The 288,358-nt window shown below is 29.5% G+C and overlaps 4 protein-coding genes across 6 annotated transcripts; 3 read left to right on the top strand and 1 right to left on the bottom strand.

Annotated features, from left to right (window-relative positions):
• The first annotated feature begins 100,640 nt into the window (after positions 1-100,640).
• Positions 100,641-125,518, top strand: LOC142331415 (uncharacterized). The gene is made up of 7 exons (XM_075377301.1): positions 100,641-100,778; positions 107,021-107,123; positions 113,787-113,854; positions 115,505-115,540; positions 116,310-116,439; positions 121,487-121,551; positions 125,218-125,518. The coding sequence occupies exons 1-7, from the start codon at positions 100,707-100,709 to the stop codon at positions 125,260-125,262; spliced, it is 519 nt and encodes a 172-aa protein (XP_075233416.1). The 5' UTR covers positions 100,641-100,706; the 3' UTR covers positions 125,263-125,518.
• Positions 125,519-140,447: 14,929 nt separating this feature from the next.
• Positions 140,448-185,518, top strand: LOC142331348 (odorant receptor 2a-like). Of its 3 annotated transcripts, XM_075377183.1 has the most exons (8): positions 142,298-142,441; positions 148,814-148,864; positions 150,880-151,007; positions 169,044-169,113; positions 174,022-174,121; positions 178,363-178,464; positions 181,317-181,472; positions 185,430-185,518. In XM_075377183.1, the coding sequence occupies exons 5-8, from the start codon at positions 174,092-174,094 to the stop codon at positions 185,484-185,486; spliced, it is 345 nt and encodes a 114-aa protein (XP_075233298.1). In that variant the 5' UTR covers positions 142,298-142,441; positions 148,814-148,864; positions 150,880-151,007; positions 169,044-169,113; positions 174,022-174,091; the 3' UTR covers positions 185,487-185,518. The 3 variants fall into 3 exon arrangements, with proteins under 3 accessions (XP_075233300.1, XP_075233299.1, XP_075233298.1); XM_075377185.1 differs by lacking the exons at positions 142,298-142,441; positions 148,814-148,864; positions 185,430-185,518 and adding exons at positions 140,448-140,579; positions 181,668-181,996; XM_075377184.1 differs by lacking the exons at positions 142,298-142,441; positions 148,814-148,864; positions 185,430-185,518 and adding exons at positions 140,448-140,579; positions 181,644-181,996.
• Positions 185,519-193,333: 7,815 nt separating this feature from the next.
• On the top strand, positions 193,334-255,492 carry LOC142331798 (SH3 domain-binding glutamic acid-rich protein-like). Its single transcript, XM_075377916.1, has 6 exons — positions 193,334-193,516; positions 213,158-213,340; positions 217,229-217,366; positions 220,448-220,500; positions 239,785-239,884; positions 247,748-255,492. The coding sequence occupies exons 1-6, from the start codon at positions 193,472-193,474 to the stop codon at positions 247,832-247,834; spliced, it is 606 nt and encodes a 201-aa protein (XP_075234031.1). The 5' UTR covers positions 193,334-193,471; the 3' UTR covers positions 247,835-255,492.
• Positions 255,493-259,765: 4,273 nt separating this feature from the next.
• On the bottom strand, positions 259,766-282,997 carry LOC142331364 (uncharacterized). The gene is made up of 7 exons (XM_075377213.1): positions 282,867-282,997; positions 280,796-280,934; positions 277,545-277,630; positions 272,854-272,889; positions 267,652-267,766; positions 264,215-264,282; positions 259,766-259,986 (listed from the first exon to the last, which is right to left on the bottom strand). The coding sequence occupies exons 1-7, from the start codon at positions 282,951-282,953 to the stop codon at positions 259,897-259,899; spliced, it is 621 nt and encodes a 206-aa protein (XP_075233328.1). The 5' UTR covers positions 282,954-282,997; the 3' UTR covers positions 259,766-259,896.
• Between the last annotated feature and the right edge of the window lie 5,361 nt (positions 282,998-288,358).

Below are 288,358 nucleotides of genomic sequence, written 5' to 3'. Positions count from 1 at the left end.
AGAGGGTTGTAAGCCTCGGAAAGGGTTAGGCTTTTAGAAAGATTTACTGTTAGCTCTTTATAAGATATAGAACTAATTAATATTAAATAATGACACTGATTTGCTTTCAGTGGTGGCCTGGCTAAATTGTCTGTAGCAAGGTTTGATACTTACACAAATGGTTTTCACTTCTATTATTTTGGATTAATATAAAATATACTAAACTTATAAATAAAAAAATAAAATAAATTAAATAATTTAAAAAACAAAACAGTTTATTTGATAAATCATGAAATGTTTCTTGAATAGAAGGAGGAATATCATTAATACTATTATTATTACTATTGTTATTATTATTATTATTGTTGTTGTTATTGTTATTACTGTTATTATTGTTATTACTGTTATTATTGTTATCATCGTTAATAGTGACGTTGCTGTAATTACTAGAAGTTGACGCGTGATCATCATTCGTTAATGAATTAAGATTGCTATTTGTAAATTGATTTCCTTTGATGTTCTTGGTTTCATTCATTTTGGTTAATACCACATCTTCAAAGTTTAGTCGTGGCTCCTGTATGAAAATATAAAAATTTATCAAATAAATTCTACTATTATTATTCTAAACGATATATCAAAAACTTAATATGTGTACAAATAAATTACTCTACTCAACTGACGTGTCATATCTCTGATACCTGTTTACTTTTAATGTTTGATATTTTTTTGATAATTCTTCATAAAAAAATCTCCTTAGCTGATATGAAAGTACTAATACATAAGAGTTTATTTTCAGGGGACAGCACACTTTCAACGACATGAAAAAAATTTATTTCGAATCGGAGTAAGTTATGTAAATGTATGTATAATTATTTAAATATATATAGTAATGTATATTTGCCGGTCGAAGCATAAACTTTAATGAATCTAATTAATGAACTGTGAACTGTGAGCTTCTATTACAGTGTTACCTGGGTTTGAATTGAATGATTCAAATAAATAGAATGAATCAAATTACAAAAATAATTGAATTATATTTACGTTAAATAAAATAAAATAATATTAAATAAATTTAAAAAATGTCTGTTTTAAAAATAAAATGGGCTTTCCGTGGGGACTGCCTGTGAGGCTAGAATGCTAGAATGCTGTGAGGCTAGAATGTGAGGTGAATGCAAGCACCTCGTGCGAAGCTATACCAATCATCACCATCAACTGGTAACAAACGGAATACCCTTGGGCGCTGTTTTGAGAGGTGCAATGGGGTGCTCTTACAATATCTCTGTAAACAATCGTCCGTTATTCAAAATTCAAACGGGGCATTTGTTAGTAGGTTAAAGACTAATTTTTGCATGCATCTGGTACGGTCTTGATCTAACAGGTCACGGTTATTCAGAAATGCTGTTATATCTTCCCAACTTTAAAATTCAAACGTATTATTTGCTAGTTAGTACAAAATCACGATGGTACCAAACCAGAACAAATGAGCAATATTTGTCAGCAAATGTCTTTTTTGGCAATCGTGTTTTTTAATTTTTATTTTTTGTCTGTTGTTTAATATTTTACCTAAATATTTCCGTATTTAAGTGATAAACTAGTTAGTAAACAAAAAAGAATTATACATTTTTAAATTTGTTCAAAAAATCATACAAATTTTCAAAAAGAAAATCATCTATGAAGCTCGAGAAGAAATATTTTAAGATAAGTTTAAAAAAAGAAGTGTTTCCTATGCATCATGTCATCCATAATATTCATTTTCTTCCAATACTTTTTATGTCTTTCATTGGCTCTATTCCTGAATTCTTCTGCTATTATTCTTTTTCGTTTTAGAATTTTTTTCGTAGAAAACCCTCTTTTCCAAAATTATAATTTTTTTTTTATTAATTCCTGACTTTTTAAAGTCAGGAACATTTTTATTCCCGCTTTTCTCAAGTCTTTTTTAACTTTATCACGATATAAGTTCTTAGTTTTTGTTTCTAAATAAAAGAGAAGGATTTTCTTAACGATTCCATTTTCATTTTCTTAAAATATGGTCTAAAAAAACCATTTTATTCTCGTGCATTATTTCTTTAAATTTACGGTATAGCTGTTTCTAGGAGCGGAGTTTATATATATTAAATGTATCCATTATAAAGTCAAATGTCTTAAGAATGGATTGAGGTATCTTAAAGATAAAATTTTTAAACTTATTCATTTTTTAGAAAATGTTAATGGGTACACAAAATTTTATTAAAATATCTCAATCTATTGGTAAAATATAAATTTTTATTTTAAAAAATTCAAAATGGCAGAGAAATAAAAAATGAAATAAACCAGGGCGTTTTTCCACATGAAATAATTTTTGTTTATATTGATGTTCAGAATCAGTCCCTTATGTTTGGCCAACATTTTTTGGGGAAATCTGTATAACATTCACATTATCCAGTCAGAATCTACGTTGTCATGTATCCAACATTTTTTTTAGCATTAATGATTTAAATGGATGTACTAGACGTAGTGACAAATAAATGGATTTAAAAGTATACGAAAGTTGAAAATGTCTACTTGAGTAAACGGACCTACACGGCTGAAATATTGAAGACTATTTTTTTCAATTACTTTAATGATAACCATACGAACATTGTTCATTTGAATACTTCCCACGTGCCACACAATCCCAAGGAGAGGCTCCTTAATTTCTGGAAGAATGACAACTAACACTAAGATCATTGTTATGTGGTACTCTCGGTTTGTGAAATATACTATACATTTCACTAGGAATTACAGGAAGATGGCCGCTCGCTACCTAAAACCTTGTTTCAAAACTTTTCAATGATATTCCTTCAAAACGAAGTTGTTAATTTTTGAGGACACATTATAATTTCTGTTTAGTTTATTCATTAGCCCATTTTTGTCGTTTCGGGTTAGAATACACTAACCCTTTGTCTTTGTCTGTCTTAGAATACTCTTTTACTTGTTACTTTTACAATGGATATAAAACTAAAGGAATCTGTCATTTCAATTTTTGTTAATTTATCTACTTGATTAAAAAACCCAACAAGAATTTTGAATTTTAATAATACTTCCCTACTTTTCAAATACATATAATTAAATATACATATATATTATTAAAAAAAAATGTAACTTTATATATATATAGTTACATTTTTTTTTTTTTTTTAATTTAATACGACTATTAAATTCTTAGAATAATATTTTAAGTTTCCAGATATTAAAAATATCTAGCAGCCACTTCTTCCTCACAATTAATCTTCTAAAGTTGATCTTGCCGTTTAACAGAAAAATTAACAGAAAACATTTTTTCTAAATTTTAGCCAAAGATTTTTACCCAGGTTTTGAACTGTGGCACGGATTTTCCTTTTTACACGACTTCCCAAAAAGGAGTTTAATTTATTCAGGATGAATAAATGTATATATGTATGTATGTTTGTTCCACCGTAGCAGCTCAACGGCTGAACCGATTCAAATGTATATCACCCCACGTTGAAATCCTTACGTTACCGAGAGTTTCAAAGACTATATATACATAAATTTTTAAAAAATGAGAATTTAAAAACTTTATCAAGCGAATGAGTATTTTTATAACTTGTATCTCACGTGATATACGAGGTTTCCGAATCGTTAAGAATGAAGCGTTGAGGTGTGAATTATTCAATAACGTCTCATTCATATCACAGATTTTTTTTCAACTGTCCTTTGACAAATTAAATTATAACTTTATTCATATAACTAGTTTTTTATGATTGCCCAAAAAGGAGTGCAATTGTTATTGTTTACATATGTATGTATGTTTGTTTCACCGTAGCAGCTCAAAAGCTGAACCGATTTTCCACTCGTTGGAACTCTTACGTTACCGGGAATGTCATAGGCTATATATATATATATATGTTTAAATAGATTTAAAAAGTTTTTTTTCAAAAAAGATATATACAAAACTGCCACCCGAACCCTCATCAATTATCCTACATTAAAGAGCAATATTTGTCAGAAATATTTTATTTGGTTTTTGTGTTTTTAATTTTTAATAATTAGCTCTTGCTGTAAGGTAGTTTAGGATGATTTGGATGATATGTCGAGCATTAGCAATTAATGGAAAATTTTTTAAATATTGATAAACTTTTTTAGGGGGATGTTTGGCCGTTGGTTCTTCTCCCAATAATAGATATTTAAGACAAATAAATAAAATCTAAAATTAATACACGTTAAAATAATCTAATGAAATAGTTATAAAAAAAAAATTATCTTTATAATTTTTTAATTATAAGCTATTAAAATTTTAATTACTTACGGTAGTAGTGGATGTTATTTGCCCTTCTGGTAACTCATTTTCTGAACTATTTGAAAGTCTTCTGGAAAAATATCTTTTTTTAACAAAATCGCTTATTCTTCGTGTAAAACCAATCTGTAAAAATAAAAAAATAATTGTTGTAAAAATAACATATTTATACCTAAATAAATAAAAAATCTGATAGTTTGAAGTAATAAAATGAATTAAGGGATTTAAGATCCCTACCCGTGAAAGGCACTGCAGAGAAGTGCCTTTCATGGGTGCCTTTTAATTATTTTTTTAAATTAAAAAGAAATTATATGTATCATTTTTTATTATAAGCTATTAAAAGTGTAATCGGTTACGGCAGTAGTGGATGTTTCTTGTCCTTCTGATAAGTCCTTTTCTGTTGTATTTGGATCACTATCGGAAAAATGTATTTTTTTAACGCTTAATCTTCGTGTACTACCAGTCTGTAAAAACAAAAAAAAAAATAATGTTCATTTGTATTTATGCTAAATATATAAAATATTTCTCATACTTTAAGGGAGAGTACTAAAATGAGTTAAGGGATTCGGAGACCCCAACCCGTGAAAAGCACTGTAGATGCAATACAGTAGTTCCATTACTTTAAATTGTAATGGAAAATTTACGGTAGTAAGAAAATACAGTGTATATTCACTCGGTCGCTTAAAACAACAAAGTGGTTGAAGAATTTCTTTATAAAACAATTGTCTTTTTTTGCTTTTAAATGTAAATTTATTTAATTATTTAACATTCTTCAAAAAACTGTACCATACGTTAAACATTGATAACATTGAATGAAAAATATCAATAAAATTATATATTTAAAAAAATAATCATCGATATGTCGATAATTATAACAATTCATTTATTTTATCTTTTTATTTTTTTTAACCTCCGGGTCCACCGTTACGTATTACTTCAGAGGATTAGATGAATGTCAATTTTTTTAACGTGTGAAAATGCCATGCCTGACCGGGATTCGAATCCGGGATCTCCGGATGAAAGGCCGAGACGCTACCACTCGCGCCACGGCGGCCGGCAAGAATTCATTTATTGTTGTTCCTTTCCCGCCTAGCATTATAGGAGAGCTTTAGCTGTACAAGGAAAAGTATAAGTAAGTCTAAACTTTAAATCGTAGTAAAGGCAGTTACTTTTATACGGATTTAAATACAAGATTGTGGATACCGGTGTTCTTTGGTGAATGGGTTTCAGTTAACCACATATCTCGGGAATGTTCGACCCGAGAGACTGTAGAAGACTACATTTCACTTACATTCATACATATCATACTCATTCATCCTCTGAAGTGATACTTTACGGTGGTTCTAGAGACTAAACAGAAAAATAAAGAAGGTAAAGTATGGTAATCGGTCCAGTTTGGGTATGTGCGGTTGTAACTGGATCTTAACGTTTTGACATCTAAGGAAATTAAAAAGCCGGATGGAAATTTTCCGTATATTCATATGTTCTTGTGTGTTTGGTGTCGCACCCGGAATCACTTTATATCTCCAGAACTACTAGACCGATTTTGACCAATCTTGGTCAGATTACTTCTATATACGGGGCATTGATGCCATTAATTTTCAACTTAAAAGATCAAGGAGGCAAGTATGTAGCGCAGGGTCACCCTCATACACATTTGTTAATTAAAAAATAATATTTTTAAAAATCTTTTGCAAAATCACACCTCCACCTCAAAAAATGTTGTAAATAAACTAATGGTTAAGTGGATAGTGTCTCATTAGTACCCCGTCACCACACAAGGAGCGCTAGTGTAGCACTGTCGTACAGCTGCTGTAGTATTCTGCTGTTGTAACGTCGGTAATGAGTGGTAGAATTAAATAAACGAATATTATTTAAAGTATAAAAAATATTTAAAATGGCCGCTAGTACCGCCACACCCGCGCGAATGAAATTCGGTATGAGCGCGCAATTTAGTTAATCGTTGAATTATGCGAAGGCCTTACGCTTTATTTATTAAATAATGAATAATATTTAAAGTGTAAAAAAGTAACTCATCTCGCTAGATATTGAACTCGATCGCCCATTTAATTTGGTAACTGTTGCATTATACCTTGCGGTAGCACCATTCAACTGATGATTGTTGTAAATTTACAAATTTATAAATTTAAAAGTTTAAAATTAACGAATTTACTGTACGGGTTAATATGGAACAAACAATACAATCAATAAAGTCAGTTCACTACCGTTTTAAATCTATTTTTGTTTTTTTATGAAAAATGGTTTTTCAGTTTGTCAATATTAAAATTCATTGAATTAGATAAACGAAAAAAATATTATATTAAAATAAAATGATAAATATTTTGAATTAAGATCTGTGTGTAAACCGTGCATCAGAAAAATACCGCCTGGCCGAGAAGTCCTGCAACTGTGTAATCAGCTTTTTTTTTACTAAGTTTTACAATTGTTTTAATAAAAAAATATCCAAATAATTTAACTATTGATTAAGCAGCTAAAACATGAATAAAAATATTTTGTAATTTTTTTTAAACATAATTTGTGGTGTATCAGTCGCTGAATAAATCATATTTTGTAAGAGAGAGCCATAAAATTTTAAAATTACACTGTTTTATTTTGTTCGTTTATTTATTAACCATAAGAAGGATTAATTTTCTTGAGACATCAGCCGTATAATTGAAAAATTTCATATTAGTATTTCAAGTTTTAGTAAGTAAACGTTATTTATACATCTTAAGTGAATACTATTTGTGTACAATTAATGCACCTAAGGCTTTACTTGTAAGTTTGGTTAAAATTGCTATATATCTGTGTTATCTTTGTGTTTCAAACAAAATTTAAGAAAAAGGGCTTTTACTCCAAATTACTTCTTGTCTTATTACTAATTTTTCTCATTTTCTCAGTTTTTCTGTTTAATAATTTATAAATTTGTTCCACCTCGGAGCCTTGGGGGCTTTATACGCGTAGAGAGCTTCAAAAATTGGTAATAGGTTTTTTAGAAATAATTTGTGGGCTGTTGCTCTCAGAGTTATCAGATTAACGAATAAATTAAAATGTTTAGATTAACGATGTGTTCTCAAAATTAAATTTTTAATCAAAGCATATTGAAGTGTTCAACAACTATTTTTCCTACAGCATAGCACGATCCAGGAGTTTTATCATTCAATTTTTTGAAGTTACAAAACCAAACATCTTTTTTTTAATATCTTTCAAATTTACATATTCAATTTCAGGGTGATAATCAAAAAAGTGTCAGCTAACAAATTTCTCAACGGTTGAACTATTTTCTGCAAAGCGTATTTGTTGTTCTTTAACTCTTTGGAATGCTCTGATATAAAATGACGTCGACTATCATAAATTTTATTAGCCCTAGAATCTCTTCCTATAGGCATTATGAAAATATTAATACCAAACTGGAAGTCGAAACTATGCCGATTATGTGTGTTGGTTACTCTTATGGAATTTAGTTCAGGATACAAAAATTTACTTTGCACATGTGAGGATAATTCCGCACAGGTCGCCGCCAGATTAGACAATGATATTAATAATTGCCGGCCTCAGTGGCGCGAGTGGTAGCGTCTCGGCCTTTCACCCGGAGGTCCCGGGTTCGAATCCCGGTCAGGCATGGCATTTTTCACACACGCTACAAATCATTCATCTCATCCTCTGTACAGTAATTCTTAACTGCGGCCCCGGAGGTTAAACAAAACAAAACAAAAAAAAAAAAAGGTCGCGCCGCCAGATTAGACAATGGTATTAAATTTAGTAAACTACATAGCCTTCCGAAGAATTCGATATCGATATCAAAATTCAGCATTCCTCAAACCATCTAAACGTTTCTAGTTCTAAATATTCGTCATTTTCTTTAATTTTGTTATCGAATTAATTTGTTTTTACGTGTATTACAATAGCAATATGAATTAATTTTTTTATACACAATGATACTAAATTTAGTAAATCGCATAGTAATACTCTGAAGAAGTCGATAATGACATAGGCAATGGTCGATATAGACAACGACATTAAATTTAGTACAAGATATCACTAATTTAGTGATAGGTCTAATTTAGATTATTAAGTGTCCAAAATTGATTACTTATTGATAAAAATTGATGAAATTGATATAACAAAAGCTATATCAATTTTCATCATTCAAAAAATGGATCGCTTCTCGGCCTCTGGTCCCGTACTGCAAATTTGCATTGCATTACCGGTTGCTTTTTCAGCAAGAGCAGTGTTCTACGTTCTCGTTGTCGGGATTGAACAACTATCAGTGGCGGTTAGTCAACTTATGTTGTTGCAGAGTGTTACACAAAACAGCGGCGTAGTGTAGCAGTAATGCCTTTGTGTGTGTCGGTATCCCTATTTCGTAGTTCGTTTGGTCAAGGAAATTTCAGGTCCTCTGGCAGGTTCGGAAAGCGATTTCGCTCCGACCTCGCCGGTAATCATATATTAAGAGCATTTTAGCTTTTGATTGCTCGAATGGGGTTGTGTAAGAACAGACAGCCTTGCTCGACGCACCGGGTTGGTCTAGTGGTTAACGCGTCTTCCCAAATCAGCTGATTTGAAAGACGAGAGTTATAGCGTTCAAGTCCTAGTAAAGCCGGTTATTTTTACACGGATTTGAATACTAGATCGTGGATACCGGTGTTCTTTGGTGGTCGGGTTTCAATTAACCACACATCTCAGGAACGGTCGAACTGAGAATGTACAAAGACTACACTTCATTTCAACTCATACATATCATCCTCATTCATCCTCTGAAGAATTATCTAAATGGTAATTACCAGAGGCTAAACAGGAAAAGAAAGAAGACAGCCTTGCTCGGATTACATTTGCGGATGCTCACCTGGTCTTGTGTCAGGGGGTATGTACTTACAAGCTGTAAACGTAGTGCCTGGCGTTACCCGTGAGACGCTTCTCCACGTGACGCAGTTGCCCATCTCCCGCCTGAGGAGAAGGCACTACAACCTCGCAATGGACGCATGGCAGTAAGAATGGCACACCACGATTAAGGTAAGGTCCTTGTATAAATTTATACAGGATTTTGTGGGATGGTATGCCTCTCCTTCGTTTTTAAGGGCAACGCGTGCCCAGGCGCTCTCCAACCACGCGAACTTGAACAATATTTTTTTCGTTTCCGCCTGGCAGCTGATGAGCTGTGCGTCTGCGGGGAGGTCCAGTCGATCGAACATATGATGTTCGACTGCCCAGCGCTTGGGAGGGGTGGCCAGAACTAAGGGCACCCTGGAATTTAGAGATCAAGGGGAAAATTGTCCACTCATAAGCGGCGAGTCAATGTGGCGTGAGCCGCATTGTTGGACCTTGGGGGTGTTCCTTGATGCCGTTCCTTTGTTCAACCGGCATACGTAGTTCATTTAAGGGAAAGACTCCTATCTCACTGCTGTGGGAAGCTACCCGAGAGTTACGGATGGCCATCAGCCAATTAAAGCTCCAAGCGCTTTAATATTGGTGGACAGGTACTTGCTGGCATTCAGCGACCTGGGCCTGGCAGTGAATTGCTGTCTTGACGTGAAAAATTTAATTTTTTGAATATCATATATATTTTAGTAGTTGACGGGGTGCGCCTACCCATTTTAGGATATATGTCAAGTGAGCGATGGGACACGAAGCAAGTGGTGTGTGGCACCACGCTTAGTTCGCTCGCTCAATTACGTTAGCTCTATGAGCTAGTTAGGACACTGGTCGCTAAACTGATTCGAGGCTTAGCAGCCGTTTGTGGCACAGACATTCAGTCTTATGCTTTAGGGTGACCGAATGGGGTGGTGGCGGGAGAAATGCCATGCAAATCAATAACGAAAGTTACATTAGAAATTTTACTCTAAAAGTTGATAGTAACGAATCGGGATTTTCCGCTAGTGATCGGTAAATTCTGATGCCTACTTTTTGGTTATTGTTCATTATTTTACGAAGAAAAACAATCACATAAAAAAAATACTATGAATATTTATTTCGCACATTTATATATCGATATACAGTATTATACCAAATATACACCTGACCACCACGAGACATTTATCGGTTTTCTTATTTCATATTTATATTTTTGTGTTGCTGCCAAAATATCTTCTAGAATTTTTAAATATATTTATTTAGTTCTTTTTAATTTTTATTCCTTCATACTGTTAAACGACATTACTTTGTAAATTATATTCATTTTGCAATATCATTATAAATATGTTTTATAAGTTTACTAAATTGTTTTCCGTTAAAAATAAGTTATAATAAATAAATATGACCTCCAAATACACTAGTGCAACTTAATTTTAAAATAAAATAGTAGTTTTTATAAGGAAGAAAGATTCATTAATATTCTGATATCTTGTTACAGTGTGACAAAAGAAAATTTTTTTTTTTATAAAATAATTGGGTTTATAGGGATTGTTGAGGAGGTATTTTTGTATTTCTGTATAATATTCTATTTCATATTGTCGTAAAAGTTTTTCATATCACTCGACCAGTCCGAATTAGCAGTAAGGCCAGACTATTGAATTATCCGGGTTAACGGGTTTGTACGATGAATATTCAATAATAAATAAAATTATTATATTAAAAAAATATATATTTTTAACAGTGTCAATTACCGCTTCCAAATTGTTTGCAGTTTGGTTTAATGTAGAATTTGTTTCTTGATTGTTATAATTATTAGGTTGATTTAATGTGCTGTTCATTTCTTGATTGTTATTGGAGTTAATACTAACCATTTCTTTACTGAACGTGATAGTTCTTAATACTATTAATCCAATATCACTAAAAGGAGGCACTGAAGGCTATAACAACAGAAAATTATAATTTTTTTATTATGGTTATCATTAAAAAAATTCACGATTATAAAAAAGATCTCGTATAAAATTATTGAATAAATTGAAATTTAAAAAAATTGTTCACACTATATTTTTTTAAATTTTGTAAAAACAAAAGTTAAATAACTAAAAATCTGATTCAAATTCTTAGATACAATACGATATCTAATGATTATCTTATATATTTATTTAAAAATTTAAATTATCTTGGACATTTCGAAAATTTAATCGGTTCAATTTTGTGTAGTGACAAGATAGTATCCTCCAGTTTTCATACTTTTTCTTCAAGAAATTTGTACATTTAAATTTCACTAAACTAATGTTTTTCTGAATTTTATGCTCATTTTATGTTAAGTTTAAGAAACTGTACTGAACTAAAATAATTTAATAAGTTAAAAATAAATAGAAAATAACATTTTTTTTTACCCTTTTTGTTCAGTCAACGGGACCCATAAAATAGATTATTTGTGAAGATATATATATATATATATATATCATTTTACAATAGTAAATATTTTATTAAAATACCAAATGTATTAGTTGTAGGTTTAAACGTTGTTTAATCTTTTAATAGTGGCGCCGTTTAATAAATATTAAAATAATAATAAGAAATAATAATCATTTATTCTCCATTAATTTCATGAAAATTGACTGAAATTTGTAAAATTAATTATAACTAGTACAGAACAACCAAATCATTTTTGATATGTTATGCTTTGAAATTTTGCAAAATATCAGTTGCAGTCATCACAGACAAGTAATAATTTTTTATTTGGTCTAGACTGTTTCAAATTAGAACGTATATTTTTTGCAATTCCAGAATAAACTTAGTTTTTTTTTTTTTTTTTTGTTGATGAGAATACTAAATATTGACCGATGTTAAAATAGCATTTGGGCTTACACGGAAATCAATCTACCTAACGGTAAGCGTTCAAGTTTCACTTGCCTTCTTCACTGAATTAAACACACAGCTACATATTACCACGGAAAGTTTACCAAAATGCAAGCAAAATTCAACCTTAAAAGTGAAACTTTTATACTCTTTCAACAAAGTTCCTGTGGTGTGTATAATATACATCATTAATTTCAGAAATAGAAACTTAGTGGGTTTATCTCTTGCATCTGTAGTGATTTATAAATATTATATATTATAATATATAATATATTATATTATATATATATATATATATATATATAGTTACTATACTATACCACACTACCATAATATATATATCATAACTATAATAAAGGTTGGTACACTTTTGTCGTAACACACACTTTAAATTTATCATACTGCCTTCTGCGAATGGGTGTTTAGAATTGCTACGACTGCGATCATATATGCGAAATTTGATATCGATCGCGTCATTTGCCTTCCAGCTATTTCACTGTAAACGTGTCCGTTCCGCCAGCAATTAATACCAACAAGAATTAATGATCAGCGATCCGATTTCTCAAGTCAGAGTGTGAAAGGGGCTGAAATTCATCGTAGACCTTTAACACAATACGGGACAATGCTTTTTCGTAGATCGAGATGTTTAAAAATGGCCGGATTAATGAGACGCAGGAAGAGGGAGCAGGACTTCTGTCAACCTCTATCATGGACGACAAGATTCAGCGAGCTGCGAATAACCGAGTTACCATCGATGAGGTAGCGTTTTCTTTGAACATCAGTCATAGTTCTGCTTATCAAATCATCTAAGACGAGCTCAGCTTCCTTAAAGTCTATACCCAATGGTACCAAGACAGTTTACAGCAGAAAATATGCTCAAACGTGTTGACATCTGCCAACGCTTACTCGATCGCTTCAACAATGAAGGCGACACATTTATGGCCATAATAGTCACCGGTGATAAACGGGTTCCTCACTATGAGCCAGAAACGAAACGTCACAGAATTGAATGGAAACACACGGGATCTTCGATGTAGAAAAAATTCAAGACTGAAACATCGGCGGGAAATGTTACGCTAACCATTTTATGAGACACAAGAGCCTACACTAGAAAACTTCATTAAAAAGGGAGCTACGATCAACAGTGCAAGTTACTGTGAGATGTTGGAAAAACAATAGCTAAAGCCAAAAATTCGCAACAAACGCCGAAGTCTATTGTGAAGAAAGTGTTGTTGCATGACAGCCCCTGCCCGCACACGGGTTTTCAACCGTTAAAAATATCAAGTTGAATTTTGAGGTACTCTAATATCCTCTTTACAACCAAGATGTTTTCCCTCCCACTTTCGTCTGTTTACGCAGCTCAAGGATGCTTTGCGAGGTCGTCGATTTTACACAGATTTAAGAAAATAATATTATAGTTAGAAGATATCGCTTAGACTAACTAGGACTGGTTTTTATATAATAGGTAGTCTAAAAATATTAAGCCTTTTGCGCACGAGATAGCATTAGCGTATTCTGGTAGAAGCCGAGGAATACTGGCATGTAAGAGTCAAATAATACTGGCATGTAAGATACATGCCAGTATTGGCATGTAACGACCTTAATATCAATCACCAGTGTTAAACCATTTGGAATAAAGCTGGCTACAAAAAGAAGCTCGTCGTTTGGTGCCACATGATCTGGTTCAGAAAAATTTATCCGATCGAATTTTTGTCTGCGAATCTTTACTGAAATGTAACGAAATCGAGCCATTTCTGAAACGATTGATAAAAATTAGATAACCTATGAAAACCATGTGCACAAAAGATCTGGTCGAAACGAGGAGAAACACCAGTTTGTGGCAAAACCCACACTAACGCCCAGGAAGGTTATGCTGTGCGTTTGGTGGGATTGGAAAAGCATCGTATATCACAACCTGCAACCGGGCAGAACGATGGACTCAGGCCTAAACTGTCGAAAATTAATGCGATTGTACATAACAATTTAAAAGAAGTGGACTGAACTGGTCAAAAGAAAGGGTGTCATGTATACCACATTGTCGACGCCAGACTGCAAACGTTTTTAACGACCCGTTAAAAATTGAGAGAGTGGGAGATCTGAATTTGAAATTTGAATACATCCAACGTATATTAATGAACCTGGCACCGTCAGAGTATTATTTGTTTCGGTTTCTGCAGAATTTCCTGAGTGCTGTTAAATTACTTTAAAAAGAGGCCCGTGAAAATCACGTTTGACAATTTTTTAACAAGAAACCAGAGAAGTTCTATAGCGACAGGATTATGGTGTTGCCGGAAAAATGGTACATTTATGGTCTCAATGTTATTTTCCAATAACGTATTATCAATTTTGCTCTCCAAAGACTTAGTACTTTTTAAACAACTTGATATATTAATTTTCTGCTTGAGTTTACATTATCGTGGAAAAAATAATTATATGAAAAAATGAAGATAATCGAGTTTTCCATAGATATAAAATTTTATATTGCTATAATTATTAACTTACGTGGAATAATTCACTTCTTTGATTATCAGAATCTTCTACACCTCTGTTTATGCTAAGGACACTTTCTTTAACATGTAAAGAAGTTTGTGATGAAGATGTGCTTGATTGTGGAGGTGATGAATTTAAAGCCACATTCTGGCTTTTCGTGCTTCTTGTTTCCAAAGATTCTGTATCGAAATCAATACTTTGGCTTATCGTATCAGTTGTTTCCAAAATTTCAAATTGTCTAATACTGTAGGTCCAGAATATAACGGTTATAACGACACTAATAACTGGAATTATAATAAATAAACTAAACATGTAATAAAAAATATTAAGAAAGTTTACTTAAAAGTAGATAAATATAAAAATTCAAAATGAATAGGAAATTATATTTATTTATTAGGGTTTATACCCTTAGAAACCAACACTACTTCAATATATCTCTTCTTTAAGTAATAAACCGTCTGACCTGTTGTGGATTTCATTTGATCAGTTCATCTCTACTTCGGTCATCCTACGATATATTATGGTAATATAATAAAACAGTTAGGTATCTTAATGTTCTTCATTTTCTTTTCATTAAAAATTGTCATAATTTGATATAAATAATAAAGAAATGATGATGATGATAAAAATTAAAACCAACTCCTTTAACCAACAAATTATAAAATTAACTCATTATTGTTAATATTATTTTTATTAAATAATCAATAAAAAAGTTTATGACTTCAAAACTTTTAAATAGAATGGATAGTATTTGACATATATGTATTTAAAGGTATTGAAAAAACAGTTTGACATATGATTCTTCATGCTACGAGAAAACTAATCCGAAGTATGGCGCCCATTCAATATTTTTCATTTCTTGTTTCAAAAAATTGCCTTACTTTACACCCCAAGCAGTATCTCATAAAGCTAAAAATAAATCGTTGGGAAGTAAAAGCATAAAGCATTTGCTCTTTTTTTTTAATAAATTGTTACAACCTTACTCTTTCCTTTTGAGTTGTCCATTTGAGTATGCTATTTAGCTTTTTTCTTTTTCTGTTTAGCCTCCAGAACCACAGTAAGGTATGACGTCAGAGGATGATATGAATGTAAATGAAGTGTAGTCTTGTGCAGTCTCAGGTCGACCGTTCCTAACTCACCGGGTTGATCTAGTGGTAAACTCGTCGTCGTAAATAAGCTGATTTTGAAGTCGAATTTCTCAGGTTTAAGTCGTAATAAAGGTAGTTTACTTTTATTCGGATTTTAAAAATACATCGTTGATACCGGTGTTCTTTGGTGGTTGGGTTTTAATTAACCCCACGCCTCAGGAATAGTCAACCTGAGTTTGTTCACGACTGAAAATTTACCGGTACAATTACATTACACTGATAAGACGCTAATGATTTTAATTGTTGATGCAACCATAAATAAAAGTATTAAAAAAGGTCGGTTGTCCTGAGATGTGTGGTTAACTGAAACCCAACCACCAAAGAACACCGGTATCCAATATTTTTAATCAGCTGATTTGCGAAGACGAGTTCACCATTAGACCAACCAGGTGGATCAAATATTTAGCTATTGAAAAGATATTTAAGAGTACCCATACTTTACATATATATATATATATATATATATATATATATATATATAACAGATTACGTACCTGCCCAAACGAAATAACTGATGAATGTTATACTTATTGATTGTGCGTCATCCTGAAAAAAAATACTAAAAATAATGTATTAATAGAAATAATTTAAAATTATTTTATAGTGCAATTATAAATTTAAAAAAAAAAATTGATTGTAAATTTAAATATATTTACATATATATTAAAGTATGTAATAGTACTAAGCTCATTTTTTTTAAAACGGAAGATGTTGGTAAAAAAAATTTTAAATGATAGAATAAACTGGAAAGAAAGACAAAAAATGTAAAAAGTCAAGTGCCTGACGTCAGTTTGAATTTTTTTTTCTCTTACGCTATCAAACATAAAAACATATTCCATATAAAAAATACACACGGACGTACATGCATCAAGAAATGCTAGTTTAATTATTATTTAAGATAAGAATATTATATTACTATCGGCGTTTGCTTATATATCGTTGTTAAATATTTATAATTATAATAAGGTGATAAATAGATAAACTACGAGTCTGCAAAGAGAATATGGAGATTTTAAAGCTATTTATTATCTTTTAATTTTGACTTAAAATAATTAATCAAAAATACAAAGAAAAATTACTATTACAGTTTTCCCCTACAAGTGTTCAATGTAGTGTTCAACCTTTCGTCGCACGCTACATATCCAATCAATAGGATAGTTCAATCGGTACTTTAACCAGCATATCGGGTGTAATGGAAGCAACAGCTGTTGCAATTCTGCTCTCAAATCGGGCAGATCAATAGGTAGCGGATGCAGATACATAAGATCTTTTATAACACCTTAAAGGAAAAAATCGCTAGGGGATCAGCTAGGTTGACTTTGGGGACCACCGCAAATAAGCCCTGTCATCACATACGTGCCGACCGATCCAGCGGTCAGGCAAATCGATATTCAACCGATTCCGTACGGAGTTATGCCTGTAAAGAGGCGCACAATCTTGTTCCCAAATAACCACTCTCTGGTCCATCTTGCAGCCGAGAAAAGAATAAATTTACTCCTGATTCGCTTGCTTTACTAAAAAAGAACTACAATTTTATATTTTACATTTTTTTTAAATTTCAATTTAAAAAACTATTCTTTATAAATTTCTGTTATTTACAAGTTCGAGTTTGGTGATAGAAGAAAACATCCGATGATTCGCCGTTTGTGTTTTTTACATCGACTTCAAATTCACTATCGATTTCATTCCAAGGTCGAATGATGAATTCTTTTACTACTTCATCAAGATGTGTTCATTATCTCTAAACCAACAAAAAAATTTTATAAAAAAATTGGTTGTGGCCAATAAATACTTTGCGTGGAACACGATAAAACATCTCTCAAAAACCTACCGTACATCTCAATAGCGTAACTAAATTTTTTTACTTTTCTTGAAAGAGATTACTTTTTTTTTGAAATGATGAGCATCCCAGAAATTTCATTAGGATGTCAAAAAGCACCAGGAATGTTTTTTATGTTGGAATAGATTCAAAAACACTTTCCAAAAGGTTTATTCATGTGGATAAAAAGTTTATTATAACTTTTGAAGGAAACTAATTTAAAAGGAAAATAAGGCTAAAATCTTCAATGAAAATTTTTTAATAAAATAAATACACTTTCTTCTCAGTTACTTCAAACAGGTAAACAGTTAAAATTTAAATAACATAAATATACTAAAAAATATTTTAATTGTGAAATAAACTATATATATTTTTATATTGTAAAAATATAAATGTCAAAATTTTAATAATTCAACAACCTTGTGCATAATTACCAATCATATTTTGCACAATTATCACATGAATTTTCTCCAATTTTTTTTTAGATCCGTTTTTTAAGGCTGTAGAGATTGCATGGTGGTTGGAAATCATGTAACTTCAAGAACCACCAAAGGAAAATCACTTTTCCACTCTTTTTATAGATCGAAGACATTATATCATCAATTTCTTTTGGTATTACACAAAATTTTTCTTCACTTAGTACTTTAAAATCTAAAAATTTAAAAATTAAGATTTTTTTCGATCCATTTTTTTATAGTTGCTAGTTTTTTCTTAATGGATTGAGTTTTTTTCGGTATTCAGGAAGACGTTAAACGATATATTTATGTATAAATACAATTTTATTAACTTTGAATTGTTTTTTCTTAGGTTTTTAAACCGTACTAACATAGTACAGGTCTTCTATATTTTCTATCGTTTGATAAAAAGTAAATTATTTTTTTATTGAGCCAATGAATCATTTCTAATCGGCTAATATTCGATGTTGGGTGTCAAACAGATAATGTTAAGATAACAGATGTTATTAAATATGATCATAGAATTTTCAGAGTAATGTTTCTTCAGAAACACTTGGAAAAGTTTGCGTAAACTCATATTGAAATTTTAATCTCCGAACACGATTCTAGAATGAAATATAATTGTAAGTGAAGTTTTATTGATAAATCTGGTTTCCTCACCCGTATGCACTGTACTCAGTCAACTACCTTTATATATGCACTTGGAACTTTTAAGTTTCAGGCAGTTTGATAATCCATTGAATCGACTGTAAGTAGTTGTTACAAGTAACATTTTATTTGTTAACATCCAAATAAATAATTCAACTTTTAAATAAATAATATCAACTTTCCTGCGCTTTTTAATAATAAGAATAATTTTTAATTTGAGCTTCTTGCATTTTCTCTAAAAATCTTTCTATTATTCTGTATTTTACGCCATCTAAAACCAATTTTTCGTAAAAATTCTGTTTAATTTACTTTCACTACACTTGAAACAATTCCACGATCTTTAACTTTGGCGTAATATTTCTTCGGATTAGAAATGTACATTTTTCGTTATATAAAAATAATTTACTATCCGTTTTATAAAAAATAATTTCCCTAATTTGACTGTGAAGAGTTACCAAATCAAAATTTTTTTAACCAGTTTATTATTTACTGACATATTTTCATTTAAAACAAACTAAACAAATGAATTTTTTTAAAACAAATTAACCACAGTAAAAATAAACTCAGTAAATGTTCACAGTAAAACAAAAACTTATGTATTATTTTTTAAAAAAACAACAATAAGATATGTTTATTTTTCCATAGGTGTTGAAAGATTAATTTATTCTTTATGTAGTTTCAAAATTTTTAATCTTCTAAATTAAACTGAAGACGTAAACATACCTTTTTAGGTTTGACATGTTTAATTATTATTGTAGAAAAATTTTACAAGCAGATTGTTTTGTAACTATAAACATAAAATAGTATAAAAATAAAAACTGGCTAGTGAACTAGTAAATAGATGATCTTACAGTTGTTATTTTGTAAATACATTGAAGTCACCTTGTCTTTCGAGGATTAGTGATCTAAAACCCCAAATAAAATTGTTTCTCATTGTATTCGTCACCCAACATAAAAACAAGGGTCTAAATAAGAAAATCGTATATTAAAAAGTACTTATGAATATTGTGAACCCAGGGTGGTTGTATGTAGCTGTTACATTCACCGAGAAAATTGGAAAACGTTTGTAGTTGCTTAAAAGTAAATAATATCTGCAAAGGATAAATAGTGTTGAATAATTGATTGAATTAATAAAGCATAAAGATCTCGGCTTTTATTTTTGGCATAATTCGTATGGTAAACTGTGGAAGCAAGTTTTATTTGTTTCAGAGGGAAGATAAATATTTTTTTTTTATTTAAAAGGTATTCTAATTGGAATAAATGTTAATTAATTCTTCTGTATTCTACAAGAGAATTATTAATGAATTCGAGTTATGATTTTGTATCATTCTATGCAAATAATATTAGCTAACTGAGACGTCGGATTGATTATGGTAAGCTAGAAAATTAGTACTCTGGTAGGTAAAACATGGATTAATATAATCCGAAACGTCTGTGTTGGGTTGCTTAAAGTTGAAGAAATGTATGTGAAGGCAAAAGGTATTACGATTTAAGATCCCTTTCAAGGGCCAATATATTTTTTCCTTATTTTCTACATTATATAAAAGTATATATACAATAAGCTAAATGGTAGTCTGTAAAATATTAATTATTATATACCTTTCTTTTGCACCCACTAAATACGATGCAATAGCTGTAAGAAAGTATAAAACAGAGTCCAAAACTTTTATAAATAACGCTATGAAAAAGCAGTTCGGTTGGTTCTGAAATAAGAAATAACAAGGAAAGAAATTCATGATGGAAAATTCTCTAAAATATTTCTAAATAAAGATAGCCTATAAAATTCGTAAAATAATATAACTATTAAAATTTATTTAATTATAAAACAATAATTTTTTTTATGTCGCAAATATAAAAGAAGTTTTAATTTTGTTTTTTTTTAGTATTACGAAAATTTCCTAAATGTAATTCATTGTGCGCGTGTGCGTAAATAGAGACACCGAACGACTCGCGGCAACAGGTTGTCTACGATAGCCTTAAGTGTCAAGTAACAATGTACGAGTAAGTTGTTCGAGGTGTATTAAGTGCGTAACGATGTCAATCCAGATGGTAGAAAAAACTCGGACATTATAAAATTCGATTATGCGCATACATCAAAATCGAAACTTTCAGTGGAGATACCGAGTCAGTAATTTATTATTTGTTACAGGAAAGTGTGTAGTGACGATATTGTAAGACTGTAACACCGTACGGTATCGGCATTAACTGTTTAAGGAGAGGAAAAGTACATCTCAATTTCCCCCTCGAGAGAGAAGAAAACCCGCCTCACAGCGTGTCTGGTCGCTACACCAGCCGCTCCGTTCCTAGCTGTGAGTGGCTTAATCTGAGGACATTTTCATGCCCTCAAACTGATCACATTCCACAGTCATCAGTCCGGTCTCGTGAGATGCCACCACCAATGCAGATGCCTCGAGAGACATCCACATCGGTAAATTCCGCCCTAGCCACGTTTGTCTTCAAAGAAGATATCAGACACCTAACTCTACCACGTAACCCTTAGGAACTAAGGAAAGCCCATACCCGAAAGATCAAAGACCCCACGCCAAACTCTACAAAATGGAGAGAAAGTACATCCCAACCCCGTAGGAGAAGACAACCGCCTTGTGACTTTCCGGTCGCCACACCACCCTCCCCCGTTCATAGCCCTGAGGAGCTTTAACGGGAGGAGAAGTACAGCAGATGATTCACGCTCTGGCAGACCTTCTTCTGTTATAGACAACACAAACTTCACTATTTTTCCCAAGGTAATCGACAAAGACCGCCGCTTGACAGTGAAAGAAATCGAAAATGAAACCGAAAAACCAAAATCTACAGTAGATCGCGTCTTAATGAAACACTTGCCGCAAAAAAGAACATAGCGCAATGGGCACTAAACCGACTGAATTTGCAGCAAAAAATAGTGATGCGTCTCAAACTCGCATGAGAAGCTGCTTACACGATATGAAAGGGAGGCGAGCAATTCTTGATTGAATAATTGATATTGATGAAGTATGGATAAGTGATTTTGGACCGAACTGAAGTGATAAAGGGCTTGGAAGAAAAACTGTTAAAGGTCTTGGAGAAACACCATTCCAATGCTAAAGAAATGTCGCATGCAGTCCAAAGTGAAGCTGATTTCCCTTACGATAAAGAGGGTGGTGTTATTGCTAAGGACAGAGTTCCGAATGGTGTTAATTTTATTGCTACTTATTGCAGGAGCTTTATTCGGAAGGTTTTACGAACGAAAGTACGAAAATTAAAATCAGAAAAAATTGATAGTGGCGAGTCAATTTTGCATTATAATGTGCGCTCACATATTTTGAGTTCTGTTATTGATGTCTTTGTCAATTATAGTTGGTAAACTCTTCGCCGTCTACCATATACGCCTGATTTGAGTTCGGCGGACTTCGATCTCTTTTTGGAAGCTGAAAGCTTCCAAATAGGATCGGATAAATGTTTCTTAGTTAATAGAAGAAACAATATGCTTCAATAATAGAGGCACCATTTTATAAAAAAAGAACCTTTCTGACTATCAGCGAAGAACTATCCAGTCAATGATTTAATAGCTATAAACATTCTATGTTACGACTTACCTCTGCCATTGAGACTTAAATCTAATCGAGCTTACTTCAGAAAAAATTAAAAATAATATCTGTGAACATTAAACGGAAGTTTCCTGAAAAACGGCACAGACTACCAATGGTGTGTGGAATGTTAAAAAAAAAAAAATTGGAGGAAATTATAAATTTTACAGGGTAAAAATATATTTTAATGTGGTTAAACAAATTATTAATTACCTTTTTTAACCCGATAAGATTAAATACGTAAGCGAAGGAATCAAGTATGAATATTACCACAAGGTACATGTTGCAATAAATACCTGGAAATTAAGAAAGAAAAAACATGTTATTTTTTATCCTTTATTATTTACCCAAATTAATTTATTTATTATTGAGTTTTTGTATTTTATGTTTTACATTATATTCGTGTATAATTAACGAATTTCGTATGAAATTTATTTTGTAAGTGAATCAAGTATACATTAGAAACAACAATATATAAACATTTATAAATTTCATAAATTATTAATTTAACACATGTATAAATATTTTTCAATTATTTTATAATATTTTCTGTTAACACATTTAGCTGAAAAAAGAAGCTATTAGCTATGAGAAGCTTTATTTAATCATTAATCTTAATTTTTGTGTTCTACAAAAAAATTGTCGCCGTAAATATTTCTCAACTTTCCATTACAGATTGACTCAGATAATCCTGAGCAGTTATTTGATTAACTTCAAACATTTTTCATAGTTTAATGTATGTAGATATGTTTAGTATCAGGAAAACACAATATACAAATGTCAGAAAGCAGGTTTAGATAACGGGCGACCCGTGCAAGGTCGAAGTCTGCGCCACGTTATCAGTAAGTCGTAGCGAATCATTCTTTTATAGAAGTCCTTCGTGCTATTAAATTCTATCATCAGTCAGCCAATAAGTAATCAAATGTTAAAAAACAATTCAGTTAAATATACTTGAAACTTATAGGAGGAATAAAAGAATATACTTTCAGGAAACAAGTGGCAGATTTATTAATGCAATAATATAGTATTATGTAGTGCACGAGTTAATTTTATATTAAATAAATTAATTTAAATTTTAAAATTTTATATTAATTCCATTTCGTTTCCCATGTATTATAGAATTAGAAAAGTTTACCCAGTCATCATGAATCGTAATGGGAGTTGTTAAAGAATATTTGATCCTTCGAATATTAGCTGTCTATTGCGCTAGACGATAGTTAAACATCATTTTTTTGTTCTTTCACTGTTGAGCATTTATCTGAGAGGTTTAGAATACCATTTTTGAATCTATCAGTAATATAAAAAATATTATACTAAAAGATAGATTGTTTTAAGGTAGGAGAATCTGCTAAATTTCCATTTTTTCTTTCCAATTATCGTCATTCAATATTGTATGTAGGAATCGAATATTTTATCATTTCATGATATTTGTAGTTACTAACTTTTATAAAGAAACAATGTTTTTCTCTTAAACAGTCATTGCGGGTTACAATGGTTTACAATTTTTTTGCGAATATACACCAGTTTTAACTAAAACTGGTGTAAACTAAACTTCAAATTTTTCTTTCGGTTTTAATTTTTTAATAATAGAGAAAATAATTCCTCTCTACTGAGTAATATATTATTTTATATTAATTGATCAACAAATAAACTAAAAAATATAAATAACTTACAAGTAAGATATGTAAACGATATTACTTTGTATTGAATCAAAATAAAAAACGTTATTGCCACAAAATTAATTACCTGTAATTAAAAAAAGAAAGTAATAATAATTAATTTAAACTATGAATAATGAATCTTTTATTTAAAAATAAAACGGTCACGTAATGTTTGCGTGAGTATTAACCATTAATATAAAATTAACTGATAATACAACTAATTCTTTGATGTGTAAAACCCTGAGTTATAACCACGTAACTAAAAATCGAATTAATTTTAAAAAATAACAAAAAATTTTAACTTTACCAAGGACGCAGATTTAAATATTTATTAATTGTTGGTAAAAATTTCATTATTAAATGCTTTTTGGTTTACTTTTGTTTTTAATAAAAAAAAATTGACAGGGATATAAAAATATCTTGTTGGCGAGTTATGGATAGCGAAAAATTTCGCTCTGATTCCTGGGCAAAGAGGGAATTAAACCATTCTGTAAACTTAAGTTAAGGAGTAAATTTGTTGATTTCTTATAGTTTTTGGCCACAAAAGTTGAATTAAACAGGTTCCAGATCCATATATCCAGTCGTTTTCATAATATCCGACATAAAACAAAAATATTTGTCAAAAACACGTTTTTTTTGTTTTGTTTTTAATACAAAGACTTATTTAAATGACTAATAAATGCGTAAAATTTATTATCAAAACTTGTAGAGGATTTAATTTTGAGAAAATTGATGAATGAATGCCGATTAAGTAAACAGTTAGCATGTACACGTAGCAGCTAATACAATTAGATTAAATAATACAATTTATATTAACCATACAATTAGTAAATACACTCGTTGATGAGCTACATCATGAGAATTTTGTTAACTAATTTTACCGTTATTCTACCACAATAATCATGATTATTGTGAAAATAGCTTGAAATGAAATTTTATAAATGAGGGGAAATAACAAAAAAGACATGAATTTTGCACCAAGCTTACGGTAATGTTGGGGTTTAAGATCTACTGTTTCTAATATCAATGTAACAGTTGAAGACTGATTATAAAATCACAAAATCTTTCTCATCACAATGTACTTTCCTATTTTATTTGATGTTCGCCTTCACCGTACAAAACCAGCATTCTAACGTAGTAATAGTAGTAGTAATTTCTGAGATTAGCTGAACGACTTTGATATACGACCACACAACTGCCAATATTCTTTTAGGAAACTTAAACAAATCTAATCTTTGTTTAAATTTTATTTATTTATTAGTTTTTTTTTAATTACGGTTAAAAATTTAGCTTACCAATCCAAATGAACTTATTAATTTTATTTTCCTAGAAGTAATTTCTTCACATTTCCATACATTGAATATTAAATATTTTCCACTCGACATGCTGTAAGTGTTTAAGAACCTCGCTAGACTATTCCGGTAATACCAAAATACATCATAATATCTTTATTAAAATTTTCAATAAATTTAAAATTATTAATTACAATTGATTTTTTAATAAATTGTTTTTAATCTAACCGTATCTAAAAATCATTACCTTATAAAATCTTTTCGTTACTATGGCAACAAAGATTCTATTATTAAAATTTTTTTGGAAGTATATAAAGAGTTTTTTCTTCTTAGTTAAGATCGTTTAAGTTGTGTAAGGTGGGGATAGTACAGACAATAATACAGATCTAAATATTGAACGCTCAGTGCAAAGAACATCTTAAGAGTTTCTGAACGGAAAAAAGTACATGAATTAGTAATGAATGCATATCGGCTTAAAGTTACTGAAGCAAAGAAAAGAAGTCTTTTCCTATTTGTATTTGTCTTTTTTTTTACTTATTCCTTTTCTTCTTTTTCGTTTATTTACATTAAAAGTAAAAGACAGGAGATCTATGCTAATTTTTTTCGTTTTGTTAAAAAAATATATTCGAAATTCTGCGAGGAGACAATCAACGGTGTTCTTTTAGTAGTCCGCATTTGTTTAAAAAAAGAGGTTTGAATAAATACAAAGCTTTCTTAAATATATTTTTTGTTAAACCATATCTCGTATTTCACTACGTTTTACATACTTTTGAAATGCGGGTGTAAAATTTACACGGTATAAAAAATGATTTAGTCGTGGGTTTTAATTTTTAAATATTCCTCAATTATAAATTGCATTAGAAATAGACAGTTTTATGAAAACGTTAATAATCCTTAAGAAATTATTTAAAGTTTTATTAGAATCCATTCTTGTTTTATTCACAACTTTATTAGAATAGTTTAATTTGAATAAAGTGACAAATGAAAAGGTTGCGGAAAATTTATGAAGAAAGAAGCATTTGGAAAAATATAGTTAAAAGAAGGAACAGACTTATAGGCCACATACTAAGGCATCCTGGAATAGTCGCTTTAATTTTGGAAGGACAGGTAGAAGGGAAAAATTGTGTAGGCAGGTAACGTTTGGAATATGTAAAACAAATTGTTAGGGATGTAGGATATAAAGAGTATACCGAAATTAAACGACTGGCAGGAAATCTTGGAGAGCTGCATCAAACCAGTCAAATGACTGAAGACGAAAAAATTAGAATCCTTATGAAAACAGTTGTTTATTCGTATTTAAATCTATAATCATTCTCAAAATTTAAAATTTTAGAGGTTAAACTGTACACAAAGGTATATGATGATTTCAAAATACTCCTGAATTCAGGAAATATAATAATAATAATAAAACAAAATGGTTCTCAAATAGAGAAAATAGAAGTCAAGTAATTAATATCTCAATATAAAAACCAATTAAGAATCCAAAGATTTAATTATCGGGAAATTATAACACCAAATATCTTAAAAAAAGGTGATAAAAGCTAAAGTAGAGAACAAGGAAATAGCATATCATTTAGTAAAGGATATACAGAGTGTATCACGAAGTTTTTCCGGGACTTTTATAACCTATTCTACTCGTTAAAATAACGGAAAAGGTTCAGATAAACATATGTCCTAAAATGTTACCTTTGACCGAGTTACGGTCTGCGAAAGATTTCGCACGGATTTTAGCTACTCCTATGAATTGACGTCGTACCGAAATTTTCAGGACGTTAATTAAGGAGAAAATCAGTTATTTTATATGGTTTTTTATTTGCAAAATTGAATAAAATTGATCCTAGTACCGCATCGGCAGTAATTTTTGAGAAATCTGGGGTGAAAACCAATAAACCGGGGTAGTTTTTTACGTTTAACGTACAATAACTTTGTTTAATGGATAATAAACACATAAAGCTTTTAAACAAAATTAAATTCTCTACAACTTTTGTTTTTAAGTTTTGTATGTTTATTACCCATTTAGCAAAGTTATTTCGCAAACGAAACATTTTAGAACATAAGTTTATATGAACTTTTTCCATTATTTTCACAAGTAGAATAGGTTCTGAAAGTCCCGGGTGAACTTTGCGATACACTCTGTATATAACAAGAAATCCCTTTCCAAGAATATAAAACAGAGAGCTTAAAACTTCCAAAAGTTCTGCAAGAAGCAAAGATTTTACAAAAACTTTCAAAACAAAAATAAGAAAAAAAAGAATTTAAAGAAAAATACACGGTTAAAAATATGAAAACAATATTTATAATTTATGAAAAACAGAGGAATTTTAGAAAGATTTTTAAAACCAAATCACCTTTATACAGAGTGATTCACGTTGTATTACTGGCGCTTTCTGAACTCCTATTAGCAAAAATAATTTAAAAACTTCATATAGACATGGGTCTGTAAACGCTCCGTTAGTGTGTTACGGCTAGCGAAACATTTCGCCCTGATTCCTCGGCAAAGAATGAAATAAAATCATATGAAATTCTAGAAACCCAAAGTAACGGGTAAACTTGATGGTTTCTTATCGTTTTTGACCAGAAAAATTTAATAAACAGACTTCAGAACCATATCTTCAGTAGTTTTCATAATATCCGACGAAAAACAGAAAAAATTGTTTTCTGAATACACATTTTCTTACGTTTGTTATATAAAAACTTTATTTAATGAGGCAAAACTTAATCTTGAGAAATTGATGAGTGAAAGCAGATTAATTAATCTAATTATTAATTTTTTTTGACAAAATTCAAACAAATATAAAGTATTTAGAGATGAGAAAAAGTTCTGAAAATACTTGAAAGGTTGAAAAGTTTTTGGAAAATATAGAAGTCTTAGTTCTATATAAACTTGATTTTCAGAGGTCAGATAAAAAAAAAAAAAGCTATCTTTTATTTGACTATGCCAGAAGGAGGCTAGTGAATTAGAACAGTATTACCCACCAGGTTGGTGTAGTGGTGAACTCGTCATCGCAAATCAACTGATTTCGAAGTGGATAGCTCTGAGGTTCAAATCCTAGTAAAGGCAGTTACTGTTATACGGATCTGAATAATAAACTGTTGACACCGGTGTTCTTGATGGTTGGGTTTCAATTAATCACGCATCTCAGGAATGATCGACCTCAAACTGTACAAGACTACATTTCATTTACATTCATACATATCATCTTCATTCATCCTCTGAAGTAATACCTTACGGTAGTTGAAAAGCCTAAACAGAAAAAGAAAAAAAAGAGTGTATCCTGTATCTTCAGAAACTTTACACAAATAATCGTTGTTATATATTTGTATTTCACATCTGCTTTTTTTTGCATATCAGATATGAAACGACTGATTTTATTTTCAGATTATCGAAAATAAAGTTCTAAAGACTCAAACTCCTTAAAAAATTATATTTTTTATTTATTTATCTAAAATAAAATTCAGTTAACCCTCTTAACCTGTACATAAAATTAAATTCTAGAAAAATTGATTACACTTACATATTTATAAGCTTAATTACACAGTTCTTACTGGATATTAAATAAATAAATCTTTTATTCAGATCAGTACATAATACATCATGCAGATTACGTCATTACAAAATGAATAACTATAAAACCATAAATAATAAAACAAAAAGCATATATATATATATATGCTTTTTGTTTTATTATATGTTTTAACTATATATATATATATATATATATATATATATATATATATATAGTTAATATGTTCATTTCAATTATTTAAATATAAATAAATCCCACTGGGCTGTCTACCGGTTAACCTCGAAAATCAGTTGTTTAACAGCTGATTCTTGATTCGAAGGTTCTGATGTTCAAATCTTAGTAAAAGTTAGTTTCTTTTATACGTATCCGAATACTACTAGAAAGTGGATATCGGTGTATATTCACGGATACCAGATAGTGGTGTCGGAATTTGCTTAATTTTCTTCATAGAGAAGATAGCCCATCGGGGTTGCCTAGTGGTTTACTCGTCGTCGCAAATCAGTTGTTTAAACAGTGATTTTCGAAGTCGAAGGTTTTGAAGTTCAAATCCTAGTAATGGTTAGCTGCTTTTATATGAATATGATTACTAGGCAGGGATTACCGGTGTACTTTGGTGGCTGGGGTTCAATTATATACATCTCTCAGGAATGTTCGGCCTGAGTCTGTACAAGATTATACACCATCTATATGTTATTCATATCATTATTGTCTCATTAGGCCATGAGGGGGGTTGCTTATTGTTCACTATTTGAACATATTGCAACGTACATATTAGGAGAATAAAAAAATGAAAACAATTATAAACATGTTAAATAATATTAAGTAAATGAATTAAATATAAAAATTCAGTACAAAATAATTCACATTCAGAAGGTACTATTGAAAAATTACGTACTTTGAGCATATTTATATTTTCACGTTGATGGGATGCAGAACAAAACGCAGTGAAAATCAGGGCTTTTTTTAAAATTAGTATTATTTAAAAATTTACGTATAAAGTAACGTTACTTTCGTAACAGAAGATCATTTTATATAAACTGGAAGAAGATTTTTTTCAAATATTCTAATCGGTATAATATTTTGCATATTTATCCTTTGAAAAGGATTTACTCTTTCAAAACCATTATTTCATATTTATTCTTCACTTCATACGTTGATTTTATAGTCTTTAAAATTTACCTGGGTCTCATATACTTGGACAATGTGTTTAAAGGTTGATTTTGTCTTCAGCGTACTTTTGATTTCCATAGATTTTTAGATTTCCATAGATAATTTGTAATCTCGAAAGAATTCATTTAATTATAACAACGAATATATTGCTATTTACCATTGTAGAAGTTTGCTGAAAATTATTCATTTCTGAATATTAGTGTATATGAATTAATTACTTGTAAACGTTTTGAAATGTCTTAGTATTATATAGCAAAATAAAGTTTTTTGTAATCTTTTGAAAAAAAAAAACTGTTTCATTTTTCACCCGCATTGTACTGAAATTCCGAAATTGGGAAGAGCATTTTTAAATTCATACTTTTGAGTGATTTCATTACAGAATTTTCAACTTTTATCAACAGTCTATGGTAAATGTCAATAATGACCAAAACTATTTGGTAAAAGTCCGAAATAAATGTGTTTTCAAGATTTTTTCGGACTTTTACCAAGTGACTTGGTAAATGTTAGAATTTACCGGTAAAACTTAAGATTTACCGGTATTCAGGGTTTTACCGTAACATATATATATATATTACGTCAGAAGTAGATAAATATGACACTGATAAAAAAAGAACTGCACAAGAACCTGAATACATCAAGGGAAACTGTGATAAAACCTTGATCAGAGCAGCATAATAAAATTCACAATTAATTACAAAATAGATAGTATTATAGTTTGATGAGACTGTAATTAAATTTTTAAAGTTTGTGGATAAGAAGCCTTTTTTGTTTTTTTGTTTTTTTGTGAGTTATTTTTATACTTAATGTCTTCAGATTGTATTAAACGATTTTTTATGACATCTGTTTAGTGACTTCCGAGTACAGGTTATTGATTTCATTTCATTTTGGCTATAATTGGTCACTAGAGTGAAATTATACCGTCACAATTGAACCTGTAACTCCAGTTATTAATTAAAGTATAGAATAACCTTTTTTTCGTAATTCTTTACTTGAACACTTACATACTTTAGCGTTTCACTTTATTTTTCTTCCTGTGTAGTATTTTTATATTGAAGGACGAAGCCCTCTGTTGCCAGATTTGCATAAATTTCCCTACCAAACCGGGTAGTTTTGAATCTGTTCACCGGTTTTTGTTAAATAAAAGATTTCTTACAGTCATTTTTGTCTTTTCCTTTATTAATGTTTATTGATACTGCCATTAAAACTGTCATAGATTTATAAATATTAGCATAAAACATTAAATTTTTATTTTATGACAAAAAATATTAAATCAAATAATACATAATTAAAATCAATTAAATGCTATAAAAAAGAATTAAGAGTAATAATCCATTTTTATAATAATTTATTATTTTACTTCACATATTATAAAAGTTAAAAAGTTGTTTGATCTCAGTAATATCAGACTATCCTCTACTATCCTTGAAGAAAATATTTTAACGTGTAATTTTAACCGACATCAAAAAAAAAGGTTATGTATTCGACCCGTATATATATATTTTTTTTAAGTTTGTTCGGGCATAACTTTAACCCTCCCTATTAATCGGATTGAAAGAATGTTGTTGCAATCGACGCGGCTGCTTTTCGCGGTAGTACCATGATACACAAAAAATCGGTGTAAAAACTGATAAAAAAAATTCTTTGGCGTGGGTAAGTAGGCACAGGGAGAACCTTGTTATTCTATACGTATGCGTCACGTTAGGTGATTTTATATGGTCTTCTGTAGGGCATGAGTTTCTGCACAAGATATGTAGCACCGTTAATAAAATCATCAAAAGTCGAGATATCTCGTGTTAAATTTTTTTAGATCCAATATACATTATATATAATATACAGCATGGGTAGGGAAAGTGGAAATATTATAAATTTATGTACGTGCATCACATTACATTGTCTTCATGTCGGTTCAGTTCTTTTTTTTTTTTAATAATTATTAAATAAAGGTTAAACAAGAGATTTCAGCTGAATGATGTTTCCCTCCAAAAAAAAAATTAAAATTAAAAAAAAATAGCTAAAATAGGACCTGGGTTTGAATCCCAGTTAAGTTTATTTTTTACCCACTACCAAACTCTTTCTCTTATCAGTGGCTGTATTTTAGCGGTTAGCGGCTGTATTTGCTTAAAAAATATATATAAAAATTATATCACGGAATCGTTTTTATAATTTTAATAATGTAGCTGTTTTAATTAGATTTTAAATAAGTAAATTATATTATATTAGTTTAAAAATATAATCAAATAGAACATTATAACATTTAAAAGAAATTTATGGATTTATAAATTATTACGAAGACGTAAATAAAATTTATAACCAAAATCAACTGCGGAAGTAGTTAGAACCATTAAAATAGTTTAAAGACATTTTTATCTATTGACCATGATAAACTGGAATTTTAACAAATCACACGCATTTCATCTTTTTTTCGTTCACAACAAATTTAATTTAATTTTTAGATCAATATATTGAGAATTTTGACAAAGAGTAGAATTTAATAACAATCAGCGGTAATTGTTTTTTTTTAATATCATATGTTTTAAGAACATGATTTCATTTAAAATAAAAATTTGTTTATGATATAACAAACATGACCATTATTATTAAAATAATTTTCCATTTTCAATCTTCAAGTCATAAACATAATAATACATATTGCAGTAAATCTATAATGATAACCATTAATGCACGAGTGCGAAGTAACGACTGTCGTAAACCTCGCTAGAGTATATATTTAGCCATTACTGAGAGTTCCATACCGTATTTTATCTACAGCTGAGGAAATACTGAGATTATTGTTTAAATTAAAGATATAGTACATTATTTACGGAATATTTATTTTTTTAATTTTTCAAAAAATATGCATTAAAAGTAATGCCATTTGTTTAATATCAATCGGGGTACTTTTTTGAAATCCGAGAGCCACTTTTATCAATTTATTCTTCCAAATCACTGGTATTTGAAGGTATTTGCAGAGAAATTGCAAATATAATCTAACCTATACCCTATAACATATAAGAATAATGCTTATATTGGACCTCTCTCACGTACATTTGAAAGACCCATGTTTGAATAAAATCGACGAGTAGAAAGAAAAAAAATAGGGTAGTAAGCGAAGCGAGCGTAGATTAAATTTGGTTAAATTATTTTTATAATTTCTCTGCAAATACCTCTAAATACCCACTGATTTAGAAAAAAAATTGAAAAAACTGTCTGTCCGATTTCGAAAAAACCTCTATCGGTGTTAAGACATTTCTTCCTTAGAATCGGAAGGTTTACTGTACATCATCATTAGAGAAATCGAATTATTCATATTTGAAGTTAAATAATATATACTATTTAGTGGAACCCACCAAAACCGAGTCTGAAGCACACACCAAAACAGATTGTCTTTTGCGGGATAGTACAAATGGATAAATTAAAAAAAAAATCGTTGAGTAGCGTACCATCATCTAGAATCGTACTTGATGTGGCCGCTATAATTATCAGATAGAAATACGTTTAATCACATACTGAAGACAGCACCAGTGATTGAACGTAATATAATAAGTACATCACCTTAAAGTAATAAAAAATCATTGAATAATATGGAAATGGAAAAGAGACTGACCTCTGTTTCAACTACTAAGCAATATTTCGACTTTTTGAAGTCGGTATCAAATTAATAGATAGCATAGATTTAGTGGTTGTTCATAATTTGGCCACGATTTCAAAAAAAAAATAAATCGGGCCTTTTCTTTAATTCCCCATAATTTATTAAAGTTCAGTTTTCTTAGGTTTTCAACACTATTATTGTGTTAATTTTCCATAGGATTACGGTAAAATTATTTTCAAAAGTTCTCATGTATAACATGTAACTCGTTAAACTCTCCTTTGAGTGTATCTACTAATTATACGATGTGACATCAACGTCTTTGGATAACATGGAGACGTAAATTGTTATATCTAAAATAAAATAAAATTATAACAAACGAATCATCATTCATATTTATTTCATCACGTCTGTATGGGATTTAAGGCAATGTTCAACAATAGCGTGAAAGTTAGGTGTGAAATTACAGTGCAGTTACATATAGTTATTTTAATTAGTTTGTGAAACTGGTTTTAAGGCTAAAAGATTTGAATTTCTTCAGCGAAAAGGAATTCCATATAATCCGCAATGTTGTAACAACGAACACGAAATGAACTTATACCTTTCCGATAATAGCGACAAATGGAATTGTACCTGTAGCAGTGAAATCGGTCAGAGAAACAATACTTGGCTTCAAGGTAATTAATTACCTTTCTATTCTTGGTAGAAGAAATATAAAACTACCAATTTGTGTGTCGAAGTATTAGAAATGAATTATGATATTATGACCGACTGAAAAAACCGTCTGTGGAGGGCGAGCGTGGACAGTTTATTACGAAATTCGATTTATTAGGTGAGCACCACTTTTGAAATAGATGAATCTTCTTCGCGATGCGCAAGAACAACAAGGACACCTAACTGGGTGTTCAGCGGAGTTTTCTACGAGACAAAGAAGTACTTTATGCATGCTAACCGCCGACGATTATCATATCAAATACGTGGAGTTGTTATCACGATGTACTAAACATTACTTTTTTTTTCTTGTTTAGCCTCCGAGAATCACCGTCCAGTATTACTTCAGAGGATGATATCTATGAGTGTAAGTAAAGTGCAATCTTGTTCAATCTCAGGTCGATCATTTCTGAGATGTGTGGTTAATTGAAACCCAACCTTCAAAGAACACCGGTGTCCACGATCTAGTATTCAAATCCGTGAAAAAGTAACTGGCTTTACTAGGATTTGAACGTTGGAACTCTCTACTTCGAAATTTAGCTGATGCTAAACGCGAAAACGCATTACTGAACATTCCTAACTTGAATTATCATCATATGATAGTGAATCATGATCGGAATTTTAGTTAATTCGCAGCTCAGCTTTGGGGGCTCACAGCTAGTAGTCAAATCGATGTAGGCCGCGGTGAAAAGACGAAACAAGGAGAGCGGAAGCATTTGGAATCATTTAGATTCATAATTCGCAGGTTTATATGAAGGCTGCGTAAATGTGAACGTAATTTATTTGACCAAATTTTTAGCATCTTGAGGTCTGAAATTAATTTTTGGTATTAATTTGTAATAGATATTTCAAAAAAATTAAAGTAAATTTATTCAAATAAATTAATGAAATAGCTGTATATTATATGTAAGTATATTATGTGAATTACTGTATGTATTTTTGCGTATTTGTTCAAGAAATTGATCTGAAGGGTAATTCAACTTAATAACGTTATTTCGAATGATTTTTCTTTTATTCGTATACTTTAGAGTAAGGTATAAAGGTGAAGGTTATAGTATGAGAAATGAAACAGTACTTGTAATTGAAAGGATTTTAGATGTGCTAGACTGTCTGGTTAAGCATACTTTGTTTTCATGCTAAAACCTTTAGCCTTAACGTGATAAATATTAATGGGATAATTTTCTTCATTATTTTTCCCTGATTTCCTGTACAAAATTAAATTAATACATATTTTTACTTCCTTGTACGAACTAAAGGAAATATTGTGATCGCGTAAAATTTCGGTTTTAAGATTTCAACGGAAATATCCGTTTTGACCATCCCTGAATTCATTTTGACTAGTTTCGGCGTAACTCTGTACGTACGTACGTGTGTGGTTATGTATCTCGCATAATTCAAAAACGATTAGCCGAAGGATATTGAAATTTTGGACTTAGTACTGTTGTAACGTCTAGTTGTGCACCTCCCCTTTTTATTGCAATCGACTGGAACAAAATTTCTCAAAAAAGGCCAAATTCCAAAAGATTTGTATTTTTTATTTTTTCTTAACTGCAGTAATAAGCCCTGATTGAGAGTTGTTCAACGATATATAATAAGTGGTATTTATTTTCATTGGTTCCAGAGTTATAGCCAAATACAAGTTTAAATATTGAAATAATTCGATCTACTACTAGTCGCACATAGGTTCGAATCAGACTTCATCTCGTTTTTACTAACCTTTTTTTTATATTTAAGTATATTGATTTATTAATAATAATTATTAACCTTTGATTGTAAAAAAAATTTAACAATAAATAATAATAATTCCATTGTAACATAAATTTATTTATGAAATAAGATTTTATGTGTTTTTCATTTAAAAAAAATGTGTTCATGTAATTTAATAGGCGTACAAGGAAGTCATATAGTGTTCACATCAGATTTTTTATTACAAGCATTAAAAGGTTAACGTTTGCTGGGGAATAACAGGAAAGACCCAAAATATCAAAACTTAGAGAAGAATTGAAAAATTATTTTTGTAGTTTTTTAAATCGATTAATTAATTTTTATTTTTTAATCTTATTTTATTTTTTTACTATTCTTAACTCTTCTTTGCAAGAGAATATTATTAATCCGTGTACTCGTTAAATTGTTTTTATAAAACCGTCATTAAATATTTAAATTATATAATTAGCTTTTCTTTTTTATGTAACTATCCACTTATTTTGTAAAAATTAGATTTATTGAAAAGTTTGCCTAATTAGTTAAAAAATATTCGACAAGATTGTTCACAGCATTTCTTTTTAATGAAAATTGATTACTCAGAAATAAAATTGGCTATATTTAAAATTTATTAAGATAATTACCTTTCAGTTAAATTAAATTTACTGCGTTAAAATAATTTTTAAGAAATAAAATGTACGTTACAAGTTTCATGTATCTGTCCGCTTTCCTTTTAACCGGGACAAAGCTAACTCGTTGTAGTGGGGGTGAGAAAATAAATGTGAAGGAAACGGGATGATAACTAAAGGAAGGAAAGTAGAGTATGAGAAATAAAGATGGAACGAGAAGGAAGGACGAACAAGATGATAAGTCCCGCCCACAATCGCTGTTAAGGGGGGCTGTTATCAAGGGGGGCGGAGCATGCCCCCTGCTGTTTCACTATTGGCAAATACATTTTCCTCGAACCCCTCTTTACCCGTTACCTCTATACTACTTACAGGCTTTCAGTAGAGCAGCTTATCTTGCTTTCTAGGAAATAGGGCATCCTGCTGCTTTTCCCTGGACTAGGAGTTTACCCCTACACATTTGCCCAGCCAACCACCCACTTACACATATATATATATATATGATTCAATTCTTTAGCAGTCCATTAAGATGAATAAAGTAGTTATTACAAAATAAAATAAAATATTTATTTATAATATTTATATAAAATAACTTAATGAAAAGTCCTAATAAAACAAAATTATTTCGTAATTGAGTGGCTATGTTGTTACAATGGAATGAAACAGAAAAAACCATTTAAATCTCTATTGTTTTTAAATGATTGGGAGAAATAAATATCAAGTTTATTATCTATTTCAATTTACCTTAATTAATGGAGATTTCCAATGGAAAGTATAAAAAGTATCCGTTATTTAGTTTACACAATTTGTCACATTCTTATGGCTGAGATATAATATGTATTGAATTTTAAGTGTAAGATGCTCTAGATTGATACTTGTAAGTCTGAATATCTCCTGCATTTCAGTGCGATTATATTTAACAGTATATTTTCCTCAGCAAAGTAATAAGTGGATATAAAAAATAAATAAATAGATCACTTTACCTCGCGCTTCTATTTTTTTTTCAAGTATGACCGGCACGGTTACATGCTACTTTTTGGAATGATTTTACTATTTTTCATGTAGTCAATCGTCTTTCACCACTCATTTTACTATTGCGGACTAAACTAATTCTGTAAAACACACTCTTACTGAAAAGCGGTAAGACAGCTGGACTACTAAAAGATAATAAATTCAGACATATCAGTAAACTATATTGCCATGAGACTCTTCAAGTAAAAAAATTCGCCGAAAGGAAGAGGTTCCTGCCGATTTTGGTTAGGACATAAACATATCACTTAGTATACGATATGACTTTTCTTTTCCCTGTTTAGCCTCCGGTAACTACCGTTTAGATAATTCTTCAGAGGATGAATGAGGATGATATGTATGAGTGTAAATGAAGTGTAGTCTTGTACATTCTCAGTTCGACCGTTCCTGAGATGTGTGGTTAATTGAAACCCAACCACCAAAGAACACCGGTATCCACGATCTAGTATTCAAATTCGTGTAAAAATAACTGACTTTACTAGGACTTGAACGCTCAACTTTCAAATCAGCTGATTTAGGAAAACGCGTCGTTCACCACTAGACCAAGCTGGTGGGTTATACGATATAACTGCAGCTTTACTGTACGCCACGTCCTTGTGGATGGCATATATTATGCGGTATTGCGTCATAAATCTAAGTTGCCGAGAAACAAGCGCCGTATCGTAGCCAATGATAAAAATGTTTTACACGAGATATTGTTATTTTTACGAAGTATCAATATGCTTCATAGAAATTTAATATTATTTTATCATGTGACACCAACAATCAATTTTGATTCAATATTTGTTATTCGCGTGTATATTTTATTCTAGTACTAACAAATTTTATTATTTTAGTTTTAATATTATTATTGTTTTGTTTTTATCTTAGTTCTTTTATCTTTTTGCTCTGCGAGAAGGGAGCCTTTACTCTCCTCTAGGATTTCGTTAAATTTTATTTATTGTAATTTAAATTTTATAATTTTTTCTTAAATAAAGTGTACCTTTTTTAAGAGTCCGACTGTGATATTACTTTTAAGTAACTTTTAATCTTTATGTTTACTTGATGCTAGTTCTAAGTTTTTGTTTTAATATCACGTAAGATATGGTTTGCTTGGCATTTCTCCCGCCACCACTCCATTCGGTCGCCCTAAAGCGTAAGACCGAATGTCTGTGCCACAAACGGTAACTGAACCTCGAACAGTTTAGTTATCATTTATGACCGCTAATTTTAAATAGCTTTATTTTATATAGATAGCTGAATCTTAAATATTAACATATAATTTGATATGTTTGTTCTAAACGATGATAGCGATTTTTGCCTTTTCTCATTATAGTTCACCTATATCTTGTATGATTGCAGCACCTAATTCGCATATATATCTTTATATATAAATTAAAATGACTGTGTGAATCGATGTTAATAGATTAAAATACAAGAGCCCGTCGATTATTATGGATGAGTAATTTAAATAAATTTTTACGTGGTTTTAATAATATATTTTACTCGGTTTTGAAAATTATTCAGGTATTTTTATTAATGGATTAATCAATAAACCTTAAACAGAGAGTGTACATCAGAAGAGTTTCCCCCTACATTACAGCTGTTTTAGAGAAAAGTAATATTTTAAATCGGTGATGGTAGTCTCTGAAATTGTACAATTATTTTATCTTAATCTGTTAATCATTTATCAATATCAAATAAATTATTATCGTAATATAATAGAAATACTAACCGTATAAAGATTTTTTTTTGTTGCAAAGCGGTACTTCTTTATTGTTAAAGTTATTTCTGTAAATAATTACTAAAAGATATTTTAATTTCAAGTTATGTGACGTGCTCTGTATAATAAAATAAAAGATTTATGTACATGATATAATAGCATTTCATACAAAACTGTACGGAGAGGAATTTTATTTTTTTTTTGTCTTCAGTCATTTGACTGGTTTGATGCAACTCTCCGAGATTCCCTATCTAGTGCTAGTCGTTTCATTTCAGTATAATCTCTACATCCTACATCCCTAACAATTTGTTTTACATATTCTAAACGTGGCCTGCCTACACAATTTTTTCCTTCTACCTGTCCTTCCAATATTAAAGCGACTATTCCAGGATGCCTTAGTATGTGGCCTATAAGTCTGTCTCTTCTTTTAACTATATTTTTCCAAATGCTTCTTTCTTCATCTATTTGTCGCAATACCTCTTCATTTGTCACTTTATCCACCCATCTGATTTTTAACATTCTCCTATAGCACCGCATTTCAAAAGCTCCTAATCTTTTCTTCTCAGATACCCCGATCGTCCAAGTTTCACTTCCATATAAAGCGACACTCCAAACATACACTTTCAAAAATGTTTTCCTGACATTTAAATTAATTTTTGATGTAAACAAATTATTTTTTTTACTGAAGGTTCGTTTTGCTTGTGCTATTCGGCATTTTATATCGCTCCTGCTTTGTCCATCTTTAGTAATTCTACTTCCCAAATAACAAAATTCTTCTTTACCTCCATAATTTTTTCTCCTCCTATTTTAACATTCAGTGGTCCATCTTTGTTATTTCTACTTCATTTCATTACTTTTGTTTTCTTCTTGTTTATTTTCATGCGATAGTTCTTGAGTAGGACTTCATCTGTGCCGTTCATTGTTTCTTCTAAATCCTTTTTATTCTCGGCTAGAATTACTATATCATCAGCAATCCGTAGCATCTTTATCTTTTCACCTTGTACTGTTACTCAGAATCTAAATTGTTTTTTAACATCATTAACTGCTAGATCAATTATTACTGTTGCTGTTTGGTTCCTGTACATGTTAGCAATTGTTCTTCTATCTCTGTATTTGAACCCTAACTTTTTTAAAATGCTGAACATTTTATTCCAGTCTACGTTATCGAATGCCTTTTCTAGGTCTATAAACGCCAAGTATATTGGTTTGTTTTTCTTTAATCTTCCTTCTACTATTAATCTGAGGCCTAAAATTGCTTCCCTTGTCCCTATACTTTTCCTGAAACCAAGTATAGAATTTTATTTATTTATTTTATACCCATTATTTCCACTGTCTGTCACTTTTTTTTTTGTACGGGATCACGTATTAACGGCATACAATATTTTTTTAACAAAGTTTTCATAATGAAATTGTTTTAATTATAGACAGTAATTAATATCTCGCACTTTTTTTATTGCTTTCTTTCTTATTTTGAAGAAAAGAAGGTTTTTGGTATTTATTTGTTTAAGATGAACTTTTCAGAAAAGAGAATAAAAGTTTTACCATTATTTTTTTTTAATTTGAATGCTCATGGTTTATTTTAATAAAAAATTTCGAAAGGGAAACAAGAATGTCATGATTTTCAACCCTCGTTGCAGGACAGAAGTAAATTTAAAAATTATATTTTAATCAAAGTTGTAGAAAAGATATTGTTACACTTCAGTTATACATAAATTATTACTAGTAATAAGAGTAAATTACAAGTTAATATCTTAAGATGGAGTAGGATTTTATGAATTTTAATTAATTTTTGTTAATTAAATCAATATAATCATCAATTATTTATTCCTTTTTTTGAAATAAAAAATAAGTAAAATCATGATTATTAAAACTAATTCATCTTTTTCATAGCAAGACAGGAAAGTTCATTATTATATCTTTAATAAATTTTTATTAAATTAGATGATGTACATTTCATCCATTTTACGAATATAATTCAAATTTATGCGTACAAACCAGGATAAGAAAGCATATTATACACATATTATAGCATATTATACACATATTAGCATATTATACATCCAAACACACGCACACATTCACACGCATGCACGCTTGCCCACATATACACACACATTTATTCTCTAATCTTACATTATCACATTCTCATATATTTGTAGCCATGCACACATTCACTCACTCTTCCTTTCTTTTTCCTGTTTAGCTTCCGGTAATTACCGTTCAGATAATACTTCAGAGGATGATATGTTTGAATGTAATTGAAATGTACTCTTGTACAGTCTCAGTTCGACCATTCCTGAGACGTGTGGTTGATTGGATCCCAACCACCAAAGAACACCGGTATCCACGATCTAGTATTCAAATCCGTGTAAAAATAACTGACTTTGCTAGAACTTGAAAGCTGGAACTCTCGACTTCCTAATTAGCTGATTTGGGAAGACGCGTTCACCACTAAACCAACCCGGTGAGTTCCACTCACTCTTCCTAAAAGAACAAAAAACAACCCAAAATTCGTAAGTGTACATTTAACAGTTAACATAGTTCTTTAAGATCTCCATTTACGTTTTAAATTTTTTGAACGCAAATATAAACTAGAGGTTAATAAATAGTTTTAAACTTTCCTTTATTCGTAAAACTCATGTTAGTAGTAATAATAGTGATTTTTTTAAGTTCTCTTTATTAAGTTATAATATAATGAAATGGTACCTATTGATTAATTAATTTCCGATGAAGTCTAATAATCTGATAACGTCCATTGTGAATTATGTTGGGCTGGTTGGGTACTTGACCTAATTCCGGAGACGATATCGCCTGTTTTCCATGTTTTAGAATATGCATCGTGTCGTATTCGGTGACAATATTAACATTTATTTTTTAATTAATTGTAGAGGTTTGTTATTTTTAAAACCTTTCTGTTGTTTGTGACTTGTTTTTCAAACAAATAAATTAAACTTGTTGCTGATATATTTAAGAATGTTTTGTAGACCTTTTGTTAAATGGTTTTGGTTAAACAGTTATATTTCTTTATTTAGGGTTTTTTATATTTTAAATGTATGTAATAAATTATTAAATATTTGTATATGAGTTGTAAGTATAAGTATATGGATTTGTACACATGTGAGTATATGTGTGTGAACATATATAGATATAATATGCAAGTGTTTAAGCAAGAATTTTGGGTGTGAAAATATATATTATGTCTATTTACTTACATAATTCTTTATCATTTATTTTTATAAAATACTATCAGACCCGGCAATGCTTGGCCATTGCTAGATTAGAGTATATATATGGATTAAATGAACACAACTGAAATTTTGATAAAACATTAAAAAACTAAACATTATGGAACTTCACAAAATTTAACCTTTCATGTTATAAAAATCATAATTTAAATAAATCCAATAGTCAAAACAGCAACACTTTTCGGATTTAATTTAAACTATTCACTAAAAACAGTGGTCGGTTCAAAATACCTCTAACTTTCTTTCTACTGATCAGATCGAGAATTTCAATAGCTTTAAACCTTCTCCGGGCAACGCGGACCATTTTGCAAGAACCGGCGCGTAAATCAGTCCAGAAGTTTTTTAGTCTATAGCGGACACATATACGAACATTGCTTTTATATATATAGAAGAAGAAAATCTGTTTGTATATTTGTTTGTTTGTTTCGTAAATATCTCGACACCAGCGCCACCTAATAGATCCAAGTTTTTCAAAAATATTTCTTTTCGTGTAACTAATATATATTCTGAATATGAGCCAGCCAAATTGGACCATAAATATAATCTTTCCAAATATCTGAACCCCAGCGCCATCTAACGGGTTCATTTTTTTGCAGAGGTGTTTATTTCCATGGAAGTAACATATATTCTGAATTTGAGCCAAATCGGACCATAAATACAATTTTTCGAATTATCTCGACCCCAGCGCCTTCTAGTGGATCCAAACTAATTTAGAAACCTTCGCGGGCGTGCGCAAAACAACTCACCAAAGTTTCATCGCAATCGGATGAATAGTATAGGACAAATGTATACGGGACAAACAAACTTTTATTTATATATATAGAAGACGAGTATAAAAGTTATTAAAATTGTAACTAATTTTGTTTTAATATTGAATTCGTTTGTAGATTGAATATTGTGACCAATTTAATACCAAACCACTGCAGACTAAACACAGTTTCGACTTGTAAGATTTCTGCATGAAAACCGTCGTTAAATTAGATTGTGTATTTACATAGAAAAATTTTACATTTTCTCCAAATATTTACAAAAGATGTTCTAAGTGAGTGTTCTGAGAGCGATGCATTTTTCTAATCATATTGAGGGTAACTTAATGAAAAATATTGTCAAAGACGTCAATTTCGTTTTGAATTTTTGCCTTCAGTTTATCGATAGTATGGGTATTTGATTCATAGACTTTATCCGTCAAAAATCCACAATGGAAAAAATTGCAATTAAATCAATGTGAGGGAGGTGGAGTCCATTTGCCTATCGATATACCGTTTATTTTATAAAATCCGAATGAATATTTCTTACAGAAAAGTTTCATGTGTAACAATTTGCTCCGTCTTTTTGGAAAAAGCCGTAATTTTTCACGATATGTTAACCGAGCGAAAACGTTTTTAAAATTGTACGATACACTTTTGTAATGACAGTCTGGTAAAAAAATTATTGCCTCCGCTTTATACGATTACTAGTAGCACACCACACATCGATTTTAACATCGTGAGGTGAAAACTCAAACATCCCGTGAGGAATTTCATTCATTCAATATCTGTTGTACAAATTAACATGCCCAAATGAATGAAAACTTTCCTTGCCTAACGTAAAATACAGCAACAAGTCAATCTATCCATCGACAATGCTTTTGAGTAGCCAGTAGGTAAAATTAAGACGTTTTGATTTATCTATTCTTTAAAGTTGTTAAGCGATACGGTTTCAATTTTAAATCATGAAGAGTGTAACGGAATGATATGTATTTTACACCGTTTTATTGTGATTACTTACGTGTTGATTTTTTCGGACCGGCGAAAATTTTTCTTTGAATATAGGCTGTGGTCTGTGGAGTCTTCATGAAAAGTTACCAATTTAGTTTTACGTTTGAAACAGATCCCTTGTATGCAATTTTTTAACCAGATTGTGTATCTTACCATTTGCTGGGATATTAATATTCGGAAATCTTTCCGGTATTTGACGTGTTTTTTAATAGGATCCAGGACGAACATAAGATACTACAGAAACCTGTTCCTCAATCAAATAAGGATTTTAGAAAAAACGCACACACTCATACTACTCGCATATTTATTCTCTAATCTTACATCACATCCTCATATATTACTCTAGTAGCCATGTACAAATACACTCACGCTCCCTAAAAGAAAAAAAAACACTCCACAACCTGCAAGTTTGCATTTAACATTTAACGTAGTTATTCAATGTCTCCAAAGAACAAAACTATACTCCATTGAACCATGAACAGTTTTTCAACTGACAACAATAAACGAGAGTAGTAACATGCTCACCCAATAGTGGTGCTGTTAATATATACCAACTACGGAATCTAAATATCAGAGGACAGAGAATTGATGAAGTAAAAGAAACAAAATACTTGGGGGTACTTCTGGACAAAAGTTTAAGGTTCAGCAAGCATATTGATATGATTTGTGGGAGAGTTACTCCTGCTGTAAAGGGATTAAGAGGATTATTTCAAAACCACGGCACACCTAAAATGGTTATTTGAAGATTGATAACCGCGGCTATCACTTCGGCGGTATTGTATGCGGCTCCCATATGGGGGGCGGCAATGAACATACAGCGAAATAAAAAGAAGTTGAGAAGTGTCCATAGACTGGCATTGCTGCGTGTAGCTGCTAGTTACTGTACGGTATCGTATTACGCGCTGTGCGTACTGACCGGGGTCTTACCCATAGACCATCAGATAAAAGCCAGAACCCTCAGACACAGCGGTATGTCGAAAGAAGAGATGGAAGGGATTATAGAACAAGAATGGCAAGAAGAGTGGGCAGGGTCCAGAGTGGGAGAATGGACCAGACGCCTAATCCCTAATATTAAAACCTGGAATAACAATAGACTCGGAGATGTCAATTTTTACATGACACAATTACTGACGGGGCACGGCTCTTTCGGTCAATATCTGTATAGGATCGGGAAGAGAGCCACCCCGCAGTGCATCTATTGTCCAGAGAACGACGATGCCGAACATACGTTGTTCATATGTCCAAGATGGGCCGTTAACAGAGGTCAAATAGTAATTAATGGTCTTACACCAGAAAATCTCATAAACCGGTCGGGGTACAACAATGAGAACTGGGAATGGTTCTGCAGGTTCGCCGCGGAGGTCCTGCGGGCCAAAGAGGATGAAGACAGAAGAATGGGAGTATAAACAGTAGGGTAGGGCGGACAGTCATTCCATGGAGGGCCTGTACGCCTTAGTGTGCGGGTACCTGAGAAGGGGGTGAACTCCAGGGGAGTTTGAGTTTGGGTTAAAATAAAAGACCAAGTCCCGGTCGGCGGGGTCGTCCCTGCGGGAGCCTAGGCTCTTTGTTGGGTCGGCGCTGTCGATTAGAGGCCAAAGGCGTAAAGACCGAGTCCCGGTTCCCTGCTGAGGCGCTGGGGGACGGCATAGCCGGACCTTGGCTCTAAAGCGGGGGATTAGAGGCAGGCAATGTAAAACAAAAGATCCGAGACCGGGGAGGCCAACCTGCCGGCGGGTGGGGGACGCCTCCTTTGAGAGTAAAAGGACACTCTCCCCGACTGAGTATACTTAATTGGATATCCGATCGGGGAGAGTAGGAAAAAAAAACTACGGAAGCAGCCTTAAAATTGACATTCAAATAACACCAGTTCGAGTTGCCTCGGTTCGGTTTAATGATGCTTATTCAGAAAATAAAATGACTATAAAAAGTTCAATGATTAATATTAAATGTAAATACGGTTTGTTTTTAATTGATTATTTATTATTTTTGAACATGATTACTTCAACCTGGCAGATGATCTCAGGTCATGCCAACAGTGAGTTCTTTAGTTATTTTTCATTTAGTTCATTAATGTAAAATCACTCCAAAGATATGATTTTTGCTTAAACTATTTCTTTTTCTTAATTTCCTTTTTTATATTTATTTGTAATCTACGTAAAGGTTTTTAATTCTAATAATTATTATTACTTTTCTTTTTTGAATTTACTAGTTTCCATTTAAACAGTAACTTAAATATTTAGATAAGTGATAGTTATTGTCTCATGCTCCTAAAATTCTTTGTTAAAATGACATCGTTAAAAGACCAAAAGTAACAGAATATCCCTTCTTCAGAAAAATCTGCTAAAAATTCAAATAAGGACAGTAACAGAATTTTACATTTTAATCTGAGATTCATAATTTTATTATAATTTAATTTTTTTTTTTTTTTTTTTTTTTTTTATTATTGTTTGATTTCATCGATTAAGAATCTTTATGTTAGCATTATCGCTGCAAAGTATAAATTCTTCATTAAAAACGATTGCATAAAACTAAACAAAAATAAATCAATAACTTACGGTCGACTTCACATATTGTACATCATTCTTGTTATCATTGTTGTTGTCGTTGTTATTGCTGCTGCTGTCTATGTTTGTTGTTTATTATTTACGCTAGAGGCAAAGCGCGAGTGAATGAGAACGAGGGAAGGGTTTTGAATGTAGTCGTGTTGTAATTATGTAAAGAGATGGGGAATGAAAAAATAACAACAACCGTACGTAGCCGTTCCAACTACGTACGGTTCATTCAGTTCAACTCAAATTCAACTCGACTCGCTCATTCTCATGTATAAAATCACACAGGCATATACAAACACTGGATTTTACGGTTCTACGAACAATTTGGAAATGAACGACGCTAATTTAACCGTGCGGTACTGTTAACCGAGTACAGTTTACAATTTACAGTTGATCAGAGTTTGTGAGATACTACACATTGTGCAGTAGTAGATTCAATTTAAAAAACATCAACGCTAACAATATTTTGTTATACAGAATGTCTTCTTTTTTTTTATTTGCCTATTTTTTTCGTACCATGTATAAAATAATATTTGTTAAAATAAATTAATTGATATATTCAATTATGGTTTTTTAGAATGTTTTTATAGTGATTAGAATCAATTTATATTTTAAAATATTTATTGTTGATATTTTAAAAGAGAGGAGTAGATTGTAAATTTCCGAAGAGAAATGCACTTCTTTAAAAAACTCAATGTGGTGCCATCCTCTTAGGTAAAATATTCCGGCGATAAAACAGTAGGATCTGAGAAAAGAATTTGTTTAAAAGAAGAATATTAGAAAGCATAAAAACCAAGCAGATCTTCGAATTAGAGTTTGGAATGTTATAAATTCAAATAATAATGAGGGAAAATGAGGTAATTTAAAATAATAAATTAGTAGATTAGAGTTAAATGTAGTAGTAGGAATTAGAGTGGTAACGTACAAACTAAACAAAATTCTTGACCGGAAATTGTAAACTAATTGATATAAATTAAAAACTGGAAATTCAACAGAGAAGAATAATAATGAATAAGTATATATGGCTAAGAGAATGTTATTTATTTATTTACAGTACAATATCAAGACGATCTCATTACTGCACACAATGTAGCTTCTTCACATATAAAATCTGTACTTATAAAGCAACTTGCCTGACAGACTGATTCATCAACGCACAGGAAAAACTGCTGTGATAAATTGATGAAAACTTGTATAAATATTCTTCTTACGATGCAAATACACACTAAGAATGATTTTTTTTAAATTCTGAGTTTAAAGGGAAAAATGAAGTAACAATAAAATTAGCTATTTTTTAATTTCTCGGTAACAAATGAAGAAATAAACTTGAATTTTTGTGTATGTAATCTTCATGTGAAAATTAAGAAGAAATTTCTATTTTTTTTTTTTAATTTCGAGTTTAAAGGTTTAAAATGGATTTTTGAATTTTTTTTAACCCCGGTTATTTTTTTTAATTATAAAAAAAAATTATGAAAATTATTTTTTTTTTATATCAATAAACACCATAGAACGAAATATAAAACCTTAATAGCATATTCAAGATTAGCTCAGGATAAATGATAATACAAAGTTACAATAAAATCTATAAACCACCATTTACACATTAATTAATATAAAAAATTGTTAAAAAAAAATTAATTTAATTATTACAAAAAATTAATTTTTTATTGATATAAAAAAGATTTGAAGGAGGTTTTTCGAGATATTTATATGTTAAAAGATTTCACGTATCTTCTTCCCCTGTTGATCTTTCGATATTAAAATTAAAGGCTATATTTTAGCTTAAGTTTTTGGAACGAAAGACAAAACCTATCGATTAAGCTCGGACTCAAATATTACACCCACATCAATTATCCACAAATTTAATTATATGACAAGGTATAAATTGGGGTGAACATTTCCAATAGTAACATTTACCCTTTCACCCGGAGGTCCCGGGTTCGAATGCCGGTTAGGCATGGCATTTTTCACACACGCTACACATCATTCATCTCATCCTCTGTACAGTAATGCTTAACTGCGGCTCCGGAGGTTAAACAAAAAAAAAAAAAATAAAACATTTACTCTCACAGTTTGTATTTTTAAAAATTAATCGTGAAAAATTAAGACTGGAAGTTTGAAATGGCGGTTCTATTTTATATTTTCGCCGATCTCTGTGGAGAAGTAGGAGCATCTTGGCCTTTCATGCGGAGGTCTCAGGTTCGAATCCCAGTAGACAAAGCATTTATCACATGTTCTTTCTTTTCTGTTTCAGTAATACCTTACGGTGGTAGTTCAGAGGATGATATGTATGAATGTAAATGAAGTGTAGTCTGTACAGCCTCAGGTCAACCGTTTCTGAGATGTGTGGTTAAGTGAAACCCAACCACTAAAGAACACGAGTATACACGAACTAGTATTAAAATCCGTATAACAGTAATTGCCTATACTAGGGTTTGAACCTTACAACTTTCGACTTCGAAACCAGCTGATTGCGATGACGAGTTAACCACTAGACAGCCCTTATGGGCTGCTCTTTATCAAGTGAACCTCTCCTTCACAAACTCTCCTCCCAAGGCTGGAGCCGCAAGTAAGCATTACAAAGCCCCGGAAGGTGCCTTCGAGCTCGGGGAATCCAGAATCTCCGCGCTTCATCACTGTCGTCCATCCACCCAAGCGCGGAAGAACTACGGCTCCGCAGAAATCTATCCGTCACCCCCTCGCTCTCCGGTCCTTGTGTTCACCTCAGTCCTAGAGATGTTCTCTTCTAATCTAGTACCTCGCGTCCAAGGTTCACCCTCGAGGGTCATACATACCATCCACCATGCTCGGGTAGCCTTGACATCCCCACTCTTGAATGTTGGCAAACCTTGGCGCCGTAGGCATATGAGCAGCCTTCCATTTGTACTCGATGCCACGTTTTTTTCCTTATGATTGAGCTCAATACCGCTACAGACATTCCGTCCTCTGAACCGCATACTGGATATGATCGCTAATGTTGCCCAAGGATACCTCAAGGTATTTAGCCCCAGGGCTCTGTCTGACCGGCACCCCATTCACCTGCAGCTTCCCTCAGCTATCTATCTGACCTCCCTCAGCTTCCTCGTACCTGCCATGACCGGGATGGTGGTTTTTTTCTGGAACTCAATCGGATTTACATTTTTATTATGCTAAAGACTAATTCTTTGAATGATGTTTTTCCCGATGATTCCTTGAATTGTTCTTTGAGTATTGTTCCAAATACTTTAAAAAGAAGATAAAATTACGTTGTTTGGACTGCAATTTGTTTCCGCCGTCATCTTTTTTATACCGTTCTGTTACAGTAAATAATAAGTTTTTTCGACACCAATCACTGTAGGTTCACTTGAAATAGTTAACGTGTAGCTTAGTTTTTTATCTCTCAATACTCCTTCATTCTTTCTCTGTGCCACTTTCTTCTTTCTGACGACTACTTAGGTTAGTGCATTCTTTCTTCTTCTTCTGCATCCCTTTGAATTCTAAGATTTTTTCCTAGACACCCTTTCGTTTTTTAAATCGGTCACGTTTATATTTGCTACCCTTAGATCCTCTACTCTTAGTCCTTTTATTTTATTTATAAAATAAAATTATTTTATTTCATCTATTTGTTTGTTTTATTCTGTGTAATAGAACAGCTATTTAGGCCTTGGTGCATTGCAAAATCAACACAGATAAACAAAACACGTCACAAATTTCAACAAATGCACGTAAATAATATAAATAAAGAAATGTTTAGCATTGCCTTATAAGAAATTACTTTTAAAATTTTTTTAAATAGTTATCATTAAACAATTCCGTTTAAACTGTTTTTTTTTTTTTTTAATAATTAAAAACTTATGACAAAGATTAGTTCTAATAATATAATTAACACTACCATCAAAATATTGAATTTTATGAAATATATCAAAACCAGTACTATATAATATGTACACAGGAGGTAGCAGAATATAAACGATGAAATAAATGTAATAAAAATTTTGGATAAAATAACAAATTTTTGAAAAGTATGTCATGTTGTTAAAAATAATTGAAAAGGAAAAGCGATTTATCTTTAATTTATAATATAATGAAAAATATAATATTAAAGTTTTTCATTAAGAGTGAACATAATATTTGGCAAGAAAGATGAAGATAGAAATATAAAAAGAGATAGAGAAAGGGGGTGGAACAGAAAAAAGAAGGAAGAGAAAGAGAGGCTGAATGAGTGACGTTTGCGTCGTGGCGCCATGTGGTTGTCATGTCAAATCGGATGAAACAAGACCGCAGCATCTGCTGTTGTTAGCTACATTTGGTTGGTCTACACACAACCAAACCAACCAAGTTACGAACCGTTACTATTGGAAAGTAAGTGGTTTTGGTTTCTTGTTGTTGATATATATATATATATATATATATATATATATATATATATATATATATATATATATATCAACATATTATATTAGTTTCTCATGACTTACTACTTCAACTGTCAATCACTACCCCTTGCACAGTAAGCGTACATAAATCCCAAAAAATTACATAGAGATTGAAAGCAAAGAATATTACTTACAAAACTGTCAATTCAATCCGTGCCTCTTTTCAAGTCAGTAGGTTTAAAGCGAAATGTTATATAATTGGTTTCATAAAGATTATTATTTTTATATTTCGTATATTTTATTCCTATTCTCTCGGTATTTTCCTCTTTTTGTACTTTCATTTAGTCCCATTTTTTTTTAAGCTTCACTATTTTCCAACACAGAAAGAGTGGCAGTAGTTAATAGTTGCTTTCTTTTAGTATAATGCTATTCACTTTACAGCCAGTCACTATAAAGAACAAAATGGTGTTGTCACCTTACAGAGGTGACTGTCACATGAATTTTGGTGGACTAAGATTGTTGACATCCAGTAGTAATGGTGATCATAAATTATGCAGTGCATTTTAGAAGTTAATAAAATAAGCTGACAATACAGATGTAGAACGTTCCCGTCACGGCTATTTTCTGATGCACGGCCTACACACACACATACACAAATTTAATTTATAATTTTATGTAAATATAATATTTTTTGTACAGCTGTCATTGCTACACTATCGTTCCTTGTAGTGAGTGGCAGGGGGTATTATTAACGCAGTACACCTACTTAGCAACTAGTTCAGAAAATGTTTTGCAGTGGGAGTGCAATTTCGAAAAAACGTGTTTTTTAAATAATCATTATTTTTTAATTAACAAAAGTGCCTAAGAAAATAAGACCTTAATTAGGCGAAATCTCGAGATACTAAGGGTGACATTTGCTATACAGACTCACCCCCTTGGACCTTTTAAGTTTAAAGTTTAATGGCATCAATTTCCCGTATACAGAAGTAATCTGACTATGTTTGGTCAAAATCGGTCCATTAGTTCCGAAGATGTATGGTGTGAGACACCGAACATACGTTTCTTTAGGTGTCAAAACGTCAAGATCCGGTGAAAACCGCATATGCCCAAATTGGACCGATTACAATACTTTCTCTTCTGCAGCTATAGCATTAGACGAGAAAGGAAAAATAACAAAGCAATATTATTTTAATATGAGCATCTTTTCGGACGCGTAAAATATTTAGATGATATTCAATTTCACGCCACACATTACGAAGAATATTTGTTCCGTTAATCACATCTTCGATTCTTCTTTTTAATTCCTTGATGTTGAAAAACTTCGTTGCGTACATCCTGCCTTTGACAAATCTCCAAAGAAAGAGATCGAGTGGCGTAACGCGAGGGGATTCGGTTGACAATGAAATCATCCATCATGACCAATCCAATCTTGAGGTTCATGTAGGTAGTCCCTAACATGTAAACCCGAATGTGTTGAGGTACCATCTTGTTGAAAGTAAATGTTGGGTTATTGATATTCAATTTTTGGTACTTCATACTCCTATAACACGTCTAGACGTTAGAGCTAATAACCCTTGGCTCGGCGAAGAAGAAAGGTCCGATCATTTCATAAACGGTCAACCCGCACAAAACGTTTCGGAGGTTGTGTTTATCGAACGGCACGAGGGTTCTTTCTATACCAAATCCGACAATTATTATGGCTAACGTAACCAGAAACATGAAAGGTAACTTTATCAAGGAAAATTACTGTTTTTTTTTTTTCTAAAAACGTACATATCTTCGTTCATTTTATAAAGAATGTCCACGGCAAAGTTGTAACGGCGTGGGTTATTGTAATTTTCAATCGCATGTATCAACTGAATTTTGTATTCATGAAGTTTTAGTCACCTGTAAACAACCTTCATGATTATCGATAGCAGCATTCCCAATTCTAAACCGAACGGCGAATCGATTTACTAGGGCTTCAATGAAAAGTTTCTCTTACTCGATCCAGAACCTCCTCGTAGACAGGAGGTTTGGCAGTCACCTTTTTTGTGTGGTATATTTTCTGTATCCTTAAGAGGCTAATAACAAAGTTTAAAAGTGTCTTTATTAGGAGGATCACTGCAATACTCTAAACGAAAGCGTTTATGAATAGTAATAATAGATCCGTTTTTCGTGAAATCATAGTACCACTTTGCTTTCTCCTGCACGGTAGCTATTGCTCAACGGATACCCCCTATCATTAAATCACGCGTGTTGATTATTTAAGGTCATCAATAACTCTAGTACCTACACTAATCTTAAAAAAAAAAATTCAACGAACGCTGTATTGTTTTCTTAATTTTTTATTAATTGTTAAAATGTGCTGAATTATTTATGTTCACATTGAACTTAAAGCGTCACATAGAATGAAAGTAGTTGTTTTTTAATTACCCACCGGGTTGGTCTAGTGGTAAACGCGTCTTCTCAAATCAGCTGATTAGGAAGTCGAGAGTTCAAGCTTTCAAGTTCTAGTAAAATCAGTTATTTTTACACGGATTTGAATACTAGATCGTGGATACCGGTGTTCTTTGGTGGTTGGATTTCAATTAATCACACATCTCAGGAATGGTCGAACTGAGAATGTACAAGACTACAACACTTCATTTACAATCAGACATATCATCCTCATTCATCCTCTGAAGAATTATCTAAACGGTAGTTACCGGAGGCTAAACAGGAATAAGAAAGAAAGAAAGTATTTTTAAATTGCTCTCACTTTGATCCCCTTCAACCGTAATATTATAAAAGGAAATATAAATATTTTAGCAAAAAGAAATTGAAAAATATTTTAAATTTGTTTTCAATGTCATGCATCAAAAATCTTAACTAGAATTATATACAGAAGAATTGAGAGGAGAGTGGAAGAAGTGTTAGGAGAAGACCAATTTGGTTTCAAGAAAAGTATAGGGACAAGGGAAGCAATTTTAGGCCACAGATTAATAATAGAAGGAAGATTAAAGAAAAACAAACCGACATACTTGGCGTTTATAGACCTAGAAAAGGCATTCGATAACGTAGACTAGAATAAAATGTTCTGCATTTTAAAAAAAATTCGGGTTCAAATACAGAGATAGTAGAACAATTGCTAAAATGTACAGGAACCAAACAGCAACAATAATAATTGAAGAACATAAGAAAGAAGCTGTAATAAGAAAGGGAGTCCGACAAGGATGTTCCCTGTTACTTTTTAATCTTTACATGGAACTAGCAGTTAATGCTGTTAAAGAACAATTTAGATTCGGATTAACAGTACAAGGTGAAAAGATAAAGATGCTACGATTTGCTGATGATATAGTAATTCTAGCCGAGAGTAAAAGGGATTTAGAAGAATCAATGAACGGCATAGATGAAGTCCTACGCAAGAACTATCGCATGAAAATAAACAAGAACAAAACAAAAGTAATGAAATGTAGTAGAAATAACAAAGATGGACCACTGAATGTGAAAATAGGAGGAGAAAAGATTACGGAGGTAGAAGAATTTTGTTATTTGGGAAGTAGAATTACTAAAGATGGACGAAGCAGGAGCGATATAAAATGACGAATAGCACAAGCGAAACGAGCCTTCAGTAAAAAATATAATTTGTTTACATCAAAAATTAATTTAAATGTAAGGAAAAAATTTTTGAAAGTATATGTTTGGAGTGTCGCTTTTTATATGGAAGTGAAACTTGGACAATCGGAGTATCTGAGAAGAAAAGATTAGCAGCGTTTGAAATGTGGTGCTATAGGAGAATGTTAAAAATCAGATGGGTGGATAAAGTGACAAATGAAGAGGTATTGCGGCAAATAGATGAAGAAAGAAGCATTTGGAAAAATATAGTTAAAAGAAGAGACAGACTTATAGGCCACATACTAAGGCATCCTGGAATAGTCGCTTTAATATTGGAAGGACAGGTAGAAGGGAAAAATTGTGTAGGCAGGCCACGTTTGGAGTATGTAAAACAAATTGTTGGTGATGTAGGGTGTAGAGGGTATACTGAAATGAAACGACTAGCACTAGATAGGGAATCTTGGAGAGCTGCATCAAACCAGTCAAATGACTGAAGACAAAAAAAAAATTCAATGTTTCAAGTAACCTAAACATTTACATTCACTTCTTCATTCTTAAAGTATTTGGTGTTTCCCCACAATAAAAATTTCATTACAAAAAATGTATTGCTCTGCAGATCCATGTGTAATAGCATTTTGAATATTGTATTTTATTTTTATTTTTTTATTGTTTTTTACTACTGCCTATTCTGTAGAGTAAATCTTATTGATTATTATCTGTTGCAAAATCTTCTCGTATTATGTCATATTTTAAAATAACATGCCAATAAACCATTTATAAATTCACTTGCTAAGTACTCTTTAGGTTATTATTAATAAAATTGAGATAAAATACTTATATTATTATATTGATAGTTTGTACTATAAGTTTAATACAACATTTTATCTAAAAACTTTCATTGATAACTTAGTTTCGGGAATGTTTCTTTGAAAAAAGATGCTTTCAGCAAAATCGAGGACATCATTTTTTTAAAGTGTACTTTAATCACGAAACAATCTATATTTTACTGAGTTTTTATAAATTGCAATTTACATGATCGTTCTCTCTACTTTGTGACAAATTACTGGTTACAGTTGTCCTAAGGAATATAAACACGACGAGATAAGTTTGAAAAATCTGGAAAGGATAAGTTAATTTATCCTTGACCACCATTAGCGATGAACTTTTGATTTAATTAAGTGTAACTAATTTAAAAATCTATCAGGTTCCCGAAGTTTATGACACAAAAAGTTTAATTTAATCTTTTTCGACGATAAATATGCAAGATACCTTTCCCTTCCTAAACAGAAATTTAAAGATATTCTAGTGTGCTTAGACAAAAAATCTGATGTGAACACCACATGACTTCCTTGTACGTCGATTAAATTACATATACACATTTTTTTTTTAAATGAAAAGTACACAAAATTTTATTTCATTAATAACTTCTGATACTTTTTAATTTTTTTTTTTTTTTGGTTGTAATTATTGAATTATTATTTATCATAAAACTTTTTACACTCAGAGGTTAATAATTATTAATAAATCAATATATTTAAATAAAAAGTTTAAAAAAAGAGATGAAGTCTGATTCGATCCGATGTAAGATTCCCTTGTAAGATCCAAATATTTCATTAATTAAAATTTGATGTGTTATATAACTCTGGAACCAATGAAAATAAGTACCACCACTTATGATATATCGTTGAAAAGCACTCAATGAGAGCTTATTACTGCAGTTCAGAAAAAGTCCAAAATCCAAATTTTTGGGGATTTTGGGCTTTTTTGGACACTTTTGGTTCAGTCTATCGCAATCAAAAGGAAAGGTACACAACTAGATGTTACAAAAATCCTAAATCTAATATTTAACATTCTACAGCTAATCGTTTTTGAGTTATGAGAGATACATACGTACGTACAGACGTCACGCTGAAAGTAGTCAAAATGGGTATTTCAGATGAAATCTGAAAACCGAAATTTTCTGCGATCACAATACTTTCTTTTTTTTCGTACAAGGAAGTAAAAATGGAAATGGTAATGAAAATTTCGATATTATAAAAATAAATTGTTTTTTCTTGTACAAATAGTAATTCAAAAATAGAAATTAAACGTTAAATTAGCCCTCGTTTACCGTTTCTTATAATTTATAAAAATACTACATCCTTAATGTTTTATCAGTTTCATATTTAAAATAAAAATTTTACTAGGTAGGTGAAATTGCAAAGGGATTTGCAATGTTAAATTACTAATGTATTAAAATATTGATAATAATATTTATCCTGGTTGAAAACATTTTTATTTATTAATGGCATGATAATTTCATATTGGTTGAAACTTCTTGATTTTTAAATGGATATTTGACTGGTAAAAACGTTATTTTATGACTTGTTGGGATATGGTGTTAACGCAAATCACTATCAAAATTGTACGTAGAATTTCGTTGATTTAAATATAAGGTTTACAGATTGTTCAAAAGTATCCATTGTTTTGAGTCATAAAATAAATACTTCTGATTTGTAGAAAATTGGATATCTGTGTATTACCTTTAGTTTAAAAGATTCAGCACACACACACACACACACACACACACACACACACACACACACATATATATATATATATATATATATATGGAAAAATAAGATACGAAAGCTAACCCCAGCATTAGAGATATTAAAGCCATCTGGAGTTGGTCAAGTGGTGAAGTCGTCTTCGCAAATAAGCTGATTTCGAAGTCGAGAGTTCTAAGGTTCAAATCCTAGTAAAGACAATTACTTTAATACGGATTTGAATAGTAGATCGTGGATACCGGTGTTCTTTGGTGGTTGAGTTTCAATAACCACACATCTCAGCAGTGGTCGACCTGAGACTGTACAAGACTTCATTTACATATCATCCTCACTCATCCTCTGAAGTAATACCTTACGGTGTTTCCGGAGGCTAAACAGAAAAGAAAGAAAGCATTACAGATATTAATGAAAGTCGAATTCTAAGCAATCTTTTTTTAATTTGATATTTCGTAATAAAAATTTACTACTGCCAGGTTATAAAAATTTAAAATTTGAAACTATCAGAATTACGCTTGGCGATAAAGAATTCGTTAGGGTACATCAAACCAAATAAAAAAATATTATTTTGCGTTCACATTAACGAGTTCAGCTAATCAAATGATGGTCCTGGAGGTTAAAAAACCTAATCAAATGAATAAGAAAGCGTCTTTTTTGACGTTATTTAAAAAAATGGAAGGAAAAATTATATTATAATACGTTTTAATAATTTTAATAAATTTTAATTGTAATAGCTTTTTCAATACTTTGTGACAACCTTACTTAAGTTAAATAGTTAAATCGTAAATAAGCTGATATTTCAAAGTGTTATATCTCAAAATTACAAGTTTCTTTATCTTTGACGTCCCGTATCGATAAAATTAATTTTGGGTAGTTGGTGAATACTGCATTAAAAAGTATACCAATAGTACTTTGTGACTGATAAAACAAAACAAATGCAATAAACTTGAAAAATTTACTCTGCTCTTCCTACACATTAATATATATTATAGATGTCCCAAGTGCTAAAGAGAATACGTAGATATATCAAACTAAAAATGATCTGATTAAATGAGATTACTTTTACCTTTTCAGATTGAAAATCAAAGAGCAATATGTTCACTTATCACTTATAGATTTATCTTTTAATTTCTTTTTCTCGTAATTATCAAACAGTTCTATATGTATAAAATTATATCCGTGTTAAATTTAAGTCGAACTACATGTAAGATATTATATTATGGCGCGAGTGGTAGCGTCTCGGCCTTTCACCCGGAGATACCGGGTTCGAATCCCACTCAGGCATGGCATTTTCACATACAAATTATTCATTTCATCCTCTGAAGCAATACTTAACTGCGAACCCGGTGGTTTAAAAAATAAGTTATTCGAATGAGATTTAACTGACGAATTTTGAGCGTAATTAAATTTTTATTTATTCTTTCAGAACTTTTAATGTGTTAACAGTTAAGATAATTCCTATTATGGTTAGTAGGAAGGTTTATCGAATTTTTAAAGGTATAATTCGTTAAGAAGTGAAAATTTTCCAAAATAATCTAAAAAAAAGAAAAAAAGTAATATTGATATATTATAAACATAATGTGTGTATATATAATTTTTTCCTTATGTATTTGTTGCAATCAGTTCCGCTAGTGAACTAGTGTACAGAATTAGGCCGACCATTCCTGAGACGTGCGGTTAGTTGAACCATAACTCAAAGTAAACCGGTATTCTAGTGTTCAAATCCGTATAAAAGCAACTAATCTTTACTACGACTTGAACCTCATTTTCGACTTCGGAAATCAGCTTATATACAGCTGATTTGCGACGACGAGTTAACCAGTATATCATGGTTGGCTGTATATGTAATATAAATACAGAATTTTTTATCTGAGTATAATTTACCTTTAATATAGGTCAAACTGAATGTTTATACTCGTAAAAAGGTTAGTCAAAGATACCCTTTCCTTTACATGAAATGAATTTTAACATTTTTACTTCCTTGTACAAAGTAAAGAAAGTATTGTGATCACAAAAAATTTCGGTTCTCAGATTTCCACGGAAATTTCCATTTTGATCATCCCTGAATCTATTTTGACTATTTTCGGCGTAACGTATGTATGTACGTACGTACGTATGTATCTCGCATAACTCAAAAACGATAAGCCGTAGGATGTTAAAGTTTTGGATTCTGGACATTGTATTATCTAGTTTTGCACCTTCCCTCTTGATTGCAATCGACTGGACCAAAACGTCCAAAAAAATCCATAATCCAACAAAATTTGAATTTAGGATTTTTGCTTAACTGCAGTAATAAGCTCACATCGAGAGCTTTTCAACGATATATCATAAGTAGTGGTACTTATTTTCATTGGTTCCATAGTAAAGTCAAATAAAATTTTAATTAATGAAGTATTTTAATCTTACAAGGGGAAGGCACATCGGTTCGAATCAGACTCATCTTTTTTATAACTTTTTTTTTAATTTAAGTATATTGATTTATTAATATTTATTAACCTCTGATTGTAAAAAAAATGTAAAGATAAATAATAATAACAATAAATTTAAAAAAATTGGAAAAATGTCAGAAGTTATTAAGGAAATAAAATTTTATGTACTTTTTATTTAAGAAAAAAAATGTGTAAATGTGTAGTTTAATACGCTTACAAGGAAGTCATGTGATGTTCACATCAGACTTTTGAAAGTTAATTTTTTTAACCCTTCTTAATTTATGAATTGAATTTTAAGGAATTATTTGCTTTTCATGTTCATATACATCGCTTTAAACACTGTTTGTTTCTTTTATTTTATTTCTTTTTTAGATAAAGTTGTTTTATATAATGATGAACTTAGAATTATTTCTCCCGGCTCTTCTCCTTTATCTATTCTTTTAATTTTCCTCCACTTTGTTCTTCCCCAATGAACAAATGAATATTCATGTGATGAAAATCTTTCGTCATCCCCTTTTCTTTAGACTCAAAACACTTCTATACTTTTATTTTTCACTACTTTGGTTTTATTTTGTTCTTTGCAAAAAGTTTGTTTTTAATTTTATATCATTTGATTTAATTCCAATTTATTTTAGCCGTACTTTTTTTTGCCACCTTTTTTTAATTGACTTTCATAACCTTCCTTTTTTAAATTCACTTTAAAAAAGAAATTAAGCCTCTTCATTTACCTCTATACATTCTATAAAAAGAAGGAAGTTTCAACCAGGTTTTTAAGGAAAAAATTTTGATTATCCATTAATTTTAAAAGGATATTTTTTATTTAAATATGAATTAAGATTATGTATGCCTAATCTCAAAGAGGATTTTTAATATAGTTACTAGAGTTTTAATATTCATTTTATATATATAACTTTTCTCAAAATGGCATCGATGGTATATTATATATAATATATAAATAATAAAGTTCAGCTTACCAACATGTAAAAGTTTAAATTATTCGAGCGCTTTTGGATTATTATGCATCTTCAAGAATATCAATTAATTATAATATGTATAAATATTAATTTAAAATAGTATGAATAAAATAAACTGAAAAAAAAATGGTAAATGAACTAAACTTTTATATATATATATATATATATATATATATATATATATATGTAACAATTGATCGTTATGGTACTAAAATTAAGATGTCATACGTTAAATTAAAATGCGTCTTGTCAATAAAGTAATCTGAGTTGTTATGATAATATAGAATAAAAGCAGTTTGGCCAACCCGATAATCATTCATTATTGTTAGCATTTTGTTTAAATAATATGTCATTCTTGAATTTAGTTTGTTAGTTCATCACTTTGTTATTATACGAGTCCGGTATATAAATCTGACGATTTTGTAGTAATTGTTATGTTGGCACCACAGTCAGTGAGAAGGCGGGAATGTTGTACATTGACAGGTCTATTCATGCTATTTCAGTAGCCACTATGTCGTGGTAGGGTGAACAATGAACGTTTGTGATTGAAGCCTATTTTAAAAATAATGACTCGGTTATTGTTACACAGCGTTTATTTCGCAGACATTTCAATTTAAATCGACACTCGTCTGTTCCTAGTAGGAATACGATATTGTTGTGGGTGAAGAATTTTAGGAACACACCGTCTGCTTTAAAAATGAAACCAACAGGACGAAAACGGACTGTGAGAACGCCTGAAAACATTAACGCTGTAAGGTTACCTGTTACGCGGTCTCCACGACGTTCAGCAGCGAGACATGCTGCTGCGCTAGCCATTTCTGATCGAAGTGTACGACGAATTCTTCATGCCGACCTGAAATTCCATCCGTATAAGATGATATTAGTGCGGCAACTTAATGCAAATGATGGGGCGTCTCGTAAAGCAGCTTGCGAGGTCATCCTCGAAAATGTCCACCAGGATGCCGTTATTCTTTTAAGTGACGAGGCGCATTTTCATCTGTCAGGATTTGTGAATAAAGAAAATTACCGTTATTGGGCTTCGCTTAATCCACGGCTAATTCTTGTAAAACCACTTCACAGTCAATATGTTACGGTGTGGTGTGCGGTTTCAAAGTTTGCCATAATTGCCCCGTATTTTTTTGAGGAGTTAAATCGCAGAGTAATAGTGTAACATCTCATCGATACGTAAACATGTTGAATGAATTTCTGCGACCGAAACCGAATGACTTTCAAGGATATGAAATTTGGTTTCAACAGGATGGTGCCACCGCCCGTACGGCGAGAATCGCAATGGATGTTCTGCGAGAAACCTTTCCTGGACGTCTGATTTCCCGATTTGGCGACATTCCTTGGCCAGCGCGTTCACCTGATCTGGCTGTTTGTGATTTTTTTCTGTGGGGGTATCTCAAGCATAAAGTCTTCAGTAGTCGACCACAGTCAATTGCAGAACTCAAGGAGGCCATTTAACGAGAAATTGAAGCAGTTCCACAAGCGATGATTGAACGAGCAATGTCAAATTTTAGAATGAGGTTAAGTGAGTTTGAGGAGTAATGGAAAACATTTGGACGACATAATATTCAAATAAATAAAAAATTATGTAAGTAATTCACTATAAATTGAAAAAAATTGATTTGTAATTTGATATATTAAATGTTTTAATAGTACGAAACACAGTTTAATCCCTCAAAAATCGTCAGGTTTATATGCCGGACTCTGTATAAATAAAAGTAAAATTTCTTTAAAATATTAGTTTTATAAAAATTGTTAGTATATTCTAATATATCTAAAAAATCAGTATAAAACATATAATAATAATAATATTATGATAATTATGAATATAATAATGATGTTATATAATATATAACATATTATTTAAACAAATTGTTAACAATAATTTATTATCAGGTTGGCCAAACTGATATTATTGTATATTATCAAAATAATTGATTACTTTATTGAGAAGACGAATTTTAATTTAACGAATGACTTATTTTAATTTTATTACCATGACGATAAATTCTTATATAAAATTTTACTTAATTTACCATATTTTATTTCAATTTATTCTATTTCTACTATTTTAAATGAATTTTTACACATCTTATACCTGGATATTCCTGAAGATGATTAATAGTCCGAAAGCGCTCGAATAATGTAAACTTTTTTATGTTGGCAAGCTGAACTTTATTATTTATATATATATATATATATATATGTATGTTGTTTTAAAAAAAAAAAAAATTATTTATTAAATAGTAGGGTTTACAAATCTTCTTTTCTAAAGCAGAAATAAGATAAATTCTAAACAAAACAAGAAACCAGATAGAAAAACCAGATTTGAAAAAATTAAATATACAGATAAATTGAAATATATAACCGAAATAATAACCTAAAATATTCGGATTAGAAGGCTTCGTAATATAATATTGAGAGATTGAAGTTTTTGACTAAAAATCTGTTCAACAAGAAAGATTTATCCGTAAACGGAAAGTTGAGACACTGTAATACAATATTGAATCCAGTAATCCCCTAAAAACAGAAACCTCTAATATTCTAAGAACAATCCACAGCTCAAAAAAACTAAATACGGATACAGAATGAAGTCAAATAAAGAAATTTACAAAAGTAGAGAAAAAAAATAAATAAAACTATTGAACATTAAAATTCACAATCCAAAAAAGAAATATAAATTTTGTGGGACATATGATTCGAATGGATTCAGTTAGATTGAACAAAAAACTTTATGATAAATTTTGGGAGTATAAAACTCCGCCTCCATACATAAAACAAGTAAAGGAAATCCTAAATAAAACATCAAGGTAAAAAAAAATTTAGAAAAAAGAATCTGCAGCATAGATATTCTTGTGAAAGCAAAAAAGAAAAGAGAGCGCACGTGCTGGGCAGAAAAACAAAAAACACAACATACTGAAAAAAAATGAAAGAATTCTGAAAGAGATGGAGGGGAAATCAGAACAAAAGAAATTGAAATGATATTTGCATGGCCTCTGCAAGTCTGTTAGGAAATAGAAATAGCAGGGTTTTGTGAAGTAACCTATCAAATCCAATTCTTACAGACCTAATGTCTATTACTAATGTAAACTGTTTATGTTTTTTTTTTTATTGCTTATATCTTGTTCTATAATCATATTTTTTTAGGGTAATATTCTTTTTAATATTTCCTAGCATCTGCATTCCGGATTATCTACTTTAGTATTCTAATATCTCTTTTTCACTAGGATTACTACATTGCTAAATAATTACCAATGATTTTTTTCTCAGCTTTTTTACTATGAGAGATTTTGACACAAACTTTCCTTTTCACTTACCTTTTTAAAGTTCTCTTCTTTTCTTATCTAATCGGCCAACCTAATTTTTTTTTTAATCAAAGGATATTAGATTTTTGAAAAGGTAAATTATAAAAATTAATAATTAATTTTTAAAAATTTAAGTTGGAAAGTTATTTTTCAATTATAATAAACAAATATTATTCCTTTGAGCATCGTTTCTCAACCTAGGAGTCGTGGTGATATGAAAGGTGGTCGTAAAATTAACCTACAACTTTACATGTAAATAATAATGAAATCATTTAATGAGAAAAAAGATAATTTATAATAAACATTTTACTTACATTTATAAGTACACATTTAAGTAAAATAAATTTATGAGATTTTTGCTTTTGTTTTTCATTTAAAAGTTTCTTCATACGCGAATCTGTTTAAGAAACACACAAAAGAAAATTGTTTTCAAATGATAAAAGAGATTTATATATTTAATTTCTAGCGCAACCATAGATGAAAAACCCTTTTCACATAAAGGGATAAATATTTTCAATTCTTCTCTGACTAAATTTCCATATTCACGTTGACGAGCATCCCAAATCGTATCTAAATCTTCAGATGTGAATTGTAGTAGTAAATTTTATTGGCAGACATTTCGTTGAGCTGATCGTAAATCTCGACCGGTAACTTAATCTGCAAGAAAGTTTTCACTAGATGGATTCAGTACCCATCTCTTTGAGAAATCATTTTTATCTTCCGGAAAATACTCCGCCCACTGAATTTTTAGCTCACGCAAATGCATGTTCATACTATCCAAACTGTGGTAAGTAATAGCATCTTCTTCATCCAAATCTTTCTCATTATAATCGGAAGTGGTGGAAATATATCAAAATGTTTGCTTTGAAGGTGAATAATTCAAATGTCAAACTTCTTAATGGATGCATGAACTTTGTGCGTCATTAATAAAATGTTTTTATTACTTCCTTCAATTCACATTCAAGTCGTTTAAATTATATCAGCTAAAAAAGCCAATAGCAGCATATACTCATTACTCTGTAAAACCATTGAGAATGGTGCGTTTGTTTATCCTGTAAAAATATTATTAATTCATCTCACAATTCCATTAACAGGGTTAACATTTTCCCTCGCGATAAGCATCTGACTTCTGTATGGAAGAATATTTTTTTTTTGCTATTTCATCCCATAGTTTAGCAAACAGCCTACTCTATAATTGTTGAATTTTAATAAAATTAACCATTTTTACAGCTTTACAAAGAATTTAAGATTTTTTGGCATATTTTTTGTAGCAAAAGCATGTCTGTGAAAAAAGTGCGTCCATTCCGCCTATGGACGGAACATGGACATTTTATTTTTTTCAGAAGTCCATTGCTCTTTCCTGTTACCGCCTTTGTACTATCATTACATACTGTTATAAATTTTGTCCAATTTATATTACCGTTTTTAGTAGCTTCATAAAAAAGATGATGAAGACATTTTCCTGTTGCTTGACCAGGTATTGATTTGCAAAACAACGTGTTTTCTTCGGTTGATTTGTCGCAAAATATAAGAACTGAGAAATGTTTGCCGTATCTGTTGATTCATCAAATTAAAAACCAAAAAATTCACTTGATACTATGTTGTTAGAAAGCAGAATTTTTTCAATTTTTTTTTTCTTCTTCCTATTAAAACTTATTAAAACACTGACCATATCAACTCCAGCAGACAATAAGAGGTTTTCTGCGCGATTGTAAGGAGTTTTGAGATCTTATCTACTGCTTATGCTACGAGATAAAGATGCTTCAAGCGTACTTTTATCAGTTTGGCTTGATTTACAAATAAAGCCTTGTTGATATCTCAAAGTATATAATTTTCCTTCGAAAAATTCCAAGGGTTGCTTTTTCTTAGCGGATATTTAGTTTCCAAGTTTCAAATTAATCTTGATGGCTTCAAGCTTTCATCGGAGAAAGTAAATAACGCACTGTGACTTTCCATCCAATGAGGTAAAACCATAATTTAATTAACTATCATTGTACAATCTTATCCTTTTACTAATCGAGTCACTGGATATAGATGGCTCACTTTTTTCACAAATTTATCCATTTTCTTAAGAACATAACTGAAAAAAAAAGTTACACTGTTTGACCGCACGTAAAAACACTGAAATTTCAATTATTATTATTTTCAATTATAATTATTATTATTTATTTTAATGAAATAACGCTTTTAAAAACTTAAATAATGCACGCTTCGCATTCAAAACTAAACTGACGTCCTGCAATCCTTTATGCCGCTTTTATACCGCTGAGAACACGATGTTTTCAAACCTATCATATGCAAGTTCAAAAATGATGCTTTCACAGCGAACATTATACAAGCAGACCAAATTACAAGAAGCACGTATACATTAAGTTAGAACCTTTAAATTGCTCATGGTTATACAAACATGCGTGTTCATTAAACCAATATTTGTTTCGGTTCCAACTGGCAGCTGATGAGCTGTGCGTCTGCGGGGAGGTCCTGTCAAATGAGCATATGATGTTTGACTGCCCTTCTCTTGGGAGGGGGGCAGAGACCGGACCACCCTTGAACTTAGAGGTCAAGGGGAAAATTTTTCGTCATAAACGGCGAGTCAGTCTTGCGAGAGCCGCATTGTCGGACCGTGTGGTAGTTCCTCGATGAGGTTGCGTTGTTCAACCGACATCGGTAGACTAGTTAAGGGTAAAGTATAATGATTCCTACCGTGTTGCTGTGGGAAGCTAATCCAGAGATAATGGCTGGCCACCAGCTAGATAAAGTTCTAAGTGCTTTAAATGGTGGACTAGCTGGCATTCAACGACCGAGGCGTGACAGGAAATTACTGTCTTTTTAATATAATAACAAGGGGTGCGTATCCTCGGTTTAGTTTTAGTGTACGACGAGTGAGCGGTTGGGACACGTAAGCAGGTGGTGTATGGCACTTCGCTTAGTCCGCTCACGCTGTTAGGAAGCTCATTAGGAGCTATCAGATTATTGGTCGCTAAACTGTTTTTCAGGCACAGTAGCCGTTTTTGGCACGGACATTTGGTCATATCCTCTAGGGCGACCGAATGGGGTGGTGGCGGGAGAAATGCCAGTTAACCGATCTAATATGCATGTTCATACCCGTCGCTATCAACGCAGATTTAACAAGATTTCATCGGGTTGAGTTGAGGGTTCGAAATATTAATTACATATTTTTTTAATTTTTGGGGGTTATGGAACTAAAAAGATTGACCATCACTGTTCTAAAGTAACGCTAGAAGGATAAAAATAAATTATTAAAACTACCTACCGCATATTACTTATGTAATACATAAATGAAAAACAGTACGTAGTAGTAATATAAAATAAATAAAGGTTATTTGTAAACCACAATTTCGGTTTACGGTTATTTAGTGTGAGGTAGGGGTAGATAGAATATGTTATTACGTAAGGAAATCCATTTAATATTTTAAATTTATATACGTTGTTTATGTTGGTGCTACGTTATATGGATATGGAATTTTCCTGTTACAAAATATCTTTAATAAAATTCAACCATCCAAAGGAATAACAGTTTACATAACTGTATCGTATCATTTACCTAAGGAAAAAAAGGGATGGTTGAGAAAAAAGTGGATGAAGCAAAAGGGTCTTATTGTACAGTAAGAAAGAAGAGGGGTAAAAATGGAAAAAAATAAAGAAATTCTTGTAACGTTGGAGTTTGAAGTGTTACGTCTCGGTAGGATGGCAACACTGATGAAAGAAAGGAAAAGAGTGTCGTCTTATTATGTTGTAAGGTATTATATATGGTCCAATAAGGTCTTTTATAACATTCTAATATAAGTGTAATGGGGTTTAAGGCGGGGTGGGGTAGAGAGACAGGTTTTTTATTTTCCTATGTTTAATCAAATTAAGTAAGAATATGTAAAAAAGGAAAAAAACAAGAGGGAGGTACATATTATTAGTTTTATACGAAATAAACTTTTCGTAATAAAATATTTGGAGCCATGAAGTTTATGTAGGGTGCAACTTTTAAAGACACAAGAATTTAGAAAACTTATTTACATTCGATTCTGTATTCCTTCCTACAAAGGTTTAATATATATATATATATATATATATATATATATATATATATATATATATATTAAACTGGTTACTGGTAACTTACTTACTTATTACTCTTCATAAAAAAAAGTATTTTTAAACTATTTTTTTATTTATTTATTTTATCATTCATTTAAAACCACCTCTCGAAACATTAAATATGTGACTTTTTACACTCAGTAATATTATAAATAAAATAATTTTCAATTGATATTTGAATAATCTTGAATTTTTTCTTCTAATATCCGCAGAATTTTAATTTTTTTCAAAAGTATGCTATAATAATACTAAAAATAAAACTTGAATATTATTTAAAAGAGATTCGATTTAAAATGTCACCTTAAAGAAATGACTACCTAGCCTCGGTTAGGTGATAGTGCCTAAACGAGGTTTTAACGAGTCATCCTATAATCGATCTGCTTTTACACAGTTTTGGCACTTATTTATATAAATATTTTTATATATATATAAATAAGGAAAGTAAGTGCATAGAAATGTATCGTGGACTACGTCCTCAATATACTTAACAAAGAAAATTAAATAAAACGTTAAAATATGTTAAATGTACAAATAAATACCGTAGTTCTTTGAATTTAAGACGCCTCGAATTAAAAACAACCCTAAATTTAGTAGAAAATCTCAGCAGGAAATAAAAATATCAAACAGAAAAATTAAAATATTGCATAATTTATTTATTGCAAATTATAGTAAGTCATATAAGTATTTAGTATACAACAGTATTTTTATAAAGTTGATCCTATTTTGAAAAATGAATATAGACAGTTAAATAGTAACTACTTACAACAATTTATTGAATAATTAAAATATACAGCAAAAGTAGAGTTATAGTGGCGGTTTTGGGATGATTTCAAGGTCATCCGACGTCGCTGAGTGAGGCGCGGCATTTGTAAACCCCCTGGGCGAACCCACCAGGTTGGTCTAGTTGTTAACGCGTCTTCCCAAATCAGCTGATTTGGAAATCGAGAGTTACAACGTTCAAGTCCTAGTAAAGCCAGAGTTATTTTTACAAGGATTTGAATACTAGATCGTGGATACCGGTGTTCTTTGGTGGTTGGGTTTCAATTAACCACACATCTCAGGAACGGTCGAACTGAGAATGTACAAGACTACACTTCATTTACACTCATACATATCATCCTCATTCATCCTCTGAAGAATTAGCTAAACGGTAGTTACCGGAGGTTAACAGGGAAAAGAAAAAAAACCCTTGGGCGAGGGTAGTTGAGGCAAGGCAAGCATCCAGTGCGAGACTAGACTGACAGATTACGACTTCCCGCCGGACCGATATACTGTGCTATCTGCACAGGTACCCCCCTTCGACCCACAGACCCCACTGCTCTGGTCAGATTGACTAAGAAAAAAATTTTAAATGAATATGTAGACCAATTTTAGCCGCTCCATAATCGTTTTCCTTAATATTACAAAAAAACTGTGGTCACTTGTCCTGTATGGTGTGAGTTATCCTTTATAATCAGTTTTGGGATCATTGTATTTTTATGCAAACAAAATAAAATATAAAAACCCGATTTAGCATTGGGAATATATGTATAATCTTTCATTTCTCCTTTGTTATAAAAAATACTTTATCCTGTAAATAGTGTTTTACTTCCTTCCGTTTACTATATAGGCAGTTTGTATCTCAGGAAAATAAGAAGGATTGATCACTATTACTATGCAGGTTTCTTTTTAAATGAGCTAGAAGTGAAGGTCTTACACTTATCATAGGGTACCTCTACACAAAAAATCTCAGTTTTTAGTGTGATCTCTCTTAAATCAGACCACGTTCAAAAACGCAAAAATATACTTCAAATGGAATTTTAGTAGTTAAAACTCCTTTCCTTGTAGCTAAATTATGTGGCTTTTTTAGAATACGTTATACTTAAGTGAATATTACCGTTTTATGTCCTTTACCTTTGACCCTATATTAGCTATAGGGCTAGCACTTTAAAGCTACAACTTTAAAGTGCTAAGCCCTATAGCTACAGCTTTGAAGTGATGGCACTGATTGACGACGAAGTCAAGTTGAGGCCGTGATTAAGCAGCTGCTTGTTATTTTCAAGACCATTTTCATATATCCAAAGGCGAGAGTTGAACTGGTGGGTTTTTACATAAACTTTTATGACTGAAAGTGCAGAGAACATTTGTATCTTTGAAATTGCTGATCCTATTAAAAAGGTAGCCAAAACTAATGGCTCTCACCATCATGTACAAAAAACAAGTCAATTTTCAAAATCGGACTATCCATTTTCGAAAAAACCAGGAAAGATAAAGAATGACGGATTCTTATTCAAAAAGTGCCTTTTTTTATTAGTGAATCGCTGATCCAATCGAAAAAATGATTAAACAAAAACTATTCACCTTATTCCTTGCAACACGATACCATTAAATCGTAAAAATTGATTCAACGGTTTTAGAGATATTGTAACAAGAACGGTATAGCGGGCCTGAATTACGGATTTTTACCGATTATTACAAAAACAATAGAAAATGTAGTTAATTGGAGAATCCACAAAGGAACAAAACCAACCCTTTTTGTAAAGAATAATTGTTTTACAAAGTGTTATCACGATTGTTTTACAATCGTCTTTTGTTATACTACCCCTTAAAAAACAATGAACACCTGTTGTACGATGAGAAGAGACCAAGCTTGAAATTTATGGGAACAAAGCCTCGGTCGACTCTTATCACGCTTCGACTTGGCTCCGATCCTACAGGTAGAGAGGCTAACATTATAAATAACCAGTAAGACCAGCTGATAGTTCAGTTTCGCGAACCAGTCTGCAAGGCGATACGGCGTTGGTCCTGCAAGGACAGTTAGGCGAGGAAAGGCTGCGAGTTTTGTGAGCTTGGGAGAGAGTTTTGCGAACCAGTCTAGCGAGACGTACAACGACGGTCCAGCGTGAAGAGTCACAGGCGTGAGTCTGCGAGACGTGTGTGCAAGACGTCAGTCCAGCAAGGAGAGAAGACAGTTCGATACGATTAAGCCCACGAGTAATTCCAGTAACCAAGAAAAATTATCAGTGAGTTACAGTAAAACTATAAATGTATAAGTGAAATAAATAATGCAATAGACTTCATTCATAAACTGTTAAAATAGACAACAAAAGGATTTGCAAGTGAATTTTATAAGATTGTTGGTTAATGTAAGACTAGTGGTTAAAAAGAGTTAAAACTAGCGGTTTCTTTGTTCACGGGTCTGAATACTAGTTTTCTGTTTATATATCTGGAATAAATTCCAAATGATTATTTATTTTAAACTCTCTTATGCGTAATCTGTATTTATTACTTACTATTGACACTACACATTGATATGTTGTTATTAACGTATAATAATTTTGATCGTTATCTTTGTATTTTTATCTGTTTTTATGTCATACTAACTGTTTTGATGATGTTATGTTTCACGTCATGTAATAATCGTTTATTACAATTATCGTTTATTATTATGGTTGTAATTACTATATTAATATTTATGTTTATTAACTATAAACACAATACACATACTATTAACATGGTGTTCATATTAACACCATGGTTATTATAAATTTGTCTGTTTGTAATAATGAATATTTTAAACTAATAAAGTATAATTATATAAACGTTATAAATTATCAACAACCTTTCAATATCCTGATCGAGCCGCGCGGAACCTCACCGCACCACGCGACAATAGTATAAGACGCATAAATTTATTTACCTTTTGAACTGCTGATACGCTTTTAAAATTAAAATAGTTTATGAATTTTCAATGGCTGTTTGAAATCATAGGGAGGATGTGTGAAAAATACGATCCAACGGCATGCGCTCCTTCTCAGAGTAGAACCTCACCGACCAAAAATGGTTTATTTTGTTGGTCTTAATACATTAATCACACAAGTCCTAGAGTTAAAAGTAAACTGTTGCAATCTTTTCCTTCTTGGTTTCGGAAACGAACCAAAATTTAATCGATCCATTCGTTACATGCCTGTTATACAATTCAAAGACCTGATATATCAGTTATAAAAGGAAGCATTGCGCTGTAAAGTGCTCAAGATTTCACCGAACATCATCTTAGTAAATACATTATTTTCACAGTTTAATACAAAGAATAATTAATTTTGACATTTAATAATTTTATAATAACTTTTAATACTAATTGTTTATTTAAACCGTATTCTTCCAAATTACTGTAATATAATTTAGTATATATTTTAGAAAGTTCGTCGAGGTGTAGATTAGGTAATTCACATAGATGCGGCAATGTCAGTAAAGGAGGGGGGGGGGATAGCTTATTTTTCTTTGCTAGTAATCGCAATTACCTGACTTGTAAGAATCAGTCGACGATTCCTAGTGAGAAAACGCAGTTGATTTTCAGAAATTAAAATTTATTCTGAAAGAATATTAAAATATTCAGACGTAAATTTCTTGAATTTAGACTCCGTACAGGTATATCATTGGCAATCACGATAGAAGTAATAAAACTTACATTTCGGAGATGTTAGTGACAGAAATATTCAAGTTACATGACTATTTCAACAAAAAATATTACTCTAATATACAGCTGTTTTATTATCTCATGCTTTACCTGTAACTTTTACTTTCCCGTTAAGATAGCGTTGTAGCAAAGATATAGCTTTTAGGAGGGAAAGTATTGTAATCGGTCCAATTTGGGCATATGCGGTTTTCGCCAGATCGTGACGTTTTGACACCTAAGAAATCTGACCAGAGCAAGTAGTCAGATTGACTAAGAAAAAAAATTAGCTTAGTCAGATTGACTAAGAAAAAAATTTCAAATGAATATGTAGACCAATTTTAGCCGCTCCATAATCTTTTTCCTTAATATTACAAAAAAAATGTGGCCATTTCTCCTGTATTGTGTGAGTTATCCTTTATAATCAGTTTTGGGATCATTGTATTTTTATGCAAACAAAATAAAATATACCAACCCGATTTAGCATTGGGAATATATGTATAATCTTTCATTTCTCCATTGTTATAAAAAATACTTTATCCTGTAAATAGTGTTTTACTTCCTTCCGTTTACTATATAGGCAGTTTGTATCTCAGGAAAATAAGAAGGATTGATCACTATTACTACGCAGGTTTCTTTTTAAATGAGCTAGAAATGAAGGTCTTAGACTTATCATAGGGTACATCTACACAAAAAATCTCAGATTTCAGTGTGATCTCTCTTAAATCAGGCCGTATAAAAAAGGTTTTCTTTACTGTTCTATGCACCTTTCATCATATTAGAATAGGTCATTCAGCGATCCTGGTAGTTAGGGCTTTCTTCAGCGATGTTTGGATGACTGTAAGAGAGATGGGGAAGCCATCAGAAAAAAAAGATTTATTATACGTACCGGAATGATTTACAGTATTCTTACCACTTATTAATAAATAAATTAGTTATAAAGCTGTATCAAGCATTGAGGAGAGGATCAGATTAATTAAACTTAAAATAATTACATCATAAGAATGGATTTTAGCTATAATAATATTATTATCTATTTCATGAATAATTTTAAAGTGTAAATGTCGTAAAAATCTTAAAGTAGTTTTAAGGAGAATGATAATCAGTGAATTACAATGTTGATCGGCCAATCTTGTCGTACTACAATACTACTACTATTATTTTTTTTAGTTTCTACATTTGTATATTTTATATCCATAATTTTCCCCAAAATTGCTACCATATAGGAATAGCTTAAATACAAAAAAAAACTAAATAAACAAACGGGAGAAAGAAGAACAGTTTTCTTCCTGGATAAAAGGATGAATATGTGGAGTCGAAGGGTGGAAAACTGTAGTACTGGATGGGGTTTAGCTTATGTAGCGTTGTATATAGAAAAGAGAGAGTGCGAGTAAAATAGGAAACTGTAAAAAGAGAAAGAAGACGGAACTGCTGCATAAAGTCATGAGGAGGTGGTAGTGGTGGCTACGTTTGATTGAAATCCTTTTCCTTTTTCTCATCTTTTTTTTATCTTTTTCTTTGTTTTACACTTCAGCCGACGCAAACAACAGTTGAGAAACAGCGTTTTGCCCTTGTGTAAAGAAAAGCCTTTTAAAATAAGTGCAAGCCCGGCCGGTTTGGTCGAGCCGATATGGTGGCAGAAAAAATCTATCCTCTGAATCTACCGACCACCATCCACAACGTCTTCTTTCTTCCTCCGGATGCGAATTGAAAATGCTAATTTTACAGCAGAAGGACCGACCTCTTAGTATTGCTCTACCGGCTTTCCTACTACGAGAACCAGAAAAGTATTACTTCATCGAGTGTTTGCCGTAATGCCCTAAAATTCATTTCTTTTTCTCCCTACACTTTTTAAGCGAGTTATTTTCACTTCTTTTTTTCTTTTATTTTATTTTAGTGTGTTTGCTTTATTTACTAAACAGTAAGTAACTCTAGCTATATTGTTTCACAACATAAACTCTTTCCGACCCTACTACTTTACGACTGACACACACACACCTAAACAAGTGCTTTTACCACCTTAAACAGTGACGTTATTATTCCATTATTTTAATGTAGCGTATTACTTTGACTCCGTATTATTAAATAAACTAAAATAATATTATTTTTCCTCCTCTACACACGCGCTCGCTTGGGTATAATAATAAAATAAAATTAAGGAAAAAGTCTCTCCATTTTATTTTCTATTTGATATTAAATAATATAAAAACAAACTAAAATTTATTACCTTGTATCAGCCTCATTATCACCTGAAATACGAACGTATGAATATTAAAATTACTTAGATAGCTTGGAATAGACTTATTTACCAAAACCAAAAACACATTTTCTTCACGCAATAATTGGGTCCTTCATTAATAAATATAACATTTTATAAATCAGAATTTTTCATAAATTTCTTATTTTTGTATTTCAAACAGAAATAAAATTAACAACTGTAATTACAAATAATTTAAAAGTAATAGAAAAATTTAAAACATGAACTACTCAAACAAGGCCTTTTAATTATCGTTATTTTTTAATGGTGGAAAATTCTACTGAAGTAGGTGCGGAATATTGGGTAACTCGAATGACGTTATCATCTTTGTCGGTCGTGTCGGTCTTGTCGGTTTTGTCAGTCGTGTTGGACGTGTCAGGTCGTGTCGGTCTTATCGGTCGTCTCGGTCATGTAGGATGTGTCAGTCGTCTCTGTAGGGTCGATCTTCTCGGTCGTCTCGGTCGGGTCGATCTTCTCGGTCATGTCGGTCGTGTAGGACGTGTTGGTCGTGTCAGTCTTGTCGGTCATGTTGGACGTGTCGGAAGTGTCGGTCGTCTCGGTAGTGTCGGTCACGTCGGTCGTGTCGGACTTGTCGGTCGTGTCGGTCGTCGGTCTTCGTCATCGTCGTCGTTGTAATTGTAGTTATGGTTGTGGTTACTCTTCTTATATTTTTTTATTATTGTCATTTACTTACTATTTCTATTGCCAGTATTATTGATTGTCTTGAACTGCTTATGGTTTTAAACCAATAAATTATAATTATATAAAGTTCTTCAATTGCCAATCTCTCAATGCCCTGATCGAGCCGCTAATACGTTATAGTAAAATACGAATACGATGTGCGTTTTATATAGCGTTTCTTCATAAAACAAAAAAAAATTGAGATCGGTTTGTGATCTCTTTCACAGAAAACTATTTTTTTTGAGATTTATTTTTATTTTTTTCTTGATTAATTTTTGATTTTGTTAAATTTTGACTATTCCTTCATTATTTAAATCTTTCTTAACTTTATCATAATATACTTTTTCAATTTTTCTTTCTATAAAAAAAGAGAATTTTTTGGAAATTCTACTATCACTCATCTATAAAATTTAGCCCGTGAAAACTATCTTTTTCTCGTTAATTATCTCTTTAAATTTCTGATATAACATTACTAGGAGAAAAATTTATAAATATTAAAAAAGTCCTATTTTATGAGACAAAATATTTTCCTTAAAAATTTATTTTCTTTCTTTTGGATTTTTTTTTTAAAGATAATTTCAAAAGTTATGCAGCAAACAAGGCTTCTTAACAAATTACTGTATTCAGGTGCCTTAATTTTATATTTAAATAGATAGATCTTTTGTTCTAATTGTTTTGTGTTACACGATAGGTTAATTCCATTTTTTTTCCTGATTTCTTAATATTTTTTTCTCGGTCATTCCGTTCTATTGTCTCCCCGATGAATTAAACTGTTTTATATTTTTTTATTTTTCCATAACTCGTTTTAAAAAAAAAAAATATGGGGCATTCTTGATGTTTGCCACATATTGTGTTTTTTCAAAAGATGTTTAAAGATCTGTTCTTTCTTTTTTTTTATATAATGTGTGTTTTTTCTACTTTAGAATCGTCTGATAAGATCGCCAAATAATCTGAAAAGGCGAGACAATTAATAACAATGCGGCGTCTTCCTATACCAATCTTGAAGTATTGATTTGCTCTTCACATTTATTTTTTCAAAATAAATTTTGTCTTTTTTATATTTAGAGATTACGTTTTTTTTATCAGAAAATGATGTCAAGTTCATACAAAAAATTAAGTTCCTTTTATTTAGAAAATTATTTAATATCTAATTTTCCATTATTATACGAGAATTATTAATGGTAAAATGGTGTTTTTTAACATATTTTCTAATCTTAAAACAATTTGTTTCAGCTGTATATCAATTTGTAATCTGGATTGCATTTTTTCTATTTAAAAAGAAGATCTAATTATTTTTATTTATTATTTCTTTAATTTTATTATGTATAATAATAACTATTTTATTTTATTATTTTTTAACATTTAAATTATTAATCCTGACATCGATTCAAGAAACAACAGACAATTAATCATTAATTATTCAATTAATTTAGTGTACGGATGCCATTAATAATTTTTAAGCAGAGAAAATCTATTCCATATTCTGTATGTATTTGTGTGCGTCAAGGCGCCCACGCGTGTGTTTGTGAGGAATTTCAAATGAGATCAAGTAAGAGAACTGACGTTTACCGATCCGTAAAATCAACTCCTCGCAAAACTACCACCACTTCCCCTCCGTACTACCACGCAGCGCAACAACATAACACAGAATATCTTGCTCGGTCCATATTGTTAAATTCCCACATCATTCAACCGCCTGGAAATCTCAAGACGGTCAAAGTCTTCCCTTCTACCTCCTTCACCCGCTTCGTTACATCCCCCTATAACTCCTTAACATCCCTATTCTGCGTCTACTGTTACTAGTCCTATGATATCAGTCATTACCTTAAGGCGGTGCGGATTTTCTCTCAGACCCTTTGTCTAAACTGAAACAGTTCTCTCTACACCTTAAAGCGACTTCACAATGCTACTATGTTTTGTCAAAATATCAAAACAACACCTGTTATTATAGTTATTATTATTATTCCATTAAACCCAAAGTATTATGTTTATATAATCTGTTTTTCGATCGTTAATAAACAGCTAAGCTGTATATTATGAACTTATCTACTCGTAAAATTGAAGTTTGTATTCCTTGAAGGAGAAATTATTTCTGACTATTTTTGGCGCAGATGAAGTACAGTGATATGCAAAATGTACATTACTAACACCTTCAATATTTCAAACTTATTTTGTCCATTTTATTAATATATATTTTTATAACATCATTAAACAAAAAAAAAAAAAATATGATGTAAATTAATGTTAATTCTTTTTGTTTGCAAATATAATGATATCTAAATATGGAAACAGCTTTATACTGCATATCTAAGAGGTATTTGGAGGTAGAAAGAAATGGGTTTCTAAATAGTTAAAAATATATCTTTATTATGGTGGATTTTTAATTTTTGTCTGCTATTTGAATCCGCCATATTGAATCAAACTCAATTTTTTTTTTTTAAATAGTAAGGTGGACATATGATACATGATTTCTATTTAAAATTTTACAAGAAAAGCAATGGTGAAACCTGTTTTTCTGTTAATGCCTTTCTTATCGAGGTATAAGCATTAAAATTTTAATTACGAAAAATCTTAACAATAAAATGAGGTAAAACTCGCTACATTAACAGTTTTATTGCATTTTACAATTATAATGCATACAATAACGAACTTTAAATAGGGATATAATATTGATAGTAATAAACAATAACTAACAATTAACAACACAATAACAAATTAAACAGCAATATCAACTGATATTATTTACTTTAAATATTACAATATTTATTTTAAAATTTTAAATAAATGTTTTCCTTTGTAAATTACTAATAAATAAATGTTTATTGCGTATTATTCTACAGTAAATGTTCAAAATGCTTTTCCTCTACAGCTTGGCAGTTTGCTAACCTCAAGTACTATCCGTTTATAACTTATGCATCACGTCTGGTAGTACATGAGCAGATTTGTCAGTTATTCTTCTTTTCATTTCGTCAATGTCTGCAGGTTTTGTTTTGTAAATATTATGTTTCAGGTACCCCAAAAAAAATAAAACCAGGGAAGACAGGTCTGGGGATATGGCAGGCCATTTTACGGCTCCTCTACCATCTATCCAGCGATTTTGAAATTGTTCGTTTAAAATTTTCCGTGCCTTTAGATAATAATGAGGTGATGTCCCATCACTGAAACCATATGTTATTATTTAATTTTTTCCAATATTTTCCCGGATATTTGGTAAAATCGTATCGGCCAACAAGTTGCAGTAAGCAACTCCTGTAAGATTGTCATCTAATATAAAAACCCCTACAATAAAATGACCAAATGTACGAGTGCTGTGTATGAGCTTCCAATATCCATCTGGGATTATTATCGATCTAATATCGAGAGTTTGCTTATTCAAGAGGCCATTTAACAAAAACGTCGCTTCGTCAGTAAATATTATTGAATTACAAAAATGTTCGTCTATGTCTAATTTTTCCATTATGGTATCACATCAACTCACATCAACATTATGGTATTATGGTATCACTCAACTCTGCGGTCAAAATCATCTTCCGAAAGTTGTTGCACCAGGTGCAGGTTATAAGGGTGAAATTTATTTGTTTTAAAAATTGTTTAAACTGAAAAATAACCGATGTCATGTTAAACAACATTTTGTGTTATTATAAATATTATAGCCCTGATTATTTTATGCATTATGATTGTAAAATGCAGTAAAATTGTTCATGCACGGCGTTTTATCAACTTTTATTGTTAACATGATTTTTCCGTCATTGTAGATTTGAATGTTTATAACTGGATAACGAAAGCATTAACAGAAAAACAGGTTTCACCGTTGTTTTTCTTGTAAAATTTTAAATCGAAATCATGTGTCATATGTTCATCTTTCTATTTAAAAAAAAATATGTTTGGTTCAGGTACGGCAGAAAAAAATTAAAAGCCAATCATAACGTAGATTTTTTAAACTATGAGAATCCTTATTTCTTTTGACATCCAAATAACCTCTCCGATATGCAGTATAAAGTTCTTTCCATACTTAAATATCGCCCTGTACTCTATTTATAACACTATAAATGTATTTATACTGATATAAATATATAACATACTTTCAAGCCTACTTTCATATACTATAAAACAAAGATGAATTAAAATTCTGATTGCTTTTTGCTAAAAAACGTTATTAATTTACAATATGGGTTAAGACAGCGGTTCCCAAACTTTTCTGAGTCGTGGCGCCCTTTTTCAGTTAACATTTTTCCATGGCCCCTACCCGGTGAAAGTATAACTACTCGTAAGTAAAAGATAAAAATAAATAAAACTCGTGTATCTTCATTATTTTTTTTTACTTTATTAACATTAAATTAATAATTATAAATGTCTTGGTTCAATTAATTACAATATTTCGCGGCGCCCCTGTGAGGAGGCCGCGGCTCTCTGGGGCGCCGCGGCGCACAGTTTGTGAATCACTGGGTTAAGACAATTTATAAAATTGTATTTACTTTATACACTGAACAGACGGTTTTTACAAACAGTATAACAAATACAATTAAAATTATACAAAAAAAAGATATTTATCTTGACTGTAATAAATCGTTAAAATAGGATAACCCTTCATTACAAAAATATTACTTGAAAACTCAGTTTCCATATGAACTCGTTTTATTTGTTTTTGTTTTTTATATAAAATCCTAACTAAGGAAGTTAAATTTATTATGGGTAAATTTGTAATTATAAACATTATAAATATTATTTTTATCTCTTCATATTCTTGTATCTTCTTGTTATTATTAAATCTAGAATGTTAAGTTTTAATGCATGGGCGTGAGTGTTCATTTTTTATCGTTTTCTAATAATAAGTTTTATTTTTAATTGATCTCAATCTTTAACAATTAAATTTTTGTTTGTAAGAACTTTAATTTTTAAATTCCCTTTTTAGAAATATTATATAAAGTGGCTTATGTCTGCGCACAGGTTATCCTTGGCAGGTGTTATGTTTGCTAATTATATATTGTAATCCTTTTTTTTTTGTACAAGGAGAATAAAGGATTATTCATTCATTCAAGTACCCACTGTAATAAAAAGAAAACTTTTTTAATGGTTACCAGCTTTTTTATTTTAACAATGAACTTAATATAAAAAAATTTACAAGAAAATACATGAAAAAAGAGAACAAAGTGAGTGCTATGCTAAGAAATAACCAAAATATTTACTGGATATTAATTAAAATAAAATAAAATATAAGTTAATATTATTAGTGTCTGATTACACCGAAAAGTATATAATATTTAGAAAATACTTGTTCAACATTTAGAATAGAAAATAGTAATATGTTTTTTCTTTTCTGTTTTAGACTCCGGAGCCACCGTAAGGTATTATTTCAAAAGGTGATATGTATGTGAATGAAGCGTAAATCTTGTACAGTCTGAGATCGACCATTCCTGTGATGTGTGATTAATTGAAACCCAACCTCCAGAGAACACTGTATCCACCATCTAGTATTCAAAACTGCCTTTACTAGGATTTGAACGATAGAACCTTAAAAGTAATAAGAAATTAAGCGGTTTGATTCATATATTAAATCGATTAAATCGATATATTAATTCGAGGATCGATTAAATCGATCCTCGATTAGGAATTATTTAAACTAAAGCTATTTTAAACATTATAGGCTTTAAGATACGTTAAGCCTATCTAAAAATACTATCATACTAATATAAGAAGTACATAAAAAATTTATAATATCTCTAAATACACGGTATGACGTATTCCATAGAGACGATTATATATGTAAAAAAATTACCTAATATATATTAAAAATTTTCGGTGCTATTTTATGGACAAGTGATCTCGTATAGACCTTACATCTTGGCTGGAGGGATTCTCACCGCGAAGAGGTTTACGAACACCATTACAACAGTTCTCATAATTACCACTCCTAATTTAAAAAAAAATATTCAATACTTTTAAAACATATAAGCATTTTAAAGGAAGGATCCCGTGTTCTTCAAATAAAGGAATAAGTCTCAGGAAACCTCCTTATCCTCAAAATCAACCACATTAAAATGTTTTTGTCACTTACAGCAACGATTCCAAATTACTATTATACGCACCATTCCAACTAACCAAACCGTAATCCATCCAAAATTCTACCAAGGAATTATATTAAATTTTCAACACTTTTAACAAAGAGTAAGACCTTTACAATTAAAATTGACTCATATTAACCTCAAGCTTTTTTTTTATTTTATTGACATGAACTTTCAATTAGAAATTTAAATTCAACATTAACAATACTTTTTTTATTTTTACTTAAAAATATATTAACAGTTACATTGACCATTATTTCCAGCAACTAACATGTATATATATATATATATATATATATATATATATATATATTTTAAGTTAAATGTAACCAAAATTTGGTAATTTGACTTATGTATAATTCTATAGTTATTTCTTTTTTTAATTATGTATATTTAAGCATTAATATGAACGATCATAAGTTGAATAATATAAGCAAAAATAGAGTGTAATATTTACTCCCTTGTACAAAGTAAAGGAAGTATTGTGACCGCGAAAAATTTCGGTTTTCAGATTTCAACGGAAATATCCATTTTGACTAGTTTCGACGTGATTTGTATATACGTAAGTATGTACATATGTATCTCGCATAACTCAAAAACGATTAGCCGTAGGATATTGAAATTTTGCATTTAGGACTGTTGTAACATCATGTTGTGCACCTCCCGTTTTGAATGTAATCTACTGAACCAAAAGTTTCCAAAAAACCCAAAATCCAAAAATTTGGATTTTGAATTTTTCCTTAACTGCAGTTATAAGCAGTCATTGAGAGCTTTTCAACGATATATCATAAGTGATACTTGATTTCATTGGTTCAAGATTTTTAGTCAAATAATATTTTAATTAATGAAATATCTGGATCTTAAAAGGGAAAGGCACATCGGTTAAAATCCGACTTCATCTCCTTTTTTTTAACTTTTTTTTTAATTTAAATATATTGATTTATTAATCTCTGTTTGTAAAATAATTTTTACAATAAATAATAATTCACAAATAAAATTAAAAAAAAAAATATATATATATATATATATATATATATATATATGAAAAAATATCAGAAGTTATTAAATAAAATTTCATGTACTTTTCATTTTAATTCAATTTTTTTTTTACAATCAGAGGATTATGATTATTTAATAATTATTAATAAATCAATATATTTAAATTTTTAAAAAAAGTTATATGTATATGAAGTTGGATTTCATCCGATTTGTGCATGGTCACGGAGCCAATACTTTCTTACTTTCACCACATACCTACTTGGGCGACGTGAAACAAAATTAATATATAAACTAATATAAAATGCTGATACGGACACCACGAAAAAAATGTGATGGAATGTGGTGTATCCACCACAGTGCAATTGTGTAACTGCCCACTTTATTAAAGAATTGAAGGATCGTATCTCACTTTCACATGAAATAAGTTTAAATGAAGTGCAACAAAAAATGTGTATATATAATTTAATAGGCGTACAAGAAAGTCATGTGATGTCCACATCAGATTTTTTTAAATTAATTTTACATCACTTTAAACAGATTTTATAATTTTAACAAACATTTTAATAAAAAATTTAAGTAATTTCTTAGAAAAATTATTGCGTCAAAATTATTTAGTCTCAGTAATTTATACATTTTGTTATATTTTTGTGTTATTTTGATTTTCCTTTGTATAGGTAATTTATGTAAACTTTAAATATTAATTACTTACGAATTATTTTACTTTCATCAGTAATTGTATTACACGAAGTAAAATAAATTTGATAAAGGAATATTCTGTGGTAAAAATGTCTTGCCAAATATTAAATTCGAAAATAAGTTACTGTAATTTGGCACTGTAACGTGTATATTAATCAGTTTTACAAACTGTTTAATGTTTTTTTTTACCACTCGTTCAATTTTTAAAAACAATTAATTTGTGCTTATGAAAATATAATTGCAATATTTTCATTGTCATAAATTTATGAAAAATATACATTGCATCTCATAAATAAAATGAAGATAAAATTTCATTTTTGCTAAAGAAATAAACGTAAATAATTTTTAAAAAATAGTTAAATGTAATCTGATGTGTCTAACGAAAGATCAGTGAGTAAATCGTAAAAATAAAGTCAGTATTAAAGATTCATATAAAAGTACGGATTCATAAAAAGTGCGATAGTAGTTTCGTCGCTAAAAATTGCAGACCGGAGGAACAAAAAATGTCACTCAGCTGTCAAGTTACTTAACATACGAAATTACATAACAAATTGTGAACTTTTAATATAAAGTGACATATAACGTAAACATTCGTGTGACAAATTTTATCCACTTCGCGGCAGGTCTCTGCGCATTGGTAGCTTGTGTTCTGTATACTGATAGGTTGTTAACTACACTAGTAAGAATTTTATAACAAGTCTGTTTTTTATTTATCCCTTTAAACATTAAATGAAAGCCAACAGATTGCAACGTTTTTTAATAAAGATTATATCATAAAAATTCATCGTGATCCGTATTTATTTAGTACGTGATAGCTGAATTTCCTTTTTTCGTTTTTAAACCGGTAACGCTTGATGTATATATTTGTCTATTTGTATTCGTAATAATTTAACAGTACATATATGGAGGATAGTAAAGTAATGGGTATATGCGATGAACATTAACTCATGAAGAAGTAAATATCACGTGCACATACCCGGGATGCGTACGAAGAGAAATGGAATAATTAATTAACCTAGAATGTTATGAGGGTGGTAGTAATAATTTACATGCTATAACAAGGTCCTTGTCGTCGGAGAAGCGTATAAGAGAGATCGAGTGAGAGGGGAGTGGAAATTGAGGGTCACAACAGATACCGTTGACGGTGACAACATATCAAAGCGGTAAAGGTATATAGAGTGCCAGAGCTATTGCATCTCAAAGGACTCCTCCGGCCGCATCCTAATCCTACATATATCTTCCAACCCTTCTCGTCCTTCAGTATAGCTCCTCCCTCTCTCTTTCCCTTATATCAGCCTCTCAGCGTCAAGAAGCAGGCTGTTATAGTTATATGGATATACCCAAGGAGAAGAGAAATTAATGCTAACATCTGGTGAATTCATTACTCTCAGGGTATTTGAATAGCGTATACGCTCGTGTTTGTCTGTATGTGTGTTGTATTTCAGGTTCACCGAGACGTTTTTTTTATTGCGAAATTAACAAATAAGTTTTTGTTTTGTGTCAGAAAAATAATTCATTACCAATAAATAGTTTATTATATTAGAATATATTTAATAAACATATCGGGAATAGTAGATGTATTATTTCAATGATAACTGAAACTACTGCAGCATTTTCCTAGAAGGATCGAGAAAGTGTTGATCCGAATAGTATCGGATCAACCGAATAACTTTGTATCCGAATACAAAGTAAAAAATCCATTAATTTAAAAAAAAGATTATTATCATATTAAATACATAATAATAAAGTAAATAATAACGATATAAAATATAAATTTTACAGAGTTAATTTAAGATTAAATATTTAATTACGAGTTTAAGTAGATTTTAAACTAATATCCAAAAAATTTACATCTGTCTAATTAGTCTGCTGTTTAAAATCGTATCAAAGAAAATTATATTTATTTTTTTTTTTTGCTAATAAATAAAAAAAGGAAATATTTTATTTTTATTTTAAATAAATTCATCTGAAAATCTTTTTAAATCGTTTCGTAATTAAAAAAAAAAGAGAAAAGAAAGAACAAATGAATATTTATATCCTTTCACATATCTGTGTAATATGACTTTACATAGCTATGTATATAGATGAATCATGCGAAAACAGTTATCACCCGATTTAAAACAAGTGAAACTATTTTACATTCTGACATAGTCCTTTATATCCTTTACATAGTTTGAACTTCCTTTCTCCTTTCTCAAAGAGTCTTCATTCTTTCGTGTAATTGCTGTTTTTTTTAGTTTTAAAAATAATAAAACTGATTAAAGAAAATGTAATGTGCCTACTTCTTAATTCTTTCTTCAAACCAATACTTTAATAGGACGGCACCAAATCATAAACTACTGGTAGCAACTTAATTATCATTAATTTTATCCCGATTTCAATTAAAATGACTTCAAAGGAAACATAAAAAGTATTATTTTTACCATTTAGGGTAGGTTATTTCTTAAATTGATTTTATTATATTCATTTTTATAATGTCATTTTATCTTTACTCAAAACAAGAAGTTTAAAAAGATAATAGTTTCCAAGAAAAGTAAAGATGAGAAAAATTTTGCTTATTATTAAAAATAAAAATACAGAGAAATGAATGATGTTGCACACGCTAAGTCTCTTCAGAATGAGAAAATATTTAATATATTTTATTCCAAGTTTTCTATTTTTTTCTTAATTTCATTCAAGTATGTTTTAATTATCAGTATGATCTCACACAACCTTTTTTGCATTTATCTCATCTGGGAAGATATAGAATTCGGCTTTAAAGTAACAAATAAAAATAAATGTACAAGTCGCTTCTCCATTTTTATATAATCACTTAAAAACCTCAGAAATTTTTATCAGATGGTGCTTTGGTTTTATGGCTGCAATTATTTCATCAACTGAACTTTATAAGTACGAGTATGTAGTCCAACATCTTTAAGCAAAATACAATATAGGCTTATCTTTGAGATGGTTAATTATTTTGAACATTTTTGGTATGGCAAATTTGGTTTTCAACGAAAATAATAATAGGTTTTCAATAGCAATAATGGTGATCTGGCACTACGTTAACGACTTTAAACTATTGATACGGTCAGTTTTCTCAGATTTAACGATTATTTTTACAATTGCTGTACAAGTCAGTTTCATTATTACCGAAATCACCACGAACATTCTCCGCGTAATCTATATCATATTTTTATTGAATTCTCAAAATTTGTTTGTTTTGTTCAAAAGTAAAATTTCCATTTTCACTTTTACTTAACAGCTATTAATAAGCAGCGTTAACGTTTGTTTGTGTGTGAGTTTTGAGAAATACTGAAGAAGTCAAAATGACACGCTTAATGTATAACACGTTGTAAAAAATTTCCTTTCGGCACGCCGGAAGGCGGAGATAGATTTCACCGGGGAAAAATAGGGGTACACGAACTCGGATTGTACGAGTCCGTATTAAACATTACTTTCCATATTATACGGAAACTACGTTTTCTCAGATTACTATAGAAAGTCGCTTCATCCGTAAACATAACACGTTTTAAAACTTTTTCGTCATTGTCAATGTTATTAAGCAGTTTACTTGCAAATTTAACACGTTTAGGACGATCCGTAGGTTAAAAAACGTTATGTAAAAAAAGTTTTGAGTTGGTGATTTAAAAATAAATACTCGTTTGATTATCTCTAGTAGTTTCTGAGATACGACGATTTCAAATTGCTGCAACATTTTTTCGATTAAATGTACTGTATAAAAGAAAGTGGTGAATGAATCAGAATCAACGCCCAGCAAAAACTACTGAAGGTACGAGTAAAATGATAAAAATTTGTTTATACGTTTTTCTTACGGTGTAGGTGGCCCTCTAGAAAAAAATATTTAGAAATTCCGAGTTTAAAGGGTTAAAATGGAATGGCAATGAAATTTATTATTTTTATTTTTTGTAAACAAAAGAAGATATCAACTTCATTTTTGGTTTGTATACTCTTCATGTGATTTATTTATTTTTTTAGCCTATGGCACCAAAACATAACACCAATTATAGTCAAAATTACAAACAAAGATTTAACAAACTAATACATATGCTACTGATTCTTGAGCCGCCATCAGGAAATCTTTAGGATTCCCTTCATAAGCTGTCCTAGGGCAAACTTCTGTGATGTGTCTGAAAGTTTGATTTTCACCATACTCACATAGGGGCGTCGGTGTTTTACCCCATTTATACAGGAAATAGGCGCACCTACCATGCTGAGTCCGTATTCTGTTTAGCGTTGACCATGTTTTACGTGGCAAGTCAAAACCCGGCGGCCTTTAAGTAATACATGGGATTTGATTATTCTGCTTTGTGGTCCATTCTCGACGCCAGGCGTCAGTTAGGTTAAATCCGTCCTCTGTGGCACAATTGCTGTTTTTATAGGTGGCTTTCTAGATCGAAGACGACCACAATTGGCATCTTCAATGTCCTCATGTACTGGCAGGTATCGATTGTACATAATCTTCATGTTAATATTTAAAAAAATATATTTCCAGTTTTTTTTTAATTCCACCTTGAAAGCGGGTGAAGAAATGTAAAAATATTTCGAACAATGATTACAAATTTTCCCCATTTCCTACTACACTAAACGAGATCGATATTTATTCGATTTGAGCTTGCAAATCTCTTCAGATAAATATTTAAAAACTAATTCGGGTTTTTTTTAATTTTACTATTTTAAGGGGTAAAAAACATAAAATGTTTCTTATATTTTTGCCGTTTTAATAGCTACCGCTATTGAATCAATCATTATAAGATTTGGTAACTTTATGAGATTTTGTAATTTTGATTATGTATATCACGAGCGAAGCCATGACGAGTCGCATTTAAAATTAAGTGGGTTCTTTTTTCCCCTGTTCAGCCTCCGGGAATCACCGTCAGGTATTATTTCAGAGAATGAATGAGGATGATATGTATGAGTGTAAGTGAAGTGTAGTGTACAGTCTCAGGTCGACCATTTCTGAGATGTGTAGTTAATTAAAAGCCGTGTAGTTAATTAAAAGTGTAGTTAATCAAAGAACACCGGTATCCACGATCTAATATTCAGATACGTATAAAAGTAATTACCTTTACTAGGATTTGAACTTAGGAACTCTCGACTTCAAAATCAGCTGATTTGCGAATACATGTTAACCACTAGACCAACCCGGGTATTAGTGGGTACTGCACAAAAATTACAAAATACTGTGTTTTTTGTTTTTGTTTTTTGTTTTTTGTTTTGATGATATTGTCACGTAAGCTTGAAGCTTGTAAGTGGGATATGGAAATAGAGTTTTGCAGCGTATGAAAAATGCAAATCCCATGTCTCACTGGGATTCAAACCCGGGTCCTCCGGATTAAAGGCCGAGACGCTACCACTCGCGCCACGGATGCTGGCGCGAATGGTAAGTTTTTGCATGCTGAACAGGCGTTAATTTTTATTTATCATTATTATTCTCTCAAGCATGAGTTTAATGAACACAAACGGATCCAGGAGGTAGAGCCCTGATCGGCTAAACATCCCGTGACTGCGACAAGAAACGCTAGTAACCATAGAGCGCGGACGAAACCGGGAGGGAGATGCTAGTATATATATATATATAATTTATTTTATAAATACGGCTGTTAATTTGTTTATATTAATTTTTTTATATATATATATTATTATATATTGGGTTTTATTTTATTTATTCTATTATTTATTCCTTCTTTTCTAGATTTGCATCATTAATAAATATATAGGAATAATGATGTGTTTAATTATTGAAATGCCTGTGTAGTTATCGATTTTTTTAATTTATTTTTTTAAACGATTTAGATTAATGTTAGAGACTTTATGTGATTTTAATTTGAGCTGCATCAACTGAGTGTTACCCATCAGTTTATTTCACTTCGTTCAATTTTAGTTATTATTCTTTCATTATTAATTGTAGTTTTATTTTCATTTCCTTTTCTCTTTCTCAGATAGAACAGTACCAAAATTACTATTCTCTGGCTTAACTTTATGTGTGTACTTTCATTGAATGTTCTGTTTAGGAATATTAGTATATAACTTTTGAGCTTGGATGGAAGCCTCTCTGCATGTGATCATATTTATTTATGATTTCTTTAATATTGTAAACTATTATCATATTTACAATATTAAAATATATATAAAATTAAAATATTAAGAAAATCATTAAAATATATATTTTTGAGACCAAAAATATATATTTTAATAATTTCTCTCTAATTCTAATATCTGTATCTGATATTAGCAGATTTATTTAATATATATATTTGTTTTTTATTTTTGTTTTTTTTTTTATAAAACGTTTTTGCTTCTTTTACTTTGCATATTTTGTAATTTCACCTCCATAAATACCAAAATTCTGTAATTATCATATTTAGCTATATAGATATTTAATTCGTCATTATGCAAACTTCTTTCATATTGTATTATTTTTATTTTATCTTTAACAATTAAGAGCTTATTATTGTTGTATAATTATAAAACAAAACTGCCTAAATATTACGTCAGCAATAAGTGCGTTACTAAATGCGTTGTTTCTAAAATTTAAGCAACCAACACATTAAATTGTAGTTAGCAGATAAAAGAAAAAACACAAAAATTTGGTATTACGTAATTAATATATTAATGTATTAATCATCCTGAAAGTTTGAATTTATTGAAAAATTGATTAGATTATTAGATAAAAAAATATATATTTTACGTCTTTTATATAAATTTTAAAAAGCATAAAAATTTTAGAATGACAAAAAAATAACTTTATAATAACAATAAAATAAAAACTTGTATTAAAATCTAAACAGAAATGTCCTGATCTAATAGAGAGAAAAATATGTAAACATTTACTGGCGCCCCTGATTCATTAACGTGCGTGCAGTCAGACTATGAATTTGCATAGGACATTCTTACTTGTAAAATAAGAGAAAGAGGGTAAAAAGATAAAAAAAGATAGTATACATTACAAGAGAGGTCGAACGGTAGGGAATGATGTCTTACTTAATGAACCAAGAATCAAAATACATTCTGTGCGGGCGGGTAGGCAGGCAAGCCGATCTCCACCTAGAGATGTCCTTCATTAGACGAAGAAAATAATGACATGAAAAAAAAAATAGGCATAATTTTTAGGGACTACCTACTTCTACTAGTACTACTTTTGTGTTTGTTTTGTTTAATGACCAAAAAGAGAGAGATAGAAATAATAGAGTTAGTTGTAGAGACTAACCAGATAAAAGAGAAGGGTGTACGTACAACATTGTAACCGTCCTTTATTTTATGATTTTTTTTTTTTTTTACAGAACAAGAGATTTAATTAATGTGTATTTGGTTAGCTAAAAGTTTATTACTATTTAATTTAAATAATCTGCACATTCGCTCAAATTATTTCTGTTTCTTAACTATTTGTTTATAGATTTCCACTTATTTTTATACGATTTAAATCCTTTTTAAAAAGAATAGTCGATTAGAAAATTAAAATTGTTAATTTTCTTATTTTTAGGAATTTTTTTTGTTACGACATAGATGTAATTACGTACGACTGGTTTCGAAGACAGTTCTATTCGCATATGATTCTAATTTCTTTATATACACCTCTCTCTCTCTCTCTCTCTCTCTCTCTCGCGCGCGCGCGCGTGTGTGTGTGTGAAGTTTTAGGTTTGATAGTCTCTTAATAGCCTTGTCGAACCGCGAACACGCGACACTATTATAGGTACATATTATAAGCACTTCAATGTACATTTATAAGTAAATAAGACGTAAGGAAAGGTAAAAGGTTATTACGAATTTTATTTTAAACAAAAAAAGAGAAGATAGTTAAATTAAACATTTTTGTTATTCGTATCGGGTGTTTGTACTACGGTATCGTTTTTTTCCTCTTGTTTCGAAAGAAAACAATATACAATAATAGAATAAAAAAGCAGTGATGATGAAAACAAGACGTAGGTTGGCCGAGCGCTATCGCTTCAAACTGCGACTGAAATGGTAGTTGGCTATCTCCCCATGGGCCCAATATTCTAGCCAATTTCTCGGGTCTAGACCGCCTTTTACGAGCATGTTATATTTTATTCGGACTTCCAAAACGGAACCCTCCCTTTTAACACATTTCTATTCAATTTCCTGGGATATTCCTCTTGTTTTCTTCCTTTCCCCTCCCTATACTACACTCGAATACCCTTCGAACTAAAACCCTTGGCGGTTTATTATCCTTAAACGGATCCTAGAATTCTTGTTCCAAATCTTAAGGCGGTCTCCATCCTTTACCTTCTATAGTATAACTAACTGTTACAGATAGAATCGAATACAAGACCCTAGAGATTTTAAAGCGTCTTTAGAAACCCACCCACGAGCACCCAACACTTCACATTCATTTCATGTCTCCTCCTCCTCTTGCATTTCATTTCGTCTTTCTCTTTCTATTTTTGAAGGTCATTTAAAAGTACATCTTCCCATTTTGTGTTCTACTATCTGATAACTAGTAATTACATTCGGCAATCTTACAACTACCACGTTTACAAGTACAGTATATTTCCATTAGCTACTCTTGAAAAGAAATTAAGCGTAATACATTATGAACCTAACAAAAAAATTTATTAAGAAAATTATTTTATTCTTCTTATAAATTTTATTTTTTAAACAATAATAAATGTAGCTACAATATAATCTAAACTTACTTATTCCATTATTAAAAAATACTCAATTATTTAATTTCTAAACCTTTTTTAATCTGTATTTATAATATTACGTTACTCTTTGCTTGACACTACAGCCTTTAATGAGATTTGGTATTCTCCTCAATACACTAAACCCCCCCACGCCAATCCTCTCGATTCTGTTCTCCCCAAAACAACAAAACTCTCCTATTTTAAATTAAACATTTTTGAACCCCGTAAAAAATCGTCATTGGATAAAAAAGAATTACTTAGTGCTACGAAAATAAAAAAATTGTTCATCTTCAACCTTTATAAAACATTAATTTGAAGATTATTAAAGAGACTTTTTTAAATATTTTATTTTATACGAGTATAATAAAATATTATTGTATTATTAAATTAATTTTAATGTATTTGTGAGTTTCCATTTTGGAAAGTGAGAAGTAATTAAAATTTAAACATATGATAGTATTAAATAAAATAAAATTTTAAAAATAAAATAAAAAATTTATAATTAACTTATTAATAAAATAAAATAATCAAATAAAATATTATGTTTTTCTTTTCGGCAAGAAATCGATTTTTGTTATGTTATCCATTTAGTTGAAAACATCCTAAGATGAAAGAAGATTTAGTTATTAAAAGCTTACAACATAATAACTTTTTTCTTTGATCTGGGTCCATTCAATTGAAGATGAAGGTTACTGGACGAGTATACAAAATATAAACATCAATATTTTGCGCTATATATAAAGCTATGGGATGGCTTACCGAAATTACAACTCAGTAATGCAGGCGATACAGCTTCTTAAATCTGCGACGCAGTAAATCCTGTATAATAATAGTAGATATTAATTTATTCTGTTACAAGAATAGCTGTTAAAAATAAAAGTATCAGTTACAAAATAACTTATAAAGTTACTTTATCGATTACTTTACTTAAGCGCTTACTATACCGTGATAAATAACTTTTTCATCGGATATCCAACTTTGCCGATATTTTAGGGTGTTCAAAAATGTTTAATTTAAAGACAGGAGAATTTTGTTGTATTGGAGAGAACAGGAAGGAGAGGATTGATGGGAGGAAGTCACCAAATCTCATTAAGGACTGTAGTCCCAAATAAAGAGTAATGTAATATTGTAAATAAAGATTAAAAGTAAATATTCTACTTAATTAACTGCAATTTGGCAACTAAAGCACGAAAATGACGTTTAAGCATCTTACGTTATCGGGTTTTATATCGTAATTCAAATTAACTGCTATATTTTAAAACACCCACGTTCTTATTCATTTATCTTTTTATTTATTTAAGTTCTCAATTTCAGGTTGACAGCCCAATTACAAATACAGTAACGTTTTTAGGAATAAAAGATGAACTTTGTACCACATGAAAAATGCAGAACGTATTTTTTCCGAATTCGAAAAAAAAATCTTCCGAATTATTATTATATCCCACATTTTCACAGCTTTTACTTTTGCCGTAACATTCCTTAAACTTGGAGTAATTTATACCAACGAGATTAGGCTTACTAACCCCTTGTCTCCCGCTGGTCACTATTTTATTAACCACTGGTAATCAATTTTTCAATTTCAAATTTCTCATGAACCATTTAACATAGAAAAAAGATTTTTATATAAATTTAATCACAACGCCTTGAATTATGATAAAATGCAATAACCATAACAGCGGTGTATAGTGTAGATATTTCACAAGGGATCAAACACACAGTACTTTTTTTCACTGACGTCATTGTTTAAGTCGTAGTATTTTGGTATTTTTTTTTTGTTTATTTGATTCTTATATACATTATCGGTTTGTTATCTTTTATAAAATTGGTATGCAAACGTAAATTCAACAGAATAGCGAGTGAACGTGACTTTTATGAAAGGAAGCAATAATTTTAAATTATTATTTTTTAAACCATACTTGTTCTTTACTCAAAATATGCAAATAAGAACAAGACAGAAAGTAAATCAACTGTTAAAATTTTATACATGTATCAAAAGCAAACATTTTTATATATGTATATATATATCAAAGTTATGATGATGATGATGAGGTAGAGTGTGTATACGAAGAGATTGATAAAGCAATTAAACACGTAAAAGAAGATGAAAATTTAATAATAGTTGGAGATTGGAATGCAAGCATTGGAAAAGGCAAGGAAGGAAATATAGTGGGTGAATACGGGCTGGGCAAAAGGAATGAAAGAGGGGACCGACTTATAGAGTGTTGCACGAAGTATAATTTAGTAATTGCCAACACCCAATTTAAAAATCATAATAGAAGAATATACAGTTGGAAAAAGCCAGGCGATACTGCAAGGTATCAGATAGATTATATCATGGTTAAGCAAAGATTTAGAAATCAACTCGTTGACTGTAAAACACCCTGGAGCAGACATTGATAGCGACCATAATTTGGTGATAATGAAATGTAGATTGGGGTTTAAAAACCTGAAGAAAAGGTGTCAGATGAATCGGTGGAATTTAGAGAAGCTTGAGGAAGAGGAGGTAAAGAAGATTTTTGAGGAGGACATCGCAAGAGGTCTGAGTAAAAAAGATAAGGTAGAAAATGTAGAAGAAGAATGGGAGAATGTTAAAAAGGAAATTCTTAAATCAGCAGAAGCAAACTTAGGCGGAATAGAGAGAACTGATAGAAAACCTTGGGTTTCAGATTGCAGCTGATGGATGAACGTAGAAAATATAAGAATGCTACTGATGAAGAAAGTAAAAGGAACTATCGGCAATTAAGAAATGCTATAAACAGGAAGTGCAAACTGGCGAAAGAAGAGTGGATTAAAGAAAAGTGTTCAGAAGTGGAAAGAGAAATGAACATTGGTAAAATAGACGGAGAATACAGGAAAGTTAAGGAAAATTTTGGGGTACATAAATTAAAATCTAATAATGTGTTAAACAAAGATGGTACACCAATATATAATGCGAAAGATAAACTCGATAGATGGGTGGAATATATTGAAGAGTTATACGGAGGAAATGAATTAGAAAATGGTGTTATAGAGGAAGAAGAGGAAGTTGAGGAGGATGAAATGGGAGAAACAATACTGAGATCTGAATTTAAGAGAGCATTAAAAGATTTAAATGGCAGAAAGGCTCCTGGAATAGACGGAATACCTGTAGAATTACTGCGCAGTGCAGGCGAGGAAGCGATTGATAGATTATACAAACTGGTGTGTAATATTTATGAAAAAGGAGAATTTCCGTCAGACTTCAAAAAAAATGTTATAGTAATGATACCAAAAAAAGCAGGGGCAGATAAATGTGAAGAATACAGAACAATTAGTTTAACTAGTCATGCATCAAAAATCTTAACTAGAATTATATACAGAAGAATTGAGAGGAGAGTGGAGGAAGTGTTAGGAGAAGACCAATTTGGTTTCAGGAAAAGTATAGGGACAAGGGACAATTTTAGGCCTCAGATTAATAGTAGAAGGAAGATTAAAGAAAAACAAACCAACATACTTGTCATTTATAGACCTAGAAAAGGCATTAGATAACGTAAACTGGAATAAAATGTTCAGCATTTTAAAAAAATTAGGGTTCAAATACAGACATAGAAGAACAATTGCTAGCATGTACAGGAACCAAACAGCAACAGTAACAAATGAAGAACATAAGAAAGAAGCCGTAATAAGAAAGGGAGTCAGACAAGGATGTACCCTATCTCCGTTACTTTTTAATCTTTACATGGAACTAGCAGTTAATGATGTTAAAGAACAATTTAGATTCGGAGTAACAGTACAAGGTGAAAAGATAAAGATGCTACGATTTGCTGATGATATAGTAATTCTAGCCGAGAGTAAAAAGGATTTAGAAGAAACAATGAACGGCATAGATGAAGTCCTACGCAAGAATTATTGCATGAAAATAAACAAGAACAAAACAAAAGTAATGAAATGTAGTAGAAATAACAAAGATGGACCACTGAATGTGAAAATAGGAGGAGAAAAGATTACGGAGGTAGAAGAATTTTGTTATTTGGGAAGTAGAATTACTAAAGATGGACGAAGCAGTAGCGATATAAAATGACGAATAGCACAAGCGAAATGAGCCTTCAGTAAGGAATATAATTTCTTTACATCAAAAATTAATTTAAATGTCAGGAAAAAATTTTTGAAAGTATATGTTTGGAGTGTCGCTTTATATGGAAGTGAAACTTGGACAATCGGAGTATCTGAGAAGAAAAGATTAGCAGCGTTTGAAATGTGGTGCTATAGGAGAATGTAAAAATCAGATGGGTGGATAAAGTGACAAATGAAGAGGTATTGCGGCAAATAGATGAAGAAAGAAGCATTTGGAAAAATATAGTTAAAAGAAGAGACAGACTTATAGGCCACATACTAAGGCATTCTGGAATAGTCGCTTTAATATTGTAAGGATAACTAGAAGGAAAAAATTGTGTAGGCAGGCCACGTTTGGAATATGTAAAACAAATTGTTAGGGATGTAGGATGTAGAGGGTATACTGAAATGAAACGACTAGCATAGCACTAGATAGGGAATCTTGGAGAGCTGCATCAAACCAGTCAAATGACTGAAGACATATAAAAAAATCAAAGTTAGATTTTATACTGGTTCAATGACACAAACGTACGCACCTTTATACTCCTTTACCTTTACCGAAATCTCAATTTTTTTTAGTTACAATTTTCTGAAATGTAGTGTTTTTTTTTTTATTTATGTAATCAGTTTTTATCGGACATAAATAAATTTTACGTCAAATTAACCAAAAAAGTCTATAGTTTATATAAATAAAAAAAAACAAAGGTCACTGATCATTTAAAAAAAAAAATTGTAATTTTCTTTTATACCATATTTGTGCACGCGCAACATAATCAAATATTAACAAAAATTAATTTTTGTTATACAATATAAATTAATAACGCATTGTTAACATAACCAATTTTTTTCAGATTTTTTGGATGAAAAACAATTCAGTAATAGCGAGATAAACAAACGTTTACCGAAATCTTGATTCGCGCGCGAAATAAAGCGGGAGGTTAAGGGCTAATTAGGCATATTGCCTTCCGGGCAACATGGCAGGTATCAATTATCAGGCTCCTTCGCATTAGCGCATGAGTCTTCCACTGTATCTTCAGGTTTTCAAGACTATCGTGCAAAGTAGATGGTATTTTTCCCTCCACAGATATAATTATTAGGATTACATAAACTTCTTTTTGATTCCACATTTCCTTAATTTCAATAGCAAGATCTGTATATTTTTGCAGCTTCTCATTGTTTTAGTGTTTATGTTGCTACTTGATGGGATGGCTACGTCTATTAGGTAAGTTACTTTTTCCATTTTATCAACTACTACTATATCTGGCTTATTACAGTTGATGGGTTTTGCTGTTACAGTTCCCTGGTTCCAGAAAATTTTTGCGTTGTTGTTCACCAAAAAGGAGGCTGGCTCATAAGTATAGTAGGGCCCTTTTTGAAACTCTAACTTGTATCTATTTCAGAGTTCTATGTGTACAATTTTTGTCACGTTGTTATGCCTCCTGGTGTACTCCGTCGGAGCTAGAATTGGACAGCCAGTGATTATATGGTCTGTTGTTTCACTGTGTTGCATACATAGCCTACATTTGTTGTTGATATTTTCTTTAAGAATAAATTTCTTAAAAATTTCTTGTTGCTACTGCTTGATTCTGTATGCTACATATAAACCCCTCCATCTCAGAATGTAACTTTCCTTGCACAAGCGAATTATTTGAAGCTGCTTTGTCGACTCCTTCCTGCTCTAGATGGTGCCTATATCTCCCATGCAGCTCTTTTCTTCCCCAATCTAGAATTTTATCTGCATTGCTCTCTTTTTGTGTTCTACGTTGTTAGTCCTGTTGGCTAGGTTTGATGGCATATAGTTTTGGTCTGCCACTACAATGGCTTGATAGAAGGGGTGTTGTCTTATTATTTTAATTATTATTATTATTATTATTCTTGTATGAATATCTGGAAGGTTTCAAATGTCCCATGCAACTTTCTGGATTCGGAGTCTGTAGGCAGCTGTATTCCTTTTTTTCATGGCGTATGATTGATGCTTAGTCTTGTACAGAATCAGGCCGATTTTACTTGAGATGTGTGGTTAATTGAAACCAAAATTCAGTAATAACAATAAAAAAAATATGAAAAAATAGCAGATGTTATTAATGAAAATAAAATTTTATATACTTTTCATTTTAGAAAAATGTGTAGATGAAATTTAATAGGCATACAAGGAACTCACATAGAGTCCAAATCAGATTTTTTTATTAATAAATATTTTTAATTTTATTGCAAAATATGGATAAAAACAGTGTAAGGACTTGTTTTTTGTTAGAATTATTATTTTCTTATTATTTAATTATTTAAAACTAGTTTATATAATTTTGAAAGATAAATTTATATTAGTTACATATACATATTATTTGTGGGCATTAAGTTTTATTACATCATGGTAAGGGAGAAGAAAAAGGATCTTTTTTTCTCTCCAAAATGGAAAGGCCGGTAAAATATTTAATACATATAAATGAGGAGTGAAGAGGGAGAAAAGGAAAGCTGTTACATACAGCCAGCTGGTCTGACCATGCTAAACCACAATGCAAACACCCACAAACATACACATATACGCATGCACACGTATATAAAGATAAAAGAAGAGAGAAAACATTGCACAAGTGCTCTGCTGTGGTCTACTACTCTCCTACTCCTTGTGTGTTTGCGTCAAACGACTGCTGGTCGCTTTTACTCATTCTAGTTCATCCATAAAACATTAAGTAGGAGATACAGGACGGGTCGAGTGAAGAAAACTGGAAACTAAAAGGATACCATCGTAACCAGAAGAGCGTTTTCAGATGAGATGAAAACAAACACACACATGCACACCATCATCCCATCATGTTGCATTCTATCGTGGTGAAGTACAGCACTGTCCAGTCACTTAAGTGGTCAATTTATAAAAGCAATAGATAAAGAAAGGAGAGAATACAGTTATATGGTCTAAATTACTATCAACCCAAATCACCCACCTCCCTTTAATAATACACAAGTATTTGCGAAATATATTTCCTTTCTTTTTAATCTTTTTTCTTACAGAATTTACTATATTTATTTTAATTTAAAACAAATTCAAATTTATCTTTCCACGCTAAACAGTTCATAGGAAAATCTCTCCATGATATAATACTTTTTTGAAGTGATAAAAATAGACAGTCAGAATATATTATAAACATAAAATATCTAAATATCTACATAACATAAAATATCGTAATTGATGTATATATAAATTAAATTATTTTTTCTAAGGGAGGGTAATCATTAATGAAATGATTTTTGTATCAGAGTCAGAAGTTTATTTGATATTTACATCATACTTTCTATCACACTGAAGATTTAACATTTCATAATTTTCAAACAAGTAATTTTTTTTTTCAAAGTATAAATTTTGATATGCATGCATGATCTTGTTTAATTATACATTTCTTCATAAAATTTATTTGTAATTATTAATATTATAATTATTATGGTTTTAATATACTTCTATGTTATATATTTTAATAACGAAAATGAGTTAGATGAAATGACTGGAGAAAAATGTCATACCTTTGTCATTAATTGAACATGGAAAAGTTTAAGATAAAAGTTGTTAATAAAGAAAATGAGTTAGATGAAATGATTGGAGAAAAATATCATACCCTTGTTTAATCAAATCGTGAATTGAACATGGAAAAGTTTAAGGTAAAAGTTGTAAAAGTTTACTTGAGTATGAGCTGGTTTTTGTTATAAATTGACCGTTTCCAAAGCCTACTCCTGAGAGCATTAGATTTAACATGCCACTAGATAAAGTACTGGAATTTTTATTAGGTTTAAATGATTTTTGTTATTCATGAATAAAATTTTATTTTTTTATAGAAAAAATTATGTACTTTTTCATTAATCACAGCTTGTTTTCTGACTAAAGGTATAGATTTCATTAGATAAATTGAAATAATACTTTATGAATAAAATAGTTTTATTTTATCCCAGCAGTACTTTTTAAGAGACTACAAAAAAGAAGAGGTTCTTAACAATATTTTTTTCTCATGTTTCTTCAAGCAATACTTGCTATCAAATGACCAATTATCATAACAATAATTTTTATTTTCTAAAAGAAGATTTTCCTCTTTACATTTGGTATTCCCTTTATAAGTTTTACCCAAATAACAAAAATAGAAAGGTTTTTTTTAATTAATAATTATTCAGTGTACATATAAAAACATTTTTCCTGTTATTGTCTTCATCTCTCTTACTGTTGGGTTCTAATAACATAATTATATATGGTCTGAAATTATTTCAATGGTCATAAGTATTTCCATACAGAAATCAAAAAAATTTATTGTAAAACTTTAAATTATGCTCCAAATTATTTTTAATTTGACTCAGACTTAAAAACGTTGAAATTTAAATAAGAATTGACTAAATATTTTTTAGTTCATTTTTAAAAGTTGGTTTTACATTTTATTTTCAATGTATATTATTTAGATAAAATATTTAGATTTATTACATTTCATATAATTACTTCCATAGCATATTAACCAACTATGGACATTATTCAAATAATTTATTTTCACTATCAGAAAATTATTTTATACATCTTGAAAACACTCAAGCATGCATTTGTGTATGTATGTACATCCTTATTTATTTCTAAAACGCTATTCTCATTTTTTTACCTTTAAAAAAAATCAGTTTATAATTTAGTAAATTTTCCATGCAATTATTTATTATTTTAGATGCCCTTGATGATAATTTTCTGATAAAAATAAACATTATGTATATTTTTTTTTTGTAATTTTTTTAGGAAGCTTAATTAAGACCTATTTGTAGTTATCAGATTATAATTTTGGTATATATAGATGCAGTATAAAACATAAAACTGTTATTCTACATCCAATCTGTGCCTTCACTTGTACACTTTTTTATAATTTCTTTCTTTTTATAGATAAAATTATTTATAAAAATGTATTTAAATTTTCTCTATATTTATTTTAGTGCAGCTGTGATTTCTTTTTTTTTAACTGGAATTCTTGGTGTAAGTATAATATCTTTTAGTTTTTCTGTTTATTTTTTTTTGCAGCAAAGTTAAACTAATTATAAATTTTAATGAATTGCTTTCAATTTAAAAAAATCTTTTCTCCAAAGCCCTTTTGGAAGCAATTATCAGCATCTTTTTTTAGCTATATATTGTTAATGGCACCGATTTTAAATAGCATCAAATTTTGTGATCAACAAACTTTACTGATATAACCTGTTCTAGATTGTATAACTGATCAAAATTAAATTCATCCCAATAATTTTGGTTAAAATTATTTGATCAGTTTGATACAATTTTCTTCATTGATTTCTTTCAGAATTCCCAAAGGTAATTTTTTAAATGTTTGCTTTATTTTTTATTCATGTGGTCAGTGATGGAAATTGTTAATATATAAACTTTTGAAACTATAAACTGAATCATGTTTTATAAAATGTCTTAATAAATTACTTCAAAATATTTTCAGTCTTTGCTGATGTTCACAAAAACAGTGAAAATGTTTCAAAATTAGTTGTTGAAAATATTTAAAAAAATTTTTGTTCAGTTTACTTTTGTACTATACTGCATCATCATTAATCATAATATATATCCTTTATATATTCTATTTTCAAAATGTTCATTTCAAAGTAACTAATCTTGTACTAATAAATAATTTTATTTTAAAAGATTCATTATATTCTCTGCTGATTTCTTATTTTCTAAAGAATAAGAATCTTTTTCCTAAATTTTTTATTGTAATTTTTCGGCCTGCTTGTACAAAATTATTAATACATTTTTAGCATCAGTAAAAAATAAAAAATCATAGAAAATATATCTTCTTTAACATTTCTTGATTAAGTTTTATATATTTATATTTTACATTTTCTTCTGTTCACTTTTCTTTAATGAGATCAAAGTCAAAATACTTTTTTATAAATAATCTATTATAAGAAATAAACACTAGTAAAATTGACTGTTCATTCAAGTACGCTAAATGAATGTATACAGTATACTAAAACTAATGAATGTGTACAATGTTTATTTATTTATCATTCTGCAAGCAGTTAATTTTATATACATTAATCTGTAAGAGAAGTAATGTAATTTACTACAGAAAAATAATTATTAATATTTGATATAGGGCACCACTGCCCCGTATGTTTTGACACGTGTACAATGACCCATTTTTTATTTAGAAAAATGACCCAAGTTTTTTTTATTAAAAACTTTTATTTTTTATATAAATTTTAATGTATTACTTTTATTGTTTTATTTGTAATTTTTATAATTTTTTTTAAATGTCATGGCAGCATACTATAGAATTTGAACCATTTTAATTTTTAATATTTTGGAACATGTGATGTGTAAAAGGATATATTAAAAATATTTTCTAAAAGCAAGAAACCTGTCATGAAAATTTCAAACATGTATCTCCCATAGAAGCTGAGAAAATTGGATTTAAGTAGCAAAAAACTTGATTTTAGAAAACAAGGATAAACGATTGAATCTATTATTTTACCTTGTTTTAATAATTCCCTGGTGCATATGAAGGATTTTCTGGGTCTTCTTCTTGCCCATACATATCTTCTGGCACCTTCCTAGCCAATATAAATTTTTATTTTATTTTATCATAAAGAATTTTAAAATATTTGTCGCTTTATTTTAGCCGATCAGAATCCAATCTTTCCATTGCAGTCAACATGTTTTTCCTGGGGTCTAACTTTAGCTTGCTTATCACTCCACATTTAGCTATATAACCTACATTAAAGTTATTCACAGCTTCATACACACCAATTGTAGTGTATTTATGTCTACAAATGTTCTTTTAGTTATAACAGACCACATCGAATTATTGAAAGATTCATTAGGATTTTGTGTTTTGGCCAAACTACACTTTTTTAACAAACTATTATTTGTCAAATCCTGAAGGATTGGTTTTACAGCAATCATTATGTCTGTAAACAAATGAAAAATACAAAAAAAAAATAGCCAGATTACAGAAAATACATTACAAAAATTGGGATGACAACAGTAATATTGAAAAAGTGTCAGATTGCACAGAAGGAAAATGTTCCTGTCAAGCAACTGAAAAAAATTAATAAAAATATTTCTAGTCATCTGATTAACATAAAATGACCATCACCTTAAAGAGTGCTTTTCAAACTATAAGGTAGACTAAAAACCTAAAATTTGATTTTTGGAAGATTTTACATGCAGTGGTGTCCTTAATATTTAATTTGAATAACAATATCTATATGAAAAATTTGAAGATTTTCTAATAACCTAAACCTGAATAGCAATTGTTTTTTTTTTCAAAAAACAAATAAATAAATTTTTATTTAAAAGTCAACAGCAGAAATTCAAATATGTTTTATGGCTTCTTTTATATATACTTTTTGCAGGAAATATGACTTGAATTTTAGTGATTAAGAAAAACAATTATTTCAAAATCCTCTGATGATTTAATTTTTGTTAGATTTCTATAGAGCATATATTTAGTATATAGTACATAGTGCTAGATATCATCAGTAGCTACTCATTGCCTGATTAAGGAAAAAATACTGTTCACAGTTAGCTTCAGATCTTGTTTTACACAATTTTATGAGTGAATTCCATATGCGTACACTATTATTTTCCATTACTCATGGTAATATTATGGGATATTCTGGCAAAATAAAATTCCTAATGAATCCTATAGATAATTTAACATACATTATAACTTCTTTCCACTATCTGAAAGAATATAGAATTTCAGAAAATACCAAAATATATGACACAATCCTTCATCATAAATATATACCAACTGATCATCATCAGTTATTCAACTCTCTCACTCTCTCTCTATTTTTTAACCTATTTATGAGCTTGAGGGACAGTATCCTAAAAACACCTTTAGTAAACGGAAAAAACAAATAATTGCATCAGGTCACTTTAAAATAAATCATCCCAAATAAATATATACATTCTAATAACGGTAATGAAATAGTGTTTCCACACAATATCATTTATGAATATTACCATTATTGAATTGTATTTCCTGTTTTACAGATGACGTTTTTCTTCTTTTTTTTTTTTGAAAAGCATATCTTAGAAGTTTCACAGGCAAAAAAAACGTAATTATTCAAATTAATGACTTCTCTACTATATTATTGTGGTCTCAAATTCTAAAAAAATATTATTAATTTCTACAATCAAAATTAATACAGTAGAAAGTATAATGACAGAATTTAAAAAAATTATTTCAATCTATGTGTAACTTATAAATTTTACCATAATATATAAAATTTGTGAATGAAATTCAAAGAAAAGTATATATCTAAAAATAGCATTGAATGTAATTTAAAATTATAAACATGATCATTTATTTCCACTGTATACAATTGAGACAATGTCATTTATATAAAGATCTAAATTAAAAAAACCAACTAAATTTAAACAAGATAATATTATTAATTAAAAAGCAAGACCAATTTTCCAAAAATTGATTTTATAAATATGGATAAACATAATAAATTATTAAAAAAAAGACTCAGTGACATGGAAATTTACAGTAAGGATGATGAAATTAATGAAAATGATGAAGTATATGTTTGTAATACTGTGCAGACTATATAACAAATAAAATTATATTAAGAATATATAACTGACACCTTATTGATAACTGTATAAGTAGGTTTCAAGCATATTTACATAAAATAGATATTAAAATTATCTATTGCATGTAAATTCAGAGTTATAAAAAAATGTGGAGTTTAAACTCAAATTTAAATTTTCTATCTCAAATAGCTTTGTTACATATTATCAATAAATTTCAATTTAACAAGTTCAGTCAAAAAGTACAATTTATATTCTGTAAATGATGTAACATATCTTCTATTGTGGTTGTAATCACTTTCGTAATTCTTTCCTTTAAATGAGGAAAGAATTAAAAAAGTGATTTTGAGTTTGCGAATACCATGGACTTAAAGTATTCCCAAGAAAAAATCACAAAGAATTAGATCAGGACTTGTTAAAGGCAGGGTGCAGAGCCTCTCAGCCTATCCATCTGTCTACCAATTTTTTTATTCAAAGTTGACTTAAAATGTATTTTAGTGTGGGAATGCATCATTTTGTTAAAAATAAATTTTATGTATCATCCAGTTTAGGAAAACAATTATAATTTAATACATTATGATAAAAATTTCCGTTAATACTATTTTCAGCAAAGAAAAAAGACATGATTTTTCATTAAAGCAAACCAGATATTTACTTTTAACTTTGTTATATACTTTCTCAAAAAAAAAGAAAAAAAAGAAATTTCAGTTTTCTGATCCTTATATTAGTGTATTGTAACACATCCATTAAGGTGAAAAATTAGCTTTATACATAAAAATAACATTTAAAAATGATTTGTTTAAAATTTCAACAGGATATTAGAAATGTTTTTCTATATCAAGGTCGTTTTATTTCTTCCAATAGCTGAATTTTTGTATGCATACAAGTGCAACCTTTTATGTAGAACTTTCAGTTGTTTTTGGAGTTATTCAAGGATTAGACCAGTAATAGATTTATTAAAATTTCTGATTGCAGATTGTCTAATTTGTTCAACATTTTCTTCTAGTATGAGTGGCCTTCCAAATTTTTTTTTTTTGGGAACAGATCTGGTTTTTTTTAAATTGATTGAAACAGTATCATAAATTGTTTTCATGTGGTGACTTTTTAATATTTGTATATCGAAATGCATGTTGAACTAAAATTATTGTCTCCAGTTTGACATGGCATTAAAGACACTGATTTTTTTCTTGAATAGAAAAATAAAATACAAAGAAACAATAATGTGACTGATACAGTGGTTAAAATTGCTGTTGCATAAATTTTTAGGTGGATGTTTTCAGTTTTACCAACATAGTTTCACAAAATGTTCATAATTTTTTAATCTGAGCTACTGAAATCTCACCATTCATTTATGAATAACCTGTATATATAAACATACATTTATAGATATTAAATATATATTATATATAAAATGCAGCCTAGGTGCTTAAATATAGTTTTAAACAATTGTTATAGCCCACGAATAGTAAAAAACTATTCATAACACCCCAAAAAAGAGAAACAGCTTTACTGGTTGCAGAACCCACAAATACAATAGCATTTACATTGAGTAAAATAAAAATTTGTTATCATTTTGCTGTATTCTACATCCACATAAATTTTTACATAAAACTTTTATAATTTATCATGCTATGTTTTTCTCCATGAAGACTGATCGTTTAAAAAGTCTACAGATTTAAAAATTGAATTGTAATTAGCATTATCTGTCTTATTTTTGTGGTTCTGAAATTGAAGGATTCATTCGTATTGTGTAATATTCTCTAATAAGGTTAAATCGGGTAGGGCACCTGGATATAAAAATTCTATCTGACATTTTCTGCTCAAGCTCACAAAAACTTGAGAAATAGTCATAAAGTAATGATGTATCATGAATTAAGAATTTCATTAATGATATTTTAAACAAACTGTTATTTTTGCTTTCTTCTACATTGTTGAGAAGTTTTATATTTACGAATGTGTATATTCATACACATTCATTATAATGTGGCAGATACACTGTGCTAGGTTAGATTGGGAGTTTTATCTGATAGTGATTTATTTCAGAGGCAATAGATAACTTTTCTGACAATTAGCTCTATGTTGGTGATTAATAGCTGCTAGAGATATTTATTAGAATGCATTAAAAATGACATAAAACATGAAAAGAACTTTAAACCCTTCAGTCTCATAATTTTGTTTTTAATATTATTTATTAATAATTTTTGTTTTTTAATTTGTACTTTATTTATTTACTCTTTCTTTGTTAACTAACAGGCATCTGATAGTTATCATAATTACATAATTATACTTAGATTAAGTATTTCAACAGCAGTTGTACCTTAAATGTATTATATGTGTCCTAGCCATAAGGAAAATTAGAAAAGACAAAAAAAATTAATTAAGGAATTAACCCATTTCTGCTATGAGGAAAACATCTGTTCTCAGTAGGGGATAATTCTGAAATTTTAAATATAACAATCAATAATTAAAATATTTTTTTTATTAAAAAAGTAGTATATTTCGTCAATGTATTTTTAACTTCTTAAAAATAAAAAATGTAACTTTTCTTGGCTGCATGAATAAGCCACAGATTGGATGGTTAATCAATTCCCAGATAATCAGGAGCTTACAATATAAATAAAGGAAAAAAGAATTCAAACTTGGTTTACTTTTAATTTATATTTTTTTAGGCTGAAGAAGAATCAGAGGTTCATTCCATGATTGGTGAATGGATACAGTATACATTTCAATGCAAGAAAGAATCAGATGATGCTGGAAATAAAGTTGAACTCGGTAAGCAATGAAAACAAAATAATTAATAGTGTTCTAAGCAACAGAAACACATTACATTGGATTAAATAAAATATGTTAGTTAAGTAGGGAATAAATTATTTAACATTCTCATTTTCATAGCTTCTTGATTCTCAATTGCATAATGATAAAAAAATATTCCAGAATTCCAGTATTTTAATTTTCAACCAGTCAATATTAGTTTCAATTTTACTACCAAAATTTTATATAAAAATTATATTTAGCTGAAAAACTAATGAATAAATTATTTTCAAAAGTAATAAGTTACTAAGTTGTTTAAAATTATGAAAATTTTAACGATATGGCTTTTTCTTCTGAAAATTAATTAGTCGTCATTATCAGTTAATGATCGGGCAAACAGGCAACCCAATAAAAGCTGATAAAAGGATGAAGTTGGTCCAGTATTGAGGACCAACCCAAGGCATGCTAAGAGAATTTAGCCCAGTAATTTCATGAATGGATTGGCAGATTTTCTCTGATGACTTCCTTTTACAGTTGTAGTTCCATTTAATTTTTGTTTAGTAGATTCTGCACACTAGCTAGTGGTGGTAAGCCTTTCTACCATAGTGAAATATAAAATAATTTCCTGGAGTTCAAGGAAAAATAGCTAATGTCTTATTAGCCTATTTAGTCATTATTGTCAGAATAACAAACAAACACCATCTGATAAATCAAATTAATAAGTTACCAATGTTGTTGATTGATTATTATTACAGGTGTGTGGTTCATGAAACACTAAAATGCAAGTTCAAGATAATTTTTTCATGCTTTCTCCAGTTTCTTTTTGCCATTGATCTCTGTAAACATTTCCAGTCCTTCATTTTCCTGTCTCCCTTTTCATTATTTTAATCAGTTCAACCAGTTTGTTCTGAGTCTTTCTCCAGTCCACTCAATTCTAGGTCAGGATCTCGTCATATTTATCTTTTAAAGCCTCCATTCGATTATCCTTCTTCCATACCTCTGTTGATCTTAATTTCACCAATATATAATATTATCTTTCCATCTCCTTTGCCAGCTTCTCATCTTCATTACTTAAACTTTTGATGTTCCATATTCTGAAAATCATATGGTTTTTATGATCCAGTGTTATTTTCTTTATCTATATTCTGTTTTTTGATTCTCTTTTGTTGTTTGAATCATGTTAAACTTTAGGTGAGAGATTATCCTACTGCCAGAGCCTCTTTTAGATGCCTTTACAACAAGTAGCAACCATAGTGAGTCAATTCTCTCACAGAACTTAACTCATATGGCAGCCATGAAGAGTCTCTCTTCTAATAGCCTCCAACACAAGTATATTTATCACTCCAACAGCTAATAAACTTTATGCTAGGTTGCTTAACTGAGTATGTTTTCCACTGTTACCAAGGAGTTGGAATTGTGATAGATAAGATAAGAGAAATTGTTTCTTTGGCACTTATTCATTTAAAGATATAATTACTTTATTTATATTGTATACCGATATTACGAGAATTCTTTGCCCGTTAAGTTCTATTTGAAGACCTGCCTCAGGAACAATTAAAGCAATACAGCTGGAAAACACCAACAGTTAAAATGTAAGCTTTTAGCTTACTAAAAGGCAGAATTATAAAACAAAACTAATAGTTTTTTGTTGATTTTCTGGCAATTCCAAAAAACTTAAAATTTAGCTCCTTCCCTTGTGATAAAATTAAAAATTATAATTATCCTCGTTACCTCTTTTGTATTTTCTTATTTCTAAACATAAATAATAAAAAAATGTTTAAAATTTTGTAAGATAAGTGAAATGGTATAATAATTAACTGAGTTTCAACTCTGTGCTGACTTACTACTCTGTATTAAAATATAAAATATACTTACAAACTTCTTAATAAATAAAATTTTACTTACAAACTTCTTAATGATGTTTTAGGTTTAAAATAAAAATAACATTTTAAAGCAATTACAAAAATACCCTCATTACAAGGGCTTACAATGAGGGTAGAAACTATTCCTGCCCTTTTACTGGCTCTGCCAGAAAAAAAAAATTTTTTTTTTTTTTTAATTTTCAGGGAAGAGGTGAATTTTTGGTACTGATGTGATATAAAATTTAAAAATTTGTTCTCATCCTAACATCATATCATTTGGAGAAAAAAATAATTAAATTAATTTAATTATTTGGTTGAAACCAAATTAGATTAGAATTGTGTTAGATAAATTAGGAAAACTTAGATATAAAAACTCTGATTTTTATTAAACAAATCAAAGCTGTTGCTTATTATTGCTATAAAATAACAATAATGTGTAACATAATGGATGTTTCAGAACAACCAGTGAGCTTTATTAAACCTCATTAGATTGAGAGTTACTAAGTTATGCATTTGTAAATTTTGCTTTATTCTGTTTGTCAGACCTGTACTCAAGGTCACAAGGTTACCAGGTTGAGTACTCAAGATCATAAATGTTACTTTCATGTAACAATAGATCCTTATTTAAGACTTATTTATGTTTCAAGTATCCAGATGAAACACTAGATTATATATCTGTAATCATGTATGCAACATATGATTAAGAGATTTTGAATAAAGATTTAATCAAATCTCATTTAATAGAGATAGAAATAACGGTAACACCTAGATAAAGCTAAACTTATAATTGACTTTCTTATAATTTGAATTAACTTCATTGTCATCTTTTTAGCATTCATTACATCTTTTACATTTTCATCTTCTGTATTGATTTTCAATATTTCTTCATATTTTACTCTAAATTTTTGTACATTGTCTTACCTGGTTAACTGTAAGATTCTTTTAATTTTACCTTCTAGAAGGATTAAAATTAATTTTATTGGTCTGTTGAATCACTTTTTATATTTACCCAATCTCCTTGATTCACATCTTGAAAAATTCTTAATTGAAATTATGTGCTGCAAAGTAATCAATTCCATCTCTAATGTTACCATCTGGGCTTTCCAAGTTCTATTTTCATGATATGTTTTTTCTTGAAGAAGGAATTCATTGAAAATAAGTAATTACTTTCTGCAAATTCTACTAATTTCTTTCCTCTTTTATTTCTTTCCCCAGTATCAAAACTTGCTGATACATACCACATCTTCTACCTTACACCAACCCATCTTAGCATTTAGGTCTTCCATTATTATGCTATACTTGTACATTTATATATCTTCATCTATGTCATTTTTCAGCTTCAAATAAAAATCTTCCCGTTACTTTTCAATTTTTTTTTTTTTATTTTCTTTTCAAGTGATTTTTGATACTCTTTATTGTTGCAAACCTGAAGCATATTCTATAAGATCTGAAGCACGTTTTATTTTAAATTTTATTTATTAATTACATTACTTCTAATAAAGTCATTTTATTTATTTCTTATTTACATTTTTTTCATTAAACTATACTCTTTAAGCTATACCTTTTTGATTTTTTTATCTCTTTTGATGCCTAGAAATTTTTGTTTTTTTTATTGCTTGTCCTTCACTTGGCAGTGTATTTTCTTCATTTCTTGCTCTTTTGTTCCTATTGCATTTAATGATCATATAATTTTCCATTTATTATACCATGAATAATATGTCCATTCTTACTGGAAACATTATACTTAGAAAGGGATTAGCTCTTCCTAATTTTACAATTTCAGACATCAGATCCTCCTTTATCCTTCTATGGCTAAATTTTTCTATTTTTTTTTATTTTTTCTTAGAATTTCAATTCTTACTTATTTTGATACAAACAATTCTTTTATTTATTCTACCCTTCTTTTTACCATAACTTCATTATTCCAGTTATATGACACATTCTTACATCTTCCAAAATATATTTCACTTTGATAATATTTAATTCATTAGCACTAATCAAATTAATATTTATAAATCAAAGAAAATTATATAGAATGATAAAAATGTAGCTTTTACTTAAATTGTTCTGTTAGATAATTTCCTTCTACCATCATCAGTACCTCACTTTTGTATCATCAGCTCTAATTTGAACTCTAGTTCTTTAACCTTGTCTTATAAACTATTAACTGTAAACTAGATAATTCCTATTTTTACATCAGATTCTTAATATAAAAAACATTTGCATAATAATCAGGTATTATTTTCTATACTCCTTACCATAAATTCTGATCACTTTATAAATAACTTGAAAATGTTGTAATTAGAATGTGAAGGAGATACAACCTCTCCCCACAAACTAGATTTTATGGAAAAAAAGAAAAAATCTTATAAGGTGCTTCTCCATTTAAATTGCGTCAGAAAATGTAATCATTACAATAAATATGGATAAAGGAACATGAATTATAAAATATTAAATTTAAAATTAGATGTTGATAAAAGAATCATTTAAATATTCAGTGACTGAGTAATACAGACGAGCCAAAAACCATTTAGTAAGATCAACAGTATGGATTGACTAGTACTAATTTCTCTTATTACACATCATGAAATATACTGTATGAATTAAATGTGTATTTCTTTTACTTTTAACAATGCAAATCAAATTTACAAATATTTATGATTACAAGTAGACAGAACTAACAGTCATAATTTTTGGTTTAAGAACAATCTCATAGATATCAAAGGAGAAACTCCAGTATTTATTCTGCATTAAAAAGATCGTTTGGTATTAGGTGCATTGTCCCAGAACTTAATACTGTAAATCATAAGGCAGTGGTAAAATGAAGCTATTTTTATAGCATCACACAGGGATAATTTTTTAATTCTTTTAAGAAGAAATTAGGTAGGAGGTAATTTTCTACATAAAAACTTTGATATGTAAATCATATTTCAGTAAGCCAGCAAGAGTAATTCCAGCATTTTGATATGGTTTTCTTTCAATTTGCACGATAAAGTAGGCTGAAAATAGATTAGTAACTATATACGTACAGTTTGTATAGGCACATACATATGTGCTTACAAAGGTGTTGCAAAGGCATAAAAATGGTGCTATACAAAGCTGTATTCACAGCTACATATCTGTGTTATTCCTGGGAAGAGATTGATGAAAAATGTCCACAGTTTGGAACAGGTATTTTAGTCAGCCTAAAAATAATAAACTCCATACAAGAATTCCAATAACATTCCCCAATAATCTCATCATCCTAAAAACATCTAATAAAATCTACACTATAATAAAAATAACTCTTTAAAAGACCATAAAGAAACAGAAAAGTTCTAGAATCTATGTGACCTTACTATTAATAACATCCTCAAAAATCATGTCAAACAAGTAATTGGAAACTTCAATGCTCAACTAGGCACAGGAAGATGATAACACCACATCATCAGAAAATGCCTTGCTCAAAAGAAAACAAACAAAAACGTACAGACACTCGCCGATCTCTGCAGAAACCACAACCTAATCTTGAAATCTACATATTTCAAGAGGAAACCACAAAAACTCAAAATCTGGAAACACCCCGACTACACTAAGGAGAATGGCAATTAACCGTGTCTTCATGGACAAACACCACGACTAGGAGATCTACAACGTAAAAGTTCTCTGAGGAGTAGACACAGACTCAGATCACTGTGTAATCAAAATTAAAATTAAATTCACTCCTCAAAAAAAGCAGCAAAACCAAGCCCCTAAAATTAAAAGAAAAACGGACCCTACCCAACTAATCAGAAATGAAAATTTCCAAAAAGCAACCGAAAAAAATTATGATCTTGGATAAACTTCAAGATCTAGTCAACAACCTTAAAAAGATCACAGAAGAATTATCCCTAATAAAGTCCCATAAAAACATCAATACCGGAACAGTGAATGTGACAAAACAATAGAGAAAAGACATCAAGCATGACTATTTCACCAAGCCCAAAAATCAGAAACATCCTTCCAAAATCTGGTAGTAAATCTAGGGTGACATCTAGTAATAAATCCTAATGTTTACTTGAATCCTAAGAAGAATAAAAATACAACTTCGTAAAGACACACTGAAATCAATAGAAGAAGAATTCAATAAAACCCAGTCAAGAGACAACATTAACTTATTAATTAGTTATTACATACACAGGAGAATACCAGGGAGGTTTCAGACCCTGGAGGAGCTGTCCAGAACTGATCATGAGTCTCTAGCTAATAACGGATTACAACAGGAAAAGAAAGAGACATGGTCATAACATTTCTATATTTCAAGAAAGCTTATGACTATATCCACAGAGAATCACTACTAAAAATTCTAAGACACCTCATACTACATACCAAATTAATAAACATGATAAAACTGATCCTCACAAACACTAAGTCAAAAATAAATTTCAAAGGTAAGCTCTCAGAACCATTTGAAATTAAAACAGGACTGCGCCAAGGCAATGGCTCTATGTTGTACTTGTAAAATTTTATTTGCATCCTTTTGTGTTCATTTTATTTAATGCATCTTTTTGTTTAATTATAAAAATATTGTTGTTAGTAGTACACATAATGCGATGATAAACAATAGCAATCATAGGCTTTCCTAATTCTTGTTTTTGTTATAATCCAGACTAATCAGAACAGAAAGTGTAATTACAAACATTTTCATAATAAATGTGACATTTTAAAATAATGCTTCTAGAAAAATGTCAGTTTTATGCTTTTAGTTAATATTAAGGTTTTAATAATTACCTAGGTAGTGATAAAAAAAAATTGTATTGCATTTATAACCTCTTATCTTAATCCTTTTTTTTTGTTGTTTTAGCTACTTGCATAAAACTCTACAAAGGAGAAAATTTAGATGATACTCAGCCAGAATACACTCCTTGCAAAGTGAGATACTTACTTATATTAATATTTAATACTCTTATTTCATAAAACCTAAAATAAATAACTTGTTCTTATAAAGATAATGAAATTTAGTTTCTTACAGATAATAATATTTTAACTAATAGAATCTATAATTATAAATTATTTATACATTTGAATTAAAAGAAGAGAGTCTTTGTATTACCCTAGCGGCTAGCTGGGCTTTTATTGTAAACCCAGTATGAGAAACAGAGTCCTTAGACTCTGCAGGAAAAGTTTTCACCCTGCTAAGGTTTACTAAAGAACTAATTCAGTACCTTTAGATGGTGCTAAATTCACCATCTTGAAATGAAATCATTGTACAAATTAACTCCTTTAATACCTAATAATAAAAGAAGCAAAAGATAAGAGGAGAAGAAGGAAGGTTGTAAGTATGCAACTAAATAAATATGTTAAAAAAATTTCTCTATTCTCTGAATAAAATTTGAGATACTGAATCCATTGTGAATGTATCTCCTCTTGACTGATGTAATTAAAACTAAGTTGTATGAATGATCCACATTAGAAGTCATCAAAGAAGATTTCATAAAATTCACTAATGTAGTAGAATTATCTAATTAGTTAAAAAATATGACTTTGAATCCAGAAACACAAAAAACATTTTATTTTTCCTCTCCTTTATGGAGTTTGAACAAGACCAAACACCACTAGAAAGTATCTTAGCTACATAAAGAGCATTAAATTAGGTGAAAAAATTCTTATTATTTGAATAGAATTTTCATAAAGCCCATTATTACTATCTTCTCTACCAATTGTAATCAAAATTAAATGGTATCAGTGACACAGATATCATTAAGTGATTTCTTATCTTAAATTTCAAATCTCATCCAAATTTGTTCATTGAATCTAGTAGATACCTAGCAAGAAAACAGACCAACGTACTTCTATCTGAAATTTTTGAGATTTTTGAGAACTAAAATAATGTTTTATTAGCTAAAAAGTTTCATAAAACATCAAAATTTCTAAAAATCTGCACTTGAAAATCTTGATTCAGTTAACAAACTTTCTCTTATATATGCGTAGTATATTCTATAGTCATGCAAGATAATTCTATAGCCAAAAAAAAAAATGAAAGTTCTTTTCAAGACAGTTATTAACAATATTTGGTACATTTTTTAATTAGTTAAATATAGCTGATATTGATTTTTTTTTTTTTTTTAATAATTAAAATGTGATAATGAAACTTTAACTGAAAGGGAATCTTTTTATGAAAGTTACAGAAGTATTTTTATTTTCATTTCAAAAGATGGTTTTAGTTTTTAATTCTGTGCCAAAATTTTTTCAAAGAACTAAAACATGCAAACTAAACTTGTTTTATAATAAAACATGCAAACATCTTGAATAAATATCACAATATGTTACTTAACTCTATGAGCAAGAAACTACTCAACCTAAAACTACCTTTAAAAATATAACATATGTGCTTCCAGTATTAATGTTATTAAGAAAAAATATGCTTATAATATTAGCATACAAATTTTAAGAAATATTCAGTTAACAACATTAATAAAATTACCATTTATCACAAAATTAATGATCTCCACTATTATATATGATATATTTACTGCCTTTCTTCCGAATTTTTTACATATGATATATATTTTTATGTTTCAGTGCCTTGGATCATGTATAAGTAAAAAAACTGGATCAGTAAGTACTACTTTTAGTAACAAATATTCTACTTTTTTAAATATGGTAAATTCATATATTTTTAGAATTTTGATCTCTATGAGATATGGAATATATATATATAAATGTACGTATATCCCCCTTTGAATGTCATTGTATAATTTTCTGGAAATCAATATTTGTGCATGAAGTGCCAAAATCATGTTATCAAATGTTTAATGTTTGTATATAAAGAACCAGCAACCTCTTTTATGAAGAAAAAAAGTGCTAAACACATGCATACTCTGTTTAAAATCAGCTAAAGTTAAATATAAACATTTATTCCATAAAATTATACTATGGTACATCTTGAACTTATCAAGGTCAGCACAATCAATTTGTACTCAGAATTAATAAAACTTACTTGTTATTTCCATTTTAGAAAAATGTCATAAATATAAATAAAATGTAATAATAATAATGTAATAAATATAATATAAATTTTTATTTATAGAAAGAAGTTGCGAAATTGTTTATAAATAACCAGTTTCAAGAAAATTGCATATTTGCTAACCCCACTATACCTCCTTAAACCTATAGTTATGGTATTAATATGATCATATTAAAACAATTATAAATAATTGGAATTTAACTGTATTAATATTTAAACATCTTGAAACACTAATACTGTACTTATGATATAATTTATAAAAATAACTGTTCATTCAGGTTGATAACATTAATGAATTCCAATTAGGCAGTAAAATTTAAACTACGTTATAATAATCACCATTATTTCTTTTTTTCGCAGATGTTACCCGATGGTTCAGCATGGAATGTAACAAAAATTGATGAAATTACTAAACTTTTCTCCCAAAATGAACAATATAAAAACTTTGCTGATGAATTTCAAAACAAAGTTCGACCTACATGCCGTTTAGGTAAATTCTATATTGCATATATACTATATTAAATATTTTATTATTTTAATTCATAAAACTGCAGCATAACTACTGCATAAAGGAGAAAAACCCTACTATCAATTAACCTTCCGTTTTTGGATCAGTATAAAGTTGATATTAAGTTTTAAAATTATTATTCAGTTACTTTATTGCAAATAAATTATACTTTTCAACTTCATGTTAGTCTCTTTCTTCACATCATTCATTTACATGCTAGTCCTATACCCTTTGTTAAATAACACTGGTCAACAAAATTTAATTTTTTGTTTGTTAAATAAGAGTGAAGGGCTGATTTTTATAGTATTTTTTATGTTGATGTCGAATATGTTAATAAATTTTTTCTATCGGGCTCAGTTTTTTGTAATTGAAATTTTTTTGAAACAAAAATGTATGGTGAACACAATATGACAATACATTACATACATTTTGTACTCACTTAAAATATACTTCTTTTGGATTTTCTGCGGTAATTTGCTGTAGGTAGATTCTTTCTCTTTCTTGCAGGTAGATTTACTCTTTAGATTCTATCAATAGTCAGCTAACATTTTTGGGTTCCATTTTTCCTGGCATCATGTTTCCATTGTAGATATCTCCTGGTGAAAGCGTTCTCCATGTTCATCACTGATAGCGCCGAGATTGTTAGGGAAAACATCCAAATGTGAATGTAAGAAGTGGATTTTAAGTGACATGTTACACCCAAATTCTTTATAGTTTTAAAGAAGTTCACTCACAAGTTCTCTGAAGCTACTGGCCTTACGGTTTTCAAGGAAGTTGTTTACTACATTTTGAAATGATTTCCATGTAGCTACCTCCAAGTCATTCAAACATTCTTCAAACACCATATCACTCATTACTTTTTTTATTTGTGATTCAACAAAAATACCTTCCTTTATTTTAGTATCACTTATATTAGAGAATTTTTTTTTTTTAGAAACTGAAAACCTGCACCAATACGATTCATTACTTTAACAAAATGTTTGAACAAACCAAGCTTCTTAATGTGGTGGAAGATAAATGTTTTCTTGTTTTACTAATGCTTGACTAATAACATTCTTCTCTCCTACAGTCAGTACTTCTCTCTTTGGTCACTGCTCTTTTATGTAACAGTTTTTGCTATCCTTGCTATCCCATTCGCACAAAAATCAACAGAATGTAGTGTATCCAAGTTGCAGTCTAAGTAAAAGGACTATTACTCTCAGATCTCCACAAATATGCCATACATATTTTTCATACTGAATCCTGCTCAATACAAGTTTCATATTTTCATAAGACTCCTTCATGTGAACAGCGTATGCTAATGGTATTGACAGGTATTTATTTCCAATGTGAAGTAGAACAGCTTTCAAATTAAGCTTTGAGGAGTCAATAAAAATTCGTCAGGATGATGCATATGTCCCAAAGCTTCCAGTAAAGAGTTTACATCATTACAGTATACTAAGTTTTCATTCTGAGAGAAGAAATGTTCAAATCTGACTGTCCATCACAGAAAGCACTGTGTTCTAGTGTTTAGTTGTAAAAGATGCCATCCTTTCAGTCTTGATGCCAGTATTTCTGCTTGAGCCAATCAGACAAAAATGTTACACAAGAAGCACAACAAATATCAGGAGCCCAGGATTTGTCCTGATCACCTAATGAACATCCAAAATATAGTTCATACGACTTTTTTATCAGTGGAGTTATATTTCTTTCCTGAGACTTCAACGTTATGTCACCACAGATGTAGCTGAAATTGTTTGGATGATTAATGCAACTGCAAGGCATTGTTAATACATTACAATAACTAATATTGTTTAAAAAGAAACAATTTATAAACACACTAATTTAATAAACAAACCTTTGCTTTACTGAAATACATATACACGCAATTATGAAACCACTACAAAACTGAATGTTATGCACACAACTCACACTTGAATGAGAATTAAAAATATTTCTCTAGTCTGCACAACAGTTTATAAGTAAATATAAAAACGACAGAAATAACTAATGAGTGGATGATATGTTTATAGTAAGATGAAATTAGGAAGAATGAGTCTCATTCTTGTTCATTTTAATTAGTGTGTAAATAATAAACATGATTACTAATGTTTAACAAATCAATGTGACAACAATTATGGAACTGTAATAAATAAACAGAAGCTATTTAGTTGATTAGTGAAATAATAAAATACATTCACAAAATGCTATGCTTATGGAATTCATGCATGATACTACTTGAAAATAAAAATGGTAGTTACAAAAAAACTAAGCCTAATAGAAGAATTCTGATTTCATATTTGAAATTAGCATGAAAAATACTATAAGAATGTTATTCACTCTCATTTAACAAAATCACTGTTGATCAGTGTAATCAATTACTGTCCTGTCATTACATCAAAGTGATGATTTTCGCCCAAATGAGCTACATCATTGTTTTATTTATTTATGAATGTTTGGTGAATATTTCATGTTTTAGATCTAAATAGATTTGGAATATGGTAATTTTAAAGAATATTTTTTGACAAAGAATAATTTCATAAGTATAACATTATCAGTATAATCGTACTGTTAACATGTAATATATTTTTTAAACTAAATAATAAATAACTACTTATTAAATAATGACGAGAGATTCTTTATGATCATAATGTAAATGAAGGTCAATGTAACATAAATTAAAATATTTCTATTAATAAACTTTCGTTATCTTTCTGGTACTGTACATGCCAACTGTTTAATACTAGAGTACCTTCGAAAAATCAGTAGAAATATGATTTGAAATTGTTGGTATGTTGTGAAAACATACCATTTAAAACTTCTACTAACATAAATTCATTTGATGAGTTTATAATCTAAGAATTACAAATAAACTCTAAAAGAATTACTCTGAGATCTTTTAATTATTGGAGGAAAGTGGCCGCTTTTACTTTTCTTCTAAAATTGATGTCATCTGTTTCCTGCCTTTTATGCCATCTATTTATTGTCTGTTTATAATTTATTATATTATATGATATTTTACATTTATATTTGTGTCTATTTCAGTGTACTTTCTCATTTTTATTGAGTTTGTTAGTTTAATTAAACAGAAAATATGATCTTTACAAAGATTGTACATTACATTAAGTTTAATTTTTAAATATCCTGCTTATAAAAAAGGAATTACATTCAAATAGAATGTAAAATGACAATTAAATACTGTTGATTTAATTATCAACATTTATCAACAACTAACAACATTTTATTAGAATAAAATTATAAGCATATTGAAGAAGGCAACGTGAAGAAAATTAATGTTATTATACTCTTATATAAATTAACAAAAGAACTGTTGAGATTACTTTTTGTCAATTTGAAGCTGCTAAACAAAAAACAGATACTTATAAAATAATTTTTTTTTTTTGCATAATGCAACTGATATTTCTTTTTATGTGGTGTACAAACCTCCACATAAAAATCCATGAGATTGTTCAATCAAAAAAAAAAAAAAAAAAATAGTATAGGCACGTGAAAAGAACTGTGTAAGCAGTTACACTTTGAAAACACTTAGGATGAATCCATGAATAATCAAAGTTACAAATGTTGAATAATAGAAAAATTTGTGTAAAAAAATATTTTTAATTATTATACTGTATATAATTTAAAAAAGGAATTGATATTTGAGAGAGCAGAATATAAAGTTACTAGCTTAATACACTGCAGTAGCGTGAGATGGGTAGAGGAAAATTAAATTAAAGGAAATGAGTTAAAAAGCCATGCAGATCTATCTTTTATACTGATATACATTTCTTACACAGCCTTAAATATTTGTTACAAGCTTCTTGAACCACAAAAAAGTGATATGTTTAAATGTTCCTGAACAATAACAATGTACTTCAACCTTCATATCTACAAACAGTGGTTGGCAGGTTTCCACTAATATCAATCTTCTTTTCTAGAATAGTTGGAGTATAATGCATAGAATAGTTATTTCTATGACAGAATACTTATTTCTAGAACAGTTATTTCTTATTATATTTGCTATATTAATAATAATAATAATAATAATAATAATAATAGTTATTATTGAGTCAAATTACTACTTCTGTTTAGGTTTTACTTTCCTCCCATCACAGCTCTAGAGTTAAGCTGCAAGAAGGAAAGTATTATGGTAATCATTAAAAAAATAGGGTATGGTTTTTTTTATTTCTCAGTGTTTCATGACCCAGGGAACCCAAAAAAAAAAAAAAAACATGGAAGGTAATACTTGTATGTATGTTTGTTAGCATGTCTGAATCTTAATATGTTTTGACTGGATAGACCAATTTTGATGAAATTTGACAGACGCGTTTATGGAGCAATTTGTTGATAAAACTTTGGGATCAATCTCTCAAAATTTTGCAAACACAACACCGATATTAAGCTCAGTGCATGCATACATGCTTTTTGCAAAAAGCAAAACCTTTTGGGGCAAAAAGTTTATGCCCCAAACCTTCTCTTTCCAAAAAATAAAAAAGCTATCTTTTTATTTATTTCATATATTTTATTCAATTTTTATTTTTATGTCTTCCTAAGCACAGTAGTAGGTAGTGTAAGTGATCCAAAAAAAAAACTTTGGAGGCAATATTGGGGTTGGAAGAACCAATCAAAGTTGAAAAATATCAATTTCTGAATTTAACTTTTTCCATGTATAATTTTTTCACTATATAAGAATAAATAACCAATGTTAGGAAAGTATAACAACTTAGTTCTCAGTTTTTTTTTTATATTTTTCATTGTTTTTAGATCTTTTCAGGTAGTAGTAAATTTAATTATCTTACTGTATAATTTTATCACATTTCCTTATAATAGTAATTTTGATCATGCTGCTGATTTAATAATATTACATGTACATTAAAAAATATATATATTCATTACCTGTTGTTTTTGACTAAAGGAATTTATTTTTAAATTAAAATAAAAATTCATTCATAAACTTCTAATCAATAAACATGTTTTGCTATAAATAAATTGAGTTTTAGTTAGTTATTTTTAAATTGTTTTATTGATTTTTTTTTAATTATGTTTCCAGCTACTGGACAGAATTGTGATTTAGCTTTTAATACAATTAAGTGCATTTTTGACAACTCAGAGAGTGTAAGTAAAACAACTTCATTAATTATGTCTAATTTTAAGAAAATTGATTGATTATTTTTAATAATTATACATTCACATAAACACAAAATATGTGTATGTACATATTCATTCATACATACACAAAAATAAATAAATTATTAGTTGTTCTAGTAATTAGTTGTCAAGTAGAAGAATTCCACAAAAAAAAATTGTTTACATGAAAGATTTTGAAATTGTTGTTTATTTAAATTCTTCCCTTGAAAAATTTTTTGTAAAATAAAAAATTAATATCAAATTTCAAAAAGATATTTTTACTTGTGATAGGATTTCAGCTATTATTCAAAATCATAGAATCTAAATTTTGAATGATTCCTTTTCTTTAAAATAAATAAAGCCTCCTTATGAGCATTGTAAATAATGAGAGTAAATTGAAATTAAATTTTAATCAGGGTTATCATTACCCTCATTAAAAATACTAGATTTTAAAACTTGTCATTTGAATTTATTTTTATTAATTTATCCTAAAACCATCATTAGAAATGGTTAATATCCCTTTGTAATCCATTAATAAATAATAAAAAAAAAATGGGTTAATTAGATCGAAAAACTTACTAATTTCTAGAAAAAAAATGTATTGTTAACCAGTTTACTCTAAAATAATAGAACTGTTTATAAAGTATATTTTATCCCAAAATATGTCACTTGATTTCAGATGTAGTTTTCTGGTTCAGTTATGGTTTTATTTTATATGTATATGAGAGTAAATCTCAAAACTAATGTAGTTTTATCTTCAAACTACATATTTTATATATTTTAATTCTTCTAGTGTGTTCATGTAATTTACATTTTTCTGAATTATATTCTTGGCTATTTATTCAAAAATTTATTTAATTATGATTAAAAAGTAACAAAAACTCTCTTTATATTAAACATCTATTTCTTAAAAATAGATGGAAAAAAATGAAAGGTTTCAGGCAGGTTTTGTTATAATAAGTTGGTTGTAACAATAGAATGATAACAAAAAGTGCAGGATAAGAGTAATGTGAGGCATTTCATAAAGACCCATAAAGAGACAGAGAAGAGTATTAAGTTCAGGAAGAATTAGAAGCAGAATCAAACTATAGGATTATGAACTAGGAATAAAGGTCTTAAAGTGATGAAAGTTTCAAAGAAGTTTAGGAAAAGAGGACGTATTACAAAGATGCTAAGGTACGGACTGATCAAGATGCAGGATAATTATACAAGTAAAAGATGGAGGAGAACAGATGTGATAAAACAAGAGGTAAAAGAATTGTCTAGCTGTTTGTTTAAAGAAAATTGATTGTCACCTTGCCATCTTTTAAATTCATGTTCTGTTTAGGATCACTTTACTTTTGAAAACAATCATCATAAACCAAAATCAAAGTCCCATAATTAATTGATTTTGAAATAAAATAAAATAACATTCTACCACCATGTATGTTACATATGCTTCATATATGTAGAGGAATATATTTAAAAAAACATTAACAAAATTTAAAAATCTAAAGCTACATGTTCATTTTAATGTTTCTTTTTCATTTAATGTTTTAAATAATATTAATTATTATGGGCATTAACCACTAAAAGAATTCTAGCAGTGTAATTTGCAACTAGTATTCCTAATTTTAGGAAATAAATGGGAACCGATTTTTTGAACAGCAGGATTGGAATTTTACCTTGTTTTACCAGATCTCAGTTTACAAAAAGTTATTCCCTGATATCTTCTAAGTGTTGTCAAACCATCAAGTGTTTAATTAATAGAAGATGTACAGGAATCAGTAAAATTAAACACATATATACAATTGAAATTTACAAAATTAATAGACTAGCGTAAAAGAAATATTAAAATAGTAAAACAATACTCTCAAAAAGGTATTGCTTGTTCAAATGTATGTTATATATTTATGTACAAATAATATATATATATATATATATATACTAGCATCTCCATCGCAGCTTTGCCCAAGCTATATGATTACTTGTGTTCCCATTGTGGTCAGGGGATATTTAGCAAGTCACTTCACTCACCCTTCACGTCTAGGCAGAGGGCTCTGCCCATTGGACCTCTCTGTGTTCATTTAACTCATGTTTGTGAGAATAATAATGATAAATATAAATTAAAGTCTGTTTAGTTTATAAAATATATCAGTATGTTTTAATTTCTTCAGAGCAACAGTTTGGTAAGTACAGGACCCGAAACTTTGAGTGATCTGAAGAATATGGATTTCAACATACTCAACCTCCATCTAAAAGAATTATCTGTCCTTTGTACAGATAAAAATGTATTTTGTTCTTAGTGTTATTCCACAAACAACACTAGGACGTGACCGACCATACTCTGTTTCTCATTAAAATTTTTTTTTTTTTTTAATTTATGATTTTCAACAAAGTAGTATGGTTACACCAGAGGCAGGTACAGCCATTCATGTTGCACATACAGTAACAATGGTAGTGGCTGTGTTGGTTGAGCTGCCGCGCTGTACATCGCTGACACTTACCGTATTTTTTCATATCTTACAATAGCGCTTTTGTGGCAACCCACATCTTTATTTATTTACTTGTTAAGGTTTACATCAAACTACATATTATACTCTAATGCAGTTAAAAAAAGACAGTACTATAACAGTGGCTACAAGATACTTGTAACATTTTATCCTATTTATTTTAATTTTTTATTGAATCTGACATCATATTTTTATATATGTAGTTTTTAATAATTTTTTAAATTTTAATTTCTATATTTTATTTATTTAAAAAAAAATTTAATTTATGATTTTAATTCTTGAATTTCAATTTTAATTTATAAAAAAAATTTTCATGTATTATTAAAAACTTTTTTATATATATTTATTTCAGTATAATATGTAGTTTGATATAAACCTTAAAAAGTAAATTTTAACTATAGATGTGGGTTGCCACGAAAGTGCTGTTGTAAGATATGAAAAAATAAGGTAAGTGTCATCTTATTTAATTTATAATTTCTGTACTTAGGTGGATCAAGTTGGATTATACATACAATTATATAAACATTTAGTTAGCAGCACATTTATATAATTTAAATAAACACAAATAACTTCAGTATAGTACTGTACGTATGACTAGCTACACAATAAAAAAATTTTAATTTTTTAACTTTATATTTTTAATATTTTGACTACATATTTTTATATATTATAATTTTAATGTGTGATTTGAGAAATAAAAGTTTAACTGATGATGAGGGAAACCTTTGAAAGCACTATTAAAAAATAATAAGCATAAGGTAAGAAGCATTATTAAATTCTGTACTCTTGGTGGTAAATGGTTTTTATACTTCTGTCTTTGAGATATTAGTACAGAGAGGAATATAGACAAATACAATAACAAAAGAATTGTTTTTGCTAAGTTAATTATATACACAATCAATATATATATATATATATATAACTTTTATAGCACTATGTAATTATTGTTTGATCTGTTTAATTTTTTTATTATTTCAGTTTATTAGAAATTTAAATGCCCATCTAATTTTAGATTCTTATTTTCTTTTAAATGATCCTTGAGTATTTTTCTCTTTCCATTTCTGTTTCAGCAACATTTATCCTTGCTCATACAAAGATTAATTTAACTAAGAATAAGAAATCTCTTTGTCACTATTATATCATATTAATTTTTTTTTTCTAGGCACGTAACTTACGAGATATGTTTGCTGGAATGCTTAAAGAATGATTATTTCTTAATGCAATTGTGTAAGTAAGAAATTATGTGTTTTTCACTGACGTTATTTGTAGGTATTATTGAAATCATTTAAATAAACTAAAGTATTAAATTTAAATAATTTACTAACAAGATTAATTAATAGAATTTTTGTAAAAAGTTGTAATACATGTAACATTGTTATTGTATATTGTATAATTATTGATACAATATATAACATAATTAATTTTTTATTGTATCTTAAGAAAAATAATAAAAGTTGTATGTTGATAAGGAAATGTCTCTTTTTATATTTCCTTTATAATACTGATTTTAATGTTAATAAATTTGGAACAGAAGCATACTTGAATGCAACATTATATTCAAATTTCATATCCTTTTATTAAAAAAAAAATGTGTGTGTGTATTTTTTCTCTCTTTTTTTGAAAATTCAAATAATCTATTAACGTATTGACCGCTGTGCTAAATAAATTTAATATTAAATGAAACTTAAAACACCAAAATAGATTCAGTTCTGAGCAGCAGACTTGCATGTTCATTCATAAAAAAATTCAAGGTTATAAAACTGTAAAAATTTTGGCTAATTCTACATTTTTAAAAAAACATTTGATTTTAATGTAATTGCTGAATTAAATCATCTGCTCCTGCAAAAATCAATTCATTGTATTAATTTGGTAAGTTTAACTTATCTGTTTACTGTTTTGATGATTTAAGTTTCATTTATTAAATATATTTTTACATATATATCCAACCAGTTTTTCAGTTACTGCCGAGTCTGGGTGTGTGTGTGTGTGTGTGTATATATTATAAATGCAATTACTGCACCAGCTTGCCAGGCTTGAGTAGCTGCAGATGTAGTGCAATGTAAGTGAAAATTTACCTATAAACATGTAGTCTGGAACAGAACCAGGTTGACCATTCCTGAGATGTGTGGTTAATTGAAATACAACCATCAAAGAACACTGGTATCCACAGCCTAGGATTCAAATTCATATAAACACAACTACCTTTACAAGAACTTGAACCTTAGAACGCTTAACTTTGAAAATCAGATAATTTTGCAATGAGAAGTTTAACTACTAGACTAACCAAGGTTATATATATATATATATTTTAAATTCTATAATACAAATTATTTAGTACAGAATATTGATATAAGACATGTTACCATAATTTTATCATGAAAATACTTTCACATCCTCAATCCATGACTAAAATCTAATTAAAATTAAATTTAATTAAAAATAATTGACTGACGATGCAGGATACCGCGATATTCTGTACTTGGTGGTTTATATTATAGAATTTAAAATGTAATTAACAGTACAGAGGTATAATATGAATCTTCAAAAGATTATGTTTAATGAAATAATATATATACATAAATATATGCTAGCAGGTGATTTACATTAGCACTAGATCATTCAGAAATGTAATAATAAAACATTTTTTTAAAAGAAAACCAGGTACATTTTCTTTTTTTTAATATAACAATATTTTTTTCATATTTATAAAAGTAATTACCACCAGTTAAAAAAAAATAGTATTGCAGTCTTCTGGGTGAGAGGGAAATCCCTTTACAATAGTTATGAAATTATTAGGATAGATGCAGCTTAGGGATCTAAATTCTATTGATATTCTATTGATCTAAAATGAGGGTTCCACCATGTTCAAAGCACAGCCGTATGCACCTCTATGTTTGGTTGTTCATCCACAACAGCATATCAGAGGTGATCATTTTAAATACTGACCAAACAACGTCTTGGAGCTGCTCGTCATTGATTTATCTGCATTTTTTAATTTCTTTTATGAAATACCAGTGTACATTGTATATGATTTTTATTGTCATTATATTCTTGTGGTTGATACATGTGTGATTTCCATTTAAGTGCCATTCAAAAGAGCTATTTTCATGTAAAATGATTTAATACCCAATCACAGTGACTAGAGACACCAAACAGAGTTCTCATATTCAAACATGTCTTCTCAGATATAATCCTATTTTCACATTCAACAACTACATTTTGTTATAGAGTATAGGGAACTGTAATTGAATATTTTAGTCCACTAGCCTCAACATACATTCTTGTTACACCAATCTTACATCGTTATCAAATTCTCCTCCTCCATCAGTATGTAATTCTTTTATAATTGATCCAGTTTGTGGGTTCAGTAATTAAATGAAACATCTTAATTTTTCTTTCACTTCTTTTTTACATAATAGACATGAAACTCTGAAACTGGAATAATCAACTTTAAAAATAAGAAAATAAAAATAACCATTAAAATAATTCTCCTTCATCGAGCCACATAAAACAAATTCTGCACTTGTCATTTAGTTTGATAACCAAATTCTCCAATTTTGCAGTTATCTCTGGCCTCAGAAATAGCATAAGACATTTCTTGATGAGTGACTCTCACAATTGATAAAGTTCATTATCATAATTAACATTAGCTGTAGTTATGAGTACTCCATTTCTATGGAAAGTCCATAATTTTCCATTATTCTGAAATGATTGGTCAATTCCCTTTTATACAGCCTTTTTGACAGAGAACAAACTGCAGATTCCATCTGGACAGTAACAGACATCTTCATAATATCGATCAGATCATTCTTGATCACTAAACATTTTAACATTTATACAACCAGCACCAACAGCTTCTAATTTAACTCTTTGATGAGCATTATCCATTTGTTTTGGCACTTCAAAAGGTTTAAAGTTATCATCCAGGCACAACCATTTATTACATGGTGTGAGGCACAACTATTAATGTATCACTTGTCATTAATTAAATTTTTTATTGTCAGTTGAAAAAATTAAATGAATTATAAAATCATAATCCATAAATTTGTATATACCTCTCTCAATATGTTTCTTTTTATATTTCCTTCCATTTGATTTTTATCAGATATCATGGCATAATCTTTATTTTCATCTCAATTAAGACAAAGATTTAATCAATGACGCTTTTTACATTTGATAAAAGTATAAACAATCACACTTTCTTTTACGCTTTGAAACAAAGTATCTTACAATCATATGATAAATGTCCAACTTTTCCGCATGAGAAACATCACTTTTGATCGTTTTGTTTCAAAACTTTTGATGGAAAGACTTGCTGTTGATTAATCTTCAATTTTTCTTGTTTTTTTAATCTATACACTAGATTTTAATATTATTGCTGCAACCACATCTGCTTCATTTCTATTTGTCAATCAAGGTGCATAATTCAGATATTTCTTTTGTATCTTTGCCCGTCTTTCTGCTTGAAGTAAGTCATGCCAAGTGTCATAAATATAATCAAAATCTTTTGGTAGAGTTTTCAGCAGTTGAGCACATAATCATTTTCTTCAACTGGATTACCAGATAATGACATTCTTGTCTGTTTATCATCAAATTTTGCTAAATGATTCTCCACACCACCTGCTGATTTCCATTAGATACTATGAAATTTATCAAAATTTATATTTCCAGCAGGCTGAACATTATAAAGTTGTTTTGAACAACTTAATTCAACTTATCGCAGATGTCTTTTGCAGTATCACATCCAGCTACTTGAAGTAATTGCTTCATATCGAGTAACTGCTTTTGCATTCACCTTTTTCCATGTACCAAGTTTATTTTCATTATATGATTCAGGAATTTTAAATGTAATACAAACTATATTGAAAACTACATCACATTCCAAAATAGTTTTTATAAAAATTCTCCACATTGTCCAATTTCCTTCACCAATGAGCTTTTCTATTTGTAGCGTGTCATTATTCTTTGTAATTGATGTATTGTTTAATAAACCTGTCGCTGCTACCATTTTAGTGGTCATAATTGTTATAAGCTACCATGTCATAATTAAACAACTAATTAGCTTCAGTATATTTTATAAACTGACATGACAACATGGAAAACATCTAATGATAACAACAGAGTATATACCTGAGTAAATCATACTTATATCACTGATCAATAGTCAGTAGGTTTTAATGGTATGTAATTAATTATATAAATAAGAATATTTACACATACATCTATGACAGTATTGTTAGGAATTTGTGCAAAAAGGCCTCGTAGTTATTTAAATCACCCTAACAATTTTTGCTACATGTGAGGTGAATTTACTTTTAAATCTCAAAGAAGAAATATTAATCCTGCAATTAAAAAATCATATTAACTCTATTTTGGGAGTAAAATAGGAGATCAGAACAAGTCTTGAGTCCTTCATATCTGCTGTAAATCTTGTATAACTTTACTAAGCTGATGGCTAACTGGAAAGTTACAAAGTTTGCCTTCTGCTGTTAGTATAGTGTAGAGAGAGCCTAAGGATCATTCAAGTATTATTTAGTATCACAAAAAATCACGAAAAAAAGCATCACAAATAAATTCAAGGAAATTGTTGCACATTTTTATCTTCCTTCAGCCATAAAACCTATTCCACTCGGTAAACAGTTTCCTGTTCTAGGTCCAAAAGAATTATTGAGTTTAGAAGAAAATGTTGGCATTGAAGAAGACTATGGTAATTTAGAAAGTAATCATGAGGAACCAGATTTTCAAGGTGAGCGCACTGAACTTCACAAATTGCTTAAGAAAACTTAATTGCTTAAGACCCCATTCGTTCCCCCTAAAGCATAAGACCGAATATCTGTGCCACAAGATATTAAGATCGTTTGGTTCACAATCTTAATAGGTCTAAAATGTAGTCAGAGTTACTAGCTTCAAAATTAAAAGGTTGGAATCTCCTAATGGCACTAAAAACTGTTTTTCCATATTAGGCAGCAAGCATTTCTTTCAAGATAATGTAGTGCATTGCAGTGTTGTAAATTCTTTATTGGATTTATCGGGACAGCATCAAAATCTTATGCAAAGAAGATGTTTTATAGATTTGTCTAAAATGACTTAGAAAGTTGTCCTTCTTCACAATGGAAATAAGAACCATCAATCCCTTTTGCTTATGTACTCTACAAATGAAGGACACATATGAAAATATGAAAATTTACTGAAGATGATATGTTCTAAACATTTTTGGTACATATGAAGACTTGAAGGTGATTTTTACTAGGACTGACCCCATATGGGAGGGAAGACACCCACCATGTGACAGTTGCAGTTACCATGCCACCACACCCTCTATACTTCCCCCAATGTTCTTTACTGGTGGAGGTCATCTTCAAAAGCTTGGCAAAAGACATATCTCAGCCTTCTTCTAGTCTGAATCAGGATGCCACCAATGTGAACACCACATGTGACATTACCATCAGTGTACTAATAACATTAAAAAAAAAAAAAACTAAAAACAAAACACATCTTACATTAGTCTCAAACAAGACCGAGTAAACAAAAGGAACTGAAATTCACTACCTACCCGAAGGTAAAAGAAGTGAGTTCAACATGAAATTACAATAAAAAAAGACAACAATAAAAATTTAGCAACTACAAAACAAACAAAAGAAGAACGCGGGAAAGCCCAGGCGGCATCCAAATGCCCTCGGCAATCCTTTCTTTTACCAAATAGTGTATGAAATTCTCAACTATTATCCACCGGCCTTTTTCTTTTTCCTGTCTAGCCTTCGGTAATTACCTTTAAGATAATATTTCATAGGATGAATGAGGATGATATGTATGAGTGTAAATGAAGTGTAGTCTTGTACAACCTTAGTTCAACCATTCCTGAGATGTGTGGTTAATTGATATCCATCCGGTCTGATTTCGCCAATTGATACGGAGATCCAGCGCCGACTCGATAATATCGAGCCGAAAGATAGTCTCCGACAGTATCAACTCATACTTTGAACAAACGTACAGAATATGATGTACATCATCCAATTGTCCACTTTGCGGACATGTTCCTGAGTCCACCAGGCTTATGCAACCTGTCCCGGAAAGATATTGTGTCACTTACTTATTCGGTTGTACCCAAGAGGTGTCCTGCAAAATAACAACGTCAGGAAAGAGACCATGTGTATGTCGTGCCCTCTGCCTCATCCCATTTGGCCTGCCACAATTAACATGGTAGTGCTGCTGCATTAGCATGTTATTCAATTTTCCGAACTTTGTTAGAAGTTAATTCACCTAAATTCTTGGCGACATAACACTATTGCCTTTCTGACGCAATTAAATATATTGGTTTCACGCCCGCCAAGATTACCTCCGGTGAAATCGAACGCTAACCACTCTCTACCGCTAAAAGTATAAGGTTTGGTTTGCTTGACATTTCTCCCGCCACGACCCCATTCGTTCGCCCTAAAGCATAAGACCGAATATCTGTGCCACAAATGGCTATTGAGCCTCGAACAGTTTAGTGACCAATATCCTAACATAGCTAGCTCCTAGAGCTTACCTAACAGCATGATTGTACTAAGCGTAATGCCATACACCATCGGCTTACGTGTCTTAACCGCTCACTTGTCATATATTTGCTAAAATGGGTTAGGCGCATCCCGTCAAGTACTAAAAATATATATGACATCCAAAATAAAATTTATTTCGTCTAGGCAGCAAATCGCTGCCACGCCTAGGTCGCTGAATGTCAGCAAGTACCTGTGGCTTATTAAGGCTTCAAGCGCAATAAAATAGCGCTTGAAGCCATAATAATTGGCTGGTGGTCAGCCATATTCAGGGTTAGCATCTCACGGCAATGCGGTCTTTCCCTTAAGCAAACTACGAATGCCGGTTGAACAAAGCAACCGCATCTAGAAACTCCCACACAGTCCAACAATGAGGCTCTCGCCACCACATTGGCTCACCGTTTGTGAGTGGCCAATTTTCCCCTTGACCACTAAGTTCCAAGGCGGCTCGCACCCCCCCCCCAAGAGCAGGCGGTCAAACATCAGGTGTTTATTTGACTGGACCTCCCCGCAGACGCACAGCTCATCGGCTGCCAGGCGGAACCGAAACAGATATTGGTTCAAATTAATGTAGTTGGTGAACACCCGGTCACCCGTTGCCCTTAAAAACGAGTTCGAGGCATACCATCCCCCCCAAATCCTGTATAAAGTTACACAAGGATCTTCCCTTAGTCGTGGTGTCCCATTCCAGATGCCATGCTACCATTTTGAGGCTCTGAGACTCTTCTGCAGGCGGGAGATGGGCATCTGAACGAAATTTAGATCCGGTGCATTGTGATCCCTTTTCCGCTCCGGTATTAGCCCGGCTCGAAACCGCATCGCAAATAGCTCGGCCTCCCGGCCTCTTCGCAATCTTCACATGGCTGCCCGAACTTTCACCACTATATCGATTGAGAGAGCGTTTCCCAATACGGTGGTAGCATAGCAGGAGGTTGTTTTAAAAACACCAGTGCATACAATTAAGGCTCTGCGCTGGGCTCTCCTTAAATTTTGAAGAAGTGCTATTCATATCCAACATATGCATCCAAACGGGCGCTGCGTAAGAGACTGAGACGGCATCCACCGCTACTTGCCTAATGCGGTTGCTAAACAGCAACTTTTCATCAAACAAAACACTTAGGCACTTACGAACTCTAACTCGGCTGACTACACAGTCTTTATATTTAATATGGGGATTACGACTGTACGATAATTTGTCTGCGCTCTTGAGAAGCATAAACTTCGTATAGGGCACAGAAATCTTTAAATTTTCAATGATCATCCACCTCTCTGCGGTTGACAAGACTGCCTGCGCCCGATCTTCTAGCTATGGTCGTGAATTACCATGAACTAAAAAGAGAGTCATCAAAAAGAGAGGGACATCAGAGTGGAGATAGCTTATTATGTAAAATTGGTATAAATACAACATCGACTAGAGGTCATACTAGTTCCAGCAAAGAAAAGATTAAAATAGTCAACTGATACTCCAGCTGACGTTTGTTTGGATAAATATGAACACTGGGGCCTATACGTATCAAAAATAAAAAAGTAAAATTCCAAATTGTAAAGGATTTACAAAAGTGAAGTGCACGGTGTTTACTTTATTTGTGTTTCAATAACAAAAATAATTGTTTTATGAAATGTCATAATGATGAACATAATTAGACTGTTTATTTGTCAAGATAATGTAAAAGTGATTAGAGAATAATTATTGTGTTGGCTAAAGGATAGTATTATAATGTTAAAAAGTGTCAATATAAATCATTTAAAAAGATTAGCTTGTGGCTTATCAAAAATAGAATATTAATTTTTAAAAAAGTGTTTTTTCTTAAAGTCTGATTATAGGCATCGAAAATCTATTAAAAATAAAAATAATTGCATTTATTAACCGCAATCAATTTTTTAATATTATGGAATAAAACACATTAGGGCCTGTAAAGGTTGAACTATAGGAATAGTATATGAACCTGATTTACTTACTGTATACAGTAATTATTGATAAAAGATTAGAAAATTGATAATTATCGGTAACATTTTAAGTAAACAACACAGTCATTAATGTTTCATGTGGTGCTACTGTACTATACATGCAATGGCAACGTCGAGCAAAGTTGTTTGGTGTTCTCACAACAGTGTTGAAATTATGAAAGCTCTGCCCCTCATTTACTTTTAGATGTAATAGGCAATGGGGATAAGTATAATTATTTGTGCTATATTATATTTTGAGTACCTACACAAATAGAAAAACTCTAAATAAATAAAGGTATACAAGGTGAAGTTGAATAAATAGACTTAAATAATTTACCTGTATGGTTTTATAACATGTTCATTATCATTATTAAATATTTTTGAACAAATTTCTGTTATAACAAAACAAATATTGTTTTATTATTCTGATTAAATTGTAATATGCACTTGCAAAAAAATTTAAGCCCAAACCATGGAAGCAAAATGAACTCTTCTGGCATTTGCCTTACAACCAAGGGAAACCTGGTAAAACCTTGGTCAGAACATCAAAAATATTTTAAAACATTCATTGTACAAAAAAATAAACGTTACAATCAGAAATAATTTAAGTTCTTACAATTATATTATGCTCTGAAATAAAATCAATTAAGAAAGAAAAATCTCATATTTTTTGAACATATTCTTGTCAGGAAGGAGCCCTACATTAGTGACCATCAAACATTTACAATGGTCTCTACACATTTATGATTATAAATACAAATAAGAACAACCCCTTGTTTTGATATACAAGAAATTAAGTTTTAGTACCTTAAAATATATTTGTTGGGCAACGTGAAAGTTTTTCTTCAAAATATTTGTAATTAACACTTTAAATATTTTTAGGTTTTTTTTTTTGTAGAAGAAATAACAATTAACCTATTTACATAAATAAAGAGTATAAAAGTGAATAAATGTATTTCAGTAATAAAATATTTAAAAAATATCTCTTAATATAAATTTAACATACAACAAAATCCAAAAGAAATTAATCAAATAAATATAAAAAAATATTGTACTTTCAATAATAATTAACAATGTTACTTTCAATGGCAACAGAAAAATTAATTTTACATAATATAAAACTAAGTATTATAACCTTAATGAATAATTTCTCCACAATATTTCCAAATAAGAATTTAAAACATTACAATACATCTAATAATGAAACAAAACAAGATTCAAAATCATATATTATTATGTTTTTCATTTTACTTGAAACATTGATTTTCTGTATTCACTTTATAATTTTTTACTAATAATTTTATATTTTAATAATTTCCTAATGATTTTCCATACGACTATATTAGGTCATCAAGAATGAAGCTGTATAAAAATTCAAGCAGATAGAAGAGTTAAAATAACAGAAATTCAGATGATAAGAATTATATATTAATTAGGTACTTACAATATCTAATCACTAAAACTGTTATACATCCTGATTTCTTGTACAAAGAACAAGAAACCAGGAGTTTCTTTACTTTTATATAGAAAAAAAAAACACTTTATTGAAATTCTTGATGGTACTTCACCAGACTCATATTACACAGCCAACACAGGTCTCATGTCTTTTGCATACACAACATAGTTACTGTGATTGTACATTTCAGTTCTTGTTCAAGTCTCTCTATGCTTAATCAAATTTTGATTTTTCAAAATCGGTTCATTTCCTCTACCAGCACTATAACTTTACATTCTGTACAGTCATTTGCTATGTTTCTTCCACCCTAAACGTTATCATATGCACTTTTGCTATTTCATTTCAGCTTTGTTTTCTCTAAAATTTTCCTTACTTTTGGTTACATCCGTTTTCTTTAATTATTGTCATTCCTATATCTCAGTATCTTTCAATCGATCTTCCTCAGCCGGTTTCTGTTGACTGTATTTAACTTGATACAATTCACTGCATCTTTTGTCTTCGACGTTCCTTCTAATATATTAACTCCAGTGACTTTATTATTTCTATTTTTTAAATTTATTCATTTGGCTTTCTATAGAATCTACTTTTAGACTTGTTCCTACTTAATTTTGCTTTAACTTCACATCATTCTCTTTTAGTTTGACTGTAATTCATTTACTTTTATTGTTTTATGGTACTTGACGCTTTGTACTCCCTCTTGTCTTGATGAAATCTGCAAAGATATATAAATAGTAATTCAAATACTTGCATTAAAAAAAAAGATAAAATAAATAAACCTAATGCATAATGTATCAATCATTTCACTGAAAAATGGATCAGTCATGGAGGTCCACATTTCTGCGTACCAAGAACATTTGTTATAACACCTTTAGATTTCTGCATCTAGGGACAGATGAGAAATATCATATATAAAACAAAAATACATTCTCATGAGGAATTAATTGTTTGCATTATGGATGCTGCTGAGAAACTTAAGAATAGCCCTGAAGTACTATAAACAGCTACAAAAGCAGTATAGATGGGAAGTTTTGAAACTGGTGGGCTTGGTTGTGAATATTTGTTATAAACTGGTAGGTACGACTTACTGTATTGTTTCTAAATTGAATTATAATTTTTCTAAACTTTCTTTGTTTTATTCGACTTATCTTGCACCATTCTGTTCAGAATTGCATTCTCTACAAGTTTATTTAAAGGTTTTACATGTTTATTACCCATTTAACAAAGTTATTAACGGGTTTTTACTCTAAATTATTGATTTTCATCCCAGATTTCTTAAAACCTATTGCAGATACTGTTTTGGTAGCTTTTTTTTCTGTCTTCAGTCATTTGACTGGTTTGATGCAGCTCTCCAAGATTCCCTATCTAGTGCTAGTCGTTTCATTTCAGTATACCCTCTACATCCTACATCCCTAACAATTTGTTTTACATATTCCAAACGTGGCCTGCCTACACAATTTTTCCCTTCTACCTATCCTTACAATATTAAAGCGACTATTCCAGGATGCCTTAGTATGTGGCCTATAAGTCTGTCTCTTCTTTTAACTATATTTTTCCAAATGCTTCTTTCTTCATCTATTTGCCGCAATACCTCTTCATTTGTCACTTTATCCACCCATCTGATTTTTAACATTCTCCTATTGCACCACATTTCAAAAGCTTCTAATCTTTTCTTCTCAGATACTCCGATCGTCCAAGTTTCACTTCCATATAAAGCAACACTCCAAACATACACTATCAAAAATCTTTTCCTGACATTTAAATTAATTTTTGATGTAAACAAATTACATTTCTTACTGAAGGCTCGTTCAGCATGTGCTATTCGTCATTTTATATCGCTCCTGCTTCGTCCATCTTTAGTAATTCTACTTCCCAAATAACAAAATTCTTCTACCTCCGTAATCTTTTCTCCTCCTATTTTCACATTCAGTGGTCCATCTTTGTTATTTCTACTACATTTCATTACTTTTGTTTTGTTCTTGTTTATTTTCATGCGATAGTTCTTGCGTAGGACTTCATCTATGCCGTTCATTGTTTCTTCTAAATCCTTTTTACTCTCGGCTAGAATTACTATATCATCAGCAAATCGTAGCATCTTTATCTTTTCACCTTGTACTGTTACTCCGAATCTAAATTGTTCTTTAACATCACTAACTGCTAGTTCCATGTAAAGATTAAAAAGTAACGGAGATAGGGTACATCCTTGTCGGACTCCCTTTCTTATTACGGCTTCTTTCTTATGTTCTTCAATTGTTACTGTTGCTGTTTGGTTCCTGTACATGTTAGCAATTGTTCTTCTATCTCTGTATTTGAACCCTAATTTTTTTAAAATGCTGAACATTTTATTCCAGTCTACATTATCGAATGCCTTTTCTAGGTCTATAAACGCCAAGTATGTTGGTTTGTTTTCCTTTGATCTTCCTTCTACTATTAATCTGAGGCCTACAATTGCTTCCCTTGTCCCTATACTTTTCCTGAAACCAAATTGGTCTTCTCCTAACACTTCCTCCACTCTCCTCTCAATTTTTCTGTATATAATTCTAGTTAAGATTTTTGATGCATGACTAGTTAAACTAATTGTTCTGTATTCTTCACATTTATCTGCCCCTGCTTTCTTTAGTATCATTACTATAACACTTTTTTTGAAGTCTGACGGAAATTCCCCTTTTTCAGAAATATTACACACCAGTTTGTATAAACTATCAATCGCTTCCTCACCTGCACTGCGCAGTATTTCTACAGGTATTCCGTCTATTCCAGGAGCCTTTCTGCCATTTAAATCTTTTAATGCTCTCTTAAATTCAGATCTCAGTATTGTTTCTCCCATTTCATCCTCCTCAACTTCCTCTTCTTCCTCTATAACACCATTTTCTAATTCATTTCCTCCGTATAACTCGTCAATATATTCTACCCACCTGTTGACTTTTCCTTTCATATTACAAATCTGTGTACCATCTTTTTGTTTAACACATTATTAGATTTTAATTTATGTACCCCAAAATTTTCCTTAACTTTCCTGTATGCTCCATCTGTTTTATCAATGTTCATTTCTCTTTCCACTTCTGAACACTTTTCTTTAATCCACTCTTCTTTCGCCAGTTTGCACTTCCTGTTTATAGCATTTCTTAATTGCCGATAGTTCCTTTTACTTTCTTCATCACTAGCATTCTTATATTTTCTACGTTCATCCATAAACTGCAATATATCGTCTGAAACCCAAGGTTTTCTACCAGTTCTCTTTATTCCGCCTAAGTTTGCTTCTGCTGATTTAAGAATTTCCTTTTTAACATTCTCCCATTCTTCTTCTACATTTTCTACCTTATCTTTTTTTACTCAGACCTCTTGCGATGTCCTCCTCAAAAATCTTCTTTACCTCCTCTTCCTCAAGCTTCTCTAAATTCCACCGATTCATCTGACACCTTTTATTCAGGTTTTTAAACCCCAATCTACATTTCATTATCACCAAATTATGGTCGCTATCAATGTCTGGTCCAGGGTAAGTTTTGCAGTCAACGAGTTGATTTCTAAATCTTTGCTTAACCATGATATAATCTATCTGATACCTTGCAGTATCGCTTGGCTTTTTCCAAGTGTATATTCTTCTATTATGATTTTTAAATTGGGTGTTGGCAATTACTAAATTATACTTCGTGCAAAACTTTATAAGTCGGTCCCTTCTTTCATTCCTTTTGTCCAGCCCATATTCACCCACTATATTTTCTTCCTTGCCTTTTCCAATGCTTGCATTCCAATCTCCAACTATTATTAAATTTTCATCTTCTTTTACGTGTTTAATTGCTTCATCAATCTATTCGTATACACACTCTACCTCATCATCATCATGGGCGCTTGTAGGCATATAGACGTTAACAATTATTGTTGGTTTAGGTTTTGATTTTATCCACATTACAATGATTCTATCGCTATGCATCTTGAAATACTCCACTCTCCTCCCTATCTTCTTGTTCATCACGAAACCTACTCCTGCCTGCCCATTATTTGACGCTGAGTTAATTACTCTAAAGTCACCTGAACAAAAGTCGCCTTCCTCTTCCCACCGAACCTCACTAATTCCTACTATATCCACCTTTACCCTATCCATTTCCCTTTTTAAATTTTCTACCCTACCAACCTTTTTTAAGCTTCTAACATTCCACCCTCAGACTCGTAGAATGTTATTTTTTACTTTTCTGGTGATCCCTTCCTTAGTAGTCCCCACCCGGAGATCCGGACGGGGGACTATTTTACCTCCGGAATATTTTACCAAGGAAGCGCCTCCATTATTGTTATGTGAAAATGCAGACCCACATTTTCTTGAAAAAAAAAACAGCTGTAGTTTTCCATTGCTTTCAGCTGCGCAGTACTCAGAGGACTGAGTGATGGTGATATGGCCATTTAAGTCATTGTGACTCACGCCCCTAACAACTACTGAAAGAGCTGCTGCCCTCTTTCAGGAATCATTCCTTAGTCTGGCTCGCAACAGATACCTCTCCGATATGGTTGCACCTTCGGTCCAGCTACTCTGTATCCCTGAGCACTCAAGCCACCTCACCAACGGCAAGGTCTCATGATTCATAGAGGAGGGTAGCTATTTGGTAGCTTTTTATTCTATTTTTACGGTTAAAAAACCCATAGAAATCACTAATTCTGGCCTTAATTATTTTCCTATAAATTTTCAGTACAACCTCTTTCACCGGGATTGCTGAAACCCGAGCGAAATCTTTCATTAACCGTTATTTACAAACGAAACATTTTAGCTTTATTTAATAAAATATTTTATTTTTTTTAATTTCACAAGCATAATACGGTATGAAAATCACGAAAAAACTTTGATATACACAATCTATATAACGTGATCTCAATTTCTAATTTTTTTCTGTAGTCTCCGTACTCACCCAGGGTATTACTTCTGAAATAATGAGTAATACAAGGTAATTCTATTACTAATCATATTACTAAGATTTAAAAGTTGTAACTCGCGACTACGAAATCAGCTGATTTGCAAAGACAAGTTCACCACTACCAACCCGGTTGGTATAATCTCAATTAAAAAATATATATATATATATATATATATATATAAAGATGTATTTAAAGTTCTATTACTTTTTAAGTTAACTTTTTAAAACATAAATTTTATACACAATAGCGATTCTACTAAAATAATGAAATAAATATCTTAGATTGACAAGATGGGTATAGTTTAAAACGTGAAAACTACCGTCAACAATATATTGTTATGACCAACCTTTTCTATTTAATTATTTTTTATTTAGTTACTATTGGTTATTACAATGACGAATTGTTTTGTTAATAATATTTTGTTATTTTTTGTTTACGTTTTTAATTTTAAACTTTTAATAATAAAAAACCTATCTCCTGATTATGGTCAAATGACCCAAAACGCTAGGGATATAGTATAAACAGTTGGTAAGGTTGATTTTTATAACAAATTATTTAACCTAACTTGCTACTTTATAAATAAATGCTTTTTTTCTGATATAACAAATTATAAAATTTGAAAAAACGAAATAGATGTGTTTAAAGTTCATATTAATTTTTTAATCAAATACATGAAATGACGTTAAGGTAAATAAATTAATTATAAAATATTAATAGTAAAGAAATCGCTACTGAAAATCATTTTGAGCATATACTAATATCTGTGCATGTAGAAGTGGACGCAGATAAATCATGTAATTGTCTTTTTTTAATTCATCAACAGAACAATATTGTTTCTGTAAAATTAAATCTTTTAATTGTAAAATAAGCTGATGGGTAACTGATTATACAGTTTCCTTTTTCATAAAGTATGCCTCAATAAAGCACTTTTTTTTATTCTAAAAGGTTATGTTTTTAAAAAGCCCACAAATTTGACTTGCACATTATACGAGAAAATATCTAAGCATAAAAGTAATCGATAATGAGTACAAGCTTAGTGTTTATAAAGATGCTTCAGAGTAAAACTGTTCACTCCATTTTGGTAAACAAAATCAGATTTATCATCCCACAAGAATTTATCAAATAAAAAACCCAAAGGTTTTGCTTTGTGGACAACAAAATTACTATATATATAATGGGAATTCTGGCCACACAATGTGCAATGTTATGTTTAACCAAAAAGCACAATGTGGCAGTTTTATCCATACTTTATGTTACATTGTTTCAATCCATCCAGTGAAAATTTTTTAAAGCTGCAATTGTGAAAGATTCAATCCATTTTTATTAATTATCTTTAGATATAGATACAGCTGTGTCATCTGTGAAAAGAGTTGTAATGAATGGCTCAAGAATTTGCAGCAGATCATTAATAAACAATAAAAAAAGCAAAAAATTTTCCCTGAGGCGCTCCACACTCTACATCTTGAAGCGAGGACCTAAATTTACCTGTGTATTCTTGGCAAATGATAAAATTAACACTACTTGTGTACAATTTGTGAGGTACGACTTGAAAAGCAAGTTTCTTTTCAGATTCTGATACCACAGCTACTAAGTTGTTTTATCGGTGTAAATAAATGTTTTCCAATATTTCGGAAAATTGAAAATGAAATTTTTTTGTCTTAAAGAATTTAAAATATTTTCCAAAAACCGGGAAATGGCTACTACATCTTTTAAGACATGTCTGCTAATGGAAATATAAAAATTAGATTACCTTATAAATATAATGGTGCACTTGCTGTTAAGCTGCCCCGTCAGTACACTGCGCAATAATATTTATCAAGAATAAACATAGCAATATAAGTATACACTTTCTTTTAGTTATCACGCATTTGAGTATGATATTAAGTACATAATATACACATCTTACTCTGATCAAGTAGCATTTTGATAGGTAATGCAGAACATACTTTAAGAACAGATTCAGTATATGAAAAACAGAATAAAAGTTCATCTATTACCATCAAAAGTTCTATGTATCTATCTATATTATCTGTCCCATTTTTCTTTTTCTAAAAATTATTTCTCAGTAAGTTTTGAGATATCTTGATAATATTTTATATAGTTATTACATTTTCTGATAAACTAGTATTTGTGACAAATAAAGCTTCATTTTGTAATAAATTTAACAATAAATTAAGCTCTAAAAAGAGAGAATAACTACAGTGAAGATTAAATTAAATTGTAAAATGGAATTATTGTTTGCAATAGTATTGTATTGTAATTTACATATAAATGTATGGTAACAATATTTTAAACCTTACAACCACCATATCCCCATTTTTTTTTTGTGTTTTTGTTTTCTTTTAGTTCATAAAAGTTATTTGAAGGTAAAATGAAAAATAAAATATTTGTAAAATTAAGAATGTAATATACTACTAAGAACAAAGTAATGCTACATAATAACAGAATGATCTCAGAGAAAAATGTTAGATTTGAAGGTGTAATAAATCATGAAAGTGTATTTTATATGACTGCCAAGAATAGATTGGAACTGACAGATTATGTCAATGGTAGGTTACATCAACAGCAGCTGGAAGGTTTGTTCATTTTTTTTTAGAAGTTATGGTGTGATAACAAATCTTTCCACCACTGTACCTGTCCTGAACAATATTACAAAATGCCAAAAGTTTGGTTTAAAATAAAATTTTTCTTTACTCGTTAATAAGTAAACTGTGATGATTATGTTAATTTTCAAATCATTATTATTACCTCTTCATCTCATATGTTCTATTAAAATGATATTTTTGGGCTTAACTGTTAAAAATTTTATAATTACAAAATGACATCATTTATTAAAATATAATTTTAAACGAAGTTACGGCAGATTCTACATGCAAATGCAGGTACAGAAATTTTTAGTGGATAACAAAGTAGATTATTTTCTACCATAATTTACAGGTAAGTTACAAATAAAAATCATGCCTGAAAGTGAATTAATGATTTAAAGAGCTCATTTGATGAGCTTGAGTCTCTTAACACTTCAAAAAAAGGGTTCAAAAAAAAAAGTGATTTTTATATTGTTTGAAACTTATAATATTCCAGCAAATTTTGTAAATTCCGCTAAAAAATGTCGGTGATTATAAATAAAATTTCCCAACAGTGAAAGTGTAAATGTCACTCTTATCCCAAAAAACTTAAAAAATGTTCCCTTTAAAATTAAGTAGATCGTTTCTCTCTTTGGTAGATACATTGAAACCCACCAGGATATGCTGCATTTCTTATATGAAGTAATTAATCTAAAAGACTTAAAGTTAACTTGGAACTTTCGATATTATCCAAATTAATTGCTTAATTACTAATATTGTATTGATCTTAAAGACAAATAATTTTTGATATAAGGTAATTTAATTATATTTATAAACTATGATATAGAGCTAAGCCTTCAAATATAATAAAGTAAATAAAAATTTGTAGAATCAAGGAGCGATGAGTTAATCCCAGGTTTTCGTAATCCTTTTAAATGTTTTCTTTGAACTTAAAAAACCTATGGAATTTTTTTTCTTAGAGCCCTTCTAATCTTTTGTTACAATTGTCTTCCCCTCTTTTAACAGCTGCTGGACACTTAAATGTTTGTTGATGTTACCGCTTTTCTACATTAATTTTTTAATGGTTTTTACTTATTGTGTTGCACATTATATACATTATAATAATTAAATTAAAAACTCACAGATTTACAGTTTCTTCTCCAATATAATTTAATGAAAATGAAGATTCTATTCTGATTAAATTCTGGGATAAAAGTCCTCCATATCAGTAACTCCTTCTGACATTGCTGAAAAAGAAAAAGTTACCAGAGTAGTTATTATTAAATTATTGCAAATAAATAACAAACAAGTCTACAAGTTGTATTAGTATAATTATTTGTTTAATGATAAGTTCACAGATAATTGTGAATACAGTCCATAAATAAATTATAAAATTATATTTATGCTTTATGTTATGAAGAAATTCAGTGAATTAAATTATAAGAAATGTAAATTAATTCATCAAGATATCCAAGTCTAGTATGTTGTGCTTTTAATATAATAATTTGCCTGGGAAATAAGTTTCATGAGCAGAAGATATCATTCTGTTAAGGGGACATTAAGAAAGTAGCTATTGCCTCAGTACAAGAGATAAATCCAGAATTTTATCAAAGACGAAGTTCAAAGATGTAATTGATATTCATGGAATCTATATGAGGAAAAGGGGTTCCAATCGACTCAAGAAGTCCAATTCACAATAATAATAATAATTAATATTTTTATGTCTCTGAAGGTGTCACAATTCACAGATAACCTGACATGAAACATATCTATTCCCAAAAAAAAAAAAAATGCTGAGCCAGTCTTAATAAAAACTCAACATTACAAGTTAGGCTTGCTGAGGAAAATGGATATTTTAATTGTTTTTCTGATGTCTTTGCCTCAAAATTATTGCTTATCAGCATGAAGGTAACTAAACTATAGCTGATATTCAGCCCTGAGATTTAACCAATCTCAGGGCTGAATATCAGCTATAATTTTACTCTAATTCACATTATTATATAATTTTACTCTAATTCACATTGAATGGTTATATTGTGTCATAATAAATGTAAAGAAATCAATTTTATATGGTATCACTTGTATCTTGCATGACTTGTATAACACAGAAGTCACAGATCAGGAATTTATTATGTAATCACTTGTTCAACTGCTTCTTCATTTTGTTTAGTGCTGGTAAAGGAGTAATTGATGAAAGACATGATGATATCGCTGTTTCCAACTTGTAATTCATTTTTATGAGCAAGCATACAGTGAAACTAAAATCTTCTGATGATAATCTCATGTTTATACTAATATTATGAGTGACATAGTCATGGTGCCAGAAAATCATGAAGAACAGCTGAACATGAACCGGAGCTGTTATGATAATTTTTTTTTTATTTCTAGTTATTTAGGAAGAAATTGTACTTTGAAAAAATAAATCAATAAAATAATTATAATCATTTATATATGTCATTTGCTGTAAACAAAATATTGAATGCGACAAGATACGAGATGCTTGTCCCACAAAATAGCATTGGCATTCTCATGAAAAAAGAATTTCATGCCGGGCTTAGTAAGGAAAGTGAGGACTGAAACAATTGCCCATCATCTTCTACACAGAGTAGGCCAAGCCCACTAAAACGCAGAAAATCTTTCAGCTCTACAAGCAACATCTTCACTCCGTTCACCACTGGGACTGGTCGTGTATGAAAATTATTCTCAATGAAATAGAAACCAATTGTACCTCTTACCTCTTTTGTGCTTTATATGCATCACTACATTGCGATTGTGACAGATTATGTAATTCAATAACTGAAGATAAAACTTCTGCTAGGTCAAAGAAAATTATTCGCGAAATGTACCTCACAGTTGGGAAGAGTAACATCATGTGTTTCATCGCTACTCTTTTACCAGCTTAAAATGAATGAACATGTAATTAGATTACGCATAGCTGATTGGTGTTAGCGCATTATATACTTTGCTTCTACTTACAAAAATGTAATTAATTCTTATAATCTAATATCATTGTAGATGTAAAATAGTTAATAAAAATTATTTGTTTTAAATAATTAAAACATTTCTCCTGACATTAGGTATTCGTGTGTGATCCTCGTATGTCCCAATCGTAACCGGCAGAGGACCACTTCCTCATGACGAAAGTTTCTGCAAGAGGAGCCCCATGGCATCACTGAATCCTTAATCCGTTGGAGTTTATTATCGACGGTAGCCGTCCAGTCACTTTGCCACCTCGCTCGCAGTGATTGTTTTATATGATTGATAAAATCAAAGGTATTAATTCGGGTGGTGAAAGGAGGCTAATACACGCTTCCTTGGCAGCAGAATCTGCTCTTTCATTACCTAGAATTCCAACATGGCTGGGGATCCAGCAAAAACCTACCTCCCTGTTGCGTTTATTTAACTCAGCGATTTTATCATAAATGTCAATGACAGGATGTTTGGAATAAAGGTTTTCCAATGCCTGGAGAGCACTTTACCAGTCACTGCAAATAAGAATGCTCCTATATTTAGGGCCAACGATACTTAGAGCCCTATCCACAGTGAGTAGTTCCGCGGTGAACACACTCGTAACACCGGGTAGGCCAAACATATAGGACTGTTCATCGATAACAAAAGCACAACCAACGTTACCGCCATACTTCGACCCATCAGTATATATCACCACGCCTGGGTTCAACTTGGCGAGGAGAAACTGAAACATCTGCCGGAAAACAATAGGTGGCGTGGAACGCTTATCGTATGTTGTAAGGTGAAACGTAAAATTTACATGGTTTATTCTCCACGGGGGGTTCGAGCACGGACATGATGGAAAGAACGAGTCAATGGAAATCAGCGTATGAGTCAACACTCATACGCTGCAGCAGACATCGTGTACAGACACCCACAGGCGCAGTACAATGCGAACGGTCCTCATACTCCCTCATATTAGGATTCTTAAGAACTGGGTCAAAAGCTGGGTGATTCAGCCGAATCATACAGACATCTGTTGTTGCCTACTACAGAGCTTAAAATTTTATTCAGTCTAACTTCAATTGTCTATACTGTGTGTTGTGTTCATACAGTTATTAGTGTTTTGCTATATTTTCATAAATTCTTTATAATATTGAAGAGATTTTTTTAATATTGAAGAAGTTGGTGGATGCTCAAATATCCAGACAATTATTGTTACATTAGAGGTAAATGTATGTAAAAATCTCAAAGAAAAACTTATTTCTGAATCGATAAAAACTGCCTGTTAATTTTGATTGCGCACTCAGGGATCAAGATAAAATCTGGGTGCCTCATGTTATTTTTATATCGTGCTCAGTAACTGAACGGTTCAACAGGAAACGATGAGCCCTGTTATTTATCATGCATTAGCTGCATGGAAGTCCTTCAGAGACATGGTTGGTGTTTTTTAGGCAACAGAAAAGATGAAAACTATGTTTATGGTTAAGAAGCTGTTAAAAAACTACAAATATTTAGTACTAGGATGTCATTAAAAATTCATTTCCTACAGTCTCACCTAGACTTTTTTCCTGAAAATTTGTGCTCTGTCAGTGATGAGCAGGGAGACCGTTTCCGTCAGCATCACTACCAAGGAAGATGGGACGCTAGAATGCAATTTATTACACAAAATTTTATAAGTTTTGAATTCAGCACCCAATATTTGTTAAAATCACCATGCCCAATTCTAGATGTGTTTTTTTTATATTTTGCTGCGTTTTAAAAATTCTATTAGACATTTACAGTACTTACTTTTTATTCAATCCAGATTTGAAACTACGGTTGATAGTCACTTTAACTAAAATTTCTTTTATCTTCCATAACCATTTTCCGCTTTCAATATTATATTTGAGAATCAGTAACAATTTATTCTTGTCACAGCTTCCATGAATTTAAAAGTACTCCCGGTACAGCACCTACAACTCAAAATCACTTGGCAAAAAGATTAGTAATGCACTTAATATGAACTGATAATTTTTTTTTTTTTTTTTTTTTTGTTTTGCGTAGGAGGAGGAAAAAGCTTTATCAGCCACCGTCTGCGCCCGCAACAGACGGTAGTGTCGGGCTCTCACCGACTAAAAAACCTCCCCCTTAGGGAGGAGGACCCTATTAGGGATTGGGATCGCGGACGCCACTTAACTAACTAATAATAGAATAATATCTACGTTGTACCTGAAAAAAAAAATACACAGCATATACAAAATTTACATCTATTTTTATATAACTTAATTTACACTGCTTATCTAAGTAATTTTAATGTAAAATTTATGTTGAACCTGAAATAGAAACATACACAAAAATAGACATAAAAAATTCCCTAAAGGAGATTTCCTATCAGGGGACCCTACTGGGACTAGGCATTGGGATCGCGGACGCGACTTAACTAATAATAAAATAATATCTACGTTGTACCTGAAAAAACATACACAGCATATACAAAATTTATATCTATTTTCATAAAACTTAATTTACACTGCTTATCTAAGTAATTTTAATGTAAAATTTATGTTGAACCTGAAATAGAAACATACACAAAAATAGACATAAAAAATTTCCTATCAGGGGACCCTACTGGGACTAGGCACCTACCGCGATTTTATAAGAATATTATACTATCAACTTAAAAACTACACAACTTATTTTTAACATGAAAATTTATAATATTAAACAATAACAACAAAAGTAAGTACCTTTAGTAGAAAATTATCCTATAGAAAAAGGGAGTACCACAATGTAAGGAGGGCCACTTACATGGCAGCTCTCCCTTAGAATATTAAATGAACCGTTGAGTTACCTGAAACAAAAGAAAATAAGACAAATTCAATTAGCGGTTGTGAAATTAATATAGCTTTATTTTAATTATTTAATTCATTTCATGTATGATAGCACTGAACTTTTTCTAACAAAAATATTTATTAGGAATGAATGATTAGGTGGTCCATTTTTACTCCTTAAATATTTCATCTGAGGTAGAAGTATTTATATAGACAATTTTTACAGAAATAGAATCGCTAGCTAGGTAGGTACACAAGAAAAGCTATACCTTCCTCCAGACTAGATAGATACAAAGAACACTGGATTTTTTACATCCCCCACATCGTTAGATATCCAGTGAGAAATCATTGAAAAAGACCATTTTAATAAATCAATGTGGAAGAAAATTAAGGAAAAAAGTGGAGATTAGAAAGAAATCCTGTGGAGTAATCCACAGGAGGATTGCTAAACAAGACAACTCCCTCAAAGAAATTTTAAGGCAGCTGGGATTCCTCTCGTACAAGATCAGAGCACTTTTACCAAGAATAGAAGCAAAAAAATTATTCTGAATTAACGTTCACTGATATAGATGGTAACAGATCTGTATTGTTCCAGGAATGTGTGTTATATGAACCTATTTGGCCAAGCTAAGAATAATGTTGAATGGTAACAAAAATCAATACAGGATGTCTGTTAAGTACACCACCTGATTCTTTTACTAATTTTTATTGTATTATTTTTTTTAAATCATACTTAATAATTTTATAGAATGAACTGCATAATTTATTTTATTATTTCTACAATTTTATATAGGTTTCCACTTGCTTTGATTGGTCTGGTATTTAAAATTCATGAAATATTTATGTACCATCTACTTTGTAAGTATATTTTACAACAAGTTTTGACAAAGAAGTGCGAGCATGGTTTTATTCAATTTTCAAACTGCTGTCAGGCAAAACAATAAAGGACTAAACAGAATTTCCATGTAAAAAAAAAACTTATGAAACTATTTCTAAATTTTCACACAGTATATCTTCTATTAAAATAATATGTTAAATGAAGATATCGCTTTGTTTTATCAATCAAAACCCGCTCTCTATCTGTAAATGTAGATAAAATTCATTTTCATTATAATTAAATGTTTGGTGGTATCTAAGTGAAAGTTGACTGTCACGACAATAATTTTGATTCTTATTTCTTTTATTTTACACAATGAAATGCCTCAAAATCAATTGCTTTTCATGGCTATTCTTTACATTGGCAAATAATTGTTGTCTACAAAAAGAATAATTTAGTTAAATTATATATTGCATTTCAATTTTATTAACAATGATGAAAAAATCAAGTGATGTACTGTTAACTGACAAATACTTAAAATATTATTAGAAAAGTTTAAAATATGAATAACAGTCTTCTTGAAATATAAGCCAACAAATGTACAAGATAATCTTATGAAGTTTCATTGCAGTAACTAACAAAATTTGAATATATATATATATATATATATATATATAAAATTTAACATTATATGAAATATAAACCACCTAAACATAGTAGTTAGAATAGTTATACTTACCATTTATTTCCAATAACCGGTTTGTGCAGTATCTTGCACCTTCAGTTTGTATTAAATTATAACTTGTACTTTTTAATTGATTTGTATTTTTTTTTGTTTATAAATATTTTCACAACTACATTTATGTTCATAATATCATTTAAAATTTCACAGTAGATAACATAATAATTTATGTTAAAAAAGAGAAATCATTAAAAAGAATAAGTTTTAATGTAATAAAAATAGAATTTAATGCAGATTGAAGATGCAGGGTACTGCGAAAAACAGTCAATGGAAATTAATATGGCAAGTTTAACTTATCTAATTAGTGTGTCTTTGTACTTTATATTTCAAATAAAATATATATATATATCAGAAACAAATTAGGCATTGACCAGATACTGGCATATCTTGATATGTAACACTACTAAATTTCTTTTCTTTATTATACTTCGTTTCCTTTATTGCATTTATATTGTAATTTGCCACACAAAATTTCTGTGTTTCACATGACATTTAATGCCAGATCTACATAAAATTATTAAAAAAGTTAGAAATAAAAGTAACTGCAGTATCAAAAGAGAAAGTTACCTATCGATGATGTAAACTGGGGTCTAAAACATTGCCCTGACCCTCTCTTTTTCTGTTTAGCCTCTAGAACCACCATAAGATATTACTTCAGAGGATGATGATATGTATGAATGCAAATTAAGTGTAGTTTAGTTTAGTCTCAGGTCGACCATTCCTGAAATGTGTGGTTAATTGAAACCCTACCTTGAAAGAACACTGATATCTACAATCTAGTATTCAAATCCATTTAAAAGTCTTTACTAGGATTTGAACCTTAGAACTCTCGACTTTGAAATCATTTGACTTGCAATGATGAGTTAACCACTAGACAAGACCGGGTGAGGTAAAGCCCTGACCCTGGTCCCCGGTACAAGGTAAGTGATAGTGGCTGGTTGAAGCCACAGAGTGAGTAGCTCCATTACTTGGTCGCTCTAGCTGAAGCTAAACATTACATAAATGGATGGAGTCTTTTAATAAATACTAGTATTATTGTGAAATATATATGATGTAGTAAAGAATTAGTAGTACCTTAATATTTTACCATTTGGTTACACAGCTTTCATCACCACGGCTAATCCAAGGATCAAATCCATCGAGCAGCTGAAAGAATCAATCGATCTGGTACTCTGAAGATATAGGACGCAGGATGAAGTGAAAAGTTGATGAGATGTTGAATATAACCTGGTAATCTGTATTATTTCAAGTCTCATTTTTATTTATAGTTTGTAAATTTTTGTAGTGAGGAAGATAAAGTTAATTTCACACTTTGATCTTGATCGCACTTCAATTTCACACTTTATTTACACCAATCACTTATTTCCCCCACAGTTTCAAAATATGTAAAAAATAAAATAATTAACACTAAAAACCAAGGTCAGTTCATGCCTTTTTAATATGCAAGGCAAATATATTACATATATAAATGATTAAATTTTGAAGAAATTTGGATTACTGTTATGCTAGATGAATTTTTCAAATAATTATTCTACTTAGGATTTTACCACAAAAAAATTGTCAATTTTGCAAGTGAGTTAATTTTTTTAATAAAAAAACTAATGAATAAAATGAAATAATTTATTATGGCACCTCTTAGTACAGCTGACCCTGGTTTGAAAAAATTAAACTTAACATGTAAGCATGCATCTTCTTTGAAGCATCTTCTTTTGGCTGAATGCTGATTGGGGAAAGCAAAGGGGTATTCAAAATTTAAAATATTTCAAATAAAAGAAAAAAGAAAATTTTTAAAACTGTAATTAGATATAAATATGCTCTAACCTTCAATTTGATTAACACCTACCAAAAAAAAATTAAGAAAAAGCTTATGTAATATAATAAATATAAAAAAAAATATATATATATATATATATATAAATAAATATATTTTATATCCTACGTGAACCAGATTTAAAAGCCTACAGTTAATTAAGAAATTGCCTCTATATCTTTACTTATTTTTTTAATTTCTTGAACTTATTTAAATGATTAATTTTGTCAATGAAATGAATAAAATTAAAATAATTTATAAAAATAGTAGTTTTAAAAACCTACTCATTAATATTTCAAATTAAGTTTTATTGAGCAATTTAAACTACAAAAGTAATTTTTACGTTATGTAAATTGATTTATGAGGAGGACTTCAGCCATGGGTAGTGAAGTGATGAGCTGAAAAGACAAAGAAACATAACAAACATACAATAACTATAAATATTATGACCAAACTATTTCTAACATTAACATATTTATATAGCACCCCCCCCCCCGCATCCGAAACCCGATGAACGATATCGGGATGATGAAATACGGTCGCGACGCGGTTGACGCGGTACGAATGTTTTAGATAACCGGCAATCGCGAGAACTATTCATTGCATACAACATAGATATTTACAATGTCAATTTGTAATCAAGAATTATAATTAATAGTAACTGTGTATCATATTTGGTACCTGCTAAGCTAAGATGTGAATAATACACCCTGAACTATGCAAGAGCACATCGAATCTCCTACACGTTAAGGAAAAAGGAGAAATATTATACACCCTGCACTGCTTCAGAGCTAATCAGATTTGCTATGCGTTGATCAAAAATTAAAAAGGTTACACCCTCAACTGTGTTAGAGCATATCAGATTTGCTGTGTTGATCAAAAATTTAAAACGGTACACGCTGAACTGTCAGAACATATCATATTTGCTAGCTGTTGAGTAGCAATCTAAAATAATACACCCTGATTTGTCAGAGCATATCAGATTTGCTAGCTGTTGAGTAACAATCTAAAATAATACACCCTGATTTGTCAGAGCATATCAGATTTGCTAGCTGTTGAGTAACAATCTAAAATAATACACCCTGATTTGTCAGAGCATATCAGATTTGCTAGCTGTTGAGTAACAATCTAAAATAATACACCCTTATTTGTCAGAGCATATCAGACTTGCTAGCTGTTGAATAACAATCTAAAATAATAAACTCTGATTTGTCAGAGCATATCAGATTTGCTAGCTGTTGAGTAACAATATAAAATAATATACCCTGATTTGTCAGAGCATATCAGATTTGCTAGCTGTTGAGTAACAATCTAAAATAATACACCCTGATTTGTCAGAGCATATCAGATTTGCTAGCTGTTGAGTAACAATCTAAAATAATACACCCTGATTTGTCAGAGCATATCAGATTTGCTAGCTGTTGAGTAACAATCTAAAATAATACACCCTGATTTGTCAGAGCATATCAGATTTGCTAGCTGTTGAGTAACAATCTAAAATAATACACCCTGATTTGTCAGAGTTTATCAGATTTGCTAGCTGTTGTGTAACAATCTAAAATAATACACCCTGATTTGTCAGAGCATATCAGATTTGCTAGCTGTTTAGTAACAATCTAAAATAATACACCCTGATTTCCAGAGCATATCAGATTTGCTAGTTGTTGAGTAACAATCTAAAATAATACACCCTGATTTGTCAGAGCATATCAGATTTGCTAGCTGTTGAGTAACAATCTAAAATAATACACCCTGATTTGTTAGAGCATATCAGATTTGCTAGCTGTTGAGTAACAATCTAAAATAATACACCCTGATTTGTCAGAGTTTATCAGATTTGCTAGCTGTTGTGTAACAATCTAAAATAATATACCCTGATTTGTCAGAGCATATCAGATTTGCTAGCTGTTTAGTAACAATCTAAAATAATACACCCTGATTTCCAGAGCATATCAGATTTGCTAGTTGTTGAGTAACAATCTAAAATAATACACCCTGATTTGTCAGAGCATATCAGATTTGCTAGCTGTTGAGTAACAATCTAAAATAATACACCCTGATTTGTCAGAGGATATCAGATTTGCTAGCTGTTGAGTAACAATCTAAAATAATACACCCTGATTTGTCGGAGCATATCAGATTTGCTAGCTGTTGAGTAACAATCTAAAATAATACACCCTGATTTGTCAGAGCATATCAGATTTGCTAGTTGTTGAGTAACAATGTAAAATAATACACCCAAACTGTGCCAAAGTATATCTGCAATTTTGCTACCTGTAATATGTGTATTTTTACAATTACATAATTTGAAACTGTATTTCTAAAAATGAACCCGAATTAGAAAATTGAACTAGGGAAATATATGAATTAACCAGAAGCTTGTTGTTTTATAATTTCAACAGAAAAATGTTATTGATTTGATGAAATATAACTTACGGGATTTTTCTATTATTTTCAATATTAAAAGTAGAAGATTTTTCAAAGAAATCAGTTACTCAGAGAGTTTTTAATCATAATGAATTTACTTGTATTTTCCATATTTCTTTTTTTCCCTTTTGCACTTGTGCAGATGTGTGCATTACCATCCAGACCTCTTAATTACCCCCTTTAAGATTCTCTTAAGAATGCATTTTCACAGCATAATATGGCCAATCCCAATTGGAATTAAAAAAACAAACGTCTATAATCTATATTATTGAAAAAAAGGTAAAGTTACTAATAAATAGCAATTGGAAAAAAGTTGAGATTGATGACAATCCAAGTGAAAAAGGGGGTATTTATTAATGCAAATACTAAATGTAATATTGAAGTTACCTTTATGTGTAGGATTATAGAAAAAAATTAAATCTTATTATTTAGTAATTCGTAAGCAGGTCTTTTTTCATCAACAATATGAAATATAATTACAATTTAATTCTATATGTGAACAGTGTGAGGTGCAAAATGATTAATATCAGGTGACAAGTACCGATTAAATTGCAAATTCTAAAAAGAGAATGTGCTCAATTTCAGTTTTACATGGTTTTGGAAAATGGTTTATAAAAAACATACATTTATAGAAAAATAAACTAATAATTTCAGTGGATAACCACCAGGCAAGATATGGCATGTACTCTAGAAGACTAAAACCAGGGCTTTGTTTTATGTATATAATTTGCTCATATGAAAGGTTTAATGTAGTGTATTTTTAGGTTTAACATTCCTGTAAAAATTATCAATGGTAATAGTGATGGGCCTTATAATAGAACTAAAATGATTCCTGATGGATATACTGTAATAGTTCCTTGATGGTTCTCTGTAGAAGACCAGTATACTTTCAAATACTGTTTGATAGTGTCAAAAATAGATTTATGTAACAGATGGTTAGAGTGAGATAGATCTTTTTAAATGAAAACTAAACAATCTGATGATGTGTTATATTCATAAATTTATTTATATGTAGATAATCAAAGGGACATTTTAGAATTATTTTTGTTGTTAAATATGGTTATTTATTTAAGAAATTATTTAGTGTAATTATAAAATAAAAGCAAATCCACAAAGAAAGTAAGATGTGAGGCTGTTTTACATAAACAGATCAAATACTATTGAATACTATGAATTAGCAAATCACAAAATTCTGCTTATTTTTAAAATAAAATTATAGTAAAAATAATAAATTTACAGAAAACTGCAGAAATTGTATAAACAGCCTGTTAAGTGGTTTATATATACCTTCTTCCTTAAAATCAATTATATTATAATTTAACCTCTTTGAAGACACAGTTCTAATTTAATACTTGAAAATCGATTTATATTACATTTAAATTTAGATATTCAACTCATATACAGCAGAATGAATGATATACATAAAATACCCATCAACTGAACTTAAATTAGTATAATTAATGTTAGTAAGTTAATGTTAGTAAAACAAGTTTTTATGATAAAACAGTTATATTTCTAAGCTACATAAAAAGAACATGTGATTACAAGCTACATAAAAATTCATGAAATTATTAGCTACATAACAAGTACATGCAATTACAAGCTACCTTTATTTTATGTATATTATTAAAATTACTGTATAATAGCCAACAAAACCAAATAAACATAATTGTATATGAAATATACATAGTAAAAACATTTATTTCTCTCCAAAGAGGTTAAAGTTAAATATTTAATTAAAAGGTTAGGAAAATAATGCTTATTAATATTTTTGAAAAAATGTATTATTTACATTACATTAAAAAACCGAGAATTCACATAAAGAACAAAATTACAGTGTACTACTTGTTATTATGAAAATAAATGGAACCTTTACAGTATATGGTCATTTGACTACTTGCTTAAAGGCATGAATATAAACTGGGATTGTATTTTTCTTCCTGTATGAAGTTTTACTAACAGCTATACATAATTAAATAAATTCAGTAAAATAATTGTAACTGAAAAGAAAAAAACAGTAAAAAATTGTAAATGATTTCAATGAAGAAATTATTTGAAATAATTGCCCAACTTTCTGATATAAATGTAGTGACAAGGGAGATATAGGACATCTGTACCTTAACCACCAAAGTATCTAACCTAACTTTTAACTTTTTAACTTTTATATTAACTTTTATATTAACTTTTTAACTTTTATATTAATTAGGTAATATATTAAAGCGTAAACTAAAATTATTTAGAAGAAAAATGAGTAATTAAAAAAATTATGGCCTTATTTTTTTTCTACCTAGTCTCCTGTATAATCAGAAAAATAAAAAATTTGCACCCGCTTGAAAATAATTAAAAAATATGATAAAACGTTTTTGATTGTATTACAGTATTCAGAAATTTGTGTGCCGGTTGGAAATTCACTAAACATGGTAATGGATCAAATGAAAATATTAAAAATGGATTGGAACAAGTTTTATTTTTATTAGAATATTCTGTTGGTATTTATTAGTGAACTAAAAAAATTAAAATAAATATATGCAAAAATAATATAAAAAAAGGATCGGTCGATTACACAATAAAAACAGCTTTACAAAAGATTTCTTTATCGGGTTACAATTGAGAGACCCAGAAATGAATGCAGTTAACTACAACTGACGTCCAGGAAAAATTTAGAAACATAGGAAACAAAAATAAATTATAAATTAACTTTAATAAATAAAAGTTAATTTCTTATTATTATAAATTCTTGAGAAATAAATGAAGAATATATCTTCAATAATGGAAAATATTTGTAGAAGTGATAATTGGCTTTTATTTCTAGAATTTTCTAGAGAATTACAGAAAAAGAAATTAAACAACGTATGTGTGAAAATGTGTGGATGTCCAATAAGATTTAGTTCAATGATTTTGTATGAAAGAAAATTCTGATTGTTCTAGTGTGGAGATAACACAACTATTATGATCTGAAAAAACTAAAAAGGAATAAGTATATTTTAAATATGATATAAAACTGCACATTGTTTTTTCCTAATTCAAAATACAACTATTCTCTTAATACAGTTTCTAAAAAATATTTTCTGTTTCAGCAATAATAATTAAAGTGTTTGATACATCAAACTGTAAAATTTTGTTAGTTCCTGGGATATATTCATTATACTAAAGTATTTATACTTATTTAAAGTAGACAAAGGTAGTGAAGCGCAAGGTAAAGCATGTCTATTCAGTACAGATAAATTACATTTTCTATTTATACAAATAATGTATCCAGATGTAATATAAAAATTAGGCAATTCCTATAAAATTATTGAAAATATTAATACATTTTATAGCATTTTGTTGAATAAAATTCATTTTAATTCCTACATAAAATTCATCAGTAATTAATATAAAAATTTTGCCAGTTGATTTATCCATTTCAAAAAAAGATTACATCACCCCTGTTTTTTTTGTTGAATAAAACAAATTTTGTAAAATGTAAGATTATTATTTATCTATAATAGATATTAAATTTTAAAAAATTATTAAAAAACAAAATTACAGTAAAACAGTTCAACAAATAAATTGTAACAACGTGCTTCAGAAAACCACGTTAAATTTTTATTTTCATTAAACTATAAATTAAGAAAGAAATGGTTAATTTAAAACCGATATATTAAAAAAATAAATCTATGTTGCATACAATAAAATAAATGTCCCTCACTTAAAATAATGTCCTAAATTGTGTGGTTAATGTTCTAGAAGATTGTTCAAAGTTCCACACTAATGTAACATGTACACACTTCCACGTATACGACGCAACTAAAAGGATACGACGGTCTTTTACTGCGTATGACGTACAAGATTGAAAAACAACTACAGTTCTGCGTTTCTGATTGGTCAATCATATCTGAGTTGTGTAGTCGCTAGAGACTCAAGCGCTCCCTCATGACGTATCTAAATCCGTACACAGTTAAAACAATAGACAAACAACTAACTATACAGAATAGAGAAAAGCATTGAAAAACAAGTTAATTACTTTTGTGTTTCTGATTGGTCAATGGTATTACAGTTTATTCGTTCTAATGAATCCCTCCTGACATAACTTCTTAGTAGTTTTAAATAAATAATCACTGTAAAATATTAATCCAAATTTAAAATAAAAAGAAGGAACTAATTTCAAAACCATTTTTTTTTTGCCTTTACCTGTATTAAAATATTATTTTATAAAAATAAATTACGTCATCATTATTGCCGATGTAGTCCAAAATTAACAGAAGTTTTTTTTTTTTAATAGTAATTTACAGAAATGACTTTTGTTTTTTCACCGATATTTTTTTTTTTCAGTTAACAAAAAATATTTGGTAATATTATGTTCTCTAAAACAGAATAAGGTATTAATTTGTATCCGTGAAAATTGTTAAATATAAAATAAATTTTGTTGTAAATTAATTTCCAGATAATATTTTTTATTAAACGGGATATATTAGGTCCGGTTGTTGCTAACACCGAAGGTTTCACACAAAAATTCTCCCTATATCTAACTTCAATTAGACGATGCACTCAAATTATTTTTGATTGTGTCTTTAAACGCCGAAAATACTATCCTCGTGCTAACAAAACAAGTGTTGATTGCAACAACGACAGTTTTGTCCTAGAATTCAATTTAGTTAAAGTCGTCTTGATTTACTTATAAATCAAGAAACACATTTACAAATTTAGTAAGCCTCTAATAAAAACATACCCTTCTCACTGCACCCGCATTCGGCAGTGAGGTCACTGCCTATCATAGACAATGACTAGAGGCCTTTTACATTTCTGATGCACTTTGACCTCCAGCCTTTTACTAACAACAGATTCTAAAATGACTAACTGTCATTTCTGACTGAAAGCTCGTTTCGCCTGTGCTATTCGGCATTTTATATCGCTCCTGCTTCGCCCATCTTTAGTAATTCTACTTTCCAAATAACCGAATTCTTCTACTTCCATAATCTTTTCCTATTTTTATATTCAGTTGTCCATCCTCATTATTTTTAATCCGATGTCAGATTGTTGTCGAATTACATTCGCGAATGGTGAGGAGAGTGTTTAACACATAAATGCATTTATTTGGGTGTGGTAGTTTTTGCGCGTAAAATGCAACGGTTTTTTTTTATTTACAAAATGGATGATGGTGTTCGCGCAACGCTCCCGCAGTCATCGCGCACTCTGGTAGGAATCTTTAAAAAAATTTCGCATTCGTCGCCTCCCGGTGCAAACGCCACGACGACCAGGGTCATCCTCGGGTACGTCTGCGACGGTCGGTCGATTCTGCAGTCGAACGCTAAACATCTCGGTGCCACTTCGTCAACGCTCGCACGCGAACACATGCGCACACGCCGCCTCCTGGTGCACGAGCCCCATTGGGGTCCTGGAATGGCGGGTCGCGCCCCCCGTTGTAAACGCCACGACGACCAGAAACATCCTCGAGGTACATCTAAATTTTTATTCACACACACACAGACATTCAAATATATATACACGAGTATAAATATTGTATGGTAGGTATGCCGTCACATACTAACAGTGGGACTATAATAATTAGAGAAAAAAATTTAATTCACACACACACACACACACACACAATCACATACGATATATGTATTTGTAAAACGTCACAAGATGGTCGAAGTATACTAATATATATTTCATTTTTTATGAAAAATCCCGATTTGTTAGTACATGTCTCTTGGTGGTCAGGTATGTACTTGTTATATTAATGTATGTATTGAAGTTTGGGAAAAATTTAGTACTTTTTAACAGGATCCGAATTTTTGGGAGAAAATCTCAAATATCTCGAAAACGGTCGGTCCTAGCGCTCTGAAAAATTTTCTCAACCCCCCTTGACGATACCCCAATCCGTTCCCAGTGTTTCCAACAGATGATAATATTTTCAAGCGCCCCCGGGTCGCCGTTCGGAAATTGGGGAGGGGGTGCGATGGGGTGCCACCGTAATATCTCGGCAACCGCTCGTCCGATTTTTACGATTCAAACGGCGTAAGTATCGGTTGGTCGAGCGCTAACTGTTTAACGAATCTGGTACACACTTGATCGATCGGATCTTGGTTATCCGGAAATTAATTCGTTTAGCCGTATGTTTTGATTGCATTCACCCACCGTAAAACGTACCGATCCGATCTTTCGCTAAATACGCTCAAACCTGTGCGCTAGCGAATCTGTAAACTATAAACGAGACTGAAAAGTGGGAAATAAAAAATATTCTAAAACACCACTGTTAAATTAAACGCACTAAAATATAAAAAATAATTTTAGGAAGGGATCTCAGAATGGATTTGACAAGCTTTGACGTGATATATAACATTATATGAAAGTCATAGTCAAATTCAAAATTTGATGTTTTTGACAATTTTTTCTTATGCGTGATGAATCGCCTAAAGACTGGGGTTCAAACACGCATAAGAAAAAATAGGCAAAAACATCAAATATTTAATTTGAAGCTATGACTTTCACACAATGTTAAATATCACCGTCAAAGCTTGTCAAATCCATTCTGAAATACCGTCCTAAAATTATTTTTTATATTTTTGTGCGTTTAATTTAAGAGTGGTGTTTTAAACATATTTTTTATTTATTTATGCGATTGTGTTTGTTCATAAAGTAATGTACTATAACCAAAAAGTAGGCGCTTAAATGTACCGATCACTGGCGAAAAATCCCGATTCGTTAGTATCAATTTCTAGAATTAAATTTCTTATCTAACTTTCATTATATCAATATTTATCATTCAAAAAAAATATTTTTACACAAGAGATAATCAATTTTGGACACCTAATAATCCAATTTCGAGACGCCACCCGCCAGGGCAACCCGTTTGCAAGGTCTAGATGCGGAAGGCGTGCCATAGGCATGCCCTGCAGCTAGTATAATCGCTAATTTGGGGCGAAGGAAGCGAAAAAGAAATATAATCTCCGAATCCTTCTTAAAAAAAAAATGTGTAAATTTATTATACTTTGAAAAAAGCGTGTGCACGCGCACGCACACATTTTCAGATCAATATTACAGTTCCTGTACAAGATTGAAAAAGCATTTGAAATGCAGTTATAAGTGTTATATACAGAGTAATATTTAAATATGGAAACAGTTTTATACTGCATGCCTGAGAGGTCTTTGGAACCCGGTTAAAAAAATCTGCATTATGATGGGGTTTTAATTTTTTCCGCCATATTGAATCAAACTTAATTTTTTAAATAGTAAGGTTGACGTGTGATATATGATTTCGGTTAAAAATTTTACAAGAAAAACAGTGGTGAACGCTGTTTTTCTGTTAATACCTTCGTTATCGAGTTTTAAGCATTCAAATTTGGAACGATGGAAAAATCGTGTTAATAATAAAACGTGATGCATGATCAATTTTATTGCATTTTCAATTCACAATGCAAACAATAGCAAAGCTGTAATATTGGTAATAAACAATAACTAATAATAAACAATGAAACGACAAATTATATCAACTGTAATTATTTTCAAAATAAAAATTAACTTCCTCTGCTATTATCAGCTGATATTTGTAAACTGAAAGAAATCAGCTCGAAATACTTAATTAAAAAATCTTATGTGGACAGCACATGACTTCCTTGTACGCCTATTATATTACATATACACATTTTGTTAAAATGAAAAGTACATCAAATTTTATTTTATTAATATATTTTTATTTTTTTATTTTATTGAATTATTATTTGTTGAATACATTTTTTTTACAATCAGAGGTTAATAAATTTTATTAATAAATTAATATATTTAACATGAAAAAAAAAAGTAGAAAATGAAGACTGATTCGAACCTAGGTGCCTTCCCCTTATAGAACCAAATATTTCATTAATTAAAATTTTATTCGGCTGTAACTGGAACCAATAAAAATAAGTATTTTTTACTTTTTCTTAATTGCAGTAAGCCCTCATTGAGAGCATTTCAATGATATGTCATAATTTAACACACCTAGCATCTCCAAGTTTTGCAAAAATATCTTGATGGGTAGCCAATTAGGATGAAATTCCTAAATCATATTTCTACCTGTTGGAACGTTGTCGGGACACATTTGGTTAACAGCATTGCGGTAAATTTTAGAGCAAGGGTGGACTGTATGTGTTCATAAGTGATGAATGAAGGGAATACCTTGTTGATTACTGAAGGATTGTTTAATTGTATGCTGTCTTGGCGGTTTAAAATAATTTTGTAACATAACACTTGTAACTTAAGAACTTATCACTAAAGATAGCAAACATAAGCTAAATAAAACTTAAAGTAATGTTCATCCGAATAACAATTGAGAGAGTCCATCTGGACACGACTACCTTGGGTCAGGTAGGAGTGCAGACTGGTATATGACACTACGTACAGTGCTTGAGGGAGCAGCTTGTGACATAGAGTGGTGTGATGGTCTGATGACCATAGTTTGCTGTGGGCACCCTAGCCACCACTAGGTTTCAGCACCTGATGGCAAGAGGGGGTGAAAACGTAACACTACCAAAGAGAATTTAATTTTAATTAATTCCTTTATATATAATGAAAACTATTAGCATTCAAAGTGCTCTACTAGTTATACATTTTTATTTATCTATTTTTTAATCGGTCCTTGAACATTTCTCTGTGATATTTTATTTAAATATTTTTTTTTTACAGTTCTTGCTGAATTGTAAAAAGCTAAGGTATCCTAATAAGTAAAAACTTATATTTTATGTTATATTATAAAATGAAGTATTCATTTGACGGGTACTATTAATACCCCTCTTATGAATTTAATTAATGATATTTGAAAAATAGAGGTTGTCTCAAGATTTTATATTCCTGTCTATTAAAAAGGTATGCATTTCAATTGTAAAAACTATTGACCGATTCCATTATTACCAGTATTTCCAAAATTACTATTTTTTAAAAATTGTTTGAAATTCTTTGAATAACATTATATATTGACATATGTATTACCTTACCTATACATTTTTTTTGTTTAGTCTCTAGAACCACCATAAATTATTACTTCAGAGGATGATTGAGGTTGATATGTTTGAATGTAGTAAAGTGTAGTCTTGTACAATCTCAGGTCGACCATTCTTCAGAAGTGTGGTTAATTGAAACCCAACCATCAAAGAGCACTGTTATCTGTGATCTAGTATACAAATTTGTATAAAAGTGATTGCCTTTACTAGGATTTGAACCTTAGAACTCTCAACTTTGAAAACAGCTTGTTTGCGATGATGAGTTCACTTTACCACTAGACCAACCCAGTGAGTTGGTTACATATTATATCAGTGGGAATAGGTTTTAACTAATTCTTAGAAAATGTTTTTTTAAATATTTAAGCATATATACCTGAAGATGACAATTTAGTAAAAAAAATGTAATATCATCATAGTGTTCAATAACAAACTCCTCACTGATAAAATAGCAGCAGACAAAAAAATAACACAACTATCAAGAAATAAAATCAGTTAATCTGTGAATTTGGGTGACTAAACTTATTTTAAACAGTACACTTCAAAGATTTTTTTTTTTGAAACGGTAATTTAAATAAATTTTAATGTCCGTTACTTTCAAAATTTTTCATTCAAATGTTTCATAAATTTTCTAGTAGAGAATATGTTAGAATTTTTTACCTCCCAATGCTTGTTGTACACTTGTGTAGCATCACAAAATATAAGAAAATATTTCAAAAATATATCTCAAAAATGGGGTATGTCGTAATTCCTACCAAGATCTTTAATAGTAATGGACGATGCAACTTATCACAATGTTCAAATAATCAGCCTCTAATTTAAAAAAACGAGCATGATCAGCCAGCTCATTAAAAACAAGAAACCATTTTCACATGAAATGTTCTAACCTGAACTGTGTATGCTGATAAATGTACAAAATCGATTCCTGCTGAAAAATAACATATTGTTGTCAGATTATCACCTTATCATCCCAGCTTAAATGCTACTGAGAATGTCTGACCATGTGTTAGTTATTATGTTGCCCAAAAAATGTAACACTCAACTTTGAAGACACAATTAGAAGCGGGAAAGAAAAATTTAGAGAAATAAATGTAAACTTCTGCAAAACAGTTTCCAAAACTATGGAAAATTGAGAGCCAAATTATTTAAAACTGGAACTGATGTTACACAAAATTTCCGAGAGTTTTATTTCAAAATTACATGAAACTGATTTTAGTTCTGACAGTCCAATGGATGACAGTGGTGATGAAGAGGAGGATATACTGAGTTGAGTTGAAGAAATGTGTAACTTTGAAAGAAATTAAATATGTTTTGTGTTAGGTAATTTGTTAATTTAGTGAGTCTAGTAAAAATTATTTATGGAAAAAAGTTGGAAATAGTGTAATATTATAATGTAATTATAATATTACACTACATATATTATATATACTACGTATTTTGAAAATACGGTAAATCAATGGTTTTTTAATTACTAATTTTTTACATTACTGTTAACATCATGATCATAATATTCTGTAATTTTTTTTTGGTATTTTTTGCTGAAAAATTAAATTCTATTGAAATCAAATGAGTTAAGATTTATGAAATGATTCATGGTGTATGTATTGTTTAAATGTTTGTTTTGTTTCATGTTTGATTTTCATAGTGTCATTAATTGTGTATGTTGGACATATGGTAATGATTCTTAGAAATAAAAATAATCATGAATTAATGTCACCATCCATGATCGTATAGCTAAATATAGAACTAAAACTACGCATAGTTAAGACAAGATCAAAAAAAAGTTTTGTTTTACTGAAGTAGATTTTTGATTGGTTACTGAAGTGTAATATATGTTACTGGTTCAAGATAACTAAGAATTCACACAACTCCTATGTTAACATTTTGAATGCCAAAATGTAATTAATAAAATAAAATGTAATTTAATAAATGTAATAATGTAATTTTTAATGTAATATTAGTCTTTTGTATTAAGTGGTGGGGAGACGCTCCCTCTCATTATGCCAGTCGACTAACGACAGCGGCTCCGCACAGATGTGTGTAAACGTAGTATTAAACTTATACTTATGTTATACCTTTATACTTTATACTGCATACTTTATATTTTATGTTATATCAAGCGTAAATAAATTATCAAAGTAACTTAAACTGTGGATCTTATTCCATATTTGCATATTTACTAACATCCTATGCTATCACTCACAAAACAAACTGTAAATACATTATTTCATTTTTATGTATGAAGTATGTCCTGTCCACCTACCATACTGATGTATGGTACTACTAGTTCAAGGTTCATACTTGGATTGGGTTCAGATTCACATTGAATAACTAGGAAAATCACTATTGTGTTTCATATTTAAGGAATTATTATTGGTTGGCTTCCATCTTTTGTATTATCAAAAGGATTGTTTTTGGTAGCTAGAAGGGGCAAAAAATCACTTCAATAGTAAAGTGACTGAGTTCCTGTGGGTTAAGCATTTCATCCATCTTTCTCTTCTTCCTATGATGTCACCTGGGTTCCTCCTATATTGATGGTGCTCTATCTAGCTGTTTTATAGCTGCTAGACACAGTAATTGGCTGATTGGCCACAGAATTGGTCAGAAAATTTTAATTTTGACTTCCTAACTAATAATCAGTACCCTTGACCCCTTTGCTTGATACATTGTCCATTAGTCAAAGGTGTATTTTTCTCATTTGAACCAGCTGATAGGACAGTAATTAAATAATATCAACCATTATTACCATACTGTTTTCAGATTTAAAGTAATACTTTAAGTTTCATTTAAACTTTTCTTTCAGCTGCAACTCTTTTTTGATGCGTGTTGTTGCTGTTTGCTTTCTTTAGTTTTAAAATCTTGATCATCATTGCATCTTGAAAATTTTGAATAATATTTGTTATTAAATACAGAATTAAGATTTTCAAGCTGATTTTAATTCAGAACTAAAACCAAAGTTCAACAGAGATAGAGTATTCACAAGTCAATGTCTGACTGCATTAATCTGTAGGAGGCTGACTAACATCTTTTTTGTCATAACCATATGTCTTTAGTTGACATTGAGAAGTAATATCCCGTAATACAACAGATTGTTGAAATCAGGTGAGGGTTCAAATATTACAACATTAAATTTTTAATAAATTAAGTATTGCGGAACCATTTTTCTTTGACATAAATGTTTTGTATTCAGAAAACCTTACTGGACGTGTTTTATTTAACAACCTCTTTATCAAATCGGTGACAAGAGTTATTTGAAAAAAGTCACCTTTATTAGAAAGAATTTTGTTACACTTTTTCTCAAAGGCAGCCTTTCCAATTTTGAATATTTAAATGTTTTGTATTTAGAACAATCAAATGGATGTTTGCATCAACAATAGGCATACTTTATTTGACTGAGACTAAACAAATATAAATTTTCCACTATTGGTAATAGGTTATGCTTTTCAAGAAATGTTAAAAGTCTATTTTTCATAACTTTCCAAATATTTTAGAAAGTTTGGTAAATATCAGAATTAGCCTACAATTTTGTAAATTAAATGATGATCATTTCTTAAGGAGAGGAATAACAACAGAAGTCTTAAGGCAGCTGGGAAATACTCCATTGTTAAAAAGTCATTAATTAAATTTGAAAGGACAACAATAAATAGCATCTACAACTTCTCTTAAATCTGGGAGGAGTTTCATTATTACCTACTAAATATTTATCTTTTTATTTAAATACATGTTTTTACTTTCAAGGTGTCAACGAGAAATAAAAAACTTATTCATCAATAAAAGCAATCATTGTGAATGGCTTTAGTTTTTGCTTGAAATGGATCAATATTGTTTTTTGAAATACAGAAAAAGGATTTATGAAATTCCTCTGCAATAAGAATAAGGGATAGATAATGAAAGTTTTGTAATTTTTATGAAGGCACTTGCCTTGTTTTATTTCTAAATTCACTTTTTCTTTGATAACTACCACATAATTTTACATCTATTGTTTTAATTAGATGTTAAATTAATTTAACACAATTTTTTAGTATTAGGAATAATTTTAACATTATTATTCATATAAAAAAAACGCATCATTTTGTATAATTTTGGAAGTTATCAGACAAATTATAATTAGACATTTCATGGAGATTTTATAACTCCTTTTATAATCCATGAATTTTTCCTTTTATGTTTAACCTGTTTCTTTTTTATTAAAGGGCAAACTAGAAAGAAGGCCTTCTGAGAAACATTAAGAAAATTGTTAAATTTTTCATCAAAGCTAATTTTAGCACTAATGTTTTCAAGTTTTTAATTGAATCATTATTAATTGCTCCTGTAAGATAAGTAAAGTAATTATTATCTTATCTTTTGTTTTCAATAATAAATGATTTTATTGTAGTTTTTCAGTTCTGATCTGAAGGACCACACTTGACCTGCAAAAAAAAATTGATCTTTAGATAAATTTGTAAATATATTGTCAATAAAAGTCATAGTGATATTTGTAATTCTAATTGACAGGGCAGTAGAAGTATGTATTCCTGCTAACTCAAACTGAGTTTATTTGTCACAAGACTATAATTGTCTGAAAAGTTAATATTAAATTTCCACCATGCTATGACACTGAATTTGTTGGGAAATCTTAAAAGAGTTTCAAATAGTTTATGTGAAAGGTTTCAAAAGAACCAGATGGAGCTCTATAAATTACCATCATTCAAATTTAGATTAGGGCATTGAATTACTCAACTTTAAAAACTTCTTTCTTTCGTGTATATAGTGTGTTAAGTTTCAATTTTATTAAAAGGTAGTCAACAAAAATTTAATATTCCCCATTTTTATGTACAATTCTATAAAAAGCGTCAGCACGCTTTAAATCATTTAATTAAAAAATGGTGTCTGTGTTGATGGTAACCATTATTCTGAAAGACTTGCAAAATTTGGTAACTTGTTACAAAGAAATATTTCAACTTCCTCAGTTTTATTTCTTAGATATTGAATGTTTGTATGAGAAATCTTAAAATTAATGTAATTAAAATGTTTCAAAGAAGAGGAATCATAGTTAGATGTTTAAATTAAGATCAGCTTGACTGTTGCCATTGTCTAGTCTATTAATATTATTAGAATTTATTGTATTTTTAAGGAAAGAATTGTCAATATATTGGAACTAGTTGGAATAATCTAGTGTGAGATTTGTGAAAAAAGTAAGAGAGAAGTCATTTCAGACTAAAAAGGATCTTCCTTTTATTCCCCCAAAAAAGAAGAAAAAACTCCTTTCCAAGAATTTCCAACAGCAAGACCTCACCCAGAATTACTTTGGCACTTGAATGTAAATACAATGCATATAGATAAATAAAAGCAATAGAACTGTACCTTGAGGATTCTGTTCTTTAATTCAGACAAAAATTTATACTAATTCAATTAAAGTAGTTGTCTGGTTCCAAGGGATGATCAAATTCAGTGGTTGGACAAAAAATGAAGTGAAAGCTGCAAACAAAGGTAAAATATCTTTATAACTTTACCTGATAAAAGTCCATTCTATTTTTAAAATATTATCAAAAGAACAAAGCACAGAAAAAATTATCAATATGTGGTTGATTGTTTGAAAATTTTAAACAAATTTTTAGAGATAATATCTCTCTTTATGTATTGTGAGTTAAAGAAATTTCATTTCTTAATTTTAGTTGATTAGAAATCATGTTTTCCTCCCTGGAAAAAAAATCTTGAGTGTTTGATATTTACTAATGAACTGTTCCTTAGAAATAAAAATGAAAAATTTATCACTGATTTTTTTTCTTGAATTTATTTGTGTCTTGAGGCATAGCGATCTTTTTCAATACACAATATTATTTTTCTGTTGACATTTATTTTCATCATTCTATTTTTAGAAAAGACTTGAAGTCACAGAATAAACTATTTGTGGACTAGTATTTTTATCCAAACAATGAAGTAGTACATGTTACAATAGTTTTATATTTGCTTAAATAAAATAGTGTATTGCGTGTTTGAGTATGCCACTTTCTTCATGGTATAAAAAACTATAGTTCTTAAGCTATTTTAGTTTCTGAATATAACTGAAATATTTTACTTGTATTACAGTATTTCATCAGGTCTTCTAAGAACATTAACATGCAGTTTTAGTAAAGCATTATTACTTCATCATTTTATAGTAAGTATAAAGTACAAGAACAAATACTGATTTGATCCTTACAAGTATTATCATCAAAGTTAAAAAAAAAGTTAATTCAATTTCTGATTACCTTCTTTTTGTAAAATTCTACATTTCATTATAATAATCAACAAGTACAACCAAAAGTTATGTACTTTTAGGTAACAGCATAGTGAGGTGAAATATACTAAGCTAAGAATTCTCCACTTCCTAGACACACATGCATGTGGCATGTGCATGTATGTGTATATATATATATATATATATACTATATTAGTTTTTTTTAGAAAAAATACTAATACCAAAATTAATACTGGTATTAGTTTTTTTTTAGGTTTTTCTGTGCTGTATTTGGTAGTTAAGTTGTTTTTTGAATTTAACTGGCATATGAATTACGTTGATGAATTATTTGAAGTTTCAAAAAGTTATATATATATATATACACACATACATGCACACACACACACACACACACACACACACACACACACACACACACACGCCAATTGATTTATAAGCAAAAAAAAGTATGTTTTTTAAGATGTAATGTGTAATTATATTTATCCTAATTATGAATTGTTTTAAATTATAACTACTCTTTATTAAACTTTAAATATTTATCAAATGTGGTCATAAGCTATTAATGAATACCAAGAGCATGTAGGAAAACTGTACAAGGCAATGTTTAACCTTTGAGATAAACAAAAACTAATTTATTAAACATTCTTGTGGAACACTTAAAATTCAGGATACTATTCCCTGAGAGTTCTAAATTTTGCAGATCAATCAGGTTTACCATCTTATTATGAAGTGAATAGTATTTAATTTATTTACCATGATATAATTTTAAGAAATTTTTAATTAAAAATTTGCCTTAATTACTATTTATCTGGCTATTGACTATCCTTAAAAGTATATTATGTTATAGAATAAACATGTTAAGGTACAGAATAGATATTCTATATCTTTAATTAATGCTTTACTTATTGAATAAAGAACTAATATTCAATGCAATCAAGTAGGATCAGTAAGATTTGTTTTTTTACATTTCATTTTACTATGTAAGGTAGTCCAGTGCCTTTTTTTGCATAATAATATATAGACTCTCCTATGGTTGGCTAGAGAAAAGAATAATATGCTTTTTCTACTAATGAATATAAGGAGTACATATTTTACAAAATAAATAGTATTAATTTGTTATTTTGCATTGTCATTTCAGTCTACTTTGAAACTGAGGCCCACATGTACCTAAAGTACAAGATACACCAATCAGAGTTTCTTTTTTTGAGAGTAAATGACTTTCACTAAATAATCTGTCCTTGTGGTTTTGTGGTTGTAGAACACCTGTGTGTTCTATAACATAGGTGTTTTGATGGGTAAGGTACAATATTTTGCAACAGTACATTCGGGTCAGTGAAACAGAAAAAATGTTACTCTTTTAGTAAGCTGGTATAAGATTATTTTATTCTTAAAAGTTACATACCAACTGGTTTTATACTGGTAGTAGCATAATTGTTCTCACATCAGCATTATTAAGGAAAAATATAAAATGATTTTCAACTGCCTTGTTTATTGAACTGAATATACTGTTCCATATGAGCATGCCAAGTCCTCAGACATTTATATGATATTCAGCCCGCAAATGACAACTTCATTCTTCTCATCATAGGGACTGGCATTTTACACCATTATTTAAAAAAAAAAAAAAAAACTGATTAGCATCTCTATGATCCATTTGGTTATAATAGCTGAAAGATAAATTGAAATATATTATTTTAAAATAAAACTATGAAAAGTCAGTTTTTAAAAAAAACAAAATTAGGGCTTAGAAGCTAAACATACATAGAAGCTAATTTTGTGAGCGAGCCATTAATATTGTATTTCTTAATCTCTAATAAATTCACTAAAGGAATTTCATATTGTACATTTGTTTAGAAATTTTATCATGTTTGGATGTAATGAACATTCTGCAAAATATTCATTAATTTAACGAAGTTGGCAATACTTTATTGGAGTACAATATTTTAATTATAATTCAACAATTCATATAGCAATTAATTGGTACAACAACTTTTCTTCAAATTAATATTGAAAATATAAAAAAATTATTACTTTACAACTTCTGAAGATTCTAAAAAAAACCTAAATATGTGACCAGTAATTTATACATTGAACTGGATCATATGGAAATTTATTGGTGTTATTTTCTAATATTTCAGGTTTTTAAAGAAAATACTGTAAATTTATGATGGAAACTAATACTGTACAACGTTTGTTACACTTTCTTGGCCATAAAGATGAAAAACACTCATTCAGAACAAAAATATGTTCCATTATTTCTGTAATAATGTCTTTTGGAACAATAATGAAAATTTACAAAAATTGGAATATTAATATAATAAAACGATTTACAGCGATGAAAGATTTAGATGTTACTTTAACATGTTTACTATTTTCTTTGGAAATTATATTTGTACCGCATAATATGTGGTCATTATTAAAGATAATTAATAAAGATTTTTATAAAGAAGAAACTGATGACAATTTAATTATTAAATTATCTAATGAAAAAATAAATGTAATAATAAATAATAAAATATCACAAATATTTTATCTAAAAAATACAATTTATTTAGTGTTATTGATTGTTATTTTTTTAATTTGTGCACCGGTTTTTATTTTTCTTTATACTTATTTAGTAGAAAATGATCAAAGTAATTACAGAATTAATTTACAAAATTTTCCATTACCGATTGAATTTTGGATCCCCGAAACATTTAATAATTCACCAATTTTATTAATTACAATATATTCTCTATTATCAATGGATTTAGTTGTATTAGCAAGTTATGCTTGTATTATACTCGGTGCATTTAGTGCTGCAGTGCAAACAATTATTATTGATTTAAAATTATACTGCATTTCATTAAAAGAAATTGATGAATATTGTGAAATTAATAATTTTAACAGCCTTAAATGTAATATTAATGAGAATTATGATACTGAACGTAGAGAAAGAAAATTGTGTTTTGATTCAGAATTTTTTGACTCTAAAATTTACGACAACAAACTAAGATTATACATTAAGTACTTAATAATACAACATAATGTAATCTGCAGGTAAGTGAATAATAAAATACATTTACATGAAATAAGTAAAAAAAAAAATAATTAGAAATAAAACATATATATACATATATATATATATATATATATATATATATATATTATTTTTTTCTAAAGTCAATCTTTTCAAGACCCATATCCCTCTGTACTAATATATATTGTATATATAATATAATCCAACTTGATCCCCTAAATACAGAAATTATAAATTAAATAAGATGACACTTACCTTATTTTTTCATATCTTACAATAGTGCTTTCATGGCAAGCCACACACCTTCAATTGTAATTTACTTTTTAAGTGTTTATATCAAACTACATATTATACTCAAACACAATTAAATATATATACATTTTTTTATAAATTAAAATTGAATATAATTTTTTTTAAATATCATAAATTAATTTTTTTTTTTTTAAATATGTATATTACAGAAATTAAAAATTTTTATTTCTAAGAACTACAAGTACCTAGGAGTTAAAAGCTAATAAAACTTTCTTTTTACCCTAAGCCATTCATTATTTATTTTGGGTCTAAAATTTGATAAACAACAATATGCATATGTAATATCAGTAAACATTACAAGATTTGGTTATCTAACAAACTGAATTTTTAGTACACTATGATGAAGTTCCATCTTTACTTTTTCCAAAAAGCTTTTTTTGACTCTCTGTACAATGGAAAAAATTAATGCTGCAGCTTATGGACAAAAATGGCTTTTTTTATCCGTTGGCAAGTCAGAAAACAGATATTACTGAAGAAAAAAAAATTTTAAATATAAAAAATATTTTTTGGCCACTACAAGGTTGATACTTATCACGTAACAAACATCATCAAAATCAAAAATAGTGATGCACTGATCATTTGTTGAATTAAAATGGAATACCTCCTATAAAAAACACAATATACGAAATGTACAGATATAATTCAAATTTTGTACATTTTTCAACCAGATTTCTAAATTCATGTCTGCCTAATTAAAAATACTGCCAGCAGTAATATCAGTTGATACCAGCATGAGTATAGGAGCACAAGTCACTGATGATGGTTGCAAAGATAACCGAAAGCTTTCAGAAGTTAGCTTTTTAAACTGTGTTATAAAATTTGATTCAGCTTGCTTACATTTTAAAATTAATATTATCGTCAACTACTGCAAAATATAGTAAGTATAGGTTAAGTTCTTATCTTAATTCTAAGGGTACTGTGAGATTGCAATTTTACCCACTTCCCTCTGCTTTTCACAGATACTTATTCAACCATGTGAATAACTATTCACATTGATGTAGAATACATATTTATGATGTGAAGATGAGTTCTGTTTTATTCAATTATTCATTAATCTAATAAGTGTTTTAAAATTCAAGAGTGTTGTTTTGTGAGTTCACAAGAAATTATAAGGCACAGACTCTCCATTCATTTATGTATTCTTTAAATTCTTCTGTAAATAATTATAGTCCAGTTCAATTTGACTACATTTAATCTGACCCAGAATTTGGTGCAAGAATTAGCTATACACCTTATGTACAGCAAAAACTACACAGTTTATATTTGTACTTGGTTGTAGGTGTGTTAGTAGATTAGTAATTTAAGATTACTGGAAAATGACGGTTTCAAATTAATGGTACTTGTTTTTCCAAAGGACTTTCAGATTCATCAATTTGAAAGTGAATTGTTCACTATGTTTATAATTTTATGTATTTTCACACTTCATCGTGTTGTTAAATGAATTATCATTTCTCTATCAAATATTGAATTATTTATTGTTTCTGTTTTTATTTCAGATTTATTAAAAATGTGAATAAGTTTGTCCAGTTAAGTATAACAGCAGCTAACCAATGTGTGTGCTTTCAAATGTGTGTGTTCTTGTATTTAGCTATTGAGGTAATTAATACAAAAATAATAAAATAAATCTAATACAGTTACTAGTATTATTTGGTACTGTTTATATGACTTTTTTAATTGAAAAACGTATATATGAGTTTACATAGCACTTCAAAATATGGTCAGGTGTATCTCCCTCATTGGTTTTTCCATTTTCTTACTTGAATATCATTTAACTAAAGAATTTGCCAAATAAAATTTAGAAAAGTCTTCACAAAATTAGAAACAATTTTTTGCTTAAATTATTGTTTAATATTTCAAAATACTTTTCTGGATGTTGTGCTCATGGAAATAGTCAAGAAAATGTTACCACATATTAATTAATTATTTATATTAATTAATAATTTCAAGTAAAGCTGGTAGGTAACAGTACAAGCTGAGGAATGTATCCATTTAAAAGTGTATGCAGTTGATTATTGGATATGAAGAGCTGTCATACAAAATTTCCTGGATGAGGTACCTATTATCTTGGTTTAAATTTCAGCTCATTTTCATTAAAAAAAAATAATGGATATCTCTTTTTAACGATAAGGCAAGTCCTAGGAAAAGCTGGTTACATTACTAAGAATTCTCTGTATTTTAGTAAGAAATATTAGGCCAATATCAAATTTTTGTGCTTTGTAAAATTGTTTCCAGTCTTTCTCATGACCATCACACATGTATTGACCTGAGGTTCAGAAGACACCAAACAGATTTGCTTTCTCTGAAAATCTCTGGTCTCTTTAATGAATATTATGAAGGTGTTGCTTAGAGAGCTGAATATCATTTCATTTCAGTGTACTGTTAAACAATATACAGGGATAATAAAGCAGTCGATGAGAAACCACTTCGCTTTTAATTTTCTTTAGCAAGCCAGGATGAAAGCTTGATGCTCTTGAAAACGGCTTTGTTTTTGTTTTTTTAAGGAAACTTGTGAAACAACCAAGTTTTCTACTATCTTTTGGGTCTGAAACGTAAGATGAGATTACTCCAAATACAAAAAAATACAGGACTAGTTTTACAGGATTCTAACACTCCAAATACAGGATTACATTTCAGTGAAGAACAAGAGGGATTTTAACATTTACGAAACTGCAACTACAGTGGAAAATATCCTATGCCTTAAAGATTATCTGATCCTTTTCTTGAAGACCATCAGACATTACCACCCTCTTATTTCAAATTTCTTTTCATAAAGTGAAAATGCTAACCAATTAGCTTCACCTTTTTTCTTTTTTAGAACAATGAGCAAACTTACAAAGGGTTTCATCTGGTGAGCAAAGGAGGTAAAATTAATGCATAATAAAGCTTGCATCATTCTAAGAGAGGGATGGAGAGAAGGAGAGATTTCATGATATTAGAACACATTCTAATTATGCCAGATCTGACGTTGTTTGTATTACAAATATCTCTCAGAATATTCACAACATGAGAAAATAGTTAATATCCTCTTTGTCGTACGCCTGACTTCTGTTCCTTCTTCACTTTTCATGAATACAGGCTCTATCACAATTACAATTACTATTTTGTCCCTCCATCTTAGACTAAACAAAATTTCATGTACTCTATGATATATCCCAAATTTCACTCACACACACATGCATATATATATATATATATATATATATATATATATATAATTAAATTAAATATAAACCATCAATACATAGTAAATAGATAAGTTAAACTTACCATATTAATTTTGCAAGAATCAATTTTCATGGAATCCCAGTTCAGTTGTTATTAAATTCTATAATTGCATTATTTTATTTATGATTTGCTGAAATTTATTTTTTTTAATTTTGAAATTTATTATTGATGAACATGCAAATTCTGCTATCCAGTACTGGAGATACTTTAATATTTCATTTTGGAAATGTAATTACAGAATTTGATAACAACTGAAAATGCTGGATCCTGTGAAAAATCAATTCTTGGAATTAATGTAGTAAGTTTAACTTGTCTATTTACTGTCAGTTTGGTGGTTTATATTTCAATTAATATTAACTTTTATTAGGAGAGTAGTGAATATGTTAATGAATTATTGGAATTTAAAATATATACATATATATCAGAAAGTGCAAATAACCTGAACATAACTAATATTTAATAAAATGAAATTTAATCAGAGATTTCTTTTAATCCTGTACAATTTGTAAAATATGTTTTAGTATGCTTTAGGTAAGGTGTTCTCTCTTATTCTTAATTAATTTGCATTTATGATCTGGCATAGATCTAACAAGCATACTACAGTAATATTTTTGTATTATTTTTCATGAAACCATACCTATGTTAATTTAATTTGATTGGATCAGTTTTGTATTGCAGTTCATGTTTACTTTTCTTTTGTCTACAGTTACATAAGATTTGGTGTTGATTGAATGTCAGGGCAGTTGCCTGAATACTGGAATACCAAATGTTCTTTTGCCTATCACTTTACTACAGAATGACATACCAATAAATCTTATTACAATATTATGAAATCAGTTTCAACCATCCTTCAGAGTACAACATTGCTAAAACAATTTTTTTTCTTATGTTTAATTTATTAATATAAGTGCATGGTCTAGTGATTTTTCCCCCATTTGATGCCTTTTTAAAAATTCTTCAACCTCCATGTAAAAATATGACATCAGAAAACTGACCTTTGATTTAGTTTGTAAATACTTTGGTCCACAAGAGGCATTACTGCTCATAACTGTGTTAAGAGCTATTTTTAAGTAACCAGCCAAGATTTCTGTCAGCTGCAAGAAGTCTGTGTTGCATAGTTGCAAAGAATATATTTGTTCCATGGCTGTTGTCTTTTTAAGTCTATAGCATATAGACTAGGATTAGTCTATAGCATAGGATTAGTTTCCCTTTTCTCTCATACTGAATTAATTTTTCACATTTAACTTCTACATTTAAGGTTGATTATTTCATAAGAAAGCTACCTATTGTAATGGGCACCTTGATTCAACTTCAGGAAAATTTTGACATATCTTCATGTTTCACATCCCCCAGACCCCAAAACCACCATCAGCTCAAAAGTTTATCTATCTATCTATCTATCTATGTATATATATATATATATTTCACTTCCTTGTGGACAGCCGTAATTTTGCATCAATTACTATCAAATTGTTTCTTAGAAATAACTCATCCCAAAATCTCAGTTGAGTTCATTAACGGCCAATATTGGACCATGGAGGTGGAAATGGGGGGCCTTTTTTTGAAAAACAAAATATCGCTATAACTTTCTTATAAAGTAGAATACTGAATTCATTTAAAGTTCCTACTATTCTTTGGATGAGGGCCTAAAACTTGTGTAAGTAAAATTTTTTGATATCACTAACCATTGACTCAGAGGATGGAAAAAATGGGGTTCTGAAGACAAAACATATCTCCCTTAATAGGCACAGTATTGAATCAATTTAAAGTGGTTGTTAGTCCTCTAAACATTACCTAAAACGTTTGTCTGAAAGTGTTTAATATGATCAACCCTTAAAGCAAGGTATGGCCAAAATATTGCTGGAATTGTAAGAAGATGGAGCTTGTCGTATGCTAAAAATGTGAAGCTTTTTTCACATTCAACCATTGTTGTATTGAGTAAGTTTCAAGTTTTTCCTAACTTTAAGATGGAAATCCTTTGTATCCCCTACTTAGCACTGGTGAAATCTACCTTTGCCTTCCAGTGTGCTGAAAGGGCTTTTTTGAGTTGAAAAGGAATTAATTTCTTAAAACTGTATCCACTAAGTACCTAAGCTAATACTACACAGAAACTATTTATTGCATCATACAGTTATACTCTGATAGTGAGAATTTTAGAATGTTTTCTTGGAGTTATGTTCATTATTTTGAATGCATAATAAAATATATGAAAATGTGAAAGTTTAACTTTATATGAAACAGTTGAATAAATTTCCACCAAACACAAATTAGTACACACCAGTTATTAAGTAAATAAAGAAAATAATCTCCCATCACTCTGAAGAAATAGAGAATGAGTATGGTCAAATGTAGCTAGAACAAAGAAACAAGTAAAAGATTCCCCATGCTAAGGTTAATTCGTTTAGTAAGGCATTTTTGTAAGGCTCTTTGTAAGGCATTCTCATTGTAATGATGTGCTATATGAAGATATATTTTTTCTTGTAGTTCTTAATCATGATTCAGATTATATTTAATCTTATTAAGTTTTATATTTTATTTTTGTAATTTTGTGAATATTTCTTGTGATTTATTTCAGCCATTATAATTACTAATTACATAACTTTTTCTTCTAGACTAATAATACTTTTATGAGTATCGGATTCTTATGCTCAGCTGTATTTGAAAGTCTCTTATTGTACGCTTATTGCATTCATGGACAAAGACTAATTGATGAGGTAGTTTTTAATAAAATAATTGTAGTATGATATGGTAAATTATCTATAATAAATTATAAGTGTATCATAGATTTCTCCTTTTATCTTATAGATTTTTAAAAAAATATTATTTTTCTCTGAGATTAATAATGATAGTGGCTTCTAGTATTTTCTTCAATAACTAATCTATTATTTTTTTAAGTTTTACAATTTACAGAGTGGCACACAAAGTAATCCAACATTTGGTTTTGTTAAAAAATATTTATCTGAATCACAATACAGAAAAGTAAAATACATGTTTACTATAACATGTTTAATGTACAATGTAAACACGTTAATGTAAACATTAACATGTTTACTATATACCTAGAGATTATATTCTGCATATCACATGTTCACTATGACACCTTCATGTCTAGCAACTTCTTTAACACAAACTCTTATGTTGCTAATAACTTGACGACACATATCCTCGGTTATTTTGTTGCATGCCTCAATGATTAGCACTTGCAGTTCCATCACTATGCAAGGATATTTAGGGAAAATCTTTTTCTTTAGAAATCCCCGAAGAAAATAATCACATGCATTCAAATCAGGACTGTTCAGGGACCAGTTCTATCCACATGCAAACCAATTAGGAAATAGGTTTGAAATGACATTTGCATTAAAAGTTTAAAAACAACAAGCCTAAAACAACTTCAGCTGTGTATTGTGCGTGCACATTAAAAAATATGTAGCATATTACTCCATGACTTAAGATAGCAACCATAATTCTTGGAGCTTGATGCACCTTTCCATGAAGCGCAAGTGGATTTTTAGAACCCCAAAAACACACATTTTGTTTATTAACAACCCAAAAATAGGTGAAAATGTGCCTCATCTGAAACTAAACATTGTTCAACAACACATCTTGGTTTACAGCCCATTCAGCAAATGTTATTCTTTGATATTTGTTGTCAATCGTTAATTTAGGCAGCATTCTTATTTTGTGCATATACAAATGCAAATCAGTTTTTAAAATTTGCTGCACAGATCGCCTAGAAGTTGCAAGTTGTGCTGCTGCTTTTCTTGTACATTTGCTTGGGCTCCTCAGCAACGCCGATCTGACTGCTTTGATATTCTGTGAAGAATTAACATTGGCAGGCCATTTGTGCTTACTCTCAAATACTAAATCATCACTATTAAATTTTTCGTGAAGTCTATGTATAGTTTTAAATGAGGGCGACCACCGAATGTGAAAATGTGCATGAAACTATCTTTGCGTAAGCACCGCACTTTTAATTTCATTAAAACCAACAGTCTTTACGCACTATTCAACAGTCAGTTTCCTTTGTCAGCCATCTTGAAAATATACACAAACAGCACACTTGGAAAGAGAAGAAACTAATATTCATGAACTGCTGTCACTTCTGCCAACATAAAAAACAATTATTAATTATTAACCTAAACAATTATTGGCAAAACAAATGTTGGGTCATTTTGTGCGCCACTATGTATATCTCTTAATTTCATATACATATTTATTTTCACATACTCATGCATAAATACCTTTATGTACACTTAAACACAACTCAAGCTTTGATTTAAATGCATAGATAAACTTAAATTATTATACAAATCACTTTCAAATTAATGAAACTTTTTTTTATTTCTAATTCCTTTTTTGTCTTAGAAGTTAAGGTCTGCATAAAAAAAATATGATGGATCAGTTATTTATATACTCCACTGTCACTTTTTAATATTTCCAATGTATGTAACATGTTTAATACTTTTAATGTAATGTTTCTTGTTAGAATATTACATCAGTCAATATAATTCAACAATCATTCTTCGTCATTTTATGTATTTCTATCAGTTAGTAGAATAATTCATTTGTGTTTATTGTTGTACTTGGCTGACAATGGCTGAATATTTTAACATCATCTTTGTAAGTGTGCTAAATTTATTCATGTGATGGTGACTGGAGAAGAATTTTATCCCTACTAATAGTCTGATATCATCTTCAGATGCTTTTTGTCTGCTGAGAGCATAAGGAGAATGGAGGCAAAAATAAAATGTGATATTGAAATTAATATGAACAGAAGAGTAGCACTAGCAGAGGCAAAGTTTTTCATTAAAGAAATGCTATTACCATTATTGATAAACTTAGCAAGTAAAAAATTATTTTCAAAATTCTAATGAAAAAAGTTTTAATAGATTAATGAAAATAAGATATTTGTACAATCATTATGTCATGTACTAAATTCTTTACAATTTAACCAGCTGTTAATAAATTATTTAATGATTAATTTATCAGGTGAGTGGATCTGATGTCAATGTGCTGTTAATTTTATGACCAGATCTCAAATTTGATAGATTTTTAAAAGTATAATTAGCTATTTTTAGGAAAAAATATTCTTTATAATAATATTAATAATTATAAAATATCTACGTTATAAAATGTGTAATTCAAGCAATAACTATTTAATGCGTAAAATAAAATTTTGTGCTGTAGAACCAGTTTTACACTTTATAGGCTATAATAGCTGCAGTCTAGATTATGATCTGGACCAGAAGTCCTCCTCATCACCCACAACCCATCTGCTAGCTGTTATTCTGTCTTCAAGAAGGACTTTTCAATTCTTTAACACTTCTTCATAATAACAATGATCTATTTAATCATGTATCTATATGATTAAATAAATAGGATGTGGGCATACTCAAAGTGTAAAATACATATTAAAGACATCTTAAAACTGGAAGGAAATAGTTATTACCTAATTATTTAATTTTTTTAAATTTATTTAACAAAATATTTAAAGTAGCTCTCTAGATAGGTAATTTATTAGTTATATAGATACATGAATATTCTATTTTCTGTGCCTACGTTTTAGTATGATGAACTACGAAGGTCTCTGGCTGAATGTTCTTGGGTGGACAAACCACAGTGGTTTAAAAAGATGTTACTTATAATGATGACGAGATCAAACGCACCAGTTTGCATAAAACCTTTTGGAATCTATATTATCAATTTAGAAAACTTCATAAAGGTAAGTAAGCGAAAGTGATTTTTATATGTTTGTATTTCAATATTTATGACATATTGTATCACATTTAAAATACATAAAACAATTTTTAAATCCACTACATTAAGCTTTAGTTTAAGGTGAAAATTGACAAACTTGTGTATGAATTTGAGCTAGTTTTTGCAATAAATTAAGCCTTGTGTTCTGTTCCATGTCGAGCCGTCCGGTGCGGCGATCTAGTGGGTGTTAGCGTTCACCGGAAAGTTAAGTCGTACTACCATTTTCGTCAGAATCCTGTGCAGTGCAGTTGCATTTTTCATTTCGTCCAGATGGACAATCAGTGTTACTCATAGTTACTAGTATTCGGTGCTCGAATCTGATCCAAGGTGGTCACGTCATACTCTTAGCCTGGATGGACTTCATTCTTTGTTCGGATGAACATTAGCTTTAATGTTTTATTTAATTTTTTACTTTTATATGTCAAGTTATACATTATGTTACAATTCATTTCATTAACTGTCAAGACAACAATCCATTAAATCATTATTCAGCAAGCAACAAGGTGTTATCTTCATTCAACACCTATGAACATACAGTCCAACCTCGCACTAAAATCGACCACCTTGTTATATACCATTCGTTCTCAAAGTGAGTGGTAATGCCCCCTTGTGAGTGCTGGAGGCAGGAGAAGGCCTACAGGAAGTTGGAGGCATTCAGGTGGTCTAGGAAGGCGATGACTCATTAAAAAACCAAAAGGCAAAAATTATGTTTTGCTGATATTTCAAACTAAAATGTAAAGAAAAATGTAAGTTTCAACTCAAAAATAAGATAAGCCACATTTAAAAGCAATAATTACAATTGCTTTTTTTAAGAGCACATCTTAAAAACAGCAATTGCAATTATTATTTTTAACAGATGGTAAGTTTAAAAATTTTGTGGGACGCTAGAAAATTGTTGATTCTCGATGTGGGCAGTGGGTGAAAAAGTTTGAGAATCAATGTTATATACTGTTATTGGAGGTGTTGAGCACTGTGTTGTTGATTCGGATGCTTGAATTAGGATTTAAAGTATCTTAATTATCAAACAATGGTGGTGCGTGTGTGTGTGTGTGTGTGCGTGCGCACGCATTACAGTCAATTTTAATATTGTTCTATAATGTTGTACTGGTAAAATTTTTATAATTTTTGCTGACAAGAATGTAAAATGTCCTATCTTACATACTGAGTTTTCTACAGAAAAGGCACACTAAAAAAGTAGAAAAAATAAAAGAATTTGAAAGGTGAAATGCTGTCAATTCACAAGTCATATTAATAAACCAATTACTATAGTTCATTAACCTTTATAATAATGTTTGCAATTTTCATTTAATTGATTAATTGAGTATATAAGTTAAATGTGGTTTGAACAATAATCTTAGTAGTTGTCCTTAAAAAAATGAACAAATGAAAAAATAATATGAATAGAAATATTATTTATTTAACACAAGAGATATTTATTTTAATACAAAATTTTATGGACGTACCATGTTTATGTAATGTTGAAAAGGTCAGTGTTGGAACAGAATATACCAAGATGATAAATAATGAATAAATAAATAAATTATTTAGATTTAGTATCGTTCATTTAAACCTGAGCTTAACAACTAACATATCAACTCTATGTAATTGCTGTAGAAAATTGAACCCTACAGAGGGAGTCCAGTTAAATTTTTTTTTAACTGGACTAACCTTTTTTAAAGGTTAGTATAATGTATCCTCTAGAAAAGTTTAGCCCCTCTTTGGTGACTGTTTAATTTCTGGAAGAAAATTAATTTTTATTACAGCCTACACAGTATTTGTCAGTCAAGGAAAAATTGTTGAAAAATAAAGGTACTGCTACCTCCTTGGATAAGAATGCCCTATCTTCCAAGGAGTTGTGAATGATATGGATTCTCACTGCTCAGAAGTGGAATTGAAACTATCTTCTAAATTTAATTTTTTTCTTTGAATGCTTCTTGCCACTTCCTACATTTCCTTTGTGGGTTAAGTTGTCCTTTATCACCAACCAGTCCTTTTTCTCATATCTAATCCTTTATTCCCAAATTCTGGTAGTCTGGATGTAAATCAGACTTCTCTTACTACTATTGATGTACTTGTTGTTTGAAAAGAGGAAATATTAATAGCCAACAAGACTTTAAGCACAAGAACTGCAGCTGTTGTCAACCAGAATTTCACTCTTTGTAATCAAAGGTGTGGTAGATTGTATTGCAACAGTTTTACAAAAAATGTTTAATGTTTTCCAGCTATTGGAAAGAAGCTCTGGTTTCCCCTATTCCTAAAAAAAAGGAGATCCAAAGTATTCAATAAAATTATTCATCAGTATTTTTCTGTCACATAGCATCTTACGATGTTAAAATGATCTTGTGTCTATGAAGTCCATTCATATGAAACTTAATAAAATGTTGTCTTTTACAAATCCTGAAGTTGAAGGTAGGAAATAGGTTGATCTATATTTTCACTTTAAAAAGTCCAAGGTACCTCATGACTTCTCAAGTTTACTTAATTTGGGATTAAAGATATTATATTAAGTTAGATAGAGTTCTACCTTTCTGAGAAAGTTTAAAGTTAAGGCACTAAGTTTGATTCTAATTATAGACCCATTTCTGCCCAGGGAGTTTTTTTTAATCGCTGAACATGATCATTCATAAGTATTTGTATCAATTTCTTAAACATCACTTTATATCAAAGCAGGATGGTTTCATACCAATGATGAGATCTACAATCACAAATTTAATGGAAATGATAAATTTTAATGAGGTTATTGTTTGTAATAGAGGGTCAATAGGTGTACTTCAGGTTTCAATAAGCTTTTGACACTACTCCACAAGGGATTTATGAAAGAAATTGTTTGAATTTGATGTAACTCAATCAATGTAAAAACAGATAAAATTCTTTCTATCTGACAGAATATTCAGAATTAAGATAACTGGTTCTCTGTCTAATGAACATGTTGCCACTTTTGATATTCCTCAGAAATCTAATTTGGGGCTTCTCTCTTTTATTTTTTTTATGAACGACTTTTGTAAAGGAGTAAGCTCCACTTACTTGCTGGGTGAAGAGCTGAAAATTGGTAAGAATATAACATGCAATAGCAATATGATGACTTTGCAAAATAATATTGATAAAATCATTAACTGGTTCTAGGAAAATTTTGTGTTACTTGACCTGCATAAAACAGTTAAAGTTACATACTTCTGAAAAATACTAAAAAAAAAGGTATGGTTATATGATGGGTAAAACATTATAAAAAGAGTAGGCTATGTTTGTAATCTTGGACCCCAGGGTCTTTTTTTTTTTAGATTTTTTCTAGTTCTTGGACCCAGGTCTTTTCTTCACTCCATATTTAGATAAAATCACATCCAAGGCCAGGAGAAATCTTCATCTAATGCAGTGGATCAGTTATTACTTTCAGCATCTTAACTTTATATTTAGGTTGTATTAACTAAATGTACAACTGATATACAGTATTGTACAATCAGCTGTATGGAGTACATACAGCTACTGAAAATAGCAATTAAGAAGTTCATCCGATATCTTACTCATAGAAGTTTTGTAGACTCAAACTACAATCAGCTTGTATGGAGTACATACAGCTACTGAAAATAGCAATTAAGAAGTTCATCCGATATCTTACTCATAGAAGTTTTGTAGACTCAAACTACTTACGGCAATGCAAGTGAAATATGAGTTCACTGAAAATCCATCACAGTTGGTTGTTGCAGTCATTTGTTAAAAAAAAAGAAAAGACAGACTATTATTATTAAAAAGTTAAATATTCTTAATATTGTAATAGGTGATTATTTAATTGCACTTTTTATTAAAAATATGTTAATACTACACATATTATTATACATATTAATTTACTATTACTTTTTTTTACATGATATTCTGATAATTTTAATTGTTGTGATGTTCTGTAATATTAATAAATTTTTTTTTATAGGTATTGAAGGTCACTTATTCTTCTGTCAATTTGCTTCAATCTTTAAATCGAAACTAAAAAGAAAAGTTTATAATCTACTTCATTGTTCACATAATGACACATTTAAATTGTGTTGTTTGATGTACAGCAATTTATAACGTAGAATTAAAAATTTTTTATGTAGTTGAAAAGAAACTTAAATAATTGTAATTTGCTATTTTTTTACTTTTCCATCTATATAGCTACATAGAAAGGAAAGTACCGTGATTAGTCAAAATTGGGCATATGCGGTTTTCACCGAAACTTGATGAATCGACCCTGATGGACCCCAGAAAACCAAAAAATGGCAAAATTGTCTAAATTTGTGCATACACGACAAATTGTGCATATATATGTATGTATGTTGGCATGTAAATTACCTTATTTCTGCAGAACTATTTGTATGATTTTCATTAAACTTGGCTATAATATTTCTATAGTAGGGGCATTGAAGCTATTAAATTTTCAATTCAAAATGTCTGTGGGGGGGATTACAGGGGGGGTGAAACTAAATCATTTCCAGATTTTGCATAATAAAGGTTATATTTTTTTTTTGATAATTTTTTGAATATTAATAAACAACTTTTGTCTAAAATTCAGCCCCACCCCCAAGAATGGTTTTAATTTTGAAATTATAGAAGGCAGTACAAAGGGTGATTTTCATTGCATTTTTTAAAAATGTTTTTGTGAATAATTATAAAAAAACATATTTTATGTAACATTTTTTTGCTAAATTGCACCCCCACTCCAAAAATAGTAATAATTTTGGAACGTTGTCGAAGGCAGTAGAGTGGGTCTCTTTCATTCCAGTTTTATCTATAGCATCTCGTTGGATCCATAAATCTTCTCCCCATCAAAGTGGGGTCTTAAGCCAGTCACCTCCCCCTTACACACCCCACATTCCATTTAGCAGCTAGACTACTGCTGCAGTCGTCTGCTGTGTTGTGACATCACAGGTGAGCGGTAGAATTAAATAAATGAATAATATTTAAAGTATAAAAATTTATTTAGTGGCTGCTAGTACCACCACACCCACATGAATGAAATACAGTAAGCGCACGTGCTTTAGTTAGAATCATTAAATTAAAAAATAAATAAATAAATAAACAAAAAATATTGTTTTTAAATAAAATTATAGGTATTTTAAATTAAGTTGTGTGTGTATGAGTGGAAAAGCCATGCATCAGAAAAAAGCCGTGAGATAGGAAAGTCTTACAACAGTGTTATTAACTTTTATTATGAGTAATAATAACTCACATAACCAGATTGACACTTTGTATTATAATTAATAAAATAATTTTAAAAAAATACATATATATATATATATATATATATATATATATATATATATATATATAGATAGATAGATAGATAGATAAACTACTTACAAAACCTACAAAAATCAGTTCCATAAATATGAATCCCCACCCTACTAATAAAGAATGAAAATGGTAAACTGGTCCATAAGAATAAAGACAATGCAGAACTCCTAGTTAAATATTTCAACAGACTCCTAAACTTTAATACCAACACCCCTATAACAACAACACCAGAAAACATCAACCCTCCCACAATAAAAGAAATCTACCAAGCACTTGGTGAGATCTAGAATTACAAAGCAAAGGGAGAAGATAAGACTTTTGTAGATATCTGAAAACATGCAGGAAAATCAGAAAAAATTGCCCTTCATCAACAGCTTGTCAACATCTGGATCAAAGAAGAACTACCAGAACACTAAATGACTGCCCTCATCCATCTGCTACATAAAAAAGGGACAAAACAGACTGTAACAATTACAGGGGAATCTCACTCCTAGACATAACATACAAAATTCTTTCAAGAATCATCCTCAACAGGATTGGTTCACAACTCGGAAAAGAACTAGAAGAATACCAGGAAGGTTTCAGACCCTGAAGGAGCTGTCTAGACCAGATCATGAGTCTCAAGCTAATAAGGAATTACAACAGGAAAAGAAACAAAGACATGGTAATAACAGTTGTAGATTTCAAGAAAACTTATGACAGCATCCACAGAGAATCCCTACTAAAAATTCTACGATACCTCAGACTACATAACAAATTAATAAACATGATAAAACTGACCCTCACAAACACTAAGTCGAAGGTAAAATTCAGAGGCAAGCTCTCGGTACCATTTGAGATCAAAACAGGACTGCACCAAGGTGATGGGCTCTCATTGCTATTATTCAACTGTGCTCTAGAAATGTTAATGAGGGAATGACTTAAAAAATGCCCCACAAAAGTAAAAATAGGTCAAAAAATAAAAAAAAACTATCTTGGTTTCACCGACAACTTGGCACTGATATCAAATGACAATGATAAAGCTAAATCACAGATGTTACAACTTCAAAACATTGCAAATAAAATTGGCCTGAAAATATCATTCAAAAAGATAGAAATTTTTCCACACAAACCAAAGCGGATTAAAAGAAGTAAATATAAACAAACAGTAATAAAATCAAAATAGTAACCAAATTTAAATACCTCGGAGAAATAATAATAAACAATCCAAACGAAAAAACCTCAATCCAAATAAAAAGAAACAAATTAGCTAAAGTTAAAAAATTTATCTAGTAATCTTACAATGAAAAATGCCTATCAATAAATGCAAAAATAAGAGACTAACTTAGTTATAAAACCAAAAGCCACTTATGTAGCAGAAACACTCTTCAATCTGAACGAACAATCAAAGATAGACAGACTCCAGAAAATCAAAAGAAAAATTAGAACATGTATCAATAAAAAGTACCAGAAAAATGGGCAGTGGTGGATTGTGCCAACAAAGACGTGTGTAGAGTTAGAACCCATCACTGATACTATGCGTAAGAGGAGACTAGCATTCTTTGGACATATCATGAGGATGCAAGATTTAAGACTTCTGAAACAGCTAGTACAGTACAATCTCGACTCAAAAAACACCAAGACAGGATGCAGCTGGATCAGAAATATGAGAGTATCTGAATGAAATTGGGTTTACACCAGAAGACACCACAGATAAGATAAAATTAAACAAGAAAATCAAAAACCCTCACTTCACTTTCAAAAGAAAAAACTCACTACATGAACATTTTCAGCACTAGAAAGGGCACAAAGATTGGAATATATGAAAAAGTACTGGGAGGACCACTAGGCTCAAACAGTCCCATCGTAGAGACTTGGATAATGAACTGACTAAAGGGATCCTATGCAGTCATAAAAGATAATAATAATAATAATAATAATCATAGATAGTTAATCTGTCTCTTACTTAAAACTATCAATAATTGAAATAACAAACCAAACCAAATTTTAGAAATACAACTTTTTAATAATTTACTTAAAATTATTTCAATCACTCTTCAGTGACTTTTGCTGTTATTCTTACAATGATAATAGTTGATATTATGCTGTGTCTGTTCATTCAGTACATCATTGTTATGTTTTTAAGTGTTTTTACTAGGGTAAAAGTGTTTTTAAGTTCAAATGTGTTAATATGTTGCTCTTTTTTGTGTTTAAAAGAATTTCAACATTGTTGGATTTGCCTTCAATATGGCCAGGAAATACTGACTGTGTTTCTGTAAAAGGTTTTTAATTGTTTTTTTGTATCTATGTTTGAAGCTGTATCCCATTTGTCAGATGTAAAAGATTGTGTCATTAGTTTATATATTCCAGAGGCATTGAAGTTATTCTATTCTTTGGTTAATGATTTGTTTTGTAATTCTGAAGGCCACATTGCTTATTTTTATTTATTTATTTATTATTTTCTCATCTATATAACCTTATCATAATAAGAGTGCATAACCTAGTCTGCAGATCATACATTTAAAAGCAGATAATTAATGTTAGCTTAGGATCTTAGGAGCTTAGGATGAAGTGTTGTCATTCATCATTTTCTACTTATTTTGAAAGGATTTTGTTTGTTGCTTTTGGTGATGGTAAGGTTAAAACAAATTTATCTGCTTATTATGTTTCTGTTTTGTTGTAAAGATTAATTTGTAGTGTATTTTGCTTATATATGTAAATTTTGTATGTATATGTGTTGCACATGTGTTACTATGTACAATGAGTTATCATGGTACAGTAAGATGGTGTCATCAACATGCCTGTGCCAGTAAATGTATTGTAAAAGTTAAGTTAAAGTTAAGTTAAAGTTAAGTTAAAGTTAAGTTAAAGTTAAGTTAAAGTTAAGTTAAAGTTAAGTTAAAGTTAATATATTGTAAGTTACCTGTTCAGCAAATGTATTGTAGAAGGATTTCCACTAGGGTGCAGGAAAGAAGGGAACCTAGGTTCCCTTATTTGTGAAGTGATAACAAATCTATCACTTCTTTTTCTATTGAATGTCTTCAGAATTTTTTAGGACTGAAACCTATATTTTGTTAAAATTTTAGTTTCACATCATTCTGTTTCAGTTAGTCTACATCTCACCTATTTGTTTTTAGTCTTTTCTTTACTTTTTAAATTTCAATCTAGATCACATCATTATTAAATCATGACCATAATTAATTTCTACTTTTGAATATATTTTATAGTCTGTAATTTGAAAAATTATGTAAAACGGGATAAAATTTTATTTAAAAAAAAAAAAAAAAAAGAAATGACAGATGCTTCTAATTTTACTACATATGATGAAAGTGATTTCCTTTAACCTGAATCCAGGTACTTCATTACAAAAGATTTGCTGCCAGTTTTAATTATATTAATTATCTCACAGTTAGTTTTCAGTTTGTTAGGTAAATATAAGACCAACACACTAGGTTGGTCAAGTGGTGAATCATCATTGCAAATCAGCTGATTTCAAAGTTTGACAGCTCTAAGGTTCAAATCTTAGTAAAGGCTTAGTAAGGTTCAAATCTAGTAAAGTTACTTTCATATGTATTTGAATACTAGATGGGTGGATACCAGTGTTTTTTTTGTGGTTAGGTTTCTAGTAACCATACATCTCAGGAATATTTGACCTGAGACTGTACAAGACTACACTTGTACCAAAGTTAATACCTTACTTCTGTTCCAGAGGCTAAACATAAAAAGAAAAGAAAAGGTTGTTTTATGAAATTAATAAGGGTTGTTAAAAATAACACTTTTGAAATTTTCCAATTCAAAAAATTTCTTGTATAAAATCTGAAGGTCATGATGAAAATCATGGAAGATGTGAAGTATTAAGTCTTTTCAGATCAAGCAATGACCAATAATACATTTTTGCAATGTATGATAATTACATCGTAATTATCATATCTTGAGCAGTATAATAGATAGTGTCATCTTGCTCAAACAAACTTTCTCATTAATTTTCCTTTAATACTACAAGACACTGTTGGACTATTTTTTTACAAAAACAATGATCAAATTTTGATTACAAAACAGTGGGAGATTGTATACCACCAGTTTTACTAGTATGTTTCTAGTAAAACTAGTAAACTAGTATGTTTTTACTAGTTGTTAATAAAAGGTTTTAGTCATTTTCACTGATCCAAATTCAGCTATTTTGATTGTTCACACTGCCATACAGCTGAAATCAAGTTTTATCCCTAAAATACACATGACCATCTTGTCTCATTTTCATCAAAAAAAGAAAAAAGATCAACAATACTTGCAAACACTCTTCGTAGTCTGTTGGTAATGGTACAATAAATGAATAGCAACAGTAACCAAAACACTTTAATTTTCCCATAAAAATTGATCATCTTATAATACAACCAGAAATTTCATACTCTAGAGAACAAAAGTACTTCTGTTTTCTCTAAGTTTAATACTTTCTACTTGATTAATAATGTTACATCTACCTGAGAATCAAAATGCAACAGTTTATCTATATTTAAATTTAGTTATTTAAATTACAATCAATCCGATTGTAATTCTGTTTTGACTGTATTATTGTAATTCTGTTTAATTATCTTCAGGTATACAATGGTTATCTCCTGTAGAAGTAATTAATGATCTGAGATTTTGAGGAAGATCATTAAGAAACAATAAGAAGAAACCCAAATCACTTTCTATAGCATTCTGCACCACAGAAAAGGGGTCTAGGAGTGAAGGCCAACATTAGAAATGTTTCTTATCAAAAACTGTAATTTCAAATGTCTGTTAACAGTCAGCAGTAATGACTTAAACCACTTGTTTGATAAAGTGACTTTCTGATACCATTATTACTCAAAGCTGTCATTCCTATGAAAAAATTAACTAAATCAGATGATTTACAAAGTATAAAAAATTAAAAAAAGGAATGTTTTGCACCCTGGAAAAGAGTGGAAGGAAGAAATAAGGAAATTTTGAGGTGGAGAAATTTGGCCAGGAGTTGCTAAAGATAAAACAGAATGAAAAAGATTGGTGTCTGTTTTCTGGAAGAGTATGGTGGAGAGATTTCAAAAGATAGTTAATGCCTGAAAAGTGAAGTAAAGAACTGTAAATACATTTCTTTGATACTTAAATTAATTGTTCACATAGCCATATCTATATGCATTTTTAACTTATAAAAATATATTTTTAACAATGATTTTTGACTTTGGTTAAAGTCCTACCAGTTAAAATATAGTTGAAAGTATGTATCAATAAAGACATTTAATGAAATAAAAATCTGATTTTAAACTTTGGTTTTTAAAACAATCCAGGTTTTTAAAGCTTGAGAGTCATTATTATTGAAATTCAAACTTTCAAACACTATATATCAATCCATTTCTAAGCAGGCAATTCACCTTGAATGTTAATCATTTATTGTTTATTGTGATGATTATTTGATATTAATTTTTAACTGAAATGATTATTATTTAAGAACCTATTTATTTTCTAACCTCAGCCAAGGCTGATTTTGTACATTAATGCAAAAGGTTTGTTATTAAAGTACATATTTAAATTAAAGGTTTATTATTATTACTATATTTTTTAAATACTTTCTAAAAATTAGAAAACTAAATAATAGAACCAAAACTAGGAATTGAAAAAGTTTTCTTAAACAATCTTGACAGTAAGAAAACCAATCTTTTTTCAGGAAATTTAAAAAGTTTGTTTTAAACAGATTTTTTTCAAATAGTTTAGAAAGCAGGTATATAATTGTCTTATAATTTTCCTGAAGGTTCTTCATTATGGTAGAGAATAAAACTGAATTATTCGAGCAGCCAGGAAGAAGTCCATCAGTAAAAGATTCATTAATTATATTTGCAAAATGGACAATAATAATACATTGAACATCATTTAAAGTAGAGGCAGGAATTTCAACAGTTCAAACTGAATGATTATTATTTTAATTCAAAGTATGTTACAATTTCTTGGATATTAACTGAAAACAAAATTATTAAATCATTCAAGTTCAAGGTGTATTCCCTGCTTTGCAATGGATTGTTATATAGAATTTGAAAGTTTGAATTTCGATATTAATCATATCACAAGCTTTAAAAACTTGGATTGTTTTAAAAACCAAAGTCTTAAGCCAATTTTTTGTTTCATTAAACCTTTTCACTGATACTTTCAACTGTATTTGAACGGTTGGAACTAATCAAAGCCACAGATCTTTAGTAAAAATCTATCTACCTATATTTATTTAGATATATATAATTTCTACAGGAACCATTTTTTGATCAATAACGCAGGCGGTGCCGAAAAAGAATGAATAGCGAAAGGGTTAAGCCAACTTTTCAGATTTTATTTTTCAGTTTGATTTTGTTAAAGCAATGGATAATTAAAGTAAACTAAATTTATCGTAAAAGGTAGATTAAAGCGATATTGTAGTATACAAATTTTTTAACAAGCTTATGTATGAAACGATTGGTCAACATGTATGAAAAGATTATTTGAGTTTAATTACTTAAATTTCAAGTTTTTTGCTGTACAGTAACTTACCGGCACTCGATGCAGCTTCATATCGTACTGTTACAATCGATATATATCTCTCTCGACTTTGTCGAATGTGTTTGTAGGCTATTGTTTGATGTCCAGAGCTGTGGTGCTGTTCTTAGGTCTTTAATTTACCAATAATTATAAATAGTTAGCTAACTTTGGCATCGGTTTGATAGTGTTACAGTTGAAACTTTAATAATGGTGGTGAAAGTGTACATTTCAGGCATATCGGGCAACAAAGAGGTAATTTATTTTTGGATTTTTTTTATAGTAGGTTCATATTTTTTTTTTTTTAATAACCTTGCATGATAATTTTATTCCGCTATATGAGTCAACCATGAAGCATAACAAATATATGATGTTAGATAACGTTACTTGAATTTACATTTTATAATGAGAATTTATTAGAACGATGCCATTTCATTTTTTCTGCATTACATTTTACTATTAATTGGGCTATCGAGTCAGCATACGAACTATAGACAAAATACCATAGTATAATAAAATCATGTCTTTCTTTTTTCTGTAATAATTTTAGTTTTAAACCATTCAAAAATAATTTTCTTGTGTCGTGCTTGACGAATCTTTTACGAATTTTAAAGCTCCTTAAATCTTGTGTTAAGAAAGTAACTCTACCACACATTAAGTGAAACCATTCTACTTTTACTAAGATTTCACCAAATATGTATTTTTTCTTTTCAGTACCTCGGCCCTTTTGAGTGTAATTTTATCAGCTTTTAGGTACATTAATTGATGATTTTTTTTTTCTGTAATTCATTGTGCATCAAGTGTAATGCACTTAATATACTGTACTTTATTTCTGATTTAAATTTAATTACCTCTTGATAATGCCATTTTTTCCCTCATGTATTTGAAGTTTAGCTTATTCTATACTTATCTAGTATGTGAATTTTTGGTAGCACCAGAATGTACTATTTTGAAACTTTACATATTTTATTTTCAAAATATCTATACATTTACATTTGAAATATGCATAGGCATGCCAAAAACTAGCCATGCTTAATTTAATAAGTTCAATAATTTAGTCGGATAGTATTCATTTTAATTGGGAGTTAATTTATGACTTTGTTAAAATCTTGCTACCCTAGCCAATATTTAGACTTTGTTTGCAGAAAAGAAATTACGATTAGTTTGAAATTTGCCAAAATATAGGGTTAAAGTAATTCGTTGATTTCATATTATCATCCCTATGGAGCGACAGTAATTGGATTTCTAATGTGTTTCCTTCTTAAATATTTTAATTTTTGCACCATATAAACAGGGCTGTGGAATAAATTCCACAACTAAAATTCTTGTTCAACTTTGTTTTGTTTGTTTGTTATTTAATTGTAATGATCTTTTGTTTCTTTTATTCTATAATTCTATTGAATTTAATTAATTTTACATAATTTTTTTATATTTTACATATTTTTTTTTCTATAATTATTGATACATTTCATTAACCATATTGTTTGCTGATTAATCATTTCCTTGGTTTTCCATCTTTCAATAGTTCATTGTGAGGTATTAGGAATATTAAGTTTGCTCATGTTTCAGAAAGTTTTATTGACTTGTTAAATAATTGTAACAGCTTACATTGCCAATAAATTAAAAATATAGGGTTTTCTTACAGTATTAATAGTAGGATTTTCTATTTATTTTAATTTTTTTTTAAATTGATGTTTAGCTATTAAATATTAGTTTTGCTCATTTATCTTTTAATTGTAGTGATCTTTTGTTTCTTTTATTTTGTAATATTATTGTTACTGATTTTAATTAATTTTTCTCATATTCTCTGTAAGTATTGAGTATATTTCATTAACCATCTAGTGCTTGCTGATTGATCATTTCTGTACACTTCATGAAAAGCACAGACCTGTACTCTATTGATTAATATCTACCCATTTACAAGTGTCATTAAATAATTAAAGAGACCAATGACCAGAAAAATTATTATTTATAAAAAGACAATGAAACTAATTAACATAATTTTTTACATAAGTCCATTTAATATTTAGACCTTTAACCCATCCTCTGAGCTTTCTTATTATAGTAGTAAAGGATTGTTCACCTTTGTGTTAGAGGTGTTCTTGTGCTGAATTTTTGACCTGTGCGTTGTTGACAAAGTCAGTGGAATATAAAAACTGAGAGGACCAAACAAAAAAAATCTGGTTATTTGTGATCCTGATTGTAAGGTAGATGTAGAAAAACCTTCCGACTCAACAATTGAATGACTTTCTGTGTTTTGAGCAGTATAGGTTGGGCTTTATCACGCAGTGATAAAGCCCAACCTATACAGTTACGCATATTCAGTTATGCTGGTTTAGAGAGAACCAGGATGTTTCCTCCCTACTGCTAGTTTTACTTTATTTTCTAGTATGTTACAGTAGTACACACTTTTGATTGAACATTTTTCTTCCAGATGATTTCAATAGATTGGGTCTTTATTTATCTAAATTACTGTAAGCATCATTTTACTGAGTGATGTATAGGTTCTGAAGTTTTTCCTTTCAGCCGAACTCTGAAGTTTCCATTCCTTATATTCATGTTTGGATTCCAGCTCAAAATGATGAATTAAGTTAAGCAGTTTAAAAAATCCATTACCTTTTACCAAAAACCAATGTTTAAGTTCCATGGAAATGTGAATTTAGGTCTTTGTGATTTTGAGTTGACTGTCTATCTATTAAGTTAACATCTTGAATGTGATACTTTGTGGAAATTCAACTTATCAAGGATAATGGATAGTAACGCTCTCCAATAATACCTCATAATTGTACCAATTGTTACACTAAAAATTTTGAATTTTTCCAATTTTTTATGCATCTATCTTTATAAATAAGAGCATTTATGTGATTTACAAAGGGGAGTCGATACTTCCACTTGTATTTTGGTATAGTGAAAATCAGTGGCACTTTTTTCACCTGATTTAAATTGTACAATCCTTATAAAAATTTGCACAGTTAATACACTTTTTACCGTAGTATGATAAATATCCATGAGCAAGTTTCAGCCGGTTTTACACCTTCAGAAATAAAGATCTTATCTCACACAAGCTGTTGTTGTTCCATGGAATACATTTCAAGCACAACCAACATTTTGAAATAAATAAAGGTTATAATATTGGAAATCCTTTTCGAAAAATAGGTGATAATAGGTGAAAAATAATAGGTGAAAATAGGTTTTTTTTTGTTAGGAATGCCACAGTGTCATGATAGTTAATTTGAATAGTTTATTCAATTAAAAATATGCACTGTTGCCATTTGTGTTTTTAATCATTGAATTTCTCTACAATATCAAAAGCATTGAGTTATTTCCAGGAATGGTATTGGTTAAAGTGGGAAAATACTTTAATTTGTATTCAATTATTAAATTGTCACCTAAATTTTATTTCAGTCTTTTTTTTGTAGTGTACCAGTTTGTTTAAAATGATTTCTAAATGAGCCCAATGGATACAGTAGTAGACACATTTTCTTGAAAAGATAGTTTTTATAGAGATTACTTTATTTTCTTTATACTTTGGTACCAGAGTGACAGGTGTAGAAATTCTTATCTGAAAAGTAATTGAAGAATGTAAAAATCTCCCAATGTATACTATTTCAGATACCTCAAAATTAAATAGTTATTTTATATATGAGACTGTTAACAATTGACTCGGTTTTTTTTTCTCTTTTACTAGACGGTTTTATTTGATTTAATAGAGAGAATGTCAATAGAAAGTTTTTCATTAATGTGTTCACTTTCTAAACAAGTTTTTTTTTATCCCATTTGAGTAACCAATTAACATAATACCCCTTCTTCGTACTGTATTTCCTTTTTACATCTTTAAGTGTTACAGGGTTATTGCAATTAGCCTCAGTTTATACAGAAATCATAACAAGTATGCAGATGAATTTACTTTTCCCGTATTGTACTCTGTGCCATTTTATTGTGTTTAATTTTCATATGTAACTGGAAAAAGAAATTATCTGGTAACTAAAGAAATGTTTTATGTTGGGTAACACATTTCTTTAATCAGTTGCTTACTTATGATACATATGATACTTAACTGATGCATATGATACTTCCTTCCCATGCTAAACTACTGGCAAACTATATTTTTAGATTTTAACATTATGATTTCTAATCTTTGTTTCTTAGAGTTTTGGCCTTTTATAGTTACTTTTACTTCTAAATTAACTAAATCTGTGTATCTTAGTTTTCTAAAAATCTAGCCCTTGTGAGTGTTTTCACAAACCTCTCTTTTCTTAAGTTTTTCCTTAAACTGTCAACCTATCTAGTTTTCTACATTCCTTTAAAACAGTTTCAAAAGAGTTTGTTTTTAATACTGTTTTAAATTTAATTAAGTGTTACACTCAAAATTTAAAGCCTTTCTAAAATGAACCATTGAGTTTTATGTTTATCTTATAGAGTAAGTTTCTTTGCTGCCTCTGCTACAGTTTATCCAAATATGTAAGTGAAACAGTTTTTAAATGAAAAATTGTTACTTAGACATTTTTGAAGATTTTTCTTAATAACAATGGCTTAATATCAAATTGATATTTGGGTAGTCATATAGAGTGTGATATTGCTTTGATTTACGTAAACTGTTTTAACATGAAAATGAAAAAAAAACAAATTATTTAAAAAACTTGGGGTTAAAAAAGATAACTCTTCCTGCATTTCAAAGATCCTTAGCTTGTACTTGATAGCTGTATTTTTATGTAGTCTGTATCAGTTTTTATATTTTTTCACTTAATTTTTTCTGAAAATGACTTTTTCATATTACGTTTTTTCTTTTCCTTTGTTTTAAATAAAACTAATGTTTAAAATAAAATACCCTTTAAAAAATTATGAAGACATAAAAAATGGATTGAAAGATAAAAGATTATTATTTTCAGATCTTCTTAAAGGGTTTAGTAACAGTCATTAAAATTATTGTTTGTAGTTGGTTTTAATTTAGCACGGACTTCAAAAATTAGAGATTTAACAAATTTAAGAGATTTCTCTTAAATGTTTTTTTTTTATCTTTAAGCATTTTTTCTTAAAGTTTTTTTGTTTATGTCAGTATGTAATTAATTCACATTGCTTTTTACATTGGTCATTATTTTGTGATTTTTCTTCCCATAGAAAATAATTTTTCAGTTTCCTTGTATATTATGGTCACCTTAAACTAATATTTTGTTTACATCATTACATTTTCTCCTGGCCTTATACAGTTATTTATTTCAAACTGAATTTCTCTTAGATCATTAAATCTATATAGTTTATTATTTCTCCTTATTAACTTGCATTTAGTTTCTTATAGAACGTCACTGAATTGTAGTAATCTTTTGTTTTTATTTGTATATTATTCTGCTCAAAATGTTTTCCTTCAGCTCCTTTACTATTTCTTCTACATGTGTATGTGCCCATATATAACCACACACCTTATACATGTGCCCACATGTTAAAATCATTGAAAAGAAATGGATTTTTGTCTTTTATGTTTTTATAATGAGCATCTCCACTTCCTCTACTGTGATCTTATTTACCTTAATAAAAAAAAATGCTGGAATTTTGAAATTTTATTCATTGTAAACTTAACTCATGTTAATTTTTCAACATCAGGTATGAACATTTTTACATTTTATGTAAAATCTTTGATAATAAAAATGTTTTTTCAATAGCTGTAATTATTAACTAGTGCCACAGAAGTATAAGATCAGAATACAGAAAGCAGTTAAATGAACGTGTAGGATGTAACAGTATGTGTTGAGATTAAATGATCTTCGTTGAATATTAAGAAAAAATAAAAAAAACTTTAGAATAAAGTAATGATGTAACTAGTGACAAAAAATATCATCACATGATTAGTCATTTTTAACATTTATTTAATGTATATATTTATGGATTTTCTTTTAATATCAACAATTTTATAAAATTATTTTAATGTTATGCTTAGTGACTATTGTAATAAAATTATTTATTTTGATATCACTTACATTTCTTAATCATTTTACCTATTAAATATCCCTGCTTTTTTTTTATAATATTTTTGTGTGTAAAATTTAATATCATTTTCTTAGATATATTTATTTAATCTTATAGAAAAAAGTGCCAAAATGTTTTGTTACCTACCTTAGTATCTTTATCAATCTTTTATTTTTATTTATTTGTTTTGAGTTGAGTCATTCGAGTTTTAATTTGTTCCTCTTATTGGTTTCTGTTTGTTAATATTTTATACTAAACATATGTTTCCTTATTAACGAGATGCAAACATTTACTGACTTACCAAATTGGGTGTACGTTTTTAAGATTCTGCTACAGATTTACATCTACTTATATTTGTCATGTTAAAGTTCACTTTGCCTCAAACTTCACAACTTTATTGACTCGCATGATTTTCTACATTCTACAAGACTACATTTCAAAAGTCTATTCTTTTCTGTCTGATTTTGCCGTTGTTCATTTTTCATTATCAAATTGATAGTTTCCATACAGTTATTTTTAAGAATTGCTTGGCAATTCTTAAAATATTAGTAGATATTTTTTGCATGAAAGCTCTCTATGCTCATTCCAGTCTGTTTTGATGATGCCTTGTTTCATCCATCTGTTGCAATTTTAACTGTCTTTTGTAAAACTTACGGATTATCATTTTCTGCTATTATAGCATTTAATATAATTACTTATAATTTTCGTTTTCTATCGTATTTCATAATGTACATCAATTTCTTATTTAATTTTAAAATAGAATTTTTCTCATAAATCCATCTAATTTCTGTTTCATTTAATTTGATTTTGGTTTCGGGAAAAACCAACAAAAAAAATCAGATCTTAACATCTTTATTCTTTCTTTATAACTGCTCTCAAATTTATCTTTTAATTCCTTTGGTGCTGTTTTCAAGAAAAAAGAACAACTCGCCCATTTCACTATCCTCTGTGCTATTTGTTTTTATTACATACCTCATTGCTTTGGGATTGAGTTTAGACTGGTTTTTTTTTGTTGCAGCTACTTTATATTTATATTCTTGTATATATTCTTATAAATGACTCCTCTTTCCCCATATTTTACTTAAAAATTAATATAGAAATCTATTTTTAGAAATTTAAAAACCAAATTTCATTGAACTTAATTATTTTACAAAAATTTTAAAGTAAATACTTTAGAGAATAATATCTCAGTTATTATGATGGGTCAGATAATAATAGATATTTTAATTTAAAAAAAATTAATTTGGCAATCTCCATGATGGAGTGGTAATGTCTTGGCCTTTAATCCAGAAGTCCTGGTTTCGAATCTTGGTCAGGTATAACATTTTTCATACGGTACAAATTTCCATATTCATATTCCCATGCTCAAGCTCTGTGGTGAATTAATTCATAAAAAAAAAACCTTTATATTGCTTTTCGTTGTATCAAGATGTCAACTTATAACTTTTTATTTTGTTATTTATGAATTATTTGAAAATAATAATTATTTTTTGAAATTTATTATTCTTAAAATTCTGAAATTTTCTAAATTTGGATTTAATATCTTATGTAATGAGAAGCTGTCAACTTTGTTTTAGGGACAGAAAATCAAGGATCTTTAGATCTGCATTAATTTAACATTTTATTCTTGAGTTTGTTTGATGTTAGTAAACTCTCTGTGTATATATTGAAAGTTTGTGAATACCATTTCTTAATAGCATATCTGTTTTTAATGAAATTTATGAACTGATTTAAACTTATTCATGATTCAGACTTGGCTATGTCATTTTTAAAATGTTTCAATTGATTTAGAACCTCTTTGTTGGAAGGATTTTTTGTTTTGTTATGGAGTTTTGAATATAATTTTTATCAACAGTTAATAAGAAAATTATTTAATCTTCATTAAATGTTAACAAATTATATCTGAAACTTTTGTTTACATTAAATACTTTCCATAATTAAAGTTCTACTTTTGTCAGAGGGTAAAGGTAGGCTTATAATGTAGTCTTCTTATTTTAAAATAAAGACAGAAGAAAATTACATGAAGGAAGTATTCTCTATATCACGATATGATCACCTTTGATACAATCATGGAAGCATCATACAAATGAGCATTATGGAACAAAATATTTTGAAAACCTTTTCTAGCTTTCTTCAAATCCTGATGTAACATCATTGCTACTCAAAAAATTGTAGAAATTGTATTTTATGATTGAACTAGTGTCAGGGTGTGCCTACAGCATGCCTCCACAGGTAGTCCCTCCGGGTTGCCCTGGCAGCGGGCGGCGTCCCGGAATGGTGCCCAAAATTGATTACCTCTTGTGTAAAAATTTTTTTTGAATAATGCAAATTGATATAACTGAAGTTAAATTAGAAATTGATACTAACGAATCAGGATTTTCCGCTAGTGATTGGTACATCCCAGTGCTAAGCTAAGGGGGACGCACACATAGACACGCATACAAATGCCATTGAGTAGGTAGGATTAGTTTATAAATGTGTTTTTAACCCTCCTTTTAATTTTTTCCCCTCAAAAATCTACTTGTTCCATTCTATGTTGAGCCAGTTGGTGCTGCACTCTAGCATCTACTAGTGCTGGCCGGCGAGTTAATCTAATATGACCATTCTATGTAAGAATCCTGCACAGTGCGGTCGTGTTTTCATTTCATTCCAAGGGGACTCATAGTTTCTTGATAATGTTCAAGTTCAATTATGACTAAAGTGTCATACATTCTTAAGTTTAATGTAACTATTGTAATTCAATCTAAATGTCAAGGTCGACAAGAAATTAAATATAACGATTCAAAAAAAACATAGTGTTGCTTCATTTCATCATCTACCATCTCAACAAAAATACAGTTCACACTAGCTCTAAATTCTACCACTACTTAAATTATTAATTATCAATTGAAAAAAGCACATTTGTAAAACAGAGTAGAATGGAATACATGGTTGTTAGGGGATGTTTAGATGTTTTATCCCCCTATTTATTGAATATCCTGGACATTCAACCATTTCAGTTTAGTAGAAATATGCCTGATGGGGCCCTACTTTTATGGAGGGTCCAATGCATTCCACTTGCAGAGAGAATCTCATTTGCTGGCTGAAGGCGGTTGCCTGTTGCCTGATGCAATTATTGTAAGATGAAGGAAGTTCACGAAATTTGAGTTAAGGTATTTGTAAAATGAATTCATAAATATTTTTTATGCAGTACTTAATGAAATATAAGTAACAGGGTATGTGTATAATATTGTTCATTATATGTTATGATAGGCTGTTTTATTGTACTCTTATTATATTGCAACCTCTTTAAATTTCAGTTGCGACTCATGTCATATATTTTGTATGTTATTAGAAACCATGTATAAACCAATAATTCAACACTATTAATATTTATTCTGGTAGTGTACTCTTAACTGGTTAAGGTGTAATGAGATCATTTAATGTTACTTCAAACTTTTAACAGACTTCCAGAAAGGTAGAGTTTCGTAATTTGATCTGTAATTATTTATACAAAATACATATATATATATATATATTAATGTTGAAAAAAGATTTACCAGATTTACCGATTTCAATAATTCTTTTTTTATTTTATGAAGGTAGTTCCCCTGGTGGTCACATAGTAATTTTCTTCTAGAAGGATTTGGGAGAAAATTTTTAAATTAAATATTTTATGGTTTAAATTAACTATTTAGATGTTTTTCTTTTTTTGCCAGCATCATTACTTAGTTTTGAATTTTTAAAGTGTAACATGTGTTCAGATGTCTTTCTGATGTTTAAATTATTTTCATGTTAAAATTCAAGAAAATTCATCTAAACGGTCAGAGTAAACTAATATTCATTAATTTAGTAAACTAAACTAATGAATATTCAGCATTGTAAAAGGCCTTTGTGAATGTTTGTAAATCTCTTCAAGTCATGGGTCTGCATTTTTTTCTTATTTCTATTAACTTGAAGGTTTCTCACCATTGTATTTCTTTTTAACAGTAGCACTTTTTTCGTATCAGAAGTTCCTTTTTTAAATGTTTATCCAAATTAAAAGTAAAAGTAAACAAAAATAATGTAAAATATAATACGCTTTATTTTAATTAAAAATAACCAACTCAGAAAAAACGTTGAGAAACTATGAAATAATACTCCCTCAAATTTGAAAAAGTAAAAGTAATTATAAACAACTTAGTAACCCTTAATTTTGTGCTAACAAAAAGTTGAAAGTTATAGAAGAATTGAAAAGCTAGTATTTTTTAAATTTTAGACTACTTTTTAAGTTAATTATTTTTTTATTCCATCACTAAAATATTTACTGTTCTGAATTTTATTGAAGACCTTTCACTTTTCGATAAATTTTAAATAATAAAATTTTTGGTTGGATGGTGAAGCTGCTACTGAACTTCAGACCTTATATTTCTTTTTTTTAAATAGTATAGTTATGATTCTTACATCACAGAATTATGGTAAGTTTTTCATTAAGCTTTATAAATGTTGTTTTAATTATTTGAAAATGCAGGGAATCTACTATGTTTAATTTGATATAAAATTAAAACTTTCTTAAAGTTGTTGTGTACTTTAGTCTGTTATTGTGAAACTATAATTTTGCAGAAGCCCAGTAAATGAGCCACCAATTACAGTTTTCATTGTGATTGCTACGAGTTAATTTTTTAATAAAGTTCATTATTACTTCTTGTTTATGTTTTCTTCCTGTAAACTAAATCTTTGTATACAATTTATCTATCATTTTTTTCCTCGCAGAGAGTTTTTTCTTTCACTGATATGATATGACATACATAATTTAGACTGTATCTTACATTACTATGTATGGATTAATACAGTCTGAAAGTTTTGTATTAAATTGTTCAAGGGAAGTTATTTAAATTTGAGGTTTGAAAAACAAATCTGTTAGAATTATGTGCAAGTTGTTTAAATTATTTTAGCTGATATTGCAGAGATTTCATTAAAAAGCTTAATGCAACAAATATATATAAAATAACATGAATTCAGTACTTATTTACTCTTAGTAACTATATGTTGACCCCAATTACAGTTATTCATTATTTTGCAATATTCTTTCATATATATATATATATATATATATATATATATGTATGGAAGATGCAAAATAAGTGTTGTGATATATGAAGTATATTAAAGTATATAAAGCCCTGACTAACAATCAAACTCAAACCTTTTGAATGAAAGAGACCACTCTAACATGCTATAGCGTAATGAATAATGAATTTCTATATTTTATTGATACAAATAATTATTCAGAAACATACATAATGCATATAATTAAATTGGAATTGTTTTAACTACCATTATAACAGAAAAGATGTCAAGAAAACTTATTTTGATTGTGTTAGTAATATATGCTTTATATCCTTCTAATTTTATTTTATTCTATGTATGCAATATTTGCATTAACAGAAAAAAATTCGGCGTTAATGTAAGTGAATTACCACTGTAGTTAGTTAATTCTTAGATTGCATCACTGAAATGTTATATTGAAATAAGAAATTAAATAAAATTATAAATATAATCAACCAAACTTAACCTATACTCACTTTGCTCAACTTTGAGTAGGGAGCGAAGCAAACGTAATTTTATTTATTTATTTTCTTATTTTAATATAGCATGTCAGTGGTGCCATCTCAGAACTAACTACAGCGGTAGATCGCCTACTACATTAATGGGTCAATCCATTTGAAGTGACCCAAGGGTGGTTGCTTGACCAATTCGAAAAAATTTGAAACCTGCCTACTACTTTCTTCCTACATGTTTCACGACCTCAAAAATGTATTTTTTTTTTTAAATTTTTTATTTAAGCAGTTTACCTGTGGCGACCATTTTTGTTACGGTGTGCACACCTGAACAAAAATTTGTGATTGTAAGGGTTTACGGAAAAAATGATAACTAAAAAACTATTGGTTCTGGAAGGATGAAACAAAAAGTAATTTTATCATATTCTCTCAAGGTAAAAGATTGGTTTATTTACCTACCTCTCTTCTTTCTATGAGATAATTACCAATGAGGTTGAACAAAAGTGGTGAAATTTCACTTTTGGTAATCTTTTTCAAGAGGCAGGGATGACATACATAGTTTGAGTTAGTTTTTTATTTGTAGGTATATGTTAGTAGTTTTACTTTAGATAATATTAATGGTGGTGGCTTTTAACAGGTTTTCATGATTTGAGAGGTTGTAACTTGTTTCTTGTACAATACACAAGAAAATTTTTTTATTTGCCATAAACATCTACAAAAACATTGAAAGTTGTGCAAATTTGAGATTTTTATCACCAGCCCATCAGAGTTATTTGAAGCCAAAATTTGAATTTTTTTTTAGTCTTCAAAAATTCTGAAAGGTTTAGGGTAGTATATCACCATTAATATTATTTATGGTAAAACTACTAACATATAGCTACATATAAAAAAATAAAAATAAACTGTTTATGCCATCCTGCCTCTTGAAAAAAATTACCAAAAGTGTAATTTCACCTTTTTTCATGTTCATATATGTTGGTAATTTTCTTATAGAAAGAAAGAGAGATTGGTAAATAAACCACTATTTTACCTTGAGAAAATATGATTAAGTTGCTTTTTTTTCATTCTTCCGGGACCAATAGCTTTTTAGTTATTACTTTTTCCTTAAACCCTTACAATCACAAAAATAGGTGTGCACACTGTAACAAAAGTGGCCGCCACAGGTAAACTGCTTAAAAAAAATTAAAAAAATAGTTTTAAGGTCCTGAAACAAGTAGGTAAGTTTCAATTTTTTTTTTAATTGGTCAAGCAACCAGCTTATGTCTTTTGGGACACTTCAAATGAATTGACCGTAATACCAAAAATTCTATAAAATAAAAAAATATTGTTTATGAAAGATTCCTCACTTAATAATCCTACTTGAAAGTTTTACAATCCAAATTGTCTGTAACTCACGTTGTCTATCTTTGTGAGTTAAGGATAGTTTGTGCAATATTAAATTCTGTCTCATTTGGGTTTACATTTTTCTAAATATTTAGCCCGCTGATAGCGAATAATTTGTATGAAGTCTAAACAAAAAATAACCTTCTACATTTACTAATAACATTTAAAAGTGGAACCATTGGGACATTAAAATGGAAATTTGCTTTGCCAGGTTAAACTTTTAACAAATTTTATATATATATATATATATATATATTTTCTATAGATCAAATTGTATAAACAAAATAAGTAGTAATATAATTTAATCAGTTTATTAACAGAGATTACTTTTTAAAGTATATTTTATGTTTAATTATTAATAAAAAATAACTTAGTTTCAAGAAGTACAATAAGTAGATTATGAAATTATTTATTTATTTTTGTGGTTGATGAAATAACACAGAAGCTTTGAAGTTTGTGTGTGAAATATGGAAAATAAAATATTGTAGTGAATAAAAAAAAATGATGCTATGCTTGACCGAGATTCAAACCTAGTACTTCTGGATGAAAAGTCGAGATGCTACCACTCTGCCGTGGATATCGGTATTTATTTATTTGATGCATTTTTAATCGTACTCGGATAAAGATTTTGATGACAGTAATCTGAAAACCGGTTTTATACCATAATTTCATATGTTCTTCATACTGTATTGTTTACATTTTTCGTTTTTATTCCTTTAATCAAAGCGTTGCGGTTTCATCATGAAATCGTTTCCGTATGATGTGTGCCATCTTATAAAGTATTCAACTGCTTTGAACTAATTTTCTTACCAACATTCTTACTAGTAAGTTTGAGCTTTGAGAACAATTGGTTGTGAAATAGGCATTCCTTTTACTTACCTCCGTAAGGATCTCTTCGAAATTGCCCAGTTAAATTTAACTTGTAATTATCAGAAATTGTTGGCCTACTTTGTTGCTCTGTTTTTGCATTCAATCATTCACAGATTATTACGTCTTTACTTTTTGTTATGTTGTCTATTTGCATTGTACCGCTGTGTTATTTGAAAACTAATCGTTGCACGAAACATTTTCATTCGTTGTAATTCTCTAATATTACTTTCATTTAATTTTAAACTTTTAATTTTCATATTTATTTCCTCAAAAATGAAAAACCCGGGTGATTGCAGATGACGATTAAGTGATGCAGATACTTTGACAGGTCATTCCACATGTAAAAATAAAGAAAAACGTACATATAAATATAGGTCCGGAAACGCTTCGTTAACGAGTTACGGCTGGTGAAAAATTTCGCCTAGATTTCATCTACTCCAGTGAAATGAAGCCGTACAGAAATTCTTGGGACGCAAAGATGTAAGCCAATTATCTGGTTTCATATGAAATTCGATCTGATAAATTGAAAAAAAAATGAGTTCGAAAAATGAAATTAAGTAGTTTTTTAGAAAACCGGCGATAAGCGAACAAAACGGGAATCGAAAAACGCGCATTTTATGTTTGACTACTAATACTTTGTTAATTTGCCAATAAATGCGTAAAACTCTTTAATAAAACCTGTAGGAAATTTTATTCTGTACAGAATAGTATAATTAAACAGAAAGCGAATAACAGTTAAATAAAATGGACTTATTTAACTGGAAAATGATTTTAACGTAAAAAATTGATAAAATTTACAATAAATTTTCTGTAATGTCTCCATCTATTTCAATGCACTTTGCTACACGTTTGTGGGTTGCTCGTGTTGCTCTTTTTATTTCATCGAGGCTGTTCATTGAGCGCACAAGCTCAATAATACTGGCAAGTAACTCTTCTTGGGTATTTGCTTTCAGCTTATAAATATTACGCTTCATCTAACGCCATACATAAAAATCTATTGACGTAACATCTGGTAATCGGGGTGGCCAGGATTGTGGACCGCCTCGACCGATCCATTTATCTGGGAATTAATGATTTAAGTAATTGGAAACGATAAGAGAAAAATTTGGAGACGAGCCGTCGTGCTGGAAGTACATTCGGCGTCGTGTTCCACGTGGAACATCTTCAAGCAATGGCTGTAATTGTTCTTGAAGAAACTGTAAGTACGCCTCACCTGTTAAGCGTCCTTGGAAAATAAACGGTCCAATCAACCGATTATGAATAATCCCACACTACATTAGGCGGCAAATCGCTGTTGAAAGTTACGTTCCACCGTCGCATGGTTCAATTCTGTCCGTGAGTGTTGGTTTCTCGTGTTGTTTCCGTCATCACGAGTGAACTATGACTCATCCGTAAATAAATTTACTTGAAGAAATATCGATGAGATACCTTATAGGTGAGACCCTACCTAAAGGCAGGGTCTCCTGTATGTACATGTTATACTTTTTGTTTATGATACGATAAGGGTTATTTTTAAGTGTCCTGCATACTTTAGTTTGTGAAACTCTCAACCGGTTAGAAAGAGTCTTGGACTGAAACCGGGTCTACGCTGAACAGCAACAATAATGCTTTCATCGACATTAACATTATGCTGGAGTGGACGGTCATAACGGAATAGCGAAGAGATCAGTTTCCCGTAACATACGAAATATCGCAGTAGTTCTTAGATTTTGAATCCTGCGATTAGGATAACAATGTCGATATTGTTCAACAGCGGCCGTAGCACTGCCTTCACACACACCATAAAATATAAAATAATAAACTTATTCGAAAATAAGTATGGCATTGAAGTACAGCCGTCTAATTGAACAGGAAAACTGCACTGATGAACTGAAACTCCACTGTAAGCTCACAAAACAACACAATTACAATTAAAAAGAAACTTAGCTGGGCAGCTGTTACTTTACTGCCAATTTATGAAATAAAAATTACTCCAAAATAATTATTCCTAATTTTAATTTGATTTAAACTAAAATTATCATTTTTTTAACAGTACTTAAATACATCGCTACAGTCGTTGATACAGTACTATCCTATACAAAATAATTTATTTTGAAACCTCTTTTATTAATTTTGATGACCAGAAATTTCTGTTTTTTATCATTTTTAACCAGTTTTGAAATATAAATTTGTTGTCGATAAAAATCATTTTCCAGTTAAATTTAGTTTTAAATAAAAAATATTGCTCTAAATAATAAAGACCATTTTATTAACTGTTATTTGCTTTCTGTTTACTTTATTTATTCTATTCTGTTTAGAATTAAATTTCTTAAAATTTGTATTAAGAGTTTTATCTGTTTATGGGCAATTTAACAAAGTTATTACAAGTCAAAGGTAGAAAAGTGCGTATTTCAACTCCCGTTTTTTCATAAAAACTACTCTGAGGCATTTTTTTCACTGTTCAGATTGAATTCCATATGAAACCATTAAATTAGTTTACATTTTTTTGTCCCAAGAGTTTCTGTAAGGCGTCATTTCACTGGAGATGAAAACTAGGCGATATTTTCCACCAACCTTACTTTTTTCTTTATGTTTACAATTAGAATGATGAGCTGCCAAAGTATCTGCATATCTTGGTAAAATACAACCTATAAAAAAATTCTAACGAAAGTACCATTAAAAAAAATCAAAACATTTAGAAAATTGTGATTAATTTTTATACAAAAAACTTATTGTTTGATATGAATCATTAACAGTATTAAACGTACTTAAATAAATTAAAGTTCAATTTGTAGGCTGTTACATACAGCATTTCATTCTAATTATGTTAAAATATTCTAGACAGCACACATTAACCCAAGAATTTGTTGTGCTCTAACAGCCAAATAAGACAAACATTATTTAACAACTATAATGTACAATATTTGCGATGGATTTTATCCATTTTCTAAGAATTCTACTGAAAAATTTCCTTTCTGATTACATAATTTTCTTAGTATTCCAGTAGCTGTTTAAACACCAGGAATAAATTATTTTATATTGAATTATGGATTCATTTTAGAATTTTGTATTAATCGAATAAAAATAACACACTACTGTCAACATTGTCTAGCTTGGCTGCGAAAAGAATATTTTCTATCAGCATACATTTTCTTTATTCAAGTACACTGTAATGCTAAAATATTTAAAAAAATTATTAAAGTAAAATATTTTCTGTCACATTTCTTCTGAACAATACTAAATATAAAAAAAAATTACGTCTGCTTTGCCAGTATATTTTTCTGCTTTATTAAGGTATTTGTAAATTATAAAATGATTTGGAATTAGAATCTTTTTCCACCTCATTAAAGATTGTTTTAGAAAGATTTTTCTGTAATTTTTTTTATATTACTTACATTAATTTTAGAAACTTTGTGCTAGAAGTAATTTAAATTTAATTATTATTAATATAATCGTAAAAAATATCACTTCTTTAAGCCATGAAATTACCTTTTGAAGTCTGCAACATCCTCTAAGTTAACATTGTGCTAATTTTATAATTTGGTCTAGGCAGGTGTGATTACCATGTGATTGCATACATATTTATGTTATGTACTACAACTTATTATAATTCTGTCTTGAATACTACATTCTGAAAATGGCCATCATTTTGTTTAAAAACTTTTCATCTTGAGTATTTTTTTAGCTACATTATGTAACATATCCATACAAATTGAAGTAACTTGGTGACAAATATTTTCTTAAGTTTTTTCTTTGTTTCATAGATGTGCAACACTGATTAATATCTCACTCTTAAATAGCATCATAAAAAAACCTAGCTGTGAGATCCAGTAATTTCATTAAAGCCAAACAAAGTCAATGTTTGTATGATAATGGGGCCTGGAAATAATCATTTTATCTGTTCATTGATGACCAAGCTGTGTGAATGGTTATCCCCTCATTTTGAAACTACAGGGTCATCGAAAAAGGTTGCAGAAGTTTAAAAAAAAAAAAATATCTCTGAAACTACTAGAAATAATCAAACGACTATTTTTTTAAAAATTCATCAAATCAAAAAGCTTTTTTGTACACATACCTTAGAATGTTTCAATATGAGTTTCATTGGTCACTCTGTAAACATCCAGCCGATATTGACTTTTGCAAATCCAGCACAGGTTTGCTGGATCATCACGGGCATATCTGTGGTAATAGCAGTGGATATCTGTTGTCTTAAATGTTGTATATCATAAATGTTACATATCCCCACGGATATAAGTTTAGGGGTGTCAAATCTGAACTTCTCAGAGGCCAAAGCACAGGACTGGCCCTGTGGGAGGGGGATCATTGCCATTAACATCCTGGAAAGTTCGTTAAACAGTTACAACTTATTTATACACTGCTAACCATAACTGTCACCATGGGACTGACTGACAGTAATGCGGAGGCATTGTGCCATTGTGTGCATTGGCTCAAGATCATGGCTGGTCACCTCTAAAAAAAAACTTTATATTGCAATTATTTTGCAGTTCCAGTACATTATCTCACTTACAGGAGTTATGATTTTTTTATTGCTACAACCTTTTCTGATGACCCATACTATTTGGATTGATTTCAAATTTTTTCAATATTTGAGAAGCAAAAACTCTTCAATCATTAGGCTTGTTTGCTCTGATTGGGTGGTAACAGCTTTCCCATCCATATCTCGAAGAATTATGGACCATTTATTCTAGCAGTTATTACTTCAGTACCTTACAGTGGCTAGTACTGTGCTGTGATTCTGGATGGAATTTCATTGGTGTTTTTGTTTTCCCATACTGGATGCTTTGTTTATTCAAATTTTCTGTTAGTGAATAGCATATTGTGAATAATATCTTTGTTAATGTTTATAAAATTCTGAAGTTGGTTAGAAAAAGCAATAAGATTAACTTAATCAGGGTCATTTAATACCTGCACTTACTTAAGTTTTATGCAATTGTATGTTTAAATGCTCATTAAAAGTCCGTGTACACTAGTGTTTAAGATGCCAAATGAAACTGAATGATGATGGACCAACCATTTGGAACTTGGTAGCATTTCAGCTATTATAGCGTTCATGTCTGCAGGTCAATGTAATGTGCCTTTGCTTACCAGGAGGCATTTTTTTAATGCTGAACCAGTTTCTTATATCTTATAAAATTCTATATCTAGACTAATGCCAAGGGCTGACAGTATCATTCTATTAGAACTAATATTGAAACGGTATCAAAATAGCCATAAAATTATTATAATTTTTGTTGAATTCTTTAATTGGAAATGCATGCTGTTCATCTGTTCAATGCTTCATTATAACGTGTGCTATAGAAAGAAGAATCTGTCACTACCTAATGTTACTGAGCAAAGTATACCAGAAAAAAAATTTTTATAATCCTGTAGTTCAATGGCCCATTTACTGTCATTGGTATCATTCCTCTTCTTTTACTTTCCTGGTATCGTGGATCCCGAGTACGCTGCAAGAAGGAAATTGCATTAAATAATACATAAGAGACGTATGTGTATGAGGCAGTTTTTTTGGTAAAATTTTGGGGTAAGTATTTCCAGGGGTGAGGTAGATAGTTTTTTGTTGTAATGTTCTCACAATTTTGCAAACATAATGTCACTTTAAATTAAGTTCAGTAAATGTTACCATTTTTAAAAAAGATTTGGCCCAAAAATTGGAAAAATGAACACTTTTATTTATTGAAATATTTAATCCGATTGTTTTTATGCCTTTCTAGGCTTTATAATAGTGCAAGGGACCCAAAAGATACTTTGGGGACAATATTGAAGCCAGTCAAAGTTTAAAATTATTGATTTTTAGAATCTTTTGAAACATTATTTAGTTTATTATTATGTATCATTATTTTTCCAATATATAAATAACTAGTGGAAGGAAAGTATTACTACTTCGTTGTCACATTTTCTTTTAATTAACTATCACTGTTGATTTTTTAAAAAAAGGCTTTCATTCTTGCATCATTTTACTAGGAAGAAATTTCAAAAGTTTTCACTAGTGATGTATAAAGTGTTTGAACGTGGTGATTTTTTTTGTTTTATTAACAGTCTGTTCATAACTTTAGTGTAAATCAGGAATTAGATTAATAATGTTATAATTTAGATTTTTCAAATAATTTTTTTCACTATATTTTTTGTTAATCTTTATTTTATAAATCATTTTGTTTAATTTTAGGTGAAAAAACGGCAGCAGAGAGTATTAATGATTTTGGATAGTAAAAATATTACTTATGATACATTAGATATAACGGAACCCGGAAAAGAAAGTGATAAGGAATTTATGCAACAAAACAGTAAAACTCGTGAATCAAAACATCCATTACCTCCTCAAATATTTAATGAAGATATCTACTGTGGTGTAAGTATATCTTCTGTTCATTTGAAGTATTCCGTTACTTGTTAAAACATAAAAAAAAATATTTTAATATACCACAAATTAGGTTTAAAAAGTTCTCACAATTGTTTCACGTAGTTTCAAATAGCAATTGTTATAAGGCAATTTTACGTTTTTTGTTGTCAGCACCCATGACATAGTGATATAATCGCATCACATGTTTACTTTTACACATATAACAATACCAAAGTTGATTGTTTCATGCCTTATATGTTGCAATCTAAAATGTCAGCAATATAACTGCAAAAATATCAAATTCAGAATTTGTCTTTTAAAATTACTGTCCGATACATTAATGCTGCTTGAACCATATGGTGAAATCAGAAGTTTACAAATGGCATAAGTATTTTAGTGATGGTTGTTATGTTAGTGTTGAACATGACATTTATAGTGGATAGCCAGAGAGTACCTTCTACCTCTACAAATATAGAAAATATCCAGAACATTGAAAGTATTTGAAGCGACTGAAAAAAAAATTGTCAAGGAAATAGCGTTAATAGTTCGGATATCAATCTGAAGTAGTCGCAGTATTTTTTGTAATTTATGATCATGCACTGCATTTTTCATAACATTGTCACTTAAATGTTGTCTGCAGATCAGAAAGAGCTTGGCACCAGCTGATTTTTTTGAGCTTGCTTGCTTGCTTGAAAAATGTTCAGAGAGGGGAAAAGGTAATAGAATGCTGATGTAATGGCCAGTATAATAAAGCGGCTTAGGATGATAGATCAAAATGGGTTTCAAGAAGTTTTGAACAAAAATGTTTTTGGAATCCAAAAAAACACTTTGCCCAGTCCACATTTAAGTTGAATTGGACAAAATGTTTTATTTTTCTTGTGCCTTTACTGCAGCTCCTTTAAATCAACTTCATGAAATTTTCCACTTGAAAAATCTTATAAGAGAGTTCTTTTTCTTATTGGAGTTACACAAAGTGTAACTGTACATTTCTATTTTTCATTTCTATCTGTCCGAATTATATCTGATTTTTAAATTTCCTATACACTTGTAATTTGGGACATTTCTAATACTAAAATTTTGTGCTGGAAAAAATGATGTAGCCAATCTAGGATTGAAAGAAATTTTCTACATTGAGTTTTTTTTGTTGTTTTTAAAAGTCTTTTTTTGTGCAGTATGCTGTAGTTGCCCACCAGCCAAATTCTTTTCAGTCACATGAAATCGGTTACTAATTTTTGTTCAGGTTTGGGCAACTTCGATCTTTTCGACTAAAGAAAAAATTGAAGTTGAAATTGAATTGTAGACTTCCTTTTTTAGTAGTAAGCTGAAATTTAACATAATAAAGCTACAAATGTATATTTTCTGTATTCTTATTGTATGAATCGACCAAGATAAATATTAATTGTTGCTTATGAAAAGGAAATGTAATTGTTTTGAATAACATATTGTGATGCTTATCTTTGTATTAAGTATTGTTTTATTGTTTTCCTTCTATTAACAATAGTTGTATGATTTGCTGTTTAAAATTACTTTAATTGAAAGATTGAATGATATTCATTCATAGAATGAATTAACTGATGTTATTCATCCATTATCGATTATATGCTATCGAAACTATTTTCTATTATCTTTTGATTTACTTTCTCAAAGCGGATGAGATTGTAGGTATTTAGTCATTGCCAGTTGGTATTTCTGAACATGTGGTGGCTTTGTATAAAGGCCCTACATTATTCATAATCACTAGCACTGTATTGATGGTAATCTGTGACAATTTAGAGGCTGATTGTACCATTTTTGCCATTTTATTAGCTAATTTGTTTTTACACATTGCTTTTTTTCAGAAATGGCTCCTCTTTATGTAATGAGATGTTATGAACTTATTCTAACAACCTTTGGGAGGTAGGAGTCTTTAATTAAGATGAAAGTAGTATATTACTGATTAATGAGCTCTTATTAACTGGAATAAATATATTCTGTAGAAAAGTTGTTCTTTTTTCACCAGAAATTAAAGAGCCAAACATGATCATCAAAATAAACAAATAAGTCCATTACATTAAGTTGTCCTATCTTCTTTCTTTTTCTGTCTGTCTACCACTTTTTGTTTTTTCAATAAAAAAATATACATCTTGGGAAAACAAGTGAGATATTTTAATGAAATTTGTATAAGTATATTCATCTTCTACAAATAAATAGATTTGAAACTATTAACTTTGGAAATTAATAAAATTGCAGCCATTAAAGTTTTTTAAATCGTTATATTTCTGTAAATATTAGTTATATCAAATTATGTTTTATTGGATAAATTGTTAAGGCTTATATAATAAACAAAATAACACCTTATTTGTTCATATTGGTTTGCAAACAGTTAAGTTATGGCTATAATTGTTAAGGTTGATCGCAGAAATTTTATATGAAAACAGGTAAAAAATTGTAGACTGCATAATTTCCAGTATTCATCCCTGCGCCAACAAGCAAGAAGGGCAGTATCCTTTTTCACATTTTATTAGTTTTCTTCTAATATCATCAAACAAATTTTGTTTTAAAGCAAAAAATTTACCTAATTTCCTTTTAAGGTAATCAAACAAGAGGTTAATAACTTTAGTATTGAAAATGCACATTTATTGACAATTGTTGAAACAGATTGAATAATATAAAAAATGTATTATTAGTTTATATTTTAAAAGGTAAAGGTGTACATTGTTAAGTTGATTGCATTTGTATCATCCTGAGATACTTGGTAGGCTTTGATAAAAGTAATTAAACTGAAATAGGAAAAATGTTTGTATAATTTATGTGTTTAATTTTATTAAACATCATTCCTCTGCTAAAGTGTTAGATATTAAATTAATTAACCACCAAAGCAGAAACATTTGTTTTTTCAAGTTTTTTTAATGTACATATTATCAAAGACTTACACTATTATAAAATTAAATCAATTTAATAGAATACATGGTGTATTACAGTTGTTAAGAATAAAATATAATCACAGCCAGGAAAACAATGAACTAGTGTAAATTAATTATGGCAGTTATTTATCAGTGCTACCAGCTTAAGTAAACCATCATTTGTTCATAATTAATTTGTTGCTTCATAAATTTTGTTTATCCTTTTATATATTACATGTTTAAAAAAAATTATTGATGTAAATTTATAAATCTTTAAGTAATTTTCTGTATTAGTAGAAGTACATTTGAGTGTTAAAACTACTATGAAAAATTTACATTTACCATTTTTAAATGCATGCATTGTCTTAAATGTGTTAATTTTTCCAGTATAAATATGTAAGTAAATATTGGTTAGGATATGTGATTAGATTGAGGGGAATTTTGCTCCCTGATTTGGAAGGGTTAGTAGAAAGAGAAAGGAAGGAAGAAAAAATAAGAAGAATGAGGTTAATAGATGAGGGGAAATCTTCACCTCCAATCTGGAAACTAGAAGGAGATGAAGAAGTCTTAAGACAGAGATGATTAGAGACATTAATGTTGTAAGTGACCTGTTGCCAGGTAAAACACTAGATGATGATGATGAAGTAAATATCTATATTTACTTTTCACTTTTATTTAGATTTTTACACACTGGTTAATTGTGTATTCTGTGAAACTACTCGGATCAAGGTTTTATAATAGTTTTTTTGGTCTGTTCAAGCAGTAGTCTTTTTTTCTACACAGTATTACTCTTACCCATTTCTGATGTGATCCTTATAATGTGTAATTATGTACTGATCAATAATTATTTATCAGTAGCAACATTTGATTAGTAATATTTATCAAATTATAATTTGATAAATGTTTACTAAATGTTTGATAAAAAAAAGAAGGAATTATATAAAGATTATCTTGTGCGGGGAATTTTAAATAACCTTTATTATTTATAATGTACATTTGGATTTTTATTGTACAGGATTATGAAGACTTTGATATTGCCAATGAAAATGATGAACTGGAAAAGTTCTTAAAAATGCCTGAATCGTCAAATAAAACTTCAGCACCATCAGCAGTTGAGAACGGTCATGTTAATGGAAACACTTCTAGCCGTGAGGTAATTAATTACATTAGATGTAAAGATTTATAATTCATGATAAGAAAATAGAATGTCTGCTCCATCTTTTTCTTTATTATTATTATTATTATTATTATTATTAATTTTAGGATAAAAATTATTATTACTCACTGAATTTTGTATTATCTATTTCATTATAGCTTGTGTTCAGTATGTTTGTATTATTTTCGAAAATAAGTTAGTAAAAGTTGCATATTTAATATAATCTCTTTTTATGAGTATTGATAGGTAATGTTAATGTTTTTCCAATTAAAGAAACATTTTGAATTAAATTCTTTCTGCTTAATTGAGGTAGGAGTTTTACTGCATTGTTTACTAATAACAGAAAAGGATTAATGAATTAAAAGTATTTGTTGCTTTGCTTTATCTATCCAAGTTGTTCTCGTATGGTTGATACATTTGTAAAGCATCTGAAATTAAATAGGGTCCCATGAGAATTTAATGAATGACTTTTTCTCAGAGTTGTATATATTTATCACACAAACACACACACACACACACACACACACACACACACACACACACACACACACCACATGCACCCACACACACACTCACATACACACAACACACATACACATAATTGAGTTTGCGCACACAAACAAAAAAAAAACAAAAAGTTCAGGTCACTGTGATGGTTTTAATTTGTTTGATATACTGATGTCAAAATTTGTCATGCAAAATATACAGCTCTGTAAAAGAGGTAACAAGAAATTACTATTTCTTCACTTTCACTACTAAGTTTGGGCAAAGGGATGATGCTTAAGTCTGCCTATTAAATATTAAATTGAACTGAATGTTATTTAGATTAATTTTATTTATAATAATTTTATCAAATATGGTCCGTTGTATGATTATAGAATAATAATAATTTATAAAAAACCACTTACCAACAATTTTTTTATGTGTTAAGTACTTTCGGATAACAAATCCATTTTCAGGAACTCAAAAAACTTTTATATTATTCTTAAAATAAAAGATGACAACCACTGTTGTACATTTTTACATTTTACATAAAGACTTACAATATGATGAATGAGTTTTATTTTAAGAATAATATAAAAGTTTTTTGAGTTCTTGAAGATGGATTTGGTATCTGAAAGTACTTGCACATATAAAATGTTGTTGAAAAGTGGTTTTTATAAATTATTATTATAATTTTATTTAACATGACCTGTTGGTATATATGTATTATATAAAAAATTACAAATTCGCTTACTGATAAATATTTGTATAAATTTACATCCTAGTGCTTTCAGAAAATTATTTCCATCTTCAGGGACGTATCATAACTAATTATACACATGGTAATAATTCTTCACATATTAAATGAGTTAGTTATAGTTTAAAACCTGTCCGAATAAAGTATCATCTTCAAACTTGTTTTGCTCATTCATCAGTTTATTGTAATTTATGTTTGTACATGTGAAATTTTTCTAAAATATTTGTTTTATATGTATTATTGGAGTGATCAAGGATATTAATAAAATTGTTAGGATCATAATTATAATTTAGATCCAGGATGTGTTTGGCAAAGTTAGATTTTTCTATGTGTCCTTTGTTCATACAATTTATGTGTTCTTTAATTCTGATTGAGAATAATCAATTAGTCATAACGACATATTTCAAATCGCTGCTTGCATATCCCAAACTGTATAAAAACCCTCTTTGTCTAAATTAAATTTATTATTGTTTTTCAAGGATCTCTATTATTTTTGTAGTTTATTATTTTGTTACTTGTTATGCAAGCAGTTTTTAATCCGAATGATTTAAAAATTTTATTGAATTTTCTGTAATTTATATTATATTTGATTTTAACTATTTATTTCCGTTATTATTATTTGTTAGCTTTATTTTATCTTTTATCTATACTTTATTTTTTATTTTAGTGAATAATTTATTTAATTTCTTTGTTTAAATTTATGTTATTATGTTTCAGATATTTTTCTGTAGATTAAGGTATTAAATGTTGTTATTTTATGATTCCAAGGATGAAAAGAGGAGTCATGATGAATTTGAGTATCTTGTTTTAATAGGTTTCCTATATATATATATATATATATATATATATATATCGATATCAAATTCATTATTACTCTAATTTTTATATCCAAAGAAAATTATACTATTGCTGTTTTCTTGACTTAAATTCAATGTTATATCCAAAGAATTCGTTTTTTTGATTATTTTGTTTTCATCATCATTAAATTGTTGATTATATATGATTAATTCATATATATTTATATATATCATCTATATATATCTCTTATATATATTTTGTGTTTTTTAAATTTGTTATGCAAATTATTAGTTTCTAATTCATTCTTGAAAATGCCAGCCAACATAACAGAATGATGACCCATGATGTAAATTTATACAACTATTTGTTGTTAAGCGGATTTATAATTTATATTTATAATTTTTTATGAATGTTATTTATTTAAATTAAAAACTTAATTATGAACATTTATGAAAGTTGTGTTTGAATAATGTTATTTATTTTTTACTTCTTAAAATTTTAACAACTTCATTCTGGATCAATCACATTTTAATTGTATATAGTAAGCAATGAATCTTTTTAATGACAATCCAGAAAGCAGGATATTATTAAAAATATTTTCTTTTTTAAATAAATAAGTTGAGTACAAAATTAAAAAAATTAAATCTGTTTAGGAGTTAAAAAAAAAATAAATAATTTTATTAAAAGATAAACTAAATGGAAAATTTATTTTTTAATGTTACCATCTACTTATGTGTTGGCATTTTATCTGGTGAATTAATCAGCTAATATGCAAGCACATGTGCGTGTGTGTGTGTGTGTGTATGTGTATTTTATCATATTACTGATTGTAAAATAATTATTAACTGAAGATAGATGTCATTAAAATAAAATTATTAAAACAATTAGAAATAAAAATATTTATTTTTAATAAAATAACTATATTCTGCTGTTACATGCAGTTTATTAAATAAATAATTTAAATAAATTACCTACTGTTTTAACATTTTAAAAAAATTTAAGGATATTCTGATTAGATGTATTTCTTCCTTTGCCCACAGAATTCTGCCGATAAAGAATCAGCAGTTAGCGGAGATCAACAAGTTCCAGAAAGGTGAATATTTTGTAGATTTATTTAATTAATATTTTAATGTTACTGTTTTTACTTTATTGTTTATTGATTTCTTTTAACTTAATTTTATAACAGGTGATTGAAATTTTAAATTATTGTTCCTTATAATGATAATTTTTATTATTTTTGTAAATTATTTTAATATTGTGATAGTGTTGTTCGTTGTTTGAATCCACCTTATCAATTTTTTTTTTGAGTTATTATTTTGCAGTTCAACTTTACTGTACCACATTACTATATTATTTAAGTATTCATCTGAAACAGTTAGTTTGTATCATCTTTATATTTAAGTTTTTGGATGTACGAATATATTGTGGTAAAAATCATCAATCATTCATTTGTTGTAGCATTTTATTAAGAACTATACTAGTGGAAGAATAAAGATTTTGGATGATTGTTTGTCTTCCTGTAACTACAGTACAGCTGCACATATTTCATGAAATAGGTATCCAGTGATTCATCTCAATTATGCTAGTAACTCAAGCAAGAATATGTTTAATTGAAACCAGTATAGCAGATGGTGTATGCCATTCCATTTCCAAAATTGTTTAACCAGATTGCTTTATTTATGAAGTGGCTTATCAGATCAAAGCTTTAACAGAAATGAAAGGATATAATTATTTATATTTATACATTGTCAGCTTAGATAGAAAGTAGTCTCTTAATAGTTCCATAGATAGTATCACCACTACATTGAACGTCCGTAAAACAGTAACCAGTTTAGCGTTACAGGCAGAATCAGCATGTCAGCTAACACAATTTCCATTGTATTTATTCTAAAAATAAAGGATATGGTAAGGGGTTAGTAGGAGTTAATTAATTACAATACGACTGCCTATGATCAGGGTACTCTGCCATCTTGCTATTATTAGGAGACGTAGTTACAAAAACCTGAAAGATGTATTTGGAAATTGTTTTTTTTCTCTAATTAAGGAACTAAATAAATCGTGTAGAGATTCCTAAAAGATGATGAATGTAAGCAATAAATATATTTTATGAATATGTTTGCGTTGAAAAACAAAATATATTATAATTTTTTAGGACAGAAAGATGTTTGAATGTCTGTTGAATATGTTTCATATGTCTATTGAATTCAAACATTCAAAGTCAAGAATTATATACTTTTTTTGCTAGCTGTGGAGAATATTTGAAATAAATTTTTCATGCATTTTTTATGCTTTGTTATTTTTCATTGTTACCTTTATTCTTTATTTTATTTTTGTTATTAAACTTCTTTTCAGATTTTATAATTAGCAATCACACAATATTATTGGCATGCGATTGCTGTTTTATCTGATTTTATTTCTTTGTTTTTAAAGATTAAGAATTGAGGTTTTCTGATGTCATTGTGAACTCGCTAAAAATCATTTATTTTTTATGCATTTATTTTGTATAATCTAAACTGTAGAATGAAATAGTTTTTTTTCAAATTCACCTGTAATGTTTTTTGAAAAATTATTATAAAGAGAATGAGATTGAATGCACTTGTCCCAATGGTTTTCCCATTGGTGAAAATATTTTGAAATACCTGAAGAGGATCGTTGTTCAAGGCTTGCAGTGATTTATCTTTGACTTTTTTTATAGTACAATAACGTTTTATTTGAATATGTTTTTCATATGCAGGGAAAAGAAAAATTTCCATAAAGCAGGATCAGGCAGAGTAAGGAAGATGAGGGACCCTGCTCATCTTGTTTTTCAATAAAAGTTTTGCTGCCGAGGATGATAATGACAGGGGCATTGTCATGTTGAAGAAATGCTAATTACACTCTGTCCAGAAGCAACAAAGTCTCTGTGAACAGACCCATTCAGATCAATAAAGTAAATCCATATTGTCTTCACGTTTGATCAAATTGCCATCCTTTTTTTGTCTTTGTGAATTCTGTGATTTCCAGTGGCTTGTTTGTTGTTTCCACGTCATAACCATAGTACCAACTCTTACTTATCACCTGTCACAACTTTAGAAAAAAAGTTAGGATCATTTTGAAGTTGCTCCTTCAAATCACAACACACATTTACAGGATTGCTTTCCTCTTATCTTGTTTGAACAACCGAGGCACAAATTTTGCAGCAATAGTTTCCTGTTCATATCATCTATTAAAATTTGTTAGTAAGACATGCAAGTCTATTCAGAAAATGGGATTGCAAACTTTTTCCAGACTCGTCATTTCTAATTGTGCAGCAAGGTTGTCTAGACCTTGATAGATCGTTAAGTAACATTTTCCTTCAAATGATATATGTTGAAATGCAAAAGCCTCTTGTAAACCTGTGACTTACTTTTAAAAAGCTTCCTCTTTAAAATGATTTTGAAGCATCATTCCGTTTCAGCAGCTGTTTTCCTAAGAAGAAACAAGATTTAATGCAGACTGCTCTTTATGATAATCCATCAAAAAAATTGCAGAAAATGTAAAACTGACGTGGAATGCTTAAAAAATAATACCAAGAAATGCCATTTTGCAGACTGCCATAGCATACAGTAATCACTACACCTGGTGGTGAAATTTATAATTATATCTAGGTAGCACACCAGATAACAAAGTACGGCTGTTCTTGGGTACCCCGTATTATATTTATGTTGGTTTTCCTTGTTAAATAAATAAGTCATTGCTGGTATTATTAATAAATAAATAAATATTTTTTTCTGATTAGAACATTGCATAGATTCCACTGGGAATGGGTAGATATGTAGATTTGCTACTCCGTGGATAAAAAGAAACTTCCTCAGCATTTGCATGGATGGATCAAGGGAAACCATGGTAAAACCTTGATCAGAATGATGTCATAAAGTACACAATTAATTATTAAAAAATGGATATACGCATGTACTTCTACATATGAAAATACTGTAGACCAGTTATTAGATGTATCATTAGTTTGCTGATGATTGTTTAGATTAATTTTTTATGAAAGTGAAAAATACCAAGAAGTTAATTCATTGAGAAAAAAAATGGAAGAAAAATAATAAAGAATGTAGACATTTAAACTTTAATCTTTTCTTAATGCAAATTATTATCAACTTTCAGGGATAGGTCAAGCAGCGTGGAATATAAATACACGATTATTTATTCCCTTATTTTGTAAGACATTTTATAATTTATAAAACACTACTGAAAAACATGATAAGATGCTTTATTTGTTTATAATTAGATTCTGATGTATTATTATTTTTTTAAAATAGCGAAACATTGCTTGTTACTCTTAAGTGCTTCGCCATCAAGGTAAGAATCAATTGACTTCTTGGCTGATTCTTACCTTGACAAGCAGGATTAATGTCTATATGATGTTTAACCCTCTTTCTTTGTAAAGCTAATACTTTAACTTGAAATTTTCTCAAACACTGTTCAGGCAACTTTCAGAACACCTCAGTAATAATATGTATTCTGTTTTAAATTGTATCTGTTATTATACATTTTTGTGTATGTTATGTATTTCTGTATACAAATGTGTGAGTTTTTTTATCAGTTTTTATAGTTGTAATTTCCTGTAGCTGCTTTCTTCTGATAATGTTGTTGAATTTTTTTATTAGTTTCCTTAATATCTTGTTCGTATTGTATTTTTTTCTGTTTATTTTGTTTTCTTTGTTATTCTTATCCAATTTGTAATATCAGGGAAAAATATGTATCTATAAATTTATTTTAAATAATCAGTTTGTTATTGGTGTTAATGAGTGTATATACGCATATAATATGCATATCTGTGCCTTTTTTATTATTAAAAAAAAATTGTGTTACTAAGAAAATATATAAGATGATATTAAACACTTAATTGCTTAAAGAGATTATAGTTCTCATATCAAGTATTTGAATTTATCTTTGCAAAATATATACTAGTAACATAAAGATAATTCCATATAATATGCAAGTCAAGTAAAATAAATGAATAAAAGGAAAAAAAATTGACTTAAGTAGTATAAAATTGATAAAATAGTAAATTGATAAATAGTATAAAAGAAAAAAGAATTTTAGTAAAACTAAAATAAAAAATTCCATTACTTTCATTGTTTCTCTTTTTAATTGCTTAAAGAGATTACAGTTCTCATATCAAGTATTTGAATTTATCTTTGCAAAATATATACTAGTAACATAAAGATAATACCATATAATATGCAAGTCAAGTAAAATAAATGAATAAAAGGAAAAAAAATTGACTTAAATAGTATAAAATAGTAAATTGATAAATAGTATAAAAGAAAAAAGAATTTTAGTAAAACTAAAATAAAAAATTCCATTACTTTCATTGTTTCTCTTTTTTATCCTGTTTTTATTTCTTTTCTCCAGTTACTTGATGTAAACTCTTTTAAAGTTTTTGGATGAATGAAGATATCCCAAAATAGATTTCACATCAAAATATCACTTTTAGCATTAAAGCAATGTTGCGCATTAACATCTAACTCCTACTGACATAAAAAAGAGGCTTTTGGGAAAGGATGCATTTGATACATGGATGCATGGAAAGTACATGAAATAATACTAACATTATACACAATTTCCTTTCAATGGGGTACTGAATTTCCCAGCACGCCTGCTCAAGGGTTAAAACAAGCAATTGTCATAAGATCTAATTTCTTCACACACATGCATGCATAAGCTGTGGTTTAACCTGTGTCATAAACACAGCTATTAACTCATTGGTAGTTTGAAACCCTTATGAGGGTGTCAGGCTAAACAGTTGATTATTTGATTTTGGGAGAAATTATTTTCATTAATTAATTATTTAATTTCTGGAGAAAATCCAGTTTAGTTTGCAGAAATGCCCTGCCTCTATCTAGTAAAAAGGCCTCAGTCTCTGATGAGATTGTGGACAGGATAGGCATCTGCTGCCTGGAAGAAGGCTTGAGCTTTTCTCTAGATAGATTTGTTTATCTCTTAGTGGTGGGTCGCGTATTGGCACTGTGGAACTGCAGCACCCCCTACTTCCATGTGGTATTATCGATTACATTTAATGTGAGTCCTTTCTTTCTTTATACTTTATACTACAATATATAATACTTAGTCTTAATGTCAGTAGCCATCTTCCAGTTTATGAAAAAGTTACAAAAATCTTTGTTTTGAAGTGTGTGCTTCACAGTTCCCAGTGGTGTGGTGTTTGGCTGTTGTGCACATAGGAAGCTTCATGTGAGAGAGAGCACTTTCACTCCCACAGTGCCAACCCCAATGTGTTTTTGGAAGGTTTTTAACTCCACATGGTTGCGCTTATAAACCTGTACCATACTCTTGAATATGATAATGTGTAGAATTAGGTTATTATCCTGCTTCCAGCTATTTTATTATTCTTTTTTTTTCAATTCTTTTATTTTACAGAAAATGTTTACCATTTCCTTGAAAAGGCCCAGATAATTGTTTCTGGAATGGCATCCCCACTAATTTTTGTACAAATCACCGTCTCTTACTATAATACTTCCAAGAATAGATCAACCCAGTAACTGATTACATTCTGGTGGCTAGGCAGTGAGTTAATGGCTAAAGTGCCAAGCGAGTAAACCTGAGCCTTCCAATCACTCGTAAAATATAAAAAAAACTTAAGTTTATCCAACAAAATTCTAGCGAGCCAGAAGTAAGCATCTTACCTTGCAGGTAGCTTTTTTTTAGATGAAATGAGTCCTTCTTCCCTTCTAGTGATTTGTAATGTTTATTTGTCCTAGTAACACACTATTTAATTCCAAGAATTGATACTGCATTTTTCCAAGCAAAGGAAAGGGTGTTAGATAAGTATCCTTTTCCTTGCTTTGAAATTTATTTCTGAAAACAGCCTTAGAATTTATTTAGATTACCTTTTTCCCTTCATAGTAAGGATATAATTTAGAGCATCATTTATGATCTTGGTTACTGTATGCAGGAACTTTCCCCTAATTTAAAGATAAGTTCCTTATGTGTTCAAACCAAACTCATTCATTTTCAACAGTAAATTGTAATTGGAAAATTTTCAAAAGATAGTAACAGTACACAGTTCTATTAAGAGTCATGCACCTATGACCACTTAAAAAAACTGTCTTTAGATTGATGAATTTGATCAGCTCTACAAAAAATACAGGGCTCTTGCCATCTAAGACAACAGTAACATTTGAATTTTGTCTGGACTGTAGTTGCTCACAAACTAGGTGTAGGTGTTATCAAAAGTCTCATGAATATTACGGAACAGTCCAAGAATATAGAATATAGTTAGAATAGATGGAAGTCTTATAGCATATTTTTTTAGATTTTAATTACACTGAGTTGTATTCAAACCATTTAATTTAGGATACCATTTTTCAAACATTGGAATTTTCCTGACTAATATCTTTGTGTATGTCAAATCATAGACTCAAAAGAAATCTTGAACAATGTGATTTTTTTAATTACGAGGCAGAATGTTGTTTAAAGCTATTCATAATTAACTTTGTACTATCTACAAATTGTTTAAGGGTACAATTTATCTCTTTACCTTTTGTAAATAAAAAATATTATTATTTTCATATGGTATGCATGTTATGCTAGTTATAATTTTGTAAAATATGTATTTTCATTGTTTTTATATTATTTTTTATGATTTTCATTTTCTAGGACATTTGTGTGAACTTCTACTGCTATTTGAACTGTACAGACTGTTTTGTTTCAGCTTGCTTTATGTTTCGCTAAGCATTAATTTTGTTGACATTTTGTGTTTGTTTTTTTTTTTTAAATTTTGTGATGCTTCGTTTTTGTTGAATTTCTTCTTTTCTTTTAGATGTGGAACAGTTGGTCGTCCAAGATTATCAGTTCAATTAAAGATATTATTCAACATGAACTGATTTTATCTATTTAGTCAAAAAAAAGAGAAGTAGACTTAAGTGAATTTTTTATGAAAATTTTTTCTTTATATTTCATTCATTATTATCCTGTAATTTTTAATAACGTAAGACAATTTTTTATCATATACTGACAAATTTTGTAGCTAGATTTTAATTATGTTTTTTATCATTCCATTTTATGTAACTTTTCAAACATTATACTTTTCCAAGTTTGATTTGCATATCTGTAATTTTAAAAATTATAATTCTGGGTGATAAAAAGGTTTTTATATTTTAGTTAAAATTTATTATAAATTTAAGGTGCCTGATAGTATCAATTAGTTCTTAGCCTCTCCAGCAACTGCTGCAGAGCATTTTTCCCCTCTAATTTCAGTCTTCACTTATATAATAAAGATTCTCAAAATCACTTGATTTCTATTACAGTCTGAAAATTTTTAATTTCCATTCGGTTCCTTATTCAAATGATATCAGAAAGTTTCCAAGCTGGGTCTAAAACATTGTATAAAAGTAGTTTTAACATTGTTTAAAAGTAGTCTTTATTAATTTTTTAAATTGTCTACTTGAAAACCTGTGCAATAATCCCAACATGTTTGCACGCTTTTTGGAAAAGTCATTCAGTTCTGTAATTTGATCAACCTCAGTTGCATAACTACTGTATCAAGAAGTGGGCTTTCAACCTCGGTTTAATTTTTGGGCATGAGGCAAAATCACTGGCTACTTGATTAGGAGGAATCTACTGCGTACATAGGATGATGCCTTCCATGTTATTTTGTGTCAAAATCTTAGTTGTTTTGAGAAAAGTTTAAACAGGCACATACATTGCGTGGTAAAAGAGCAGTTTTAGTTTTCTTGTTTTCATCTTTTTCACTTTCTTTTTCGCTTATCTTTTCTTAAATGTTTGAAAACATCACAATATAACCAAGAATTCAACACTAGAAGGAACAAATTCTTGATAGACAGTGGCTTTATTATAAAAAAGACAAATTGAGCTTGCCCTTTGCTGCAAAGCCTCTCAATTTTCCCCAGATCATACCCTTAAACAATTTTCATCACTTATGTTGGTCCTAAAAATGAAATGTAAAGTTTTATCCACATTTAAAGCTCATATTACATATAAGCATGCCGCTGCTTTTGACCTAATGACAGGAGCTGAGTAACGAATGTCTGAGCGATCTTGTAATACATGTTCAAACTTTTATTCAACATTACATGACTAGTTCTATAACCAATTTTAATATCCTAGAATTCATGGTTGTTCAACAATGGTCCACATACTTATTGAATTTTCCCAAATATTTTAGTGTTTTGTTGGAACATAGCTGCCTGGTTGATGATTGATTTTAACTGATAATCTTCAGCACTTGAAATGTTATGCTTGCTATTTTTAAATCTGTCCTCAATCTGAAGAATGATGTTCAATAAAAATTTTAGAAGCATTTCAAAAGTTCTGTTAGCCAATTTACCAAAGTTCACTCAGATAAAAAGCACATGCTCAAATTTATCAATTGTTGCAGACTGATATCTCCCCAAATTTATAAAATTCATTATACTGAAGAAATTCATGTATATACTGAAATCACTTGCTGAACAATAGCGCAGGCTTGTGAGTAATCAATGAGCTTCTATGGGTTCCACATGACTTTATTATAAAGTGCAATCACTGCAGTGAGTAAAGTACTAATGTACTTATAAAATACAGTTTGGAAACTTACTGATACCATCTCATATTTATTGTTATAAGAATTTCTGAAGTAATTTGACATTAAGAAAAAAAAAGTAAGTACTATATATTTTTGCACTTGGATCAACTGAAATCAGGTGGGAGTAATAATTATAATAATTTGGAAGTAATTTACGAAGTAGTAGTAATTTTTAGTCCTGACAAGAGAATAGTAATTTCATAATGTAGATAACAAGGGGAGTTGAAATGCCATTAAAAGTTTCTTATAAAAAACTCATTAATTATTGCACATTAAACAAATCATTGTCCTTTAAAAGTTATCTGTTTAAAAAATTATATTCCTTATTTTGAAAACTGTATGAAAGCGAATTTTTTTGGCTTAGGCCAAATTGTGAGCAGTTCACAATTTGGCCTAAGCCAGAAAAATTTGTATTGATGCAGTATCAATACAACCTGACTATTCCATAACACCAGCACCGGCATGCGGACTTGTTATATAAAAGATGAAGTTAACATATAAAAGTTAATACATAAAAACACGTAAAAGCCCCACCTGTTCAGCTCAGTAGCTGAATTTTCTTTGTTCTTTGCAGTTATGGCAAATGGCTTACCATTGCCTTTATGTATATATAGCATATTACATACAACAATCCAATCATTGTTTTCATTTTTTATGATTCATATAAAAAATATCGCCCAGTGTTATAACCTTTTGTAGACTAGTACATTGTCATAACACAAATTTATCTTTTAACACTTACATAATAACAGATTAATTTTATATTATCTATTATCACTATTTTTATTGTGGTTCACCATTTATTATTAATTAATATTTCAATTTAATAATCTTTTAATTAGTATTAGTTTAATGTTGTTGTAATCCTTAACCGTATTCTTAATCACAGAGTCATTTAAAATAGATAATTTTGTCTCGGTTTGCACAATTTTATGTTTCTAATAGGAAACCTTTTTTTCGCCCTTTCAACTGTATGTTTTGAATGAAATTTTATTTTAATTTAAGAATCAGATGAGATTGAGCTATTATAATAAATTATTTATACTTTTTATTTTTCAAGTTGTTTTATATGTATTCTTTTATTATCATAAATAACAACATAATACATGAAGAAAAATATTTATACTAATTTATTTATACAAAGTATAATAAAAATAATATTTAACGTAGAATACACAAAACAAAATAAAAATGAATACCTAAATAAACATAAAATAAACCTAAAAACATAAACTATTAACAAATATTAATGGAAATTAATCCCACAAAAAGTTAAAAAAAATCACAGAAAAATAAGAAACCACATACCAGGTGTGTGAATATGAAACTGGAATTTTTGAATAGAAAATACATATTTATTGTATGAAAATGAGAAAAAGTATTTTATTTTAAATATTGTCCATCGCTAGCTACACATTTTTCCCATTTCGCTAATAATTTATGAATGCCATGCCAAAAAACTATTGCTTTTTTAAGCCAAACCAGTCATCGGGCCATTTTCGTAAGAAGTGAAGCGCTGCTCAGCAAGTGAGTGTTCCATCAGTGCAAATAAATAGTAATCAGAGCCAAGTCTGTTGAGTAAGTTACATGCGAAAGTATTTCCCACCTGAACTCAATTGTTTCCTTGACCGGTTTTGCTGTGTGTGATGGTGCATTATCATGAAGCAAAATCACTTTGTGTTTTGATATTCTGGTTGTTTTTCACGGAATGCTGGATTCAGATCAATCATTTTGTGTTCAGTATTAACGGTTTCACCAGGTTTTAGCAGCTCATAATAGATCTTATAATATAGATTATAAAATTAGATTACATTAGATTATGGAGATTTAATCTATTATAATTAGATCTTCTTGCCATAGTGATTTGCTCTGAAATCGATGTCGATGGTTCGCCTGGAGTTACCTTTTTGTACCTTTTGCCTGGAGTATCTTTTATGCTTGTCACAATTTGATGGAGAAATGACTTTCTTTTGTACTTGGCGAGCAGCGTTTTACGAGTGGTTTTTCGGTTTTCTTGCTGTCTTTCATTCAGTTCATATGCAACCCATTTTCCCATCTTCTGGATGTTTCCCATGGCTTTCAAACATATGGAGATGGCTTCTTGTGTTACATTCAATTGATCCACGAGTTGTTGTTGCATTTGAGCATCTTCCTCATCCAACAATGGTTGCAATTTGCTGTCTTCAAACTCTTTTGGTTGTCTACCATGTTCTCTGTTTCTCGCATCAAAATCACTACTTTTGAATTTTATAAACCACTCAAAGTACAGTGATTTACCAAGAACATGCTCACAGTAAGCTTCAACAATCATTCGATGCGGTTCTGCAGCAATTTTCTTTAAATGGTAACAGAAAATCAATGCTGTCCGCAAATCATAGTTTGTAGGTACAAAACTTGACATGTTCAATGCTAATTAAAACTACGCTGTTATATGAAACTTGTATTGTTGTGAGTTGAAAATCTTTGTCATCTGTCAAACAAAGAAAATGGTGCCAATGATGCGATTTGACGGTAACTACATTGACAGCAGCCATCTACGGACAAATTCCAGTTTCATATTTACACACCTGGTACACTGGGAAACAGGATTCTGCTGCCTGTGGAAAGACATTTACCCATACTTAGAAAGTGCATTGTGTATTTAACTTCCACTCTGCTGTGACAACAGTATAGTTACTTCACACATGTCCAAAATACTCCCTTACAACGTGCACAAAACTACTCTTAACAAAACTTAGAATATACTTCAAATGAAGTGGCTAATCTTAGAAAATGTATATTAAATTTGTTTATGTATCGAAAAGAATAAGTATATTTAAAAGAAAAATATTGTGATTATACAAAACTTAATATCAAAATTTTGTAATTCAAGAATTTTTAACCATGAAAGTGAAAATACTCTCGTGGACATAAAATGTATTTTTTTAAATGTCTTTCAAGATGTTTGTAGTATTTGAAGAACTCAGAATTAAATCTCCAGTCATGATATAGTTTTTTTTTTTGTTTTCTTTTTCTTTGTTTGTTTTCATTGTTGTGCAATGAAGGGAACTACCTCTTCACACTGCATTGTTTATGTTCTCCTGCCCCAAGAGTTAGTAATTCAATCTCCTAAAAATAGTTTGTGATTTTGGTTAAAGTTTTTTCACAGAGTATAGTTGATCTTCTAGGCAGTCTTGTCAGGTGTAAGTCACAAAATTTAATGTCTCTTTTGGTGAATTTTATTTATAGTGTAAAATATTTTATTATGAAAACTAGTCACAAGAGAGTGAATCAGGAATTATTTATGATACGAAAATTATTTTTTTTTAATGATAGGTACACTGTTGGTTTGCCTTTGCTTTCAGTTACTGATATTGTTCTGCACTTAGTAAAGTATAATTAATGTTATTATTGGTCAGTTTTAGCAATGATTTACTTCTTTTCTCTCTCTCTCTCTCTCTCTCTCTCTCTCTCTCTCTCTCTCTCTCTCTCTCTCTCTCTCTCTCTCTCTCTCTCTCTCTCTCTCTCTCTCTCTCTCTCTCTCTCTCTCTCTCTCTCTCTCTCTCTCTCTCTCTCTCTCTCTCTCTCTCTCTCTCTCTCTCTCTCTCTCTCTCTCTCTCTCTCTCTCTCTCTCTCTCTCTCTCTCTCTCTCTCTCTCTCTCTCTCTCTCTCTCTCTCTCTCTCTCTCTCTCTCTCTCTCTCTCTCTCTCTCTCTCTCTCTCTCTCTCTCTCTCTCTCTCTCTCTCTCTCTCTCTCTCTCTCTCTCTCTCTCTCTCTCTCTCTCTCTCTCTCTCTCTCTCTCTCTCTCTCTCTCTCGCTCTCTCGCTCTCTCGCTCTCTCGCTCTCTCGCTCTCTCGCTCTCTCGCTCTCTCGCTCTCTCGCTCTCTCGCTCTCTCGCTCTCTCGCTCTCTCGCTCTCTCGCTCTCTCGCTCTCTCGCTCTCTCGCTCTCTCGCTCTCTCGCTCTCTCGCTCGAGAAAGTTTTTAGAAAGAACTTACTCTTGACAGCTGTATATATCTCTATATATATTCTTCATGAGAAGCCATCTTTTTGTTTCAGAAACCACATCAATGTATGAATGAGTGCAGCAAATAGATTGAGCCTGCATCTACCCCACCTCTTTTATCACATGTCACCATCTTTTTTCTGATTGTATCACAATAACCTTCCTACCATAGAGTAAATCATTTACACCCTTTTGTAATAGAAAAATTGATGAATGTCAGCTATCGCATTTCACTTTGGGTAGGACCCAGGCTATATTTTTGTATCGTGTCATTATGTACAGTGAATTAAGAAGCAGTATTATTAATTCACACATTTGCCAGATGTATTCCCAGTTGCCAGTAAAATCAAACACATTTTTAATGTTGGACCATGGTGAATGTTTGTTAGGAACAGAACCAGTCGGTAGCTTGCCATCATTTTCAAGCACTACCGCTACAACACAATCGTATTGATGCATTTATTTGGCTTCAGCCAACTCACTGTGCAAGGCAAAACTGCTCTGCAGATGAATAACCTTAAAGAACTCATCTGGTCTGGAACTACTGCTCTCAGCATCAGATTTCAAGTCTGATCTGCAGAGATAGCAAATTAGATCTCATTCCCAAAGGCTCTAATAAGACTTTCATAAGTTATTAGTCAGATTTCCCCCACAATTATTCATCTACAACTGGTTGTACAACTAAGCTGTATAATTTTTCTTTCATAGGTATTTGATTATAATTAAATATTTGTTATTTTTTTCTCTCGCTGCAAGCAAAAGTTTGTTTATTCAATTTTATTATAATAAGAAAATATACTCGTATATGTACCTACTTTGTTTAGTTTATTATGAATTTTTTTATTGCGGTCTAAAATTTAACCTGTATACTAATGTGTTTTTTTCTAACTCCAGTAAACTAATTTATTTGTTTTTTTTATTTTTTTTATTTCCTTTAACTGATTTTTACTGTAGTTGTAGATTTGGTTATTTATTTTATATAAAATTAGTAATTTTAGTATTTTATTTTTGTATTACTTTTTTTACAGATTTTCTTTTTCCTTTTTTTCATAGATTTTTAATAATTTTAGAAGGATGTAACTAAGTGGGATAGATAGTTATTAGGTTAGTGGCTGAGCCCACCAGGTTGGTCTAGTGGTGAACGCACCTTCCCAAATCAGCTGATTTGGAAGTCGAGAGTTCCAGCATTCAAGTCCTAGTAAAGTCAGTTATTTTTACACAGATTTGAATACTAGATCGTGGATACCGGTGTTCTTTGGTGGTTGGGTTTCAATTAACCACACATCTCAGGAATGGTCGAACTGAGAATATACAAGACTACACTTCATTTACACTCACACATATCATCCTCGTTCATCCTCTGAAGAATTATCTAAACGGTAGTTACTGGAGGCTAAACAGGAAAAAGAAAGAAAGGAAGGTTAGTGGCTGGCCTTTCTTTTTAATCTTCAGCTACATTAGCTTGCAGCCAATGGTGGTTGTTACTTTGTGGCATGGCCATGCAAATCGTAGTGTCTGTATTGTGTATGTTTCTTATAATTATAATTGAATCCAGAATAGTCTTCAGGTTTAGTATTGTACTCAGAATGAATAAGTTTATTGTACAATATAGTTAAAAGATTTTTTATGTGATATTTATTCTTTTTACCTTTATCAAAAAAGTTTGTACATCTTAATTCAGTATACAGTAGTCATGATTATTTCATAATTATTACCGTTATAATACTATTAATTTGATAAAAACATCTGGTATGGGCATTTCATTTAGTGTATGATAAAATCAGGTGTAAAAAAAATGGTGGTTAATTCACTGAATTGGTGAATTATACGAGATGCATATTAAACATCAAGACTGACATAACTTCCCTTCATTTAAATGTGTTACAGTTCTGTGCTTGTTGTCTTCACTGTAGTCCCCATTGTTATTTATGCACCAATGCAGTCTTGTTTTCAATTGGTCAAAAGAGTGGACCAGGTCAGTTTTTGGTCGTTGTATTAATACAACTGTCAGCTGTTTTACTGACTTAAAACGACATACTTCTTTTAATCATAGATTTCATTTAGAAATCACATGGTACCAAATCTGGTGAATATGGAGGATGATCCAATGTAGTTCTGTGTTTGTCAATCAAAAACTGCTTCACAGAAATTGCTATTTGAGCAGTGCTTTTTGTCCTAATGAAGAATGAAACCATTTTTCAAAGGATCTGATCTGTATTTCTGTCTTGTCTTTACTTTTTTATGGTGGTTCACTGCTGCATCTTCTGGAAATCATTTTTCAAAGTAGTACACTTGTCATCAAAAGACACAATAAGAATGGCTTTGAATTTGGGCTCGCTTTGACAAGCTTTCTTCATCAGTCAAAGTATTTTCCAGTGTATTGACTGTCATTTCATCTCAAGATCACATAGTAGAGCCAGGTTTCATCACAACTGATGATTTTCTGAAAACTTTTGGGGTGAGGCATGTCAGTGAAAATTTCCTTGCTGTGTTTCTATTGGTCTGATGTGAAAAACCTAGGAACCATCCTGTTAACAAACATTTTTCATGTTGATATCCTTATGCAAAAGTTTCCATGCAGTGATGTCTTTTATCAGTGTTCACAGTCTCAACTATTATTCAGATACCATGGCAGGAATCTTCTCAAGTAGTTGGCTCATATTTCTACATTTTCTCTGGCTCTTGAAAAGGATGGTTGTCCTCCTCTTCAAGGAAGGAGGGAGGTTGTTCATATTTCACATTTGATATTCTTCACTGAATCTTTAATGTGATTCAAACATACGTGCGTGAGTCTTTCCTGTAAGCTTTTTCAAAGATTAATGTTGATGTTAAAAAAATTTCAAATTATCACACAACTGCACTGAACGATTAACGATGACTAGCAATCAACTGAACGGCTAAGGTTATTGATATTTCTCATGCAGGTTCAGACATGCCCAAGGTATGTGCCAAAGAGCTCATAATCAGTTAGTTCTTAATAGTTTAAAGAGGTATAAACACATTCTCATTATATACACCACATACATCTAAACTGTGGATAACAGTGTTCTTTAGTGGTTGGGTTTCAATTAACCATACGTCTCAAGATTGGTCGATTTCCAATCTGTTTCGGACTACATGTTTACCAGTATATTTAAAGTTACATTGCACTACATCTGCAGCTAAGTCAGGCCTGGCGCAAGCCTATAGTGGCAAATTGCATTTGCCTACGCACGCACACACACACACACACACACACACACACACACACACACACACACACACACACACACACACACACACACACACACACACACATACATACATACATACATACATACATCCAGGTCCATCAGTAGCTGGAAAACTGGTTGGAGAAAAACAAAACATCATACATTAATTAAGCCGATAAAAATTATGTTTATTTCTTTCTTATTTTCTTTAATATTCTTTATTTTATTCCATTATTGGTTTCAGAGTTTAGTATTTGGCTTAACTCTCTTATCAATGTTTAGCTTAAGTAATGTTTGGCTTATCTTCTTACGTATGTTAATTATCATTTCACTTCAAAGCTTGTGTTAGTGATTAAACATATAAATATTATTAAATTTACTATCATTAACATGTATATCATAAAAATAAAAATAAAAATATAAGTAAAAAAAAAAAAAAAACAAACTTGTGAGTTAATAATCAATTTTATGATATTTATAAGTGTAGTTTTAGACAAAAGTGCAAAGTTTTATACTGTTTGATAAAGTTAATAGACATCTAGAAATTGAACAAGACATTTTCTGAAACCATTAATGTTAATTTTTTATCAGTTATGAATTTATAAAATATCTTTTTTTTTCTATATATGATATAATAGTGATTACAATAATTTGATAATTAGACATTTTTAAATACATGACCATTTTTTATTACAGAATTTTAGATAATATAAAAAAATCAGTTTTGAAGTTAATTTAATTTTTTATAATCACTTATTACTATTATTATAATATATATATATATTACATCCTTCTAAAATAATTTTTAGCTCATTTATTTTATTCTTTATTTTTTTTTTAGTTAGCTTATCATTTTTTTAAATGTTTTATCTGCTATTTCATTAAGTACAAATATTTTTTTTCTTAATATTTCTACTTAATTCATGAAATATTAGTTTAATGGGTTGGTTTTCCATAAGTTTGACAGCAAAAATTAACAGAATGAACTACAAGGAACGTTCAGTAATTAACAAGAGAAATTGATGTAGAGAAAAAGCGGTTTATTCAATGACAATGATACTTATACTACATTTTAACATAGTCTCCAGCAACATTTTGACACTTTTCTTACCATTTTGTGAGTTTTCTGATTCCTGCAGCATGGAAGTCTTTACCTTGCTGTTTGAATCATTCTTGTGCCGCTTTTTTTACCACTTCATTGTTGTCGAACTGGTTGCCGAGTAACAAGTCTTTGGAGCGGGCCAAAAAAATGAAAATTGGATGGGATGAGGTCTGCGCTGTATGGAAGATGTGACAACACCTCCCAGCCCAACTTCTCGAGCGTTTCTCCTATTTTCTTTATTGGCTTCAATCAACCCATCTGGAACACATTTTGTGATAATTCAACATGTCATGAATGATGGAATGTGCAGTTGTAACACTTATATTACACAAACTAGTAATTTGGGAAATTTTGACTCTGTCTTCGCGAATAAGATCATTTATGGGATTTTGCAGCTCGGTGGTCAAAACTTCAACTGATCTTCCAGAGCTATGGAGATCAGTCACATTTATTTTGCCTGAATTAAACTGTTCCACCCAATTTACTTGTTACTGCGGTTTAAACACTTTTCAGGTACTGTCTCAACATTCTTGAGTAAATTTCCATTGGTTTCACACCTTCTGATAGCAAAAATCTTATCGCTGGCATTTATATTTGCTCTTCTGGCATATATATTTCAAGTGGAGTTGACAATCTGAAATTAGCAAAAGAGGTTATGTTTAGATTAATTATGATAGACCAGCTGATTAAATGTATTCCCAAGGTTGCTAACTTTTGACCCTCAAAAAGTTTCATTGTCATTGAATGAACTGTTACTTTCTCTACATCAATTTGTTAATTAACATCCCTCATATTATTTTTAAGACAAACTGAATAAAATTTAAGTAAATTATAATGGAAGGTTTTTACTTACATCAAAGTTTATTCATTTTTGTGAGGATAGTGATTAGAAATTTTGCTACTTTTTTTTGGTGGCTTGATTCCAGCTGGAGTTACTGCTAGTAACGTTTTATAGCATATACAAATGGACATAGCAATAAATGGACATAGCAATACTCATTAACTTACTAGTACAAAAAATGAAGAACAAAACAAAGATAACCAAATGTAAAACATGTCACTTCGATTATATAAACAAAATTTTGAATTGATTACACACAAAAAGTAAAAAAGAGGTACAAAAAGTGTAAAAAGGGGTACATAAAAATATAATATCTAAAAGTATTCTATAAATCACTAACAGGTAATGTTTACATCAATCTAGATATTTTATGTAAACATAAAAATGAACATAAATAAAACACATGATACCAGTATACCGACAGTCAGACCCTGTCAAATATTAAAAAGTTTTTTATCAATATCTATATATTAGTGGCATTTTATTAAATTGATCTAGTTTGAAATAAATCAAAAACTGAAATCAGTAAAATATTACAATTAAGTAATATCAACATACATTCTAGTATTACTTTACATATTAACTGTCATGTATATTTCATATCATTTATTCACAGCTTCTTTTTCCAACTTCAAAATGTTTCTTGTAGTTGATTTTAATCATATATGGACCTATCAATTTTTTATATTTTTAAACTTGTGCAATGGAAGTGATTCTTAAGCTGCAGAAAAATGAAAATACTACTTTGTGTAGAGCTGTAAAGAGGGCAATCAGTTATTTACCAGTTAAATCATTGTAACATTTTAGGCTTGATTTGTTTGTTATACATGGTGAAATGTTATTATACAAAAACATAATCCTGCTGGACCTGTACCTCATCATGAATTTTTTTTCTTTGTGTAATATATATTTACATTGACAAGTTGATTCTAAAAATCAAGGAACAAGCAATATCTTTTGAAGCCCAGAAATATTTGTCATAAATTTTCTGCAGAATGTCATTTATATGTCAGTTTAGTGTTTGCATTTGTAAAGAAAGATTATATTAGTCATTTCTGTAGTATCTTAGGTTATGTGCGGTTTAATAAGTTGCATAAATTTAATAAAGTTTTGATTTATGTACTGCTTTATTTCCTTTTTTAGAAAAAGCTGGTTTCTACCCAATTTTTTTGTATAACAGATGAATTTTTGTTGCGTATTAAAAATGACATCAAATTTCTGAACATACCATGTGTAGTTAATACAAGCTGAAGGATGTGTTCCTAAAACTTCTTTTATTAATAAGTATTCAAACAATCCATAATACTTTACCTTTTATCAGTGATTATTATGAAGGTATAATTAAATTGGATAAAAATATTTTTTTTTAAATCATTGTTCTCTTACAAATTTATTTCAGAAAAATACATCAATAACCTTTAAGTTATATCTTCTTGTATTATCTGACATATTTTATATTTGTTATTTGGATTTTCAATTATCACTGATTGTGTATGTGTATGTGTGTGTGTGTGTGTGTGTGTGTGTGTGTGTGTGTGTGTGTGTTCATATGTACACTTGAACATTAAAGTTTATAATTTTATTGAATATTCATTTATTTTATGAAATTTTTTTTATTAATATTTATGTTATTTATTCTTGAATCTATTTTATTTATAATTTAGCCAAGAATCAATTGCAAGACAAGAAGAGTCAATAGTAGGAGTATCAGATAACACAATAGTTCAAGAAGATAAAATGGCAACTAATGATATTCTGGATGAGGTGACACCTCAGTGACTGGTTTTTGACATTAACATTTTTTGCCTTTTTTTTAACTTTGTAACAATTGTATTTTTATTTTTTATTATCTCAAGTCTTCTGTGATAACTAGTTAATAACATCAGCTTCTTTTTTTAATCATCAAATTTGGTTTAAGGATATAACAATAGTTTGCTTAATACTGTATAATATAATTCAGTGCTTTCAACTCTTTTTTAACTGTTAACATGATAAAACAAAAGCATTTTTGTGTATGCAAGTATATGTTGTGTGTGAGTTTATTTCCACTGTTTGAATTATTTTTACGCTTTATAACATCATGGAACTCAAAGTTACAGAATACAAGAATTATTGTTTAGGATGTCTTGATTTAAGGGGGGTTTCTACCTTTTAGCCCCTAAAAACGGGCGATTTACAAAAAAAAAAAAATTTAAAAAGAATAAGCAGATAAATTAAATTTTGTGTATATAATTATATATATTTATTGCTTAAAAAAAAGTTAAAATTGAGCGTCTTATACATTTATATTTATTTTCTACTGTCTTCAGTTCTGTTTTTATTATTCTACCTATTGTGATGGTTGATTTTCAGTAAATCATTAATTAAGCTGCAGTTATTTTTGTGAAATAATAAATAGTATCTTCAGTAAGTTTTTATGAAATATAATTATATATATATGTCAGTGTCTGTAAGTGCAAGTGGTAGCAGAAATGTGTTGGTTATAATATTACCTTATCTACTAGTTGGAAGGAGAATCACTGTAAGCATCCCAAATCTATCCTAGTACATGCATTCAAGGATTTTTACAAGTTTGTTTATATATAGTCTAGTCATTCTGTAAGAAATATGGTTGTGTTTAATAATTTAGCTACAGGATGAGGTTATTTTAACTATTGCATGTCTTTTTTTTAATTTTTACTGATAAGTGTATTGTTTTTTTATATAATTTATGATAGTCCTTTGTTTTAATGAATTTATGATATTAATTAACTTTTAGTAATGCTTTTATTTCAGATTTTTTGTACTTTAATAAATTAATTCCTTAATATTTATGTATAATTAAACATATTAATTTTAATCAAGTATTTTTTTTTCAAATGTTAGCTTTCAGAGTATTAACAAGTTAGTGCCAAAATCAGAAATTTTGTAAATTTATTAATCTTCCCCTTCCTAACAGTACTAAATACTCATTTCAGATGACAAAATCTTCCATTGTAAATTATTAAGTTTGTGGCTATTGTGTATTCAGTATTGGGTAAATTGATCTCTTTTTTTAATTTCTAATAATAATAATAATAACTTTAGTTGGTAAATATATCTTGATTATTGCTTATGTGGAACCGGTATGTAGATGAAATATTTATGAAAAATAGTTAACTTGATCATAAATTCAGGAAATTTATGAATGTTTAATTAAAAGTTTTATCACTTCACTTTAATTTTTTAGATGATTATATAGTTTTATATTAATGTTCACGTATACTGCAAACATGGGTAGACATTTTCTGTTCATTGGCTGACTAGATGAAATGTGATAATGTTAAGTATTAAATTATCTTTCAAATTCAATAAATATTTCTTCAAGGCCTAAAAGACCTAATTATCAAGCCCTTATTCTGTGCATTGACAGTTGGCATTCCATTATTATGCTACTTGATACTTCATGAAAGACGATTCTGATTTTGAAAGGGATTTGGAAGAAAAAGTTCCTAATTTGAAAGCCGTTCGTTTAATAATTGTATGTTTGAGATGAAAATAAAGTACTGTTTTATCTTAAAAGTAATTAATAATATTAATTAAATAAACATACATATTTTTGATTTTTTAAGTCTAAATTGATTTAAAATTAGTGTGCATGCAATATTGTTAACAGTATTGATTCATTTGACTCTTATTAAAAACAAATTTATTGATGCTATAGTTTATCTAACCTATAAGGTTTTGTTTTGTTTGTTTTTTTTTTTTTTATTAACTTAGATTTATATATGAAGATTGTTAATGTGAATTTTGTTATATTTCTGTTATTTGTAATCTATTTCAGTTGTTTGTAAAGTATATACAAGTTAGTGAATCAGTGAATTTCTTTTTAAACAGAAATTAAATTTCTCAAGCTTGAGTTACCAGTGTGGACAACAAAACATCATAATATTGAAGATAAGGAATAAAATAGAATATATAACCATATTAACCATATGTAATAATTGGAATATTTCAGCTGAAATTTCTGGTCATTTTACTTATATTGTAAGACTTTTTTGTATATATTAGGCCTTAGTGGAGAAGTGTTAGCATATTGTCTTTTATTCCCGGTTCAGATCCATATTGAGCTTAGAATATTTCATACTCTGGAAATATTCTATTCAATATTCCCACTCAGTGTTACTTTCTTAATTATGTCTATAAAAAATTAAGGTAAATAAAAGAGTGGTAAGTAATAATTAAAAGAGAAGTTAGTACTGTTGAATGTAATCCCATTTCAAAATTTATTTTTATTATTAAAGGGTTTGTTATTTTATATTATCACTATTGCTGCTAATAATAATACTATTACTATTATTATAATCCAATGATTACAAATAGACCGATGGCTTGTTAAATGTTTGCCCCTTTTGATACAAAAGTCATCTATCTGCTCTTTTTAAAGTTAAATAACAAAATAAAATTTCTATAAACTTTACATTAGAATCTCTCTGTTTTGTTCATTACGACTATTTACTCTATTAAAGTATGGTTTGTATAGATTTCTTTATCATATCTCAACATTAAAATGTAAAATTAAAATTGGCTATTATATCAGCTAAGTTACATTACATAAATTTAAACTTCACTACAGACCTCATATCTCATGAACTTAACATATCTCATAACTCAACACCTCTGTTGAATTACATTTTTACAGAATTATCAATTTAAAAGCACATACAGTGAAACTTTCCTTAACAGATATTTCTCAATAACAGATTCCTCAGACACTTAGATTCCCCGGCAATTTTATAGTGGTATTAATGGATAAAATATTTTTCAATAACAGACTTTCTAAATAACTGACGTGGGCAATGAATTTACCTATAAAAATTGTTCAATCAGTTCTGGAAAACAGCCAGCAGACAAAAATTGTAATTTTCCTTGTTTTATTTTATACTCAGGATGACTAATTTGTTTATCTGTTGTGAATTCATCACTTTCTATGTAGACACTGATGTTATGATTTCAATCATTATCCAGTGTGATTGGTCATCAGTTGCTCTGCATGAATATAATGTACATTGAACACATGTAATATTTTTGTTACAGTATAATACTGTATTTTTTGTTGTAGAACATTTTATCTACAAAAGTTTACGTTCAATTTTGTGAATTTTTTAAAAATCATTACAATCATCGTTTCCACAACTTAAAATGTCTCAAAAACGTAAATGCTTGTCATTAAAAGAAAAGGTAGCAGTTATAAATGTCTACGAAAGATAAAAATTCAGTGTGCTTGATATGGCAAAACATTTTGATGTTGGGAAAACTTTGATAAGCAATATCTTGAAAGACAAATTTGCTATCCTAGTCATGAATTGAAAATGATAATCAGTTAAGTAAGCATGCATTTCCTAAAATGCCAGGCGTAGTTGTTGACTTAGGAGTGGTTTGCAGGGCTTGTGCTTACAACATTCTGGTCTCTTGAACTTTAATACATATAAAGCTCTAGAAATTGTTAAAGAACTCTGTTACAGTGACTTTAAGGCGTCAAGGGGTTAGTTAGATAAATTCTGAATTAGACATAATGTTTCATTTAAAAATTTTGTGGTGAAGCTGGGGCTGCAGATGAAAATTTGGTGTCCGAGTGGAAGGAAAAGTTAAATGAAATGTGCATGAGTTATAATGAAAGAAACATTTTTAATTGTGTTGAGTCTGGTCTTTTTTTCCAGGCTTTGCCCAGTAAAACTGTGTTTGAAAGAGGAGAAATGTATAGGAGGGAAGATATCAAAAGAAAGACTGATATTGTGAATATGTCAACTGAATTTGAAAACCCATTAATAATCAGCAAAGCTGAAAAATCATAATTTTTTAAGGGCATGAACATAAATTCATTAAAAATTGAAGGGCATTCAAAATAAACAACCTTGGATGACTAGGGAGATAATGATGGACTGGTTGTTAAGTTTGAAAGAAAATTTGGAAGGCAAAATAGGAAAATCATATTATTGTGCAATGCCAAATCCTCCCTAACGTTAGCATAGAAAACGTAAAATTGATATTCCTTCCTTCTCCCAGATACTACTGCAGTATGTCTACTAACTGCTTGGTCAGGTGAACATTCAGAACTTTAAAATTCAGTACTGAAAACAGATGTTATGATACTTATTGTCAAGTTACAGACACTGATGAGCATTCTAAAATATTAGTGTTTGGTTGCAGTTTTATTAATTCGTATGGCTATAAAGCAGGATACTTTTACAATAGTGTGAAATTATACAATGAAAGCCAGTATTAAACCTCCATAAACTAACCTCAATTCTGACATTGAAAATCTTACTGGACCAAAACTTTAAAAAACTTATTGAATCATTTGAAAACTACAGAGTACCCGAACATTGAAGATGTACTTAACGCAGAGCACATTGAATTTTTTTTTTGTCTTCAGTCATTTGACTGGTTTGATGCAGCTCTCCAAGATTCCCTATCTAGTGCTAGTCGTTTCATTTCAGTATACCCTCTACATCCTACATCCCTAACAATTTGTTTTACATATTCCAAACGTGGCCTGCCTACACTATTTTTTTTTCGTTCTATCTGACCCTCTAATATTAAAGCGACTATTCCAGGATGCCTTAATATGTGGCCTATAAGTCTGTCTCTTCTTTTAACTATATTTTTCCAAATGCTTCTTTCTTCATCGGTTTGCCGCATCACCTCTTCATTTGCTACTTTATCCAACCACTTCATTATTAACATTCTCCTATAGCACCACATTTCAAAAGCTTCTAATCTTTTCTTCTCAGGTGATTCCCTGATCATCCAAGTTTCACTTCTATATAAAGCTACACTCCAAACATATACTTTCAAAAATCATTTCCTGACATTTAAATTAATTTTTGATGTAAACAAATTATATTTCTGACTGAAAGCTCGTATCGCCTGTGCTATTCGCCATTTTATGTCACTCCTGCTTCGTCCATCTTTAGTAATTCTACTTCCCAAACAACAAAATTCTTTTATCTCCATAATCTTTTCTCTTCCTATTTTTACATTCAGTGGTCCATCTTTGTTATTTCCACTATATTTCATTACTTTCGTTTTGTTCTTGTTTATATTCATGCGGTAGTTTTTGAGTAGGACTTTTTCCATGCCATTCATTGTTTCTTCTAAATCTTTTTTACTCTGAGCTAGAATTACTATTTACCCTTTCTTATTACGGTTTCTTTCTTATTTTTTTCAATTATTACTGTTGCCGTTTGGTTCTTGTAAATGTTAGCAATTGTTCTTCTATCTCTGTGTTTGAATCCTTATTTTTTTAAAACACTGAACATTTTATTCCAGTCTACATTGTCGAATGCTTTTTCTAGGTCTTAAATGCCAAGTATGTTGGTTTGTTTTTCTTTAATCTTCCTTCTATTATTAATCTGAGTGCTAAAATTGCTTCTCTTGTCCCTATACCTTTCCTGAAACCAAATTGGTCTTCTCTTCCCCTCTCCTCTCAATTCTTCTGTACAGAATTCTAGTTAAGATTTTTGATGCACGACTAGTTAAGGTAATTGTTCTGTATTCTTCACATTTATTTTCATCTGCTTTCTATGGTATCATGACTATAACACTTTTTGAAGTCTGATGGAACTTCCCCTTTTTCGTAAATATTACATACCAGTTTGTATAATCTATCGATCACTTCCTCACCTGCATTACGCAGTAATTCTGCAGGTATTCCATCTATTCCAGGAGTCTTTCTGCCATTCAGATCTTTTAATGTTCTCTTAAATAACGATCTCGGTTGTTTCTCCTCTTTCATCCTCTTCGACTTACTCTTCTTCCTGTATAACACCATTTTCTAATTCATTTCCTCTGTATCACTCTTCAATATATTCTACCCACCTGTTGACTTTTCCTTTCATACTAAAAATCTGTGTACCATCTTTTTGTTTAACACATTATTAGATTTTAATTTATGTACCCCAAAATTTTCCTTAACTTTCCTGTACGCTCCATCTACTTTACCAAAGATCATTTCTCTTTCCACTTCTGAACACTTTTCTCTTTAATCTACTCTTCTTTTGCTAGTTTGCACTTCCTGTTTATAGTATTTCTTAATTATCGATAGTTCCTTTTACTTTCTTCATCACTAGTAAGCATTCTTATATTTTCTACGTTCATCCATCAGCTGTAATATATCCTCTGAAATCCAAGGTTTTCTACCAGTTCTCTTTGTTCCGCCTAAGTTTGCTTCTGCTGATGTAAGAATTTCCTTTTTAACATTTTCCCATTCTTCTACATTTTCTACCTTATCTTTTTATCTCAGACTTCTTGCGATATCCTCCTCAAAAATCTTTACCTCCTCTTCCTCAAGCTTCTCTAAATTCCACTGATTCATCTGAAACCTTTTCTTCAGGATTTTAAACCCCAGTCTACATTTCATTATCACTAAGTTGTGATCACTATCAATGTCTGCTACAGGGTAAGCTTTGGAGTTGACAAGTTGATTTCTAAATCTTTGCCTAACCATGAACTATCTATCTATCTAATACCTAACTAACTATCTATCTGATACCTTGCAGTATCACCTGGCTTTTTCCATGTGTATATTCTTCTATTATGATTTTTAAACTGGGTGTTGACAATTACTAAATTATACTTCGTGCAAAACTCTTATAAGTCGGTCCCCTCTTTCATTCCTTCTGCCCAGCCCTTATTCATCCACTATATTTCCTTCCTTACCTTTTCCAATGCTTGCATTCCAATCTCAAACTACTATTAAATTTTCATCCCCATTTATGTGTTTAATTGCTTGTCAATTTCTTCATATACGCACTACCTCATCATCATGGGTGCTTGTAGGCATATAGACATTAACAATTGTCGGTCTAGGTTTTGATTTTATCCTTATTACAATGATTCTGTTGCTGTGCATTTTAAAATACTTTACTCTCTTCCCTATCTTCTTGTTAATTATGAAAACCTACTCCTGCCTGCCCATTATTTGAAGCTGAGTTAATTATTCTAAAATCACTTGACCAAAAGTCATTTTCCTCTTCCCACTGAACCTCGTTAATTCCATCTACATTTATCCTACCCATTTCTCTCTTTAAATTTTCTAACCAACCAACCTTTTTTCAACTTCTCACATTCCATGCTCCAACTTGTAGAATGTTACTTTTTAATTTTCTGGTGACCCCTTCCTTAGCAGTCCCTACTTGGAGATCTGAACAGGGAACTAGTTTACCTCTGGAATATTTTACCAAGGAAGGCGCCTCCATGTTTGTTATATGAAAATGCAGAGAGCTGCATTTTCTTGGAAAAAAGCAGCTGTAGTTTTCCATTGGTTTCAGTTGCGCAGTACTCGGAAGATTGAGAGATGTTGATATGGCCGTTTAAGTTGTCTTGACCTACACCCGTAACAACTACTGAAAGAGCTGCTGCCCTCTTTCAGGAATCATTCCTTAGTCTGGCTCTCAACCCTCCGATATGGTTGCACCTTCGGTGCAGCTATTCTGTATCACTGAGCACTCAAGTCCCCTCACCACACCATCAGCAAGGTCTCATGGTTCACAAAGGGAGATATATATATATTAATGAAGTTTCCTTGTAAGTAAGGTTTAACTAATTAAAAATATATTATAAAATTTGATAATTAATTAAGAGCAATTATTATTTATTCTGTTACAGCACGGAAGCCCAGTGAAAGATGAGAAGATGGATGAAGATATTGAAGACAAAAATAAAGACAATGATGAGCCAGCTGGGGAAGAATAATTATTATTAATATATAATTATCTTTATACATTTATGTTTCATTTATTTATTTACTCGCATGATTATTTTCTTTTTTTTATAATCTCTGAAAATTATTACATTAAACACATACAATCATTCATATTATTATTTGGCTTTTTTTTTTTCAAATATTGTAATAAATTTTAAATCATATTATAGATTCATATGTACATAATATAATCAATACACTCATATACATACAATTACATATAAAAAAACACACTGCCTTCTCCATCATTTTCTTTCATCTGATACTGTTATTTGATTCTAAACCAAAGAAGGTTTTTTCCCCATTAATAAAAAAATTTTTCCTAATAAATCAATAATTCCCCTCCTAATTTAGATTTATCGATTCTTAAGACATTAATGTATCATCTATTAATTACAAATAATATATGTCAATTTTTTATACAGTTTATATAAATTTTTCTGTAATATGTTACATATATTAAATAAATTTTATTACTTAGCTTTTATTTTTCACAAAAAATATCAGATTTATTTACTTATATAATTATTAATTGCAAAACCCAATTATACTAGTATTTTAAGAATGCAGAGGCAACCTGTAAATTGTGTAAATGCTGTGAAGCAAATGTAGAAATGTTTGAATACATTTCATAACTTCACTTTATGAAATGAACATGGAACCCTAAAGGCTTGTTAATCAAACTTTTGGCTGTTCAGGATAAACGAAATGCATTCTTCTTTCATAATTTCATACACTAATTACAACAACAAAAAATTAATCACAAACTATATCATTTATTTTATATAGTCAATAAATAAATTAATGAAATTTATTGTTAAATTATTTATGAAATAAATTATACTGTTTTTAAAAAATAATTCTTTTTATAATTTTCTTTTTAGTGATTTTTGAGGTTCTTAACAAAAAATATAAAATTTCCTTTAAAGATTGCAATGTATTTTTTGCATAAAAGTCAAGATTTTAGTTTTGTATTGCTCACCACAGTAGTAAACATGTCTAGATTTTCTTTATGCAAGTTAATTACAAAATCTCTATGATAACTTGGGACTCAGTGTGGGGGTTATATATGTGTACTTTAAAAAAATGTAAAAGTGTATACAGTAAAAATTATCAAGTAATCAGGTACTGTTAGAACTTTGTTGATGACAGATTACTAGACTATATCTTATAATACAGTTTAAACAAGGAAAATAACTAATTTAATTCAGAAAGTTTGAGTCAGAAATAAAACCATGATTAATCTTGTTCTTAATTTATTAATAAAACAAATAAATAAAAACCATTAGCCAAAAATGTAATGAAATCTTTTACAAATAATAAGTGAATAAAAAAGAAAATTATAATTAAATTTATTTATATTATAAATAAATTTAATTATTTTTATTCAGATTTCAAGATTTTTTATTCAGGTGACTTCAGTAGAACATGAAGTGCTTTAAACCCTTTAAAAATAGTATCTATTAAACTCTTTAAATAGTACTCATATGTTCATGTGTTTTCCAGACTGAATTATTTTTTTTAATGTCACTGCAAAGAAGATTTTTTGAAAAGTTTGTTATTTGAAAGAAAACTTGAGACTATTAAGAATTTAGGATGATTGACAGTAGTTTTGTCTGTAATTTTCTCTTCTACCCAGTTATACTGCGTATATAATATTTGGTGATAATTTTCACTGAGCTTTCTGTAAACTCAGTGCTCCATACATACATCCAATGAATAGAAAAACTACTGTGCACTTTTAAATGTCGTTGAACAAAGCTAATAGAATGCTATTATGTGAAGGCTACATATTCCCGAATATTTATTGTGCTTTACACTGGATATCAGAATATACTTTTATTGTATACATGAAATTATTTATTTAAAATGAAAATGCTTGTTTTCTTAAAGCAAATAAGGGTGAACATAAAAAAGCTACTTCAATAATGTAAAATATACTTTCATTATATTACTGTTTTCAGTATTATTGAAAATGGTTTCAAACTTAAGAGTAGAATGTATGAAAAGTATCAGTAGTGATAAAACAAATTTAAAAAAAATCATTTTTCGGCATTTGTAACATCACAATTAATTAAGAAATTTTTTAAGATTGAAGTCTCCAACAAATATTTATGAATGCAGTCAATAAGTGGGTTAAGTAGTACTAGTCAGTCTATTGTACAAACCACTTCTAGCATTGTCATATAATGTTGTGTAGTAATAATGGGCTGACTGAAACTACCGATTAAAAACATAAATTTTATTCACATGTGAAAGTTAAGTGTTTGTAGTCAAATATACTTGTATGTAGGTCTAATTATCCTACTTATTGAATAATTTTTGTAGTAAGATAAAGTAATACAATATTACACTGTAATTGCTTGATATTAAAATCTCTTCGTTCTGAAGTATACTGTACTACAAAAAAAGATTACAGTTTGATGTTTTTCAGCTTAAGAGGAAAAGACTTTTTGTATTTTTGTTTTTTTAATATAGTAATTGGCAAAAAAGGGTTTAGAAACAAATGTTTTTGATAGAAATTAAGGAATAGTAGAGATATTTCAGTTATCTGAGTTTGGAGAATGAAGTACTAGAACAAAATGAGATATTGTTCACAGGGAATTTTAAGTATTTAGGAAAATTTATCAAGTATTTCCTTCGAGTATGTATGTTTTAATATCATTCTGTCGGCTTTAAATAGAAAAACAATCCATTTCTCAATTAAATTCATAATGTTTGATTATTTAGAATCCTGCATTCATGAACTTGTGAAAATTTGGAGTTATGCTTTTATATATGCACTAAGGTTTCTTTTTTAACTAATAATATCAAAAATGTTTGCTTTCTAACAGAGTAGCGGCTGCAGTCTGCTTTTATTTTGTGTCATTGAGCAACTCCATAAAATTCTCACATTATCAGATGTATGTAAAAACAATTTATATGATTGACAAACATATCTTATATAAATCACTATAAAATTTTTTTACAAATTTTGTATTTTATCACACCTTAAATGTATGTTTATTAAATATATATGTAAAACTCTCGAGTTTTTAGTTTTGTTTTTCATGTTTTTTAAACCATTGTATATTAGTATTTTATTATTTTTTAATTTATTACTTATTTTCTATTATATTATGTTGGTATATCGTGATTTAAGATTACTTCTCTGTTTATATCTTCAATTTAATTTGTAATATTACTATCAGTAAAATATTATATATTTTTTTACATTAGAGTAAATCATGGTTTTTTGTGTTTTTAGTAAATTTCTTAATATTATTAGTATTCATAAACAATATTTACATTCTAATGAATGCATGTTTTACTTCCACGATAATGAAATATATTCATTTCAATCTGTGAGCATTTCATTAGTATGGGGTTTGTATGTAGAGTCTTTGCATAGTTATATGTATTTTTTATTACTTATAATATAACTTAGTGCATTTACATGATCAATAGGTTATGTGAACAATGATTGGAGGGTAAAATTACAAGATAACTTTTTATAAACATTGTGATTAACATTTTATTTCATTTTATCATATATGTTATATAATTATATTTAGTACATGCTAGTTTGATACAGTATTAAATTATTTCAAAATACATACCATTTTGGATTAATTTAAACTTTTTTATTAATATATATATATACATATGTTTTTTTATAACCGTAGTGGATTTGTATGTGTTCATTACAACGGCTTAATATAATGGTTTACTATAACTAATGGTGTAGTTGTATACCTAATTATTTTTAATATTGCTTATTTATTTTATTAAATAATTTTTCTATGATTTTTTTTACTAATAATAAAAAAAAGTAATAATGATGTATTTAGATAGAAAAAAATGTATGGAACAAATTAGTTAGTTAATTTTTATATATTATATATTGTAAACAGTATAAATTGATATTTGGCTTTAAATGTTGGTTTATTTGTAACAGTTTCAAATAAATCTTTTTTTTTATGTAATTGATAGTTTATTAATAGTTAATAATTGGTTGTTGATAGGACTGCGTGGTTTAAGTAAATTTAAAAAAGATTTATTTCATGAAATCTTATAATTTTGAAAAAAGATTTGATTTAAACTATGATGAAAAGGTTGCATTTTGTTGTTTATTAGATAATTATGAATAAATTTTAATAGATTTTCTTTTATTTATTTGAATTTCAAATAAATTTTAATTGTTTGCCTTTTGACAAAGTTTCTTCTTGCCATACGGTAATCTTGTAAATTATGTTTAAAAAAATACTTGGTGTTAACAGTTTATATACTTAGTGTTAAAACTGATTAACATTAAGTAATGATAGTAATTATACTTATGAAGGTGAGGAATGTTATATGAAAAGTAGTTAAGTCTGCATTTATGCAGGTCCTTCATAACTTTTTTACTCTATGTCTTATACTTCTTTTAATATCTTTTTTCTGTTTTTAATTTTCACCCGTTTTATTGTATTACCTTTCCTTCTGTTCTGTATAACATAATATTTTTAAAAAAAATCTTGTATATACTTGCAGTCCTATTCAGTTAATAAATTAAAAATAATACAGTGAATTCTCTATCTGTAATATGTCTGTGAAAGATGAAATTTCTATGTTTGGAACTAAATCATTTCTATAACTTATTTTTCTAAATTAATTAATGATTTACTAAAATCCTCATTTTTATTTCTCTCACTAAAAACTAACTTGAATAATATTTATTTCACATTGCTTATGATTTTATTACCTTATTAATTACACAAATAATAATTTGCAGTTTTGTCTATTTAAAAAAAAAAAATTAATTGGCATATTAAATTTTCAGAACTGATTAATATAAAAGACTTGCTTTAGTGTATACTATAATTGCTAATATATATATTTGTATGTTTAATGATTGTAGTTTTGTAAACTTTTTCCTGGTTAGATATTTAAATTTTTAAATGTGGTAATCATACGTATTAGTATACATTTATAGAAATAAAATAATGTTGTATGTACAGTATTATATTTTTATTAGCAATAAATTTTGTAGATCAATTTTGTTTTTCATAAAAAATTAATTGTTATATTCCAATTGGTTAATTCAAAATTAAAGTAAGTTTTATTATTACTTACTGGTAATAATTCATATTTAGTAATCAATGTTTAAAGTGCATTATATCATTAATTTATAAAAAATTATACTTCATCTTAAAATTTTTTTAATGGCATTTTATTATTCAGAAATACAAATAAATTAATAGCAGAACTATATTACAAAATTTTTAACTGTAATCACGTAATGAAATTACGTAAAAAATAAATGGTCCTTTGTAACCCTTGTAACTTAACAAAATTTGTTAAGAGAGTAATCTATTTCATCTATTTAGGTTTGATATTGATGCTGCTAAAAGTTACATTATGGTTTTAGCTTCAACAAATAACGATATTCAGCTTTAAGTTTATAGTTGATAATTAGTTTTCTATAACTAAAATGTACAGCTTTTTTTTTTACTTTTATAGCATTATCATTTGTCACCTAATAAAAGTTTTAACTTTATTATTAAATATAATTTTTGATAATATAATTTCATTTTACTTGTAACAAACATCATCTTGTGTGAAAACTGTTAAATTGAATTGTGTATCACTATTTTATTTATGCTCTAAAATTTATTACTTTTAAGGTAAAATTGATAGGGTTTTTTTTATGATTATGGAAGCAATTTTTCAAAACTATTAATTTTATTGTAATAAGATTATTAAAAAAAAATTTATATAAAAAAAAAAAACAAATAAATAAATTTGGTACTTTCAAAATGTTAGATATACATACTAAGATTTTTTATTATATTGAAGTAACGTTATTTCAAAATTTTCAAATCCAAGAGTATTCATTTATGGAATTACATAAAAGTATTTTAAGTTAAAATATCAGTAAAGCATTTGATGCGACTGTAGAATGAAATTATAATTTTAAAAAAAATAACTTTTTAATAAAAATAAAATTTTCCATTGTATTATCTATTTTCTATACTAATACTTAATTTTTATACTGCTAAACCATTTAAAAACATTTTTTTTTAGAATGAAACAGGTTGTTTAATTAGGGTTGTGATACCAAAGTTATTTTATCTATTTCTTGTTTTATTATAATTTAATTCAGTACTGTGTGATTAAATTTTAAAAAAAGATTGCTCAAATTGTTTTATTACTTTTAGTTTTATTTTTATTTAAATCATGTTATATTACTATGTAACATTTACTGTAGCCAAATATCATTTAATATATATTTGTATTATTATAATTGCTTTAAAATATTATATATTATAGTTATATCAATTTATTATTATATGAATATTACAAAATTTCTATATTTTATTGTATTATTAGCTTCAGTTGTTATATTTATTACAGAGATATTTTATTTTTATTAGAATATATATTAAACAATTATATCCATAAATTATAATACTGTATTGCATTATAATTAATTTTATATTTGTTAGTCTGATAATAAAAATTTATATTACGTTTGGGACTTGAGTTTTAAAGTTTATATTTTTATTATGAAGATTATTTAGAATTTATCATGATAATTCTTTAACAAGATCATTTATTGTGATAATATATTAAATTTTTATATAATTACACTTGAGTATATTTAACGCAAAACAGTTGAAATGAAATGTTTGTTTACTATTAGAATGTCATGTAAAATTAATAGAAAATATTTTTTTCTACAATATATCATTTGCTGAGACACTTAAAATTGAAAATATTCACATCTTTGATTCACAGTTTTTTAAGTAATTTATTTTTGTGAAAATTATTTCTTTTATATGTAGATGTTTTACATAAAGTTTTTCTTAAATTTCATCTGTATCCTTTCTATTTTGAAGTTTTCAATTTTTAAATTCCATCTTGTTCTATCTTTTATTTTATTTCGTTCTGTTTAATCAAATCTAATTTTTATATAAGCTAACATCATCTTAATTGTTTCTTGAATTCTTTGCATTCATCTAGTTTCATCTATAGAACTTTAAGTACATCGGAATGTGAGTAATTGTACTAACAGAGATAATTGTAATTGTACTCTACAAACATCATTACTGACATTCACGTTTCTATATTTTACATATAGATGTTTTTCTAATAAAGAAGTACCTGCTTTGTACCTAACTTTTTTATTACATTAACTATCAGAGATATGAAAAAAGGTAGAAGATACAGAGAAAAAAAATTATTTTTTTTAAGTTTGCAATTATGATAACAGAAGTAATAAAGGTATCATGTGAATCAAATACATCAGAAAAAAAATTAAAAAAGGTAGAAGGTTTGGCTGAGCAATTTCAGTTACCTCTATGCTAAGCAAACCACATTATTTTTTACAGTATTATCATTGTGTTCTGATTAATTATTTATTTCATCTAGAGAATCCAGACCCAGGTATATTCATTATAAATCAATGTACTGACATAGTTTCTTTTTTGTGTTTTCGAGATCCTTATTGACATTGTATCTTTTAGTATCTTTTAAAAAATTATAACTTGTAAATTTTCCCCTAATTTATCATATTTATGATGCTTCATATTTGCTATTTTCATGTTAAACATACTCAGATGTATTTATTGGCCAATATGTGCATAATATTAATAATATATTCAATAAAAACTATTATTATTTGTTATCTGTAAAGAATTTTTTTTGTGCAACCTATTTTATGTTAAATCTGTGCTAAAAATAAAATTATATATATATATTTATTTATATATTATCTAATATTTATACTATAATTTTTTTTTCTTTTTTAATTTTTTTTTTTGTTGCTGCATGGGATTTTGGCACGTATTATTTTATTATAAAAAATATTTTTATTATATTATTCATTTTTAATTATTATTAAATTATATTTCACATGCCAGTTTTTTCTTTTCATTTTTTCTGTTGTGTTCCTAAAAGACACTAGAAATACAGTCATCTGCTTATTTCAATGGTTGATGAAAAGTAAGAATATTTTAAGCTTCAGTAAACAAGCATGTCAGGGTCATACTTCAGGTTATCGCTAAGGCTTATAAGGTATGTTCTCATAAAATTATTCACTGAAAACCCAGGAAAAGGCATTAATGTGTTAATAATAAGTTGGATGATAAAACACTTAAGTTTATTTGGTATCTAGAATACTTCAAATTCAGCTTATGTCTGTCATGTTTTGTATTCTGTGCGTTTCTTATATTATATCAAAGTCATGGCTTCTAAATTAAATTTCATAATCTCAAGATATCTATTTTAGTAATGCAATTGAAATTACATGTGGGGGATGCCTACTTTCCTTCTCATCTTGAGGTTACCTTTGCCACTATCAAGGCTGAGCCCAGGCTCTTAATTGTGAAACGTAGATAGTAGTCCTGATCCAATTGAAACTGCAAGTTGTCTGTAACACACTTCAGGTTCATGAAGCGTTGCCTCACTATTGCTTTGTTAAGTGTCACAAAGCAGACAATATAAATTGGCTGTCAGTGCAGTCTGAAGGCAAGACAGAAAAGAACACAGATCGCCTACCAAATTTCAAGCAATACACCTACATCAAAATCAAAACTAAGATTACATAAATAAACATAATTTTTGTTTTCTAACATGCAATAAATGATCTTAATCTGTTTTTTTGATGCTGAAAAGAAATATGAACTCAGTATCTTTATCACCCACCATTTTTGTAAAATGTTTAAATTTTAATTAAATAATTTTTTTCATTTTTCAACATATAGTTAGCATTTTAAGCTCTGATATTGTACTTTGTTAGCTCATTTTTTATTGTTTAACTTTGTTAACATAATTTGTTAGCTATAAGTAAACAATACTAGACAAAGAATTAAATTATATCTTAGTCACTTATAGTGACGATCATATCTAATACTGAAGAGTGAGCCTTCATGGACAAGATTAATCGTATCTGTGCAGGTCAAAACATCTATCTGAAAACAGCTGTGTTGCTTGTATTAAGCACTGGATTTAGGAATGAATTAATTTTGTTCAGTTTTATTGCTGTCTTAGATTTGTTAACAGTGCAGTGTCATAATGCCTTAAAATTGTGTAAATGATGTGGATGCCTTTTGTTATATACTTGGTGAGTTTACAGTAAAATCAAATAGAAAAAACATAACATCTTTAATTAAAAAAGCATATCATATGTACTTTCAGTGTAAAACTGGTGATCAGGATAAGATGTGAGCTCCTCGTATAGTATGCGCTAATTGTTCTTTATATTTAAGAGGATGGCTGAAAGGTACATAGAAGGCTTTGCCATTCAGTGTACCTATGGTTTGGCATGAACCAAAGGATCATGTAACCGATTGTTACTTTTGTTTAACAAGTGTGTCTGGAATTTCTATCTAAACATACTGTAAAATATCCTTCATACAATCTGCAATCAGGCCTGTACCTCACAGTGAAATTATTCCTGTTCCTGAGCCATCTGTGAATGTGTGTTTCGGAAGCAGCAATGAAGAATCAGGCACTATGAAGAAGACAACAATGATTTTGATTTTGAATTATCATCCAATAAGCCACATCTTATGTCACAAGGTGAATTAAAAGACTTGGTTAGGAATTTAAATTTATCAAAAAATAAAGCTGAACTGTTAGGATCAAGATTTTTAAAAAATACAAAAATTTTGGGCTTTCGAAGCTGATAAAAAGAACTTTCTTAATACTTATTGATGAAAATAATTTGGTTTATTGCACAAATATTGATGAGCTTATATTGCACTAAGACAAGTTCACAAACCTGAGGACTGGCACCTTTTCATAGATTCACTGAAGCATAGTTTAAAAGTGGTTCTACTACACAACGGTAACAATATCCTTTGATACCAATCGCTTATGGTATTAATTTGAAAGAGAAGTATGATGTGATGAAAGGCGTCTTGAAAAAGTAAATTATAAAAAACCATAGCTGGATTATATGTGGTGATTTGAAAATTATAGCTATTTTGTTAGACATGCAGTTAGGCTATACTAAGTACATATGGTTTCTTTGCAAATGGGACAGCCAAGCTAAGGATCAGCATAATGTTACCAAAGAGTGAAAGAAATGAGACAACCTAACTCCAAATGGGAAAAATATTATTCATGAGCCCTTAGTTGAACCCAAAAATATATTTTTACCCCCTCTCCATATCAAGCTAGGACTAATGAAACATTTTGTAAAAGCATTGAAGAAGGATAGTCCGGATTTTTGTACAACAGGCAGAAATTTCCGAATATAAGTGGAAAAATTAAAGAAGGAGTATTGTTGGTCCTCAAATAAGAGAGTTGGTCAAAGATGATGTATTTAACTCAATATTATATAGTGTAGAAAAAGCAGCTTGAGCTTCATTTAAAAACATTTGCAAAACTTTTCTCGGCAAATAAAAATTTGACAATTACCACAATATTGCTGATCAACCTCTTACTTCATACAGAACTTTGGGATGTAACATGTCTTTGAAAATACATTTCTTCCACTCACGTCTGAATTTTTTCCTGGACAACCTCAGAGACGTAAGTGACAAACACGGCGAACATTTCTGTGATGGAAAGCTGCTATAAAGGGAAATGGAAAACTAACATGCTAGCCGATTACTGTTGGACATTAATTTGGGATGTGCCTGAGGCTATTTATAAAAGAAAACATCAGCAAAATAATTCTAACACAGATATGACCATGCAAAATTATAAATTTTCCAGATTTTAATTATATTTTCCCTTAGTTTTTTTGAAGCATAATTTATTTAAAACTAAGTGTAAATTTTTTTTTATTTATCAGTGTTATTATTGATGCAAAATGCCGATAACTTATCTGTCATTTCAGGAAGTACATGATGATAATACTGTAGATCGCAACTCCATACGATGGCGAAAAAAATTTAGGGAGGGCAGAAGGAGCACAGCAGATGAGATGAACTCTGACTGACCATCTACTTCTATAGACAAATAGGCATTATTGTTGCTACTGTGATTGACAAAGACCGTTGTATGACAGTGTGAGAAATCAAAAATGTTACCAGATTACCAAAAATTATAGTACACCGTATTTTTACAAAACATTTTTATAAAAAAAGTCACAACACAATGGTTACTACACCGACTAGCAAAAAGGGATGCATTTTGAAATTGCATGAGAACTACTTACACATTATGAAAAGGAAGGTGAGTTGTTCTTGAATAAAATAATCTCTATCAGTGAAACATGGATACATGATTTTGAACCCGAACTGAAGTCATGAAGCAATGTTTCGGAAGGGTTAACACTATCCAAGACTAGAAAAATTGTTACATGCAATGAAAAGTGAAGCAAATGATGATTTTCGTGTAAGATAAAGAGGGTATCATCACTGTGGACATATCACCAAGCAGTGTTAATGTGACTGATAGTTGCTACAGAAACTTCATTTGGAAGCTTTTGAGACTGAAAATTTGAAAACTGTCCAGAAAAATTTGTCAGTGGTGTGTGAGTTTTATATGACAATACCTACCCACCCATATATTGCGAGTTTTTTCATCATCAAGTTTGCTCGAAAAACACTTCATCCACCATACAGCCCTGATTTGAATCTGTCAGTCTTCGATCTCTTTCCAAAATTGAAAGAACCATCCTGAGGTATTTGATTTCACAGTTTTAAATTGTTATCGGCTGTCGTGATCTAGGAAATTCATCACTTCAACAAAAATCATGACCTGACAGGAATCCAAAAGGTGCCAAACCTTAGTGAGCATGCATTATACATGGAGGGAGGAAAATACATCAGTTAAATTGGTGTTCAGATAAATTTTGTTTGAATCCTGATGAACTGTGAATTAATTTTGGGACAACCTTCTTCATACATTAAAATAATTTTGGGGAGATTGCAATGCTGCAATCACCGTAAACAATATTTCCTTACATGTCTTATTTTCCTTCACCTGGTCTCAAAAAAATAGGCTTTATTTATAAAATCAGCATAGAATTTTTTAATTGGTTTAAATAATGTCTACATTCTTAATTCATTTTTAAGAGTATACAATTTGTATTTTTAAATAATCCATTTGAAATTTTCAGTTGTTTATTCATTGTTTAGAAATTTGCACAACTTGATTTTGGCTTGTTACATATGGATGGTGATTGTAGAATACTAGTTAGCATTATACCTGTTATATGTGGTAGCTGAAAAAAAGAAACAAACATTATTCACTGATTTTTTTTAAATGTTATTTTTATTGTATTATGACTATGTTCAAAATAATACAATTTTACTAATGATCAAAGTGGCTGATATTATAAATGTGTAACATAATTTTGACATAAGTATTTTAAACATTCTGCTCTATTCATCAGGATCATGGTACTTGTTCTAGTACTCCATGTATACTAACAATATAAAACGAGCAGTTAAAAAACATTCTATATTTGTTGTGTTATGCTTATGCATTACATATATTGTGTGCATGCTTATGTCATATATTCATAACTACACTTATATATTTATTTATATACACACCATAAATTGTATCATTTTATATGTTAATATTATTTTCTGTTTATTGTTATAGATTCCTGTACAGTGATGTATGCTACTTTGTGAATAACACAGTGTTTCATAACCTAAATGACGATGCATTCATTTTTAATTAAATTAAATGAAATTAAAACTGTAAAATAATGAGTTTATAAAGGCAGGTTAAACAGTATATGCATATTGATTGAAGTAAAACTGAAAACATTAGGTGATTTATATTTTCAGTTACTAGTAACACAAAATTACATACATTCATTCTCTTAAATAAGCAATATAATTTAACAAATCCCTGGACAGACCACAAATAACTGAATTTCTAACATAAAATTTGTTATATATAATAAAAACTTGTCATATTTTACAAAAATTACTCATAACCATTTTATTTTATCTCAAGCAATGTTTAATTATCTTGTAGCTAAATAAATAATACTCTGCCACTTTTGATAGTATAAATTATATATTTTTTTTAATTTGGAATTGTGAGATTTCAAAACTTGATATAAATCTTATTTTAATCATTTGATTAATTAACAATAACATGTGTTTGTAAATAATACTACATAATGATTTAGATTTTTTTTTGTATTCTACAGTTGCATTTTCATTTCACAAAAGAAATCATACAAAAAAGAAACCTGATATTATTACAAAGACACAGACATTGAATTCTTCTACCCTCTTCATCAGTACTTTACAGTAAGAGTCAAGCTTTGTGCAATCTATTATAAACTAATTTATAAATACAGTAAATATTTATAAATATCTATGATATTTACATGCAAAAAAAACTTTACAGATGTTCATTTTTAGTGTGCTACTGTTGGGATCTGATAAACAAGAATAGCTACAAAGAACTTTAACTTGATTTTTGGGTGCATTATAAATACAAGATAGGCATGCTTAAAATCTCCACTTTTTCAATGTAATGTTCAACTTCATTTTTTTTAAATAGAAATTATAACTTTTATTATATTTTTTGATGCAACAGATGATTCTAAGACATCTTTATTCTTGTATATTTTTTCCTAAACTCAATCATTCACATGTTACACCTCATCTCAAATTGTACTTTATAAATTGAACCTCCAAGTGTTGTAACTTCGGTCTTTTGTTATTGTTTCAGTGAAATTGTATTTTTGTAATATTTGATCACTTTAGTGACCTTTTAAAATCAATACACTTTGTTGTCGTAATTGTTTTACAACAGTTTAAATCAGCGACCCAAATTCTGTACTGATCATTATTCCGGTATATAAATACCAAAAAAAAAGTCTTCTCATTGCTGAATTACATGTAAACAGTTCTATTGTGTGTTTTGGCAGAAATTGATATTATTGCATTTTTTTTTTTAGGAATAAGTGAATATTTTTTTAACAATGGCAATAACGTATTCATTGGTTGGACAAACATATGAAGTAGTTAGAATTTTCAATTTTGTAGATATTGGTCTACATGGTTCTTATGTATGATCTGTTAACCCATTTATATCCGAAAACTGAGTCTGATTTTTTTAAAGGAGACTAAGAGAAATTATATATTTTATGTGAGACTATTAGTTGACGTAATATTTTTATGAACCCCTAGTAAGATGATATAATAATCCAGTTAAAAGGGATTCAAATCACCATCTACCTGAATTTATTGATTATTATTATTATTATTATTGCTCAATACTCATTAAAACTGACTAAATTTTTATGTGTGAATAATATAAAAATATCTAGTAAGTCATTTTTAAACAAGTAATTCTCTAGTGATTTATCTTTAAATATTTGTTCAGTTTGAACCTATTTTATTTGAAATTTATTTACAATTACTTCTACTCTCACCTATACGCAATTATCACTTCTTCCACTCTGAAATATTTGCATTTTCAAATATATTTCACTTTTTAAATTAAGTAGCATTTTATTTATACTGTCATTGACTGTATTAACGTATTTTGTATTTTTCTCATTTTTCATTATTTAATATTTTATTGTTAGTATTCCCAAATTATTCTTGTTTTAATTTAAAATTTGCAGTTTCACATAATGCAAATCATGTTTAGTTAAACATAATGTATATATTTATCATATTTTAGACATATAATGTAGATAGATATTATGTTTTAGTTACACATAATGTAGACATCATGTAGATTGTTACTTTAAATCAGAATAAAATTGCCTGCAAATATCATTGAAAAAATCCTTTTGAAGGTATCTGGTTTGAAGAAATAGATGCACAGTATGTGTGGGTACTTGATTTGTTACATTTCCAAGTTTGTATCGTATGGAATGTTGGCATATGGGTTAATGGAAGATGAATCGGCAATCTGAGATTTGTGGACAACATTACACTCTATACACAATAAGAAACTGAGATGAAAGAACTTCTAAAAAAAATTAAATGTGAAAATGAAAAATGTGATTTGATCGTCAACATAGATAAGAATAAAAATCACAGCTGTAGATGGTGCTAAGCTTGTTTCTCAAAAATATTTATTGTCTGAGTATGAGAAAGTGAACAAATTTATTTACTTGGGCTCTGTCATCAAAAAGGATGGTGTTTCAACCAAAGAAATACATTGGAGAATTGATCTAAGTGCAGATACTGTACCAAAGCTGTCTGTGATCTGGAAAATCATGCTATAATTTTGTCCATGACAATTAGTAATGACATTGATCTAAAACTATAAACCTGTATCATGGCCAACCAGTCAATGAGGATGTTCACAAAGATAACTAAAAATATTTTGAAGTTACTTTTTAAAATCATTTTATTACAAGATTTTGATCAGTTTGTTAAAATGTTAAATTAACCAAAAATTATTAATAAATATAGTTAATATTTCTTAATACCAGACAGTGTAAGTCTTAAATAAAATGTTGGAGAGGCTGTTTTTGTTGTGTGGTTTCTCCAATATTAATTTGATTTAACCCTTTCTAACCAATCTTAGTTGGTTTTTATTATTATTTGCTGACAACCAGGAGGGGGGGAGGTGATCAGTGATGAAGATTATGTTCATGGTGCTTAAGTTAAAGAGCTGTTTGGAAGTATGAGGATAAAAAATCAATTTTGGAAAGACAGAAAGAACATTTATTGGTGGGATAGTGTTCAATAGATCTGGATATCGATGGAGAGATTGTAAGATATCAACATGAGTGCATGTAATGAAACTCATTACGGATGACAGAAAATTTAATGGATTGTAGCACTGATGCATTAGGAGAGCTGAATGTTGTATTATGGTCCTCTAAAATGAAGTCTAGTAATAAGTTATTGTAGTGCAAGGTGGTAGTGGAACCAATAATTATCCATGGATTCAAATGTTGACAGATTAGCCAGATTAAGAGAAGTTTGTAAGCTCTGGAGAAAGATCATTTAAAATGGTCTTATGGGATTTCAAGCTTTCAGTATGTTAGGAATAAGACAGTAAAAATTTTGGACCGCTATCTGGAAAGGCACCAAAGAAGAGGAACTCCGAGGAAGACACGAATGGAGATAATCCAGAATAGGGAATCGTAGGATGATGATTGGGATGATAGGTGACTCTAGTGTTCAGGTTGTGAGATATGCAGAAGGAATCTCTATGTCATAAAGTAAATTCACTTTAATTTTAGGAAAGTAAAGGATGATCTTCAACCTAGAATGTTAACAAAACATTAACGCTAATTCAATAAGAGTGTAAGAATACTACAAAAAATTCAAAGGTTCCGATAATTTTTTTTTGTTAGCTTTGTTAAATTTTATTCTTTTATTTTTTTAAAGAATTTATCTTAATTTCATATTATGTTACTTTTTATCCAAAAACAATACATGAACACACTAGATATAAAGGTATTATTGATCTTAATTAAAATAATATTAAAAAATCTCATCTTTACTTACATTTGGAATTGTTTTGCTCACACACATGGTTATTTCTAAAGCTGTATCCCAGGTATTATTTCCAATTACTTGAAAAATAAAAATAAAACATATAATTATCATTTTGAGTTTTAATTAAAAATGAATGATGAAAAGTAATTTTAAGATTGTAGTTTCAACTGCTGATTATTACAATGTTCCAATACTAACAAATGGATTCGAATACATTGATGTTAAAAATTTGTTATGTAATGTATGAATTATGACTATAATGACTAACGATCAATAATATCATGTACAGGAAGATATTTCACTTGATTTTAAGCATATAACTTTTTATTATGTAATCTGCTTTACGCTTCCCAACTTGGCTAATCACTGTTCAAAGTTTTATCTATCCTCTTCCCCTTATAGGTAGGCGTATAAGGTTTGTATAGTATAGAAGAAAAGCATACTAGGGTAAAACCATTAAATACAGTTATGAACAGTTTATTAAATTTGTTTGTTATTTATTGCTGCGTACATTTATATATAAATAAAGGTAAAAGGTTTTGAGAAAGATATATGGACAAATAATACAAAAGAAGGTTACAGATTAAAATCAAACATTGAAATATATGAAAATCAAGGAGATTAAAAACAACCATTTCAAACAGAAGATAAGTTTCCTGTATCATGTGATCCGACGGACCCAGAATGATTAACTAAAAAAACATTTTGATAAATTTTGGGATCTCAGAAGTTCAGGGAAGAAGAACTGGGAAAATGTAATATATCAGAAAAAGACTGCCATGATAAAAAGAAATTTAAAGAAATAGTACACAATGCAAAAGTTCCTATGGTAGAAGACAAATACCAGAAACCAGGTAGTCTAAAGAGAGAAGAGGAAACCATAGTAAAGCGTTATGGAAGAAAAGAAGAGAGAAATTGGAGTGATTATTCATTTGGTCCTTAAAAGACCAAATTGTGATGGAATTTTTTTTTATTTTAATTTTTTTTTAAAATTAGCTTAGAAGTCTTATTTATTTGTCTGAAAATCTCTGACTAAATAAAACTTTAAGACTGTTTATTAAATACTATAATCATATAGTATAATACTATAATCATATAGTAATACTATAATCATATGATTATATACTATAATCATTATCCTGAAGTGTAAATTTTTATAATTAAGATAATTGTAAATCCCCTAAGGGATTAGAGAATAAGAAATAATAACCCTACGGTATCTGAGCTAGTTGAAAGATTTTTTTCACAAAACGTACAGCCTACAACCATACCAAAAATAATCATCAATTCTACCATCACAATAGCTGTGTTAAAACACAATAACTGTGATGAACAATAATTGTTCATTATTGAATCACAATAACAGTTATTGTGAATCACAATAACTGTGATTCGCTTTGTTAAATTGAGAACCTCATACTTTTACTGAAAAGCCTGTCAAAAAAAATTTTTAAGAAATGTACAACAAAATTTCTTTTATCTCGTAATTTGTTCTGATGATGTCACTAAATAGTAATAAAAGAAAATGAATAATTGTTCAAGTGTTGTTTTTTTTTTTGTTTAAAAGAAATAAATTATGTTTGTTTTATGGTATACTTCAGATGTTTATGTTAACATATATTCTTATTGTAGTCGTTAATCTGCCTATGAAAAAGCTGGTAAAATTTATTAAGGTAGCGATTAAGCTTGGTGGTTAAGCTTATAATGATTGTGGTTGTTAAGCTTTAACAATAAAATCACTTGTCATCATCAGGTGTTCTGCCTAGTTCCTTATGTCACTGCTATTTCTATCTGACCCTGTTTAATCCTTCTCCTTCATTCCCTAGTAGTTTCCAGTTTTTACCTATCTTAACCACACATCTTAAGAGTGGTTCTGGAGTATGTTCTAGACTACGTGTTACCAGTACATTTACACTTAACACTGCAGCTACATTAGGCATGGCAAGCTGTAGCTGTAATTGAATTTGCCTATGTACACACAACCAGACCCTCCTTCCTGCGCCTTCCTTTCTCCTTGTATTGCTCTTCCAATGTAGTTGTCAAGATTCCACTACCTGTAACTACATTTCCTAGTCAGTTTCCTTTTCTTTTGTATACTATCCACATAGGTGCTCTTTCTTTACTGTTTTCTTACTCGTCACTTTTGATTCTGCACTTTATCTATCCTTCTGCATATCCACATCTCAAAGCCTCACTTCAGTTTCTCTTTCTCTTCCCCTTTGTCCTTACTTCACTTCCATACAATTTCTTACAAATCATTTTTTCGTTTGCAATATATCAACAAATTTCTGAGTACTAGTTCTCCGTTTGACATAGTTTTTACAAACTATTTTTTATCAAAATGCCTATTTTCTCTATCAGGATAAACACTTAAATTATCACACAACTCTGGTTCATTTTGAACAAATATTTGTATGTTAATATTAGTTGAGTGCCGTGTTATGGGATCATTGAAATCAATTATTTTTGCATTATTATTAGTATTTTATAATTTAATATCAACCATATAACTATCATCATTACATGTACATCTCGATTTCCTGGTTTTGATGTTCAATTGCACTTTTGTCTTCTGTTTAATCTCACGTGAAACATGACTACTTGTAGAAAACAGATTTAATTCAGGTGTTAAGTTTGAATGAACTCTAAGTGTAGATGATTTTTTAAAAAAAATTATCTTTTATATTTTCAGTTGTATTTTCAGAGTTATATTTTCAATCTTCTGTTTTTTAAACTGTGCACCAAATGGTTTTTTTTGGTGACATTTTACTCTAGAAGTGATTTTTAGTTAAAATTTGTGTTTTAATTAAAATAATTATTTACAGTACTTAGTATGCCAGTATGATGTATATAAACAAAATTATATTTCTTTTCCAGTATGTTTTGTTCCACAAAATAGAGAAAATATATAAAAATAATTACAAACCAGCAATACAGCTGATCTTATGAACGAGGAACGACTAGTAGTGTAAGAAAGAGCTGGAGTGTGATGCGCGCGCAATAATATTGTCTCTGTCTAATTGGTCCAGGGGACGAAAAACGACCAGTGACTGTCGGTGTTGATTCATGTAGAGTAGAATGGTAAGGTAAAATAAAAACTACGTGCAACTCTCAATCGGGTCGGTATCCTTTTTTTTGCGCCCCAAACCCAGTTGCGCCCGTGACGGGCGCTTTTTTCGCCACGTCCTCGTTACGGCACTGACGTGCAGTATAATGACAAGTATATAGTCACCATGTGCATTACCGACCGATCAAAGTCACTGATGATGTACTCCGGTAACATGGTTAAAGAGCCTTCCATTACCCAAATTTAAATCGATTGTTCCTTCTGTAGTAATAAATTTTATCATCTTGTTCATAGACACATGATAAATTTAACAGATGATCACAATTTGAACCAAGGAAATAAAGTATTAAGTAATTTAGAAAGAAATCAGAACGCTTACTATGTCTGCATTGTTCCCAGCTTTCAGGAAATTTATTCAATGGTTTAGCCTTGTATTTTAAAATATTAATGATTTGAAACAGGACACGTTCATTAACAGTTCCATCCTTTCTCACCTGTAACATAAAGTTTTATTTTTTTATTATTTTAAAGAAAAAGACATTTTAAAGCTATACTATTCAGTTTTGTAACCGTAATTCAATTTAATGAATTGATCAACTACAAATATATATTGTTACTACTTAAATTCACTTTATGTACGTAAAAATAATTGTTTTACATGAAACATTCCATTTTTTTTATTTAGCGCTTCATTCTCTTATTTTATACCTTCACAGATCTCTATCTAATAGAAACTTTTATGATCAATTATTATTTGATGTGTTATTATTTTTGATGGCAATAAAAGTTATTAAAACTATAGTTATTTAAACTCGGCATTTAAAAAAAAATAAAATTTCAAATTTATTAAAACAAGAATTTTTAATACTTATGTAATAACGAACTGGTTTTAATCAACATAGTGAAGAGCGCTGCACAATTCTTGCTTCACATTTGAATTGATCAGTTGATAAGTTGAATTCCTTGTACTATAAGGTGCCGGTTACGTAAATTAACAGTAAACAAACGTTTTACGGATGTACAGAATGTATCATGAAGTTCTACCGGGACTTCTATATTTTATTTTTCTCGTGAAAATAATGAAAAAAGTTCGTATAAACACATTTCCTAAAATACTTCGTTTGCGAATTGAGGCTAGTGAAATATTTCAGCTATCCGATGAAATAAAATCAGAATTAGTGACTTCTTATGGCTTCGACCTGGAAAATCGAATAAAATAGGTCACAGAACCGTAGCTGCAGTAGTTTTTGAGAATTTTGGGGTAAAACCCTGTTTTTTATGTTTGACATACAATAACTTTTTAAATGGGTAATAAACATAAAACTTTTAAACAAAACCTGTAGATAACTTAATTCTGAATAAAATGGTGTAAGATAAATTGAATAAAATAAAAAAGTTAGAAAAATTCGAATTTTATACCCTAACGGGTAGTCTTAATGTTTAAGAAATTGAGGGATGGCGTTCCCACGGCTCTAGCCAATGCAGCTTTTCTTTCTACTACGTCCCGAGCTGCTGAAGGCTGTGTACATTATATACACACATTACACAACTTACAACATACACAATTACAGAGCAACACAACATCTTAAACTATTTCTTTTTACGTTTAAACTTATAAATAAAACAAAGCTTTTATATTCAATAAAAGCGAAAGCATTTTATATATTTTACTTTCCCGTCTAGCGCTATAGCAGAGCCTTAGCTTTAGAAGAGAAAGTTTTGTTATCAATCCAATTTGGGCATGTACGGATTTCACCGAATCTTGACGTTTTGACACCCAAGGAACCCAAAAAACCGGTTGGAAATTTTCCGGATGTTCGTATGTACGTGTGTATGTTCGGTATCGCCCTCTAAATCACCTTGTATCTCCAGATCTACTAGACCTGTTTTGACCAAACTTGATCATATTACTTCTAAATATGAGCATTGATGCCGTTAAATTTTCAATTTAAATGGTCAAATAGGTGGTAAGGCTGCAGGGCAAGGTCACCTTCAGTAGCTCGCGATTTCGTCTAATTAAGGTTATATTTTTTTATGCGCATTTGTTAACAATTAAAAAATAATAATATTTCCCAAAATATTTTTGCAAAATCGCACCCCATCCCAAAAAAAATTCTTTAAATAAACTAGCGGCTAAGTGGGTATACTGCGTCAATAATACTCCCTCTCACCTCAAGGAGTATTGTGCAGCACTGACGTAGTCGTCTGCTGTGTTGTAACGTCACAGGTGAGCGGTAGAATTAAATAAATGAATAATATTTAAAGTGTTAAAAAGCATTTAAAGTAAGTACCGCCACATCCGTGTGAATGAAATACGGTATGTGCGCGCTACAGTTAGAATCATTGAATTAAATAAACAAAAAATATTATAGTTAAAAAAATGATAAATATTTTAAATTAAGTTGAGTGTGTTAGCCGTGCATCAGGAAAAATCCCGTGACGGTAAAGTCCTAAAAGTGTGTTGTCAGTTTTTTAAACAATGGATCGCATTTTAAGTAATGGTAGTTTGACACTTAAGGAACCCACCCAAAAACCGGGTGGGAATTTTCCGGATATTCGTATGTAACTAATTTATGTATTGTTTGTTTTATTTCAGGCTGTAGTATCTAAACAAGTAAAAACAGTGAGATATTTACTGCACTCAAAGGTAGATAGAGAAATAACAGATCCGATGGGATTAACTGCACAGGAATTAGCCGTGAAACTTAATCTAGACTCAATAGTACAACTTTTTTCTATTGAATTTATATCCATAGATTCAGTCCCTGTATTACCTAAATTAAAATCTAGTTCACATGTCTGTGCGAAAGGTGTAAGCAGTAAAAAAAAAGAATAACAAAAATTTTTAATTAGAATGAGAAAACATAAAATATTTTACGCTAAAACAAATCGACAAAAAATACAATATTACAATACAGCAGTGTTTTTTCTGATATAACCCACAAAAACTGATTTTTTTTCAAATGATTTTATCATTTCATCACCCAGAGCTTATCTGTGTTTGTATGTATATACCGTTGAAGGCCCGAATAAGCAAATTTTCGGTCTTCAGACGTATTTGTTATGTGTCGACATTCACCGGAGAATGTCAACATTTCCCAAATATCGGTCTTTTACGGTAACATATGTAACATGTATAAAACAGAACAAAAATAAAATTTTATAAAAAAAAATTATTTCACTTTTGATTTTTAGCAATGATTCAATTTAAAATAAGTGTAATGTATTCTCACTAATGAAAAGAAAAAAAAAATTATTATACTTCATTTACATTAATACATATTCTCATTCATTCTCTGAAGTAATATCTTACGGTGATTCAGGATATCTTTCTTTTTTTTATCTAACAGATAAAAAAATGAAAAAGGTATATTTAATTTTACGTTGAAAATTATACAAAAAGATAACCGCATAGAAAAACACCTACTAGACTGCTGTCTAATCACTTCAAAGATTACAAATTTTTGGGGATGGGGTTTGATTTTAAACAAAAAAATTATTGTATTTGAGTTCAACAGAATTGAAAAGGTGTAAATTGATAACTCACACGACTTCATTTGTAACTTACGGACCCTAAAGTGGGGGTTATAGTTAAATTTCATTAAGAATCATCATGTAATGTATTTGTGTATGAATTTGGCAAAAGGAATAAAATAGAAAATTTAAAGTGTTTTTTCGGTTCGGCCGCTAAGTAGGAGTGTTTAAGGGAGAGGTGAATTGGTTAAGACCCTACTTTGATGGGGAACAACTTTATGGATCCAACGAGATGCTAATAGAAAAAGAAACTTCAACGAAAAAGACCCGCTGTACTGCCTTCTACAACGTTTCAAAATAATTACTATTTTTATGGGTAGGGGTGAAATATAGCAAACAAATTTTTTTTTACAAAAGTTGCTTACGTTATTAATATTGACAAAATTATAAAAAAAATGTATATAACCTTAGCTATGCAAAATCTGGAGACGATTTCGTTTTTCCCCACTGTATCTCCCACCCACTGACCTTTTGAATTAAAAATTTAATAGCATCAATGCCCCTACTATAGAAATATTATAGCCAAGATTGGTGAAAATCGGTCTAGTATTTCTGGAGATATAAGGCGATTTACACGCCAAGTTACATACGTACGCACATTTTGTCGCGGAAATTTCGATGATTTCGGTTTTATGGAGTCATTAGGGGGTCAAGATTCACTGAAAACCGGATATGCCCAATTTTAACTGATAACCATACTTTCCGTTCTATATATCTACACAGACGGGAAAGTAAAAGTGTGTATATACGAGTAAAGTAAAACAAAGAACTCAAAACAGAATTCTGTTTTGAGTTCAAATAAAATAGGTGAGGTCTTATCAAAAAATGATAAATACTTTTATCATTTTCGAGTTAACCCGGGAAAGCGTTGTAACCAAACAAGGGAGAAACAATCAATCAGTTGGGTAGTGAGTGAGTATGTACGTATGTCAGTCTAAGATTTGTTGTTGTGATACGCTCATTCGGGCAAACTCGTGGAAGCCGAATCTGTCCGAGCGAGACAAACAAATCAGTTGTGCATGGGTACTGTGCTTGGCTAGTTTCGTTTTAGGTTAAATATATTTATAATTGTTCGGTGTACGTGTAATTATTCGTTAAACGAATAACCTTTCGTGTATCTTTGTAGTGCATCATCGTTCTGATAATGAAAAATATTATTGAAGAGTAATTCAGTCATTTTGTATGTAAGTAAATTTATGTATTTATCATATATGTGTATAGGTTACTGAAGTATAATAAATTATCTGAAAAGTATATTTTTCATTACGCAGTTAGCTAATTTTGTGCACACACACACTCTCTCTCTCTCTCTCTCTCTCTCTCTCTCTCTCTCTCTTTCTCTCTCTCTCTTTCTATATATATATATATATATATATATGTGTGTGTGTGTGTGTGTGTGTGTGTGTGTATTGCTCAATCAGAACTTAAATCAATTACTAATGATTTTGAATGGGTGTTTTATTGTGGATTTCTCAAAAAAACTGTACTTGTTTTTAAGAAATTAATTAAATTTCTTATAAACCACATTAAATTTAAATATGTCAAATGAACCAAATAAGAGTACTTCAGAATATGGAACTACATACAATTAACAATATTTTTGTTAGAAAATTAGTCAGATTTTAACCATAAGTATTTATTTCATATTTTTGTTACCACAAGTCTGTTATTTCATTTATTAATATAATACTGGTTTGATGCAGCTCTCCAAGATTTCCTATCTAGTGCCAGTCATTTTATTTCAGTGTATGCCCTACATCCCACATCCCTAAAAATTTGTTTTACAAATTCCAAACGTTGCCTGCCTGCACAATTTTCCCCATCTATCTGTCCCTCCAGTATCAAAGTGACTATTCCAGGATGTCTTAATTTGTGGCCTATAAGTCTGTCTCTTCTTTTAACTATATATTAAATAATTTATATTTGAAACAATTGCAATCGCCATAGAAGTTTTCACATCAGGTTTTATGCACACTTACAAGTACCAATATTTATAATTATTAAAATTTATTTCTAACAATGAAGAAATATGTATTAGTTTACTTACAATTCCCAATTCCTCATAAACTTTAAAAAGTAGACCCTGTAAAAAGAAAATAATATTTATATGAAAAATTTAATTAACTTATTAAATTAATATTATTGTATTATGAAAGGGGCTTTTTTACTTATGCTACTGTTAAATAATGATCATAACTTTCTATTAAACAGTCAACCGGCTGTTCGATAACATCACATAACAATGAAATTTTGTTTTTTTTGCAAGTTAGAAAATTAAATTTTAATAATCTGTTTGAAATACTTTAATATCTTATTCATCAAATATCTGTCCAAAGATTTTTTTAGGGTATCAGGATGTTTTCACATCCTGAATCATTTAAAATTGAACAGGACAATATGTAATTTATTTTATCTCCCTGTCTGTTTCTTATAGCTTCAGAGAATATGATAAAACACAAATTTTTATAAAATTTGAAAAAGATTCAAATGGTTGTTTGTTTTTTTTTAAATCAAGGCAGTTTTAACAGTTTAATCAATATCTTCCCAAGCTTTCTTTTATCTTTAGATTGAACGTGTAATGATTGAAAATTATAAACAATTATTTTCAAATTACATGAAAATTTTCTTCTGCAGAAAGTTTTGTAGCCAATCCAAAGAATATATTAGTGAAGTTTGTTTGTTGAAGCTAATGTAAAACTGTTAACAGTTCCCATCTTAAAAAGGTGCGCGCGCATGTGTGTGTGAGCGCGTGTTATGAATGTTTACTATATTATGTGGATTTTGTTTATACCTTTAAAATAGCAATGTTGGTAACTTTGTATGGCTCTTTGTTGATATAATTAAAAAACATATTCAGCTGGCTTTAAATTGATACGTGTTCCCGTTTGCATCATTGAGCTGCAAATAGTATTATCCAAGCTCCCAATATTAGAACGTTAGAAAGGTTTAGAAAATGATTAAAAATGAAGGATAATGAAGAATAATAGTAGGATGTTCCTCTCCTACTATAAGGGGAAAGCCTCACCTTGAAGTTTGGTCAGTTGTAAAATTTAAGAAATTTATTAATGTATTTAGATCAGTACTTAGTAAATAGATAGATTTGAAAAGAAATACCACAATAAATTAAAAAAAAAATAAAAATAAAAACACTTGACCAAAAAAAGTCAACATTTTTCTGATAAATTTAGGAGAAAAACGCCTTTGGACTACTCAGATCTTTTTATAGCAGTTGCTAAAACACTGAATATAAATAAATTAGTCCTAGATCATGAATAAGATGGTAATCTACACTATTTTAAAAATGATAGCTTCATAATTAGTAGAACAGCTTGTGTGAACTGAATGATGTGAGTCAGGTAAAATGCTGATGGTAAAATTTGTGTTTAACAGACAAATTTCTGTAAATCATGGAATTTAACCAGCATTGTGTGAAATTTAACTGAATGCCATTCAAGTTTATTAGTGGGTAATAACAATAACAATTGATGCTTCTAACGACAAAACAAAAATAAATAGGTACCATTTTTTAACATTATTTTCAATTAAATGGAGAAGATGACTGATTCAGCTCCTGTGAGGGAACTGAACTTCCATGTCTATTAAAATAAGACAAATATTCATCTCTCACTCTTTAGTATCTACACATCCTTCTGAAAATATTAAATTGCTCTGTATTTGTTAACTACATAATAATGAGTGTATTGCATTTTATGAATATAATTATTGCGTTCTTTATTTAAATATATATATAAATGTTTGCTTTTTTAAGAAAATCTTAAATTATAACATAAAAAATTAAAGATGTTTTCTAATGAATAATTAAAATGATTAATAATAACATCTGCATTACAATAGTAATAGATCTTATTTATTTATAATAATAAAAGTATCATAGAACAAGAAAATACTCGGTTACTACTGAAATTTAATTTATAAATGTATATAACGATTTAAACCACCTGCAATTTAGAAATTGAATCGCTTTCATGTAAAATGTAATTCTTATGTTATCTTATTCATCTAAGCATTACCCAGTGAGTAATTTTTCTGGGGATAATATTTTGAATTTTTTCAGTTAAACTTTAGAATACAAAGTCAGTTGATCTACCCTCTTTGTCGCAGAATTTTGTAATTTTTAAAATTAAAAAACTAAATTTCATTTTACTAGGTGCATAGTTTGGCTACATTAAAAAAAAAACTAGCCATTCACCTGTGGTAAGTATTATAAGAATTAATTTAAAAAATGAAATTCATTTTAATAGTTAATATTTGATGGATGGAATACAACTAATAATAGTTTTGCTTACACTATTAAATGGGTAGAATACAACTATTATTGGTCTAGCTTTCAGTGAAAATCAAGTTTTTATAGACAGTCACTGAGAGAACTGAGTCTTGTACCTCTGCAGGTAGTGCTGACATTTTGGATTATTTTTGGTTACTTTTTCAGAATCCAATAGACACTTTTTTCAGTTTTTTCTTCCAAATCGGTGAGTATTTGGAGGTATTTGCAGAGAAATTGTAAATATAATCTTACCAAACTTAACCTACGCTTGCTACAGTTGCCAACTTATTTCTTATTTCTACTCATTAATTTTATTCAAATATGGATATCCAAATTTACCCAAGAGAGGTCAAATATAAGCATTATCCTTATAGTTATAAATGTAATCTAACCAAACTTAACCTTTATTCGCTTCACTCGCTAACCTTGACTAGCGGGTGTAGGTTAAGTTTGGTTAGATTATATTTATATAATGATACTATTTATGGTATTATTATATTTATATAATAGTACATCATGTATACCGGTGTTCTTTGGTGGCTGGGTTTCAATTAACCACACATCTCAGGATTGGTCCACCTAAGACTGTACAAGACTATGCCACATTTACATCCATATATATATATATATATATATCATCCTCTAAAGTAATACCTACAGTGGTGCCAGAGGCTAAACAGACAAATAGAGGGATTATATGTATAATTTCTCTTCTAATCCTTCAAATACCCACTGATTTGGAAGAAAAAATTGAAAATAACTGGCTGTATGATTCCTAAAAGTACCCATTTTTAAGATGATTCTACAAATTCATTACATACATTTTATGATACAATACTTAGTAATCAAATATTTGTGATTTATTAGTTAAATATCCTTCAATTATTTGATTTATATGTTCACAGCTCTGTATATCTATATCAAAAGCACTTCTCAACGTAACGAATGAATGGCTTAATTTGTATGATTTCCTCAATGCTTCCCTCTATTTGTAGTGTTGTAAGAGACTTAAGATCAGATTCGATGAGCTTATCTCCTTAATGAAAAATTGTTCTATAATCATAAAACTAAATGTTCTTATGCTTATTCAGTATTAAAAAGTGTCAATTTCAGTTAATTATTGCTGGAAATCTAATAAGGAATAGGGGATGATTTATATATCGCTACGTGTATTTAAAGTAGCTGTATCTTGAACTTAACCATAATTGTGATAAATCTGGTGTGGAGATATTGAATCAAAGTTTTATTTCTATTCCTGAAAAGTAACTTTTATGTACAATCTAGTAAACTACACTAATATCTGGCAATATTGATCAGTCTCTGGATCTTTCATGAGTTTTTTTTCACATTGGTTTTTTAAAAAGTGTGTTTTTTCAGAACTGCCCTCATACGCTTCATAAACTGAAAACCAGTATTAAAAATGAGATTTCAAACATTATGAACAAAATTTAACCCTGCAAATATTATGAAATGGGTCCTTAATATCCACATTATTTGAAATCACTTTCAAGATGCATTCTGAAATTAATTATATTGATATTTTTGTAATTTGAGTTTAATGTTTTAATAGTCCATGGAGCTCCTCATGCAGAAATAACCGTTGAGAGGAGATTATTATCTGCTATTGTGAATGGGACTCACTAGGCTCATTTATGGCTATCTGATGACTCAAACAGATGCATCGGTTTGTGCTCTCTGTGACTGCCAACTAACATGCACTCACAACCTTGTGGGTTGTATCTGTTATGTGATATTGCATCACAAATTTAAACTAGGGGCTAATATGCAAACTATTCTAGGGGATAATGAAATGAAGTTATTTTATGTTTTACGATTCCTTGGGACCGTCCATTTATATTCAAATATTTGAATTACTACTTGTCAGCTGTTTATGCCATTTGCCGTAAAGCAGATGGTAATTTTATTACCTTAATCAGATATATAGCATGATATATCTTTGTGTTTTTATTTTAATCTTAGCGTACGTTATAGGTTTCTTTCTTTTTGATTATTTTTTAATTGTGGATTTTTAACATTTAATTGAATGTTAAAAATGTATATACATTGTGTTCGAGCTATGATATCATCAAAAGTGCTGATCATCCAGAAAAGGCCAAAAAAAAAAAAAAAAAATTAATGTTGTGAAAAATAATTCAGATATATGTTATTAAAATTTAGGTTGCATCCTTTTAGAACACATTATAGCTTAGCTTAGGTTGGTAGCATTCAAACGGTATGTTTTGCTTATGAAGTTAGACAACATGCTCATGTAGAATTTTAGCAAGAGTAAATTTTAAAAATTAAAATTCTTTTATATAATAAAACTTCATAAATAATTAAATACAAATGTTGTTTCTCATTCTTTTTAATTGTACGTATATTTCACATCATAGATGATTTAACGAGCTAAAATTATATTTTTAACGAATAAAAATATTAATAAATTTTCTTACCGTACATGCTTTACATTCTTTATCATTTTCAGCACAATTTACATTCGTACCTTGTTGAACGTTTTGTGCGATGGTAATACATGTTACTAAAAAATATAAACAAATTAATAAAAGGAATTATAATTTTCTTTCTTAAGTATTCCCTTATTACAATAATTATTATATTCTTTAGTAGTAATAATAACTGTTATTTCATGCTATAAAATTTTATTGTAGACTGTTTATTAATAATTTTGATGAATGCTTTATACAATATTAATTGGTATAAAATAATGGGAATACATTCTTATATATTTTTGGAGTACCTTAAAATTGTAAAATAATTCAGGGTAACAGTATTTTAAAAAATATAAAGGCTATTTTAAAGTTAAAGTAACAGTCCTATGGACAATGCAGAATTTTTATATAATAGCGAGAATTTTGGGTCAGAGTCAGGATCATGATAACTCAGATGCATTAAGATAATTTTTTGATAAAAATTATATGATTCTAAGTTTCAAAATAGAATTTATTAAATTCATTACTCGGGTTAGGCGATTGGTTTTAATTCGGTCACAGTTGTTTACAAAATAATATTATCTTTCAGTTACATATACTGAAGTAAAAATTATATTACTGATGTAATAAAAATTTGTTTGATTTATATGCATGAAAACAAGTCTGAGTGTATTTTTACTGTATAATTTTTTAATTTGTATTTTTGTAGACTTTTTTTTAATGTAATTTCATTTTTAGTATATGTGTTTATTTTATATATATTAACATATAAACCTAATTTATGAGTGTATAACAAAGTTTTATAGTGCATAAAGTATTGAAATAAATTCTGAGATTCTTTTAAAATTATTTTAATTTAAATATATTTATCTCTTTATTTGATGTATTGAAAAAAAGCTGACAACACATTTGTAGGACTTTCTTGTCAAGTGGCTACAACAAGCAAATTACCAAGAATATCTGGAGTTATATTAATTACACCTTTGATTTTTCTTTTTAATTCATTGATGTTGTTAATCACATTGTGGTGGTGTACCATACTGATGGAAGTAAATATTAGGTTACCGATGTTCAATTTGTAATACTACATACTCCTATAACATATTTAGATAATGAGTGGTAGTAACCATTGGCTCAGCAAAGAAAATTGATCTGATAATTTATTAAGCAGTCAACACACACCAAACGTTAATTTTCAGGCTATCACATTATATTTGTTGAAGGGGATGAGGATTCTTGCTACCCCAAATCTGACAGTTTTGGTGGTGAATGTGGTCAGAAACCTAGAAGGTACATTAGCTTCATTTTAGAAAATTACTATTTCTAAAAACACATATGTTCATTCATTTTATCAAGAATGTCCATAAAAAATTGTGGACATCACAGTTGTAGATGTTATCATCTTAAATTGTATGCATGAAGTTTTAGGCGTTTTTGTAGAATGTTCATGATTGTCGATTGCAGTATTCCCAGTCATTAACTCGCACAAAAGTTGATTTATCACGTAGGCTCCAATGAAACATTTCGCATGTACAATCCACAACTTCCTCTGAGAAGGGAGTTTTGCCAGCACCTTTTTTCAACATCACATTTGGCACCCTTAAACTGTTGATACTAACATTTATTAGGAATATCACGGTTGTACTCTAAACGAAAACGTCTACGAACAGTAATAACAAATCTGCTTTCATGAAACCTTAGTATGCACCTTGACTTCTGCAAAATATCCACAAACATAACAAAATCTGTGTAGTAACTTTTTACCAGATCTGCAGTGAAAAACTGACATTTTGAAAGTAAACTGTGCTTAAAAAATACATGACGATACTGAACAACGGTTGTCTCTTTATTAAGATTAAACAAAAACATAACATTCCAGGATCCCTCTACATAGCAACTGTAGAGTTGCCAACTGCAAAGTAGTAAAAATACTAAATTATGGTAGAGGGTAGTAATTAATAATTATAAGGTATTATTAAGTAAAGGATACACGCGTGACTGTGTTATAAATAAAATGCATACTTGTATTTGCATTTATTTTTATTATGAGTATACTGTAGTAAGTTATTAATACAATTTAACAACTTTTGTGAACACCATTTCTTTGTGGACAATTTTTTTATGCACCAAGAATTTTGTATATTTCATTATGTATTTTGATCTATATCCAAAAACTCTCTTGGCCAGAGACAAAAAATAACATTATACTTCTGTGCAAATAGACTATGTAATCCTACAATATTCCTGTGCTTCAAAGAGTTAAAGCTAAAGATGGGAATAACAATAACAGTGATCTGGAATGTGCTGCTATAAAAGCTACTTCTTCATGCCATACTGCTAGACATGAGCTCAGTTTCAAAACATCAGACTGCACATCTAAACTGGTTAAAAAGTTATGTGACCCAAAATTTTGATCTGCTAGAACCAAAACCGAGGCAATTATTGTTAACGTTATTTTGCAATTTATATTTGATTTGTTGTGTTCTTGGAAAAACAACAGCAGTGAAGTAAAACTTGTTTAGATTGTAAGATATTTCATCAGTCTGGAGGAGGGAATTCAAGTTAAACTTTTAAATTTCGATGAAGTGTCAGGTAAAACTGCTCAAATTTTGACTCTGTATCTTTTGCAGTGTGTGAAAAAATACAAACTACAAAATAGAAAGAAAAGTTGGTTTGTTACACTGCTGATAACACTAACAGTAATTTTGGAAATGTGTTCAGAAAATTACAAACAGCATGTGATTCTCTTCCCTGGACATAGAAGTTATTGTTATAAAAATTTATAAATATTTTCACATATATACAGTAAGAGGAATGAAACTTAAAGAGTTCTGTGAATTTGTGGAAATGGATTACAAAAATGTATTATCTCATAGCAACATATCCATTTTTGATGGCCTAAGATCACACTTGTCTTGTGATGTATGCCCAAAACTATTATTTTTTTTTTAAAATCTAGAAAATGAACTGATTTTGAAATTTTTATATGGTACTCTACAGTTATTTAATAATTTGGTTCTGAAATTGGAAGCTAATTCTATCATAGCAGAAGAAGCGTTTCAAATATATTTGAATTAATTTGTCAACTGAAGGAAAGAAAAACCCACAAATTTATACCATCTTCACTTGTGTTTCTTCTAATGATTTTGCTGTTTTATACAAATAATCTTATAGTTACTCTACTATGGTCTTAATGGAAGGTTTAATACATTAGGCTTACTGTTATATCTTAAGTAGTAATGTTATTTACTTACAGACATTTTTTATGTTTAAACCTTCAGCTTGTAAACTTTCTGTACATTTTCTAATTGTATTGTGGATTTTAAATGCTAATCCATTGAACTCATCTATTCCACACTCTTCATTTTTACATAAATAATTTTTTTCAGAGACCTGATAAAAAAGAAAAAATTAAAAAAAAAATAAATATGAATTTTACAAGAATAAAATTGATAAGATAACAGTTAAATTTAAAAAATATTATATTTTTTATTTTACTGGTTGAATAGAGTCTCTAATCGCTGTTCTGTTCTGTTTTGCACTTTATCCTAGGTAATTAGGAACAGTTTATTTAAATTTTGTTTTGCTTTGTAAATTTCATCAACTTTTTCCCAACTGGTTTTTGAAACTACTGAAATTACTTTAAATTATTCTCCACACCTACATTGTTCCCTTTACTAGATTATACCACTGATTTCAGTTTTCTTTTTGTTATTTCAGCATTATTCGATTTTATCAATTTAAGTCTATTTTTAAAATTATCCCAATGATGTAAATGTTACATATTTATAAAGTACTACAGTATTTAAAAATATTGTTTAAAACATCTGCCATGTTGTCAGGGTAAATGTCAAGGGGTGAATTGGACACCTCTTAAAATGAAGGATATATTTCACTAAACATTTATTCTTTTACAAATTGTAAATGTTTGTTAACTATTACAAAAATTATAAATCCATTGTTTTTCAAATATATTTCCATAGGTTGCATTCATTCTATTTTGTGTGTCAACTATTCTTATTTAAAAATTATAAAAGAGTCTTCAAGGGAAATTGAAAGGGATTTCAAATACATGTAACATTTTTTTTTAATAGATTCTGATAAATTTTAGAAAATGGATTAAAATAGGGATTAATTTTAAAAAAATCCCTTAACAGTCCGAATTTGTGGCTATATTACTTTTTAATTAAGAACCAATTTTTGGTTAATCCTGAGTGACGAAATGCCAAAAATATAATTTTTTATCAAGAGAGAGGTTTAGTTAATATTTCAACTGGAGATGAAACAAGCATCTGGTGTATCTTATTTGTAATATCTGCTAAATCTTGTTAAAATAAGTTCATTTCACAACTTTTATTAAATCAGGTTAAGCTGCTCATGCGCAATCATATATAAACAGAGGCAGAAATTATAATTATTATGACTGCATTGGTTGTACCAGTTCATGCTAAATCCATCAGCATAATTAATGTGTTTTAAAAGTTCTTTGTTAACTTGCTGATGTGAATAGTAATGGATTAAAATGTTAAATGACATTCCCTCATTGCTGATTTTTTACTTTTATAAGTTAGTCATTAGCACACAATAGTAAATTATGAGTGGGGATATTGTTTTTCCCTGAACACCAGTGAATTTGTCTAAGATATGTTTGCAATGTACGAAGTGATTTTACTATGAAAGATTTTGGGGCTTACATAGCAGTAAGTTTAAGCAGTTTGTATCCTGAAGATCAATCAGTGATGTATGATAATCATTTTTTTTTTTTTTAAAGAATGGTTATATAATATTACATTTTTGAAAATATCAGTCTTTCAGGGTAAAACAAAAGAAATTAATTTATATTCTTTTTATTTCCCTGTATCAAATGATATTTTTTAAAACAATAAGTTAACCTTGTACAACTGAAAACAGGTATAAATTTTTAAGTGTGTGTTACCTATATAATGAATATTCATACATTGGTAACAATATATTATGTGCCCAGAAAAATTTTTTCAGGAAATTTTCATTTGCATTGTACTAGATGACAGATAGAGTTCAAATTTATCATGTTTTGAACATACTCTTAATAAGAATATATGTTTTTACAATCCAAAAGATGGCTGGCAGTAACCTAGCTAAAATCAAAATGCATTACAACAATTGTGGTGTTGATTTATGAAGAAAGCTAAAACTAAAAATGTTTTGTCACAAATTAAAAATCCTCTAATATTTCAGCATCTGTTCACTTTTTAATTTACTTTCATTATAAATTAAATGTTTTTGTAAAGATTACAAATTTAAAAGTAATTAATTATTTATTGAAATATCTTCTTTAGTACTTACTTCATCTGTGTTACAATAGGTCAACAGTGTTAAATTAAGTATAACAAAAATAGCAATAATGTAATTAAAAAGATGGGTTTTAGCCATTATGATCTCTAACACAAAACTGCTAGTAACTGTGTTTCTATAACAAATAACAAATATTTATATATTTGTATCCATACCTTGACAGTTATGTTATTATATTTTTTTAAACTCTCTGTTGTTTTATGATCAATTATTACTAATGATTCTTCTGTTAATTATCTATATTTGTAAGGATCTCTTCATCTAAGTATCACATTAACATTGTTCTAACTATAAAACTCTATTATTATGACATGTTTTATTCTTTATTGTATCTGAGTTAGTCATAAGATATTCAAATAGTAATTTAGATGGTGAATTTAATGTGAATATTATTTTACTACTACACTTAAAGTTACATTTTAATTTCATAAACTGCTATTAAATTTAAAAAAGGAAACATTATATACAACTTAATGAAAAATAATTATATTTGAAATTTAACTATATTTAGTTTTACATGAATTATATAATAAAACAACTTAATTGATTCAGAATTAATGATACTATGGAAGTACATTTTTACTCTCCCAGCTAGAGTTCACAGCATAAAGAACAGTACAACAAATTTGCAATTTATCAAAATTTTTGGTATCAGGATTTTTTCTAAAATTTATTTATCAAGAACCCCATAGTTTACAAAACAACATTTACAGAATTTTCTGGAAGATGTACATACATCTTCCAGAAATTGTCTATATGTCTATATTTAGAAATTGTTGAATATATATATATATATATATATACACACCTATTTTACACATACAGTACATGTACTATCCTATATTTTGAGTAATTCTCTGGACTGGCTAAACATAAATTGTTCACAAATGCTCCAAAAATGTCTATGTGGGGTATTGATGGAACTAAATTTGGACAAAGTTAAAAAAGAAAGACTGGTAGTTTTAATCATTTTGACTTTTTATGTAGTGGTCGTAGAAAATTGAACTTCAATAAGATGAAAGAGCTTACTAAGTTATTTAAAATTTTATTTTTTAAGTTAATTGGATATAATGCGAAAGTATATTCAATATCATTATTTCTAAATAGTCTTTATCTCATATTTCAAAGATCTCTTGACAAAACAATTGAAATTTGCCATAAGTGCTTAATTATATATATTTATATTTCTGAGTTTCAATTCCATTTGTTAAGAATTCATCACACTACCTTTGTTTTCTTTTGTAGCCTTTTTAAATAACACTGCATTGAATCAGGCCAACTTATTGAACTAAATAATTAAACTTTTAAGCCACAAAAAACTTACTCTACAGAGCTAGATATTCCACTATTACAAAATTAACTAATTCTTGGTATCTTCATGTCATATGGCTAACCAATTAAATTGTTTTGTATTGTGTTCAAAAAGGTTAGATTTTATTAATAAGCACCTCATTCATGGTTAACTAGTGAATAGGTGTTAGCCCCCAAACATAGTTTATAGGTAGAGCTGCCCTGATCAAATCGCACAAATATCAAGATATATAGTAATTTTATAGAGGTACCTGGATCCTTAACATGGATTCAATAGGTATCTAACAAAATCCATAGAAAATGTTGGGAAAAGAAAATATCAGTGAAAGAGGTTGGATAGAGGTAAAGGGATAATCTACCAAAATAGGGACTCTGAACCAAGATAAACAGCCCCATCCAAAGTTGTATGTCAGCTTCCTCCAAGCAGAGAAATTTTATCTTGCTCGTGATCCCTTAGGAGATAGGAACTAATTCTCATGTCTTTATTTGTGATAGAGAAGCACATTATTGTGATATTGTGAAAACTAGCATGATAAATGTATAATGCAAAGGATTGTTTTCCTGCATTTATTAGAGCTACTAGAAAGGTAAGGCTCAGGCTTTTTTTTAACAAAATCCTTATCCATCCTCAGAATTGTGCAGAATGTAATAAAACACACCATTGAAAGGTATATTAATCTAGTTTGTCTCTGAAAGTTTCAGCCTAGTTATTGAATTATAGATATGTAATAGTTCTCAGCATGTTTAGTGTTTATGATTACATGAGTGCCTTATAGGCAGTTAGAGACATGTGCTCCTGACACCCTGTTGTCTGTGAGATTCAGTGTATTATTTCGCAAATGAACCACTGTAATAAAACTGTGAGCTTCTGCGGGATCCCCAGCCTTACTGGGATTTCAGGCAGTGAGCGCGCAGATAGTGCGGCAAAGAAAGCTTGTTTCCAGCCTCCTTTTACAAATCGCGTCTCTTCCAGTGATCTTGTCTGTTTCCTGAAGAAGGTGGCTCATGATTGGCAAAGTGAGTGGGATGCTAATATTAACAATAAACTTCATACAATTAAAAACATTGTGTCATCTTGGAGTTCCTTGTGCAGAAATAACCATCAAGAGGAGGTTATTATTTGTCATTTGCAAATAGGCCACACTCTAGGATATCTAGGATATAAATAGGCCACTCATGGATATCTGATGATGCAAATAGATGCACCCTGTTGTGCTTGCGGTGACAGCCAACTATTACTGCACCACATCGTTGTGGATTTTATCTTTTATATGGCATTGCGTCACAAATTTAAACTAGCAGCTAACATGTGAACTAATTATATTATTGATTTATTTATATAATGTTCTCTTGTTAATGATTTGTACCTCACATCGTAAGGAAATTTATGATTTAATATTCTTTATCGGTATAAATATTTATTTCGTAGCAAATACTTTTGCAATAAAAAAAAGTAGGAAATATAAGCTAAAAGAAAATAAAGTGAACAGAGAATTCCATAACAATGTTCTTCTTAATTCTTTTCACAAAATTTGAATTAATAAATATACCAGCAGTACTTCCAAAAATTTTAACAGCATGCAAAAGAACAGAGAGCTTACTTATAAGCATGCATGTATCAGATATTTTAGCATAATTAACTTATATCAAATAAAGAGTAAATTTTTCAGATTAGAAGATTTGGAGGTACTTCATATAAAGTAAAAACCGTGAATAATGGAATAAAGAAAAAACTTAGTAGATACGAATATGCATGTGCTTATGTGCTTGTGAACACACACACACACACACCACACCCACACACCCACATTTTCCATAAATTCAAATAGTGTAGGAGAAAAAGTGGTTCCTGAAAATTTACTTAAGTAGAGGGAATTTAATGTAAAGGGAAGTACTAATCGAAAGAAGCAAGGAAAGTTGAAGTGACATTTTATAAACCTATTATTTATTTTCATACTTACAAATATAAAATATGATTATTTTTCAACAAAATAGTCCTCCTATTTTTATGCACTTGTTCATTTTTTAACAAGCTTTTGAATCCCTTTCCAGAAGAAACTTTTGTATCTGATGCATAGCCAGTTTTGTACCAGTTCCATAACTTCTTTATCAGAACAAAAATTTCATTGCAGTTCTTCTCTCAGTGTGCCAAAAAGATGAAAATCATTTGGAGCCAGGTCAGGACTACATAGTGGAGGTCGAGCAGCGCAAAATTTAAGATCCATGATTCTATGTTCTTGAAGGCAAAGGATTGTTTCATTCATTATATGAGGTCATTGTTATCCTAAATCAAAACCGACTTTTTAAATATTTACTGTGTCTTTTGGACTTTATATTTGTTTTTAGTAATTGTATTACCTTACAATAGTTTTTGCTATTCACTGGTGACTTGTTTGTTTAACTGCTTTGTTATTGTCATTATTCTTTGAATTAAGAGGCCTACTTTTCTATTATTCATTACTGACAAATACCTACCTTTTTAAAGTAAATCAATTCATTCTTAGATCTTACTTCTAGTCAAACACGACTCTCTATAATGCTGCTGTTACATATAAATAATCTGCTGGTTTTTCATTCCATTAGAGTTGAGAAGATACTTTCCTTCTGAATCGCTTGCATTTCTTCTTTGGTGAATTCAGACAAAGGAGCACTAATTTCAAATTATTATTTAACACTACCGCAAGCAAATTTTAGTTGTTTGTGTTAGTTATAATTTACATTTAGAGCGTAATAGTCGATGGATTGAGTTGTTTGATTGGGAGGGAAATAAAAGTGTTACTTTTTGACTTTCCCTTGAGTGTTCATAAATATAAAATGAGGAAATGTAATTCATATTATCTTGACCTTCTGTAAAAAAGACAATTCTTTAAAGATGTACTAAACATTGGAAATGCTAAATTTTACTTATTTAGCTGGAATTATATAATTAAAAATATAGGCCTGAGAAACAGTTCTTATGAAAAGAGTGCTTAAGCCTTATTAATTGTTAATTTAAAAATTTTTCTTTTAACCAGTTTCACATTACCACTGATCCTACAAATAAGTATCTAAATTTTGAAAAGTCAAGGAAAATATATAACAGCAAAAGCTTATTCTATCGACGACTGGAAGAAATGTACTGACTATCCCTTGAGGCCAAGGAGATTATTGCATACGATGAACTTTTGCCTTTACCCACAGGAATTGAATAAAAATATAAAATGTCTATTAAATACTGTATTTTATATACATTATAGATATTTCTTAACAATAACACTACTTTATTAATAAAAAAACTCTCCATCTACTTAAGTGTAAAACTTTATTAATTATAACTTAGTGATAAAGGAAATGAACATTTCATAAGCTTACCTATTGATTGAATGTACTCAGTTTGCAATATCAGCTGATTAACACAAAAATTAGAGCAGTATTTTGTAATGTAGCATAACAAAAGATGACAGTAGTTATCATTGCACTTTAATCTGTTTTAATCAGCAAAATATTTCTTGTTCTTCAGATGCTTTGAATTCATCTTTGACCATAACAAAAAGCCGGAACAGGTAGGGTAAAGCAACAAATTAGTGTACCAATACGTTATATATAGTCAACTCGATAGAGAAACAAATATTATTGGTTGCTTTAAGCATAAATTCTACTTTTTACACAACTGCACAAAAAGTAATGTATTTAGGGTGTTTGTATATATTCATATTTGTTTGTTTGTTCCGCTGTAGCTGCTCAGTGTGTGAAACGATTTAGGTGTTTGTATAATAGATTAACATTCCAGTTTGCATTGAATTATATTGTTCTAGTGTTGTAGTTATAGGGTTTATGTTTTTTAATTTTTTTATTTTTTGTTTATGTTTGTTGTAATTTTGGAATTTTTTACCGACTGATCTTGTGGAATTCTACGAAAGTTGACTTTTGGTATTAGTTTTTTAGGTTCTGTTACTGTGTTTGGTGGTTATTTAATTATTTAAAATATATATATATTTATATTTTTGCTGGTTGAAGCACAAACTTTAATGTATAGAATTATACTGCGAACTGTGAACCTCTATCACTGTAAGAGCTGGGTTTGAACTGAATGATTTGAATGAATAATATTACAAAAGTAATAGAATTAAATTTATATTAAATTAAATAAATTTAAAAAAGTTTCTGTTTAATAATAATGGGCTTGCTATGGG

This window comes from Lycorma delicatula, chromosome 10, assembly GCF_047948215.1.
Source record: "Lycorma delicatula isolate Av1 chromosome 10, ASM4794821v1, whole genome shotgun sequence".
Lineage (NCBI taxonomy): Eukaryota > Metazoa > Arthropoda > Insecta > Hemiptera > Fulgoridae > Lycorma > Lycorma delicatula.
This window is presented reverse-complemented; position numbering and strand designations above follow the sequence as displayed.

What these genes read in the sequence shown, in the direction of transcription:
- LOC142331415 (XM_075377301.1), top strand. Translation starts at nt 100,707, where the DNA reads ATGTATTTAAATTTTCTCTATATTTATTTTAGTGCAGCTGTGATTTCT. An exon ending in CAGAATACACTCCTTGCAAA is followed by an intron (nt 113,855 to 115,504) that starts GTGAGATACTTA and finishes TTTATGTTTCAG; the next exon opens with TGCCTTGGATCATGTATAAG. An exon ending in TAAGTAAAAAAACTGGATCA is followed by an intron (nt 115,541 to 116,309) that starts GTAAGTACTACT and finishes TTTTTTTCGCAG; the next exon opens with ATGTTACCCGATGGTTCAGC.
- LOC142331348 (XM_075377183.1), top strand. Translation starts at nt 174,092, where the DNA reads ATGTGTGTGTTCTTGTATTTAGCTATTGAG. An exon ending in GACAAAGACTAATTGATGAG is followed by an intron (nt 178,465 to 181,316) that starts GTAGTTTTTAAT and finishes CCTACGTTTTAG; the next exon opens with TATGATGAACTACGAAGGTC. An exon ending in ATTTAGAAAACTTCATAAAG is followed by an intron (nt 181,473 to 185,429) that starts GTAAGTAAGCGA and finishes TTTTTTTTATAG; the next exon opens with GTATTGAAGGTCACTTATTC.
- LOC142331798 (XM_075377916.1), top strand. Translation starts at nt 193,472, where the DNA reads ATGGTGGTGAAAGTGTACATTTCAGGCATATCGGGCAACAAAGAG. An exon ending in ATGAAGATATCTACTGTGGT is followed by an intron (nt 213,341 to 217,228) that starts GTAAGTATATCT and finishes TTTATTGTACAG; the next exon opens with GATTATGAAGACTTTGATAT. An exon ending in CTAATGATATTCTGGATGAG is followed by an intron (nt 239,885 to 247,747) that starts GTGACACCTCAG and finishes ATTCTGTTACAG; the next exon opens with CACGGAAGCCCAGTGAAAGA.
- LOC142331364 (XM_075377213.1), bottom strand. Translation starts at nt 282,953, where the DNA reads ATGGCTAAAACCCATCTTTTTAATTACATTATTGCTATTTTTGTTATA. An exon ending in TTTATGAGGAATTGGGAATT is followed by an intron (nt 267,767 to 272,853) that starts GTAAGTAAACTA and finishes TTTATGTTACAG; the next exon opens with GTGAGAAAGGATGGAACTGT. An exon ending in CTGGGAACAATGCAGACATA is followed by an intron (nt 264,283 to 267,651) that starts GTAAGCGTTCTG and finishes TTATTTTTCAAG; the next exon opens with TAATTGGAAATAATACCTGG.